We start from the raw sequence: 264,348 nt of genomic DNA on the forward strand, positions 1-264,348 counted from the left end.
AGTTAACAACCAAGTAATCAAGAAAATCGCCATGCCCTGAATCAATGGGAGTGCATATGGTGTCCCTCAGCACTCCCAGTTCTGCTGCCTCTGGGGCTAAGGTGCATTTGGGAGGCACTTTCTGGTCTGTGGCAGTCAGTGAAGGAGTTGATAAGTGTCTGGGATGTGGAAAACACACATGGTAAGAGCACACTTTGCTCTCATTTGTCCTGTCAGCATGTCCTTTTGCTCTACCAGACTCCACTGAAGAAGGGGGGCTGGCTCTGTTTTAACACATTTTTGGCTCCTCCTGGGACTTACTCTAGCTACATTTAAGCCATCAGTGGCACCACACCAGCTTGAAAACCTCATTTCTTGAAGGTTTGGTATTGTTTCAAGCACATCCCTCCTGCCTTCAGGCTGCAAGTCAACAACTTGCATCATGGCTTCACATACCCCCTTCCCAATCTGCTCCCCAACGTTACATTAGTATCCTTAAGTTTTGTCTCCCATCCTCTGTGTTACACGTGTGGAACTGTGTAGGTGGAGGGGAGGGCAAGCACCATTTCCACTTCAAATTTACTAGAAAAAGGCAAGATACGCCTTTCAAACCAATGCCTAGGAGGGCTCTTTCTCATGCCAAGGGATTCAGGACACCAAATGTCCCTGCATTGCCTGTCAGTGCTGGTAGGAAGAGTGGGGAAGACCCAGCCTGGCATATTCTAGACAGCACTGTGCCTGAGGAAGGGGGTTTGCTTGCCAGGGGCACATGGATATGTGGTAGCATAACATACTACATAAAAACTCACGGGAGAGGAAGCCTCTGAAATGGGAGATTACAGCCTCATACCATCAGGAGGTTTAAAAAGAAAATAATAATAATAATAATAATAATAATAATAATAATTATTATTATTATCTTTGTCATTATCATTATTATTATTATCTTCATCATTATCATTATCATCATCACCATTATTTTGCTTTGATATTGTTTCTACTTTCAAATAAAAATATTACATGTGTTCAGAACATCAGAAATACATATTTTCACAAGCTGAATTAAATGTGTACAAGCTCCTTTCCTATTCTTGATTATGCAAGTACCCAGCAAGACACAAGCAAATAAATACAGGAATATAGATGCAGCAGACACAGACATATGCAGTGATGAAAAGATCACATCCTTCCTCCTGCATTTGCTTGCTGTGGCTTGGGTTTCTATTTCTTAAGCACTTCTAACATTGAATCAGATTGCTTTATTCAAGAAAAGTAGCATGGAGAAGCTACTAACCCTCTTCTGCACCCTCAAGCAGTTGATCTCTGGTCCACAGTGACAGCTTCGAAGAAGCCAGCATCTCTTTGCCATTTTCCCCCCAGCTGCAGTCTCCCAGGTGGCCCACTCCAACTGACGGAGAGCTGTCACCCCACTTCCACATTCCCGAGAAAGAACACCAGTCTCTCGTAGTCAGGCTGTTTGGGTTTTTATTAATTAAATATTCCACATACAAAGTACTAAATAAATATATAGCTGTGTCAGACACCAGTGTACCATACACACCCACTTGGAGAGCTCTGTGTATTTATATATGAAATATCATGGAAAGCTATTTACCAAATGAAAAGCAGGCTACAGAATGATTCAGCTCTGCAGATGTGTTGCTCATCACCAGGGTGCAGTCCATGCGGAACGCACACAGCACGCACACGCACGCACACACACGCACACGCACGCACACACACGTATGCACGCACACACACACGCACAGGCTCGCTCACTCGCGGGAAGAAGGGCGTCCGCCCTCTGTAACGTAGCTGCTTGGGAAATGTTTGTGTTTATGCCACAGACACACTCGGGAGGAGGCAGAGCTCCAAGGTACACGGGCTTAAATCCCACCAGGGTATTGCAAGTTGCTGCATGGAAGAGGTTTTGTCTGCAGGGATCACAGCCTGGGGCGGCAGGGGTGGGGAGGGAGGGTTTGCAGGGGTGGGCAGAGGCAGCCTGGGGAGCTCGGCTGGGGCGCGTGGTCAGGAGTCAGAGCTGGGAGAGAGGCTGGTGCTAGAGCAGAAATCAGAAAATGCGTCAGGGTAAATAGGTGTAGAGATTTTCATGTCTTTAAATTTCCTTCCCCCTCTCCACCGTGGTCTCTAGGTGATGAGGAACGGGTTGGAGGTGAACATGAAGAAATAAAAAGGACTACTCTTTCTCTCCCTCTCTGTCTCTTCTCCACTGATCTCTGGAGGAGAGCCAGGCAGAGCTGGGAGTGGGCACAAAAGTAACAGTGGATAGATAGGTTGTCCTCGGGAGTACCTGAGGCGTGTTTACGAGTGGGCAGGAGTGGGGATGTGTAGGGCTGATGCTCCTGCTCCCACCTCTTCTCCCATCAGGTGTAGGGCTCAGCCATCCCCGCGAGCTGATCAGAGCGAGTCCTGGCTGGGGCAGAGCCGGGCGCAGACCGGCCGATGATCTTCCTGCTGCTCTAGCCCTACAGCATTCCTGCTGAAAATAGGCCAGGACAGGCTCTTCCCAGCACGTTGCTCCGTCAGAAGAGATGAGCTCCATCCCACGGAGAAACAGAGTGAGCGGGGACAGGATGGCCAGAGCGGTGTCTGAAAGCTGTGTTTGACGAATGAGAGGGGCTACAGGGGTGCCTGTGCGGGGAAAAGAGGACCCCTCTCCTCTTTTGCTGGTGTGGGTTGACTCAGTCTCTTCTGCAGGATCGACTCACTTGTCACCACGTGGCCCATTCCCCACACCTCTGCTGATGGGTGCTTTGTCTCTTTGCTCGCCGAGGAGCTGCTACATGGGGCCTTTCCCACCAGTGTAGTCATGGTACGGGCTTGTCCGGGCCTTGGGCCGAGGGATGGAGAATTCATTTTGGGGTTCAATGGTCTGCAAAGGAAGCACGGAAGTCTTTAGCTTTCAAAACTAGAGAGAAGTAATAAAATAGGGCTTAAAAAAAACAAAAGAGGGGAGGGAGAAACAGAGCTGAAGGTTTCCCGGGAGTGTGATTGATGGGTCTGTGGAAGAGGATCCTGGCAGAACAAACCATTACTGGAGACGTGTCACCGGAGGACATGTGGGGACATTATGTGAGCTACTAGACCTGGCTAGGCTGTGGTCTGAAGGAGGACTGGTGAATGGACATGGGGACATGCAGGTTGCCCACTCTGGATCTGCACTGCAACTTCCCGTGACTGCTAGTGGGAATACGTTCAGGGCACGGGCTGGGGAAAGGAGCACAATCTCCCGAGGGAAGGGCACAGTCTACTGCAAGAACGGACTTCTTGTGTGATGTCAAATCCAGAAGTACTGAAAACCACAACCTCAGACTTTGCCTTGGGCCCCTCTTGCCTCCCCATGTCCCTGGGCATGTCGCAGCTCCCTCCCCCCAGCCACAGGCACCTCCATGAACACAAGTCACGGTGTCGCCCGGCTCCATGCGAAGCACCTGCCTGCCTCCACAGAGCTTGCTCTAGGTCCATTTGTCTTTGCCCCTTCCCTTTCCCTTCCCTTCAGTGCCTGAACAATAGCCTACATGTGGTGAAATGGGTGAAGGGGGGCATGAACTTACCTTCATCTGAAAGTGAGAGGAGTATGGGGAGTAGCTGAGGTCTCCTGTGTCTCCTGAGTCACAAGACAAGAGGTGGGGAAAGACGGTGAGTTAGCATTATGTGGTAGCTTGGAAATGCCACATGAAGGGAGAATCAAAGGGCCTGTGGCTACGTTAGCAGCTGCTTTTAGACTGATCAATTATGCGATATGCAGGCAGGAATGGGTTAAAATCCACGGGTGGGTGACATTAAATATTTCCTTATGAAAGCAGGAATGAATGGTATTGTAAATAACAGGACATAGGTGGCCTTGGAGTTTAGACACCTCCCGTTGCCTCACAATTACTGTCATCATCCAGCCAAATCCCTCCCACTGGCATGCCCACGACCCCCTCTGCAGTATTCCCTGGGAGAGCATAGCCTTTCTTGGCTATTATTTACAAACCTGGAGGTCTGACTCCAGGGGACAAATGTGATCTCCATAGCAGATCTGTGGGGAGTGCAGTCACATCTCCTACCCATAGATTTGGGAAACCTCAATTGATAAAACATTTTGCTTTGGCCAAGTAGGCATGAGACCCATACAGAAAAGTAAGACCTCCTTGCCTCCTTTTTGGATAATGGGTTCATTTTTAAATGGATAATGGGAACCAGATCAGAACTGGAATAAATAATCTCCAAGGTATAACCTGGAGAGGTCTGAAGAGCTGGAGCATTTCTAAGAGACAAACAAAAACCTGAATTTTTACAGACTTCCCAGACATAACAGAATCATAAGGAGTTATGTCTCAGCCCTGACACGCAGTAAGTCTCCTACTCAGTCACTCCTCCTACACATCTTTGGCTTTTGCATTGGTCCTTACTCTTTTCCCTCTTGTCTGGAGATTCATTTTCACTTGCATTTCTGAAGTTTCATCAGTCTGAAACTTTTTCCTACCTCTAAATTATCCATCCTCTTCAAATCTTTTCTTGTAGCCCTCCTACCCCTTTCAGCTCATGAGTGGTGCATGTGTGCTTAGGGCTGGGGGACAGTGGAGTCGTTCACTTCATCGTACCTTGCACAATTTCGTCTTGGGTGTAGGCACGGTTGTCCACTCCAGTTGTCTGCTTTATGAACTTGGGTTGGCAGAAGTCATTTTCTGGAGGGTAGTCCCCCAGCTTCAGAGGGGCAGTGAGGAAACAAATTTCAGGGACGATATACATTATCAGGAAGATCCATCCATTGGACACCAGAGCAATGGCCACGACAGGATCATCCCAGCTACGTTTGCTTAAAACTGTGTTGCCTTTTGTGAGCATAGTGATCCACACTACCCAAATGGCAATGGAGAACAGGATAGTGACAAAGATGTGCGCCCCGTGTCTCTTCCAGCTTTTGTATGACCCACAGAATGTGAACATGGAAACCAAGAAGGTCAGAGCCATCAAGAAGAGCACGTAGATCAAAAGCATGACAAAGTCCTTGTTGGTCTCCTCCGCAGACATATTCAGAAATTTGTCTTTCTGGTTTACTAACATGGTGACCAAGTACTCAATGCTGATCACAACTTGTACCAGGGCAAAGGAAACAATGAGGAGCAGCAACACCAGCCAGGAGAAGGGCTTTCTTCCTCTCACTAGTTTGTTGAGGTTGCAGGCATGGGTGAGGAGGCATGAGAAGCAGAGAGCAAAGATGACTCCAAATAGGAAGAAGCGAGTGGGGCGAGTCCTGTCATTGAGTTGAATGATGAAGGCAAAAGTGAGACCAAAAATGCCGAGCGTGCCTAAGAGAAAGAAGAAATAGACGGAGATCATGTGCCGCTTGCTGTTGTCTTGGACTTTACAGATGAGAAAGAAGAGCGAGCAGATGAGGAAAATGGTGATGAGGACGCCAGCTGCAGCCAGTGACTCCAGGACAATTCCCCAGGCCTTCTCCATGTCACAGAGTAGGTAATAGTCAGCATCGATGCTGCCGCAGCCTCGGGGAGCTGACATTGGCATCTTCTCACCTTCTTGAACAACCTCCCGGTGAAATGTTTCTCCAGAGCTGTAGAAGAAGAAAAGACACAGGCTGTCGTATCAAGCACCCGGGTGCTGCCAGCAGTGGGGAAGGAGGGGCAGGACCGACCTCGACCCCCGCCTCACCGGGCAAGGACACCGCAGTGCTAAGGACACGGGGCTGTGGGAGCAGAGCCATCCCCTTGTTTGGCATCGGCTCTCTACCAGGGGCAAGCCAAGCCCCTTAGCAGGAGGCAGTTCACCTCGCATGTCCTCTGCGCTGTGCCTGGGGTTGTGCAATGTTGTAGGAGCGTGGGGAGAAAGCGAGGCGCCTTAGCAGGCATTAGCTTGGTGCCCTGCAGCACACAGACTGAGCTTTTGTGGCTGAGCTGTCACTTTTGTGATACAAGAGCAGCAGTTAGTCATAATACAGTTTACGCTCTTTTGACAAGTTCAGACAGCATCAGTACCTTGTACCGGTGAGGTTCAGAGATGAGCAATGCAAACCAGGAAACTCATTACTGTTTCTTTTCCCTTTTTTGCTTTCTCTGAAACACTCTTGGCTTTGGTTTATGGGTATGAAAGAAGGGGAACTTTAACTACCTTCTACCCTGCAGATAACCAACCTGAATGCCTCCAGAATAGCTCTTCTCACTCCAAATTAAATAGCAAATATAGGCCACCAACCATGAGCCCTAAACTCATATTCCTCCTTCTTCATGACAGTGCAGCAGTAAGAACTGTCTCAAAGACCTCGGTCCCCTCCCCGAGATACTGCCTTGTGCTGGCTGGAGGCCTGACATGTCAGAGCTAATGCTGTTCATTGCTTGAGAAGTAACCGCCAAGTTACTGCTTGAGGAGTCCACGAGTCAAGGATGGACAAGGTCTCTAATGCACCCAGCGCATTCCTGCTGTCTCGTCATGAGGAGCTCAGCGCTGTCTGAGTAAGCCTGGTTTAAGCCCGTCTCACCAGGGCATAAGAGGGCTGTTTAGGTGAGCTCTGCCCATCGCCGAGGGGAATTAAGTTGCCTACTTCCTTGGCAGCCTGAAACGTGCAGAAACCACTGCACGAGGACGTTGGGCACTTCACGCAGGCACTGACTGAGTTTAGATCCCAGGGGTCAGGTACTGCTCTCTAGGCACCAAATTGCTCAGTTAGTCTCAGGTCTCTAAAATCTATAAAAATGGGAGTTTAGATACAATATCAGCATGAAACATGGAGGAATCTGGCCTTAATGGTGACCCACACTGGAAAACCAAGGGCTTTCTTTTCTGATATATAAAGAAAAAAGTTAACCTTGCAAAATTTAGTCTTTAGTGCTTGCCAGGCCATTTTTCTTGATTTCCCCCCTCTAGAACAACATACTGCAGTTATGAGGCTGGTTCTAAAACCCTTCCAGCAGATTTTAGGGAGTGTAGGTTGAATCTTCAGTAAATGGCAGTTGATCTAATCAAGGAATGAATGAAGGGGGAAAATATCACTGACTCACTCTCAGCCCCACATATGCCTCAATGCGACCCGCTTATAAATGGTGGAATATTTTTCCAGCTTTTAACCTCACTGCATAAAAGGAGATGTGCAGCTCTTCAAAAAGCTGGCTACAATAAAATGCAAATCATTCAAATATGCAGGAACTCTGGACTCCCGTGGAGAGAATGGAATTAGTGAATAACACATGCAGGAGTTTTCACAAATCATTGTTCACAAAATTTTGGGGATTTATGATCTCTTGTACAAATAGCTGAGTTATCTGGACATTTGTGAGTAATAAATAATGAACCTTTCTGGAAATCTGGAGAGCAAATGCTACAGTTTTATCCACAGACATTCACTGTTGATAAGATTAGCTTATCTATTCACAGCTCTGGCAGATACAGACTGGTGCCTGCTGTCGGGGCAGGTGGAGAGCTCAGAGAGCCAGCGTGAGACCCCAGGGCAGCACCGAGCACACCCATAGCTTTGGGTCCTGACCGGCGCTTACTGCAAGTGGTACTTGCCCCACTTGCCTGCCACAGCCCTTGGAACAAATAGGATGGGAAGAACCTCGCTGCCTTGGAGAACTTGGCCACTTGCACCGACTTTTACTCCCTTTTCTTTTTTTCCAGGGTAGATGTCCTCTGAGGCATGAAGAATCTCTGCACTGTCTCCTGGGTGAGTGTTGCCCCCCAGAAGCTGAGTTTGCTCACCCAGCACCTACAGAAGTGTCTGGGATTTCCAAGGGGCTCTGCAGTCTGTGCAATGGAGCCTGTGCTGTGGTAACTTCACGGCTTACCCCAAATCAGGATTCTCACTTTAGTGCTGAGTCTTCTCCCTCCAGCCTGAGCCTCCTCTCTCATTGATTCTTGTGCATAAAATACACCCATCCAGCCACAAATTTCAAATCATTTCCCAGGAAAGTCTGCCGTAACTCCCCCCGCTCCAGCTGGCGATCCCATGTTAGAGTCAAGGGCGGGAGGCATTCTCCGTTCGCTGTGGCACCCCAAGCCCCTGCTCTCCCACCCCTCAGACCCATGGTCCGGCACGCCATCCCACCCCAGCTGCAGAAGGCAGGTCCGCCCTGGATCCTGTAGGACATTGCCTTGAATTACCTTTCTGGGTCCTGCCCGGAGAAGGCGACAGGGAGGCTCCGGCTAGAAAAGGCAAATTCCCAGTGCACCAGTAACACAGTCACCTCCGCTTCTGTAACCCCGGCCAAGCAGCAGCCCCGCGCTCACCCTCCTCGGGGAGCTTTAACACCTGGAGGGCTGAGGAGGTGTGCCTGAGCACGCCTATTCCAGTTCCACCGCCTCTCCTCTCCGACAGCACACAACTATGAAAATATGGTCCCGTGCCAGGAAATGCAGTAAAGCCTCCTGACGTCAGCGGGGCACTCACCCCCGCGTCGGGGTGGAGATGGAGCCGCTGCCTGTCCCAGCCCCGGGACGGCACTGAACGCTGCTCAGCCAAGCGCCTGGTACGGTGCTCCCCTCTCCGACTCCCGGTACCTGCCGGTGGGGACTGTGCCTAGGAATAGCGGCGCGTTCCCTCCCTGCTCCAAGCCTTTTTTCTCTTTGCACGCTTTCCTGGCAGGTAACCGCTTGCAAGGTGGAAGACGAGGAGGTTGTGGGATGCAAACGGGCCCACAGCACTTGGAGGGAGAGCGGCTGCAAGCCTGGCTCCAGGGACAGTTTCCTCGGGGCTCTCGCTGGGCGCTGCGGGGACACGTCTGCTCCGCTCGTCCCTTCCACCTCTGCCAGCGAGAGCCACGGGCTCCTTTTCCTGAAAAGGGAGGTTTGCCTTTCCTGGTGTCTCGCTCAGCCCAGCCCTGCTCTCTGAAGGCGCAGTTCTGTCTGCTCACGAGTGCTGAGTCATTTTGTCCAAATTGCTGGCCCGAACGGTTAATGACAAATTCCCCCTTGCTCTACATTGTGCCTCTGGCCTGACACACCTGTCGGCACAATCCCATGAAAAGCCCCAGCTATCGCCAACGTGTCCATGACTTCATCTGTTATTTTAAATATTAGTCACTGGGAGAATTTTATTATTCTGATTAAGGAATTGACATCAGGGCCTATCCATACCAAGCCCTCAGTCCCTACATACAGCCCCTAAGCCTGGAAATCCCTCCTGCTCTCTGGAAGTTGTGCTCCTTCCCAAAACTGGGGGAGCAGCTCTACATATCCGTGCTGAGGTCTGACTGCCCATGGTTGTCTCATCTGCATATTAATTTTGTTTGTTTGTTTGTTTTAGGGCCCCTGGCTTATTTCTGGGTGCCAATCCCTTTCAAATGTCACTTGTGGAGATTGCCACGGAATACATGCAGGAGAGTCCTCTCTTGCACCCCCCAAGAAGCACCCGAGGGCCTGCAGGGATGAGTGGCTCATCGAGTGAAAGGCAACGCTCGGTGCAGTCACTGCGGGGTGGCCCATGCTGAGCCCTAGGACAGCTCCTCATGTCCTTCCTACTTTTCATTTCAGTGTGAAATCCTGAGGCTTCTTAGGAAAGGACATAGCAGGTTTCTTTACATGAAATTAATCTCAGCTTTAAAGTAGGTCCCAGACTTAGTGAGCCAGCCAAGGAGGAGGCAGTTGTGAAAAATGAGAGGAGGAAAGGAGGAGTGATGGAGAGGAGTTTAGCACCAGCTCAGTGGGACCCAGCCTGTCTAGGAAGACATCCTGAGAAGCTTTCAAAGGTCACGGGTCACTGCCAGCCTATTTGCATCTTGTCAGAGCACATTATGGACTGCCAGCTACTTCCCTACATTTACACAGACACACAAAACCCCACGGAAGGCAGCATGTCAAATTATATCAGGGGGAAAAAAGAAGAAAAGATATGAAAAGTAACACTACCATTTTCCAGAATGCCTGAGAAATCCTTGAGAGTCAGTCATCAAACACACCCTGTACTTTCAAAAGGCTAATAAATGGGGCTACTTTTAAAAAAAACATCCCAAGCGACTTAGGAGCCCCAGTGCTGCTGATTCCTGGCAGGTAGCCTGAGCGATGGTGCCCATGGCCCTCATGCTCTTGCCACGGAGGGTGGCGAAGCATCGCTGGTCTACATGGGTACAAATGGCACAACAATCACACCAGAAAGGTGAGATGATTGTCACCTCGCTTTAGGGACAGGATGCAACTTGCAGATAGAGGCACCTAAATTTAGATGTCTGATGGTTGTTACCTAAATGTGAGCTGGGTGCCTCAGCTCCCAAACAGCCAAAAGCTCAGAAGGACTGGCCCCACTGATTGGATGAAGGTGCCTATTTCTGTGTGCGCTGAAATGCTCCCAGGTGTTGTTGGCTGGATTGCCTGGGGCCTCATCATTTGAGATGCCACAGGGTATCCTTCTCAGTTTCCAGGAACCACTCCAGGAGCACATGGGTCTCCCATACCTCCTGTACCAGATCTGGCAGTCCTGTGCAGATATTTTGGATACCCTTAGGCATCTCAAATCACCTTTTTAATGGATTGAGTGCTGAATTTCCACTAGCTATTTCAGGGCTGAGATGCCCAGCTTATATATAGGTACCTAGATGTAGATGTCCACCATATGGACTTCATTCTGTGCATCAGCATCAGCATAGACAAATAGTTCATTGAAGGTACTGTAGCTCAGTCACCAGTAACTCAGTCACCAGCACAGGGATGGCATATAGGGTAGAAGAGCTGGGGGAAACTACCCTTGTGGAGCATCAGCTCACACTGAATAACCCAGGGGATCGCAGATGGTCCTAGGCACCAGTGTGTGGGCAATCAAGTTGACTCCTGGGTGTCTACAGAGCAGATGTCTTCATTGGAGGCAGTCATCTAGATTCCCACTATAGTTGGTGGAGAGAAAGAGGCACTTCCAGGGGAGTTTCAGTTGACCTGCTTCACGACAAACCAAATCACACCTGAGAAGTATCTATTTCTCTCCAACAGAGGTGAAGGGAGACCAGATAATGAATTTAGATACAGATCTTTACACTTGTCAGCTGAATTGCATAGCAAGTCTCCGAAATCATTTCAACATAATCCAGTAGCAAAATGCTGGTAACGTTGGAAGTTCCTTTGGGTGGGAGGCTGTCGGTAGCAAAACAGCTTGCTTTGGCCATACCGCAGCCCTGGACAAGCAAGCTGGCTGCTGATGAATGAGAAGGAGCAGTAGCTAAGGCTGACAGGAGAGGCAGGGATGGCAGCAGGGACCGACCCCTTCAGGCAACAGGCACCCACACCTCCCCTTCCAGTCCTCGGGCAGCAGGAGGAGGAGGAGGAGGAAGGCTGGGTTCTCCCTCTGTGTCAGCTCCACTCCTTTCCCCTTCTCGCTGCTGGCATTGCCTGGCCCCGCTCCCTCCCGTGGGTGCCAATGCCCAGCACTGCCCACTGTGCCCTGGGCCAGCCCTGCTCCACCGGCTTCAGCGCTGCAGGGCTGAGCGGCCAGCGAAGGGCGAGTGCTGCAGCCCCTCTCAGCTCAGCCGGGTCTGGGGGAGAGAGCACGTCTGGGAGGTTCAGGGACTGAGTTAGTATCTCTCATTAAGCCAAGTAATAAAGCAAGTAGATGCCTGGGGAGAGACGGTGCTTGGCGCTCTGGAATGTGTCTAAATAACATGTTTATTTTTAGTCACTGGTATTGGCTGCGTTGTGAATTATGTTTGTGTCATTCCTCCTGCTTAGCTACCTGTGCAGTACATTGACAACACAAGAACAGCCTCACTCCCTGAAAAAATCCCCCCTGCCAGCACTTATCACAGTCATACTGAGCTAACATTAGAACAGCCTCCACCCTGTCCTGCCCCATCCATTTCCTTCGTCCTTCAAGCAGTTTAGGTATAAACATTATGACACCCTTGGAAACAACCTGGCGCAGAGGTGAGGGGTCTTCAGTCCAGGTAGCCAGCTCAGAGCACCTCTGCCTTAGACAGGAGCAAAGACAAGGGCAGGGGGTGTCCTTTCTGGAAAGGGACACGTGGTGCCCCTGCATAACACTGGGCTTTCTCCTGGGGGTCCTGTCCCTGAATCACTTGTGCTCTGGCTCTGAAAGCATGTACCCAAGGATTACCAAAACCCCTGTCTAAGAGCTGAATCCTTTTCCTTTGGAAATTAAAAGTGTGGCACCAAAAAGCAAATGTTATCTAAAAAAATTGCAAAAGAAACTTATACTAGCGCCCTTCAGAGTTGTTACTTGTCTCTGCAGCCATCAGCTTTTCCAAATTGCATGCTGTGCTCCCTGCCATTTTCAGTCTCAGGAACAAAATAAACATTTCTAGTATGCAACAGCGATGTGCTTTGCTTTGAGTGTTGATTGCTGCCTCCTTTCAAAGAAGCTCCTTTCTTTAAATGAGTAGGTTTTGGCCAATCCATTTCTCTTCCTGGCTCCTAAATGCCCAGATTCTTGGTACAGGACATTCATGATTTACTGGGAGGGGGAGAGATTTGAGCAAGTAAAGGGCAAGGAGACTTGTTAAAATACTGAAATCAGTGCTAGTGGGTATGTCCTATAAACAGAAACTTTCAAACCTGTGACTTACCTGCCAGAGCATCCAAATTGGTGAGAAGACCCTGTTTCTGGAAACATAATGGAAACGGACTGCCTGGTCCTCCACAAGGAACATAATGCTCTGCTGTGCTGCAAACAGGAGCACTTCTGTATGCAATCCCAGGAATGGCCAGCCTAGTACCTGGAAACCCAGGGGTAGGGGGTTGCTCCTGGAGCACCCGCCAAAACTGGGCTGAGTTCATGCCTTAGACTTGCTCCTATCCCACAGGGGCAGGTGTCACACTGTCTTTCATGCTCCACAAGTGTGGAAGCCAGAGCAAGAACAGGCAGAAATAAATGGAAAGCAGCTAAGAGCACCTGTGGCTGTGATCATTTTGAGCCTTTTCATACAGCTAAACTGGTGCTCTTGAAGGCTGTGAGCAAGTTAAAAAAGAAATTAGATTTATCACCTCCTTTAGGACTTTCAACAGTACGCTGATAAACATTTCACTCACGACAACTGAGCCATTCCTCTAGACATAGTTTCCTGGGGGTATCCTGTACCCATCCACTTACCAGAGCACCTAAGAAGGCTCCTTTATGGCATTAACCTCATCTGATTTTGTGCTGATGTGTTCCCAAAGCAGCAAGTCACGCTGCTATGGATGAGTGGGTATTGTATGTAGACAGACATTTGGGGAGAAGTGCATAACTCTCAGGAAACAAGGGATCTGAAAACATACCAACCGGTGGGTTGCCTGATACCGCCAGAAAGGAAGACATGCCAAGGGAGATCCAGGAGAATCTGCATTTTCTCTCTCCCAGAAAGGCTGATCCCAAGGATGGGGAAATGATTTAGGAGAGAGGGGATGTCTGGCTGCATCTTTAGCTCGTGAAGCTGGACTCTAAGCAGGACTCCAGGACGAGTCAGCCTTTGCTTTCCCTGCGTGCCAGTCCTCATTTTGGTACCCTTGCCTGGCTCCTAATAGTGTTCCCTTCAGTATTCCTTGCCCACTGTGCCTGGAGTAATTTTCCCTTTTCCCTCCTTTTCCACTCCACACTGCGCGGTTGAAATGACTGGCTGAGATTCTCACTGCGAGAGGATTAGGCCCTCTCTTGCACGGGTGGCTGTTGGCAATAGATGTTCTGAGACAGCCATCCTGCCCTGGAGTCTGAGGCTGATTTCTCCTGTCAGCAATGCCTTGGGTAAGAGGCTCTGCAGAGGACTGCTGCTGTGCAAGCAGCATTCCTGGGAATCAGGTTGCACACAAAAACTCCCTGCTCAACAATACAGAAAATTCTGCCTTACTGCTCCTGGATCAAACACCACCGCAACGACACAAAACAAAGCTGAGATCCACCATAAATCACTCCTCCCTTTTAGACTTCATTGGGAAAAAAAAGAAGTGTTGATAGATTTTATATTTTATCAACAAGCTTCATGCTGGTACAGATCTGTGTACCCACACAGCCGGCATAAAAGCTGACATAAGCTCAATATTGTCTGTCCTGGCTAAATTATCAAAAATACAATTGTATTTACATGTTTAATCTTAATCAGACACATTCTATTGAGCGATATGGTTGTGCACAAATCTGTTATTGACTGCAGAACCATGGCCTGGGATCAGCCAACAGTTTTGGTTGGTCTGTGTTATCCAACCAAGGCTAATCATTAATCAATGCTCTGATTTTTCTTGAAGGAAATGGGCAGCGGGGGAGAAAAATATAAGGAACAATTGTAAGGTAAGCCTATTGCTCCTGAATATTTTCTTGCAGTTTAGAGCAGGTCCCCAGGGCAGGCAGTTCTTGATCGCTGGGTGCCACAACACCCAGCATCACCTCTTGGAGCTGGAGAGCTGCCGAGGAGCCACGTAGGTCCCTGGGAACCCCAGTCAGGCTTCATGGAAGTGTAACCAAGGAACGTGGTAACACACAAAGCTTTGGTGCTAGCCCTGATGAAGAATGTCTTACTGCAGCCCTGGGAGAACGAGCTTTTTGTCTGCACAGTTTCGTCTTCTGGGTTGTCAGGTGCTTGGCAGCAAAGCTCAGGCAGATGGAGGTGGGGGGAGATGGTCTGTGTTTCTCTGGGCTTGAGCTAGACACTGCTGGAAGTGCTATGCCAGTGCTGACCTGGCAGGAATGTGAGTGAGTAATAGTTGCCAGATTATACATATAAATGGTTTATAAAGCAAACACCTCAGTTCTGCTTGCTAGTTCACCCTAGGTAAAGTTTGTTGCTTGGCCATGATTATATATCACCAGAAAACTCCACAGATGCCTTTCAGGGCAGCTCAAGCACTCTTAATTCAGCAACCATGAGGGAAGCCCTAGCTCAGCCCACACTGCAGTCCTTCCCCAGCCCAGTGCACATGTGCCAAAAAGGCCGATGCAGCCTTGCAAACACTCAGAGAGATGGGATGGGAGAAAAAACACATTGTGTGTTTCATCAGGGTAGGGCTAGGGCCATGCTTTCAGCATGCAAGAAATACCTTTTCACTCAAACCCTAAGGACTCCCCTCCCTTTGGCAACCCAGGAGCCAGGGGAATTGCTCTGCAGAGAGCAGCAGCCTGGAAGCACTTGGTTTCTGGCACAGGTAGATGGCATGCCCTGGGAGCCTGGAGGTCTGGTGCTCCTCAGGCATGCACAGACAGCAGTGTATCCCACCATCGCAGGGGGAGTACAGGTGGTAGCCTAGGACCCTCATGCTGGGTGGAGGTTATAGGGCTCGCTGGGCAACAGAGCTCGGTATGCTCCATTTAAAAGGCCAGCACATTGCTGCGCACCTTCCTTTCACTTGGTACAAGATGATGAATGCAGGCCTCCTTCCACCACTTCTTCCATCATATTGTACATCAAGGTGAGTGTGTTGCTCTTCTAACCTTGAGGACAACACAGGCACATAAGTATCCCCAGATACTGCCTCAGCAGAAGCCCAGGACCACAGTTCAGCTCTTCGCTCCTCCCACCAAAACTCTTTTTTGAATGATTCTCCCGGTGCAACATTTGTCAGGAGTGATCAGTTGTTGCATCAGCATGAAGGTCTTTCGAGTTTCCTCCTGTCCTACCTGCTAATCACAACCAATGCTTTATGAGATCTCCAACTTCCCAGTATCACCAGTGACATTAAGCTCCCTAAGGGACATAGCAATGTTCATTTGGTGCATGCCTGCTGCATCTGGTAAAACAGCATAAAAATCTATGACATAATGATACACATTCAAGTAGCTGTACTTAGGGAAAATGAGGGGGAAAGTGCTCTATTCTCTCTGCTTCACTAAGGCAGAAGTTTAAATGGGTGTGTTTAAGAGGCCTGATAGCATTCCTGCTCCAGCTGCTTGCTTCTGTAAAATGATGCCTTTCCTTGCAGTTTCTGCCTAATCTCGGTGGGCACAAAACAACACACAAAAATGCATACCTGGGCGCAAGCATGCACACATAGCAGCCCAGCCACACCCAGCCTTGCATTGCCTGCCGCGCTTTTTCCTCCGTTGTTGCAATATCTATTAAAACTAGGTAAAAATGCAGGACTTGCAAGGTGTGAGGGTGCTGTTGGTGGAAATGATAGCAGACAGGTTGAGAGAGAGAGAGAGAGAGAGCGAGAAAGAGACTGCAATTGCAAGTCAGGAGTGCCACTGAAAATGGTTTTCCATAGAAAATTCACTGCAGGATGTTTAGCATGTGCTACACTGCAATAGGACCCCTCTGCTTCCTTTGTGAAGCCACATCTGAAAGATCTGCACTCTTTAAATGCTGTCTAGTTCAGTGGCTGCACTTTGTAAAGATGGAGCACTTAAGGCCATAGATTTGAATGCTAGCCAGAGAAATTAAGTACTTGAGAACTGAAGCTGAGGCCCTAATGTAATCCATTTCATTATCCTCCCTTTAATTCTATCACAATAAAGAGTGGAAATCTCAAAGGGAGAGTTGACAAAATGCAGTCTGTGCATAAAATCCTACTCTTACTGTTTTAAGTCTTCTGATGAATGCAAAAAAAATAACTCTTCAAATATGCAGTCTTAAACACTCAGTCGCACATATACAGATGAATACACACACACTCTTTCTCACTCCTTTAACCAAAAACCCATCATTCCACGTAAAGTTCAAATGGAAATTTCCACTGATGATTCAGATCAGCTGGCAGGACTCAAAGTGTCTCTTGATTTGCTGCTGGGATAGTTGCTCTGTCTCACCTCACACCTTCATTTAACTCCTCTCCCGATTTCAGAGAAGCCTGTGGGGACATCTGCCATCTGACTTCATGGTCACTAAAGGTATTGTAAACTTACCATGTTTGCACGGATCTAAACAAGCAGCAGTGCTGGGTTAGAAAAGAGCATTACACTGTTGAATGTGAAGTAGAAACTTATGTACTCCAGGAACTTCCAGCCTGGATGCTGTGCCCACGGTTGGGAGGAGGCGAGGTCTGAACTAGACAGAAAATACAGCCAAATGCCAAGCCTCTGGCCTTGATTATTTTTCCTCCAACCTTCTTGACAACCCAGGAGGTCCCCTAAGCTAGAGAGAAAAACATCAGTGTGCAACCATTATTAGCAGCCAAATGGAAAGGACTTGGCTGGAAGGAAGGAGGTTTACAAAGCTTCTGGCTAGCAGTATGGAGAGAGAGCATGTGCTTCAATTTGGACCAGTAACCTCAACTTAAGGAGCCCCTTTCTGGCCTGGCCCTGCTGTGCTCCTTTCCTCCTGGCCCCGGGGTAGGAAGGACAAGCAAGCTCTCCCGTGGGAGCCCTGCTGTTCTCCAGACCCAGCAGCCCTGGCTGTTTTCTTGGTAAACAAAAGTGACTCCCCCTAAGTGACAGCCATACCCCAGGGAAGGGTTTAGTGAAGGTTTAATTGCCAATTAACCTCTTCAGAAATGCAAACACAGCTTCAGCTAATGGTATGAGCAATCCAGGAAAGCATCAGAGATGAGGGATGGCTCTTGGTGTGCGCATGATATGGCAAAGGGAAGCTTCAGCCTCCCCACAGCAGGTTCTTCTCCTCTTCCATGGTTGTTGTATTGCCCAATAATCCCTTCCTTGTTCATTATTAACAAACTCTCATAACAGACATTTGTTTGCAGTAATGAAATACCAACTGGCACACAAGCAGCTCTCCTGAAAAGGCTGTAAAGTGCTTTTTCCAGGAATCCCTGGCTGTGGATGGGACCTCACCCGAGGGTAAAACCTAGCAGCTGTTAGGCACCAGACAGCGCCGCTACATTTCAGCAAGCACACAATACTCCATCTCTGGGACCTGCAGGGAGGTTCATTTAATCACACAGAAAATTCATTGCCTTTGTGCTTACATATTAAAAGGCAAAAGGAATCAATACAAATTTTGGCTCCGACCTTCCGCTTGGCACACAACACGTTCCGTAGTGTGTGGGATAAGCCAAGGTATATTCTTGGGGGGAAAAAAAAAGCCTATGCTGTATGTGAATGAAGGGATCCCACACATGCTATGGATTTGAGCAATATTATTGCTGACTCCAAGGGCTTTATCAAGTTACAGGGCTTTGATGTACATAGCGGTGAAGTTACCATGAGATCTTACGTTACATGGGGTTAGCTTTTCCTCAGCCAGAACTGAACTCACACAGTAGATCTGACGCTGTGTTGAACTGGAACCGAACTAAACCAACTTCGGTTCTTACCTGACAACCCAAATAAGAACTAAATCCAACCTATAACGATTCACCCGTCTGACCAGTAGTGTCATTTTACTAGAGGTAAAGGCAAAGGAAAGTGGCAATCCATGTGCATGATTCTGCCAAACAAAACACACATTCTGGACATGATGGACATGTGTTGTCCATCTCTAGTCTGGTTTCTTTAGCAAACACAGCATCTGTTGCAGTCCTGTTCTAATTAAAAAAGTCTGCTATTACATAACAGTTGATAATCCCCAATCTCCGGAGCGGTTAATCTAGATGTACACATGGTTAAAACCTCTGCTGGCCAATTGAAATCTGACTTCCCTAACTACACATTTATAATCATCGAGCAGAGAAATGACACTGTTGAGCCTCTTACTGGTTAGGATGTATCCTAACCTTCTAGGACAGCAAAAAAGTTTGACAGGTTTGCCCTAAGCCTAACCATCCTTCTCTTTACTCATCAAATAGATTTAAGACTAATACAGTTAATGACTTGAAAGAAGTTGTTGAATATAAATGAACCATCTCTTCCTAACAAGCAGTCCTACATTATTAAGCAACAAGAGACTTGCCCAGAGAGCCCAGCAGGATCTCCATTTCTTTCCATCATTTACCTCATTCCTTTTTTATCTGTGAACACAGATCCCAGTCAGTCCCTGAATGGCTGAGGTGGGATATGCCTGCAAGCATGCAATGGAGGGACCTCCACCTGCACAGGGGCTGTAATAGCTTCCTCTGGCAAGAGGCTTCAAAGCACAGAGGTGTCTCCTAAAATGCCATCAAGATGAGGAGAGCCACGTGGGAACTGCTGAGGCAGCTCACATCTCCCCGACACCCTGAAAACACAAGGAAAGCAGAGCTGGAAGCAAATGGCTTGGACAAGCACCTGTCCATCAGCCGGGAGAAGAGCCTGCACGACCATATTGCACTGCAGCATGAACAGCAAAGCAAAAAACCAGCCCTGGGGCAGCTTAGGGACCTGGTTGCAGGCTGCTTGGTGGGGCAAGGCTGGGGAGAAGTGAGCAGGGCAGAGTGCAGAAGGTGCTTAGAAAGGGGGATGCACGCATGAGACCTTCTTGGTGAAAACAGGGAGTCAGACATGTAGGAATGGCTAAAGGTGGGGGGAGAAGATGGGAGGTCCCCAAAAAAGCACCCAATAATGGAAGCTTAATAATGCAACGCATTCTGGGGCATGCTGAGCACGAGGAAATCTTGCTCGGGGAAGATCTCAGCAGAACTTGGCAGGCCTGCGCCAGCTGCAGGAGTGAAGCACAGAGTTGCCAGTTAATTATGTGAAGGGAGGCCTTGGCTGATGCTTCCAAAGGAGTCAGTCAGTCCATGTGGAGAGGCCTGAAGGCAGGGAGGGAAGCTGCACTCAGGCACTCGTGGGTGGAGGGGCTTCCCTACCCCAGGACCTGCAGGGAGATTCCCTCTCCCTCAGCCACAGGAGAGGTGGCTCCCCAGCTGCGTGCCCCCGTGGGCACCACCACCCCAAGATCTCCGCCACCGAATGCTTCCAAAGGTTAGTGGAGTCCCTTCGTCAGCTTTATCTGATCAAATGGTGGGAGTGGACCGGGTAATGATACAATCCTGCAGACAACACAGAAGAGCAGAAAGATGCAAGCTCTGCCTATCCGGGCAGGGAGATTTTGCTGTCATGCTGAGCAGGCAGGCTAACCTGCTCTGGTGTACCAGTACAGCCTTGTACATCAGGCAGTCATGGCTTCTGCCGCGGGGCTCAGCCCATTGCCCACTTCAGTCACATAGAAAAGCCTTCCAGCTGAAAGCACACAAGCTCACAAGCTGTTTCCTTCTATCCGGGGTTCATTTTAAGGCTCAGCATGGCTTCTGGTGCAGTTACCTTACTTTAGCAAAGCAGGCAGAAATTTACATATTTGTCCTGCCACTGCAAAGGCCAAGGAGATGAGCATTCAGATCACAGAAGCCACTTCAAGGCAAGGTCACCCAGCCATGGTTGGCTTCAGATCTCTACTTGTCAAAGGTCTTTTCCCCACCAAGAGAGATAACAGCTCCATGCAATTCACCATCCAGCTATAAGAGGGACTTCCCCCCCCCATCAGTCCTCCTCTTTATCCCTGTATCTTCACATGTCAATAATTACTGCACAGTACTCTCCACAGACTTCAGCATATTTTTGGATGTTAACCCACAAGTTCTTTGAGGCAGAACAGCATCTTCCTCTGCGCATTTTCTGTGCTACCCGTGTAAATTGGTAATACACGGTCCTATAGATCTCAGGTGATCAGAGAAGCAAAGGGCTGACACAGCTAACAAAGCTGAACACTTCCACCAGGAGGCTGCCCTGGCCCAAGTAGGAGAAGCTAAAGAACACAGCAAAGGAGGAGAGCTCTCAGTTTTTATCCATGTGTCCTGCTTGGCACAGGACAAGCAAACACTGCTGGTTCAGCGGCTCTGCCTCCCTTTCCAAGAAAGGACAGAGCAATTAGCAAAAAAAGAAAGTCCTATTTGCTGTGTAAGATACAGAGATAAAGACACTCACCAAAAATTTCATTGATACTATGCCCTCCAGCAAGCTGCCTTCCCATTGCACAACAGGTTTATCAACAACAGAAGGCTAACAGGGTCCTGCACTAGCCACATCTTCCTCTACATCTGCTGCTTCTACCAAATTCAAGATAGCCACAACTGTCTGCTATAGGATTTTCAAAGGAACACAACAGTCACATACTCGCAAATAGTCCATGCAAATACAAGACCAAGATGACCAGCGACAGCAATTCCAGCAATTCCCCTTCCATCAGCTTAACACAACCCTGATGGAGAGGGAGATTCCTCACTAATCACCAAGTGCTGTTCACTAGCCAGACCAGGTGGCAGCATCTGACCTGTGAAAGCAGCACTGGCATTTTCAAGGAGTGGAGGTAGCCTGGCATTCAGAGGATGGATCTTCAAAAAGTCATCTTCTGAACTAGATAGAGGCAGTACAGCTGGAGTAAAGAAGTCATCTCTGAGTGGGAGCCTTGGAAGAACCAAAGGGTCACAAAACACTAGCATGCTTCGCAAGGAAAGGCTCTTTAACAAACTCAGTTGAGATGAGCAAGCCTGGATGCAGCCAGCCAGCTGAACACAAGCAGAAATGAGGCGATCTCTAAATTTGATCTTAGAGAGAACAGACTAGCAAATCTATTTCTGACATTTCTTCCATAGATCTTTTACAAACCATTCCTCACTACGTTATCCATTTTGGAGAGCATAGCCAATAATTTGTTTGCATTTTTAAAGTTTGCATTTTTATCTAAATTTTTCTTGAAAATTGGAAAGGCAGCTCCAAGATTCCTAGTTAGCACTAAAGCAATTTTCACCAATGGGTAGAAAGAGCCTAAACTAAAGATACACTCAAGTCATGTATGTGTATCCAATGGAAAACAGTCCATAGCTCTGCAGAATCTCCAAGAGGCATCTCAAGACCTGCAACTGCAGAAATGGAAAGCTGATTCTGCCTGGGCTCTGTCAAAGGAGTCTGTTAGGCTGTCTGCTTCATATTCTTGATCGTGTTTGGAGACCAGTCCTTAACAACCAAAGAGAGCCTCTGGCATGCACCAGGATAAAGGTTTAGCACACCTGTAAGCATACACATGAGCAGCAGTAATAGGAAATCACTCACTAGTAGCAAATTTATCATTCTGAATACATATTGAGGTAGAAGAAGTATTACTTCCCTGCTGATGATACATCAAGCACAGAAGCTGGCAAAGACAGATCAGGCTGGGTATCTCCTGTTATAAATTCCCTTCATCTGAGCTACAATAAAGACAGTAGAAGACCAAGTATATCCAATTACATGCTTGACTGGGGTACCTTAATTTCTGTTGCTTTAAATAAAATTGAATGAGCCTCCACACATTCTCTCCCAGGCTTGCTCCATGGATCTTGTGTCCCCTTACATTGCTACTGCAGGAAAGAAGGTACTTTTGTGACTGCAACTCTCATTGTGCAAAAGACTTTTTCCTACATGAAAGCCAAGAAATTCCATGTTCTAGCCCTGTTCATGGGATGGAGCACATGTACAACAAAATCCACACAAAGGAACGATTTTCATCTGGAAAGCCAGCATAACCAAAGCAATTCAACCTTATCATACAACCCTCCCTCTACCTCATACAGATGACTTGCAGAGCAAGTTTTGCTATTTGCCGTTCTTTACACAGAGACATGTTTGTGGGTGAAAATCTCGAGGATTAAAGGGGACTTAAATCAATCCAAATGGGAAACACATGCCAAAAAAACTGTCGTCTTTGACAATATCAAATAGGGAGGAGGAAGTGATGGACAGAAGGAATAGTCTCTGTGAGAGGCCTGTCAACAGGGTTCTTTTTCTGCCTTTGCTAGGATTTGAATGGAAGACAAAATATTTCCCCCTTTTTGCATAGAAAGCCCACATTGCATTTCCCTTTCCTCAGAAAACTTTAGCAAGCACTAAGCCCAAGGGAAGGCAGAAACTTTTGACAGTCCTACCCCTAGACTTTATTTTAGGGAGAGGCAACAGAGCAGCATGTACATCTCTGCAACAATGAGGATCCTCCAGCAGAGAAGGCAAAGATAAAAATAGTCCTCTTCCCTTTCAGCATGCAAAATTACCCCATGTTAAGCTCTAGTAAACACAGCTTTAGGCTTCTAGATGCTTCCCTGAAAAAGTGCTGAACAAGCTCCAAGAACATCCACCCCTCCCTGAGGACCTACAATGTCAACAGCTGGAGACTGCACAGTGCCGCTGTCTCCTATTGCACAACTAGACGTGACCTTGGCACAGTCCAACACACATCCTACCATGAAACATGACATATACTTGATTATCATGTTCAGGAAGGCATGTACGTGTGCCCGAGGGGGGCTTTGGAAGCAGAGAAAAAGTGCTATTGTCATCATTGTAAGTTTCCATATCTGAGGGGTCCTCAGGAAGAGATACGGCACTGGAGGCATGGCTGTATTCATCCCTGGGCCAGAGAGCAAGCAACCATTCCCATTTCTTAGGTGCCGGAAGACTGAAACATCCTTAGCTCTCCCTTTTAAATATTGTTATTCAGAAGGAGCTTTCACAGTCTGACCAGGAAAAAAAAGCCATCTGAAGACTGAGAAAGTGTCTTCTAACCTTTTTTTTTTTTTTTTAAAGCTCAGGAGTTAACCCCAAAGCTTGGGTTTCTGTCAGAAACTTATGTTCTGATTCTCCGTGTTTACACAGTCACAGTTTTTTTTCCCCCCAAATCTACTAGTAAGTGCGTAAGCAAGAGCAGTAAGAATTCATAGTGACTACACAGACTACCTCTGGCACCAAAGCTGGATTTTTACAGCATTTCCTCTGCACCGTTTACAAGAATTGCTCACTTGGATGTTTACAGAAGCTCCTCACATGCCATTGCAGGCAAACCACAACTTCACATTTATAAAACATCAAAATGTTTGGTACCTGCCTGTGTCTTTCACAGGTCATGCAATCAATTCCATTCCTTTTTAAGTACTTCCAAGGGCTTTTAAGTATGGTGGACATTTTCCTTCTTCAGTGCTTGGCTAAACTGGGAATGTACTAATTTCAGTCCTGCTTTCTAAACTAAGGCCTTCCAGACTCCCAATCACTTCTTACTCTGACAGTTCCTTCCTAAACTTGAGCCTCTTCTCAGCACAAGTTAATGGTGTTGCTAGAAAGTCATCATACTTAGCTCTCCCTCTTGGTCATCTCTACTTTTTTGGGGCAAGGGGGAAGGCAGGCTGCCAGGTCCTTGAACAGGCTGTGTTCCTTATCATTATTTTAAGCAGACTTAGGCTTAGGCTGCCACCACAGAAAAAAGCCCTGCATTCCCCACCTTGGTTCCCAGCTGTGCTTTTCTGCCCATGTCTTCCCTTGCAGCCCCTAGGCAGCAGGTGCATGGCACTGGGGAACCGAGACACCAAATCCATTTCAGACAGGTCAATTCAGCACAGCATCTGCTCTGGACTACTGTGTGGTTGCAGGGACTGCTACTTTTTGCAGCTATCCTCACTTATGTTGAAGTCAGTTATCCACACTGACATCAATGTTTAATTTTACACCTCCCCTTCAAAGGATTGTCCTGCTTCTGCTAGCTCTAGAACATTTAAGTGAAAGACACTACATCCCCATTCTTTACTGTCCAAGTTAGTCACCTACACATTATTAAAAATCGAAACTATAAAACATTATTTAAAATATATAAACAACCATGTTCTCATTATGGACTTGGAAAGTGCAGAATTGTTTCAAACTGCAAACAACCCCCCCGCAAACATCTTTCGAGAACGCAGTTTTTGTTGAAACTTCACTTGAGTTTCAACCACAAAAAATGACAGGCTGTGTTAGCCCAATCCTACCTTACGTCACACTAAGGTTAATCCTCCACTTCAGCTCCCTGCTGTGCAGACTCGAGGTTTGCAGAGAGGTGTGCTTCAGAACTGCCCCTCAAGAGTCCTCCTGACTGAACAAACACACTGGCATCAGTTGATGTACAAAAGTATGCAGCCACACACATACCAGTGCTGATATTTTCTGAACTATTTCTGATATTTCTTTTATCCAGAGACAGACAGGTCTCGCTCCATTCTTTTCCCCTCACATTTCATTAGATCAGCTACAGATTTTGCTTTAGCCTGGCTGCAAATTCTGTTTTGACCAAATACATCTTTAGACACTCCCTATTCCACTTCAGTTATACAAACACCCTCTGACCTAGCCCTCATGGCGTAGTCACAGTAAGAGACTATTTCCTGCCCCTCCAACCTGTTGAGATATTTTTAGTGGAAATTGAATGCACATACCTGTGGCAGGTGAGGCACCAGTGAGAATGTGGGTGTGGTGAGACCTTTGCTTTTCTAGTGTCAAGTGTTTCTACAGCTTGTCATTCTAACTCAAGGGAGGTGGCCAGCTGTCTAGGAGTTACTCCTCTCAAGGAGGCTCTGCACCCTTTTACAAGGAGCAGCTCTATGTCTCTCCTCTGTTATTCTTGCAACTGCAGAGAAGGGATAGAGAATCTTTGATCCCATCAAGGGGCAAGACAGATCCCCTCTGCTGTTGCAGCCTTCCACACAGGAAAGAATGCAGAGAGATGCTAGAGACCCCACCAATCTGTTAAAGAAAGCCTCATACTACTTCTGAGAGGAATGACCCTGCCCTACCTCCTCCAGCAGTAAAATTGCCCTTCACATCACTTTACAAGATTGGTTCAGGACTGACTCTGCATGCCACCCATTACATAGCTGGGAGTAACACTAAGAGGTTTTCCAGAGACCCAGGAGCCTCAGAGGGCTTCAGTATTCATTTGCTGAGAGCGGGACCAACCCTGTCCTGCTCATGAAGGCTAAGAAATTTTGTTCAAGCATCCAGCAGCACAGAGGACCAGTTGGGAAGAGTTCCCTTGCTTCATGGAGAACAAGCATTTGCATCTCCACCCATATGCTAACTCATTTTATTCCTCTGTCTCTGGTGCATTCTAGGGCTGTTTCCTCTTACCTGTGGGGATCCCTACCAAAGGGCCCTGTAGAATTAACATGTTCTCATTACTGGGCTTCCACCCCTGCCTCTCTGCACTAGGACACATGCAGGATGCACACTCTCTTTCTAAGAATGCTCTTAGCAGTCAACACACCCAAGATTTGTACCCTTACTTATCTGCCACTGATCTTAGACTGCTTTAGAGCTATCAAACTTCAAGGTGACTATTCAGGAGATTTGAGTAAATTGCTACAAAAAAAAAAAAAAGGGATAACATAAGAACACTGGCACTCTTCTCACACAGAGGGTATGTTTGTTTCTCATGAAGACAACAGAGCTGTTTTAAATAAAAAAGAAAAATAATGTTCCCCTTAGTTTTAACCATGCTGGTTTTTGTAATTTTGCAAAATGTGCTGCCCCAAACAAAAGTATAAAAGCATTCTAGCATACGTGTGTATATTAGACTTAATGTTGACACAATAAAGTAACCATTGTGCTCATCTTGACTACTGCAGTAGTTTCTGCTTTCCATTTAAATCTAAAAAAGAATCTTTTGAACATTGTTTTTCATGTAGCAGAAAATCCAGCTTATGAATGGTTCTAACAGACATTAAATTTTCATGTTGAGTGATCACAAAGGAGCTTCTGGCCCTTCTCTGCCCACCCACCAGCAGAAATGTCCAGTGTGAAAATTTTTATTGCCAGTGGGAACGAGCACAAACCAACTGGTTTGATATGACGACAAGTACATTTATCCCATTCTTGCAGAAGTCTCCTTATACAGCACTGAACTCTGCCTAAGGCAGAAAAATAAATAGGGGAACAGAAAGAGCCTCTACAGTACCTGTTTTTCTTCACCACCAAGCTCGTGAGCTGCTTTCCTATGTAAATACTACCCTCTTGTGTTGGTTTGTAAGTACTACAAGAATCAGCCACAAAAAAAACCCCCAAACCCAAACCTCTCCTTGATCTTGCCAACCACTACAGATTCTGGATGGAATTCCAGGCAGTGAATAGCCTAATCCTACCAAAACAGGTTCTCTCTGTGCTGCGCCACTCTTCAGCTGACACATCTAAGGTACTGATGTCACGTCTGAATCGCCAAGATTGACCTAAGAAGAAAACCTTCTGGCAGAGCTCAAAATGAGCAGAACATGGCAGTGATAAGACAAGGAAAACCAGGTAGCTTTAAAATTAAGCAAAATATATTTGGAATTCTCCACACCACATGTCCCTTCACTGAGGCAAGGTCATCACAGCTGTGCTGTGGAAACACAGTTACTTTTAACTTTTTCCTCTCTTTCTTCTGACAGACCTATCTGCCCCAGGTGCACTTGGTGACTTTGGGTAGTGAGACAGGCTGCAGCAGTGGGAAAGCTGCATTCACACTGCACCTCTCTGTGAATGAGCAGGGCCAGACCACAGCTGCTTTCAGGTCCAGAGGTGATGGTCTGGTGTCTCTGAAAGGAAGACTGGTCCCATGGTACCACAATGGGCCAAGCTCAGTCTGTAACTGGTGAAGCAGAAGAGAGGAAGTTGCTTTCCAGGTGGACTGCCCAATTTCCTAAGCAGTTCTGAAAAAAATCCACTGGAGGTGGCTTGGTAGACTGTTTTTGCCGAGCTCACGTAGCCACAAAAAAGTCTGTCCAAATAGTGAACTAGAAGGCTTTCCTTTTCTTCTTCTTACCACCTGCCACCTTATTCCTGACACCAATAGCTTCTTCTGTGTCGTCATCATCATTGCGAGATCGCTTCTTCTCTCCCTGCTCCCGCAGCTCCTGCAATGCAATCAAGACATTCATTAACCAAGACTTCTGGCACCCGAGGAAATTCAGACTACAACAGTGAGAAGAGGGACAAAAAGCCAGCACCCACCATTCGAGCCAATCTCTGGGCCTCAGCCACACGCTCTGTCAGCATCATAACTTCTTCCTCTTGCATGGGGAATGCTGGCAGCTTCTTGCCAATCAGGTGTTCAATGCGCTGGAACAGCTCTACATCGTACCTGAGAAAAGACAAGACACCAGTTTGAATCAGCCCTCTTGAGACTGCTTCAGCTGTCACCACCCACAGACATCACCCCTTATCTCCAGCCCACAGATATTGTTAGCTTGTGCTGATGGTCTTACAAGCAACTCATAATTGCATCTGAACGATGCCACTGTTGAGGATGTCTTCACTGATTTATTCAGCTCATCTCAGTTCAAAGTATTTGGCAAAGCCTTTTTTTAGACAAATACTTCAGTATTTATCAAAAAACCACACTTCCTTAACCCATATTATGTATTATAAAAATGTATGTATATTATACAATCAAGTTATAAACAGTTAGTTCTGCTCATTACGTGCCTGCTTCTAGAATTTATCCTAGACCTTTCTCCCTCCCCACCCTGGGCTTAGAATTCTCTCCCCTTTAACTAAATCCAGCAGGCACCTCAAAATGAAAAGTAGTATTTTCTTCTCACCCAGGATGAGGTCAGATGTTTTCTGCTCTGAAACACAGCTGGGAAGAGTAGGTCTGCCACATTTTAACACTTACTGTGTGACAAAGGTGATAGATTTGCCAGATCTCCCAGCTCGAGCTGTTCTCCCAACACGATGAATGTAATCCTGAAAACAATTTTTGTGATAAGCAGCAAGATATGTGCACCAAACACAGAACAGAAGTTATGGGAAATCAGCCCATATAATTTTTCTTTAGGAAAGAACAAGAAAATGGGGAGAAAATACAGCCAGAATTAAATACTCAGGACTGCGTGCAGCATTAGGATTTGAGAAGATGCTGGCTTGTGGAGGCATATCTTTGGTTTCAACATTTGAATTCCTCTCTTTCTGAAGGAGACCACCTCCGATTATTCAAAACTGCAGGACAAAAGTTGTGATACATAACTTTGCTAATGAACTATCACTTCCTTGGAAAGCTGGTATTTAAAGGGAGCTAATGTCTGCATTTTCAGCCTTGGGATCTAGTGCTCTACATAGTCTGCCTTCCAGACAAACCCTGCAGCAAGTAGATTTAAATTTGACAAGCACGGTGAAAGGGAGGATGAACGAGAACAATTTGGAAGCATCTGATCTATTGAGCATCTTCTGTTTATATGGTTTTCCAGGCTGTTTTCCAGGTTTTATACTGCTTTATGGAAATTAAAACACTCCCTTCTCCATGCAGGATCTGTGGAGAAAGGAAGCATCATGAGAAAGGATGTGTTCTATGACATGGTTAGACAACAGGGAGGGGCACAAAAACTGTAACGATGTCATTCAAGCTGCTGCCCCCACCATTATTTTTTTTAGCCATTGTCCTTTTACAATGTCAAAGGCAGTGTCTTCAAAAGAACCACATTTTCTTCTGTTTGCAATGTATAGTATCTCTGATCATTATAAGGAACAATAGCAATTCCTGAAATGCATGTTAATGGCATGCTTTCTGAAACTAGGCTGGGAAACAAAGTCATACCCCTACGGTAATACTATACTTTCTATAAGGTAGAGAGTTAGTAACTCACTTTTTTTCAGTTTGCTGTACTTTTGTGATACGAAGGTGAAACACATTAAAGACACCTTTCTTGATCAAATCCTCATTGAGCATAATGGGAGAATTTTTACTTTTTTTGGGTTTTTTTTGGGTTTTTTTTTTGTTGTTTGTTTTGTTGTTTTTTTTTTTTTTTTTTTTAAACATAGTTTAAAATGTGAAGGCAGACCTGGATCACAGGAACAGAGATGACTACCTGAAACCAGCAATATGTTAAAACTATTTCCAAAGTCTAGAAGCCCTTTAATGTAATACAGCGAAACACATACTCTGAGCAGAAATACAAAGACACAGAACATCCCTCACTTCCCCTCTCCACTTATGGGATCAGTTCTGCAATCCAGATGAGGCCACCCAACCAAACTGAGATACCAACTCAATTGCAGAGGCTGAACTACATCTTTTAATCTAGGGAAGTGTGAACTAGACCTCCAGTCAGCATAACAGAGAAAAAGGTGGTTTTGTTCCTTTGCCTAGCTTCACTACGCCTCCCGGTGACCAGAAGCGCTCTCTCAGCTGGCACACAGACTAGCTTACCTTAGAGTGTGTAGGAATATCAAAATTTATCACCACGTCTACGTGTGGGATGTCCAGACCTCTGCTTGCAACATCAGTAGCCAGCAGAATAGAACGTGCCTTTGCCTTGAACTTGTTCAGAGAGCCCAAGCGTTTATTCTGGAAGAGAGGAGGCCAAAAGGGAATGAGAGAATAATGCTCATTGTGGTTAATACGCTCTTGTTGAAATACTGGTACTGAAGAACTGGGGGAGAAACTACTCAAAAATTTCACTTCTCTAACTTCTTTCTGAACTATTACAGAATCAATGGCAGCATTCACTTTAGTTAAATTTCTAGGGATCAGTCCAGTCCACTAGCTGTGAAATACTCCTTCTGCAAGGTAGTTGTGACTCAGTATGGTGCAGCCCAATTTCCCAAAATTTCCCATTTCTCCCATCTACTGCATTGTGTGGGGTATGCCCATACCTGACTCATCTGCCCATGGAGGGGAATGGCAGTGAACCCCAGGTTGCGGAGAAGTAGAGCAGTCCTCTGAGTGTTGTTACATGTACTACAGAATATCATGAAAGAGTTTCCAGCTAGTTCATTCAAGATGTAAACCAGGTAGCTGTCCTGTAGAGAGAGAGAGAGAGAGAGAAGAGAAAGAAAGAAAGAAAAAAAACCAAACCAAAAAACCCCCAGAGATAACCACGTATGCTGCCACATTAAAGAGTAAGTATAAGCCAGCAAAGATGACAAGATATTGGGCAGACGTGGGAACAGCAAGACAAGACACAATCAGAAGAGGGAAGAAAGAGAAGTGGCATTACCTTGAATTTGGAGGGGATGAAAATGTAGTACTGCTGTAGTTTTTCAACTGTCTGATATTTGGAAGACACAGCACATTTAACAGGATTCTTCAGAGCAGCACGCTGGAGTTTTTGAACCTGGGAAGATCAGTGTAAGTTAGTACTAGACGGACAGAGATCTTGTCAGAAACCTGTATCATACAGTCTAGTCAACAGTATAGCCTGATGGAAGAACTAAAGCAGAGTACTCTGCTCTCACCTTCTTGGTCATGGTAGCAGAAAACAGGAATGTCTTTCTGTCTCGAGGAATCACTTTTAGTATCTTATCCACCTGTAAAAATAGAAAGGAAATGGAAATGCTGAATACAACAGCAATCAAGGCATAAGCCTACTCCAAATATAATGATCATCCAAATGAACAGTAATACATGTGTGCAACTTAAGACTCACAGTAGGAACAGACTTCCCCTCTTCTAAAGGAAAGGTGTAGGCTGATAGCTTGCTGACAATTAGGCAGTGTGAACTCCAGAAGTCCAATAGCAGTGCAAGTATCAGGCAATATTCCTATAGGAACGTGCGTGTGATCGTGTTCTACAGTAACTGTGTCAATGTCATGCGCTCCAGAGAAACCAGTAGATTTCAGAGACAAAATGCCTCCTACTGTCTTGCTAGTGTTCTGCAGAACTCTGCTAAGTTCTATTCCCACCATAGACTTTTGTGCAATTATTAGATCTTAGTTACAATTTCCTATTAATTTCTACAGAACAGCTCAGTGTTTACTATGTGGCTGTATGAAGCGATTTTAAAGGGACTCATCTGGTGTTCCAAGCTCTTCTTTTAGCAGATTCCTACCTCTGTCTCAAAATCCATGTTAAGGATCCTGTCAGCCTCATCCATCACTAGGAACTTCAGAGCTCGTAAGTTGAAGCCCTTTGTGTTTTCCAGATGATCAACTAGACGGCCAGGGGTTGCTACCAACAAAATCACGAGAGCAAATTTAGAATAAAAGCAAAGGAAAAGATCCAAAGAGGCGAGACAGTAATCCGTTACAGAAATGGGATTCTTTGCCCAAGAAAAGTAAAGGCAGGTTGCTTTGTGGGAAGGATTCTTTTATAGGATATCTTTAGAATGTTTTGAAGTAAGACTAATGGAGTCAGACTCTCTGAAGAATGCCCTCCTTCCCCCTCTCCCCCTAAAAAAAAAACCAAAACCAAACACGCAAAACAAGACAAACTGTAGATGAGCTGTACTGAGAAGGATGAGATCAGCATTTTGAATACTTGAGGAGAATGAAAAACCAAGCCAAAGGCAGTCTAGCAGGAATGCTTTGGAATGAGCTTGTAGCAGCAAGGCTACTGGCGTATAGTTGAGAAAAATTAACAAGCCAGTACTCAGATCTCAGGACAAAAACAAATGAAGGCTGTACTCTCACTTCTCCTTCAAATGCACAAAACCTTTTGGCACTCTTTCTTTGGACAACTGCAGTTTGGTAATATTCATACCCTGTACCCCCAGCATGTGAACTTACCAATTATTACATGCGGTTTCTTGGCTAAGGCCAGAGATTGAGACATCGTGTCAATTCCACCCACAATAACCGCTGCAGGACAAAAAAAATACAGTGAATCTCTCAGCGTAGCACCAGCCAGACCCTGGTACTATAGTGTTTCCTCCTACTCCCTGCCACCCACAACAACTCTGTACAAATGAAAGGCTACATATCTTTATGAGGATTCACTTTATTTTAGCACACCTGACCTTCCCAGGCCTCTTAAGCCATACAATTGAGTCCTTACTGAGCCCGGATATTTTCTTTTCACAGTTGAAAGTGCTACAGGCAGAATCTATTCCTTTCAGCTTAACTCAGCTGCAAAAATCCAGGAATTCTAAAAATACCCACAAAACTTTTATGTTTATAGAGAATATCTTAGGAACCAATACAGACAGTCTGAAGGAAAGATTAAACTACATCACACTACAGAGTGGAGCTCTCTGCAATTTCACCAGACAACTGAGAAGATTATCTTCTACTTCCATCTTTAACTGTTTGGATATAAGATGCAGAAGAGCTGCAGACTACTCCATGAGGAAAGACCATACAGTCTTTCTTTCCCAAACGTGATATCAGATCTCTGTCTTCCAGCATCACGAGCTTTTCTCACCTTTTGTTCAACCCTCCATACAAATACTCTGTACTTTTTCCTTTGCAATCTAGAGCTGACAAATTTCAGTTTCAAACTTCAGCAGTCTTCAGGAAAAATGCTCCAGTATCACAAAGCTACTTACTACTGTGGACACCAATGGAAGATCCAAGAGCTTCAAACTGCTCTGAGATTTGGAAGGCCAGCTCCCTTGTTGGTGTGAGGACAAGAGCAAATAATCGCTGAGGTGTTTCCAGCAGTGCTTGAAGAATTGGCAAAGCAAAGGCTCCTGTTTTTCCAGAGCCAGTTTCTGCCAGTCCAATGATATCTCTGCCTACAAGGAGCAGCAATGAGGAAAAAACCTATTACAAATCTAGACCAGAGAAAGAAGCCTTTAAAGCACTGTGCAGTAAAGCACAAGAATTCCCTAAGGATAGGAAAAAAAGGAGACACGCAAAAGGTAAAGAACAACAAAGGGCCAAACCAAAGAATTTCAGAACATCTCCGCAGCATTTTTAGAGCGCAACTTCATTTGCACAATATTACAGTCTCCATCGTTTTCCATTCTCTAGTTAAACTTCTGCCAATATACAGGTTTTCATACAAACTTTAGGTTCAGAAAAGCTTTATTATTTGTCAGATCTGTCTGTCCATTTACAGCCTATTGCTTCTATCTGGGTAAGTATTCTAGACCAACTGTTGTTTGTTTACTGGCTTACAAGGAAATAAGACGCTAGTGTTTGAGACTTTGGTCATACCAACTACAAGACAACAGCACTACCAAACTCACATTTCACAAGCCACAATCAATTTTATGCCATTGATTAAGAAAGTAATCTAAACCAGTGTGCAGCAGGAAGGATTAGGACAGCAAGTCCTTTGTCCAAAACCAGTGCAGGCAACAGGGTAGAATTCATCAGTAGAATCCATTTTGATCTGAACTTCTACAGTTGAGAAGAACGTGCTGTCAAAAGGCCTTAAACTGGAGACAACTTCTCAGGAATGCAAAACTTTTGTTTTTGTCAAGAGATTCTTATATATGGAGTAGAGTCTGACAAGAGTAAAGTACTAGGACAGAGTAGACACTGAAAGTTTATTCTCATTCTGTCACTACATAAATCTGTTCTTGCTTCACAGTGGGTTTTTTTTTGTTGTTTTTGCTTTTTTTGTTTAAAAAAAACCAACCACCAACCAAATATTCTAGAGGCAGAAATGCTTGCTGGATTCACTAATTTATTTTCCTGTAATTCCAGGATGTTTACAGAAAGTCACTGTGGTTTGGTTATTATTCACTCCAGAAATCTGATTTCTAAGAATTGCCTGCTCACAGCAAAGCAGATTATACAAGCTATGTAATCAGTCAAGGCATCTCCAATTTCAGACACACACTGTAGGTCTCTACCAGAAGAGGCACAGCCCTAAATCTATCAGAAGTTTCCTGTGTATCCTTGAGTATTTCAGAAAGAAAACAGTTGATGCAAACTAGCAGCTCAAATGATTGACAATAATTCTGTTTAACATGGAGAGTCAGAACCAAGCAACAGTAGTGAACATTCAACAACTCACGTTTGTACCCGTTTGAAAGTTTGCAATTGTGGGCAGTGTTACACGAGAAATTAGTATTCTAAGCTCCACCTGGGAAGGACGCAAGAATGAACACAGAGACTACTTCTAGACAGAAATCTTCAATGATGAAAAAGTGAGAACACTCTCATCCCTGACACTTACTTCTCACTCAGCAAAATTCATTCACATAGAGCTCCTGGGGCATCCCCAGATTCGGGATCAGAGAAGCACACTGCTCACCTTGGAGAGCCACTGGAATAGCCTCAACTTGGATCTTTGTTGGCATCTTCCATCCTAACTGGTCACAAGCTTCACACAGGACATCTGTCACTCCCTGAACATTAATGAAAAGAGAAAAGGGACACAGACATCACCAAGGAGACCTAAATTAAATCATACAGTTACGTTAAAAACATGCTGCAACACAGCCAAGCTTGTCTCTAGCAGAGACAAACCCCATCAGGCCCCCACTGCAACTACATGAAAGGGCAGGCTGCTCACAGTGATCCTCACCTCCAGCAGTAACTCCACAGATTTGTTCAAAACTGCCAGAGGTGACTGCCATCAACAAGAAACTAGTCATTTCCCCCCCTAGCTTACACAAGGAACTTTCCACGCACCCCCAGCTGTCTCTCTTCCCCTCTGGGGATATCCCACGAGCACGGAAAAAGGAAAACGCCTGGGCAAGTTAACGCAACTGAAGATACAGGCAGCCGGCTGAGCAACACAGAGCGGAGCAGCAAGGCCAATCTCACCGGAGCAGAGGCCTGAACTCCCCAGACCTCCCGCCCGAGCACGGCACCACGCCCGCGGATCGACGCGGCGACGGCGGCCCACGCGTCTGCCCCCCGCCCCGCGCACCGGCGGCCCCGCCGGGCCTTGGGCCGCCTGCGGCCTGCACGGCCTGCCACACCGGGCCGTGCGAGGAGCTTCCCCCGGCCGGATATGCGGGACGGCGGAGGGAGCAGCAGGGGCAGAAGCGGCTCCAGCCCGGGCTCACCAGGTCCTTGAAGCTCCGTGGCTCTTCCACCACCGCCGCCTCCGGCTCCGCCGCCGCCCTCCCTTCCTTGCCTCCTGCCGCCATTTTGCACCGTCCCCGCCTGAGGCAGCGCAGAGCACTCTGGGAGCTGTAGTCCCGCCCTCTCTCCCTTGGGGCGTTACGGGATTTGCAGTTCGGAGGAAAGAGCCAATCGGAGCGGGCGGGGCGGGGCTCGAGGGGCCGCGCGCGGCGGCCGTTACCCGCTGGGGCGGTCGCTATGGCCGCTGCTGTGGGCGGCCGGAGCCGGGCGGGCCGCGCTGCGATGGCGGTCGCGCTGCCGTGAGGTACGGGCCGTGTCGTCTGCCTGAGGGCAGAAGGCGTCTTCTGCGCCCGGGGTCCTTCAGGGCGCAGCCCTCTGGGCACCGAGTGCCGTCCTTGTCTCCTCTCCTGAGGTAAAGGAGCCGGCGGCGGCCGAGCTGCCGCGTCTGTGCGCACACCCTGACTGTGCGCAAGGCTGTCGAGCAGCACGCTTGAGGAGGCCTTTCCTCTAAATGTGTTCAAGGCTTGTTTTCTTCAGACTTAATTGGGCTTCTGCGGAGGGGGGTGATTTATGTGGCGAGTGCTGTGCTTGGCTAAATTAGAAACTGTGGGTGGATTTTCGTTGAACTCCAGAGAGCCCTCCAGGGAAGGGGTTGTTACAGAGCTACGGCCACCTGTATTGGGATAAGAGCACACAGCACTGGCTGTGTGAAAACCTGCCTGCTTGGCATTAACCGCAAGTGGCTAAGCCTCTGGCCTGCAGCTCAGCGTTTGCACTGCTTAGGCAGCGTGTGTGGTGGCATTCTGTGTTCATAAATTCTACGGTTGTGAAAGAACAAGAGAAAATGAGCTAGCCAGGCACAAAAAATATCAGAACATATATAAACTTACATATATAATACATATAAAGAGCAAAGTAACTTCTTCAGAAGCGCTGGTATGAAACATTTTGACCTGCTAGTGAAGGGAAAAAAAGAAAAGAAGTATCATTGTTCCACCTTGTTTTCCTGTTTATGGTAATTGCCAATGTGCAACTTTGAAGTCCCAGAAATACGTAAAATAAACTGAACTGTGGCAACTCACAGCATGAAATAAGAGAATAGGGGATAGGTATGGATGCAAACACTCCCCCAGCTCTCTTGATTGCTGCGGTTGTGACTCAGGCAGGGAGCCTGCAAGCGCACAGTGAGAAGTGAAAATGGTGATGGATTTAGTGCCCTCCGAGGGAGAGCAGCATCAAAATATCATGTCACGAAGGTAGTTCCTGAGCTCATTGGTTTCCATCTGGTCTGGGTGTGGCCTCTCTGATTTGTAGTCCCAATGCTGACTGCAGAAGGGCAACCTTGCAGCTAGGTGAACTTCCTTTGTTTTAGGGAAAAGGATGCTAACCTGTCCAAGAGCCCAGGCTTTGAAAGGATAGCAGAGCTGACTGCAAAATGGAACTCATGACTGCATTTCTGAGCAGACCTCCCTTTCCCTTGCTGTTTGGGAAGCCTGGCTGGGTGTGTTCACAGTGGAAATGCTGACGTACCTGAGCATCTGTCACTGGATTCCAAGTGTGCCATTTCCGCTGCTCCCAGAACAATGAGGAAAGTGAGAGGAAATCCGAACAAACTCTCTGCGTGACAGGGAAAGGAGAGGAAACCTGAAACAATTCACTGGGCAGCAGTGGAAATGAAACTGCTGCATCCCAATGTGCTCAGCAGCAGTGATTTTAAAATAAGAAATTAAAAAAAAAAGCCAACAAAAAAAACCCCAACAAGAAACAACCAATGTAGATGCTAGTGATGACCATATGTTTCAAAAATTACAGCAGTCTGAGCCATGAGCTTGCTATATATCATTAGTACTAAAGGTTAAGCCTGGCCAGCACTTAGACGTGAACCCTTGTAAGAGTCACTGGGATGCCTCTGGAAATGGAGTCAGGGATGTGACAGGACGTCACTGCTTGTGATTCTTTGTTGAACTCATTGCCCATATAATATGGTAGGTGCTGTTTTGGTGGTGAGCAGGGTGGAGCAATTCTATTCTGGTGAAATTCCAGTTTGGGTAAGTCCCTTTTGTCAGTAGATGTATTTGAATAAAAGTTCCCTCCTGTTCTAAAATGCTGTTGTGAACACTCATATATAATAAAATAAGTACCTCTTCTAAATGGCGATTCTCTTTTTGTGTGTTTCAGCACAGGGCACTGCAGATTATACTGGGTTTAGAAATTTTCACTCCAGGGCTTCTAGACTTGGCTTTTGACCAAATACATTCCTAGCCCTACTGCATGTTACAAGCTCAGTCTTCCTTAGGGGGGACAGGATGGGAGCATCCGCAGTGGATGAATTTTAGTGCAGGTATAATGCCAACTATTTTGTAAGGGATGCATAATAAGACAAGATAAACAGTGTGTGTAGTAAGTCACAGTTAATGGTAAATGGTCCTGTCTCCCTGCTGGAATGCCCAGAGAGAGGCTATTGGGATATCCTGACTCCCTGACTGCACTCGGGCTCCTTTGTCGTTGACACCTTTTGTTATGCTTTCAAAACATACTATGGGACTTCATGTTAAAATGGTGCTTGCATTCCTGCTTCACTGTTGAATCATTCCTCCCTGCAGCAGTTTCAATAAAAGGGGAGTAAAAATGGCATCAGGAGGCCAGGCTTCATAACTGCCAGCCCAGGCTAAACATCAAATCACACACGTACCCTTCTCCCCCTGCTGCCTAGCTACCAAAGGAAGGTTTCCACCAGCACGTCTACTACTTTGAAAACTGCTAGCAAAAAAAGCTGCTTATCAAAGACACTTCCCCCGAATGTTGCTTGTGACTCTAAGGGAGTCACAATATTGGAACTAAGCCAATACTAATACTGGAGTAGGTGAACCCCTGTCCCAGCGCAGGTCGCTTGCTTCTGGTGCTTTCTTGGTACCAGCTCTAGTGCTCATCTGACCTAGCAGTGAGCTGTTTCAGGGAGCAAAAGGAGTAAGAAATGAATCTTGCCCCCAAATATGATAGATTTCTGCCAGCACAGCTCCCAAAGCTGGTTCCCCAGGGAGAACTGACCATGTGAGAGGAGACAGGACGGCATGCCAGGAGCTGGGTGAGGAGGATCCGACCGCCTTCTGCCCTGTCTGCTAGCTGCTAGATCAAGTGTAGCTGAGGTGTGAGGGTGCAGACTTAAATTCACAGGACCACCTGGCTTGGAAGGTGTCCAATAGCACTGAATGGGTTTTGGAGCAAACTAAGTCACACAGCTCCTCTGTCTTCTGTAGGATTACAGATCTTCCCGTCTGCAGGCCCCACTCGCTGCCTGAGCCTCCTTTTGCATTCCTAGGAAACAAACCTGGAGCAGGGAGTGGCTGAGACCTGGCCAGGAGTGTGTGGTACCTTGGACTCAATTACACTCACACAGCAGCACTGTGCAACAGTCCAAATCCTGACTTCAAGTGAAGGGTTAGCCTAGGGAAAAACAGAACAGAAGCAGGATTTTTTGCCTGTGTGGCTAAGACTGGAAGCAAAAGTATCTGATTTGTCCCCAGCTGCTGAAACAGTGGCTGTGATTGCAGTGCAGGACTGTGCTGAGCACAGCAAACCAGCCCTCGTGAAGCTCTAAGCTATCAAATTCAGATCCTCCTGCCAGTCAGATTAGTCTGTTCAGAGCTGTTGTTGTTCCTATGATGTCCCCTGTGTGTGGACGTGTGGATGAAGCTGCATTGCCAGAAAACTGGGAGGAGGTAGGAGAAGTACATGTTACATAATTTTCTCTGTGATGATAAAACCAGCCATCTCAGATCATGGTAAAGTTCTTACTGATCTGGTGGAGTTAGCTGGTGATACGCTGGAGCACTAGGAAAAATTTCGGATCGTGTCTGCCTTTGCATAGTGTGCAGTTCACACTCCAAAACCACACTTACGTGCTCACACATATGCACCTCAGTGTTTGCCTGTCAGAGACCAACATCCACAGTGTACATGGGCTAATATGCACATCAGGGTATGCACTCACACAGACATAAACGCATACACTCATACACAAATGCCAGCTGTGTGGCATGGAGCTGGTGACCTCACTTTTCATTCTTGCCTTCTGAACATGTCTAGCTCGTATTGATTCTCTGGCTCCAGTGCCTGGAGCATGAAATCGAGGTGGGTGATCCAGGGGGCAAGAATGTGATCACATGCAGGTGTGCAGAGAGACACTGACACAAAAGTGCTTCATATTCATTTAATTGAACCAGAAGTGTACTTGTTCATTTCTGGCAAACAGGCACGGGCATTACAAGCATCTGAGTCATGCTGTAAGGGACCAAAGCTTTTGTTCTTCTCATGTGTAAAAACAAATGTTGATGTTATGAGAGGAAGAGACAAAAAGGACAAGGATTCAAGCTTCGTGAGGTGGAGTGTTGCCCTTCCTAAGAGTTTGCTCAGTGTTACAGAATTACAGAGTGGGTTTTTCTGATCATCTTGATTCACGCATCTGCAGGGAAGCTTCCCTTATCCATTGGGGCATGCTTGTGGAGGTGGAATTATCCCTGCATTCACTCCTCTAGTTGTCTCAAGTTAGTTTCTGGGGTCTCTTCTTTGTACCTCTTCCAGGTACCGACATGATCCCTGTCATCACAGTACTTGAGAACTTCTCAATATTTGTCCCAGAAACATCCTTGTGAGGTAGGGAAATGCCACTGTCCCCATTTTAGACAGAGAACTGAGGCACTGAGGGGTCAAAAATCACAAAGGACATAGTTAACAGAACAGTCACTTGAAACAGGGTCCCAGTCCTTCCTCCTACTTCATAAGTGCTCTGCCACTGAATCATCCTACTCCTCTGCACCCCTCTTGAGTATTAGTACCAGTATATATTTTGCTGACATGAAGCCTTCCCTGGGAAGCATTGCTAGGAGTATGTGTAGCTCTCCATGAGTGCTGCCTCCTCCCTCACAAACTACTGTGGGTCTCACAGACTGCTCAACTGCATGGAGAGCGGCACTTCCACCTCTCAGATATGCTCCCATCACAGCTGGGCTCCAGCTCAGACCAATAACACCAACCTACAGTTCCCTCCTTGTTGCAAGAGATGTAACTGCTTTCTTCCATCAGTGCCCTGAGGCAGGCTCTGGTCCCAGGGTCACCGACCTGTCCTTCTCCCTGTTTTGGTTCCTAAGATCTGTCACTGGCTGACTGTGTTTCACCTATTTTATAACTGCCAGCATTCAGGTCATGCTTTCCTTTTCCTACAGGGACTTGCCCTCCCTCACAGCCAAAGAACAGGTAACTTGCTCTCACATGCCACAGACTTGCTTTGCCTCTAAGAACAGCTGCTTTCCTTTGGAGCAGAGGCCTCCTTTTTAAAAGAAAAAAAAATAATTCATCTTTAAATACAATATCAAAACCTTAAAATAATCCTATGTAAATAAATAAACACAAACATCACAGTTCTCAGCCTGGAGAGGTTTCTTCAAAAGGGATAACATTTTCTGGCCCTGCTATTTCACCCTGGGATGATGAGCCATCCGTACAGTCTCGTATAGCTGGAGCTGTTTCCTTCAACAACCTTTCAGATGTACCTTGGTAACGGGACTGTACTCTACTGGAAATCGGCAGCTGCTGGCTTTTTGAGGGTACCCCAGCCCTTTTACCACTCATAGATTCATAAGTTATTTACAAACCAGGTTCAGTCAGCACCAGGACTGCAGGGATTTCAGCAGCCTCCTGACCCGCTTCTTTTTGCTGCCTTGGGGAAGCAGAGCCAGGGAGATGGCTGGGGAAACACAGGTCTGAGGAATGTCCACCCACCCCTGCCTTCAGGCTCCGGGATCTGCTGCTGTGTACACAATAGTCCACGTGTCCATCGTAACCTCCAACCTGAATCAGGTGGCTGCTGCCAGTTGGCGGGGTCTGTGTGTATGTGGAAGCTCTAGCTTCCCAGCAGGAAGGAGTTTGTGTTCATATAGATGAGACGCATGAGATGTGCACAGCTGTGTGGATTAGCACCACCAATATTATGATAGCAACAGGTAGCAGTGCTAATGGTGACAATTCATAATGTAATGTCTCCAAGCCCGGTTTTACTTATGGAGCAAATGCTCTTTCAGCTGGATGGTCTCGGGATCTCAGCAGTGTTTTTAGCACCCAGGCTGAGTCTCCTCGTGCGTGGGGAAAGCTCTGTCCTGGACTCAAGAAGTTCACAAACTTCATCCATTGCCCTGGTGCAGGTCTCGAGGTTGGCAGCCAGCTTCTGGATTTTGGCCTTCAGCACGGCCTGGCTCACTTTCGTGACCTCCTTTGTGTATTCTGGCACGAGGAAGCTGTGGGAGCCGCAGAAGACCATGAAGCAGACGGAGTTGTACAGCGAGATGGAGGCCCTCTTCTCCGACTGGCGCAGCGTGGGGTCCCCCGGACCCTGCCCCCGGCGGAGGAACTCCAGGCAGCCGAGGATTTCCCTCATCTGTTTCCGACAAGTTGTCGCGATTTCCTGCACCTTCCTCACCTCCCGGGAATTGCAGAGCACTAAGGAGAGATCCGAGGTGATGCTGACGGCCCCCCCGGCAGTGGCCAAGCCCAGACCCACAGCCGACGCCAGGAGAGAGGCTCCCAGCGTTGCCGGGCTCAGGGACAGCCCCACGATGGCCGTGACTGCTCCCGCGGCGGTCAGGGTGCTCCCGCTGACGTTGGCAATCAGGGACCTTTTGCGGAGCTTGTTGAGTTTACGAGCCACCTTGTGAAGGTGAGCAATTTGGCCACGCAGCCTCCGTCTCTGATCCAGCAGCTCTATGTGGAAGTGGTGTGTGGGGTCTGGTGTTTGGGGAAAGGCAGCACCGTTTCTCTCCATGGCCTCTGTCCAGAAACAGAAAAGGCTGGGTTGGGATTTATGTTAAAAACATCCATGAGACCTGCTCAGCCTGGACCACCATTTCACGGATGGCATCCAGCCAATTTTTTTTTTTCTTCACCCGGCTACATGAAAGGTTTGCTGTCTGCACACACGTACACACTCACGTATACACACACACGTGCACGTACACACATGTACATTTAATTACCATGTCCCACTGTAACTTTCAGACAGAGGAACTTTTAAATGTTTTTCTTGTTCCCTGAGTAGACTAAAATATCTTAAGGGCTGGGGTCAGAGGTGCTGTTGTTATTACCTCTGTGAAGACACAAAACGTCTTTTCCAACCCTGGGGAGAGAAATTCCGTTGAGATTAAGTGACTCAGTGCCCAGAGTAGTAATGCTGCCAGAACTAATGTGTTGTCCCCATGATGAGATTCAGAGGATCTGCAATCTTCAAGGGCATCTTTCTCAAGGGGCATCTTTCTCAAGAAACGGCAGGCTCTGAGGAGGTGAAAGCACCCTTCCCAGGTTGTTATTTAGGGGTCTTTTCCCATTAAAGGAGGACAGAGGGAAGCTGCTGAGGGGAGTCAAGGTCTGGCTTTTCCATCTAGGAGGTGAGAAGCTCATTGATGCCTCAGACGGGCATTGTGAACATCCTTCCTTTCTTTAAGCCTAAGCAACTCAAGGTCCTGCAGCATTTTTTTCCTATTGTAACCTGGCGTCAGGGTCTGGACAAAGATGGGAACCATTGTTCTGTGGCACTGACTCCAACCTGTGATGGTGGATTACCAGTGACAGTGGCAGGGAGGCCTATGGACCTTGTTTAAAAGGTTCATGAAGGGCACATCAGAAAAGTGAGCCCACTTTCAGTGTGCACTCCCTTGGGGATGGGGGAACAGTTGGAAATACAGGGGCCTGTATTTCTAGAAGGTGAATCTTCAGGGTTTCTGTGCTAGGCAATCTCTGTTTGCTCTCTCTGTTCTTTGTCACAGGGGTAGAAAGAAATGTTCCAATAAGCATTTTCAGGTTGCTCTAGGGCTGCAAGGTGCTTTACAAAGGAAGCCAGCACCCTTAACTCTGCTTACATATAGGGCAACTGAGGCAAGGGAGGCAACAGGAGTGATGTAGCATTGCCAGTTGTCTGGCGGGAGCAGAGCTTTTGTGCTCCACAACACTGCACTGTGCACAAGGCTGTGCTGCGTCCGTACCTAGCAAGGTCTAGCCATAGAGCTAAGAAGCTATTTGCAGTCCATAATGCCCTCATAGCCAAAAGAAGTCTCTGCAGCAGAAAGAGTGTGTCCCAGAGCCAACTAAGAAAAACTATTCATTGCTGCAGCCACCTTTTCACTTCTAAGTCTTCTATACTGTGTGAACTGGAGGTGCCTGGTCCCTCACACGGCACACTATATAGTTAGGATCCTTGGGGCTTTCATTCTGCAGAATCTCTGTGTTTCAGAAGGAGGAAACCATAGTCTTTCCATCCTGAAGCATGTAAGTAAATAATTCTCACTGCAATTTTTTTCCCTTCTACTTGTCCTAATCCATCTCATGCAGAATCCTTTAGGGCCTCCCCCTATGCCCTTCAGAACAGTGACCCCAGTCTCTCTTGGTATCATCGGGCCATTTGAGCCACTTAGTACATTGTGCTTTTCTTAGCTGGAGGCAGTGCCCTCTTATTTTTTACACTATTGTCAGAGATGAAGCTGAAAGCACAAGGACTGACACTAAGCTAAATGGATACCAGCATTTAAATGAACAATGAGCATATCATCAATAAGTTAACAACAGATTATTATGACGATCGTTAAATATATCAATTCCTGTAGCCTCTTAACAATTTGTTCTGCAGATTTTCTTGCTGAGAACAGTCTCAAGTAGTAACAGTGGCCATCTCACTGCAGTTAGTAGAACAGTCATTCAATATATAGCATAAGCCATACAGTGATGCATGTCTTTGGCATACGCTGTTTTATACCAGCATAAAGGAAAACAAAACCAACTCCTGCTCTTAGAAAAAAATCTCCCCAACAATAAAGGTATACATTAGTCCAAAACCTGCAAATGCTTTCCTAATACAGTGCTCGGAGAGACTCCAAAAAATACTGGTTCAAACTTACCTTTAGTTTCCAGCCGACCTCCCCAAAGACAAATTTTGATCTGTTTCTGGAGGAGACCAATTTATAGCTCCTGCGGACCAATTGCTGCGATGGGAATGCTTTGCCTCATACTGGGAGTTTGCCATTTCCTGCTCTCCCTTGTGCAGAAGGATGTGACACACTGGAAAGTGACCTGCGGGACAGCAAGCACACATCATGCTCAGGAAACGATCCCTGCGAATGAACATTGTGTGTTCGCTTTTCCTGAAGTGTAGGGGGAAAAAGATTTAAAAAAAAATCTCAGCCTATTCCTGGCGCTGAGCTAGTGCAGTCATTCCCCTCAGGGAACAGTTGCCTTTCCCTGAAATAGCAACTGACTTTACTCTGTGCTGGAGTCGCCAATTGCTTGATGACTGAAGTTTCCCCCCAACACACGTTTAGAGCCAGTGGAACATCAGCCAGCCAGCTACTTCATTCAAGGCCAGTGTACTTTTAAAATCCCAGCTCTTTGGGACAATTGTGTGTGTGACTGGCTGGAGCACAGCAGTGCTGCGTGAGAGATGGAGCCGGTGCTCCAATCCATAAAAGGGAAGCAGCTCCACAGCAAGACGATTGCTCTGAATTCCCATCCCTTCTCCTTCTGAGCAGGTAAAACCATGCAGCATCCTGCAAAAGGAGTGCTCTCCCTGTGGTTTTGCTCTGTTTCTTAACCATGGGCACCATGATGGTTGAGAAACAACCATGTTGTTTTCCTAAGGGGCTGCCCAGCAATCGATGATCGGAAAGAAAGGGTCATTGGGGTCCCCTCTTTTGCCACCTGCTGTTGCCTGGCAGTTGTGCCCACATACAGACGTGGCCAGAGGGAGGAAGTGATGAAGGTGTTGGGGACGAACAGCCTAAGTGACACTCCTGGTGCTGCCTTTCACACTGAGCCAGGGCCAGCTTTAAAGACAGATTCTTTGGATAGGGTGAGGAAAAAAGGATTTTTTGGTGGCACTAAGTGGTGCAGCCCACCTTAGACCAAAGTGACATGTGTCCTTATTGACACAGGGCCTGCGGTGCCAGGGACATCTGTTTTGAGCAGTTGTGCTTGAAGTTGGGGCATCTACTTTCTTGCTTGGTGGATTCTTACTCTTCAGGGCTGTTTGTTGACAGGAACTTCGGATTGTGTCCTAGTGTCCCCGTGGCCTGGCTAATCTGAAAGCTACCTAGCTGTCACTGAGTGGTGAGGCTTTACTGTTGAATGTGTGAGATGTGTAGCTGCACAATTGCTGGAGCTGACCTTAGGAAGGGACAAGGACTGAGAGGCAGCAGGCAGGGAGAGGAGAAGGCTGGGATTATTCATTTCAATGGCAGCTTGGTTTTAGATTATCTTTAAATGACTGTGAAAGAGTATGTCAAGTGTTTTGTCAGGGGGGTAGACCTGCATGAGATGGGACATGAACGAATAAATAAATAGCATTGAAGAGCTACTTCAACCTGTCACAGACCTGAAAAGAGAAAACATTGTTCTGAAGATGCTTAAATAAGCAATCTTGGTCTGTTACACTTTGTACATATTGCACGTTAACAGGAAGGTGAGTTTTGACACTGAAGGAAACTGTGCTTTAGCCCTTCCCTTTGTTTTAGCAAACATATGCTTGAATTGGAGCCCATCAGCCTTGGCGAAGGTTTGCAGTCGAGAGACACAAGAGCTCTTTCGCACATTCCCAAATAGAGTAGGCTTTTTTTTATGTAACTGCATCTGCATTAGGACTTGTGCCAGCAGAGGTGTCCTTGTTAGGACAGTGAGTTTTTGGTAAAAATGAAATAACAAAGAAGAGAAAAAAAAAAGGTCTAGAATGAGCCTGAGAAGATAACATAGTTTTGGTTGCTCTTCTTCCTTTCCCGGTGCTCTTCTTTCAATATACTCAGCTGCAAAACATTGTCAGAAACCCCTGCGATGCTCAGTGCATTGGAAAGGACATGCTTAGAGTGCAGAAGAGACAATTCACTTTTTTTATAGTATTCCCTCACAGTTTCCTGTACAGTGAAAGACCTGCACTTCACATAAGATGAGATGTTGGTCTCAGCCTAGAATGGTTTCTCACAGGGGTCATCCCTGGGGTCTTTCACTATCTAAAGAACATGTTTCCCCATAATCCACCCCAATAATGAGGTGCATACCCGAAAAGTAAGACTTCCCATGAGAAGCTGCAGATGTCATCTTGATTTTAAAAAAGAAATGTGTACTAGAATAAGAAACATTATTTCCTAGGGAGTTGCCCTACAGCAGTATGCTGTGATCTGTTTTTGTCCCTGCTGACACTCTCACAGGTGTCCTTCAGTGAGAGTGCTGGTCTTTGCTCCCACCAATAATTACAGAGAACCCCTCTGGCAAAGGTGAGCAGGTGGGAATGGGAGCAGGATGGGAGAGGAGCATCTTCTCTGAGCGCATCCCAGGGACTGAAAGGCTTTCAGTGCCATTAACGCACCTGCCCAGATGTGAGCACATCTGCCGAGTCACCGAGTAGGTCCCAGGGGCCTGCCTGGAGTGAATCTTAGCTACCAGAGATCTCAGGACTTGTGGGGTAGGTCTGACCTTCACTGGGCAGTCCTGCAAGCTAGCGGAGGCCTCACCATCCTGCCCGGTGTACATTTTCACCCAACCCCTCTGCTGCTGCAGTCTTTTTATTCTTGGCCTGTGAAGCACTTGGGCTTGAGGGTGGAAGGGGCACAGCAGGTGTTTCACAACTAGCCTGGCAAAAAATGGTCCCTCTGCTCCACCTTTTCCCATCTAGCCACATCCTCTTGAAATGGGCAGAAGCCAGACCCATGCAAAATCTGCCCTGAAGGCATTTTGTGGGAGCAGATAACCAGCAAGGGGAAGGAAGGATGTTTTATTGCCTCAGCTCTCTTCCTTCCAGTGGATTTTGGCAGAAAGGACTAGTCTTTCTGCTCTTGTTCTCTCCAGCAGAAGGGTTATATAGCAGAAGTGTTTATTCTGAAGCTGTTCAGAGTGACTGCAATTTGAATGTAAATGTGTAACATTTGAAGCTGGAGTTTCAGTGATACACTTCCTTTATTAACAGTGTTTTGATCAAATAATTGAGTAAAATTGAGTAAATTTACATTCAAATATCATCTTTTTAACAGGGGATTTCTGTCAGGCTTGGTACTTTCAACCTTAACTGCTGGATCCTGGGGCTAAAAGTTGTCTTTTTTTTTTTTTTTCTTTTCATTTTTCTGTGATCAGCTGAATCGATGACAAATTTTAACTCTTCACAGCAAGACATTCATTCAGGTTCAGTGGGAACTTGAATAGGCCAAAACTAAAACAAATAAAGCAAATTAGATCAAAAAGGGCTTCATCAGCTTTTAGTAACCTTACCGGTAGGTCCAAATTAATTTTTTGAAAACATTCCAGAATAAGACAGGCTGCTCTGGTCTCTGGTCTCTGGTGTTTGTGGGAGTTGCTGAGTTTGGAGAAAGCTACAAAGAGCAGGGCAGGGTCGGGGGAACAGGACAGCCTGTGGGATGGAAACACCTCTTGTTAGTTCCAGTTAAGTAGGATAGTAGCCAAGTGCATTGACTGTGCCTGTTCCTGCTTTGTGAGCAAGCATTCATGTAACAAAAATACCATCCTAAATTGCCTTGTCAAAACACTGCCAGCAGTGTTTGCAGAGACCAAGTATTTATTTGGATATGGAGAGTGAATTTCTGCAATGGACTTAAACACACCAGCTTATACTGCCATTTGCCACCTTTACTTATATGTTTCAGTGCAGGCTGTACGGCATAAGGCGCGCTCTCTGACGCATGAAAAAACAGCTCCCCACTTAGCCTATATGCCTCCAGCCTTGCCTGTGGCACAGCTGACATGACTGTGTGTGGCTGTATGCAGGTTATACTGAGACTGGTGCTGCTGGAGGACTTCTCTCTGTTCAGTGTCTCAGTGGTAGCAGCAGCAGCACCACAATGAGCAAGTCTGGCTACCTGTACCCTCAAGCACTGTAGACAATAGGGAATCATTACCATATTTCCAGAACTGCAAAGAAACCTAATTGCTTGGCGAAAAGTAGAAATTAGGTAGCCTGGTTTCTTGTAGCACTTTTCCTGTGGACTTCTTGATGGCTGAGCTCACCTTGCAACATTTCTCTTGAAGGAAACAAGAGTCTGGATTCTTCTCACTTACAAAATTACTTAGTTGCATGAAACTTGCAAGAAGTTTGTGTCTTTAAAACCTTGACTGCTTTGTCAAATTCTGGCTGAGATTGCCCAGGAAGCTCAAAAGCTACTGGTTGACAAAACTGCCAATAGCCCCATTCTGTAACCCTCATTTCTTTGAACCCCAATTCAAATCATTATTATTTTTGTCAAGCGAGGACTTTTATTTTCAGGTCAGGTCTTCCATTCTCAAAATATGATAGCTGCAAGGTGATTCCCAGGGCTGGGAAAAGTAATCAGAAACATTTTGTCCTATTGCCAGTGTGCTTTGAGGGAGGGAGAAAGGGAGATGCTTCTTCACTAAAGGCCAGACAGATCTTTTTGTACCTTTGTTCGCATTAACTTTAAGGGATAACCTGGTGCGAGGGCCTCAGAAATTGCTTATTACACACTTCCCAGACCTGATCAGAAAGAACAGCTGTCAGTAATATAAACCTATTTGAAGGGAAATTCATGAAGAGCGGGTGGTAGTCTCATGAAGGAGCTGAGGACATCTTTCAAGCCTAGTACCAGCTCTGTTAATGGGAGATCTGGCAAGAGCAAATCACCACTCCCGTGAGGCCCGGGAGCCTGCGCTTCCAGAAGAGGGGAAGCTGGCTGTCTGCAGAGCCAGGACGCGATGGGGATGGGAGCTTGGGTTCCTCCCAGGCTCCTAGGTCAGATGTGTTCTGTGCCGAGCACTCTGCTGCCTGGTGTCCCTGAAGCAATTTCACGAGACTACAGGGATGGTCAGCAGATGCTTTTGGCCCGGATGGATTCAGCCTGCTCCCTGCACCCTCCTGAACAAATGATCAGGACATGGGAGGGAGGAAAGGAAACCTGGGAGAGAATGCGCTTCCCTGCATCTGCAGATACGCCCTGCACGATTAGCAGAAGCCATAAGGGCAGGGCATGGCTGAGTGACCCCGTGGTTTGCAAATACTTGCAGTTTTAAAAAATACTTTCTAAAAATGGCATTATTTTGGGAGGTACAAAGGCTTGGAGGGGTAGAAAACCTCTCCAGTAGTGTCTGATCAAATGCAGCCCTTGAAAAGATCAGGTAGTGCCTCTTTTTTACCAGTCCAGTAATACAAGAAACCCCAGCCCACCCCAAAATCAAACAAAGCAAGCAAACAAGCAAATGAAAAAAAGATATTTCCTCAGCTATTCTTTGTTTTTTTCTAACCCACTCCAGACACAAACAGTAAAGAGAGACCTGGCTTTTGCGCCTAGCTGAGCTGGGCTTAGGACAAGACATAGAGGGCAGTAAAGCTGTTTGTATCTCCCCAGGTTGGATGGAGCCAAGATAAACCCTGTTGTCACTGAGGGCAACCCAGAACAGGTTCTACCTTACACATTACTTCTCACTGCCAGAAGATGCTCTGCTGGCAGCTGGAAATTGCTGGGGTGACATGAGGAGGTTCTCCTCTGAAATACCCCAAAAAGTATTTTCAAGGAAAATTCTGTAAAAAAAAACATTTAACAACAGCATTTCCTTTGAGTTCCGTGACATTTGGAGCTCTGGGGAAAGGGAAACCCTAAGGTACACCAGGGAAGAATGAGATTACTGAGGACCACTCTTTTGACTCATGCTTACATCAGGATCCTGGTCCATAACAAGTATTATGCAGAAGAGATGCCTGTGTGGAAGGCAATCTCCTCTTTATTTCCTCACAGGCTACACGTGGCTACATGTTTAATTTAGCTGTTAAGATACCTTTTCCCAGTTTATTTTGTAGCCTGTCTCCTCACTATATGAGCTCTCCCTTTCACTCTCCCTATCCCATTCCTGATTAGAGGACACATCCACGTGACTTGGGAGGACTGCTCCAGAGGACAACCCTGGAGTAAGCTGCCAGACTGAAGTATGCCATTCCCATGTACATACAGGGTCTTGTGGCTCATGCTTGCTCCACACCATATATACAAGCCCCTCTTCTACAATGCATGTTCCTTGCAGTATCCCCAACAGGGCCCTTTCAGCACTCATCCCTTCTCCCCTTTGTGCACACATGGGGGGTCCAGCATCCAGCTTTCCAGCCTAACTCCTCGTTTTGAGACACAGGTGGGGAAGAACTGGGGCTGGAGGGCTAGAGGAGTTTCCCACTGCTCTGGGGAAGGATGTGAAGATGACAAACTTCACAGGGTACATGGGTAGCACCTAGAATAAGCCAGAGAGGCATTCATTGTCATGGTCTACTTTAGTACCTGTGTCATAGTGAAAGGAAGGAGAAAAGCTCTGGATGCAGTGTGTAAGCTCCTGGGGAAGAAGATGAAAACCAGAATGTCTGTGCTTGCCTGGTGCTGAAAAGCTCCCAGTATGCTTCTTGGGACCGGGGAGGGACGTGGATGGCGGTTTCACAACCTGGCTGAGAATAAGGTTTCAGCAGGGGCTGGGAACACTTCTGTACTACAGAGCACTTGCACAGGAGGGATGGATCTCATCTGGATCAAAAGAGAAATGGGCTTCTGGCTATGAGTATTCAGGAGGTTGTCAGTGAACTTTTTAACTGAGGAGTGGGGGAAAGCCAACCAGTGGTGACATTTTCCAGGATGGTGTTCCCAAGGATAAGACATAGTAAATTCTGTACCCCTGAGGGAAGGATACATCACGGATAGCATAAAACAAGAGGGTTAGCATTCAAAGAGAAGGCCAGGGAACAAAATCAGTGCTGTCATTGTCTCAACATCAGGGCTTGAAGCCTGGGAAAAAAGACAGGAGTACTGGCCCATTTTGCTGATATGGTAGGCACTTTGGAAACCTTGAGCTTGTTAAAATGAAGCTCAAAGGAACAGCTGGGAGGATTAAATCCTCACAGGTTGGTGGAGATGGCTGAGGTGACCATGCTGGGGACACAGTGGTAGGGCTACCACCCACCCAGAAAGGCCTGAAAAAGGGAAAGATGCTGGTGCTGATAACAGGAGGGAGGGTTGAGAGTGAGAAAGCATCATTCAAAAAGCTGCAGGTATGTCTGAGTAAAGAGCACAGAAAAGAACATAAACTGTAGCAGATTAAGCATAAAAATATAACTGAGCTGTCCAAAAAGGGATTAGAAGATCAGCTAGTTAAAAATTCAAAACTAGTACTAAATCCTCCATCTGTCACAGCAGCAGCAAAAATCCTGCCTGAGAGCCTGTCAGACCATAGGACTCTCAGTCTATAAGCCTACTGGCTGTGGCAAATGCTGGTGGAGCTATAACGAGGGTCAGAACAGCCTCCTGGATAAATACAGCCTTTTCAATAATGTCAGCATAGTTTCAGCATGCAAAGGGAGGTCCTGCCTTACAAACATCTTGGAGTTTTTTTGATGAGGTCAACTAGTATGTAGGGAAGAGTGATCTGGTTGATGTGATGTGCCTGGATTACCAAAGGCTTTTGACAAAACTTCTCTGAAAAGACCTTAAAGAAAAGTCAACAGCAGCAGGATAAAATGGAAAATCTAGCATGGATAGTTGATAGAAGGTTGAAAAAATCATAGGACTTCTGAAGGAAGGTCAGCAGGGAGTTCTGCAGGGTTCTGCACTAGTCTCTGTGCTCTTTAACAAGTTCCTAAATGATGTAGGAAAAGGGGTGAACAGTGAGATGATGTGGTTTGCTGACAATATGACTGGCCATAGCACTGGTGCAGTTGTTTGTTTCAGTAAATATCAACATAAATGTAATGTTGATGTCCACTAAGTATCATCTTAATCCATGTTTGCTCTTGCAGCTTGAGGGGGTGGATAATTAAAAAAGATCATTTGCAACCTTGACCCATAAATCCCATAACTCAAACTGGAGCCATTTAATTGTTATTAGTGGTCCTAGGCCTCATTCAAGCTGAGAAGCTTTGCAATAGGTTAACATGAGAGGCAGCAGAGCTGTGGTGTGGAGGGCAGTCACTGGTCTGCCATTTGCTGCTGCTGAGAGCAAGGACGCTTTTGCCTGGAGCATCACCACCTCCAGACACCCCAGACCTCCCTGGACTGGTGCTGTGCACTGTGGGGACGGTTTCCTTCTATACCTCCCAAACATTGCTCATACAGGTACCACTGCTCGCATCCGTACTGAACTCAGTATTTGGCAGGAGGTATTTGGCTGTTGGGATGGCCTTTATGTCCATCTTGAATCAAGACTCTGAATTTGACAAACCTGCTCTGGAGACTGGTTGTGGACTCTGCCTTTAAGGACAAATTGCATTCTTGATACCTAGATCAGATTTTAATCCAAATCCACGAGTCTAACATCTCTTGGAGTATCCTAGGGCTCCCCTTTAGGCTGGGAATTATTTTATATTTGCAGCACATCAGAGATTGAGTGACCGTACAGATCAGATGACAACATTTTGTACTGAACTGATATAGCTCTAGAAAAATGTTTTCACACTTGAAGCAGCTCTGCAGGCTTGGAGAACTGGAACTGGGCAGAGGGGGTGGATATGGCCTCTCATTGTCAGCCCTTGCTTGAACACAGTGCAGTCAGGGAGCTGGATCAGGGCTCAGAAAGTAAATATGTTGTTCTATTTTGTGCCTCTTTAGAGAGGTGTCTGAAGATGAGCATCCTTTTTTCAGCTTTAGTACAGACCAAGCATTGCATCTGAAACACATTTTCCTCTAGCCATTCTATAGGCAGGTTTTCCCACGGTGGGTGGTTATGAAGGAACCTAGCAAAAAGCAGTCTCTTTCCCTAAAAATCTCTTCCTCAGTAGGAGTCTTTTCCTCCTTAGCACAGTAGACTGTAATTAGGCATTGGTAATTGGGCCGCCTACTTCTCACCACCTTTTATGTTTCAGGAAGCATACAGTGGCTGACGAATTTCCTGAAGTATACTCAAAAATCACATCAGTTTGGATCCAGGACCTCTGATTACCAGCATGAAGCTACAGACAACTCACACTTTCTTGCTCTTCTGCAACAATTTCAACAAACTTGGGAGGTGTCTATTATCATCTGATGTGCAGGGAACCAGAGGTAGGGAGGAAGCTGGTGGTTCGCTCATTGCCTCATGGGCAGAACCAAATGGTGAGTGTAGGTGGCCTCAGTTTCAGATGAGTGTTTGCTCCCTGAGGATACCCAGGGACGTAGCCCAGCTTTTGTAATACCGATCAGGCCATGATTTTAAATTCCCCTGTTCTGGGCCTCTTCAAGACTGGAGGGTGAGACTTTCCCCATTTTAAGTGTATATCATACTTCTGATTCTAGACAGCTTGATGTGAGGAATACTAATTTAGCCTTCAAGGCCACAGCATTCTTTTCTTTATATTTCTTGGAAAAGAAAAGGCATCAGTAGGCCAACAGGAATCTTTCCCTTGTAAGGCCCCTGGGACAGAATTTCATTTTTTTTTCTGAATATGGAAGTGATGGGACAGCTGTCATAGGAATTCTCATTTGAATACATGCCAGCAATAAGGAAAGAATATTGCTCCATGCAGGCAATTTTTAAAAACCTCTTAGAAGCTGTTCATCAGTTCAAAACTACCAGAGGAGTCTAGTGGAAAAGGAACAAGAGACATGGGTGTATGCACGGTCCCAAAACTAAGCACTTTACATAACACACCTTACATATGCTCAGAAAGAAGGTGGCAAAACAGCCCACCAGAAGTATTCCTCCTCCTCCAGCTCTTCTCTGAAGACGTCTGCTTGCCCAGCTCCACATAGCTTCCCTGTTTTCACAGGTGCAGTGATGCCAGCAGCTATTTTTGCACTTTGTTCAGGGCAGCGCTTCAGCTGCTGGACATCTGTGCCAAACTGCTCCTTTCCTTTGCAGACTCTGCATCCCAGCGTCCTCTAGGAAAAGTGCAGGGAACGTCATCTGCAATCCCTGCCCTCCAGCAACACAGGGAGAGCGGCCAATCTCTTCTCCCTCAAGGACGTTTGCCCACCTGTGCTGAGCCACTGTGAGCTTGTTTTTGTGAGGCGGCAGCTCATCTCCCTGGCTTCTCTGCAGAAAGTGAGGGGGTTGCAGGTTGTATTTGGGCACTGTGGGTCACTAATGGTGGAAGGAGGGAAGTGAGAAGAGTTAAAGCTATCAGTTAGGAAAGGAGGAACAAAGCTAGTAATGCAGGATCTCTCCACGGAGGCTGAGGAGGTGCCTAAATGCAGTGAGTGCTCTTCTGCAAGCAAGTCTTTTCCCAAACCGTGGGTCACAGCACTCAAGAAGTGAAACAGGTCCAAAAGGCAGCTCTTAAGTGTCTAGATTAATCAGAGAACAGCTAATATGCTTAGCTGCTGATAGTAAGTAAAGGCAGTTGTCCTTTCCTTGCCCGGGGTGGGCACCAATGGGGAGCAAGTGAGCCCCAAGGGCTGCACGCCACCCAAAAGTTTGAGACCAGCTGCCTTAGAAGAAACAAAACTCGCTGAGGTACCCCTATGACGTGAGTGTCATGGTTCAGAGTGGCATGGGAAAGGATGGGAGTTCCCACCGACGGTTAGTAGGGAGACTTGTACATTGTCATCCAGACCAAAACTGTGGGTCAGCATTTTCTCCAGATAGCAGCTACAAGGTGGAACAAACAGCTTTTTCTACTGGCCCCTTTTGGGTTTTGTGACTGAGCTGGAGGGGATGGAAACGTTGTTATCTAGAAGGACAGTTTCGCAACTGAAGCTGGCTACTGCTAGTCCAAAATGTCTCGAGATGTTTCCCTGTGAGGGTCAATGAAATGAAGGTGGAAGGGTGGTTCAGATGCAACGGACTGGTCACTGTGGGCCCTATACAAGGTCAGGCAAGCCATTCCCACATTTTGATGTGTTTGATGACAAGAGTTAGGGATCGCTAAACTGAGGTGCAGGAACTGTTGTCCTCAGCTGTCTTGAACCTAGAGCTGGTGACTACATCCGATGTCAATGGTAAGCGCAAGTGGCAGCAGAGTTTTGTTATAATGGAAATCTACTTGCCTGTCTACTGGGACTGTGCTCAAACATCTGCATGCAACTTGGCAGAAATCGCTCTTTATTGTCTGGATCTAGAGGGGTGCTGAAGCAGTAGCTTTGAGAGCCTTTTATAGTCCCTGCTACACCAAGAAGGGGTCCTATCAGGGCACGACCAGCCCTGCCTGTCCCTGCCCAGCATCTCCCGGGGCTCCCCGCACCCTGCCCAGGTCCCAGGACCCCCTTTCAGCCCCCCGGAGCCGTCATGCCGCAGCAGTGCCGGTCTCCAGCTCCCCACAGCCCTGCCCGGCCATGGCCCCAGTGCCCGGGGCTGGGACTGGGGCTGTGTCTGACCCCGAAGCCTCTCACCGGGCCTGATCCTGACCCCACCTGCAGACCGACGTCCTGGCCTGGCCTGTGTGTGTGCGGGAGAGAGATGAGGTTTGTGACAAATTAAAAGTTTAATTGAGCAGACAAATTCATTGCATTTTGAACAGGTTTTGTTTCTTCCCCTGCAAAATTAGATGAATCATCTCTGAACCGTTTTCTGCTGACAGGAAATGGTGAGAATTAACATATATAGCTGGGCCTCAGCAGGAGGAGGGTGGAAAACATGAACCAGACAAAAATTGGAGGATCCAAGTAACTGCATTTTTAAGAAATGTGGAGAAGTGACTCTCAGTTCTTCCACCTCCAAAATGGGGATGGGCTTTACATGTTTGGGAAAGGTGTGGCAATGTGAAATGAATAAATGCAGTGCAGTTAGATGCTCATGTGGAAAAGTCGGAAGGAAGGGGAGGAAAAGGAGCAAACAGTTCAGGAAGAATTATCCTCAGTATGTGTACAAACAGCTGAACACTGAATCTCTGTAAGGTGCTTTTCCTAGGACTTATAATGTCATCTATGGTGGCCACTATGCTTTGTCACCTAGTGACAGGTTAAGTATAGCAAAAGGGACATGCAATAAATGGAGAATTACCTTAATCTTGCAAAAATTGCTTGTTGTCTTGCAGGCATTAAGTTTAGTTTGGATTACTATGTATTTTTTCAAGTTAGTAGGCATATGTTACTGGTTATAATAATCTATACTTTTCATGCTGGCTGAGAAGTGCTCTAAAGAGGCTTTCAGATCTAGCCCCGCAGTCTGAGCTGGCTCACATTGGTAGCACCAGTAAAAAATGTTCTGTAGGATTTGCTGGCAAATCTTTGTTACTCTACCAGATATCTCTGTTCATTCTGACAGATAATGTAGAGACAGGCAATGTGAAATACCATTGAGGTCCTGTTGTTCTTGCGGGTCTCCTCGTCTAAGGTGAGGCAGCAAAACTTGCTGTAATTGTGATGGCAAATGCATAAGAGGGAGGGAGAATCTCTCCCAGCAAGTGTCCTCCCTATCTGCTCCCTTTTTGTGTATGCGTTGCAGGGAAATGTGTACTACTTCCATGTATCCTAATTAAGCCTGATCATGACTAGGATAACGACTTCTGGGGCATAACTTCAGGCTTTTCGTGCTGCTAATCACACAAGGAATAGTAGTATTTGGGGGAGGAGGGCAAATCATCGTCCTTGTGTATTCACTACTGAATGAGGTGACACTCTTCAGCTCTCCTCCTATGCCTTGATTTTTTCTCTGGTACTTCTGCATCCTCCCCCTAATACACATGGCTTGACTGCTTGTGACATGGTCACGAGACTATATTGTCTTCTTAACAATAAGGGAAGGCAATAATGGAGTAAACACATAAGTGGAAAATCAAATAAGTAGAAACACTTAAAATAATTACAAACACCAGCTTCAAGGCCATTTAACATTTGATGGAGATCGATAGCCTCAAAAGAGGAGTAAGACAAGGACTACAACAATGCGCTACAGTGTTGCTCTGGCACATGTTGAGAGGCTTTTCCTCAGGAGACGGTTGGTGTTGTAGTTATCACTGCTATACAAGATTTAGACATACAGCTGTATTCCATCTGACTGTGTGTGTGTAAGGAAACAGTCTTGAAAATATCAAATTACAGACTGGAGGAAAATGTGCTATTGTGCTGCATTATTACTTTTGCAAAATAAGAGTTGCAGAAAATGGGGGAAATTGTTTTATTGTGAGGTAGAAAGGCTTCTGTCCCAACCCCAGTATTGGCATTGCCCCAGTATTGGCATTGGTAATGTGAAAAGAATTGGTGAGTATAAAAAGATTAATCTTACAGACACTGTAACAAGTTTAGTTTTTAAAGGACATCAGGGCTTTTACCAGACCTAGGTGGGATGGAGCAGATATACAGTCATCCACCTGATTTCACAAAACATTAGGACACATTAATAATTTCACTATTCAATTCTTTATGCCCCCTATTACTATATGAAGTAAATGTGTTACAGTCAAGTTCTCTTGCCTTCGTAGAATTCCCAGTGAACATTGCTCTATGAACCAGCCCACTTCCAACACAACTTTGAAAGCCCAGATCCAGATTTGCTGAATTTGCCATCTTATTCACCTTCCCTGTCTCAGGGATAACTCCTCAGCTAGGAGACCTCAATGATGAGGAAAAGTTATAAAGGAAACATAAGTGGGAGAGAAAAATATGTTTATTTTCCTAAAGTCCTTTTTACCATAAATATACGAGAAAAGGTCAAACTGCCTATATGAAGTTTTAAAGACTGGGACTTTGTGAATTAATTGAAGATGAAGGGTCACCCAAAATCTTCAAGAAGTTCATTTGCCTTCCCTGTAGTGGAATCAGAAAGAGGAGTGAAGTGGTATTTTTCCACTCACAGATCTTGCGTTTCATTGAAATAGTGAAGTTGATCATCTGGTCAGCATCATACGTAAACTGTGCAAGTGCAGTTTGTATACATCAGGTACAAATGCAGCAGTATGATGGTGCTAAACTGGCTGATGGCCATTAAACTTCAAGGTAAATGAATTAGGAGCTCCTGCCAGAGACATGAAAATATATACAACATTTTAGCTGATAAGGAGGTGTGCATGCTAATAGAGTGGTCACCACGTTGTAGATAAATAGCCTGGTGCTATTTAATAATAATAGCATATTATATAATAGAAAAATCACTTTGTGCTGCAGCTGAAGATTTTATGTACAGAAGCTGCTGTGACTTGATCTGTAACCTGGCAAAAGAGCAGTGAGCAAAACCTGCAATTTTTCTTTCTAGCTTGGCAGCAAAATATGAATAAAATGGTGCTTTCACATCTCTTGCAGACTCAATCTCTGCCATTTTTTTTTTCCATGTAACTGAATCATACCAACAGATTTTACAGAAACATCACTATGTGCTTTATTTAGAGTGTGGTCTGTTTCTGTATGCCAGAGACTTACATGAAGCTCAGTGATTTGACACAAACCTCCTCATCTTTGGTCTTCGTATCCCAATTTATTGCATTAACATTAGAGAGCCTTTTGCTATGGTAACAACAGCAAAGAGTTGCAGAGAAAGTAGCCCATTCTCACGTAAATAAAGTATACGCTGTCTATTATTTCACGCACAGCCTCTGGAAACTTTAGCTTTGGAAGCACGGGTCAAAAAAAATCCCTCATTGAGTGTTTCGCTGTAGCCAGAGGTAAAAACCTCGGTAAGAGAAGCGGAGGCACGGCTTGTGGGAGTTTGTGCTACCTCACTCTCTTTGAAACCATTTTATTTTAAAGAATGACATTCTAACTGTTCACTTTATTCGCTAATGTGAAAAAGACCTTCTGAAGATTAACACTGACTTTCCTGTCTCACGTTAACTTTGAAGGAGAATTTCTAATTTACAAAGAAAAACAAAACTTTCGCGCTCTCAAGCTCCGTTCGGTTCCAGGACTCGGGATTTATGGTCCCCTCCCTACCCAAACTCCACTCTTTTCGCGAAAGAACACCGCCAGGCGAAAATAGGCACTTCCACGGCCTCCCACATGTAGAAAAGGGGCAATTTGGTGACAGATAAAATAGAAAAAACCCGGTTTATTAACCCCGAAGAAACACAAGCCGGAGCGCGGGGCGCCGGGCGGCGGCGGGGCGGGGCGGGGCGGGCGGCACCAATCAGCGCCCGCCGCGCTCCTATAAATGGGGGCGCCGCCGCCACCGCCGCCCAGTGCTGCCCGCGCCGCTGTCATGGCCGAGACCGCGCCCGCCGCCGCGCCCGCCGCCGCCGCCCCGGCCCCCGCCGCCAAGAAGCCGAAGAAGGCGGCGGGGGGCGGCTCCAGAGCCCGCAAGCCGGCGGGCCCCAGCGTCACCGAGCTGATCACCAAGGCCGTGTCCGCCTCCAAGGAGCGCAAGGGGCTCTCGCTCGCCGCGCTCAAGAAGGCGCTGGCCGCCGGCGGCTACGACGTGGAGAAGAACAACAGCCGCATCAAGCTGGGGCTCAAGAGCTTGGTCAGCAAGGGCACCCTGGTGCAGACTAAGGGTATTGGTGCCTCTGGGTCTTTTCGCCTTAGTAAGAAACCTGGGGAAGTAAAGGAAAAAGCCCTCAAGAAGCGGGCAGCCGCTGCCAAGCCCAAGAAGCCGGCAGCCAAGAAGGCCGCCAGCACTGCCAAGAAGCCCAAGAAAGCGGTGACAGCGAAGAAGAGCCCCAAGAAAGCGAAGAAGCCGGTGGCCGCCGCGGCCAAGAAAGCGGCCAAGAGCCCCAAGAAGGCGACCAAGGCTGCCAAGCCCAAAAAAGCGGCGGCAGCGGCGAAGAGCCCGGCCAAGGCGAAGGCGGTGAAGCCCAAGGCAGCCAAGCCCAAGGCGGCCAAGCCCAAAGCGGCCAGGGCGAAGAAGGCGGCACCCAAGAAGAAGTAAGCCCCCGTGGAAGAGCCCTCTTGCTCGGCGCTTAAACCCAACGGCTCTTTTAAGAGCCACCCAAATTCTCTCAAAAAGGGCTGAAACGCAGTAGTTGTCACCCCGTTGGGGGGCGTATTAGGGGAATGGTAGTGCGCTGGTGAAGGCGCTTGGTTTCAGTTCGGGGACAGGCAGAGCGACCAGCGAGCGTCAGGGCGGCTTCCAAACCTTTCCGCTGAGCCGGGGAGAGCAGAGGAGCGCGCTGGCGGCTTTGGAATGCCCGCACGGCGCGGGGATTGGCTGCGGCTGCGGAAGGGCCGGGCTGCCTCGCGGGAGCCCCGTCAGCACCGCCCCGCCCCCGAGATGGGGTAGGGAAGCGGTGTGGGGTCGGGGGGAGTGTTGTGTGTGGGGTGTACGCACAGCCTGGGACCCAGCAGCTAATGCGGATGTTTAGCCGCAGCCGACCGTTTCAAAACGTGCCGCGGCTTTTTGCTACTTTTTCAATTTAATGAAGTTCAAGCTCTTTTACTGAATTTGTTGGTGGCTCTGAAAAGAGCCTTTGGGTTTCTGTGGGAAAAGCTCCCCGGGCGTTGTTCTTCGGCGTTTACTTGGCTTTAGCCTTGTGGCTGTCGGTCTTCTTGGGCAGCAGCACGGCCTGGATGTTGGGCAGCACCCCGCCCTGCGCGATGGTCACCTTGCCCAGCAGCTTGTTGAGCTCCTCGTCGTTGCGGATGGCCAGCTGCAGGTGCCGGGGGATGATGCGCGTCTTCTTGTTGTCGCGGGCCGCGTTGCCCGCCAGCTCCAGGATCTCGGCCGTCAGGTACTCCAGCACGGCCGCCAGGTACACCGGGGCGCCGGCGCCCACCCGCTCCGCGTAGTTGCCCTTGCGCAGCAACCGGTGCACGCGGCCCACGGGGAACTGCAGCCCGGCCCGCGACGAGCGCGACTTGGCCTTGGCCCGCGCCTTCCCGCCCTGCTTCCCGCGGCCGGACATCGCAGCGAGTCGGCACCAAGAGCTGTAGAGAAACGAAAACAGCCCCGCGACTCGCCCTTATATCCCCTCTCAGCGAAAGCAGCGAGTTTCGATAGGCTAAGACGGCGACAATGCGAAAACAGCCAATGGGAAGTCGGATCGAATTCTAACCAATGGCGATGAACTACGGAGAGCTATGACTAAAAACCTCCCTCGGCCAATAAAAGCTAAGGTTAGAGGAAGCCGTAATTTGCATACGGTTGCTATAAAAAGAGGGCGCTCACACTCACTTTCATTTCACGACCGGTTTTTTTTCTACTAGAGGCGTAGTGGTAGATTGACTGCCATGCCCGAGCCAGCCAAGTCCGCCCCCGCGCCCAAGAAGGGCTCCAAGAAAGCCGTCACTAAGACGCAGAAGAAGGGCGACAAGAAACGGCGCAAGAGCCGCAAGGAGAGCTACTCGATCTACGTGTACAAGGTGCTGAAGCAGGTGCACCCCGACACGGGCATCTCGTCCAAGGCCATGGGCATCATGAACTCCTTCGTCAACGACATCTTTGAGCGCATCGCCGGCGAGGCCTCGCGCCTGGCGCACTACAACAAGCGCTCCACCATCACCTCGCGGGAGATCCAGACGGCCGTGCGGCTCCTGCTGCCCGGCGAGCTGGCCAAGCACGCCGTCTCCGAGGGCACCAAGGCCGTCACCAAGTACACCAGCTCCAAATAAGCTGTCTGTGCACTCTGTGCCACAGCTGCTCGACCCAAAGGCTCTTTTAAGAGCCACCCATCTTTTCAGTAAAAGAGCTGATGCTGCGGTGACTTGTTTTTAGCTGTCTCAGGGACGAGAGATACAACGGTGCGAAAGCGCTGCCGGTTGTAAGGAACCCAGCGTATGTACCCGTTTGCCGTAAACGCTGTGTTCTACATGTGTTTCTCGGTGGAGCAGAGAACGCTCACAAGTCCCTGAAAACACCCCGCGAGCCCGTTTCACTTTCGCGTCCGGGTTAGGGGCGGTTGAGCAATGAAACGAACGAGGTAGGTGTTCTCTTTAAGTGCCCGAATCAAGCGTGTTCTGGATAGGCGGCGCTTGCTCTTTTTCCCCGTGAGGCACTCTAAGGGAACAGGGATACGTCGAAAGCACAGACGGATCAAGATGACCGTATGCCTTTTTTTTTTTTTTTTTTTTTTTTTCCCGCAACAAAAAGCTTCAGGCTGGACCTGCACCCCGCCGCCCCCCCCCCCCCCGACACACACACCCCCTTTAGCGTTCTCGCGGGCGACCGGGGGAAGCAAACCGGAGCGCTGCACGGCGTTCTCGCCCCCGAAAGGCGCAGCCCCACCTGCGGTCCCGAGCGCGGTGTCCCCCCCGGCGCCCTTCCCCGGCTCTCGCCCGCTTCTCCCTCCGCCGCCCTGTTCCGCCGCGCCCCGTAAGTCCGGCGGCCTGGGGGGCAGGGGGCGGGCGGGCGGGAAGACCCAGCGCCGCCGCCGCCGCCGGGTCCGGGCTCGGTCCGACCTGAGTGAGGACTGCACGACGCTGCCCAGCGGGCGGGCCCGGCCCGGCCCGGCGCGGCGCGGCTCCCGAGAGGGCGGTGATTGGTCGCGGTGGCGCTCGCCGCTCGGAGCCCGTCCTCGCTTCACCAAGGCGCGCTCCCCCGGAGAGAGCCGGCCCTTAAGCCGGGGTGGGGGAGCAGCCAGGAGACGTTCGCCTCACGCCAAACGCTGGCAGCGCCTTGCGCCTGCAGCGTTCCTGCCGCGGCCCTGCACCGCACGCGGTTACCGAGTGGCAGGACAGGGCGAGCGCTCGGGGGAGAAGGAAGCTGCCGTGCGGAGGAGCCTTTGGGCAGCGGTCCCCATGCCGGGGGAACGGGGCGGGGGGGGGGGCGTGAGGGGGAGCGCGTCGGGAAGAGGCCGAGTCCGAGGCACGGGCGGCGGGGCCCTGCTACACCGGTCACCTGCGGTGGTTCCTGCCACCTCCCCGCCTCCCAAACCGCTCGCTGCTCGTGGGGACGGTCCGCGCATATCTCCTCAGGCAGCGAGGGAGCCGGCGCTCCAGCGTTTTCTGGGGGCGGGGCCGGGGCAGGCCGTGGCGGGAGGGGCAAGGGCGGGCCGGTTCGGCGGCTGCGGAGGCGGAGGGGGCGGGTCGGGCCGGGAAAAGGGCGGGTTTCCCGCCGTCGGGGGCCGGCTTGTCGCATGCTCGCGTCGCCCAATGGCTGCCGGCCTCGCGCGGACGGCCAATCGGCAGGGAGCTTCGGCTATAAATACCGCCGCCGCCGCGACGGCGCGGTGTCCGGCGGGCGAGACCGCGTAAGGTTGAGCGCGGAGCGATGGCGCGCACGAAGCAGACAGCGCGTAAGTCGACGGGCGGGAAGGCGCCCCGCAAGCAGCTGGCCACCAAGGCGGCGCGTAAGAGCGCGCCGGCCACTGGCGGCGTGAAGAAGCCGCACCGCTACCGGCCCGGCACGGTGGCGCTGCGCGAGATCCGGCGCTACCAGAAGTCGACGGAGCTGCTGATCCGCAAGCTGCCCTTCCAGCGCCTGGTGCGGGAGATCGCGCAGGACTTCAAGACCGACCTGCGCTTCCAGAGCTCGGCTGTGATGGCGCTGCAGGAGGCGAGCGAGGCGTACCTGGTGGGGCTCTTCGAGGACACCAACCTCTGCGCCATCCACGCCAAGCGCGTCACCATCATGCCCAAGGACATCCAGCTGGCCCGCCGCATCCGCGGCGAGCGCGCCTGAGCCTCCCGCCGCAGCCCCTCCCCGGTTCCGGCAGGCACCGAGGCAGCCCACGCAGACCCAAAGGCTCTTTTAAGAGCCACTACATCCACAGTAAAGGAGCTGTTAACACTTTCATGTATTTTTCACCGATACCCTATTCTGTCCTTTCTAACGTAATTAACAGATATTATTATAGAGCCATTTAAATTTGCTCTTTTCAATGAAAATTCGACAGGGATTTGAAACTGAAAATTACATCACGTAGTTATGTACTTATACTGAAAATGAAAATACAAAGCACACACAAAGCGCGAACAGCTCTTTTACTGTGGATGTAGTGGCTCTTAAAAGAGCCTTTGGGTCTGCGTGGGCTGCCTCGGTGCCTGCCGGAACCGGGGAGGGGCTGCGGCGGGAGGCTCAGGCGCGCTCGCCGCGGATGCGGCGGGCCAGCTGGATGTCCTTGGGCATGATGGTGACGCGCTTGGCGTGGATGGCGCAGAGGTTGGTGTCCTCGAAGAGCCCCACCAGGTACGCCTCGCTCGCCTCCTGCAGCGCCATCACGGCCGAGCTCTGGAAGCGCAGGTCGGTCTTGAAGTCCTGCGCGATCTCCCGCACCAGGCGCTGGAAGGGCAGCTTGCGGATCAGCAGCTCCGTCGACTTCTGGTAGCGCCGGATCTCGCGCAGCGCCACCGTGCCGGGCCGGTAGCGGTGCGGCTTCTTCACGCCGCCAGTGGCCGGCGCGCTCTTACGCGCCGCCTTGGTGGCCAGCTGCTTGCGGGGCGCCTTCCCGCCCGTCGACTTACGCGCTGTCTGCTTCGTGCGCGCCATCGCTCCGCGCTCAACCTTACGCGGTCTCGCCCGCCGGACACCGCGCCGTCGCGGCGGCGGCGGTATTTATAGCCGAAGCTCCCTGCCGATTGGCCGTCCGCGCGAGGCCGGCAGCCATTGGGCGACGCGAGCATGCGACAAGCCGGCCCCCGACGGCGGGAAACCCGCCCTTTTCCCGGCCCGACCCGCCCCCTCCGCCTCCGCAGCCGCCGAACCGGCCCGCCCTTGCCCCTCCCGCCACGGCCTGCCCCGGCCCCGCCCCCAGAAAACGCTGGAGCGCCGGCTCCCTCGCTGCCTGAGGAGATATGCGCGGACCGTCCCCACGAGCAGCGAGCGGTTTGGGAGGCGGGGAGGTGGCAGGAACCACCGCAGGTGACCGGTGTAGCAGGGCCCCGCCGCCCGTGCCTCGGACTCGGCCTCTTCCCGACGCGCTCCCCCTCACGCCCCCCGCCCCGTTCCCCCGGCATGGGGACCGCTGCCCAAAGGCTCCTCCGCACGGCAGCTTCCTTCTCCCCCGAGCGCTCGCCCTGTCCTGCCACTCGGTAACCGCGTGCGGTGCAGGGCCGCGGCAGGAACGCTGCAGGCGCAAGGCGCTGCCAGCGTTTGGCGTGAGGCGAACGTCTCCTGGCTGCTCCCCCACCCCGGCTTAAGGGCCGGCTCTCTCCGGGGGAGCGCGCCTTGGTGAAGCGAGGACGGGCTCCGAGCGGCGAGCGCCACCGCGACCAATCACCGCCCTCTCGGGAGCCGCGCCGCGCCGGGCCGGGCCGGGCCCGCCCGCTGGGCAGCGTCGTGCAGTCCTCACTCAGGTCGGACCGAGCCCGGACCCGGCGGCGGCGGCGGCGCTGGGTCTTCCCGCCCGCCCGCCCCCTGCCCCCCAGGCCGCCGGACTTACGGGGCGCGGCGGAACAGGGCGGCGGAGGGAGAAGCGGGCGAGAGCCGGGGAAGGGCGCCGGGGGGGACACCGCGCTCGGGACCGCAGGTGGGGCTGCGCCTTTCGGGGGCGAGAACGCCGTGCAGCGCTCCGGTTTGCTTCCCCCGGTCGCCCGCGAGAACGCTAAAGGGGGTGTGTGTGTCGGGGGGGGGGGGGCGGCGGGGTGCAGGTCCAGCCTGAAGCTTTTTGTTGCGGGAAAAAAAAAAAAAAAAAAAAAAAAAAGGCATACGGTCATCTTGATCCGTCTGTGCTTTCGACGTATCCCTGTTCCCTTAGAGTGCCTCACGGGGAAAAAGAGCAAGCGCCGCCTATCCAGAACACGCTTGATTCGGGCACTTAAAGAGAACACCTACCTCGTTCGTTTCATTGCTCAACCGCCCCTAACCCGGACGCGAAAGTGAAACGGGCTCGCGGGGTGTTTTCAGGGACTTGTGAGCGTTCTCTGCTCCACCGAGAAACACATGTAGAACACAGCGTTTACGGCAAACGGGTACATACGCTGGGTTCCTTACAACCGGCAGCGCTTTCGCACCGTTGTATCTCTCGTCCCTGAGACAGCTAAAAACAAGTCACCGCAGCATCAGCTCTTTTACTGAAAAGATGGGTGGCTCTTAAAAGAGCCTTTGGGTCGAGCAGCTGTGGCACAGAGTGCACAGACAGCTTATTTGGAGCTGGTGTACTTGGTGACGGCCTTGGTGCCCTCGGAGACGGCGTGCTTGGCCAGCTCGCCGGGCAGCAGGAGCCGCACGGCCGTCTGGATCTCCCGCGAGGTGATGGTGGAGCGCTTGTTGTAGTGCGCCAGGCGCGAGGCCTCGCCGGCGATGCGCTCAAAGATGTCGTTGACGAAGGAGTTCATGATGCCCATGGCCTTGGACGAGATGCCCGTGTCGGGGTGCACCTGCTTCAGCACCTTGTACACGTAGATCGAGTAGCTCTCCTTGCGGCTCTTGCGCCGTTTCTTGTCGCCCTTCTTCTGCGTCTTAGTGACGGCTTTCTTGGAGCCCTTCTTGGGCGCGGGGGCGGACTTGGCTGGCTCGGGCATGGCAGCAAAGGCGCAGCTCTCGCTCACCAACTACCACCGGTATCAAAGCAGAGGGTAACGCCGCTGCCCGCGGCAGCTCTTTTATAGCGGCGCCGGGCAAAGCGGCGGCTCAACGGCCTCGCATCGCCATTGGTTGGAAGTTCTGCTTCGGGTCGTCACGCCGCACTAAGCTGCACTATTGGACACCTCTCGATTCGCATTCCCATTGGTTGCCGGTACAACGCCTCCCTCCCAGCCTATCAGCGACGGCGCCGCCGCTCCGCCCGGGCGGTATATAAGCGGGCGGGCGGGCGCGGCGGGGAGCAGGTCGTTGTTCGTGCGAGTTGCTGCTGTCTTCTGTTGCCTGAGTCGCTGCGATGTCCGGCCGCGGGAAGCAGGGCGGGAAGGCGCGGGCCAAGGCCAAGTCGCGCTCGTCGCGGGCCGGGCTGCAGTTCCCCGTGGGTCGCGTGCACCGGCTGCTGCGCAAGGGCAACTACGCGGAGCGGGTGGGCGCCGGCGCCCCGGTGTACCTGGCGGCCGTGCTGGAGTACCTGACGGCCGAGATCCTGGAGCTGGCGGGCAACGCGGCCCGCGACAACAAGAAGACGCGCATCATCCCCCGGCACCTGCAGCTGGCCATCCGCAACGACGAGGAGCTCAACAAGCTGCTGGGCAAGGTGACCATCGCGCAGGGCGGGGTGCTGCCCAACATCCAGGCCGTGCTGCTGCCCAAGAAGACCGACAGCCACAAGGCTAAAGCCAAGTAAACGCCGAAGAACAACGCCCGGGGAGCTTTTCCCACAGAAACCCAAAGGCTCTTTTCAGAGCCACCCACTAGATCATTGAAGAGCTAAATTGCTTTAAATGTACTTGGAAACACTTGGGAAGCACCAATGATATTGTCTTCCTTAAAAAAAAAAACGGAACTTGTATAAATATATTCTGATTTCCAAATGCTGCATTAGAGTGTTTTTAAAAGTATATGTCTTACTGCGTGTGCAGGCGAGATTATAGAGCATTAAAAAAATGTTTTCGAAACCTAAAGTGTTTAGTGATTTAGGTCCTGCAGTTCGATTTAGAAGCGCAAAACAAATCTTTTCCTGCCCCATCCTAGCTTCCTGCTGAGGCGAACAACCGGGTAGCAAACGAAAACCAACCCCGCCCCTCCCCTGTGTTTCCCCTCCCACGTAGGCGCGCACAGGGACGCGGAAAAGAAAGCGTTAAGTACCGGCTACAAAACTGTTTAAAAATAATGGAGTAAATTATCAAGCCTCTAAGTACTTATGCCGCCTTGAGGCAATGTCCGTCCTCAAAGGAGCGAACGATCTCCCCTGCATTGCAGCGATAACGATTAAAGCAGCACCCAGGGCTGCTCCTAATGCGGGGAAGTTCCTCCCAGTCACGGCGCACGCTTCATCAGTTGCCCTATGGCAGACTCGAAAACTGTGAAGCCATGTCCACTCTATACTCTCGGTATGTGTGTGTATATATGTATATATATGTATATATATATATATATACACAAACTCCCTTATTCCAGCCCTTTTTAAGAGAATTTGGGTGGCTCTTAAAAGAGCCGTTGGGTTTAAGCGCCGAGCAAGAGGGTTCTTCCACGGGGGCTTACTTCTTCTTGGGTGCCGCCTTCTTCGCCTTGGCCGCTTTGGGCTTGGCCGCCTTGGGCTTGGCTGCCTTGGGCTTCACCGCCTTCGCCTTGGCCGGGCTCTTCGCCGCTGCCGCCGCTTTTTTGGGCTTGGCAGCCTTGGTCGCCTTCTTGGGGCTCTTGGCTGATTTCTTGGCCGCGGCGGCCACCGGCTTCTTCGCTTTCTTGGGGCTCTTCTTCGCTGTCACCGCTTTCTTGGGCTTCTTGGCAGCGCTGGCGGGTTTCTTAGCTGCTGCCTTCTTGGGTTTGGCGGCGGCTGCCCGCTTCTTGGGGGCTTTTTCCTTCACTTCGCCGGGCTTTTTGCTGAGACGGAAAGAACCGGAGGCGCCGGTGCCCTTGGTCTGCACCAGGGTGCCCTTGCTGACCAGGCTCTTGAGCCCCAGCTTGATGCGGCTGTTGTTCTTCTCCACGTCGTAGCCGCCGGCGGCCAGCGCCTTCTTGAGCGCGGCGAGCGAGAGCCCCTTGCGCTCCTTGGAGGCGGACACGGCCTTGGTGATCAGCTCGGTTACGCTGGGGCCGGCCGGCTTGCGGGCTTTGGAGCCGCCCGCCGCCTTTTTCGGCTTCTTGGCGGTGGCCTTGGCGGCGGGGGCCGGGGCGGCGGCGGCGGGCGCTGCCTCAGCAGCGGGGGCGGGAGCGACCTCGGACATAGCGATGCTGCGCGGACGGGAGCGCGGCGGCTGCAGCACCCGCCGCGGCGCCCCCATTTATAGCAGCGCGGCGGGCGCTGATTGGTGCGTTGCCGAGCCCGCCCCGCCCCGCCGCCCGGCGCTCTGCCGCTCGGCTTGTGTTTCTTCCTTCTCAAAAAAGTGTGTTTTCCGTAAAAAAAACGTGACCGCGGCACCCCGTTTCTTAGCATTCTTGCTGGGGACAGAAGATATTTTTATCTTTCGGCGTTTCTTTTGGCTGAGAGTTAAAATGAGTTTCAGGCAAGGCAATAATCCCCGAGTTTGGGGATCGCACGCAGAGCCGGACGGTGAGATTTTTATTTTTCCTTTTGAATTAAAGCTTTGCTTCTGACAGCACTGTCACAGTGGCAGCGGATTCATGTTCCCGAGACGGTTTTTCATCACGGTAGTGCAAAATAGAGGTAATCTGGAGACATTTTCTTAGCGTAAATTAGCTTTGAAAAGAAGCAAGTAACACAAAGTAGCCACTCAGTTCTGTATCTGGGTTAGGGTTGTTTCCCATAACGCGGCTTCATCTCTTAAAAATAATGAAACGTTTGGACGTAGTGCCCTATTTAGCTCTACTCGGAGCTAATAAAAAGTAAAAGAAAGACGGTTTTCACCAGAAACGTTAATCTGAAAAAAGCTCTTTTAAATCAGCAGGTACCTTCAATATCTCAAGAGAACATCGAGAAGTTCTTTCATTGTTTCCCTCAGTTTTCTGCGTCCTTGTATTAATATTTTAATAAACTATATTCCCTTTTTCTTCTCCAAAATAATTCTTTTGATTAAGCACACTAGATCAAGACATTAATTTGTATGTTCTTATTTTAAGATAGAGTTTATTTTTGTGCTTACTTCTACACTGGACTTCAGGTATTTTGTCAGCCAGAATCAGCAGTTGTGCAAAAAAAAACCCCAAAATATGGTGTACATGTTTTCTTTATGAAAAACAGAGGTAAGGCTGCAGGCATTTCTTTAATAAAATAATATAAAACAAGTGGCTCAATCAAACAATTTTGTCCTCAGAACTCCTGAGATGAACTAGGGCATGGCTTTTTCCAATCCATATGAGTTTTGTGATGTGGGATAAACTGAATATACATAAAATGATTTTTTTCTTGGGATGAGTTGGATAGAGGATTGTCATGTTCAAAAATATGTAGTACAATGTGGGAAAGGAGACCCTGGTGACTAGTTCATTTGGCTTCTTTCACTTTTTCTTTCACTAATATAATATCACACACCATCTTGTAGAGTTCTGGTGAGGGAGAGATCAGTTTTAAGAGCTTGTCAGTGGTACCAATTTAGCATAACTAGGATGCACCTAAAGTGTGAGAAACTGCCAAGAGTTGTGGTAGCATTTCAGAGGGGCTTCTGTCTAGAGAAGACAAAACATCAGAATAACATCATATGCGAGAGTATAAAAAAAAGAAGATCATGTGGATTTGGAGCCAATGTCTGTACTGATGTTATATTTCATGGTGGTTTCACCTGCTGACCCCACTGTGGATTGCGGGTTGTGAACTACATTGTCACGGAAGTGAATCTTCTGGGAAGGACACATACCTTAGAGGAGAATTTTCTGGGGGTTAGTTCAGTAGCATACGTATTTCCTTCAAATTCTGTATCTTACTCCATTCTATTCACTCATGTCAGAGTCAGTCTACTAGTAGCTTTACCTCAATTCTTTTGATCCTTTGCAAATGCATTTTCCTGGGTTTAGGCTAGGCCTCTATCCTTCTTCCAAACACCTAATGTAGCAGCACAGTCCTGGAGCAGTCTATATGCTTTCCTAAAAGCTCATTTTTCTGGTTCTCCAAATTTTGACCACATATCTGGACTTCTTAATTTTGTTTTTTACACTCATAGACAGTTAGTTCTATGCTCAGCAAAGGAGGAAATGCAAAGGGATCTTGCAAATGTTATCAGGTGGAGGAGAGGAAGGAGGAAATAATTTTATAAGTGCCCTTTAATTCCTTTAATTTAATGGGCAACCTTATTAAAAAAAAGTTAATTACTTATTTCAAATATTATTTTGAAGAAAAAAAAGATTTTAATTTTTTTTTTTCTGATATGAAGCTTTGTACGATGATGTATTCAGTAAAAACAGACGGACTTCTGCCTCCTATTTTTCCCTGAAAAAAAAAATAGTCAAGCAAACAGAATGTTTATTAAAACACAAAAGGTAGACGGTACTGCTTACGGTGGACTGGGATATTTGGACGTGACAAAAATTTTTCAGAACTTCAGTCAGAAATGCAAGGACTCATTTTTCTCCTACTCTGGTATTGGATAAATGCTTTCATGAACATCTTTCTTTTGAGCCCATGTGACTTGGTGCCCTGTAGAATCATAGAATGGTTTGGGTTGAAGGGACCTTTGAAGATTACCTAGACCAACCCCCCTTGTCATGGGCAGGGATATCTTTCACTAGACCAGGTTGCTCAAAGCCTCATCCAACCTGGCCTTGAACACTTCCACTGACAGGGCATCAACAACTTCTCTGGGCAACTTGTTCTAGTGTATTCCACCACTTTTGTCATCAAAAATTTCTTCCTTGGAACCACTCTAAACCTACCTTCTTTCAGTTTAAAACCATTGCCCCTTGCCCTGTCATTACAGGCCCTGGTGAAAAGTCCTTCTCTGTCTTATTCTCATAAGCACCCTTCATATAGTGAAAGGCTGCAATAATGTCTTGCCTCAGCCTTTTCTTCTCCAGGCTGAAAAACCCAACTCTCTGAGCTTTTCTTCATGTGAAAGAGAGGTGTCCCTTGAGGGACACCACTCATTACTGGTTTCCATTTGGCTATTGAGCCACTGACTACAACTCTTTGGTGCAACCACCCAGCCAATTCCTTATCCAGCAGTCCATCTATGAAATCCATACCTCTTGTCTATCACCTCCCTGTCTTCCATATGCTTCAACACAGCTTCCAGGAGGATCTGCTCTATGATCTTACCAGATCACTGAGGTGAGGCTGACTGGTCAGTAGTTCCCAGTGTCCTCCTTTTTACCTGTTCCCTGTTATAAAGGAATATCACACCATTTTTTAAAATGGGTGTAACTTTCCCTTTTCTCCAGTCACTGGGGATTTCACCTGACTGCCATGACTTTTCAAATATTATGGAGAGTGGCTTGGCAACTACATCTGCCAATTCCCTCAGGAAAACTGAGACAAAAAAATTGTTGAGTACCTCAGCCTTCTCTGTGTCAGTTGTCACTAGATCTCCTGCCTTATTTATTGGGGGGTACATTTTCTGTAGTCTTCCTTTTCTGATCAACTGCAGAAGCCCTTCTTATTGTTCTTCATATCCCTTGTGAAATTCAGCAGCAGATATGCCTTAGATTTCCTGAGCCCATCTCTACACACCCAGACAGCATCCCTATATTCCTCCCAGGATGCATGTCCCTGCTTCCACTGCCTGTGCATTTCCTTCTTGCACTTCAGCTCAACCAGAAGGTCCTTACTGAACCATATTGGTCTCCTGCCTTCCTACCTGCTTTCTTACACGTGGGAATCAAGAGCACTTGTTTTCTAAGAAAAAAGTTCTTAAATAGCTGCCAGCTCTGTTCTGCTCCTTTATCCCTGAGGGCAGTTTCCCAGGGAGTCTTATCCACTAGTTCCTTAAACAACTGAAGGTTTGCTCTGCTAAAATTCAGGGTCTTGACTTTATGTTTGCCTGGCCCATATCCCTCAAGTTCATGATGGGCCTGGGCCCAGGCTGCAGCCCAGGCTACCACCGTCTTGACCTTTCCAATTTGTTCATTTGTGTTGGTGAGCAACAGGTCCAGTAGTGCTTCTCCTCTGGTTGGGCTGTCTTTCACCTGGATTAAAAAATTTTCCTCAACACACTCCAGGAGTCTCCTGGATGGCTTACAGCTTGCTGTGCCACTTTTCCAGCAGATGTCAAGTTGACTGCAGGATCAGAGCCTGTGAGTGTGATGCTTCCTGTAGCTGAAGTAAGAAAGCTTCATCAACATCCTCCCCTTGATTAGGCGGCCTGTAGTAAATACCAACCATGAGGTTTCCTTTGTTGGCTTGGCCTCTAATTTTTACCCATAAGCTCTCAACTGTTCATTGCTGTTTTTCAAAGACAACTTTGTGCAATCAATCCATTTTTTTACATAGAGGACAACCCTCCCCCCCCCCCCAGCTCCTTCCTTGCCTGTCCCTTCTGAAGTCGATAGCCATCAATTACAGCGCTCCAGTCTTGTGATTCATCCCACAAAGTGAACTATGACTGTGCTGGACTTTTACTATTTGCTCAGGAGATATATGGAGGCGTCCATCTCACAGACGCAGATGAGGAGGCAGGACTGCAGCATACATATGCTTATTTCAAACAGGGTGAACAAGATCATGCATTAATCCTATAGCTGCACAGCCCCATTAACAGGTTTTTCACCTTGGCCTGCCTAAGGCTGCACAGCATCTTCAATATTTTCTCAAGCAAGTAGTTCTTCCTGATGCCTGTGCTGCTGAGCTTCATATTTTATGTGATCCAGCTAAATTCATTCAGACTTATGGGTGCTCCAGGTACATAAGAAACATAAATGAAGTCACAGAGTCACTCAAGGCAATTCAAATCTGCCCTTGATGTAATTGCAGACTTGGGATGATTTGGGAGATATCTGTTGTCTGTGGATGATGGATTTTATTTTAAAACTGATTTATCATGATGTTCCAATTCATAACCATTGTTACATGAGTAAGAAAACTTCATACTCAATAGGGAAGTGGTTACGACTGCATACTGTTAAGTCTCCAGCACAGGACTCTTCCTCATGGTAAAAGGTTTTTCTATTCATACAGATTTAAAATACCCAGATACATCAGTAATCTCTTAAAATAAGAAATCCATGACCAGAGGTATGGCAGGCATTAGGCAGAAAATTTAGTTATTACAAGGGGATCCATGGATACAGCTTGCTTCTTTTCTTTTTTAAATTATGTCCTTGCAAAAATATTCAATTTTTTAAAAAAAGTTTTGTTCTGGTTCAAAGGAAGAGAGAAATAGCTCCTTGAACATTCCAGACCACCTAGTTTTTGATAACTTCCAAGCTCAGTTAAGAGATAATTCCAAGAATCATTTCAGAGCAATCAATCAGTCAAATTATAAAGTTTCTTGTTTAGTATTTAATGTTTCAATGTGATATAAATATAATATGTATGAAAATGTTACTGTATTGAATGAATGTATATGTGTATATTAATGGTTTAATAAAAGGCTTAATTTTTCCAGTAGGTAATGTGAACTTAGGTAGAGAGAAACTAGCCAGTCACAACTCTTCCTTTCTGCTTAACCCATGCCTTTAATAAGCTGGGGGGGTACACAAAATACGGCATGTCTGGAAAATGTGTGCACAAGCTGGAGACCAGAAGGCTGTGTAGAATGGAAACTCTGGGTATCACTAATTTGAATATTTCTAACTGTTCAGGCAAATGTTCGAGATCTTTTGGGGGAAACATGAACAGGTGAAAATGCATTTCAATGCCACATGAATGTGACATTTCCTTTGCTGCTGCACACTTTGTGCATGTGCCGGGGATCTCCTGGTGCAGCATGTCTGGGCTGCTGTTGCCTGCCCTGTGCATTGGGGAACACCAGCTCCTTCCCTCTGCGGGTTACTCTGGGGAAGGAGGCGGCACTCTTTCTTAGGCCATTTACTCCACAAACAGCCTCAGCAAAGGTGCTGCGCCACATGGCCAAGTTTTCATTTCCATTTCAAGATGGTGAGAACAATATTTTAATTTTGACTTCTGCCTGGTCTCTGCAACAGTGTGGGTCTAGTTTTTGTCAGGATGAAATAAGAAGGGACAAAAATGTAATGGTACACCTTGTTGCAGAACTGAACTGTCCTCTAGGTCTCTTACAAACCATGGGCAGCGCAGGCGGAGATTGAGTGGCTGAGCCAGTTCCTAGCTGCCTGGTGCTTTGGCTCAGAAGACCCGTGATCAATGGTGGAAAGTAATACTACGAAATGGGAAGAGTGCAATCCGCTGCAGTACTTCAGGATGTGGAAGCCATCTAAGCTACCCATCCTCCTTGTAGCCTCTGATAAATGAGCAGCAGAGCATTGCAGGTGAGCACTGAGAAGAAAGCTGAGACACTGGAATGCTGATATACATCGCTCCTTCCCAGACATTTTGGGGTTGGGAAGACCTATGCATTTCAGAAGGAGCTTGTGCTCCTCTCCTTCCAGGTGATACCCAGAAAGTCACAATGGCCTTTTTGCTCCCAGGAGCAACTGTGGTTGGTTGCTGCAGTCCCTAACTGCTGTTTCCTCCACCCCTCTCCTCCAAAAAAAGTGTTACAGGCCTTGCAGATTATTCTGGAATCTTCCTTGACAAGGTTGCTCTGCATGCAGCCCAGTCTTTGCAGAATAAGTGAATCTCATTCACAGAATTAGGTCAGCAAAATCAATGGGATGTACCTATAACACCGCTAATTTTTGATGATTCCTTCTCTTAACATGTCTCATGAGTTCCCTGGCTGACTCACCTGTCAGTAGGACGACTGCAGAGGAAAGTGTGGGGCCACCACCAGCATGCACCTCCCTACAGGAAGCTGCCAACTATCACTCAGGCATACAGGCACTCGAGGCAGGTGGTCAATGTGGCTCTGCTTTGATTCACAGATTCCTTGGGATGTCTTTCTCTCCTCGGGATATTGTGCATTTGCATCATTATGTCACCTCTGCCACTAGCTCTCTCCTTTGTCCATTGCTTTATTGCCTGACTGCACGCAGACAACTGAAGCAAGATAGTGAGGGTGGTAAATATTGTCTGTTCAGCTGGACAAAGAAATTGTCTTCTCTGGTGCTTAAGAATACTCACCACAAGCTTCTCCTGTCTGTCTAGGCCTACCATAGTGATATTCAGGACATTCCTTGGCTGAGTTGCTACAGCTCAAAACCACAATTCAATGCCACAAATCAGGAATCAGGACATTTGATGAGGCAGGGAAGAGGTGGATGCTACATGTTCAGTAATGACAGGCATTGCTTGTATGCTGTAAGGGAGAAATGGTCCTTCCCTAGAAGGAGGAGTGGGGATGGGAGAGAGCTGGTATGTGGCAGCTTCCTGGGAACAAGGGGAATAAGGAACAGGAGGCACCTTTAGATGGGTAAGGTGGATAGGAAGGACAGGAGAAGGAAAGACAGAACAGGCCGATGTCCAGTATTATTCACACCTATGATACTTTGCAGCCAATATTCATAGAAGCAGATGCAGTATTGAACTGTGTCACTCCAAGTCAGCAATAGGTCATTATTATGCAAATCAAGGGGATCCTGCCCTAATATTATCCCAACATCAGGTATTTGAGAAGGTGATGGCATGTGGAGCTAGAAAAAGTGATCTGTGTAGGATCAACAGTGAAGGTTGATGTCTCAGGAACTATGAGAAGTGGCTGAACTTTTAGTTCAATCCTCATATCTGTCCTACCATCACTAACACCCTAGATGGGGACAGATGTATAAATGATGGCTATTTGAAAGGGGAGGAGATTCTATATTAAGTCTAAGTTAACGTCAGTAAATACACTCCTAGGTGGACAAACAGGTTCAACAAAGTTTGGGGGAGAGCAGCAGGAGGGGGCTGCCCCACAAGGGCAGCTGAGCTGGGAGACAAGGGGGACAGCAGGGCAGGCAGGGCCATGGTGTCACCACCAAGGACACAGCCCTGCAGCAGCCGCAAATGGTGAGTGGGGCAGGGATGGTGGCAGCGATTAGGGACAGTCACAGCCCCTGATCACTGGGCAAGTCCACGGGGACGAGGCTGGGACAAGGTCGAGGCTGGGACAAGGTTGAGCCAGGGAAGTGCAGCCAGTGGAGTCAGAGATGCACAGGCACAGCATGTAAAGTAAAGCCTGAGCCTCAATACAACCCCAAAGCCATGAGGTCAAAACCAATGGGTGAAGGGCAAGATCTTGAGAAATCCTTAAAGAAGTCACCTTCAAGTCTGGCAATGGGAAAGGCAGAAAGAAGGTCCTAGCAACAAGTAGTATGTTTTCCTTATGGGAACAGCGTTCTGTTGGATGCAGAAGTACAGGTAGAACAGCAATGAAATCTGCCTGTACACAGTTAATGTGATGATTAAAGCATTTTTGCTCTGGATTGGCGGCCCAGGGTCCGATTTTCCATCGCGTGGAATTGGCGCCCAGAACTCCCCTTCCAAATGTGAGTCTGTGTTCAGGGAATCACTTCTTCTGTAAGAGCTGAAAGAACACAAAAAGTTAGGAGAGGGACAGGCTGGCCGAATATCACTGTGGGCTGTTCCTGTGGGAAAGACAGTGCTTTGCAAGAAGAAAAGGGTGCTAAAACCCCTGTCTTCAGATGTGCAAATGTTTTTCTTTGTCTTAGATACGTTCCCATTTCCTTTGATATCGGGTTGGTAGACCCACCCTAAGCAATGAGTTCAGCTCGTTATTCGTTTTCAGCTCTCCATACAATTTAGTTCGTGTCTAGAAAGAAATCAAACTAACCTTTGTGGCTCGTATGTTTTTGTTTCCCTACGCTTGTGGCTGCCAGGCGAAGTTTGATAATCAGCTCCCAAAGGAAAACTGATTTGTACTGCCTCGGATTTTTTTTTTTTTTTACTTAGCCTTCTGATGCTGATTCCAGCTGTTTCTCACCACCTCTTTCCATGGCCCTTAGCTTTCTCTCCCAGACAATATGCAACACACACCATTGTCTATTAGGAAGAAGACTTCGGCAGGCGATAAATAGCAGAGAGGTGACACACATCTGCAAAAATCCAACGAGAAGAGGGTTTTAATTTAGATTCTCTTCATCTCAAGAAAAAAAAAAATCCTGGAACCATGCGACTTTCTAAGGGCACAGATCGTATGCAAGCGAAAGTGTTAAGTACTTTGGTAAAATATTTATGTTGGTGATGGCTGACAGTTTTGAGGAGAGAAGGTGCTTCATTCCACGACTGAGAAGAGGAACTTTATCCCGCCTCATGCCAAGATAGTCTCACCGTTATTGTTAAATACTCCACTCTGATGGGACCATATGAAGCTGTTCTTGGACAGTTAAGGATAACACAGAAAATCAGTTAGTGATAACTAGTGTTAATTAGGCGAAGGGTGGCTTCCCTGCCAAATCTCTGCACGTGAGTATGTGCTACTGACGGAAGCGGGGGCGGGGGGGCCTCCCCCCGGATAATCTGCCCCTTGTGTGGGCTGGGAGGAGAGTTCTGACTGCTGAAGGGCACAGAGCCGGGCTGCCCCGAGCGCTGCCTAGGAGCCTGAAGGAGCGAAGGCACGCTGAGGGCTCTGCCGGAGCTTCCCCCCTTCCCCCGGCCCCGGCCCCGGCCCCGGCCGGAGCTCCCTCCCACGGGCGTGTGTGTCCGCGGGGCTCGGAACCGCAGTTGCAGCCGCCGTGGATTGTGCTGGCCTAAAGCTCGAGGAAATGGTGGAGGAATCAGCGTCGGGAAATGGAGAGGAGGGGGGGTCGGTGCTGTGTAAGCAGGCTGCCAGTCAGTGCCCTGCTGCCACTCAGCCCTGAGCCCGCCCGCCGCAGGCTCTCCTCTCCCATTTCTCCATTCGTGGCTGTTTCCCGTATGAGCGAGCTCCGCCACAGCCCTGGGCACCAGCAAATGGAGGGACGGGGAGTCTGGGGAGGGGTCCAATACTTCCATACAGGGCAAAACACAGATATTCAGCAGTTCCCACACTTAGAAAACTTGCACGTACAATCACTTTTCCCTCACCACCCAGCCAAGACGGAGCCTCAGTACCGAGAAGAGAAGCAGGGCAGGATTACTACCGGCCCCACACCGGTCCATCCAAGACAGGGCAGACCAGATGGGGTGCAGCGGCCGGGGAGAGGAGCTGCTCCGGGACACGTCTGGGAGTGTGCGTAACCCCTCTGGTTCACCCTTACTGCTGAAGCGCGACAAGGGTTAATCTGGGACCCTCGAGTATGAGAGCTCCGTTCAAGGGCTTCGGCAGCGGTGCAAGAAACAGAAGGTTTCCCGACCCCTAACACGATTGTTTCCAGAAAGGAATAGCCAGATGGGACACATACCAATCCGTTACAGGAATGTGTGTGTAATTAACATCTCAGACCCAAGGCCGGGCCGGGAGCGCAGCGCCGGGGCCAGAGAGGAACGAGCCGCGGCTTTACGCCGGGCACAGCCGCCGAGCTCCTGATCGCAAGGGACACCTTGGCGACCATCTCGTCTTAGCTAGGCTGAGCGGGAGTGGGTCCCGCCGCCGAGCGAGCCCCGGGCAGGGCGGGCAGCGCCGTGCTCGGCAAAGGGGACCGTGGAACTCCCCGAGCAGGCAGGTACTCCCGGCGCTGCGCTGCGGCGGCTTGCGCAAGCTGGACCGAAGAAACCCGAAATTAAACTGCTAAAAGATGATCGACGTGAAGTGCATACCACACTCACTCCCACGTCGTCGAGCAGCAGCAGAAGGAAGACCTGATGTCCCCTTCCAAGTGCTCGGGGGTCCCCACACGGAGCACTTGTTACAGTGACCTTAGAGACAGCTTCTCTCAACAGCCCACTGTTGTGTTCCAGTACACTGCTTGCTTCAGTGTACACATCCTTCACCTCCTTAACGTTCCATATGTTTACCGTAAAATGATAGGCACACACACATCCGTAAAATGATGTGCAGACACACATACACAGTGTGTCTCCGACACACGCGTCGCACGGTGCTCCCGAAAAAGACAGTGCACCCCGAAACGCACGTTAGATTTTTCACTCCCCGATGCAAACATCACCGTGCACCGCCCGACACACACATCGCTCCGCGCCGACGGCGCACACATCGCCCTGCGTGCGGCACTGCCATCACGAAACACGCATCGCTCCGCTCCTCCCTTACACACGCATCGCTCTGCACCGACGGACACACACATCGCCCGGCGTAGGACACAGCGATCGCTCTGCGCCCCCCCAGAGCACATTACCCTTGTGTCCCGACACACACCACACCCTGAGACCAACACCACACGCACTACTCTGCCCCGACAGACACGAAACACACGGCTCCGCTCCTTCCCTACACACGCACGGCTCTGCGCCGAGGGACACACACCTCGTTTCTCTCCCCAAAGACGCTCCTGCTGTCCTGAAAGCAGATTCGTTACCCGGTGTGCGACAGACCAATCTCACATGCTCAGGAGAGATACTGTTTTATTCTGCGCAGGGTGCTCGGTGGACGTTCCACAAATCAAGCACACCAGATTGATCAGGTGTGTCTCTTTTAAAAAGTAACAATTGCATCTAATTTATTAAACTACTCCTATCTAGTACATATTCAAACTACCTAATGCATATGCATAGCATTACATACATAACCATGACACATCAGTTGCCTTCTCCACATGCGCGGGGGTCTCGTGTGGTCTTCGGTGGTCGTTTGAGGAGGTATCCCCTCCTCACTTTGACTGCTAAGTCACTATATCGAGTCAATGTTTCGTTTTTCTGCCAAGAGGGACACATCATCAATCAGGAAGAATAGAAAGGATCAGAATTGGTGCTCCAGGTGAGGCACCATTAATCAGGAAGAATAGAAAAGCTCAGAATGATCTTGGCTAACTAACTTAATTTAAAACAGGACTTTCTAATCTACCACAGGATTTGCTATATCTGACATCACTCCCATCACCCTGCAACCCACGATCCTGCCACCTCTCTTCTACCCAAGACACACAAACAGCCGCGGATATGGCTCTGTGGTGATGACAAACACATCGCTCTTCTCCCCACGACAACACCCATCGCTCCGCACCCCCACAACATGCATTGTCCTGCACCTGACTGAAGCACACAGTGCCCGGGGCAGAAACTCCCCACGCTCCCCATTTCCCTGACCTCGGTGAGTCACGGGGCCATCGGAGCGGGAGCTTCCATGCGTGTAACTGGCAGCTGGCTGGAAAAGGGCTCCCATGGGCAGTGGTGTTACCCTCTGCTTTGATACCGGTGGTAGTTGGTGAGCGAGAGCTGCGCCTTTGCTGCCATGCCCGAGCCAGCCAAGTCCGCCCCCGCGCCCAAGAAGGGCTCCAAGAAAGCCGTCACCAAGACGCAGAAGAAGGGCGACAAGAAGCGCAAGAAGAGCCGCAAGGAGAGCTACTCGATCTACGTGTACAAGGTGCTGAAGCAGGTGCACCCCGACACGGGCATCTCGTCCAAGGCCATGGGCATCATGAACTCCTTCGTCAACGACATCTTCGAGCGCATCGCCGGCGAGGCCTCGCGCCTGGCGCACTACAACAAGCGCTCCACCATCACCTCGCGGGAGATCCAGACGGCCGTGCGGCTCCTGCTGCCCGGCGAGCTGGCCAAGCACGCCATCTCCGAGGGCACCAAGGCCGTCACCAAGTACACCAGCTCCAAGTAGAGCGTCTCCCGGATCCTCAGTTCTAACCCAAAGGCTCTTTTAAGAGTCACCAATTCTTTCGTTTGAAGTGCTTTGTCACTGGTGTTTTCCAACAGTTATTTAGTTTCTTTGTCTTGTAAGTCTCGCTTGCATAGTGTCCTTCGGGACCGGTTTTTCATCGGTTATTGCAGTTTTTCCTACGTGTCTCAGTCTGAGGTCTTAACCTGAAGCTGTAAAACGCAAAATGACAGAAATTTTGGAAACGCCCATCAGAGGGCAGCAGGGGCTAAGGAATCGCAGTCGTTGACGGGCGATTAGACCTTACCCATCCGAATGTTAGTCTGTTCTGAAACCATTAACATTGTATTAGGAATATTAGAATAAAAAGCACTAGGAAATAGCTTAATTATTCCTTTAAGACATAAATTTTAAACGGAAGTTTTTTTCCAGATAGGGAAGACCAATAAAGCAAAACACTAAAACCAAAAAGTGTTTCCTTACTAATTAATCGCTTAAATCCTCAAAGACAATTGAAAACTATGTTGGCATATATTTATGACTGAAAACAGAGTTTATGTTATGACAACAGGGAAAAGGGATGGACCAGAGCTGAAGACACCAGGGACTTTCACTGAGCAATGGCATGCAGCAAGCAGACATGGCAGGGAAGGTGCCCTACAACAAGCTGGCAATCGAAGCAGCCCACAAGAGTGCACACATAAGAGGCAGTGTGAAGAAGGCTTGCCAGGAACGGCTAGATTCGGTAGGGTATAGGAAGCCATAAAGAGTTAAGTGTACAGACCACAGGTAGAAGTTCTGTTCTAAACTACGTTAGGGCTTTCATATCACTGGGATTGAACATTGGTCATTAAGATAATCAGAGAACACAGCATCAGTAAAACTGAAATAGAAAACAGAAATTAAAGCTCTTTTACTGAAAACTTGGTGGCTCTTAAAAGAGCCTTTGGGTCGAGCAGCTCTGGCACAGAGTGCACAGACAGCTTATTTGGAGCTGGTGTACTTGGTGACAGCCTTGGTGCCCTCGGAGACGGCGTGCTTGGCCAGCTCGCCGGGCAGCAGGAGCCGCACGGCCGTCTGGATCTCCCGCGAGGTGATGGTGGAGCGCTTGTTGTAGTGCGCCAAGCGCGAGGCCTCGCCAGCGATGCGCTCGAAGATGTCGTTGACAAAGGAGTTCATGATGCCCATGGCCTTGGACGAGATGCCCGTGTCGGGGTGCACCTGCTTCAGCACCTTGTACACGTAGATCGAGTAGCTCTCCTTGCGGCTCTTCTTGCGCTTCTTGTCGCCCTTCTTCTGCGTCTTGGTGACGGCTTTCTTGGAGCCCTTCTTGGGCGCGGGGGCGGACTTGGCTGGCTCGGGCATGGCAGCAAAGGCGCAGCTCTCGCTCACCAACTACCACCGGTATCAAAGCAGAGGGTAACGCCGCTGCCCGCGGCAGCTCTTTTATAGCGGCGCCGGGCAAAGCGGCGGCTCAACGGCCTCGCATCGCCATTGGTTGGAAGTTCTGCTTCGGGTCGTCACGCCGCACTAAGCTGCACTATTGGACACCTCTCGATTCGCATTCCCATTGGTTGCCGGTACAACGCCTCCCTCCCAGCCTATCAGCGACGGCGCCGCCGCTCCGCCCGGGCGGTATATAAGCGGGCGGGCGGGCGCGGCGGGGAGCAGGTCGTTGTTCGTGCGAGTTGCTGCTGTCTTCTGTTGCCTGAGTCGCTGCGATGTCCGGCCGCGGGAAGCAGGGCGGGAAGGCGCGGGCCAAGGCCAAGTCGCGCTCGTCGCGGGCCGGGCTGCAGTTCCCCGTGGGTCGCGTGCACCGGTTGCTGCGCAAGGGCAACTACGCGGAGCGGGTGGGCGCCGGCGCCCCGGTGTACCTGGCGGCCGTGCTGGAGTACCTGACGGCCGAGATCCTGGAGCTGGCGGGCAACGCGGCCCGCGACAACAAGAAGACGCGCATCATCCCCCGGCACCTGCAGCTGGCCATCCGCAACGACGAGGAGCTCAACAAGCTGCTGGGCAAGGTGACCATCGCGCAGGGCGGGGTGCTGCCCAACATCCAGGCCGTGCTGCTGCCCAAGAAGACCGACAGCCACAAGGCTAAAGCCAAGTAAACGTATCTAAGACTAATCAGGAAACAAAATGGACAAAAAAAAAGGCTCTTTTCAGAGCCACCCACAGTGGTCATATGGGACTGAGTCACTCTTTGGTTTCGGTTCTTCTAGGGAATGCAGGCACAAACATGTAAGCTGTTTTTCCTTAACGTGTTTACCTTAACTATGCTGTTCTCTGCTTGCTGAAGTTTTTTTTTAGGGAGGTTGTTTTATTAATACTAAACGTTAGTTTTAAAAAATTTTGGGCTGATCCACTGAGGGATTCAATATACTTGTTTGTTCCTTTTTTAGAATTACTTCCTAATTTTTTTTAATAAAACATTTTTGTGCTTTTAAGAAAATCTGGACATTCTTAACACGTCAGTAATGGCACCTATGTTTTTATACAATACTGGAGTAAATATTGCATTGCCTAGTAAGAGAATTCTGGCTTTGTTGTAGGTGTTCTTGCAGTATTTATTGGAAGATGATATAAACCAAAGTATTCATATCAGTCTAGATTATTTCTGTTCTGTTGGAAAGTATTAAAGAGTAGCCGATCACTGTCACAAGTCTGGGCAATGCAGTTTTCAAGTTTAGAGAGAAGGGAAGGGTGGGGAAGCAAAGAACACACAAAAAAAATAAAACCCTGAAGAAATAATATGGTCCCGGCAGTGACCCTGAACCAATTATTTCACAACAGGAGGGATGTTCCCTCCCTCAGGCTGCTTGTTGATTTCTATTCTTCGCTGCATTTTAATGCTGTTGTGAGAGAGTCCTGCTGGCTTTCCTTGGCAGAATTAACTCTGCAGAACACTAGGGAAGGATTTCAGGCAGGGCAGGGTTACCGGTGTTCTCAGTTCGCTGCCTGATGTGATGTGCCACCACGCTGACAGCCACTGCCATATGCCTGGAAGAGCACTATCACTTTTAACTTCGTTTTTCTGGCGCTACTGACTGGATCCACCCCCTCTTCTGCATGAGGTATGGGGAGTTTTGAGCTCCCACCTCATTTTGGGAGCAGGCAAGTGGCTCTTAGAAGAGCTGCTGCTGTTCCAGCAGGCCATAATGTTGACTTACAGTTGTTTCTCTGCTTTGATGTTGCCCTGCTTGCTTCCGATTTCCTTCTGGCTTTAGTGGGGCTCCTTGCTGCTTTTTTAGCCTCACAGTCTTGTGCAGCCTCTTGGCCGCAGAGGCCACCAGCTGCTTGACTTTCCTGGGGCTCTCTTTTGCGCTCTGTGGAGGCAGACGCAGCCTTGGTGGTCAGCTCTGTGGCACTGGAGTAACAGGAGGAGTTTTCAGTATTACCAGTTTTCCCCATCCCTGTCCTCCAGTATAGGGAAAAGAGAGATGTGGACTAATGTATCTGTGGACCTGGTGTTCACTGAGTTTAGCTTTCCTAAAATTGAGTTGGTAAGAGGTTCACTTCCCCCTTCTACAGGGGAGGGAAGTTTCCACTCCCCTCTGGGTCTGTCTTTGTTCCACATAATGAAACTGTCATCTGCATATCAGAAGCACTGGGAATTGTAGCAAAAATGGGGAAGAGTCCTGTGAACCCCCCTGGGTATGTGTGCATCACCTCAATGTTGTGTGAGAGGATTTAAATTCTAGTCTCTAGACTGTAGAAACTATCAAGAGGACAATCTTTTGGATTTCTTTCCCTTATAAATTGGTGCTCTGGTATCAGCATTAGAAATGCAGTAGTACAGAAAATAGAGTCTTCATTATCATTCTTGTAGTTGTGTCTCTCATTTCCCTGTTGCAGAATGCGTTTAGGCAATATGTGGCTCTAGTTTCAAGTCGTCCATCTGGGTAACAAAGCCTTAAAAACCCGATAGGACTATGTGAGGTCTAAACCGTGAAGGGCCAAAAGGCCTCAAATGTATACTGTACAGCCAGACACGTTCGTGAAGTGTGGTTTACCACAACTGGGCTAAGTGGGCAGACTGGTTTTGAAAATAGATGTATTTCTTAACAAGGCGAGTGTGAACACCCGCAGTCTCCTAAGCGGCACAGGCGGATTTCCCGGTTCTTTCTTTAACAACTCGGGTTTCCAACAGCTGAGTGGGAGAGGAAGGTGCGAACGCCTGTGATCAAGAGACAAAGAGCGATCCGCCTCCCGAGGCCCGTGTGACTGGGACCACTTTGCAACTCTGAGGAGCCGGCGCTGCGGGCGGCCGGGCCAAACAAAAGGCAGTGCATCCTCCGCACCCCCCCACCCACTCCCCCCCGCGGCGGGTCGGCCGCTGATGGACAGCTGCCAGCACCCATCCCTCTGCTCCCACCGCGCCTGAGGAAAGGGGGACGTGGGCTCTTTCGGACGGCGGACCGCCCAATGGCACCCGGATGGAAGGGCTGGCTGCACATTGAAACGAATTAATTATGTATGAATTTGTTTGTTTCTTCGTTGGGCGTTTTATTCCTTGAGTGAGGGAAGCAGAAAAAGAACCGAAACACTCAAAGGGCTTTTAATGTCTACGAAGCAGTATTGGTTTTACTGCGTGATTTAATCCCACGAGTTTAATTTGGGTACGTTAACGGGGAAGAGTTTAGGCTGAAGCCGAATTATCTCGTCGCTGCGTAAACGCAGCGGGTGGCGGAAAACGGAGCGGACAGGTCCCACCGGGACCCCTCGCTTCTCCAGCGACTGCGAAACCCTCTGGCTTTGTCGGTCTGGCCGTGGCAAACGGAGATTTTCCTGCTCCCCGCGCCGGTGCCAGAGACGGGGATTCAAGGACCGATCCTCCCCCGGGGGAGGAGGGAGCCGGTCTCCACTGGGGCCAAGTCGAAGGGGGGAGTGCGGTGTAACACGGCAGATTCCGAGAGGAGAAGCGGCGAGGGAGGCCGGGCCGGGCCGAGGAGGATGCCGCAGCGGGGATGGGGCCTTGCGGGGGTCGGAGGCTGAGCGGGCTGCGCTGCTCTGCGGCACCCGGCCCCCCCCGCCCCGCAACGGGCTCCGGGGACCTGCGGGGAGAAGGGAAAGGAAAGGGTCGGCCGGAGCAGGGCCCCGGATTTCTAAATCCAGAAAGAAGCTATTTCCTTTTCACTTTTTCACCAACTGAGGTATTTTTAACTCTGTCATTGTCAAGATATAAACCTGTAGGGTAAGGGGATGAGCCCGCAGTATTCAGTTCAGACAAATGCTGTAAATAAATCCCAGTTCTTCTGAAGCTTCTTGATGTCCCCTGTTGTTTATACCCTGTGCCATTTCCTGCTGAGAAATACCGTCTTTCATGCAAATGTTCTCAGGTGGAAAATACTGTAAAAATGAAAAAAAGTGTGAAAGAATTATCTGCCTTCATGGTGTTACGAAAAGGATTAATCACTCTGATTGTCTTTATCAACGTTTCAGAAACACTCATTGTTTGATTTTTGTCCCGTCAATAAATGCACAATTAGAGGCTGCTTCTGTAAGTCTGAAGTACAACAGATACACATCCCATGAGGTTTTGCGTGACATTTAAGTATCGATTAATGTTAAAACTCCAGGAGCTAAATGCGCCTTACACGCATGTGGCCATTTCCCTTCTTCCATAGGATTTGTACCAGCGATTTCAAAAGGCAGAGTTTAAAAGCTCCTGCATGTAGGGAGTGGAACCAATCCAGAGAAATTGTCTGGGCTTCCTGAACCAGCTCAGTTGAGCCCAGGCACCCGGCTTTGCCTGTGATCCAGTCAGTCCGGTCTGCTGGTGCTTGGAGCGCAGGAGGAGGCAGCCCTATTTAAAGACTATTTCAATGTGTAGAAAGATTGGGGCTATGATATTGCTATGGCAATTCTTCTCCTCTTTTCTAAGTGGGATGATGAAACATGCTAACCTTGCTGTGTCCCAAGCGCACAAGGCAAAAAAAATCTTTATCACGTGCAGTGTTTGGATAGTTTTGCGTTGCAGTGGCTGCTGCTTGCTGCAAAAGGAAAAGGGGATGCACACAAGAGATGCATGCATTTCTTCATAGCTCTGATGCTGCATAAAGGTAGTGCAAGATCCCTTACTCTGAACTCCAAATTTCAGTGGTAATTCTCCATGTGTGCCATCTTCCTATTTTGGGAATTATTTCTTCCATTTTCCTATGGTCCTTCCAAGCACAAAATCTACATGCAATGCAAGCAGGACTACAAGTACAAAAAAGGTTGTGGATTTTACTGGTGATGAAAATTCCAAGCTGTCCTGATACTCCTTTCATACGCAAACTACTTATTTTCTATTTTTAAAATGCAAGTATGTCCAGAATTGCTTCCTGAGCTTTTCTGTGTTAAAAAATGAATGTAAGAACCTTTGTGATTAATACTTAGTATCATTTTTGACAAAGAATGCTTCTGGAACCACCTCTCCCTCAGGACAGGCCATCAAATAATTTAGTTCTTTGCAGCCACCAAAGAAATGCGAACCAAAACCTAAAACACCCTTTCTACCTACACAGGCCTCTGGTTCTGACCCCAGTCCCCGAGGAAAGAGCTGCCCCTGCTCACTGTAATGCTTCTTCCTTCCTTGTAGGTAAGTGAGCTGGGAAGGCAGAAGGGGTGTTTGCAGCTCCCTTCCCCTCTGGTTCCAGCCCTCTTCTCCAGTGAGATTTGTGCCACGTCTTGAGCTGCGCTGTGCTCTGATACAGCACAACCCCAAGACCAGGTTTTTGGAGCCCAAGGACTCAAGTTTTTCCTTTACAATGTGAACCAGGAACATTTTCATTACTGGCCAAAAGCATTACATCAAGGTGTATGTAAGACCGAATCTTTTTCCCTAGCTGCAGTTGATACTTTCTCCCTCAAGGCTAATTATTTTGAAATATATTCTTTTCTATTAAAACTGGAAGAAAAAGTCTCTGGGAAAACGACATAGCAATAATTTGCCCCATGTGTTGAGTAATTATAATCTCTCGCCATTAGGAAAAACAATTTCATAAGTAGGGGAGCAGATATTGATTTACTCCATTAAAAAAAAGAGCAGGAAATAGTATAGAATTGCTATAGCCAGTGTGTGATTTGTTCAGGTTTTGGATCAGGTGTATGACATTTATTTCTTGTTTCTGATTCACTGTCCGGTCAGTTAACTAAAGAATACAGTTATTTGTTTACCCAGTTGGTGTATTTCATTTTTGCAGAAATAAAAGCACTTCTTTTTTTTTTTTTAAACGTGATGATTTATAAATATAAATTTTCCTGTAGGTATGCTGATCTAGCGAAGATATAAGTCTTTCCAAGAATGCTGCTAACTTTATTATTCCATTAAAAATAAGATAAGGGAATTTTTTTGTAACTGTTCAGACTGTTCTTCAGTGTTCTTTACAGCTGGTTATCCACTACAGGACTAAACTGTAATTTAACTGTTAATTTGATATACAAAAGGTTGCTGATATTAAAAAAAAGAATTTTGACAAAAATGTTTCTATAACCAAAAAGAAGTATACCCTATATCCTATATTTCAGTTGCTGTGAATAAAGAGGTATTCTGAAGATAGACATGGAGGGTAGATAAAAATACAGCACAAAGGTCCTGTTTAAAGATTATGTAGTCTAGCACTTCCCAGTGTTGAGAATTGATAGGACTAATAGCCTGGTTTAGCACTAGAAGATAAAGTAGTCGAAGCCTTAGGCCACAAGAGGTGGCTGAGAGTAAACATTTTGTTCAAACTAATCCTGCAAACACAGAACTAGCTGAAACCGGCAAATGCAAGCAGAATGAAGATGATAAGGACCAAGGAAACAATTCCAAGAGAATGAGGTAACTTCAGAAGGCGGCCAGCCCAGGGAACAACAAAACCAGTAAGTCAAGAGACCACAGACCAGAATTAAGTGATTAGACTTGGGGATCGGGTGATGGGTGGTAGAGGTACAACTGGGGGGCAGGATCTGGGGTAGGGGGTCCCTCTTTGGAGGCACCTGGCTTGAACTGCTCTGCACGTGGGGTAAATAAACCACTTATTTACTCAGCGGATTGGAGACTTGTCTTCTTGGAGCAGGAGCGTAGGGCCGAGCCCTGTTGAGGGGGCTTGCGCATAATTTCTACCATGGTGTAGGTGGCAGCAGCATAATTCCTGCTACACCAGGATGATGTATTTGAACACTGTGCCATCTTACTGTTGTTGGGTGATGTCATCTGGGTAGAGTGGATTTAAGAATACAAAGAACACTGCTTTGGACTGAATAGGAAAGAACATTAAAGAGCAAAAATGATGGAAGAATATGCTGTCATATGATTTTATATGCACATTATTTGCTTTATTAATTTTGCATGTTCATCCACCTGTGGGATGAAATTGTTATGTTTGCTATATTTGCTAAGCCTAACTCCTCCTACTTTTACCTTTGGTTAAAAGAACAAGCACACAAAATTTTCCATGGTAGTTGTTTTTTGTCATGTCAGAGACTTTGGTCTCAGCACTGATAGAAAAATAACGGATGTGATAGAATCAGATCTGATGACATGCATGTGCAGGTAGAAATGCTATGTTCACATTATAGCCCCTAATATTGCTTTATCATTCATACTGAGATTGGAAGTAGCAATCATAAGCAACATTTTCTTTTCTGTTGCATGAAGAGTTCCATGAGCCTAGAAACAATTCCACATACTGAAACAGCCTAAAAAAAAAAAAAAAAATCCCCTGAAATTTCTGCAAAAGCTATGTTAATGAAGTGTGCAGCATGCAGCATACAAAGACAGGAAAGGCAAAAAGAATGCTTATGGATTCCTGAGCTCGGAGGCCAAAAGGCACCACCGGGCTCCTACTTCAACTCAGGCAACAGGGCTGCCCTGCGGTAGCTGTAGTTTGAACTAGGGTCTGTTTTTTAGGACAAGATAATGAAATTTGACTTTTACATGACTGATTATAGAGAATAATAGCCACTGAAAAATTCTTCTGATGATCATCATCACTGTCAAAATATGAGCACTTTTAGTGCCTTTCTAGTGACCCACATATCCCCTTACACAAAAACCTGGAGACTGAAATATGCCATGGTTTATTAATCTTTTCAGGTATTAGACATATACAGAGGCCCAGAATGTGCAAACTATGTTTCAGTTTGCACTAAGGCACTTCAAAAGCAGATCTCTAATCTCCATTTGAAGCTGCTAAAAAACGGAGTATGGAGGATGCCACTTCCCACTCGATACCTGAAATCCCATCCAAGAAGTGCCCATCAGCCTTCAAGCTGAAAGTAACTGCTAAATTGGTGACAGATTAAAGAGAGACCTCATACCTGTCTCTGTACCTGTACTACCAAACATGCAGTCAGTACTGGAAAGGTTGACTTTTGTGATTCTGTGGTCCCTGTATGAAGTAAGTGTGCTCAGAAGTCCACAGAATATGCTTAGAATGCAGGATTATTCAGATCTCGTTTGAGATAAGGCAATACTGGCTTTGATCTGCATCTACAGCAGCATCTAATTACCCAAGAATGAGGTGGAGTGATTTAGAAAGCCTGCGGATTGAGGCTGAAAGACGTTAGGGCTGATTAGTAGCTATATGATAAACTCTGATAGTTTACGAAGCCAGCCCATAGTGACTAGTTTCTTAGGTTTTAATAGTTTTAATACAATTAATGACATATAAATACAGGAAAGGTCAAATAGGTAGGAAAAAATATTCATCTTCACTTTGTGTTTTTAGTTAGAGGGAATATTGTCTACCTAAAGCAGTTGTAGGGAGAAGCTATACACGCTATTATAAAAAAAATCACATGCACAGTAGAATTAAGAAAATTACTGAAGATAAATAACTTTTAGAAAGGACTTCTGTACTGTATTAATCACTGGGCTATTAGTAAAAGCTTATTAAGATAAACGTCACTTGCTACTACACAAATTCTTTCACTGTACCCTGTAGCCACCTGTCACTTCAGCTACAAAAAAGACTGAGCACCATCAAGTGGTAGACATTGTTACAGCAGTTACAACGATGTACGTGGATCAGCTTCCATTAGTAATAATTTTGATACTTTCCCGACTAGAAAACTACAGCCTTTTTTTCCTTCAATTTACAACGCATATAACATGAACATACTTAGAATTAATAGCGATGTATTGCACCAGAAAATACACATATCACAATTTTAGGAAGAACTGTAATAGAACTAAGGAAACTACTACCTAGAAAGAAAATACAGTAATAAAAAAGCTTTAGTAACAGGAATTTCAGTTATAACAGATCATTTCTTACCCAGATAAAGTCTTATGTGCCCCAACACAATATTGGAGAACAATTCGTTCATCAGAATTAATCTTAAGAGGGACTTAAAAAACTGACCGTAAATTAAGAACACACTCTGAAGAACTGACAGTGCAGCCCTTTTATTGAAAACTTGGTGGCTCTTAAAAGAGCCTTTGGGTTAGAACTGAGGATCCGGGAGACGCTCTACTTGGAGCTGGTGTACTTGGTGACAGCTTTGGTACCCTCGGAGACGGCGTGCTTGGCCAGCTCGCCGGGCAGCAGGAGCCGCACGGCCGTCTGGATCTCCCGCGAGGTGATGGTGGAGCGCTTGTTGTAGTGCGCCAGGCGCGAGGCCTCGCCAGCGATGCGCTCGAAGATGTCGTTGACGAAGGAGTTCATGATGCCCATGGCCTTGGACGAGATGCCCGTGTCGGGGTGCACCTGCTTCAGCACCTTGTACACGTAGATCGAGTAGCTCTCCTTGCGGCTCTTCTTGCGCTTCTTGTCGCCCTTCTTCTGCGTCTTGGTGACGGCTTTCTTGGAGCCCTTCTTGGGCGCGGGGGCGGACTTGGCTGGCTCGGGCATGGCAGCAAACGCGCGACTCCCGCAGACCCCAAACGCCGCACAGACAAACGCAAAGAGACGAAGTGAGAGGAACTAGCCGAGTGCCACCTATTTATAGCTCCCTTATGCAAATGAGCAGCATTCCCTCTGCGTACTTTTATTGGCCAGAACACAAGCGCGCGTCATAGCTCCCCTATAGCCGTCTTTCATTGGTCGGAATTCGATTCACCTCCTCATTGGCTGCTCAGAGCAGACCTACTTCTCAGCCTATCAGCGAAGGGGCGAGGTGGAAACAGCGAGGCTATAGCTGAGGAGCGCTGGCTGCTTTGCTCTGTTCTGTTGCTGGTTGCTCTTAGAGGCGAGCGAGGAAGCAAGGAAAGAAGCAAGGAAGGATGTCCGGCCGCGGGAAGCAGGGCGGGAAGGCGCGGGCCAAGGCCAAGTCGCGCTCGTCGCGGGCCGGGCTGCAGTTCCCCGTGGGCCGCGTGCACCGGCTGCTGCGCAAGGGCAACTACGCGGAGCGGGTGGGCGCCGGCGCCCCGGTGTACCTGGCGGCCGTGCTGGAGTACCTGACGGCCGAGATCCTGGAGCTGGCGGGCAACGCGGCCCGCGACAACAAGAAGACGCGCATCATCCCCCGGCACCTGCAGCTGGCCATCCGCAACGACGAGGAGCTCAACAAGCTGCTGGGCAAGGTGACCATCGCGCAGGGCGGGGTGCTGCCCAACATCCAGGCCGTGCTGCTGCCCAAGAAGACCGACAGCCACAAGGCTAAAGCCAAGTGAACCCAAGGCAGCACGTTTTCTCTTCCGGAGAAAATAATCCAAAGGCTCTTTTCAGAGCCACCCACAAAATCATAAGAGAGCTCAGTTATCCATACTATAGTTACGCCGGTTTATACGAATTACTCGACCCGTGTTTTTTCTTATTTTCTTCATGTTTATTAACAGTATTTTTGGCTTGGTGATAGTAGCAACGCTTTCCATGTTTTTGTTACCGCAAAGTCGTGCCAAAGTGTCCTCTCAAAGCAACTTTTTTCCTGGGATGGGCTCTTTCCCGTTTAGTCCTAAAGCCAGAGAACACGGGAACGCTGTATTTCGGTGAGTGCTCCCGTCCCTCCCCCCTCTTCCGCCTTTTTCTTCTCCGAGAGTGGCTGAACCAGCACCAGAGATACGAGGCGTAATCGTCTTCGGGGAAGGGGGGGAAGGGGCAGCGGGCCGGGCTCTCCCCGGCCAATCCTTGGTCAGGGCGGGCTTTTTCAATACTTAAAGCTCGCTCTTTCTCCTCGGGAACAAAAGGAATGGGAGAGCTTAGGGCTATTTTCGGGTAAGTAACGAAACCCTCCCCTCCTCCCCCAAATAGACACAACACCATTTAAGGAGACACCTTCAGAGAAATAATACAATAGATTAGACATGGCTCAGTAGTAGCGTGCCCGGCAATTGCATTACTTTTGTTACAAAATATATCCTTAAAAAAAAACGTACATCCGATGTTTATCAAAACATTATAAAACATTGCTTCCTGGTAATCAAACCAATTACTCGGCAAAAAAAAAAAAAGAAAAGAGATGTAAAAGTCTACACTTTCCTAAAGCCGCCGCGTTATACCGTGCTCGTTAGCGTTTCTTTCGGTAATTGTAGGGGAAAAGAACACACAATTGATCTCTGACGACTTACGAATTACTGGATCCTTGCTGCAGGTTACTGACGACCTCGGTGCCTCAGCTCCTTTAGGGAAAGTGTGGGTGGCTCTTAAAAGAGCCGTTGGATAACAAAATACGGAGAGCAGGACTCTTCTAGTATAATTTACTTCTTTTTAGGCGCCGCCTTCTTCGCCTTGGCCGCTTTGGGCTTGGCCGCCTTGGGCTTGGCTGCTTTAGGCTTCACCGCCTTCGCCTTGGCCGGGCTCTTTGCTGCTTTCTTGGGGCGGCCTGCCTTGGCCGCTTTCTTGGGGCTCTTGGCTGCTTTCTTGGCCGCGGCGGCCGCCGGCTTCTTCGCTTTCTTGGGGCTCTTCTTCACTGCCGCCGCTTTCTTGGGCTTCTTGGCAGCGCCGGCGGGCTTCTTGGCTGCCGGCTTCTTGGGCTTGGCGGCGGCTGCCCGCTTCTTGGGGGCTTTTTCCTTCACCTCGCCGGGCTTCTTGTTGAGACGGAAGGAGCCGGAGGCGCCGGTGCCCTTGGTCTGCACCAGGGTGCCCTTGCTGACCAGGCTCTTGAGCCCCAGCTTGATGCGGCTGTTGTTCTTCTCCACATCGTAGCCGCCGGCGGCCAGCGCCTTCTTGAGCGCGGCGAGAGAGAGCCCCTTGCGCTCCTTGGAGGCGGACACGGCCTTGGTGATCAGCTCGGTGACGCTGGGGCCCGCCGGCTTGCGGGCTCTGGAGCCGCCCCCCGCCGCCTTCTTCGGCTTCTTGGCGGCGGCCTTGGCGCCGGGCGCGGGCGCATCGGGGGCGGCGGCGGGAGCGGTCTCGGACATCGCGGCGGCGGCGGCGGCAGCGTCCTCTGCGGAGCAGGCGAACACAATTGGGCTGGCGCGGGTCAGATGCTCGTATTTTTAGAGAGGAGCCGCGCGGTGATTGGTGCGTTGCAGAGCCCGCCCCGCTGCACGGCCGGGGAGCCCTTCGGTGTGCTCGATTTGTGTTTCTTTGGACTCACAAAAGTGTATTTTCCTCGGAATTTCTGCCACCAAATCGCCCCGTTTCCCCGGTGAGGGAGGAGAAGAGCAGGTACTTGCGTTCGGGAGAGTTTCCAGCCGCAAACACGCGGGCTGAGTTAAAGGAGAGGCGATAAATCCCGTGTGCTGCTGCTGGAGAGACCTCTGAAGAGAGAAACTTTTGTTTTTCATTGCAAATTAAAAATTTCCTTTTGACATAAATGTTGCAGCAACGGCTCAGTCTGGTTCTTTAGAGGGTTTTCTTGGGGTCGAAGTTGAAATCGGCCGATTTAAAGCTATTTTGACAGTTTAAATTGATTTTGCAGAGGAGGAAGTAACACAAACTCCTCTTTCAGCTCTGAATATGGATTAAGAACCGGTTCCTTTGACCATGTGTTTTACCTCCTAAAACGCTAAAGTCTAGTGAAATAGTGTCTCGTACAACCTCCTATTGCATTTTTTATAGAGCCATAAGCAATTTGTTAAGATCTGGAGATTTATGAACACACGGTTTATTTTGTCTTCCTGGAATTTCAGTAGAAGGGAGGCAAACTTACCCTGCTACCTTGTGCTGGGTGTTTTCTTTCTTTTGTTTGTTTTCCATATGAATTTCTGAGCCAATTATTAAGTAAATCAAGCTATTTGGTTTTCATGTTGCATTTGAATTTCAGGTAAACAGTTATTTGATATCTGATGTTACAAAACTGCAGCCTTGTAAAAGAAAGCAACCTCCTAAACTTCTGGTGATACTGAAATGATCTGTTGTGTCTCTAGTAATTTAAGATGTGCAAGGACTAGAATAGCAGTTTAGTAGTTATGCTCTTCCTTCCCAGAGAGTATTATCTTGCTATGTATTTTCTCTAATAATAGTAGAATTTAAAAGCATGTTAACTGTTTGTTTTGTTTTTGTTTTGTTTTTTTGGGTTTTTTTTTACGTTTCACACAACATGTCTGCACAAAGGTTTATCTAAAGCCAATTCTGAATCCTCTTCCCACTCTAAATAAAACCCACCTAATTCTTCCTTATGCATTTTACAGCCATCACTGAAGTGAGGAAATGCTTTTAGGACAAAAAGTAGAGCACTTTGTGATAACCTGAGTTTTAACAAGGGGAGAGAGAGGTAGGCCATAGGTCGTTCCTAAAGAACCAGGAAGAATTCAATCAGTATCGATATTTGGTGGAAGATGGTGTAATATGCTGAACAGAACAGAGCTCTGGAATAATATTTCATTAATCTTTACCTGATTATAAACAAGTGTATTATCCATTGCCTTTTGTAGTTATTTAAGAATCACAAAGGCTACACTTCAGCCCTGCCCTCTGATTTCATTTGATATTGCCAGATATAACATATAATGTGAACACAGTATTTAAGTACGTATTAGCAACCAAACTTTCAGATTTTATGAAAAGGTAGTTTGGTGTAAGTGTAATCCTATTTCTACTGCATTGCCTCATTTACAATGGCTGTTTTGTAAATACTGAATGTGTATATAACACGAAAACATTTTAGTTTGCTGTAAAATTGGGTTTCAGTGAATACGAAACTGTGAATAAATGCAATGAATGGAAAAATTGCAACCTGCACTCTTGAAGCAAAAAGTATCAGAAAAAAAAAAAAGGTTGCAGGAAAAGTGCACCTAAGCTCTGAAATGCTTCAACAGGAAGATAATTGAGAGAAGGGCTAATCAAACTGGGAATTTCATGGTCTTGTTTGTAAAAGTTATGTAACATAATATATGGATACAGGAATGAAATAAATTGGAGTGGATGTGATATTGAAGATATATACCTTCAGAAATTACCAAAACTGAAGTAAATAAATACATTTTTTTAAGCCTATGTCCTACATGTGTTTGTAAATCAAGGAATGAGACTTTCCACTGACTTGACTACATAGTGAAATAAAGTAGCAGTGCTGGGAGGAGAAGACATTTAACAGCTACCAAGACACTTCATGGCATATAGACAGAGGAAAAGTGTAGACCACGAGTGACATGTCAGCAAAATGGAAACTCATGTTGCCTCCTCTTGTTATTTTGAACTCATACATATTTACTTCAGTATCCTTCACTGGAGGAGATTTAAATACTCCAGCCCTCAGCTGTGGCTTCACAGAGTGTTGATTCAGATTTACTGGTGGCTGAATTGAGGTGGCTAAAATGGTCGCCATCCCAGTTGTCTGGCTTTTCTCCCAGCAGTTGCTACCCTCTCCCCATTCCCAACAGGAACAGCTAATAATATGTGTAGCAGCTTCTGATCTCCAACAGTTAGTCTACTGTCTTAAAATAAGCTTCAGAAATTTTGTGACACAGAGAGAAGCTCTGATATTTCCGTTTTCATGGCTTTGCAGCAAAGACATAAAATATCTTTAGCGATGTAGAATTGCTGATTGGGACACATGTTCTCCTTTACATGAAAGAAATGTATGCAGGAACATTTTGGAAAGTCAAGGTGCATTTGGCAATTTTAAAAAGAATTTGCTCCGCAGTCAGAGCAGATAGTGTAGAAGGAATGGACAGATGTACTCAGGCAAAGAAAAAATATGGTGAAGGGTTATATAAAAGGCAGGAATGGCAGTTTCACCTCCAGCTGAGCAAATGAGAAAAGGAAATAATCCTGGTTTTCGTATAGGAAGTTGTAGAAAGACTTAATGAAGAAGGCGCCACATAGACTCTGAGATGCAGTTTGGCTTTTCCAATGAGACTGGAGGGAGGCAGACCTCATCATTCATTAGAAGAGGAGAATAGTGATATCAGGATTTCCAGAGATACTTTTGGAGAGAGCATCACTGTAATGTCTCCTACATCTGAATGACTTCAATCCTTCTCACTTCATGGGCACGCCAGCAGGCCACACTACATCACAAACCTGTACAAGATTGCAATCTGAACCCCGCAACTCACTTCCCTTCAGATGCCCAGGTCTGTCCAACTTTTGCAGTTATCTATTAAGACCTCTTGGCATAAACAAGGAGACAAATGAACCACAGCCAAGGGCTGGCACTGCACTTGAGAGCTATCAAACATTCCCATCTCCAGTTTAGCACCTGCCAGTACTTGTTCCTAAGAAAATGAACTCTGGGTTATATTTAGATATTTTTGCAATAATGAGAGGTAGCACAGTAAGTGTTCTTCTCAAGAAATTTTGTTAGGATGCATTAACATGAGAGCTAGCCACACAAATGTGGCTAATGGGCTGCTCTACCTGCTGTAGGTTAGTCCTGTGGTCAGTCATTCTTGGACAGCTGGAGGAAATGCAGCTGATATGCCTGTGTACCACAGCCCCTCTCCTTCCTTCAGGTGATAATTTCCAGAGAGATTTAGGTGAGGCCTTTGCATTATGTGCTGTACTCCAGCATACATGTTCTGCAGGAAAGAGGTGTAAATACTCCCTACAACCATGATTACGCTCCTATTAGTGTTACACCCATGTCTTACTTGCCCTCAGTGACTTCATCCTTCATTTGAGTTACAAATGTAGTAACTCCTGTGATCAAACCAGCCAGCACAGTTTAACAGCTTTTAACCCTTAGCTAAACAATTTTAAAGTGGTACCTACCAAACTACAAACTTGTTGCAGCTCAGCCAACAAGTCTCTGCCTTCATAACACTCATGTTGCTGCTGCTGCTCTCAAGACTCCTAAGCACACTGAGGCCACACAAGGCCTTTTAAATCCAGTGCATGGCTGAGCATCTCCAGTGGGCAGGACAAATAGGGCAGGGCAACGGATGACTGTCCCCATAGACTCAGCTTCCTGGAATGTTGCACACTCCTCCCTGCACTCTTGGTTAAGGGTTGGGGCACCTATTGTGGCCTCTCTTCATCATTGTCATGGCATGTCATTTGGGAATTGAAAACCTATAGACCAAAACTTGGATATGTCGAAAATTAGGAGGCACTGGGAAGGATGTCCTTCCTAGGAAAGCAAAAAAAACCCCAGCAAAAACTCAGGGGGCCAAAACCCTTCCCAGAAAAGCTAATAAGGAAATAAGATGCACTTTGTTCTCTACTGTATGGGAGTTTACCAGGTTAACACATTTTTACTTTTCTCACACACAGGCACAGAAAAGGTCTTCACCCTCACCGTCAGTCAGATATCAAAGAACAGAATTATTTATGTCTTAAAGTACTTTGGTCTTCTAAAACTTACCTAAGGTGCTTAAGAAACTGTCTTCTGGACCACCCTGGCATGCATTGAATGTAGTCATCAACCAGGGATTGAGGACCTCAGGCCCTGAGGCAAACTGTCCATGAGAGGTAAGCAACATTACCAGAAGCTCCATCAGCCATGGCTCCCCAAAGAAATGGTCTCCTCCTGCATCGACAGTGCCTCTCCTTCATCTGCATTCAGTAGTGAATTCCACCAAGGAAGGGTGGCACCACACTGTCCTTTCAGAGCAGCCTCTCCATCAGCACTGAAGCCTGTCTGCTCAGAGAAGTGAGCAGCCCACACAGAGCAATTCTGAGCAACCCACTCTTCCTCCCCACAACACCCTGGCACTTCTGCGTGCTTTCTGCCCTCCACTCTGTCCTATGTGTGTGCCAGGGCTCCTGTGAATGCTGGTAAAAGGGAGGGAGCAATGTGACCAACCCACATACCCCCTCCAGCCAGAGCCGTGTACCTATGGAGGGACAAAGTGTCCTTGGGCACGTAGTGCATGCACAGCTGGCCTGCAATCCGCCATCTCCCTGGCTGGTGACACCCCAGGCGCTGATGTGACAAGCTTCCAGGTACATTTGGGTTAGCAGGCAACCCATTTTTTTGCCACACAGCAGTGATGGTGGCACCCAGACACTGTGTAGGCTGGACTTCTGCCATTGATGAGAGCCAAAGCATTGTGTCACACACCATGTGAAGATGCTCTCATTAAGTGATGCTGCCTTGCCGGTTTTCCTCAGAGGTGTGGGGGTGAAGCAGATACTGGCTCCAGATAAGGCTGCTTGTGCCATCTTTCTCGAGCAGGAGTACCGCAAGGTAGCAGTTGGGTGCCAGCAATATAGGTTGGCTGTCTTCCCATAGAAGGGAGAAAAAAAGTTTTGAAGAGTTGTTCAGTGTGTAAGAGAGCTGTGCTGTAGCTTATGTTTTTTACACTACGTGGTTTGCAGCTGTGCATTCTGTGGGCTGGTGCCAGAGTGGTACTGTCCCTGGTTAGGATGTCATCCAGACTGCCAGGGACACTGGAAGGGCCGGCTGGTGCCCAGATTTCCCCACAATATACAAATGAGGCCAGTCACTCAGCACTCCTGCTGTCAGACAGTTAGGAAGTCAGGAATCTGGCTTCACAGGCTCATGAGAGTATATATAATATACACCGTGGGCACATTCAAGAATAATGTATTTCACCTATTTTGCCTGCAACCTGCCTTGTATGGTCTGGTCCCAGAAAGAAGGATTGGCTTCTGTAGTAAGTGTATTAAGTCTAAATCTTGGTCTTCCTGACATAGTTTTTTTCTGTTTTGGACACTGCAAATGCAATCAAGTTTTGGCTGATTCGTGCATGAAATAAGAAGTAGAATAACAGGTTTCACTTTTGTGTGCTGTTTGAGGTTAGTAGTTTGTAACATCTTACATTTAATTGTATGGTTAACAAGATCATCACACAAGGCCAGCACTGAGCAGCTAAGAGCAGGGATCAGCCTGTGTCCAGCTATATGGAGGTGGTAAATAAAGAGAAACCAGCTGGGGTTTTGGGTTTACCCAAACTGCAATAGGAGACATCTACAAGAAAGGAAACTTAATAGCCCAAATTACCCAAAGCTGTTGAGAAAAGGGCCTGCTGATCAATAAATTAAATGTTTTGGGTAATTCTGATATTAACTGTCCAGATCTAATGCACATTCCTTTGTACAAATATCTTCCCTGTAGGAAAAAAAAGAAGAAAAAAGAAAAAAAAAACCTAAAGAAAAAAAGAACCAAAACCTAAGTGGATGCAAAGGTGTAATTTGTGCTTGTTTTGTTAATTCTTTAGAAGAAAACAGGCCTTGACATGCTTGAGTACATGGAAAGGATTTCAAGGGTTACCGCTGTCAGCCACAACAGTGGATGAGGACAGGAATGTTTGTTTGCATTTGACACTGATGAAAATAAAAGGTTCTTACACTTGAAAATGGTTCAGATTTAAATTTTTCTTTTTGTCATTTTACAACGTGCTTATTCTTCTAGCATGGTGAATGGTCTTAGCTCTGGGATTTTGGGTGGGGGGGTTGTCATCTTCTTCTCCCTAGGGTAGCAAGGTCATCTGGTTATAGTCTCTTCAGTGTTAAAGGAGACACTAGCTCTACTGGGCTAGTATCAGGGACACACAGTCCATAAGTCTGGGAGAGGACAGATGAAGAACACAGAGTGTAGTAGCAGAACGTGTTTCGGCAGTTAGGAATATCACCATGGATCCAGAGTGGGGAGAAATGAATGGGCAATATGAGTGGGGCAGCCCTGAGATTGTGCTGCCCTTTGAATTGCATTCTGGATGGACACTTATGGTCATAACAGTGGAAGAACGGAGTAATTCACAGTCAAGTTCCATCTGGGCCGATATCCCATCTGTGACAGAGGCCAGTAAAAAAAAGAGTGTAATAACAATAGCTGATATCTCATCAAAATGATGCCTTAGGTCCTAGTGATTTGTAGGCCAGGCATTCACCAGGTCCAGGGGGTATCTTTGGAGAGCTTTGAATGCATTTTTCTCCTGTGTATTTATGGATTGCTTTCTCTGGACATAACATCTCTCATTTTTCATGCTTTAGGATGTGGATTTAGCATGACAAGTTATAAAAGGTTGAGGAACAGGTACAGTGAGAGTGGTAGATGGACAAACGGGTGACGGACATGTATACTACATGGAGCGTATCCCTTCCATAGAGGAGAATCTCATTTATATACACTTAAGTGTCCTCAGTGTGTCTGTGTGTGTTACAAAATGGTGCTGGAAAATATGCTTTCTACGGTGTAGATGAAGTGGGACAAAGTGGCAAAGAGAGTGAACTGAACCCCTTTTCCTGTAGCTGAAGAGAGGTGAAGAGAATATATTTCAAGCAGAGGGAATGACAAGTCATTTGAAAGAACAGTGAAAAAGAAATCAAGTCTTCAGGGCCAGGCAGAGATATTCTTATATAAAATATTTGAACTGAAAGATCCTGGGAAAAAATTACCTCACCATTATATTTTTGGATCCCATCACTAACACAGACCTTCCCTCCTGGAGTCACTGTGACTGAGGCAGAACCAAATGCCAATGTCAGCGAGACAAAAGGTTGTCAGAGTTCACAAAGATCTCCCTGAGACCTTCAGCTTGAAGGGCTCTCCTCTGACTCTGTGGATAATGACGTGTGTATTCAGCCATGATAAGCACAGGCAAATTCTCCATATTGGAATTATGCTAATCTCATACCCCAGTGGGCCCTGAGCTACGAAAAGGAAGACTGCAAGGATAGCCAGCAGAAATGAGGTGTGGATTTAACAGTCACGATGACTGATTTTCAGAGTTATGAATCATACCAAAATAACAGAGAAATGTTGTCACTGGCAACGTACACTGGTGAAAGGAAAACATGTTGTATGAAATAAAGAGTATCTATCCACTCAGAATGATGTCAGGCCTTTGAAAACATGGAGGTACACACACACATAGCTGAAGTAGCTATTTCGGTTGTGTATTTGACATACATGACTAATTTTTACCCTGTTAGTAGCAGTGACCTAAATGGAAATATAATGCTTTCTGAATGTGACCAGGATGTCTGGGACTTAATATGAAACAACACTCCAGACAACAGGATAGAAAATAAAGGGCCTTCTCCAGTTCTATGCTGAAAAAGCCCTTTGTGGACTCACCAGTGATGCTGTAATCTGAGAGTCAGGCATAGCCAGCTTCTAGAAAAAAAAACATGTTTATACATGTGATTTTTCTGATGCTTCACAGCATAAGGCCACGGAGGGGACCTGTCAGTTCTTACATTTAACAGCCGGTTCTCAATACTACCGTCGAGTCCTTGCAATGTGACCTCAGAACTAATGAGACATGGTCAGCATGAACTTAACAACGGTCCGGGGAGGCCTCAAAGCCGCCGGCTCCCTGCTCAGTGGCACCCTCGCCCGTCAGAGAAGGAAGGTCTGCGCGCCGTCGCCCCGCCCGGGGGGGCAGATGCCGGGAAACGGCGCTTCGGGGGCCCCGGGGCCGGGGGAAGGCGAGCGAGGCGGAGGCGGAGGCGGGGACCGGCGCGGCGGAGCCGGGCGGGGCCCCGGGGCGGGGCCCGAGAGCAGCGAAGGGCGAAGGCCCCGCCCCGCCTCGGCCCGCCCCGCCCGCGGAGGGGCAGGCCCCGCCCCCGCCGGCCGTGCCCGCCCCTGCTCCCAATCAGGTCGGACCCCTGGCTATAAAGGCCGCGGCGCGGGCGGCGGCGGCTCACAGCTCGGAGCGGTTGGAAGCGCGAGCAGCATGTCTGGCAGAGGCAAGGGCGGGAAGGGGCTCGGCAAGGGGGGCGCCAAGCGGCACCGCAAGGTGCTGCGCGACAACATCCAGGGCATCACCAAGCCGGCTATCCGCCGCCTGGCTCGGCGCGGCGGCGTGAAGCGCATCTCGGGGCTCATCTACGAGGAGACGCGCGGCGTGCTGAAGGTCTTCCTGGAGAACGTGATCCGCGACGCCGTCACCTACACCGAGCACGCCAAGAGGAAGACGGTCACGGCCATGGACGTGGTCTACGCCCTCAAGCGCCAGGGACGCACTCTCTACGGCTTCGGCGGCTGAACGCCTCTTCGCTCCCCGACCGACCACCTCGAGAACCCAAAGGCTCTTTTAAGAGCCACCCACTTTTTCCTTTAAAAGAGCTGTGTCGCGTTGCTCCACTTGCCCGAGTTGTTGCCACGTTTCTGCTTCTGTGCCCCCGTCCTCCTTATCGTACCCCCATCTCGCTTTTCTTGCCGACCTGCAGCCGGGCTGGCGAGCCTTGCAGTCCGCCTCTGGGTTTCTCTCTAGCGCCATGCTGCCGCATCGTTTCCCTTCCCAGCTCTTCTGCCTGCTCTTTCCTTTCCGGCAGCCGCTTTCGTAAGAGCTTGCTGGGGCGCTGCGCCCTGCCACGCGAGCGCTCTGCTACTTTGCGGCTCTTCCCGAGGCATTTACCGACGCCCAGAAGTCCCTGGAAACCGCCGCGGCCCTGCAGGGCGAGCCTAGAGCCTCTCTCATCCGCGGCTGTGTGCGGAAAAAACACGGGCCGAGGCAACAGCCCCCCCCCCCCCCCCCAAAAAAAAAGAAAAAAAAGGAAAGAAGCGAAACCCGGCTCCGTCTCGCCGAGTTCTCTACTGCAGGGCGACACATCCTTCGCTTCCTCCTGCCCGAAGCGGGGAAAGGGCCGTGACCACACCGGCTTCACCTCAGGCGCGAAGCGCGGAAGGGAGCTCGCTCCGCCGCGGAGGGGGCTGGCGGCCTCCCACAGGCGCCGGGCCCCGCCCCGGCGGCGAGCGGGTTAAGCGCCCTCGCTCTTTGAAGAGCCCGCGCGGGCGGCGATTGGCTCCGGGCGATTCCGCGCTCGCTCGGCAGAGCCGGCGCTCCGCTCGCCGGGCGCTCGCCCCAGCACAGCCCCCGCCCCGGGCACCGCCCGCTCGGGAGAGCGGCGCGATCGAGCCTCCGCCCGCTAGCCGCTGCGGGGCCCGCGAGGAACACGCTGGCTTCCCGGCCGCGCCTGAGCTCGGCGGCTCATAACTGGGCCGGGGCGGCTACAGAGGGGAGACACCCCCCCTTCTAACGCGAGCGGACCCTCCCCTGAGGAACGCACGCACGCCGTTCCCCTGCCCCCCGCGCAGCAGCATCTCCAGCTCCTTCGCGAGGCTGTGGGTGGCTCTGAAAAGAGCCTTTGGGTTTCGCTTCTGTGCTCGGAGGCGCTCCTCCCGGCCCGGTTCACTTGCTCTTGGCCTTGTGGCTCTCGGTCTTCTTGGGCAGCAGCACGGCCTGGATGTTGGGCAGCACCCCGCCCTGCGCGATGGTCACCTTGCCCAGCAGCTTGTTGAGCTCCTCGTCGTTGCGGATGGCCAGCTGCAGGTGCCGGGGGATGATGCGCGTCTTCTTGTTGTCGCGGGCCGCGTTGCCCGCCAGCTCCAGGATCTCGGCCGTCAGGTACTCCAGCACGGCCGCCAGGTACACCGGGGCGCCGGCGCCCACCCGCTCCGCGTAGTTGCCCTTGCGCAGCAGCCGGTGCACGCGGCCCACGGGGAACTGCAGCCCGGCCCGCGACGAGCGCGACTTGGCCTTGGCCCGCGCCTTCCCGCCCTGCTTCCCGCGGCCGGACATCCTCGCTCCGTCAGTCGGTCCCTCCCTCGCTCGGCGTTAAGCTCCCGCTGCCGCTGGAGAGAAGCAGGTGAGTTACCCGCGCCCTGCGGCCCGCCCTTATATCCCTTCCCTTTGCGCGGCCGCCGGCTCCTGATAGGCCGAGGCCCCGACCGGAGAACGCGCACCCAATGGCCGAGCGAATCCCGTCCTGGCCAATAGCGAGGGGCGCAGCTCCGAAAGGCCTCCGCCCGCCCTCTCGCGGCGGCCAATGACGAGGCGGCAGGGGCGGGATTCGGCAGGCGGCTCCGCCCGGAACGAACGATCGCTCCCGCCGCCGCCCGGACCCGCGGGGGCCGCGCCGCGCCGCCCCGTATTTGCCTGTACTTTCTCTTTGGCTTGATTGTTTTAGAGCAGCCGGGTCGGCAACGTGCGCGTTGGGAGGCCGGAGCTGAGGAGGGGGGAGAGAGGAAGAGAGAGGCACGGTGGCTGTGTCAGCGAGCGGGAGTAAAGGAGGGGAAAGGGCGGGGGGGGTTACCGGGAGAGCCGAAAGGCGGTAGTCCTCTTCCCCGAGGGAAGATTTCGACCCTTCCTAACACCGGGTCACCCCGACGTTTTCCGGCCTTTCAAAACTGTACACAGCTTCCATGCATCGGACAATCACCACAGCTCCCTCCCTTCCGTCCCGCCCACCCCAACTGCTGAGGGGAACACTACTGGAACATGTTTCATTAAGTGAATTTTAGGAATGTTTTATAGAATATGATTATTGAAAAATAAAACTTGTGCAGCAGTGTCACAGCTCTTTCATTGTGTATGGAGTGGCTCTTAAAAGAGCCTTTGTGTTGGTTAGAGTAATTTCTCAAAGTACGTGGTACATTTCCAAACCGGTTTATGCGCGCTCGCCGCGGATGCGGCGGGCCAGCTGGATGTCCTTGGGCATGATGGTGACGCGCTTGGCGTGGATGGCGCAGAGGTTGGTGTCCTCGAAGAGCCCCACCAGGTACGCCTCGCTCGCCTCCTGCAGCGCCATCACGGCCGAGCTCTGGAAGCGCAGGTCGGTCTTGAAGTCCTGCGCGATCTCCCGCACCAGGCGCTGGAAGGGCAGCTTGCGGATCAGCAGCTCCGTCGACTTCTGGTAGCGCCGGATCTCGCGCAGCGCCACCGTGCCGGGCCGGTAGCGGTGCGGCTTCTTCACGCCGCCCGTGGCCGGCGCGCTCTTGCGGGCCGCCTTGGTGGCCAGCTGCTTGCGGGGCGCCTTCCCGCCCGTCGACTTACGCGCTGTCTGCTTCGTGCGCGCCATCGCTCTGAGACAAAGAACCCGGTGGGTAACGAGCAGAACCAGTGACTGCTGCCCGCTAGTCGGGGAGTATATATAGCGCTAGTGCCTTCTCTGATAGGCGGAGGGCTACATCCTGGGTGTCATTGATTGGTGGATTCGAAGTTTAAAAATCCCGCCGGGGCAGGTACCGCCCACCCCTTTCAGTCATTGTTCTGGCTACGGACCGCTACCGCCTCAGCTGGCCGTTCCTTTATCACTGTGTAGTTTTTCCATTTCTGGAAACCCTTCATGTACTATTGATTTCAAATTCTTTTCGGCAGTGTGTGAGTTAATATTTAAGACTTGCCTTTTGAAATATTTTATTCATTTTACTGTGTAATTTTCCTTTTTTTCAAATAGATATTTCTGTGCAGACTTAAGGATAAATTTTCACTGGAAGATACAGATGCTTTTATTTAAACACTTTAAAACATTTCAGAAAGAAACAGTATATAAAAAGAGAAAACAGGGAAAAAAGATGGCAGTTGGAAAAAATAGGTTGGAAGGCATAAATAAAATTGAGATATTAGAAAAAAAAGTTTCATCAAAGAATCAAAAAGATTCACTCCTTTTACTCCCTATTAATACCAGATGAACACATCAACGGTGCTGAAGTTTTAGGTGCAATCGGACAGCGACTGCGAGACCGGTTTCCAGTAGTGTTCCCCTCAGCAGTTGGGGTGGGCGGGACGGAAGGGAGGGAGCTGTGGTGATTGTCCGATGCATGGAAGCTGTGTACAGTTTTGAAAGGCCGGAAAACGTCGGGGTGACCCGGTGTTAGGAAGGGTCGAAATCTTCCCTCGGGGAAGAGGACTACCGCCTTTCGGCTCTCCCGGTAACCCCCCCCGCCCTTTCCCCTCCTTTACTCCCGCTCGCTGACACAGCCACCGTGCCTCTCTCTTCCTCTCTCCCCCCCTCCTCAGCTCCGGCCTCCCAACGCGCACGTTGCCGACCCGGCTGCTCTAAAACAATCAAGCCAAAGAGAAAGTACAGGCAAATACGGGGCGGCGCGGCGCGGCCCCCGCGGGTCCGGGCGGCGGCGGGAGCGATCGTTCGTTCCGGGCGGAGCCGCCTGCCGAATCCCGCCCCTGCCGCCTCGTCATTGGCCGCCGCGAGAGGGCGGGCGGAGGCCTTTCGGAGCTGCGCCCCTCGCTATTGGCCAGGACGGGATTCGCTCGGCCATTGGGTGCGCGTTCTCCGGTCGGGGCCTCGGCCTATCAGGAGCCGGCGGCCGCGCAAAGGGAAGGGATATAAGGGCGGGCCGCAGGGCGCGGGTAACTCACCTGCTTCTCTCCAGCGGCAGCGGGAGCTTAACGCCGAGCGAGGGAGGGACCGACTGACGGAGCGAGGATGTCCGGCCGCGGGAAGCAGGGCGGGAAGGCGCGGGCCAAGGCCAAGTCGCGCTCGTCGCGGGCCGGGCTGCAGTTCCCCGTGGGCCGCGTGCACCGGCTGCTGCGCAAGGGCAACTACGCGGAGCGGGTGGGCGCCGGCGCCCCGGTGTACCTGGCGGCCGTGCTGGAGTACCTGACGGCCGAGATCCTGGAGCTGGCGGGCAACGCGGCCCGCGACAACAAGAAGACGCGCATCATCCCCCGGCACCTGCAGCTGGCCATCCGCAACGACGAGGAGCTCAACAAGCTGCTGGGCAAGGTGACCATCGCGCAGGGCGGGGTGCTGCCCAACATCCAGGCCGTGCTGCTGCCCAAGAAGACCGAGAGCCACAAGGCCAAGAGCAAGTGAACCGGGCCGGGAGGAGCGCCTCCAAGCACAGAAGCGAAACCCAAAGGCTCTTTTCAGAGCCACCCACAGCCTCGCGAAGGAGCTGGAGATGCTGCTGCGCGGGGGGCAGGGGAACGGCGTGCGTGCGTTCCTCAGGGGAGGGTCCGCTCGCGTTAGAAGGGGGGGTGTCTCCCCTCTGTAGCCGCCCCGGCCCAGTTATGAGCCGCCGAGCTCAGGCGCGGCCGGGAAGCCAGCGTGTTCCTCGCGGGCCCCGCAGCGGCTAGCGGGCGGAGGCTCGATCGCGCCGCTCTCCCGAGCGGGCGGTGCCCGGGGCGGGGGCTGTGCTGGGGCGAGCGCCCGGCGAGCGGAGCGCCGGCTCTGCCGAGCGAGCGCGGAATCGCCCGGAGCCAATCGCCGCCCGCGCGGGCTCTTCAAAGAGCGAGGGCGCTTAACCCGCTCGCCGCCGGGGCGGGGCCCGGCGCCTGTGGGAGGCCGCCAGCCCCCTCCGCGGCGGAGCGAGCTCCCTTCCGCGCTTCGCCGCCTGAGGTGAAGCCGGTGTGGTCACGGCCCTTTCCCCGCTTCGGGCAGGAGGAAGCGAAGGATGTGTCGCCCTGCAGTAGAGAACTCGGCGAGACGGAGCCGGGTTTCGCTTCTTTCCTTTTTTTTCTTTTTTTTTGGGGGGGGGGGGGGGGGGGCTGTTGCCTCGGCCCGTGTTTTTTCCGCACACAGCCGCGGATGAGAGAGGCTCTAGGCTCGCCCTGCAGGGCCGCGGCGGTTTCCAGGGACTTCTGGGCGTCGGTAAATGCCTCGGGAAGAGCCGCAAAGTAGCAGAGCGCTCGCGTGGCAGGGCGCAGCGCCCCAGCAAGCTCTTACGAAAGCGGCTGCCGGAAAGGAAAGAGCAGGCAGAAGAGCTGGGAAGGGAAACGATGCGGCAGCATGGCGCTAGAGAGAAACCCAGAGGCGGACTGCAAGGCTCGCCAGCCCGGCTGCAGGTCGGCAAGAAAAGCGAGATGGGGGTACGATAAGGAGGACGGGGGCACAGAAGCAAAAACGTGGCAACAACTCGGGCAAGTGGAGCAACGCGACACGGCTCTTTTAAAGGAAAAAGTGAGTGGCTCTTAAAAGAGCCTTTGGGTTCTCGAGGTGGTCGGTCGGGGAGCGAAGAGGCGTTCAGCCGCCGAAGCCGTAGAGAGTGCGTCCCTGGCGCTTGAGGGCGTAGACCACGTCCATGGCCGTGACCGTCTTCCTCTTGGCGTGCTCGGTGTAGGTGACGGCGTCGCGGATCACGTTCTCCAGGAAGACCTTCAGCACGCCGCGCGTCTCCTCGTAGATGAGCCCCGAGATGCGCTTCACGCCGCCGCGCCGAGCCAGGCGGCGGATGGCCGGCTTGGTGATGCCCTGGATGTTGTCGCGCAGCACCTTGCGGTGCCGCTTGGCGCCCCCCTTGCCGAGCCCCTTCCCGCCCTTGCCTCTGCCAGACATGCTGCTCGCGCTTCCAACCGCTCCGAGCTGTGAGCCGCCGCCGCCCGCGCCGCGGCCTTTATAGCCAGGGGTCCGACCTGATTGGGAGCAGGGGCGGGCACGGCCGGCGGGGGCGGGGCCTGCCCCTCCGCGGGCGGGGCGGGCCGAGGCGGGGCGGGGCCTTCGCCCTTCGCTGCTCTCGGGCCCCGCCCCGGGGCCCCGCCCGGCTCCGCCGCGCCGGTCCCCGCCTCCGCCTCCGCCTCGCTCGCCTTCCCCCGGCCCCGGGGCCCCCGAAGCGCCGTTTCCCGGCATCTGCCCCCCCGGGCGGGGCGACGGCGCGCAGACCTTCCTTCTCTGACGGGCGAGGGTGCTCCCGCGGCCGCCGCGTTCTGCGGGCGGCGGGGCCCTCTCTGAAGTGCCTCGGTGGGTCGCGGCCCAGCGCTCCCGTACGGCCGGAGTCGGCGGTCTTGAGGCGCCCGCTGACCTTTAGAGAGGGTCGGCAAGCGCTCGCCCGGGATATCTGTGCCTGGCAGGGTTGGGAGTTAATTTCCTTGACTTCGACGGTCTTATTCTCTCCTGCCATCTTCTCGGCACCACTTCATTTTCTTCAAACATTTTCTCATCACTGTTTCGACAAGATGACATAAGTGTTAGAACCCTCTGTTGGACTTTCGATCGTTGTTGCTATTTTTCACAGCATTATCATGAATATTTTTAATATTACTGTACTGCTATACATGCAGCACAACATATGTATCTTTTGCATATCAACATTTGTTTATAAATTACCCTATCGGCAAGTACTAATTATTTCCAAGAATGGGCGCAGATCTCATGGTTTGGTTTTGGTTGGTTTTCCTTTGTGCATAGCACTAATCCCTTAACTCATAATTTTTAGTTCTTTTGATGATAGGTAACTTATACAGGGAATGAACATGACAGTACATTATAAACTACCTGAACCGGGTAGAGTTTACAGTGAATATGACTGTCAGAAACAATATGTCAAGTTTATTTTCCTTTCTCCCATTTGCCTTTTTTAGATATTGGTTTGGGGCCTACATATGCCCTGAAATACTTTTAAATAGCATTCCATATGAAAAGAAATATATATTGCCTAGAAGATTACGCACAATTGTTAATAATTTATAAAGCAATAGGCCAATTATAGCAATTATGGTATTATGTACCCATGAAAATTCTGAAAGCACTTCTTACAGTTTTTCTTAATTCTGTTCCCTATTTTTTTATGTTGTCTCCATTTAAATTTTTCTTACAATTTTCTTCTTGGCTTCTTACCTTCATAAATCAGCAGCCTCGAGACCACAGTTTGTGAGTTTTGGTTTTTTGTTTGTTTTTCAGAAAATCAGCAGAAAAACTTTTTTATATGTGGATGAATTTCTGATTTATATGTTACAATCATGAAGTTGACCTCTTTATAGTTCATCAGTGAGGACCACCGTTGAAAATGTGTAATTTGAGCATGTTAGCTGTAAACTGAATTTCAAAATACTCCCAACTGCACCAACAGAAATCACTTTGAAATGTCTGCCCTGGCCTTTGTTCCTGTATATGCCCCTAAACGCTTTCAAATATGTGAAGCCTTAGAATGTAATATTTTGCGCATGTCGTATTTGACATGTTTCTGAATTACATTTCCACTCAGTTATGACTTGTCTGATTATCTTTGCCCACTCTTTCTACATCGGTGTGTGCTAAAGAATTCACCTGATAATCTCCTTATGTGTGCAAGGGTTAAAATCTTCACAAAATAACAAAGCGGCAGGGTTTAGGCTGCTGGGACGCAGTGTCCCATGAATTTTGGGGGGTTACTCACAAATTCCAAGCACCAAAAACTGGGTGGAAGCTCTCTTGACAGCTTTGCCTTGTTCCACTGTCAGTTTGCAGCCATTAGGTTGTAGGTAAATCATTCTCTTGTATTATGTAAATGCTCAGTTTAAAGATTCATCACCGTGCTGTTAAAGGACAAGAGGAGCTTCAAGAATTAGAGGAGGAATGGAAGTCTCTCTCTTTTAGCAGAAGAGGCAATCGGCATTTTATATTAGTGTAATAGAAAGTGAAAGAAAAACAAGTCCTGTTATGTTCTTATGTTACAAATTTTTATTTTATTTTATTTTATTTAAATGTTAAAACTACAGCATTGATTTAATAGGCTTTGAAGCAGGCAGAGACACATTCCTTTCAGTGTAGAAATACCTAGAGATGGGTCTAAAGTAGCCTTCAGAGATTGGGCTGTTACACAGCAATAAGAATTAGGCTAACTGCTATCAATGGAGTTGGGGAACTCCATGTACTGCTTTTACATCATGGAGGAAAAGAAAAAAAATTCCAAGTGCATAAGGAGTTTCACAAACGTCCTTGCCTTCCCTCATTGCTATACCAAAACTTTATCTACTTGTGCCATCTCTGGAGTTTCCAAAGGGCAATAAGTGCCAATTGCTTGTGGGCAAGAAGGTCCCATTCACATCCTAACCCTGCAATTCTGGAAGGAGGTCTAACAAGATTTTTAGAAAAACACTCTGGGTCACCTCATTCTTCAATCAGTTTTGGGAATCTGCAACCTGGAAAATGATTCTTTCTAGCCCATACTTCGATCTGTGCTGTCGACTAAGCATAAATTGTTCCTTCTCATCATTCTCACCTTTATGCCACTAAGCCAGCTCCAGCAGCAGCCATTAGTGTTGTGTCAGCCATTTGTTAATGCTGTGTCAGAAACTGCTCTTGCTCCATAAAAGAAAAAAAGAGAAATGAAAAGTTCCAGTCCATTGGAGCTTCTGTGTGCTGAGCAGCAGGGTTTCCATCCTCTCAAGAGTGCTAGAGGACAAAGGTTGGAAGATGGAGAAGTAATTTTCATCTGTATTTGAATGGTATGCCTGTGATTTAAAAATGATTCCATTTCCTGACAATGTGGCATGTTCTGTTGTATGAAAAAAACCAGGATTTTGAGATGTCTTTCAGATGTGGAATGCAGACTCTTCTGAACATTTTGTAGCGCATATCTCTCCATGACCTATGGCCTATATCCAGAAATTTGTTGGAAGAATAAACTAAGATTGACCTACAGCCAAGGAAGACCCTCATCATTGTGGAAGCCACAATTCACGGTGAAGAAATTAGCTGCTGTTCATTTGTGCATGGTGATAATGAAAATACTGCATCAACATTTATTATAGGGCATATTTAATGGACTATTAATTCAGGAAAATAAATGTTAGGAGAGGCAGAGAAGAAACAATGGGAGCCTATGACTTTTAAGCAGAAAGAAGCAGAGATTCATGATTTCCTGAATGTTAGGACACCTGTGCTTGCCATCAGTTTTGAAAGAGGGCATTAAAACGCAGGGCAACAATCATGTGCTACTACCTACCCCATTCTTCCTTGGAATAGGAGTAGAGGGTAGATGTCCACCTTCAGTAAGCAGTCTGCATAAAGTTGAATTGAGCCAAAGTAGGTGTGGGGTTTTGATGCAGAATCAGAACCATTTACATTCTCCTGTCAATGGTTCATTTCATTTCCTAATAACCTGTTAAAGCAATTCCAGGTAGAAAATCTCCATAGGCCTGTGCTAATTCATAAAAGTGTTTATTTCCTGGAAGGAAAGTAACAATATTTTAGTAAAATGTTTCAGTATTTTTATTGACACTTGCTAATTCTAAAAATTAAGGAAAGGTGGGTGGAGAGGCAATACTCAAATACAATTTCTGCCTGAAGAAATAATGGAATATCAAAGCCTGGGGAAGCCTTCCTGCTGTACCTGTGTAACTGCACCAAGTTCCTGTGTTGAGCACATGCTCTCTGTTTTGGGTTATGTTCTACAGTGGTTGAAAAATTAAGTTTTAGACTACAGTGGCTGAGAAATTAAAATCCACTTACTAGCTTATAATCCAAATAGTTGGATAGTTCTAGGATATTATGCTTGAACATCCAAAAGCAAAATGTAGCTGAATAAAAGAGCCAGAGGGAAGCAAATGATCTGCAAGTTGCTTCAACACTCAGGTCTGCCCTTCCTGTCTTCTGCTTTATGCCCATCTTTGATTTGACCTACGCTGTAGGGAAGATCATAATGTTTTTTTCATATGAAAACCCACAGGCTGATACTACCAATCTGTCTTTTCTTGGTCACAAATCTCTCGCATAGTCGACGGGGATGATCTTCAGTGTACAGAAATATATCTTACATGGAGCAATGACCGGCCTGAGAGATCAGAATCAAATCTCTAAACACTTTCCAGTTTCCAAGTAAGTCAAGAAACAATCATGACAATGAAAGCAAAAAGTGAAAGTTCTGCTTCTATTTCCAGGAGTCTCAGAGTCGGTTTCTGCCTTAAAGAATTTGGGAAAAATAAAAAGATTACTAGGAATCTTTCAAAGACTGAGAAGGATGACAATATTCCTTGTTGTACGAGCCCAGAGAATTGACAGAAAGCCGCCCTTAAATGTGAATAGGTTGAAACAGACAAACGACTCATATACAGATATCAATGGACTAGAGAGTTACAAAATGTTAGCTTCACTGCCTCTGGGAGGACTTGAAATCTCTGTTCTTTCTTACCATGGGGTCACTGCTAGTAGTTTAGAAAAAATATTTTCCTTAGAGTGTCAGCAGTTCTGGTAGTGTTCAGTCATGTCACTGAGAACTTTAATCCTCCCCCATTATTGGAAATAACCATCAGAAAAAAATGGGCATTTAAATTAGTTTCCAATTTTTGTGTTTAATCAATACACAATGCACAGATCTGCAGTCTCACAATCTGCAGTCCTGTCACGCTCGTTACCGCAGCCAGATCACCCAAAACACGTACTTACCTTAGTTTTACAGGCTGAAATGCATTCGCTGGGAGACCTCACAAAGCTGTATTTCTTCCCACATTTCACCTCCAAGCAGAGAAATAAAAGGTATGTAAAATCAGTAGAATAAATCTAGTCCTTGCTTTGATTGCAGCCCTTTAGCATTTTCAGTTAAACACGCGTGTTCATACATTTCTCGAATGTCACATGGAGACTCAAATCAGCGTATTTGTATGTTCTCACAGTCCCAAGCAGCGGGAACTCTACGTTGTACCAGCATTTCATGCACCCTGTTACACTTTCTTTTAGCCCTGAATAGATCTGCTCACCCGTTTTTAGGAGCTGGTAATAGCCTGGTACCTAGTGTATGAAACACAACATTATTGCAGGCAGACTGTTAACTGTTTCGTATTAAAAAGAAAGCAACATGTCATTGAAAACGAAGGAAGAAAGTGAGAATTCATCTATTGTTTAGAATAGGGAGCTGCCAATGACCGGGGAAGGAACCCTCTTGAAAGGTTTAAATTCTTATCTTACTTCTGAAAGCAGGAAAGCAGTGAATCACCACATGCTGTTATCAAAGCACTTACAACAGCAACATTCATTCATTAGAACAAAGAAATTAGTTTTGCCTAATAAAGTGTCCTGATTACCGAACACGCCCTCAAAGGACCGAGTTTTCAGCTTTAACTCCCCGTCCAGTTCAAATTTCATCACACCCCAGATTCTATTTCCCAATCAATTTTAACAAACCGCGGTGCGAAGACAAGTACATTTTACACGTTGTCAGACTAAAACCCGACACATTGCGATTGCATCTATCCCGACTCCTGAATATAATAAACGAAAGCGACTTCGTTAAGACGACATTGAAGGTGTAATGACACAACGTCAGCCTTCAGCGGGGCCGGTCTGTGCTTTGTTCCACTGAAGTACTGAACCTGGCGTGAAGTACCATCGGCTTTCACACCCGCTGCTAAAGCACAAACGTCTCCCCAGACGGCATCAGCTAAGACACCGCGGTCGCTGAACGGACACCGAGCGGGATTACGGGATTTCGGAGGGGAGCGGCTCGGCCGAGGCAGGCAGCTCTGCAGGCGCGGCCGGGACCGCGGGGCGAAGCTGTGTTACTTCCACGGCTTTAATCTCGGTTTACCCCGAGACCAACCGTTCAAACCACTCTGTTTTTTGCCCTGTGCTGGAGCGGACCTTCTAAAGCACAAGATTTCACGCCGGCTGTGCCCATTCAGCCGTTGGTAAAATTTTAATTTAAAAGATAAAACGAAAGCTGCTCTCTCCCGAGGTCTCTGCGGCTCCACGCCGCGGAGTTTCTGGGGTCCCTTTCCCCTCATTTCTGTTCCTTCCAAGGGGAAACTCCGTTAGCTGGTCGGACAGGCGCCCCCCTCCCCGCCCGCGAAGAAACGGGGTGCATCGGCAGTAAATTTCGGGAAGAAAAAGCCCTTTTGGGACCGGGAAGAAACACAACGGCCGCGGCGCGGGCGGCGGGGCGGGGCGGGGCGGGCGGCACCAATCAGCTGCCGCCGCGCTGCTATAAAAGGGGGTGGCGGCGCTAGCGCTGCTATTGTTCGCGCGGACGCGGCGGGAGGCGCTATGGCCGAGACCGCGCCCGTCCCTGCGCCCGACGTCGCCGCTGCCGCAGCCCAGGCCCCGGCCAAGGCTGCGGCCGCCGCCAAGAAGCCGAAGAAGGCGGCGGGCAGCTCCAGAGCCCGCAAGGCGGCGGGTCCCAGTGTCACCGAGCTGATCACCAAGGTCGTGTCCGCCTCCAAGGAGCGCAAGGGGCTCTCGCTCGCCGCGCTCAAGAAGGCGCTGGCCGCCGGCGGTTACGATGTCGAGAAGAGCAACAGTCGTATTAAGCTGGGGCTCAAGAGCCTGGTCAGCAAGGGCACCCTGGTGCAGACCAAGGGCACCGGCGCCTCCGGTTCCTTTCGTCTTAGCAAGAAGCCCGGCGAAGTGAAGGAAAAAGCCCCCAAGAAGCGGGCAGCAGCTGCCAAGCCCAAGAAGCCGGCAGCCAAGAAGCCCAAGAAAGTGGTGACAGCGAAGAAGAGCCCCAAGAAAGCCAAGAAACCGGCGGCCGCCGCGGCCAAGAAAGCGGCCAAGAGCCCCAAGAAGGTGACCAAGGCTGCCAAGCCCAAAAAAGCGGCGGCAGCGGCGAAGAGGCCGGCCAAACCGAAGGCGGTGAAGCCCAAGGCAGCTAAGCCCAAGGCGGCCAAGCCCAAAGCAGCCAAGGCGACGAAGGCGGCGCCCAAGAAGAAATAAATCGTTCTGAAAAAATTTTGTCTGCTTTGCAGATAAAGCCAACGGCTCTTTTAAGAGCCACCCAAGCTTTCCCAGTAAGAGTTGAAATGCTTTATTTAAGTTCATGTTGTGTGGGTGTGCGTGTAATCTTTATTTCTGTTCTTCAGCATTACTCCTGCTTAATCAAGGTGGTTCCGGTAAGAACACAAACTTTCTCGCTCTTGTTCCCGCAGGTGCCGGGCGGCACCGCAGCAGCGTTCACCGCTGTACGGCTCCTTTCAACACAGCCGGGCGGGCGTGGGTGCAAACAGGTTCCCGGTAGCCGCAAGAAATCGGTGCGAGCCCAAAGTCCCCGTGGAAGTCGGGCAGCGCTCACGGCGGGTGTGTGTGTGTGCTGCAGCTCCCCGTAGCTTCTCTCCGATCAGCCGGGGGCGAAGAGCCGCGCTCGGAAGCGCTCCCGCCCGCTCCCCGGAGCTTTACCGGTTTCGAAAAGCCCGCGCTGCGCAGAGGTTGGCCGCGATTCTCGGGCTTTTCTTGTGTACAGCAGTTTTCGGGTTAAACAGCCGCTCCACTTTTTTTTTTTTCACTCGGCGGAAGAGGTTTATGAACTTCCTGGGTACGTGCTCGCTACCCCTTCCGTGGGCTTTTTCACTCCCAGTCCACTTCTGTCCCCTGCAAACTCGTCCCTTCCCTGGAAATCGCAGGACAAGCGGGGTCCGAAAGGACACGGGTATTTCGAGGAGCCTTGCGAGAAGTCCTTGGTGCTGCCCGCCGGTCCTTGGCCGGGTGCCGGGGGCTCATTTTGGCAACGGAGACGCTGGCAGCGGTAGGAACCCGCGGCGGTCGGAGCCTCCCGCACATCTCCCCCCTTGCCTCCCCCCCTCGCTTGGGTTTATGACCTCTTCCTCTGTATGACATACAAACCTGCATGCATATCCCACTTTTTTTTCTGAAATTATCAGGCAATATCCCAACAGCCCGAATTCCTGAGCTCACATGCCTGGGCCCCTGTTTGGGATGGAGATGTACCTACCAGACCTTCATAGTTACCATAAGCAAAGGGTGTTGGGAGTCACACCCACAAATTCTCGAAGGGTTTCACCCAACTAGGTGCCCTGACCGGAGGAGAGTGGGTCAACTGTGATTTTCCAGCCCGCTACAACTAGTCAGGGGGGAGTAGATTTTGACTGGGTATGGTCAAACAGCAGGTACGCTGCTGTAGCAAATGTGATATTCATGCTTAATTTATCTTTTTACAGCTGACCCCAAAAAGGCAAAACCCAGTTACAGTAGCGTGGGCAAAACTGTATCACACATATCCATGCTAATTTGAATTGACCTCGGTGGGACGGCCCTGGAATAAACATTTCGGCCCCTGGAATGAGTCAGAGTAATGACGGCAGTTCACTCTTGGCCTGTTGCAACTTACCCTCCCTGCTCGCTTGGGGAAGGGATCAGGGCATTTCTTTCCCTTTTCTGAGAGGTAAGGGGGAAAACTCCAATTACTGTAACTGTTCTTTAAGAAAATTCAGTTGGAGCAGTTACCTACCTTGGCTACTGCAGTAGTTGAGATTTAGAAAATCAGTGCATTACTGAACACAAGTGGTGATGGAGAGCACTGGCCTATGTACAATAATACCAGTCTAAAATACCGTTACAAGCAAAGAGTACATAGCTGTGGCTTCAGCTGAATGGACTTTATAGTCCTTAGCTGGAGATAGCTGCCAAATAATGTACGAGATTGTTCTACGCTACGAACAAGAAGTGTATGTGTATGCAGGAACACTGAACGGACTCTGTACAGGCTCCAGTGGATATATTGTCCAGTACAGGGACAAAATTAACATCAAGCCAAAAAATCCCACTAAACTTGTAAAGCTGAGCTGGGTAGCCTAGCATAGATAGCCACTGGATAATTTTTTTCCCAACTGGAAAAAGTGAGTACAGTGACAAAGAACAAGAGTGCTCTGAGAAAAATCAGCTTTCAGGGACAAATGTAATGTCATGTCTATGCCAATTGCACACTGGCGTATCAGTCAGTACCCCTAATTCATTGTTTCTCATCCTCCTTCCCCTTTAGTCTGTGCACTGCTAACCCTGTGGATGCCAGCTCGTCTCAGCTGAGCATGCACAACTCCACACTGATTGTCCCTCAGAAATAGCTTATCTTGAATTACTGAGTCACTGCCACAGTGTTTGATCACTCATCATCTTCAACAGGCCACTTTCCAGCTTCCTAGGAGCCGTTTCCTATTCTGGTCATAAGAGAAGTTGATATCCTAAGAAAAAAATCCTGGGATACTACTCTGCTGTCATGGTTCAAATTTCTAGCTAACCTGCTGAGCTGAGGTTGAAGCATGTGATTTATGATTGCAGTGGAGAGGGAACATATCTTACTCTTGTATGACATCCTTTTTGGATATCTGGGCATTAATTTATTTCCCAGGACATCTCCATGGCCATGCAGCTTCTATTTACTGAACTTTATATATAGGCTATTTCATGTCCCTAGCTTGTTCCATATTTGCAAACTGCTCAGACTACTGCATATTCTAAGATGAACAGCAGATTTCTTAAATTTCTACAATGCCCTCACTGCATGGACATTTTCCTACCCTACAGACTCTAAGGAACATGAATACCACTGCCTGGAACACAGGTAATATGGTAAGCAGAGCTTTAAGATCTCAGGCACAAAACACATTTTGTCTTTTGTGAATAATTCTGACCTGGGAACTGGATTGGAATCAGGCTGAACAGTAATTCTGTGTAATGATTTGGTGTGGAGAACTGAGCTGCTGGTGGTCAAAGAGGAGGTGGCTTAACAGGAGGCAAAAAAAAGGTGGTGTTCAGCGAGTGGCTATGCTTTGACAGAATACACAAGTATCCACTTTATGATTTTAAATGCTAAGATGCTCAAAAATTTGGAGGAAGGTAAAAAAAAAAATGGGTTCAGAATTGGAAATTATAACAAGGAAGACCTGCTTTCATTTATTTTCTCTTCCATAGGGTCAACTTTTTATTTCACAGATTTACTTATTGAATAAAGTAAATAAATATCAAAAGTCTGTGATGTTCCAGCACTAGAAGTAGAAATGGAGAAAGAAAATAATGGCAAATGAATCCATGAGTGAGATAAAGGTCTACATATAGCAGAACAGACTCTCAGCAGCTTGGCAAGAATTCTGTTAAGTAAAGTTATTCCCTTACAGAACAATAAATCACTGTGTACTAATGAACACTTTTGTATAATGGGGTTACAGAATTTTTCATCAGCGTTAGTCACCACAAAGCCAGATTGTCTGTCAGATTACCACAAAACCAGGTAATTTCTGTACATGTATTTCTTTACCTCTTTGTTCTCTGGTAGTGGGTTCTGTTACTCCTGTGCTTTTTGTGTGTGTCTGTCTTTTACTGTAATTGTTGTCATGTGAGAGTAAGAGTTTATTCTGCATAGTCTCAGTATGTCTTTGAAAAACAATAAAAAGGTCTCTCTTAAAGGCTCACGTCTTAAAAACATCAAAGCTGGAGTTTTATTTCAAGTGAAACTATTCCACTACTATTATAAAAAAATCTTCTGCATTTGTTACAGAAAATTGGAAGCTGGTCTTCAATAAAAGGCTGAATGATGTTAGTTCAGGCGCGAAGATGTTTAAAATAGGGATATGCTGTTGCATATCCTCGGTAGTAGTGAGCACCCTAAACTGAATAAAGCAAAGAAAAAGCCCTTCATAGTATCCTGGGCTGAATAAATGGAGAGATGTAAATATCTACATTTTAAGACTAAGTTTACAGGTCCTCAAAAGGAAGGACCTGAGTGGGGAGACAGCTATAGTGTATGGACAGGAAGGTTGGGACAGCTGGTGTGGAGTCCCCAAAACTGTGATATGAATATCATTAACACCAGACCTGTTCTCAGCTGCTTGCATGGCAGTATAGATTTGGGCCAGCTTGGGTTGGGGTACAGAATTTCGCCTAGACACCTTTGACTTAGCAAGGTTACACAATAGACCTTTTCTGCCACAAGTTTCTTTTTTATGACATAGATCACAATGCACCCAGTCCGGTGCTGGGCACTGGGGAATACCAGCCACATTTCTCTGTGGGGATTTGAGATCCCTCTTCTCCAGAACATGTGTTGTCAAAGCACAACAAAGTCATCAGTGTGTCTCCTCCTGGGATCGCCATTCACTCTTCATACTCAATTTCAGGCAACTCCTCCTGGATTTGGAGCTGTGTTTTATTCCGATTTTCACTTTGCAGATTGGTTTTTTGTGATCTTTTTGCACTTGCATTCCCATGCAAGTTTTGTTCATCACTCCTGCAGGCCTGCTGCTGGGACATCAGTGAAACCCCAGTGCTTGGTTTTCCCAAGGACTGCAGGGTTTGCTTTTCAATGATTTCAGGATTGGGCTGCCAGGAGCTGTGGAAAAAATGAAATATAGAAAAAAAATAATAGGGTTATTGTTCTCATCAAACACTGAAAACAATAAAAATAAACAAAGCATAGGTCAGGACCTGCACCCGTCATAAAAAAAAAAAGAGTTCCTGTTGTTCTTTCAGCAACCAGTCTATGCTGGCAGTTGTAAACCAAGGCTGCATATACTGACTGCGTCTGCATACTGCATATTCACGCTCAGTTGTATGTAACTGCCCTAGTAAAAATGCACATTGCCATTGCCACTGCAGTGTTTTGCCACTTCTTCCCTGCTTCTCCATTTTCTCTGCTGTAGATTTACCGTCTTCGTAACAGAACCCTGTGCCCATTCCCTGGTTGGCTGCCTTGGCCACTTCGTTCTTAACTCCTTAAATATTTTTTCTCCTGTCAGAGAGAACATTTTACTATCGTCAGCATCTCTCTCCTGTCAGGACCAGACCTGGTGACATTGTGCACTCCTGAGGCAAGCCACATCTTTCATTAAAAGGGGGTGTGTTTCAGACATATTTCCTCTTCTCCAGTGTGAAAGAAAAGCCAGGTAAGTATTCCATGTGACAACTATCCCACAAATCCTAGATACCTGGCCATGAAAAGCAAGTTACACAAAGGCAGTAAAGAAATCTTTTTTCTCAGAAAAGGAAGATTAAAGAAAATGTGCCCCTCCCTTCCCCCCCAATAAATATGACAGGAGAACTAGTAGCAACTGCCATGGAAAAGGCTGAGGTACTCAACATCTTTTTTTGACTCAGTTTTCACTTGCAATCTCTCTTCCCACATCTCTCAAGTCCCTGAACCTCAAGGCAGGGACTGGGGGAACAGTCCTTCCCATCACAGAAGATCAGGTTTGAGACCATTTGAAGAACATGAACATATACAAGTCTGTGGGGCCCGATGAGATGCATCCCAGGGTCCTGAGGGAATTGGCAGATGTAGTTGCTAAGCCACTCTTCTTCATTGAGAAGTCATTGCAGTCAGGTGAAGGTCCCAGAGGTTGGAGAAAATGGAATATCACAGCCATCTTTAAAAAAGATAATAAAGTGGACCCTGGGACCTACAGACCAGTCAGCCTCACCTCAGGGCCTAGTTAAGACCATGGAACGGATCCTCCTGGAAGCTATGTCAAGACATATGGAAGACAGGGAAGCCATTAAAGAATCATCTGGGAGGGAAGAAGAGAGGGAACTCGGCTTCAACCTTGCTTCACTTTATTAGATGAATTTCTGTCATTGCCCTGGTTTCAGCTGGGATAGAGTTAATTTTCTTTCTAGTAGCTGGGATAGTGTTATGCTTTGGGTTCAGTATAAGAAGAATGTTGATAACACACTGATGTTTTCAGTTGTTGCTAAGTAGTGTTCAGACTAAGTCAAGGATTTTTCAGCTTCTCCTGCCCAGCCAGCAAGAAGGCTGGAGGGGCACAAGAAGTTGGGAGGGGACATAGCCAGGACAGCTGACCCAAAGTGGTGAAAGGGGTATTCCATACCATGTGACGTCATGCCCAGTATATAAACTGGGGGGAGTTGGCCTAGGGGGGTGGATCGGTGCTCAGGGACTAACTGGGCATCGGTTGGCAAGTGATGAGCAATTGCATTGTGCATCACTTGTTTTGTATATTCCAATGCTTTTATTATTGTTGTCATTTTATTATTGTTATTATCATTATTAGTTTCTTCCTCTCTGTTCTATTAAACTGCTCTTATCTCAACCCACGAGTTTTATTTTTTTTTCCCTGATTCTCTCCACCATCCCACTGGGTGGGGGGAAGTAAGTGAGCGGCTGCATGGTGCTGTTACTGGCTGGGGTTAAACCACAACATGGGCATACAGCCTTGTATTATTCAGTGGATAAGAAAACAGATGTTCTTTTCTATTGATTCCAGTGATTAATAGCAACCAAAGAAAAAACAGGAGAACTGCAAGATCCCATCCTGCTCTCCTGATAGCTGATTAGCAGACCCAAGAACTTGGTAATTCTCTGCTAGCAGATGCAACATCTGTATCTGTGGCCTATGGGAAGATAGAGAGTGATTACTGTTTTATCTTATATTGTATCTTTATGAAAGGATACATTATGTAAAGCCTCCCATCTTGTAAGGGGAAAAAAACAAACAACGTCCATGAGAGGGCAGCAAACCCTCAATACTGGAAACTTTTTTCACCCTTCCTGATCATCTTCAGGTCGAAAATGACCGAATGAATTTTGTTAAATACTGTTTCTTGTTTTCAATAGTAAAACCTCAGAAGATTTTCCTGCCCGCAAGCAAGCAAACCCAGAGTTGAATATCTTCCCCTGAAGGACAAAACCACCCTTCTTTTTATGTATTTATTTTTTCAGTCTCTCTAAAAAAGACCCACATTGCTGTCTATGCCACCACAAGAATGGAAAGTATCGTAAAAATATTCGTCCAAACCAACCGTTTTACCTTAAAAAAATTAAAGTGGAGCACGTAGGGGTTAAACTCTCCACTAGTGTACTTTTACTGCTAAACTCTCCTTGAGAAAACGTTCAGAAAGGGCAGGAAATAGAGATGAGAAAGAAATTCAAGGAGGGGTAGAATTTCTCAGAAACAGGATTGGACAGATTTTGCTGCAAGATGCTCCATTAATAAAACCACGAGGAGCAGCTGTTTAAAACACTGAAGCCACACGTGAGAATCAATGCAATAAGGTGAAATTGCACTACATAACATATGCCCGTAATTTAAAATAACAATTATAGTAAAAATTCAAAGAGTAATTTAAGTGATTCAGTAACTGGGATAGCATTCTATGATCGAGGTTTTACATCTAAATGATTACGACGTATCAAAGATTTAAAAAATTATATAAACTGTTATACACACAGACCCAATGTCTTTCCTATCTGGAGGAAACGAACGGACCGGAAAAGGGCAGGGACACCGAACCGCCTGTACCGCGGGAAGGGAAACTCGCACGGAACCAGCAGTTTTTATGCGAGCGGGGCGCGGGGTAGAGAGCGCGGGGAGATCCGGAGGGAGCGAGCCCCAAGCCCCGCCCCTCGTCGCTGCAGTCCCCAACCAGGTCGGCTCCCACGGCATAAAAGCCGCCGCACCGCCCCGCTCCAGCCACACTCTTTTCCCGGGGCTGAGAGACGGCAATATGTCCGGCAGAGGCAAGGGCGGGAAGGGGCTCGGCAAGGGGGGCGCCAAGCGGCACCGCAAGGTGCTGCGCGACAACATCCAGGGCATCACCAAGCCGGCCATCCGCCGCCTGGCTCGGCGCGGCGGCGTGAAGCGCATCTCGGGGCTCATCTACGAGGAGACGCGCGGCGTGCTGAAGGTCTTCCTGGAGAACGTGATCCGCGACGCCGTCACCTACACCGAGCACGCCAAGAGGAAGACGGTCACGGCCATGGACGTGGTCTACGCCCTCAAGCGCCAGGGACGCACCCTCTACGGCTTCGGCGGCTGAACGCCTCTTCGCTCCCCGACCGACCACCTCGAGAACCCAAAGGCTCTTTTAAGAGCCACCCACTTCCTTCCAAGAAGAGCTGTAACATTGTTTTCTGTTGAGGGGACAATTGAAGCATCTGCTTTCCTATTTCTAAAGCTTATTAAAAGTAGCGATTATGCAGTACTGTAAAAAGCCCTTATAAGATGGGATTTAATGTTTTAATTTTGCTGTTACTGGCAAAGATGGTTTTGCTGTGTAAAAGATGCCTGTTTCTTTCTGTACTCTTTAAATTCCCTTGCAAATATGTACCCCACTAAAAATAATTTAAAGTGCTCTTTGTAATCAAAACGGGATGTTTTCCTTTTTTTAATCTTTGCTGATATAAGTACAGTTATCTGGAGCATTCAATGTCTTGTACTTTGAAATTTTCATTTAACTGAGGGTAGATAATCAACTGCAAGGAAGAAAGGGAAACCAATTTATCACTTAGGGAAGAATATGAAAGTCGCTCTGAAATAAATGCTTTCTTTTTGACATTTCGAAATAATTTTTTTTTTTGCTACTATAACCTGTAATCAGTTTTTTGTCAATGATTTTTTTTTCTTTTTGAAAGCTACTTCAGGGTCAAATCTATATTAGATTTACAAAGTAAATATTGGGGGGGGGGGGTGAACCATGAATGAAAATGCCTCCCTGGCAGCACATTTCAAGTAAATGCGTCAGAAGAAGCCTTGTGCAAAGACTTTTCTTGTTCTTTTATAAAGGGAATACTCCCGTCCGCGATGTGCCTCTAAAGTATTGGTGTTCTATTTCCTTTGCCACTGGAGGAAAAAACTGCAAAAACAGTTTTTCGGGTTTATATAAAACTATCTCTAGTTATTGACGGCTCGCAAACAAGGGCGATCAAAAACCACTTACTGTCACTTCTGCTTTTCACACAGCCTTAACGACTAGGGGCAAATTAAATAATAGAGTAATTCCATATTCCTTTTTAAGCTCTTAATTTCACAAAAATTCATTGTCTAAGTATTCTCAAGTTTTACTTGATGATACTGTGCCGAATTTCCTCAAGAAAAGAAAACTATGAGAAAAATAGTCTATAAGATGCATCTCGATCGTTATAGCTCGTTACATGCTTGTTATGGATACAAACTTGCATTACAGGGTTTCTAAAGTGTCTGTATCTGTGTTTTGACGTACCAAGCGCTGTTTCCTTTGAGGCTTTGGGAATAATGTGCCTGTTACTGTAAGATGGAGGTCTGTATGGCTGTGAAGGAACTTTTTTCTTCTTTTGTAATCAGCCCACTAAAAAAAAAAAAAAAATTATTAAAATAATTCGCACTTTAAGAACAACTGCTGAATTTGAGCCTCCACACGGCATTTAATATGTCAGCAGCCTGGCAGAGAGGGAAAGCCAGAGAAGCAGAAGGGATGTGAGACAAGGGAAGTTTCCGCACGTCAGATGCGAGCGCTGACTCTGCAATGACCGCCCGCAGGCTTCGGGCTCGCCCCGAGGGAGCCGTGACTCGGAGCGGGGTCGCGGTGGGGGAGAGCGGGGGTGCAGGTAGCGGCGAATTCCTCTTCCTTGGGCCCAGACTGGGATTCCCACCGTAGCCAATGAGGTCGCGCTTCCTTTCGTCCAATCAGAGAGGCGGCGGCGCTATAAATACTGGGGCTGCGCAGCTTCCTTCATTCACTTCTGGCCTGGGCGAGGCGAGTTGTGTCCGGTTGCAGATGGCGCGCACGAAGCAGACGGCGCGTAAGTCGACGGGCGGGAAGGCGCCCCGCAAGCAGCTGGCCACCAAGGCGGCCCGCAAGAGCGCGCCGGCCACGGGCGGCGTGAAGAAGCCGCACCGCTACCGGCCCGGCACGGTGGCGCTGCGCGAGATCCGGCGCTACCAGAAGTCGACGGAGCTGCTGATCCGCAAGCTGCCCTTCCAGCGCCTGGTGCGGGAGATCGCGCAGGACTTCAAGACCGACCTGCGCTTCCAGAGCTCGGCCGTGATGGCGCTGCAGGAGGCGAGCGAGGCGTACCTGGTGGGGCTCTTCGAGGACACCAACCTCTGCGCCATCCACGCCAAGCGCGTCACCATCATGCCCAAGGACATCCAGCTGGCCCGCCGCATCCGCGGCGAGCGCGCCTGAGCCTCCTGCCGCAGCCCCTCCCCGGTTCCGGCAGGCACCGAGGCAGCCCACGCAGACCCAAAGGCTCTTTTAAGAGCCACTACGTGCACAATTAAAAGAGCTGTAACACTGTTTCTAAGTGGGCACACTTTGAAAATAACAATGTTTTCTTATTTTTTTCTAGACTGTAGCATTTGATTTTATAGCCCTAGCTCTTTTTTTTTTTTTTTTAATTGTTATTTTACTATATTGCCTGTGTATAAACATTTGTCTTTCATAAACCCCCTCAAGGCTCTAAATTTCCTGCTCTGCAATTCACCAGTGTGGTTTGCAACCAGTGGAGGGGAGCAACAGGCACTTTATGAACACTGGGTTAGGAAGGAGAAAAAAAATTCAAGGGGGGGGGGGGGGGGGTGAGGTCAATATATTAAAGGATGGTGAGCAGAGAACATCAGGCAGAATGGAGTTTTTTACATCGCTATGACTTTGCCGGAAAGCGAAACAGCTTTCAGGGAGAAGGGGGCAGGAACACACCACTCACTCTGGGACGGGCCCAGGCTCAGGAACTCTGCACCTCAAACTCTTCAGGCTGGCTGGGTCTAGGCAAGAGCAGAAACTTCCTGCAACTCATTGGAATTGCATTACTGTTGAACCCAGCTAAGGCAGTCTGTTTTAACAATCGTTAATTCCAGGAGCAAGAATATGTGTCTGAAAACATCGGTTTTGAGGCTGGCCTCAGAATGATAGATGATCACGTTGAAAAGACAAGGCGTGTGAGGCTGCTTTCTCACAGCACAGAAGCATACCTAAGAAGGCCAAGAAACTATGATTGAAAAGTACTGTACACAGGAATAACTATCAAGTTTGTCCAGATATGTTACCATTATTAATACAAAATTTTGGAAATATGGTTATGTATTTCTGTTTTGGTTTCAGTTGCAGAGGGGAAGAGAAAGACCCTGGTTCATCTTAATCTTTCACTAAGTGAACTTTTTTTTTTTTTTTTTTTTTTTTTTTTATATTTCTTCTGTATGGGGGCAACTGATACTGGTATGGGCTGGTTCAGCCACAGTGCCTGTCACGGGGGTTGGAGTGGCTGCAGTGCCTGTCACTTTTTTGTCAGATCCAGAGTCCTTCCCTTCCCCTTGAGGGTACTGAATAGTGGTGAATGGGGCTTGAGAGGCATGGGCCAGGCCCCAGCATATTGCAGTGATTTTTGTCTCCCTGGAACTATCAGGGTGACAGCATACTTTTTCCAAATGTTGCACTAGTTTTTCAGGATTCTGCATTTGTTCAAGGGTGCAGTTCCAAAATACTGGAGATGCCCACTGACCATTTGCCCATACTACCCCACACACTCTGCCACTCATAATTTTTCCAGCCTTGGGGCAGATCTCTGGGTGATCTTCTTAAATAGCTGTTTAAGCCTAAACAACCAACCGTATTCTTGGAACCACAAAAAATAAACCACATGGATAAAGACAGGTGTTGTTAGGTTAGAGGTGACTGGGAAAGACAGGTGGATGGATACTGAGCAGAATTAAAAGTTGTGAGTGAAGGAAAAGCATATATATGTGTGTGTATACATATAGCATATGTACACATATGTGTATATACATTCATACCTACATTGTTATGCTGACTGTTAGTTGTATCTACCATGCTTTACCTCCTGTGTATTGTTTCAGAAACACACCCTATGAAACTTCTTGCAGGATTCCCCACATGCCATACTCAAATACCTGAATTTTTATTTCAGACTGACTTGGCTGGTCATATTTAGAGAAGGGTATTGGACAGGCCAGATAGCATTATCAAGGGCAGAGGAAAAGATGTGACAACAAAGAAGCAAAAACCATAGGAATCTGAATGTTTTATTTGTCAATGAATAAAAAAAGGTGACTTCTCCGAAATACTAAAACAGCTAGAGTCTGCAAGACTTGACACAATCAACCAAGAAATTGAACTAGAGACCAACTGCAATTTCCTGACTAGAAAACTGTATTGAATCAACTGAACTATAGTAAACGTTGACCTTCTGATCCTTCTGTGGACTCCTCTACTGCCTCCACCTTCTTTTTTTTATCATCAAACACAAAATACTTGTCCTCAATTCTCAAAAGCATATAAGTGTATTTCCGACAGGCCTGTCATTGATCACAAAGCTGCCAAGGCCTGACGGCCACTTCCTTTCCCTCAGCTGTTTTGGTCCCCCCCAAAAGCCACAAAACTTTCCCCTGTGCCAGTGCTCTCCATTTATTTGGAAAATGGGAGGGGAGAATTCCCAGGAACACCCACCAGATTCTCTTCACTTCTACCAAGATGTCCTTTGTCCTATGCTCCAGCCTTTCCTCAAAGTCATAAAGCAAGCAAATAAAATTGAGACTATAAATGACAATTACACTAATTTCTTGAATTTCCCATTTTTATCCTTTGCATAAGGCTTATCTTCTTAGCACTTTAGTTTTATTCATCTCATACTTAGAGAGGTAGGACTCTGAGATATCAAATACAATGTTAGGATTTTTAGAGAGGTAGGACTCTGAGATATCAAATACAATGTTAGGATTTTTAGAGTATATCCTAGTAAGAGCAACGGTAGAGTAAATTTACAGCTTTTTTTCTTTAATAAAAAGCTGTTTGAAGCTTTTTTCCCCAATGCCAACTCAGGTTATGCCTTCCACATTGCTTAAAAGTAAAAACACACACTGCTCCATAAAACTGTTGCAAAATAAAATATTTTACAGGAAGCATCAAGCCTGGGGCAACTGCGGGGGATGAATTATCATAGGTTTTGTCCTACTCTTTTTTTAAAAAATTATAGCTCTTACCACTATCACTGAAGTATTTTTCATTTACCTTGTCTGAGCATTTTTTCCAGTTTGTACAGTTACTTTTTCTGTATAGTCAATTAGACATTTCCAAGCCCCTCGCTATACAGCATGTAACAGTCTGCTCAAAAAAAATCAAACATTTTGAAACAAGTGCTTAGAAACGCTTATAAACATGTTTTCACTGGAATAGCAGTATCTGATTCCAAAGGCCTCTTGAGAACAGAGTCCAGAGAAAGCAGATAAGCACAGACATAGGGAGGGTGGGAGAGAAACAAACTAAATGCTAGCGTTAGTACTTATGTGACAGCCCAAAAAATTTACACTACCTTAGAAGAACTTCAGGATTTAGTCTTGTATCCAAGCATCAAAAAAAAAACCCGTGTCACAGCTCTCCTGTGCAATGTGGTGGCTCTTAAAAGAGCCTTTAGGGTGGGTGAATGAAGGATAACGGGGGGGGGGGGGGGGGGGGCCGCGGCAGGAGGCTCAGGCGCGCTCGCCGCGGATACGGCGGGCCAGCTGGATGTCCTTGGGCATGATGGTGACGCGCTTGGCGTGGATGGCGCAGAGGTTGGTGTCCTCGAAGAGCCCCACCAGGTACGCCTCGCTCGCCTCCTGCAGCGCCATCACGGCCGAGCTCTGGAAGCGCAGGTCGGTCTTGAAGTCCTGCGCGATCTCCCGCACCAGGCGCTGGAAGGGCAGCTTGCGGATCAGCAGCTCCGTCGACTTCTGGTAGCGCCGGATCTCGCGCAGCGCCACCGTGCCGGGCCGGTAGCGGTGCGGCTTCTTCACGCCGCCCGTGGCCGGCGCGCTCTTGCGGGCCGCCTTGGTGGCCAGCTGCTTGCGGGGCGCCTTCCCGCCCGTCGACTTACGCGCCGTCTGCTTCGTGCGCGCCATCGCTCCGAGAGACCCGAAAGGCCTCTTGAAACGGCCGCCGCGGAATGACAGCGCTGTCCTGCCGGAGCGGCTTTTATAGCATGCTCGCCCCTCTGATTGGCTGGCAGCAACACGTCGTTATGATTGGATACTTTCGAATTCGAAAAGCGCGCCTCGGAAGGGCGCCTTTTCGCCAACCGCCCTCACCCTCCCTCCGCCTTGCACTCGCCGCTCTTGTTTTCGGTTTTATATATTTCTTGTAGCAATTTTTTATAGTGTATCTCGAAAATGAAAACCTGTAATAAAAAGTGTTCAAAAGGGAAATGCATAGTTGTAAATTTTGCTGTCCTGAACGTGTAGAAGGTTCATGTTCATTTTGTTTTAACTCACTGAGGCTTGAACTTTGAAAAATAAGTGTTGTACAGGGTTTCATCAATAGGATTCCTTATAACGGTATTTTGGGGCTGGCTTGGGGTTTGTTTTTGGATGGTTGTTTTTTGGGGGGTTGCAGTGGGGGGGCTTTTTTTTTTTTTTTTTTTTTTATTTTTGGCAGGGGCAGGGAGTTGTTTCCTGCTTTTGGTTTTTGTTTTTTACCTAGAGTAACTTTAATCTGGAAACAGTAGAAAGGAATACCATAGCTGGTACAACAAATGCTTTTGGATTGAGGTGAATTCACATGAAAATGCAATAGTTCAAGGGATAGTGTTTTCAACAAGATTAAATTTCTTTCAGCCCAAGTAGTATTCCCAGGCTGTTGCTTGCTGATATACAAACTTCTAGTCCGTTTCCATTTTTTCTACTGTGTTCTTCTGCTGTTTTGCTAGCCAGGAGAGCTCTCAGAGCCTGAGCAGAGAAGAGTTGGCAGGTGAAGGGAAAACTGCTGCTGACCCTGGATACAGAAAACTGCTCTGGCTTCAGCAGCCATTAAAAGAAAAAGCTTCCTAAGCTTCAACTCACTGGATGCACAAAGAATAACAGACGGCTCCCTAAAAAGCAGTCAGACAACAGACTTGGGATCATTCTGGTATTTAAGTTTTTATGAGAAGGGGCTCAGGGGGTGACCAGCTGTGACACCTCCCACCCTGCTCGCATACATTTCCACGTGCCGAGAGCATCATTACAGGGATAACATAACTTAAATACGTATCTACTGCTACTATTTACTCAATCAGTGGAAAAATACAGACCGGGAGAGATGGCTGCAGGGCTATGTGTACCTACCTCAGAGCCCGGCCAGCTCACCAGCTCAAAACAGTATAAGTTTATAGTGTTTTGGTATTTAGCTCGTTTTTTCAAGGAATAAACAAAAGAAGTCATTGAATTCTAATTGCACAGATACTGAAATCAATAGCTTTGAGTTTTACTAACTTACTTAATATCTACTTAACCTGCTAACAATATGCATTTAATTATCAAGTACTTAATCCTAAGAACTACCTATATAGTAACTTACAAAAGATGCGATAAATTATCAGAAACGAAGTTTAAAGAAATTCGCTTTCTTTTTACCAGTTTTGAAGCAATACAACTCTTTTCCAGATTAAGTGGGTGGCTCTTAAAAGAGCCTTTGGGTTCTCGAGGTGGTCGGTCGGGGAGCGAAGAGGCGTTCAGCCGCCGAAGCCGTAGAGGGTGCGTCCCTGGCGCTTGAGGGCGTAGACCACGTCCATGGCCGTGACCGTCTTCCTCTTGGCGTGCTCGGTGTAGGTGACGGCGTCGCGGATCACGTTCTCCAGGAAGACCTTCAGCACGCCGCGCGTCTCCTCGTAGATGAGCCCCGAGATGCGCTTCACGCCGCCGCGCCGAGCCAGGCGGCGGATGGCCGGTTTGGTGATGCCCTGGATGTTGTCGCGCAGCACCTTGCGGTGCCGCTTGGCGCCCCCCTTGCCGAGCCCCTTCCCGCCCTTGCCTCTGCCGGACATATTGCCGTCTCTCAGCCCCGGGAAAAGAGTGTGGCTGGAGCGGGGCGGTGCGGCGGCTTTTATGCCGTGGGAGCCGACCTGGTTGGGGACTGCAGCGACGAGGGGCGGGGTTCCCGCCAGTTCTTTCTGCCTCCGTCACAGAGAGTGATGGAACATCGCCTGCCGTTACCTCTTAAACAGTGCTGTAGAGTCTGCGAAGTAAACAAAACATTAACCCACCCCCCCCCCCCCAAAAAAAGAATCCCAACGTCGTACATGTTCGTAGCAACTGGAAAGGTTTTTTCCTCCTCCTTGGATTTGTATAAACCCATTTGCTATGCATATGTGTCTGTATTGTATTTTCTTGCAATGACCGAGGTTTCTTTGAATTACTGTAAATTCTCATTATTTTCATGCTGTTGTTCCTTAACTGCTTTGCTTTATTTGTATTCAAGTTCTATAAACTTTCAGGATTTTTAATGTTTTGAAATGTCTTACTGGCTTTAGGGAATTTTCCACAATATTTGTGCTGTCAGGCTTTCTAATGTATTGGGTTTGTATTTTGCTTTCCCCGTCCCATTTAAGAAATGGGAAGATTGATTCTCTTTTCCCATTATTACATAACCAATTTTTTATGTAAGCACATATTAACCAGAAGGTGGAATAGAATCTTTTATATTATTACCTTCATATTAGATTGTGACTTTTCCTAATTTTGCTCCATTGGAGTTACTTCTGTGGGGATTTTTCCTTATTTTTTACAAAATATGCTTTAGTATAACTATAGATTTAAATTTCTGCTACCTTATTTAGCAAGAAAAATCACCTTTCTTTTGTACTGCAGATCAAGCTTTTCAATCTTTAGCTGTTGTTTTATGGGTCTAAATCTACAGAGGATACAGACAAGATTCTGAATTAGTATTTATGAAAGTAAGGAGCAATCCTTGTCTAAGGATGTTACAAATGTCACCTTTTAAGAACATCCTGAGCTGGAATAACTACTAGACTAACACATAAAGATTGGTTTCTTATTTTTTTTTTCTGGAGAAAAAAAAAAAAGGTGGGGGTGTTAGAATTTGGTTTTCTTCTGTCCTTTTATGTAGGAAATGGAAACATAATTTCTACATACTCTTTTAAACTGTGCCATGTTAGAACATATGCTAAGTAGTTTATCTCTATTGTGCTACTAAATTGGGAAGGAGTATCTTCCCTCAGTCTATTTAATAATGATGGAATTCCATTCCATCATAAAACCAAAGGAGTGTTTTGCTCTCTACGGTCATATTAAAAGGTTAAAAGAGGAGCTCATTATCCTCTCATCTCGACTATTGTTTCTAATACTGTCCCTAGATGTTTTCATGGTCAATATCAAATCTATGTCTTTTTCAGCATCAGTTTTTGGGGGGAGAGGGGGAGTTGGGATTTTTTCAGAAGATGATGACAAATACGATTTAGATGAAAATTTTCTTCTCCCTAACTAGTCGGCATCACTTCAGAAAAGGAGTATATTAAGAAACATGGGAATGATCTTTGCTTATCCCCTCTTCTAATATGAAGTAACCATCATTGAACTCTTCTAATCAGTTACTATTGTTCACCTAGCAGAGGCATTCACAGCTTTTACCTAGGCTGTAGCAACTGTGCTCCCTGCTGCAGAGGTGCAGAGGAATGCATAGGTGTAATGGGGAGTCTCCTTAGATTTTGTGTAGTCCTAAGCATAACTCCTTTCTCTTCCTGGGAGGAGTGAACAAGTGAGCCGAGTATGACACTGGCGCTTAAAAAGTGTATCATGCTTGCTACAGTTCTTGTTTATACAGAACTAACAGGTCACAAAACAGTAAACAAACTCAAGCCTTTTCTGCTGTAACTAGCCTAAAGAAGGATTCCAGAATAGTTTTGGGGTTTTTTTAATTATCACTTTCTTTTCTTCACTTACTAGTGCCTCACTAGCGGCAGAACACCAGATTTCAATACCCCCTCCCTTTCTGCTCCCCAACCCCTGCCCATACTTACTAGTGACAGTGCTCAAGCAAGACCACTTAAAATGTTGTTCTTTTAGCACATGTGTGGATTAAACACAAATTCACAACAAGATGGCATCAAGCCAGATTTAATTCTGTGAGATAGAGGCAAATGACTAAGCCTCTAGTGTACTGAGAATATATGCTGTCTATACTCATGATTTTTACACTCAGCTTTTGGTTTCCATTTGTAAGTTTTCAGCTACCTTGCTTATATTCTGGTTTTGCATCCTCTAGGTAATTAATTTGATAGTTTTTCATATGTGTTTAAAGTCTAGCACAATAAGATAGGGCTCCTGTAGGGTATTGTGTCTGTACTGATAACCTCAGGGTGAGTAATTAGAATACGCAATTATTAATTTAATACTGACTTAAAAAACATAACTCATTAAATGCTAATAGAACTTCAGGATTCAAGTTTCAGATCAATATTAGGCAAAAAATTTACTGTCGGACACTATATTGTAAGAATATATGTGAATAAACTTCTGGAAAGGTATTAATATTTTTCAAACTAGTAGTTTTGAATTTTGTATGAGTATTGGACAGGTTTTCATATTCCTTGTGCTTTCCACTCACTGGCAGCTGGTGCTTCTTTCCCTATTCAAAATATTCTCTGCCACTTTCAAAGGAAAAATGGAATTGCAATCTGTCCTTTGTGAATGAGACGTGTTGCACAGACCCCTGCTTTGCACTATTATCATGCTCCTGTGATCTGCCACACTGAAAACATAGTATATCTCATCTGGACTATCTGGGGTAAGAAAAAAACTGTTCCCTTGTACTGAAAACCTGGGCAGTTTTGACAGACCAGCACACCCCCACAGTGGAGGAGAGCTAGGAAGAGAAGGGCAAAAAGCAATGAGCTTGGGGAATAATGTACAGTAAAGAAAACTGCACTTATCTCAACACCAGGGACACTGGAGGGTTACCATGGTTTTAGGTAAGACAGCTGCACCAGTGAATCATCAGGTTCCCTCAGACAACTAACAAAGAATAACGTCCTCCTGAGCAAGCCAGACCAGCGTGACAGGGGAGCAGTGTATATGTGGCTCAGCCCAAGATAAAATATAAAAACTGGACAACAAATAAATCAAAGTTTGAAGAGAGCAATGGGCTTGAGATGGTTTCAACCAGCATATTGCTTCCCAGTGACTGGGGAGGCCCAGCATTGTGACGATAAGCATATAGAGACCGGTAAAAAGAATCATGTTTGCGCTGTGATTCACCAAATGCTATATTATGCTTGTGATGCGATTTCTCACTTTGCTAAATCAAAATCCCATGTAATGCCAAATATGCTTAATAAGGATATTTGATATTAAACATTAAACTCTCCTCATGCGTAATATCTAAAAGAACCTGGTCGGAGAGTATTGAACTCTGACAGCACAGAGATGTGGTCAACTGGGACCTGTCTCTACATGTGGGTAAGACTGTAAACTGCACAAGATCTGACTTCTTTGGCATGCTTCAGGCTTCTAAATCTGCCCCCAGTGGTCCTCGTTCTCTGTATACCCATGCCCACATACCCTACCTTCAGTTCAGCATGTAAGCCATGCTACAAAGCTGTGCTTACTGAGACTGAGCAGCCCATGTGATTTTGGTAAGAAATATTTTAAGCACAGAAAGCTTTTATCTTGAGGCTGAGGCCCAAGTCAATGTTTGCATGTGTGGATTTGCCATTTGGAAGGAATCTCCTGGAAGTAGCGTAGTTGCAGAAGTGGTTTATGCTGCTTAAGTAAAGCTAGCAAACAATGTCACCTAATGTTTAAACATTGAAATGTTACAGCTATCAGCTTCCCAGTGTGTGGATCATACTTATCTATTAGATAGGTATGCCAAGAGATTTGGGGGGACTGTGGTCATGAATTTAGTTTAATGATTGGTATTTTGATAACTAATTTCATCTCTTCCCTCTCCCTTCCCCGCCAGATGAGACAGTCAGAGGTGGAGAGCCCCATTCTCATCTTTTTATTTAAAGGCTCCCCCTCAGTCATAGATACAAGAGGTTGGGCTGCAGCCCTGGTTTGGACTGTTTCCAACCTTATTCTAGCTTCCAAGTCCAGAAATTACACAGGGACTGATAAATCAAGAAAAGACCTCTGTCAGCAGCCTGGGCTGACCTTTGAGGATGCAGTTTGCCTTGCACAGAGAGTGGCTTCTTACAGATCAGAAGATGATCCACACAGGGGAAAAATCTTCCAGAAATCATCCCGCTTCCCCTGCTCCATGCCAGCTGCGGGCAAGTACATGTTGTTTGAGTCACTGCTGTGTTGCTCTGCAAACCAGCAGGAGCTGAATGCCGTTTCCTCATGGAAAACAACGTCACAGGATTAGTCTCCAACAGCGGATCACAGGAAGGGACACTGCACACGCACTTCCGAAGGAATGTTGTACTTGGCAGGCACCAACACCCAAGCACTCACATGGTCCTGCCACCACTCACACCTCCTCCCCACCAGGCCAGATGTTTCAGGGTTCCTTTCAAAGCAATGCTGTCTGTTAGAATCACAAAAATACACTTTCTGGGGTGTTTCTTTCACACAACAAGGTACCAGCTGTCAGGACAGCTGTTCATGGCCAGCCTAGCATGCCTTTGGAGTAGTGAGTGTGGTGTGCCTCAGTCTACCTTGGAAAGAGAAGGCTTGCATGGGCCTCACCCCCACCACACCATGCACAAGCTGCAGTCTTGCAGGCTCACTGAAGAGCTGGTACAGTTGAATAGGTCTACAAAGAAAGGCTGGAGGAACTCCAGGCTGGGGTGTTGGGAAGATAGTAAGATAACCAGTTCCTCATGTGAAGCTGGTTTAGGACATGGGAAAGAAGGGACAGGGTCAATAACCTGCAATCGGGGGCAGGGGCATCCTTTTGCCTATGTTGTTTTCCTCCCTTGGCTCTGGGCTTCCTCCAGGAAGACACCAAAGGACCTCTCCAACAAGTGCTCCAGGTGGTTTCCCAGGACCAGAGTGGCCCATGGAGCTTGGAGCTCTATAGCACACCATGCAAATCTGCTCCTGCATTCGAGTAAGGGACAGCAAACAGCAAACCAGCTACTTGGCAACCACAGCTGATGCTTGACTGCTTCTCTTAAATCCTTACTCTGCTTTCTAAACTGGCATTTGAAGCAGTGCAGGTCTCCCGATTCATTGACTGTTGATTAAGCTGGAAAGATGTATCATGAAAGCATTGTAAGCACAATCTTTCTTGCACATCTGAGACTGATCAGCTCCTCTCCTTGCCTGGGCTCCTGTGGTAAGCTTACTGGGCAGTAAGTTTTGCTGTTGGACTCGGCCAACTCTTGCAGAGTTGTAAGCACTTAACAGCAGCTGAAGTACTGCCCTGTCCAAACAGTCTCTCTGGGGCATAGTTTTCCAAGTAATGAATCTACTGTGGGTATCCCTGTAGGAAGGTATTGAATTTTGTCTTGGGCTGTGTGTTTCTGGAGGAAGCCAAGTCTGGAAAATGATGACGTGCATTGTGTCGGTGTCTCCAGACACTACTGCTGTGCTTTGTCTTTATTACAGTAATACTTGGTTAGAAAACCAAATACTTCGGTTGGAAACCCCAGCTGCTTACAGGGTTTTATTTATGCTAAGGCTCTGGACACAGCAGCAGGCTTGCCTTTAAGGATGCAGCAGTTGAGAAAGCCACCACAACGCCCAGGCCCTGTCCAGGTCAGACCAGTCATTTCCCAGCCTGTGCCAATGCAAGTAGCTATTCTGCTTCAGATGCAGAACTTTGCACTTCTCTCTGACAAATTGTGCAAGATTTCTTTTGGCCCGTACCTCAAGTTTATTAAAGTTCCTTTTAACTGAGTGTCTTACTTTTGACTCTTTCTACCTTTTTAATTTAGTATCATCCACACATGCTAAGGCTACCTTCTCTCTTATCATCCAGGTCATTCCAGAAAACACAAAATGATATCAAGTATTTGGCCCTGAGGCATTCTTTTCTTTACTGGTTGCCCGCAGACACTAAGTTGTTAACTACAGCCCTTTGACCCTGTACTACAGACAATTTTCAAACATCTAACAGCCTGCTGATCCTGCCCATACTCCCTCAGATCCCAAATGAGAATGCTATGGAAGATGGTTCCAAAAATATTACTAAATGCAAAGTGTATTGCATCCAGCACTCCTCCCTTGCCTACACAGATACTCTCTAATCTATACTTCTGTGATAATTACTAGTAATTAGACATCAGTAATTTTTGTTGCCCTCCACCCATCATCAAGAGTCAACAAAACCTATTTTATTTCTGATAGTTGCTCCTAGTCTCACTGATTCTTGGAGACCCTGCTACCTTCCCAAGTAAAATTTTCTACTCCATATTAGAAATTATTTCCTTACTGCTAACTTGCTGCAGCAAAGAACATTAGTTCCTGTACTTCCTACAATGTACACTGAGGAAAGATGACTTCCTTCCTCTTCATGCTTTAAGTGTTTGAGAAGAAATTTTGGTTTTTCAGCCTTCTTTCTGAGTCAGGGAACTCCAACAGTATGTGCCTTTCCATTACAGAATAGTTCCTAGATGTCTCTGCTAAGTACTGTTGCACTCTTCCATTTATTCTCTTATTGTTCACTTCTCATTACCTGAAGTTCAGTACTAAAAACTAGGCCTAAAACTCCAAGTGAGACTATACCATTCCTGACTACAGAGGAAGATCTTGTTCATCTGTCTTGCAGATGTTGTCATTGTGTTCCTTTCCTAATACCTAGTAACCGACTGTTGTTGATTCATTGTCAAGTTATAACTATAACCTGAAGATCCAGATCTACTCAGGTGCTAGTCAACTGCTACTGTCCAATATTTATAAAACTGCTATATTTCTTTCCAGGTGAAGTATCTTACACATTTTTGAAGACAGTGTCTCCAATTTATCAGGCATTTTTGAATACATAAACTGTCCTCCATCATTCTAGCATTTCTTTGCTTGTTGGTACCCATAGCACTTCTATACAGGCCCTGTAGACTATAATTGAGATCATGAATAAAATTATACCAGGCCTAGGATAGATCCCTGCAGAACTCTCTTTGACACAGCATTTTAATTTCATAGTTGACAATCATAAACATTTAAATATAACTTTCTACCCAAGGGGGTGGGGGGGGGAGGTGTGCTAGACCAAGTTTCCCTGATTATTAGTTTCACTTCTAATATTTTTCTAAAATGAAATAAAATGGAACAGAGAGAAAATCTGCAGTGTATCAGCCAGCTCTATGGAAGCATTGCATCCTCTGCCGAGACTCTTTCTAAAGTTAATTTTGGAGCAAGCCAGTTAAACACGGTTTTAGTTCTTCCCTTATGTCTTAGAAAGTGATGTCTGGTTTGAGTGCTAAAAATTCTTGGGTTTATTCATATCTTTCTTGAATTTGGCTGAACTGGTAATTAGTACAACTCGATATCAATGAGCTATTCCTTCCCCAGGGTGTGCTGAGTCTGTAAACCTGAGCAATGCATAAATCTGTAACCCAGAATGCCTTATTATGTGCTTAGCTCTTGCCCATATTCTTCAGATACCTGGAGAGTAACAGTGTGCCTGCACAGGCTGGGTGCACAGGTGGGTCTACTGCATATTATCACAGGTAAGCTTCCAGCATCCTATTTCCCTTCACTCAGCATGAAGGGCTAGAACTACCTTTGATAGCTTAGGAAATGGCATCTACTAACATGTACATCCTGAGTGACACTGAAGGGGTAGGACGTAGATTTTCTATACTGATGGCCTAGTTTCAATTTCTATCTCTGACTGAATCAGTATTTGCAGTCTGACTCACAAAAAAAGAATTGTCATTTGACTGTTGTGCACCTGGGAGAATAGACAGCTCGTAACATAGGTTCAGATATCACATTTCAATTTTTCCAGGCACTCAGTGAGAGTTACGGGTAGGGTTACATTTCCTCGCTTTTGCTTGCAGGTCCCTATATTTCTTTGTCTTTCTGCATTTACCTGCTTCCTCTTTTTCTTCAACTGAAAATAATACAAAGTCAATTGGTCTACATAACCTAGTAGAACAGAATCCTGCTTATAACTGGGATTCCTATGTGTAGTACTACTATTACTACTAATGATAATTCTCAGTCCCAGGGATGCATGGAGAGATGTAAAATTTGATTAAAAGAGGATCTCTGATCCAAAGGCTTTCAGAAGCTGGAAGGAATATTTTGATGCTTTAAGCTGTCATTTTCTGCACAGACAAGGAGATTTTGAGGCTGATTCATTAAAATGCACAGCACTTCTTTTTTGCTGGTTGGCAAATACTTAGCAAGTATGTCGGGCAGGAGAGTCACCTCTCCCTACATTTTAATCACCCTAGAATGTAGATATTTTTTTTTTTTAGAGTGGCAGTTTTGCTGAGACTCTGACTAGCCTTAACAAGTCCTACAGTCATGGACAACATGATCACTGAGCCAAGTCAGGGTAGCTCAAACTGGTCTTGACAAGCCTTGAAACTAAGGGCTGTGTGAGAGTTAATGTTTTTGCAGCTACCTTTATTTAACTACCAAAATTTAAAAAACAGCAGGAGTGCCATTCAAGGTTAATCACATAGGTTTCACAAATTAACCTAGAGAGGTAGTATTTGCAAAACAGTACTGAGGGAAATGATAGTTTCCCTCCAGTTAGCACTGGTGAGACCCATCTGGAGTGCTGGGTCCAGTTCTGGGCTCCCCAGTGCAACAGAGACGTGGACATAAATGGAGTGAGACCAGCAAAGGGCCACAAAAATGATTAAGGGACTGGATCATCTCTCATATGAGGAGAGGCTGAAAGAGCTGAGACTGTTCAGCCAGAAGAAGAGAAGGCTCAGAGGAGCCTTATCTATGTGTACAGATGCCTGATGGGGGGAGTAAAGGAGACAGAACCAGTCTCTTCTCAGTACCACCCAGGATAGGAGGCAATGGGCACAAATTGAAACACAGGAAATTCTGCTTAAACATAAGGAAGAATTTTTTGGAACAGGCTGCCCAGAGAAGGTGTAGTGTCTCCGTGCTCTAGCTGACCCTTCTTTGAGCATGGGGGTAGGACCTACTGCATTAGGTGTTAGGTACTTTTTTTTTAGGAGGTCTGATTGCCCTAACACTGAAATACTTGTCAGTATATTTTTGTTAGCTTAGTTGAAGTATGTGTCTAAAAGGATACAGGCTTCTTTATTAATGACAGCCCTTTGACATCTTAACTCTTCCCTACTATATAAACTTTACAATTGCTGAATCAGCACTGTCAATATAGTTGTAGCATGCCAGAGACTTGACTAATGTTTTTTGACCTTGGTATTGTGTTTTTATTATTAATATTTAGAGTGATTACCTGAATGTCTGCAAAATCATTCTTTGTCAAGAAGATATCATGCTTCAATTAAAAGTTTGTAATTTCTCTGGGTCTTCACCAGGCTAACAATAGTAATTGTAATCAAATGAGTGTAGGCTTTCAGCTAAATTTGGCTAATCATCTTATCTGGATTGTTTCCTGCAGTCTGAATGTCTAATTTGCCTCTATTTGTCTAATGTCTATCTGTTTCTCCTCCATGTGGAGCTTCTGTCTTGATAAGAAAAAAGTCAAGTGTTTTCTCTGCTATACAGTTTTAGGAGTGAGTTCTTGTGTTATCTGTGAACTATTTTTGTTGTGAAGATCCTTGCATCGGAAAATACACTGGCAATTTGTAAGATCTTCTGTAATCTGCAGTAGCACCTATATTGCTAGGCAAGGAAGGAAGCTGGGGCATGTCGTGTGATGATGCATGGAAAGAAGGTTTTGCTTTGGGGAAGTAAGATATGCATTTTAAGGAGGGATAAGAAATTGGTTTGAGGTCCTGAGGAGGAGATAAACAGAGCCTGCATTTGGACAGGGTGCTTGGAAAGGAAAACTGGGAGAACTTTCAATCTTTGCTGTTTGATTCAAATTTAATATAGAAAAGAATCATATTTAGATATTTGTCTCTTCACATGGAAACTGCAAACAATTTTTATTACCAGCTCACTCTCAAATTTTTTTTTCAAGTAGTGTTGCTTGGCAGGAAGAAAAGTTCTCTGTCAGGTTGCAAAACTGTTCCATATTCTACCACTGATTTGCTAAGTTATGTGATGAGATGCTTGCTTTGCTTTGTCTTTTTCTCTTATCTGTAAAACAACCCGGGCAATATCAATGCTATTTGTAAGGTAGATAGTGATTGATGTCTCTAAAAACTGAGAATTGTTATTTGATCCAGTGTTGCATTTAACAGCTATTTCCAGCAATGCAAACCTGAAAATTGTTCAAAGCTTCTGACAAGTTTATTTCATCCAATTAATTAGAAAATGTCATTGCTGGGGCCAGAGGGAGCGGAATAACCCTAGCAAAGCCTTCCCTTTTCACACCACCTCCTAGCTCTAAAGCCTTTCTCTTTAAAAAAAGATCGCCTTTTGCAGAAATGGTTGGTAAGACCAGGAAAATTGTCACTGCTCAGAAGTAGGCCAGGAACAATTCTCTGTGCAGAACAGAGCCAGTGTGATGGTTGAGGAATAGATACAATAAAGGATGCTGACACATAATGCCGGAGGCCAGCTGCCAAGTCTTCCAGCGTCTCAGACTACTAGGAAAAAGCAAAGAACTTCAGAAGTGCAGCTCAGAATAGGGAGCAGGGAACCGTTTAAAAGACATGCAGATTTACACGGACGCATCCAGAACTAAATGTGGGAGAAGTCCTAAATTCTGCTCTTCGAAATCCTCAGATAACAACCTTCTTCATCTGCTTTCCTTATAAAAACAGAGACGATCTTGTCCCTTTAAAACTTGTCACAGCGCAGGGACAGCAACCCCTACGTGCTGTGGATGGAGTTCAAGTGACTGCCGCTACTTAGGGAGCGAGCTCTGTGGGCTCTTCTCCCATCTCTTTCCACCTCCCGTCTTTATCTATGATCTGCAGCGGTTTAGGGGGAAGGGAAGGAAATCTCTCCTCTTCCGGTGGACTCAGAACAGGTTTACAAAGAGCAAACTTGAAGGGAAACTTGCCCAGATGTGTGGACGAGAGGGGTGGAGCTGGTGAAGAGGATCCCCCCCCCCGGGCCTACAACTGCACTCTTGCACCAGTGGGTACTGTCCACTCCCAGTTGCTCCCAGCTGCTCCCAGCTGCTCCCAGCTTCCTGACCAGAGTGTAATTAACCAGAGTCGTAGAGCTCTAACACCAAATCGTCAAAGCTACAGAGATCAAGGCACATTAAACTTCTTTCAGTCCTTACTCCCAGAAGAATGTGCATTACAGATAGCTGACAACCCTTCCCGGCTCTGTCTTTTGTATCACTTACAGTCTGATTCTGCTTTATGCCCATCTCCGTTCACCTAACCTGGAAAATAAGCATAATGCCCTTATCTTGCCACAAGGAACTAGCTTTTTACCTGTCAGGAACATATTCCTCCTATTCATTTGGGTTACCAGCCTGAGCGGTCAAACTCTATGGCTACGGTGGATTTGGTCTAGTTGCTTATGTGGGACCGATGTCACATTCACAAGAAGCGTGGCAGATTCCACAGCCCACTTCAGTATGCCTTTCACTCTGGTTTTTACTGTGGGGTGCTGAAAAGCCCAATTTTTCCCTTTCTCTGCTTTTCCTTTCCTCCTCTTCAAAGTATTTGTTAGCTGGCCTGCACACAGACACAACAAAATAAAAATAGAACTAAAAGTGAATATGAAAAATTGACAGTTCATTGTTTTCACTTTTGTTATTCTAATGTATTTAATTTATCCTTGCCATTTTAATCTATCTCATTTCACCTAAAACTACTTACTATTAAGTATAACTTAATTGTGTCTTCACCATTTAATGTATGAAAATAAATGCCAGGGCCTTTTGCAACATACTACTTGTCTTCTAGAATCTCAAATTCATGTGTGCTAGAAGAGATGCTTCTTTGCTGACACAGTCCACTGACGTTTTGCATGACAAGTTTTTACAAAGTACAATGGGGCAAAATATTAGGTTTGGGCTTAATTTGTTCTTTTCAATCAAGGAAAAAAAAATCTGGCTGCTTTTTAATTAGAAGCCAGTTCAGGCTTTTGTCTTCTGATTTAATCAAAAATTATCCCAAACTATTCCTAGCAGTCCTTAAAAAATTTAATTAATTTCTCTTGTCACTTTGTGAGGCTTAATAATTAAGTGGGATCATAATAATTAAAGCTGATTCTGATTTATGAGGATTGTCTGCAAATTATTTCAATGAATATCTGAGGGTTTGGATGGAAACCTAAATTGGCGAGTGTTTTCCTTTAAAGAAGAGAATGGCAGATTTTATGAAACCTATAAAAAAAAAAAAGACAAAAAACCCCAACAACTTGTGTCCAAATATTTATAGGTAAAATTGAAGCTGAAGCATTCTGTTCACGCAGGCCAAATTTCCACATTATTTAATTTATTTGAGAGAATCGAGGCTTCAGCAGGCTCCATTAATGTTTAAGTAGCATACGGTACATATTAGTGTATCTATACGTGATTGACATTTTTACCCTGTAAGTCTGCTTCTGACTTCTGTATGTCTTAAAGAATAATAGTATACACTACTGTAACTGAGAAAGCGTTAAACTAGCAGTTTATCCGGAATTTATATGCATTAACTAGGCATTGACAGCTTCATTTTGTAAACAGAGACTATTTGTAAAAATATCAAAATCTTGCTGTTCACTTAGAGAACTCCGCAAAAAATGCAGAGCCCTGACAAGTTCCAGACACTTTTCAACAGTATATATATTCCTCTGAAGGTGTCTTATTTTCCTGAAACTCGAAATTCTGTAGAAATACTGTATCCTTAATAGTTAAAGATATGGTTAAGGGAGCCGATTCTTTATCCATATTCAAAGCTCAGCCATGAAATTGTGTTACTTCCTTCTCTTTGAAATCAATTTACGACAAAAATACCGAGGCTGCCCCCTCGGTTTCTATCCCAATCTGGAGAAAAGCCCCTAAAGAATAAGCCTGCCTTACGGGGGAGACTTTTTATCTACGGGTTTTATTTTAATTTAGAAGGAAAAACAAAAGTTTGCCGTTGCCGGGGTCTCCCTGCCTTCACAACGCGGCGTTAAACACATCTTTTCTCTCTCATCTGGGGTCCCAACAGCAAGAAATTCCCCCGAATGAAAGTCCACCGTCTTCTCTTCGCTCCCCGAAGAAGCTGGGGTGATTTCGTGGCACGCATTTTACAAAAAATATGAATTTATAACTCCGAAGAAACACAGACTCGGAGGACGAAAAGCTCTTCCTGGCTAACAGTTAGGCGGGCTCTGCAAAGCACCAATCACAGATCACCGCTTCGCTATAAATTCAGGCATCGGGGTTACTGTAGCCCAATTACTTTCTTTTGATTAGGAAGAAGTCTCTGCAGCGATGTCGGAGACCGCTCCCGCCGCCGCGCCCGCCGTCGCGGCCCCCGCCGCCAAGGCCGCCGCCAAGAAGCCGAAGAAGGCGGCGGGCGGCTCCAGAGCCCGCAAGCCGGCGGGCCCCAGCGTCACCGAGCTGATCACCAAGGCCGTGTCCGCCTCCAAGGAGCGCAAGGGGCTCTCGCTCGCCGCGCTCAAGAAGGCGCTGGCCGCCGGCGGCTACGACGTGGAGAAGAACAACAGCCGCATCAAGCTCGGGCTCAAGAGCCTGGTCAGCAAGGGCACCCTGGTGCAGACCAAGGGCACCGGCGCCTCCGGTTCCTTCCGTCTCAGCAAAAAGCCCGGCGAAGTGAAGGAAAAAGCCCCCAAGAAGCGGGCAGCCGCCGCCAAGCCCAAGAAGCCGGCAGCCAAGAAGCCCGCCGGCGCTGCCAAGAAGCCCAAGAAAGCGGCGGCGGTGAAGAAGAGCCCCAAGAAAGCCAAGAAGCCGGCGGCCGCCGCGGCCAAGAAAGCGGTCAAGAGCCCCAAGAAGGCGACCAAGGCTGCCAAGCCCAAAAAAGCGGCGGCAGCGGCGAAGAGCCCGGCCAAGGCGAAGGCGGTGAAGCCCAAGGCAGCCAAGCCCAAGGCGGCCAAACCCAAAGCGGCCAAGGCGAAGAAGGCGGCGCCCAAGAAGTGAAGTGTTCAAGTGGAAATGCTTAAACCCAACGGCTCTTTTAAGAGCCACCCACTACTGTCCCAAAAAGGGCTGATACACTCCGTCATCGAGCTCCGTGCCTGCAGCAGAGCTACCCACACGCCACTATCTGCGTGGGACGTTCGTCTGTGGAGTGGATGGGACGCTAAACTTCCGGCCGTGATTACGCTAAGACTTGGAAAAATAAAGTTTACATTCCCTGCGATAACGCTTTCTGAAGGCTGACTTTTTTTGAGCAGCGCAAGAGGGTGTATGTGTTAAAGGGACTGCTTAGGGCGGGTATCGCTCCGGGGCGCGGAGCTTTCTTTCGGTGCTTTAACCGCCGCGGTTCCTAACAGCCCGGGTGCGATCGCCACACCTCTTAGTGACCGTAGCCGGGAACTGTCAGCACGGCTCCTCCGCTTCCTTGGCAGTGACCTTTCCGCTTGGCAGCGCTGTCGTGGGCAGGTCTTTAATCTCTGCGTGACTTTACCGACCTGCTTTTTTGAGGAGGAGATTGCCGGGGCGGGAGGCGGGTAGAGCTCCCAGCGGTCCTCTTCCGCACCCTGCCGGCCAGGTAGCGGTGCAGCCGGAGCGGCGGGAGCTCTGCCGGGGGGTTGGCCGGAGCCGCTGCGGACACAGGGCTTTGCGCCGGGGGCTCCTGCGGCCGGTTGAAGCGCACGGAGCGAGAGCGGCGCGGAGCTTCCCGCAGCACCGGTGGCTCCGGGAAGCTCACCCTGGGGCCGGTTGTGATTGGCTGATGGGAGAAGCCGCAGCCGCTTATTGGGCTATTAGAAAATTTCGAAAAGCCCGCGCTGCTGCCGGCGGACGGAGCGCTGCCCGCGCTGGCTCCGCGTTTACCGGTGATGCCGGCTCGACGCGTCCCCGGACAGCTCGTCCTCCCAAAGCGTCTACCCCGTCTGAGAGGTGGCCTCGCTTCTCCTGGTCTTCTCGTCCTTGTCTTCCGATCTACCAGGCTGCTTCCTGTCTTCTCATACAGAAGGGAAATTTTTCAAGCTCAGACTATCCCGGGACAGCTATGCAAAAAAGGGGATTGGGGTCTTTTATTTTTCCCTCATCTTCATTTTTCGGGGCGTGTCTTAACGTAGCTATTGGAAGTTATGTGAATTTATTTGTGATGGAACGTGTAGTATAACATGCCACATCTCACACCTCTGCTGAGAAAAGCCGAATATTGCTGACATTTATTGAAAAATATTTGTGATGGAACATGTAGTATAATGCACTGTCTCACATCTCTGCTGAAAAAAGCTGAACCCTACTGCTTCCATTTATTGGAAGAGTATTTGAATGTTAAGTCATGAAGTAATAGTTAACACATTTGAATTTACTTGAAGCTGCAAAATATTCATGAAGGATTTCAGAAACAGATAGTTCGTGCTTGCAAGCTGTGATAAATGTAACTTAACAGACTTCAAATTCTATTTAGCGTTTCTTAAGTACAATTTCACACATAAGACCCAAGACATTACTGTGTTAAAGCTCTTTCAAGGAATATGTGGGTGGCTCTTAAAAGAGCCTTTGGGTTAGAACTGAGGATCCAGGAGACTCTCTACTTGGAGCTGGTGTACTTGGTGACAGCCTTGGTGCCCTCGGAGACGGCGTGCTTGGCCAGCTCGCCGGGCAGCAGGAGCCGCACGGCCGTCTGGATCTCCCGCGAGGTGATGGTGGAGCGCTTGTTGTAGTGCGCCAGGCGCGAGGCCTCGCCGGCGATGCGCTCGAAGATGTCGTTGACGAAGGAGTTCATGATGCCCATGGCCTTAGAGGAGATGCCGGTGTCGGGGTGCACCTGCTTCAGCACCTTGTACACGTAGATCGAGTAGCTCTCCTTGCGGCTCTTCTTACGCTTCTTGTCGCCCTTCTTCTGCGTCTTAGTGACGGCTTTCTTAGAGCCCTTCTTAGGGGCGGGGGCGGACTTGGCCGGCTCGGGCATGGCCACAACGCTTTTCTCCTCTTTCAGAACGAGCTTTCAGAACGAGACCAGCAAGTAAAATGGCCGCGGCGCCCTCTATTTATAGGGCTGTTATGCAAATACCAGAGCTCTAACTCGTACAATTCGATTGGACTTTCCCTCACGGGGGTGTATCTTTGTCGCTGATTGGTTACTATAGGATCCGTCTTCTCATTGGTTGTATAAGTGACGACTGTTTCCAGCCAATCACCAAGCACTAATCCCGCCCAGGGAAGGGATAAAAGGGGGCAGACGTTGCGTCAGTATGATCGCCTCGTTGTTGTCGGGAAGGTTCTGCTTGTAGTTTTTTTAAGCGCCTAAAGTATGTCCGGCCGCGGGAAACAGGGAGGCAAAGTCCGAGCTAAAGCCAAGTCGCGCTCATCGCGGGCCGGGCTGCAGTTCCCCGTCGGCCGAGTGCACCGGCTCCTTCGGAAAGGCAACTACGCGGAGCGGGTGGGGGCTGGAGCGCCCGTCTACATGGCGGCCGTGCTGGAGTACCTGACGGCCGAGATCCTGGAGCTGGCGGGCAACGCGGCCCGCGACAACAAGAAGACGCGCATCATCCCCCGGCACCTGCAGCTGGCCATCCGCAACGACGAGGAGCTCAACAAGCTGCTGGGCAAGGTGACCATCGCGCAGGGCGGGGTGCTGCCCAACATCCAGGCTGTGCTGCTGCCCAAGAAGACTGAGAGCCATAAGGCTAAAAGCAAATAAGCTCAGCGAGCAAAGCTTTTCGGGCTTTTCACAATATATCATTATAACCCAAAGGCTCTTTTCAGAGCCACCCACACAGTCAGAAAAGAGTTGTGTTGCTTTCTTTACAAAAGTACTTGGGTGCTAAGGGTTAATATGCTGATTTTGTTACAAAGCTCAAACCGTGTTCTGTGGCAATTTCTTAAAACTTCTGGCTCTTACAGGAGAAGGATGATACATTTTTTCTAGCTTCTCATCCTTTTTAAATGAAAGAACACTAATTGCATTTGTAGTGATTTATTGATTCTCTTGTGTTTTTCTTGTAACAGGAATGGTAAAATGCTCGTTCTTAATGTTGAATCTGCTCATCTTTTATGACTACAGACTACTTATGGTATGAAATATGGGGTGGGGGGTGGCTAGAAGGCTGAGGGGGAAGTGGAAAAATCTATGCAGCATGAAAATAAATAGGAGAGCATCCCAAACCCATATAACTACATCTAAGAATGAAGAAAGTCTTCCTTTATAGGCCTTTGTTCTTTAAAAGATGTAAAGCTTCCCTGTGATTTAATTTAATTCAGAAATATCCTGAGAAATGCTTTAGGGGAATTGTCTCATTTTGGTCTAGATCCTTAACTAGTCAGACCTGCACTGTAAAGCAACAATCTTTCCATTCAGAAGAAACTCCTTGCAGTGCTGGTATTTTCCTGTTTTAAGTGTGATTTTCAAACTTGCCCCTCTTAAATTTCCTCACTGTGTGTAGCTATTCCTCTTGTTACATCAGTGAACAGTGAGCAATATTTGAATTAATCTACACTGTTGGCACAAGTATCACCCAAGAGCACAATATTAAAGCTCTTTAGATTCACAGTAATAAATTATGAGAGACTGTCTAGCTGATTCCTCTTGCTCAGATGTTCCCAGAAGCTGCACCTGCTGGCCAGCAGCACACTGCATTGAGGCCACAGCTCCCACCTGTGCGGCACCTCTGCCCTCCCCATACCCTGGGGAGAAGGAGGAATGCTCTGGTCTTAGAGGAAGGAAATTATTGCCTATGGCAAAATACTATCCTGTGCCTTTCCTCCCCACCCTGCAAGCAGAGAGGCTTTTAAGTAGGACTGTATCATAACCAAAGTGGGACATCAGGGATGGTTTGTGGAGAGAAACATAGAGGAAGAGAGCTCTCTGGAGCACCAGACTCTTCTGATATGGTAACAGTATCTGTGCCTAAGGGTTTTGTTTGTGAGTGGATACATTTAGACCTGTAATGTTTTCATTACGCTGTTTTATTGATCATTAGCTGCAGCTATGTATCTCCAGCAATTACACCTCTCTTGAAGAACTGCAGTGATATAAAAACTGTGTTTAATATCACAAGTCTTCTATAGTTTCCAGAGCAGTTCCCTGCATATATGTGTTTTAGAAGATTGCAATCATGGAACAGTTTGGGTTGGAAGAGACCATCAAAGATCATTTTGTCCAACCCCCTGCCATGGGAAGGGACATCTTCCACTAGATCAGGTTGCTCAAAGCCCCGTCCAGCCTGAACACTTCCAGGGATGGAGCAGACACAATCTCTCTGGGCAACCTGGTCCAGTGTCCCACCACCCTCACTGCAAAAAATGTCTTCTTTATGTCCCATCTAAATCTACCCTCTTTCAGTTTAAAACAGTTGCCCCTTGTCCTGTCACTACAGGCCTTAGTAAAAAGTCTCTCTCTGTCTTTCTATTTTGAAAGGCTGCAGTAAGGTCTCCCCAGAGCTTGCTTTTCCCCAGGCTGAACAACCCCAACTCTCTCAGCCTTTCTTCACGGGAGAGGTGTTCCAGCCCTCTGATCATTTTTGTGGCCCTCCTCTGGACCTGCTTGAGCAGGTCCATGTCCTCCTTGTGCTGGGGACCCCAGAACTGGATGCATTACTCCAGGTGGGGTCTCATGAGAGCAGAGTAGAAGGGGAGAATCACCTCCCTCGACCTGCTGGCCATGCAGCTTTTTATGCAGCCCAGGATATGAGGGGCTTTCTGGGCCACAAGAGCACATCTCTGGGTCAAAGCACTGGAATACCAGAGAAAGCCCATGGGGGTGAGGGTATCTGTCTCCAGGAGTGGGATTTCTCTGTGAGCAAACTCCTGTATGTGGAAATCGGAGTAGGTACCACAGGAGAGTGCCTTGGCCTTCTCTCAGTGTGGAGGTAAGTCCAGCACATTTCTCCAAATTCTTCTTGTCATCTGACCAGAAATTAATTATTTTCTTTAGAATTTCATTCCAAACACCTCTTCACTCACTACTCTGCTCACCTCAGTAACTGGATTTTTGCCCTCTGTGACACTTAGATCCACTTCTTAGCATTCCCTGTTTTTGTTCTTAGCCACTGGTGGTTTCACCAGCTGTGAACCCTGTGCTGCCATCACACTGATGAGGCCTCAAATGGAAATGGAAATGTCCTGTAAGTCAGATGGATTATATGATAAGAGTGCTGGCAAATCTACTGGTATTAAAGACTCCGTGGCTTTCAAGCAAGATTCTGCTGGATGAAGGAATATAGCAAAGCAAGTTTAAATAAATGAGCTTTCATTCAGTTGCCTATACAACAAACAGTAGTAAAGAAGAAATCCATATGGTGCCTCAGCTGTATCACTGGGTTCCAATACACCTTCACATTCCAAAGAACTTGTAATGCAAAAATACCTCTAACCAAGCTCCCTCAAATGTTACAGATCACAGTTATATATAGGAATAACTCAATGATGTCAGTCCATGTATTAAAACTCTTAGAATTTCATAGCTAAAAAGTAAGATGAAAGGCTTTTCTATCCTTTTCCACCTTTACTTTGTTTGAAATGTTAGGAATAATGTACTCTATTAAAAAGATCTTACATGACTTTAGTTTGCATAATATTATTACTATTATTACAGTTGCAGCAAATACAGATATGGATTTCAATTGCCATATAAGCTCTCAAGAAAATTAGGAGCTACTTTGCTGTTGGATATAATACACTGACGTGATGATTTTTTTACTAATTATGTACTTTCTTGTGCAGTCATCGTGAGATGTTGCCTTACTGCAACAAGCAAATGCAACTTCCTCGTTATAGTTTAATGAGGAACTAGGGTGACTGTCCTAATTAAAGCACACTTGAAAAGCTACAGATTTTTTTTTTTTTTTTAATGGAGCAGAGGCTTGCATAAGTTTCCTTTCTAATTTAGCTCCTAGCAATATGTGTCCAAATTCATGAGGAAAATGTAGTACCTATAACCTGGGGATTGGATCCTAAATGATCCAAATAATAATTGGTCTCTAATCAACAGTAAAAGCAACTTCATTAGGGATTATACTCAGCAGCAAAATTTTCTTTCCGCTCTACTTATTTTTGTCTAAGAAAACCCTGTGGTCCATGACAGAACTGACTATGTCAGAGAAACACTTAGGAAACATGTCTGTGGTCACTTGCAGCAACCTAGAGGCAAGGCAGCCTCCCAGAAGCATGATATTAAATTACATCAAATGTGCTCCACACTTTGGGGAAAGGGGTTTGCAGCTAAGTAATCTGTAATCTACTGGTCTCCGGCTCTGCATCACTCATTTCTGCCGGGACACTTTGGAAGATTATTTTCCAAGTCTTTCAGTGGTTATACTGCTAGAGGGAAAAGTTATACTAGGATGCTTACCCTGCACTTAGGAAGAGTTATGAAGATATTATGATTTTGACAGACTGAAAGATTTTGTGTAATTCTTTTAGGCTTCCTTTTGTATTCAGAAGGTTGTTTATAACTGCCTCAGGAAACATATCTAGACACAGATCTTCAGGTATAAAGAACAAAGCAAACTTCATGGAGCCAAATGGTAATGTTAGGCACCAGCCTGGCAGATCCACTAGCAAAAAACCCCTTTCAGTTACTCTATAAACAGTTTTAGTTCATTCTGTTCAGTCAAAAAGTGAACACAATCTAAATTATAGCTGGTTTTGCCTGTTCATGTTGTATATAGTTGAGTGGCAATTCCTTAACTTATTTGAAATAACAGTTTGAATGAAAATGGAATTCATAGTGATAATTATAAACATAACAAAGACTTGTACTTTTTTGAACACCTTTAACTTAATACATGAATATCTCAATCACATTTTTCCCTTGAATTTAGGGAATATATTCTGCCAAGAAATATTTCGGAGATGTTGCCTAAATTCTGTGAATTATGTTCCAGAATGACATTACATAAACAACTGTAGAAATTTTAAAGCGTATCAATAATTTTTAAAAGTTAGACCTGTTTGAAGTGCAGAAAATCCTAATAATGTAACAATTGGCAAGTACCATAGCTATATCACTTCTATTCTGACTGTGTAAGTAACATTTTAAATCTTAACACATTTAATTTAAAAACATAGTCCCATTAACTCTTTCAGTAGTTATTTGTTCACTTTACAAATACAGTCCAACATACTGTAAGCAGCACGTGTGCGAGGTTTGTTACCAAAAGCGTGACATATACAGCAAAATTTCTGCATTGCTCATTTGAAGAAAATTTTTTTGTTTATTTATCATTTTTGAGATGTCATACAGACATGGTTGGTAATGTCTGTCATGCTTTCTTTCGCTTGTTGCATCCAGCTGCACGTTAAGGAGCACTGCTCCATTGCAGGGGCCGGCAGCGAGCCCGGCGCCCCGCGGCCAGCGCTGCCCATGGGACCGCGCTGCGGGGCTGGGGCTGCCTGAAGAGGGGAAAGGCGGACGGTTCCTTCTGCGCTCCCAAGCAGCCGCTCCGAGTTCCTTTCACAGGAGCTTCGGGTCTAGGAGTTTTCCCACTGGAGCCCCTCTCTGCCGATTTTCCCGGCCGCTTAGGGCCTCGCTCCCTGCTCCCTCTCGCACCGACCTGCATGCCGCTCCGTGCGGACGCGAAAGCGCTGAACGCTCGGGGCGCAGCCCCCAGGGCTGCACGGAGGAGGGGGCAGCTCTCGGGACCGCAGTGTCCGGGTAGGCAAAGAAAACACGGAGCCGCCACGACAGAGGAAAACAAAGAGAGCGCGGCCCGGGAGACGTCCCGCCGGGGGCTCCCCACGAACCGGAGGCGGGGAGCAGCGGAGGGGCGGGGCGGCAGCGCCGAGCGCGGCCCCGGATTGGTCGGATTTTGCCGCAGACCCGCGGGCAGCGGGGAGGAACCGGGCCGGGGCCGGGGCCGGGGCCGGGGCCGGCACCCCCGCTCCTGCCACGGGCGGGGGCCCAGAGCTGCCTCGGAACCGCCACCCGCGCAGGGCCGGGCCGGGCAAGAAGCAAACAGGCGCGCAGGCGGGCGGCGGGCAGGGGCAGCGGCAGCGCGCAGGGCGGCCCGAGAGCGGGAAGCGCGGGGCGGCAGCCCGGCCCCGCTCGCCGCCCGCAGAGCCGGCGGACGCGTCCCGGGGGCCGGCGCCGGGGAGAGCGCCGCGGCCGCCGCCTCGCGGGAAGCCGGCGCCGAGGCGCGCGGGGGCCGCCCGGGGGCGGCGAGCGGGGGAAAGGGCGGAGACTGCGGCCGAGCCCCCGCCTCCCCGCCGCCCGCCTGCCGCCGCAGTCCTCAACCAGGTCGGCTCCCGGGGAATATACCGCGGCTCCGCGGCGCCGGCGGCGTGCAGTGCGAGGCTGCGGGTAGCGGCGCCATGTCCGGCAGAGGCAAGGGCGGGAAGGGGCTCGGCAAGGGGGGCGCCAAGCGGCACCGCAAGGTGCTGCGCGACAACATCCAGGGCATCACCAAGCCGGCCATCCGCCGCCTGGCTCGGCGCGGCGGCGTGAAGCGCATCTCGGGGCTCATCTACGAGGAGACGCGCGGCGTGCTGAAGGTCTTCCTGGAGAACGTGATCCGCGACGCCGTCACCTACACCGAGCACGCCAAGAGGAAGACGGTCACGGCCATGGACGTGGTCTACGCCCTCAAGCGCCAGGGACGCACCCTCTACGGCTTCGGCGGCTGAATGCGGATCTCGGACCTTAACGCTGTTAAAACACCAAGGCTCTTTTCAGAGCCACCCACACGTTTCACAACGAGAGCTGTTTATTACTTCAAGAACGGTTTTGCGAAATGAACTCTCATTGCTCCCAAGTTAATATAATGTACACTATACGATTTAATTCAGAAATCTGGGAGCAAAACTAAAGTTGCAATTACAGCTCTTTTTAGGAAAGCGTGGGGGCTCTTAAAAGAGCCGTTTGGTTTATAGTTCAAAACCGTTTTACTTAGAGCTGGTGTACTTGGTGACAGCCTTGGTGCCCTCGGAGACGGCGTGCTTGGCCAGCTCGCCGGGCAGCAGGAGCCGCACGGCCGTCTGGATCTCCCGCGAGGTGATGGTGGAGCGCTTGTTGTAGTGCGCCAGGCGCGAGGCCTCGCCGGCGATGCGCTCGAAGATGTCGTTGACGAAGGAGTTCATGATGCTCATGGCTTTGGAGGAGATGCCCGTGTCGGGGTGCACCTGCTTCAGCACCTTGTACACGTAGATTGAGTAGCTCTCCTTTCTTGTTCTCTTTCGCTTCTTGTCGCCCTTCTTCTGCGTCTTGGTGACGGCTTTCTTGGAGCCTTTCTTCGGTGCTGGAGCGGATTTCGCCGGCTCAGGCATCCTTAAAAGTTTCTTTCCAAGGTCTTCACTGTACCTCAACAACACTGAAAATGGCGCCTGCCCCCCCTATTTATAAGGGTGTTATGCAAATTAGAGGATTGTAATTGTTCCATTCCTATTGGAGTAAAAAATACAACGTAATTACAGGCACTTCCGCCCTGCAACCGTCACAGCTTGGGCGTTGTACGTACAAAATCGTTGTGATTTGCAGTTACAGTGATGGCGGTACTGCCTCCACTAGTGAGAAAAAAATAAATCTAAATACCTCATAAAAGCTGCACTGAGTTTACACTCACGAAATTACTTAAAACCTCTGATCTTAGTGCACTGGGTATTTTGCAGTACTCGGGGCCTTTTTTTTTTAAGACGTTTAGGGAAAGAGTACTTTGTAAGAGGTCTAACAACTATCAAAGAATCAAAAATGCTTTAACACTTTTGAACCTCAAATTCAGTAATAAACAGCTCTCGTTGTGAAACGTGTGGGTGGCTCTGAAAAGAGCCTTGGTGTTTTGACAGCGTTAAGGTCCGAGATCCGCATTCAGCCGCCGAAGCCGTAGAGGGTGCGTCCCTGGCGCTTGAGGGCGTAGACCACGTCCATGGCCGTGACCGTCTTCCTCTTGGCGTGCTCGGTGTAGGTGACGGCGTCGCGGATCACGTTCTCCAGGAAGACCTTCAGCACGCCGCGCGTCTCCTCGTAGATGAGCCCCGAGATGCGCTTCACGCCGCCGCGCCGAGCCAGGCGGCGGATGGCCGGCTTGGTGATGCCCTGGATGTTGTCGCGCAGCACCTTGCGGTGCCGCTTGGCGCCCCCCTTGCCGAGCCCCTTCCCGCCCTTGCCTCTGCCGGACATGGCGCCGCTACCCGCAGCCTCGCACTGCACGCCGCCGGCGCCGCGGAGCCGCGGTATATTCCCCGGGAGCCGACCTGGTTGAGGACTGCGGCGGCAGGCGGGCGGCGGGGAGGCGGGGGCTCGGCCGCAGTCTCCGCCCTTTCCCCCGCTCACCGCCCCCGGGCGGCCCCCGCGCGCCTCGGCGCCGGCTTCCCGCGAGGCGGCGGCCGCGGCGCTCTCCCCGGCGCCGGCCCCCGGGACGCGTCCGCCGGCTCTGCGGGCGGCGAGCGGGGCCGGGCTGCCGCCCCGCGCTTCCCGCTCTCGGGCCGCCCTGCGCGCTGCCGCTACCCCTGCCCGCCGCCCGCCTGCGCGCCTGTTTGCTTCTTGCCCGGCCCGGCCCTGCGCGGGTGGCGGTTCCGAGGCAGCTCTGGGCCCCCGCCCGTGGCAGGAGCGGGGGTGCCGGCCCCGGCCCCGGCCCCGGCCCGGTTCCTCCCCGCTGCCCGCGGGTCTGCGGCAAAATCCGACCAATCCGGGGCCGCGCTCGGCGCTGCCGCCCCGCCCCTGCTTTGGACGCTTCATGTGTTGCTTTTTAATTTTTTATTTATTAGTATTTGCCTACGTAGAGGCCTTTCCCCAGCTGTATTTAAATGATCTCTGCCAGCCGCATTCTCTTCGACCTCCAGCTTCTTTCTGTTACTAGGTCTTTCTAGGTGTTGCTTAGAAGAGGAGGAGAAGGAAGCACTCAATCTGGCGAAATAGAGGGTTTTCTTCCTTTATTAAACATAACATACTATTTCCTTCTTGCGGATTAAAACGTGGTCAGTTTATTGGTTTTCTTTCCTCGCAGCACATGCGCACACGCATACACACAAACACATACGTATGTCTGTCATGCCTTTACCTATCAAGCATATTTTTTACCTTTATGAGAAAAGCTGAGAGCCTAAGGAATTCTTCTAAGAGGACAGACCATAAGGAAGCAGCACATGTTGCAATGTTATGTTCTGGGAATGCTTCCTACTGGGGAAGCAAGAGACACATTCTTGCCCAGCACCTCAATGGAAACAAAAAACTATTACTATAATCTCACACTAATGCCTGGGTTATCTCCTTGCTAAACACGTGCCTCTCAAAATAGGAATGCTACTCATATTGTTAATGGTTAACAGCAAAATACAGATCAGTGTTCTAATATTACTAACTTTATTGGCTTAAGGCAGACTTGGTGAAACTTTACTTCCTGACACAGATAATATTAAACTAATTTATACTGAGATTAAACACAATTTCATAGTCAAAAAAGAAAAAAATGGTTTGGGCTACTTAGGGTTTTTCCTTTCTTCTTTTTAACAGCACAGAGTTTTACAAATTTCTAGTTATTTTGGCAATAATAAATCACTTTCCCATTTAACAGACCAATATTGAAATAAACATAAATAAGTCTTCAAGAAATGTAACAATTAGAATTTCCTGAAGAACTTTTCAGGGTTTTTCTTTTGGTGTGGCTTCTGTTTTAATTTGCATTTAGTCTTCATATCTTGAGAACGCATAGCTTTATGAAAGATCTTCAGTGGCATAATTTTACGCAAGTGCTTTGGCAAACAGGAAAAAAAAATGTGTTTCAGTTTTAGACCTCCCACCCCCCTGCATCTTTCTTACTTATTAATCATAATGGCTCACACATTTTTAGGGTAATTTACCTAGTTCTTTACCTTTACCAATCCTGCCTCATGCCCCAGAAAGTGTACTAGATACATGTGCAAAAAGGAAATTGCTATCCTTTTAGAGAATGTATATATTTATATGTATCTTTATATATATTACTTTTTCCAAACAGAGAAACATAATGCAGCAGGGTTTTTTCCTTTAAATATCTGTTGTTATCTTTTTCCATTTCCTTCCTCACCAGACAACCTTGTTCAAAACTCTTCAGCCTTCTTTTATGAAATTGTGTAAATCTATTGATAGAATCTGTTTATAATTCAGGCAACCGACTGTTTCGAAATTGTGAGTACAGCATTTAAGGAAGTGTCATAGCCCATTTGTTTTGGGGGTTTTTGTTGTTGTTGTTGTTGTTTGGTTGGTTGGTTTTTTTAATCCTTGATATGAGGGTCTCCTGGCTTTTCTGCTTAGTCATCTTCTTATAAACACCACCAGTCAGCTCTGATTCCTACATTTAAACTAGTAGTCTTGTACAATTAAGTGTTAGATTCATTAGCACATGTGTGTCAGCCTCCAGTCAGATAAGCCTCTTCTATTTACAAAGCAAAAGCAATTAGCAACTCCAAAACCCAAATCAGAGTGTTAAGTAAAGACCTCCATAGGACTGATAGATAAATGAAAGAGTTATGGAAAGATATCTCAAGGAGGAGAAAGGATACAATACTATCCCTTTTGCAACAGCAAAGAGCTGGAGGAGCCTCATGGAGGGTCCTAGGGAAGTTCTGGGAGCTCTGCTTTGCATTTCGGGGGAACAAGGGTGAGGGTGGCTGTGCTATATAGTACAGTAGTGGAGCTCTGCGTCTATACTGGGACAGTGTGGTGAATTAGTGGGAACTTTAAACTGTACTTTTAGTTAAATAGCTGATAAATAGTAACTCCAAAATGTTATTTCTAATATGTTTAAAAAAAAAAAAAAAAAAAAAAAAAAAATTAAACCAACCCCCCTAAAAACTCTTGAGGATACAAGGTATCAGTATTTGGAAATATTCTTAAAATACAATGTATACAAGTGTTCATTAAATACAACACATTTCAAAATACATCTAATGTGATCTTAGAGGCATTCATTCCAGGGCCCTCAAACCGGGTATAGTTTTATAGGGATAAGTTAAGAACTTCCTAAGGCTAAAGATCCTAGAAGTTACAGATATCTGAAAATGTGTAACTGCATATAGACATGCACACAGACACACATATACATACAATTGTTATTCAGTCCTCATTGCACATAATCAGTATTGACTACTTCACATTAGATTAGCTGTTCATTTTACTTCTCTGTAGACTGCACTTGTACTGCTGCAAGGTGAACTCAAACTCTGCACACACGTACCTAAACCACCAGTGAAACAGCAAGAACTGGCCTGGCAGTGCTGCTGCCTCTGTTACAGTTTTCAGGCACTGGATGCAGAGGTGGGGTGACATGTTTGGTCTGGTGAAACTTCTGTGTTATATTGGCCTAGACTGAGATTGCCCAAGTAGCCTGAGAGCACCAAACATTGGCAACCCTTGCATTTTCTTTGGTGTCTGTGTAGTTACCTCTCTTAGACTTTTAAAATCATCTCTCCTGGAAGAGAACTAGTCCATATCCATGTAGAGGAGCTCCATTTTTTTTCCTGGATATGTTCCTTTTCCCTAAAAATAAAACAGAACAACAACAACAAAAAAATCTGTCAGGTTACCCTGTTTGGGAGAAGTAATGGGAAGATCAAAACTGGCACAACTAAGGAAAACAACATTCAGTTTCAACAACTAGCACCATAATTCATTTAGGAGAAAGGGACAAAAAGAAGAAAAAAAAAAAGGAAAAAAAAAAGCTTTCTTAACATTTTTATTTTACTATATAACCGACTTAAATTGTAGCTAGCATGATTCTCTGCTTGGAAGTCCTTTAATCTCAGTGTGATAGTGATTTTGACAATGAGCTGGTTGACTGCAGAAAAGCATACAGAAATTCTCAAATGTTACTTATCATTGCATTGGTGGAATGGGGATCTTAACTGCTTTTCATGGACTACCAGTCTGAATCAATTCTGAAAATGTTCAGAGCTCAGCTCATTGAATTGGCATGTGAAAGTTTTACATTTTATCTTTGGCTGTTCCTGGAAGGCTGTGTCCCAGAAACCTTCTTCCCTTTTCTGTCATGCTTCTTACATCATACATTAAGCTCTGCATCCACATGTACATTACAACATTGGCATACTGTGCTAAAATCCACAGGAGCATACTGAACATTTCTCAAAAATTATCTTGGGTGCCCTCTGGAACAATTTCTTCCTTATTAATGGCCTCACAGATTGAAGCTCTTACAGGTCAGCATTTTGTATAGCTTTACTGGTCCATCCTGATGGATCAGTGATGTGCTTGGGATAACATACAAAAACACAGGTGCAGAGAGAAAGGGGATGCTCATAACTATCTCAAATATTTATGATATGGGGCAGGCATGCAAGGAAATGTTGGAAGGTCTTAGGAAATGTGTAGTGGTGGGTCAGGATAAATGGACAAGAGAGCAGCAAAAAAGATATACGGGAGATTTGAGCAGCTTTTTTAATATCTTGACTACATTTAATCTCCAGACATACATCAGAACAGATGACACAGCACAGCATAGTACAGTCTTTGCTGATGTATAAAGATGCGGTGATCAAGCCCAGTAACACATTTTCTTCCCAGTCCTGTGCTAACAACTTGTCACAGTGCTTGGGGGTAAAACGGCCTGCAAGACAGAGAATCAGTTCTGGAACTGAAGCCAGACACTACCGCTGCCTGGAAACTGGCTAACAAATAGTTCTCTCTCTATGATTAACTATTAACTGATGTTAAGAAAAAAAAAAAAAAACCACACAACATCTAAACATTGATGTGCTGCAGCAAAGCACAGTGCAAGAACTTACAAGGAAGGGAAGGCATTTTTATTTTAAAGCAAAAGTTATTTCACTCACACATCCTAACACACACTTAGAAGACCAAGTTTGCAAGTGGGCAGGCCAGTATTGCTTGCAGGGACAGGCAGGACAAGGAATGCTTGCTGTGAGCCCTCAGCAGGTCTCCAGGGCAAGGGAGGTGTTGCCTAAAACATGCTCATCTTCAAATGGCCTCTTGTGCAGTTTAGAAGTTAACAGCAATTCTATTCCTCTGTCTCTCCAACTTCTAATGCTTCTGTCACCATCAGGATTTACTCACCAACTGCTGTCTCCATAGCTGAATGCCTTCTTGGTCCAGGACTGATCCTTCTCTTCCTCTCCTCTTCTCTCAATTGCTTTAGTTTATACTGTCCCTTGCTTTGTGCTCCACACTGTTTTCACAGCCTGGGTGTCCCAGATGAGCTGCAAGTAGATATTTTGAGATCTTGATTACCTAGTAGCCAGGTGCAATTGACACCCCCCATACTTACAGCTATTCTTCTGCTCTTCTTTCTGTTGCTTGCACATCCTGCCTATTTCCAGAGTTCTGGGAATATGTGGGTTTTCACAATTTTGGACAAATCTGAATTTTTTCCCCATCTCACTATTTCAGTTACTAATGCTGTATGAGTACTCATCAGAGTTGTAAAGGTCACCAGTCTTTCCTGAAAGAGTTTAAGGCTTCAGAGTTTAGCAGTTACAGAATAGTGAAGTGTTCACCAGAAGTCAGGAGGGTGTCTCTTGTAACACTGCTGCTCTGTACTGTCACCTAGGAAATTAAGACACTCCTACAGAGTGTGAGAGTTTTCACACAGACTGCAACCTGGATACTTAGGGAATTTGCCACAGTGTTGTCCTATAAGCAATAACTGTTCCTGGATAAAGGAGATTAAAGGAGCTAGAAAGGTCTCCTCTCCTGGACTTTAACTTTACAAAGAACTTTATGTGCTGGCAAGTAGTACCTGCTACGGTTCTTGTGGTCTATGCTGTAGTGTATTTTCCTAACTTTCTAAAAGGCATTGAAATGCTTGTTGGACCCAAGTTTAGAACTAGGGCAATGCATCTTTTACAATATACAGAGCACTATAACACCACCACCTTATAGTTAGAAGAGTTTGTCTCTCAAAGCCAAGGTATCAAATTGAGCTTACAGTTTTCATCCACTATCTGCTTTTAATCAAATTTGGTTTGCATTGGTTTATATATTATGTTCCATGAGTAGATTGCCTTTTCATTACTAGTCATTTTTACTTCAAAGTAACAGCTTTGCTGAGAATAGCGCTTCCCATTTGACTATTGCTTCATACTGTTATAGAAGAAATTTGATTAACTGTATTCTTCTCTCTGAATAGTCTCATTTAGCATTAGTAGCTTAGCACTAGTAGCTAAAGTAGTTGAAGCCTTAGGCCACAAGAGCTGACCAAGAGTAAACTTCTTGATAATACTAATACTGTTAACACAGAACTAGCTGAATCTCTCAGATAGGAGCGGAATGAATAAAGACCAGGGAAACAATTCCAAGAGAATGAGGTAACTTCAGAAGGAGGCCAGCCCAGCAACAGTGAAAATGAATAAGAAATAAAGACCACTGACCAAAATTAAGTGATTGGACTTGGGGATCGAGTGCTGGGTGGTACGGGTATAACTGAGGGGTGTGATATACTGTAGAGGTCCCTCTTTGGAGGCACCCAGCTCAAGCTGTGACCTGAGAACTGAAAGAGCAATTGGAAACCTTTACACTTGGACCTTACGTTAATCAGCAGCATCCTAGGGTCAGACCAAGTTATGGTGGCCAGCAGACAAATCCATAAAAATAGTAGCTGACAAACAGTACTTCCTAAAGCTCACCTATCTATAATATGAAAACTTAGCAAATGTTCATACTGTTGTGACAATGATGTTTGTACATCTACAGTCTGAAAGATGCTTATACTCAGCTGAAGATACAACATGACTTAAAAGTGGGAGAGAAGAGAGAAAAGAGGGGCAGCAAGGCAGTACTGCTCAGGCTGGCTGAGCTCAGGCTTCACTGTTTGTGATTACTGAAGACTGTAACCAACAGGTGATTCACTTATGAAGCAGCCCTGAAGAGGATTTGCAAATAAAAAGAATGTGATAGGATGTTTAGGATTTATCTTTAGATACTGGCTTGCATAGAAGCCACCTTACCACCTTTACAAAATTTTTACATTACAATAGTTAATTCAAATGAAAACCTCACCTATTTTTTCATATGGATATATCTATTCAGAGTTTTTCAGAAACTAGTAAGTGTCAAGTAGGGCTGATCCAAATATTTTTGTTCTAGAAAGATGTTTTCATCAGACCTTCTTTTATATATTTCTGATGAAAGGAAGTATTTCACAAGGACATCAGTGGTTATGCTCTCTCTTACCCATGGGACAGATAGGAAGTACATTCTTCCAAGCAGTGATTTGAGCCAGATCATACCAAAACAGTGCTAGATCACACCAACACAGTGCTAGATCACTCACAGAGGATAGCTAAACAGCCAGGAATGGTCTTAGCCAAATATCTTACTGAGCATCTAAAATCACCTACAAAAGCACCTTATATGATTACCAACAGGCACAAGGGCAAAGCACCAGCAGTTTGCAAACCAGTCCTCAGCTAGTCAGCACACTGGTCTTGCTCAGAGCCAGCTTCTACCTGGCAGTATTCATTAGCTCAGGCTCTCCTGCAAAAAAGAACAGAAATGCTCCTGGACTTTGCTGGTACCAGAGGAGCCTCCACTTTTACTCTCACTTTGACTCAGGAGATCTTGCACTAAGTCACCTGTGTGTGTCTTAGACTGAAGAAATGTTACATCAAATAAACTGTGTATGGCAAATTCAGTTTTATTTCTAAATCATGATGTGATTGGGTTTTGTTTTAGCAAACACCTTCCAGGATCTATTCTGTAACAGTCTTAACTGATAATCAAGTTTTTCCTCTGAATTTTATAGCAAGTGCAAGATATCTTTCAAGTCTTTAAGTAGTTTATCTTCACTCAAGAAACCCAACTTAAATACTCATGATATCGGTTCTTGTTCATACCTTATGAAACGATTTTTTTTTCCCCTAACCAACATCTGATTTGGGATTTCTGTTGTTGCTCTTTTATACTGAAGTGATTCAACACCATATGCAAACTGATGGCACTCCAGATAGGATTTAATCACTTGCGTAAGGAGGGAAGAGCAAAGCCCATTCTATAAGCTACAGTCAACCACTCTTCCACATATCACTACTGCAACCATCTGCAGCTGTTACAGGCTTCAAAATCCACACAGTAAATTCTTCCTAATCGCATAGCTGGTCCACTAGGACAAGCTGTGGTAAGTTATTATTAGTGTCCTTTCATAACATATAACACCCCAAAACTACTTCAGACTCAGGCATTATAATTTAGAGTTTATATGAGCTCACCCTTCCTGCAAAGATCCTTGCACATCTGTTTCCTTCTCAGCTGATAGAGTGTTGGTGTTTTTCACAATTCAAGCATTCAAGTCTCAGAATGAGTCCAAATAATACTGTATTTAATCAAACAGTCCACAGCCTTTAAAAGACTAGAGGGAAAATGATAGAGATTAAGGCAAATAAAAACCTGTTTCCCTGTCTCACTCCTCAAAAATAATTTATTTCTTGAACATGCAAAAACCCATTATTTTTTACCTAAACTTCTGCTGGAATTTAAGTATTCTGACCATTGGATTATACAAGGTACTAAATATCCACTATACAAAACATTAAAAATAGCTATTTTATTGGATTTAATTATAAATAATTTTATCATAAACATATGTAAACAGGCTTAGATAAATAGATCTGTCGCTATCCCAGACAGTAACAGGAAATGAGTTTGCTTTCACTAAGACTCATTTCTGCAATCTCACTGGTAATTATCTATTACAAAAAAAAAAATCTGTTCTGAAAAACACGAATCCTATGTCAATGAACAAGTGGGGGGGATCATATAGACTATCTTAATTCCCAAAGTACTATTCTCGATGCCTTCCCCCCCAGCCTTTATCCCTCCGAGGTTAAGTAACAGAAAATGGCTGAAAGTGAGAAAAACAAGGGAAAGAAAATGGTGTCGAGGCTCTTGATTGGTCAGATTTTGCTGCAGAGTCCAAGTTCCTGACAGAGAGACAGGAAGATTTGCTAAGATGAAGCTTATCAGCAGCTAAGAGAAAACCAAGAGTCTTGCAGATTTAGGCTTTCCAAAAGAAACATTTTATCTCCGCAATTCTCCGTGGCTCCTTGTTTCTGAGTTTAAATGAAGGATGTAGTCAGCTCAATCTGACCGCTTCTTAAAGGCACAGTTGTTCACTTGTAGCATTGAAAAACCAAAAAGACATTATTTCCAATACTTCAGTGGAACAGCAAGCTCCCCAAATTACATAAAACGGCCTGCAGTATAAAAAAAAATAATTGAAAGGCGACGGAAAGTCAGAGATAATTTTGGAAATCTAAATTTTTCAGGCACCAATTACAGATTTATTGAGTAGGAGAGCAAGGGGTTGTGCAGCTGAACTTACAGGCAGGGAGAAACCCTGTTTTCCAGGTAGGTTCACAAAAATCACCAAATATGATGGATAGGGAAGATCCTCCATTTAAGCTTAATTCTGGACTCAATGTCAAGTTTTTAATCACTAATACTCCTTGGAAAACAATTCCTCTGTACTCAGTTCAGCAAATATTTTTGAGAGCCTAAATACAGATGGAGAAAATTGATCCAAATAGGCGTCTCTAATCATTCACACCAGATATACCCAGAATATACCCAGAACCGTGAAGGATGCCACGAGTGTGTCCCCAAGAAAACACCAGCCAAAAGCACACTTCTTTTCAAAACGGGACTCGCAGAAATTACCCTTGCCACTGCCCTACCCCCAGCTCTCTCTAGAAACACAACGCTTACCACAGGAATAAAATAAAAGTGCTTGAGAAGGGCTGAAGATGCCTGGGGGACATCGCTCACGACGGGGACAGACCACAAGTGATAAAGCACTGAGAAAACTACCGAGCGGGCGGGAACCGACTCCTTGCGCCTTTAGAAATAAAACACCCACACAAAAAAAAAAAAGGGGGGGGGGGGGTTAGAAGGAAGACAATATTTCTGTTAGGACAATAAACCGTAATGTTGTTACCACAAGAACATAAAGTAAACGCAGCACAGCAGGAGACAATTTACAATAGCGTTAACTCTAAACACATCTTCTCTAATCGAGAATTCAGGGTTCTGTAAAGTCTCGCCTTTACGAATTAAAGGTGTTGTGCGTGATTACTTTCAAGACATACAGGCAGATTAAAAATATATACAAATCTTTTACAGCTAGGTATCTTCTTTAGAAAAGGAAACCCCACGGTTAAAACTTTTTCCTTACCAGCTAAAAAGGAAGTCGCCAGAGAAAACGTGTAGAAAGGAATTTTGACCCTAAACAGAGACTTGCCCTAGCACGATAACCTCAGCTGGAGTTAACCACACCATGCCGTTTCACTACGGCCAGAATCATTTTCAACCCCTCTGAAAAGTGACGTACACGTTTTGTTTGGTACTTACTCGGCGGGATACAGGCTCTCGGTCACTGTAAAGCTGCCCGAAAAGCACATGGAAGCACATCGCTGCCCACACAGGACTAAGAGTTTACAGCTCTCTTTAGTGGCCACGTGGTGGCTCTTAAAAGAGCCTTTGGGTTTTCGGTAGTCTGAGAAATCCGTTTGCTAGTAAATTAAGCACGCTCGCCGCGGATGCGGCGGGCCAGCTGGATGTCCTTGGGCATGATGGTGACGCGCTTGGCGTGGATGGCGCAGAGGTTGGTGTCCTCGAAGAGCCCCACCAGGTACGCCTCGCTCGCCTCCTGCAGCGCCATCACGGCCGAGCTCTGGAAGCGCAGGTCGGTCTTGAAGTCCTGCGCGATCTCCCGCACCAGGCGCTGGAAGGGCAGCTTGCGGATCAGCAGCTCCGTCGACTTCTGGTAGCGCCGGATCTCGCGCAGCGCCACCGTGCCGGGCCGGTAGCGGTGCGGCTTCTTCACGCCGCCCGTGGCCGGCGCGCTCTTGCGGGCCGCCTTGGTGGCCAGCTGCTTGCGGGGCGCCTTCCCGCCCGTCGACTTACGCGCCGTCTGCTTCGTGCGCGCCATCTTCCCCGGAGCAGCCGCCTAGCACGGAGCAACACAGATCTGTGCGGAAAGCGGCCGCCGGGCCCGCTATTTATAGCCACCTCCGCCCTGTGATTGGCTAGCGGGAAGGCACACATTCCATTGGACAATGGGAAGGATTTGAAAAGCCCGCCGTCCGGCGCGGGGCGGGGGGTGGGACACGGCCGGTTCCCGCGCCGCAGTCCCCTCCCGCGCTGTCTCGTTTCCCGTCTCCCTCGGCTCTACCCCGCCGAGCGGGGCCGGCGGCGGCCGGGCGCTCCGCCACAGCGGTAACCCGCCGGCGGACGCGGAGTTTTTACCCTGGCCCTGCAGCAGAAGCTTTTAACGCCGCCTCTGTCCCGGGCAGCCGGGATTTCAGCCCCCTTGCAAAAGGCTTTTTCGAAAAACCAGCCTTGCCTGTAAACATCCTGCACCACCTGAAGTTCGATAAAGCCCTCTGGTTCACTTTTTTTTTAAGCATCCCTTTTTTTTTTACTTGTATTTTCCTATTACGTTGTCACTTAGGACCTATGAGGAACCACTTCATTCTGCAGCGCTTATTCTGCATCAGAGACGACACAAAAAAACCTGCGTCACATCCATATCAAATCTCTAGGACTAATGAAATTATATTATTCTCTATACCATTTCACTTCTGCTGTGTGTGGCACGATAAATTTCATGAAATGTTGTCTCCCAAATATCACACGTTCACAGACTAATCCTTACGGAGCTCTGAGTAAACAAGCTGCTCTGGCTTCTGGCCAAGTTGGTTGAGAATGACAGCTAATGTTTAAAGGGGACAACATTTTATTAGGAAAGGTATAAACTGCATTACAATAAAGCTGTTGTTAAAAAAAAAAAGCTTTATTTCAGGCCAGAACAGCAGAGGGAAAAAAACAAACTGAATGCTACCGTGCATATATCTCTGCACTTACTGCAGCTAATTGTTCTAAAACGAGGAAAGAAAACTTCAGTAGTTTTAGAACTCGATTAGGTGCTTAACGGCCTTTTGATACACCTGCCCAACGAACAGTCGGGGTAGGGCACACACAAAACCATCCAATCATTCCCAGTACTAACATGACAAACGTTTTCTCTTACCATTAAAATGCCCTAGTCTGGGAACAAAACCAGCACTAAATACAAGTACCACTCACCAAATCGAATCAGTGTGAACGACTCTTTTACTGAAAATGTGGGTGGCTCTTAAAAGAGCCTTTGGGTTAGACGATCTTCCAGAGATTTACTTGGAGCTGGTGTACTTGGTGACAGCCTTGGTGCCCTCGGAGACGGCGTGCTTGGCCAGCTCGCCGGGCAGCAGGAGCCGCACGGCCGTCTGGATCTCCCGCGAGGTGATGGTGGAGCGCTTGTTGTAGTGCGCCAGGCGCGAGGCCTCGCCGGCGATGCGCTCGAAGATGTCGTTGACGAAGGAGTTCATGATGCCCATGGCCTTGGACGAGATGCCCGTGTCAGGGTGCACCTGCTTCAGCACCTTGTACACGTAGATCGAGTAGCTCTCCTTCCTAGTCTTTCTACGTTTCTTGTCACCCTTCTTCTGCGTCTTGGTGACGGCTTTCTTGGAGCCCTTCTTCGGAGCAGGAGCAGATTTAGCTGGTTCCGGCATTTTACAGGCCTGTCGCTACCTGTCTACCGCAGGAACGACGTAAATACAATAGCGGCGACCCCCGTATTTATAGGGACGGTATGCAAATGAGATGACTCAAGGCTGTTCTTGTCTATTGGACAATCCGGGTTCGTGATGTCAAACTCTCTGGCACCTCCGATTGGTCACCACTTCATCTCTCTTTCCATTGGTTAACTTCACAATCGCAGCCTCCGCCAATCAGAAGTCCCACCGAAGCCCAGAAGGAAGGGATAAAAAGGCAAGGTGGCAGCTCTTACTGCATTTGTTCTGCTCCCGCAGGTTGTTTTTTACTCGGGTTTGCTTTTTGTTTGTTGTTTGTTTTGTTTTGGTTTTTTTTTTGAATTCTTGTGACATGTCCGGCCGCGGGAAGCAGGGCGGGAAGGCGCGGGCCAAGGCCAAGTCGCGCTCGTCGCGGGCCGGGCTGCAGTTCCCCGTGGGCCGCGTGCACCGGCTGCTGCGCAAGGGCAACTACGCGGAGCGGGTGGGCGCCGGCGCCCCGGTGTACCTGGCGGCCGTGCTGGAGTACCTGACGGCCGAGATCCTGGAGCTGGCGGGCAACGCGGCCCGCGACAACAAGAAGACGCGCATCATCCCCCGGCACCTGCAGCTGGCCATCCGCAACGACGAGGAGCTCAACAAGCTGCTGGGCAAGGTGACCATCGCGCAGGGCGGGGTGCTGCCCAACATCCAGGCCGTGCTGCTGCCCAAGAAGACCGACAGCCACAAGGCTAAAGCCAAGTAAAACTCTTCCAACAAACAACCCAAAGGCTCTTTTCAGAGCCACCCACATCTTCCCTGAAAGAGCAGGAACACCCGAGCCTACAAATACTTGCTTCTCTGGAAACTTTTCAGAGGTTGAGGGAAGGTTTCTTATGCATAAACTTCCTATATATTCCTTCAACTTTATATTTTGCTGATCGGTGTAGGTCCCTGCATTTTTCTTTCTCTAAGAAGTTAACGTACTTATGTAAGCGTTTCTCAGCTTCCGTTTTCTGAAAAAAAACAATAAAAGATAGCGGTTTAGATTGGGGTCAGTCACCGCAGTGTGGTGTGGGGAGGGGAGATGAACATACGGCAGGGGTGGGCTCGCTGCTCTCCGCTCCATGGTTTCAGTGGGGGGAAGCAGCGTTAATCCCGGCAGAGGTGGGCTGTGGCAGGAGGGGAGGGGGCGGGGTTTCCGTGCCCTCCCGCGGCGAGGGGCGGGGCTGCCGGCGGCCAATCCGAGGGTAGCGCGCGGTTTTCAAACGCGGGGCGGGACGGGGCGCGCGTTTCTCCCGGCGCAGCCGCCGCTGCCCCGTTCCGCGGGTGTAAAAGGAGCCCGAGTGTCTTTTGAGCGGTGGCTGCTCTGTTCTTCTGCCTGCTGGGGCTGGAAATCGTACTGGAGGATCGGGAGTTAAACCAAAATACGCTCAAGTGTATTTTTCCATAGCGTGTGGGTTCTTACAGTAGCGCTATGGAAAGTCGTATATACGCGTGGCAGGGCGTCATCGTGTACCAGTCTAGACTTGAACTGATGTTTCAATTCTTTCTTTTTCGTTCTGACAGCGTGGGTGGCGTTTAAAAGCGCTGTTGGGTTTTTTCTGTCAGTTTCCTTTCCTCTTACAGTATTTCCCCCTGGGCTCTGCCTTCTTCACCTTGGCTGCGCTCTTTGGTACCACCTTCTTGGGGCTCTTGGCTGCTGTCTTGGCCTTCTTGAGCGTGGGAGCCCCCTGCACTCCGTGGAGGGGGTCCTGGCCTCGGTGATCAGCTCGGTGGTGCTGGGGCCCGCCGGCTTTGGAGCCGCCCGCCACCGCCTTCGGCTTCTTGGAGGCGGGGGCCGAAGCGGCGGGTAGTCTCGGACACAGTCAGAGACAGGTTTAAAAAAAAAAAAAAAGACAGGAAAAGAGTATCGGGGGATAGAAATCAAGATAATCAGCGAGAGGCCGGTATTTATAGGGAGGAGCCTCTCCGCCATTGGTGTCTCGGGGAGTCCGTCCTGCTGGAAGGGCTCTCTCCCCTCTGTTTCTTCGGAACAGATTTGGGGGTTTTTTCTTTCACTGGAAGGGACACTGCATTCCTGCCTCTGTTAGGCAGATATAGGTAAACCAGGACCTTATTTCTTTTTCTTTCGGTGGTGGTGTGTGCGGACGAAAACAAAACCAGCGGAAGGGGAGGCAGGAATGCACCGCCGGGAGCTGAGAGCCCCGGGCTGGGGCGGGGGGGGGAGGTGTGTGTGTTTTCTTTGTTCTTTAAAAGTGCCCCTTGAGACCTAGGGCGAGGAACACTGCTGCTTTTTGCAGTGTCCTCCCTCGGGAGGCGGGGGAGTGAGTCACTGTGGCAAGGCGTTAATCGAAAATGTTTTTCAAGCAGAGGGAGGTAACACTGGAGTGCCTGGCTGAAGTGGTGCTGGGAAACAAGATGAGAATCGGGGGACTTGTTTTAAACTGTACTTGCTTCTTACACAGTTTTCAAGGTGTGTTGGTTTGGTTTCGGGGTGTTTTTTTTTGGGGGGGGGGGGGGTCGTTGGTGGTTTTCTTTTTTTTTCCCCGAAACAGGCAGAGGACTTTTTTTTTTTTCCTTTTTATCAGCCCTCTCTTGTTCAAAGAAGCAGTATTAAGTACTGATCACCTACTATTCAGAGATGGACTTTATTAGTAGCCATGCTGAAATTCGAGGCTTAGAACTAGGTTTAAAACATTTAAGGATTACTTTTTGGTTAACAATCTCAGTTTATTTAATGTAGTATATTAAGAAAAACAACTTTCTATTGGTAGATATTTTGGGGGGGAGGGGGAAGAGATTACCTGGGTATGAAGCAGAGGACTGCTTTGCAGAAGGTCCTGATTGGGCCATTTGAAAATCCCTTGTTTTGCAACAGAGGCCTCCCAGGTTTCATTTTTGCCCTCGGAAACACAGGGTGAGGCAGGAGCATTTGTCTCTTTTCAGGACCAATGCTCACACTGAAGTGCCTGAGAAGGAAGCGGGTCTGTTTTGCTTCTCTTGGAAATTAGGGAAGGAGGGTTTATTTTCACCACTGATGTTTGAAAAACCACTCAAAACCACAGGTATTCTAACATTTTATTTTCAAATGAGATATGGACAGCTAGAAATCTAAAGTATTATTTTTTCTATTCCTCACTAGAAACTAGTTACACTCAGTAATGATGAATACAAAATTTACCATTTCGTTCTCTGCCTTTTTAGCCATGTTTCCCCCTTGAAATGGTGCATATAAAGAGCTCAGTTTCCTTTCATAGCAGTTTATGAATGATGTTCTGTTTTCTATGCCACCAACAGTGTTTTCATGATGGTTTTTAGCATGTTTTTATTCGTACAGGCAAACTGATGAGTTCTGTATACCAAATCCTCTTTTTCTTTAGCTAAAATATGACTGGAATATTTTCCTGCAGTTACTGCATACAGTTCCTCTTCCTTGTTTCTCCTGACCACCCATCCACATTTAACATAGAAAGGCAATATATTCTTCCACCTCATGTTACTATGCTTGTTATAAATGAACTTATCTTGTCTGCATACCATAGTTAAATAACAGTCCTATATATATTAAAATAGAAGAGAGAATTGGAGTATAACACCTATTTACTTGTGACAGATGAGACTTAAAAAAGTGTCCTTTAATAACAATATTTTATTTCAGTTCAGATGCTGAATTTCTAATTAATCTGGATCCTTCCTCAGATTTCTTTCCAACTATTCAGACAGCCTAACCTCTCAGATTTCCACATAAAGGAGGAAGGGTTTAGATTTAAGCACAGTGCATCACAGTTGATGGTGGTCATGAAAAAACATTTAGTGTCATAGACGACTTTTACTTTTGACCTTTAAGTACACACAAAGTATATCCTTATGCTTTAAAGTACTAGTTATAGCATAGGTAGTGCAATCTCTCAGATAGCCTTCTCCCAAAGCATGTTATTCAACCTGTAGTTACTTAATAGTTTTCTGTTTCTCCATAAAACACTAGAAGATAATAAGCAAGGTAATAAAAACAAACAAAAAAGCCCATGCTCAGCTGTAGAAATTTCCCAAATTTGCAGGCAAACAAGTAGAACAGAATGAAGTCATAAAAGAACATTCACTTTTCATTAACTTTATCATAGTAACAACAGTGTATTGGAAAAGTCCCTAAATGTTCTTTGCCTTCAAAAAGTCTTATTCATGTTTTTCTTGAAACAGACTATGCTCGATTTGCTCTGGAATGACCTGATTGTGGACAGCATAAAGTCCTTGTCCAAACTCCCTTGGTACTTAGCAGTCTTCCTCAGTCTTAGAGGAAGGTGTGAATTTTTTTATCTCCCACCCCCCACCCCCCCAGGAAGAGAAGTTGCTTTAGGCTACTGTATTTACAAAAAGTGTAGGCATGTTAGAACATTTGCCTACAAAAATGAATAGAATTATTTGCCTGCTACTGAGGGTATCTCCAACTGTGTGCTGTTCTTTGTAAAACTTATTTGAACATTTATGTGACACAGTCTATACAAAGGTTAAACACTTACAGGTCTATTCATAGATTACTCTCAAATGCTTTCACTTAAAAATTTAGTTCCTTTAGTACCTTTCTGCAGCTATACATAGCAAACAATAATACGATCAAGTAGGAGTATCTTGCAAATCTGGTGTAATGTATAGAAACGTTTTGAATAATATCATCAGTAACTACCTTTTCATATTCCCTTGAAAACAGGCTTGCTTAGACAGCAAATGAGGTTTAAAAAATTGATATTATTGTTTATTCCCCTCAGATACACAGTACAGGATCAACTTAGACATTGGTAAACATGAAAGAAACTCATGTGTCTCCATTCACAAAGTTTCAGAGGCTCTGATGCTGACATTCAGGACATTTGAATGACAGGATTGAAGTCTGAAAGCCAATTGCATTATAGCTGTAGGAACACGGCAGAAACCCGCATTTGCCAGTAACAGTAAACGCTCCGTGTGTATCTAGTATTAACAAAATAGCAGCTTGCCATAAAGCACAGCTCATTCCTGGGACGCCTTTCTCTTTGCACCTTCACAGATTCTCCCTGATATTACTGTGGCACGGCTGAGTACCGGGGGAATCGATGGGTTTGGGGCATTTCCCCCCCTCCCCGGCCCAGCACCACAAAGCAGCCGAGGCTCGGCCGCAGCCGCCCGACCGCCGCGGGGGGGGGGGGGGGGGGGGGGCGGCTCCAGGCACCGCCCGGCTCCGCTGCGGCCCCGCTGCAGCAATTTCTGGCCAATCCTGCCCGGGAAGGAGCTTCCCTCCCTCCTTCCTCCGCTTCCTCCTCTTCCTCCCCTCCCCTTCTCCGCCACCCCCGCCCCTCTCCTCCCCGAGTCGTTCCCATCCCGTTAATCCGCAGGCGAGGAAGGGGAATCTGCTGTATGGCACCGCCGTGAAGTGGTGAGCAACCCGCCCTGGCTGCTGTTAAAACCGGCCTCCGTATCGAATACCTCCGGTGTTTCTTCCATCGGCTGTTGGTTTCATTTTAACTGTGCTTTTTTTATACTGTGGCTGCTGCCCACGTTAAAAAAAAAAAAAAAAAAAAAAAAAAAAAAAAAAAAAAAAAAAAAAAAATCAGGCAAGGAACAGTCGGGGTTCCAGCTTGCTCTGTTAGAAAATGTTATTTTGATTCTGCAGACTTCATGGCTAAGAGAGCAACGGGCTATCCTGAATGGTAAACTACTTCTGTAAGGAGCCTGTGATCATTAAAGCATTTTCGCCCTTGGTCATTCTGTCCTAGAAAAGTTAACACATGACTGCACGGTACAGAAACAACCCTACTGTACTAACTGAACTGATGCAGATAAACCTTTTGCCTCTCCAGATGGCATTTCTATATATCACTTCTTTAAGAAATCAATTCTTTCAGGTCTCTGCACACAAACAATATTGCTCTTGACGTGTGGGGAGGGATTTAAAATAGAAACCAAGTCCTTCCCTCTTTCTACAGACACTGCAGCTTCTTCCTGCCATGGAACTTCCTTTATTGGCTCCACAAGTAGTTTGTGAGAGAACCACAAACAGGCGGTTCCTGGTCTGTACAAACCAGGGTGCTAAATAACCTGAAGTCCCTGAAAAAAATAGTGAAATGAATATGAGCTTTTGGGGGGGGAAGATTGGTTGGTTGGTTGTTGGAGGGGTTTTTTGACCCTGTGAGGAAAACAAAACTGATCCTCAGCAAATGCATGTAATTGAAGGGCAGTTAATACCACCAGGGATCAGTGTGGAAGTCTTTAAGAGGTGGGGACTATTTAATACCAATGTTAGGAAGTGCTCACAGTTATGCAAGCAGCTGTGTTCTCCAGAATTGACTTCTATAGAGAGATGGCTCATCACTTTCAGTTCTTCTCTTTCATCTGGAAAAAGTCTGTAGAGATAAGGAGTCCATTTACTTATTTACATTTACAATATTTAGGCAGCTTTTCTGGTGCCAGTAATGTTTTGGTTAGTAACTATAGTTAGATTGGACCTCACTGAACTTGATAGATTTAGCCACTGACCTTACAGATATTAAAGATAAGTAAGAACTTCTTTACCCAATAGTTGTCTCTGTCCTGAAAGTGTCCTAGTACCCTTAGTAGGGAAGCTATTTTAGACCTTAAATCATCTCTATCACTTTTCTCAGAACTTTCTTTTCCAGTTGCACTACATCTTTTCTTTGATTTAGAGGGCAGAAGCGTGCACAGTACTCAAGGTGCAGCTATTACAGAAAATGCTACAACGGTACAAAGATACAATATCCTCTGCTTTGCTCTCTGTTCCTCTTCTGGTGATTCTTGACATTCACATTATTTTCCTTTTAGTGCTTCTGAGCACTGAACAAATGATTTGTTTAGTTATTTATTTATTGTTTTCACATGCAGGAGGATTTTTTAATCAGGATCAACCTGGAGGGTGCAGTAAAGGTGGAGGATGGTGACGAGACAGTTCTGAAGACTGAGTCAGGGACCAGGGGCAGGAGGACAGGCAGTGAAACTGAAAACCGTGGTCAAAAGAAAGTGAAAAAATGAGGAGGCTGAAGTTTATTTTCATTTAGTGACATCCAAAACATTTAAAGCTTGGAGAGCCCAAGATGTGTATGTCATAAAGGTCATGGCAAGAGCACTGTTGCAGGTCAGGCAAATGGAGATCTTGTTTATCACCAAAAGGGTGGCTTGATTTGCCACCACCCATTATGATCCAGAAGTCCAAGTCCATGTGCCTCTATAGGTGGTGAAGTTCCCATTAGTTGCTAGTCCCGTGCACTCACTGTATGTGCGCAGTGTTAACTGCTGAAGGACCTTGCAGCTGCATCAAAGCAGCTCTGATTCTTTTTTACCTGGGGGGGGGGGATTTCGACAGAAAATTTCATATCAGATGTGTGCATGTATGCATGCACATATGCTGGAGATGTAAAAGGACAGTATCATAGAGAACAGCAGCATAGGATAATCATTATCAAGATAATACTAATAAGATTAATATTTAATTACTATACATTGAAAAATGGGGAAAAAATAGGTCATTACCTTGTAAAGGACTTTGTAACTTTCTCCTATGTGCTTTTTATTTTTGCTTTCAGCCCAAGCTATCCCTTGTCCATCTCTGCGAGTTTGGGGATAACCAGCGAGGGTTACTGCATAAACACATCACTGCATGAAAAGGTAACGCTTTCAAGAGTCAGTAATTAACAAGTACATCTATGATTTTAGTGAGGTTTATAAAGCTCTGTCAGAGAGAGACCCCACTGTTCCTGGGGTAGGAGCTGCCACGATCCATGCTGATTTCCAGCTTCCACCTGGAGGAAAGCGACTCCGAACGCACCAGCTGGAGCCTTCAGCACCCAGCTGCGAGTAGAGCCCGGAGGCAAACGCAAACCCTGCCGTGCCCTGGGGCAGAGCGAGCAGGGGGCGCAGTCAGTCCAGGGGCCAGGCGCCTCAGGTTAGTCCACGTGAATGCGAATGAAAACTAGGGCTGAACTGACCAAAACTCAGACAGTCCAGCAGTAATTTAGGGGCATATTGAGCTGTCAGGTGTGAAATGTGGCATTTCTGTTAAGGGGATAACCACAAGTCATGCCAATGGGCCTGTCTTCTGTTTCCTGGCAGATGGCCTGTGCAGAGATTGACAGCTTGGAGTCTCTATATGAGTAGGATGCACAGAGCATTAATTTTGCTTGTGCTGTAATTAAACTTGTGATGCAACTCAAAACAATTTCTTTTTTTTTTTTTTTTTCATGGAATTAGATAACTTCTGTAATGTTTTCATCATGTTAATTGTCACTCTAGGCAAAAATCCATCTCTGTGATTAGCTGGACTTCTCCACTTCACATGATTATGCTCCAAGAACACTTATGTTTCCCTAGGAAGATGATCCAGTTTTATTCCTTTCCTTCACAAATTTTTCACCCACCCAAGTAAAATAGCACGTTTGCCACAAGCTTCTGCTTTAGGAGGAGAACCAAATCTGTATCTCCAAATTGCAATATTTCTGCCCCAATACTTTTAGCTGGTTTAAAAAATACACCACAGAGACTTTCTAAGTTGATATTAATTCTCCTATTGAACTGAAAATACATGTGCTGGCAGATCTACTGAGAGATCAGAAGCTCCTTCAGATAACTAAACTGTTTTCCTCGAAACCCCGAAGAAAAGTAGATCACTGAAGAGAAAACAAATTTTGAAATTCACGTTATTCAAGAGCCTCCTCAAGGGGATGCTTGTCTCCTGGTAAGGCCAGGAGTATTAGCAGGGATGGCAGGATGAGAGATTGAAAGCTGATGCAGAAGGGAAAAGCAGTGCTATGATCTGCTATGACATACCTAGAGTGGGAAGAGGAGTCAAGTAATTTTCTTGCTCTTTCCCACGCTCACCCAACCTGCTCCTTCACTCCAGTGTGCACTGGCTGCCTTCCCACATCATGGGAAACAAGCTCAAGGCTCCCTGATCAGGAAGAGGCAAGCAGAATTTTTCACCCTCCACATACTCTCTTGATTAATGGGAAAAGCTGAATTGTAAAAAAGAAAAAACAATAATTAATGGGTAGTTCATATACTTACTTGTTGTTTTTTAGTAACAAAATCCACGTAGGAGTGAAGGATGGACACTAGCCATAAAAAATAAGACCAAGATGTCATATTAGGAAATGAAGTGTTACTCCAGAGTTCAATCAGTGCAGATTGCTCAGAGCTTCTTCCTTCTTTTCCAGAACATTGAAAGGTTTGAGCTCCTGTAAACAGGATGTACGCCCCTCCTTTTAGTTAAATTTTGTCTATTTTCAGGAGTGCCCCAACACTTCAGTAATATACACACAGTTATTTTATACCTACAGCTGCCAGTGAAAGGTTTAGAAAGATACCACACACATACATTATGCTAAAATAAAAACATGAAAATTAAATTTTCTGTTCTTTTGTTTGGTAAAGACAAAATGGGGTAAGCATAACTTGGCTTTTAACAATCATGAAATATAGAATACCATTTCCTCAAATGACCCAAGCATACTGTAATACAGCAATTTATGTGCCTGTATGTTGCTATCATATCTGTGAAGATTCTGTGTAAAATCAGTCACAGTTAAAATTCAGGCTTTAGACCATCTGTGGTTTTTCTCCCTTTTGAAGTTAAGATATTGCTTAGGTCAGGAACAAATTACATTGTTAGCTGTTTTGGTCCTTCAGCTGGGTTGTCACTCTTAAGTAATGGACCTTGGATAAGGGTGAAAAGTTGTTTATTTAAGGAAGTCTAATATTAAAAGGATTAAGAAAGTATGATGCAAAAATAAGCAAAGGTTACATTTCATGGGAAAAATATTAACCACACAATAAATGCCACAAAAATAGATCTAGTGAACTGAAAAGAAACGAGAAGTGGATGCTAAAAGAGATTGCAACCTTTTGACAAAGTACCAATCAACATTCAACCCCACTAGGCATAGGAGGCGAATAGGGCAGCTTGCAAGGCAAAATACTTATTCCCACTAAACCACATGACAAGAATGAAATTGTTTAAGTGGATAATCTACAACAATATTAACACCTAAAGCATTTGAAGTCATGAGGTGAAATGAAGGCAAAGCTATAGAAAAGATATGCAAAAAAATTACGTTATTAAAACCAAATGTGCCAGATGAGAAGGGGAGAATAATTCTTTCAGCAGTCCTGAAGAGAACAAAAGCGGTCCTTTGAATCTAGACAAATAGAGGGAAAAACACACTAATTACTGCCAGGGAAAATGTCTATGATATTAAAGAGTGAGAGAAGTAATAGGCAGGGAAGAGTACACTTTATAGTTATGCAGAAGCTTTACTGAGATTTCTGTTGTATTCTATTCATGCTGTAACCAGTAAATGGGGGAGAAAAAAGGGCTGAATATAAATTTTTCTTTCTCAAACAGTAAGTGAACTGATAAATAGTGTGCAAAGGCACGGTGATTCCAATATAAACTGAGGAGCTTCACCTGTGCCAATAGCACCATAAAGGTTGATAAGCAAAGATAAGTGTGCCTTTGCTATTTCTGTAGAACTAAATTGGGTGATATTAATAAAGGCTGATAAAAAACACTACAAAGCTGGCTATCTACACATGAAAATAGACTTATCAAAGTAGTGGCCAATATGAGCTGAATAACATACATACTAGAAGTCTGTAGACTGTAGAGAGAAAAAAAAAAAAACAAACGCAAAATGCCCCCCCTCCAAAGCCCCAAAGAAAGAGAGAAAATTATTTCAAGAAAAAATGGATTAAAAAGGACAAACAATGAAACAAAAATGTGACAGCTCAAAGGGAAACGGCTGTGAAGTTACCAAGCAAAAACTTTTCATCATCAGGAAGCACTATAGGAGTGAGGACCCATTAGGAAACAGGGAAAAGATGGCTGGGGGGGGGGGGGGGGGTGATCAAACAGAATGAGATACCTGACCAACCAAACACGAAAAAATAAAACCTCTGTATTTCACACATATAACTAACCAGGGAAAAACGCCTGACAAGAAAGAGATGGCAAACAGTGAATGTTTGGAATAACATTTATTTTACAATCTTTCAAGAACAAAGTAACAATACCCTCAAATATATTTCACGGTAAATTTAAATACTAAGTCTTACGGAGAAATTAAAACAGCGTGAGTGCACACGCAGGGTTTGAGGGCTTTCTACACCGGTCGTGTCCCCGGGAGACACCGCAGCAGGCCCCGTCCCTTGGACTCGTGCTGCCGACAAACCCCCACCAAAACCCAACATCTCCCGAAACGATAAAGCTGCCAACTCGGTCTGCCGGAACCGTTCACGGCTCCAAAGCCATTCCTAAAAGGAAAGGCTACGCCCCGGGGAACGTTAACCCACAGTGACCTCTCCCAAGTAGAAAACACCGACTGACCAGAACGCCGCGACCTCCGGGTCCCCCCCCCCGGCCGGCGGGGCTCTTTGTGGGAGCGCACCGAAATGGCGGCGGCGGCGGCGCGGGCGGGGCGGGGCGGGCGGGAAGCGGCGGTCCCGGCCCCGCCGCCCCCATTGGCTGGATTTTGCTGCAGACCCGCGGCCGGCGGGGCCCGGCTCCCCCAGCGGCACCGAGCGCCGCGGCGGCGGGGCCGGGAAGCCGGGCCGTGCGCGGCGGGAAGGAGGGGGTGTCCGTCCCCGCTCCCGGCGATTTGCTCCCGCGGCGGCCGGGGAAGCCGGGGCCGGCGCCGCGCCGCCCGCCCCCGTCCCTGCCCGCAGGGGGAAGGGCGCGGGGAAGAGCCCGCCCTTGCCCTGCCCCGCCGCAGTCCTCAACCAGGTCGGGCCGCCGGCAATATAGAGAGGCGCTGGCGCCCATTCCCGCCACACGCTGCCTGGGTGGAGCGCGGTGAGAGCATGTCCGGCAGAGGCAAGGGCGGGAAGGGGCTCGGCAAGGGGGGCGCCAAGCGGCATCGCAAGGTGCTGCGCGACAACATCCAGGGCATCACCAAGCCGGCCATCCGCCGCCTGGCTCGGCGCGGCGGCGTGAAGCGCATCTCGGGGCTCATCTACGAGGAGACGCGTGGCGTGCTGAAGGTCTTCCTGGAGAACGTGATCCGCGACGCCGTCACCTACACCGAGCACGCCAAGAGGAAGACGGTCACGGCCATGGACGTGGTCTACGCCCTCAAGCGCCAGGGACGCACCCTCTACGGCTTCGGCGGCTGAACTCGGTTCCTGGGATAGGTTACGCTTCTAGAACACAAAGGCTCTTTTCAGAGCCGCCCAAGCTTTCAAAAGAAGAGCTTTGATCGCTGTTCGTGTGCGTGTCGTCTTCTCGTAGTTGCCATGAGGTTTGGGGCGGGGGGGGGGGGAGCAGAGGCTGGGCTTTCGCAGTCTCCACCCGTAGCCTGCGGGTTCTTCCCTAGCCCTCCCAGGCTCAAACAGGACGGCACGCAATGGGAAGAGGGGAACGAGCGTCCCGATCGTCCTCCGGGAAGAACACGAGAGGAGCGCGTAGGGCTCCCTGGGTTCGGGGAAAACATTCAGGTTCTGAAAGACGGGTGCGTCCTTTATCCACCCCCCCTCCCCTGCTTCCCCGTTCTCCTCTCCCGTCCCAGTCCTTCTTCGGAACGGGAACGGAAGGGGCGGGCGGGCAGGCGAGGAACACCGGGGGCGAGGGCTCCTGCGCCAGCCGCTCCCCCGCCACCGGCTTCAGCGCGGCAGCCTGAAACGCGAAGCTCGCGAAATGGCGGCACTCTCCTCTCTGCCACTCGGGGGGCGGGACACAAGAGCGGGAAGGCGTGGGGGGGAAGAAACGGCTAAGAGCACTCGCAGCGCCCCAGGGGCTGCGCTGCAGAGGAAAGAGGCCACAAGCCCCGCGCGAAAACGTCTTCCCTTACTGCCCTGCTGCTGCTGAAGGGCTGCCCGGTCTCTACAGCAGCCACCGCTCTCGATTCCCCCCCCTCCTCCCACCCCACGCCGGCAGCTTGAAGCGGGGAACCTCAGAACTGCCGACACACGCGGGTCCGGGGTGGGGGAAGCTGTGGTGTCCCACGCTACCTGCTACTGGCAGCCCGAACCTCTCGCAGTTATCCCAGACTCGGCGCTGCTGTGAGCACGCACAAGAGCGCCCGGCACAGACCGTGCCCACGCCCGCTCCCAAAAAGCAGAGACAGAGACACAGCTCTCTCCCGTGGCCACGTGGTGGCTCTTAAAAGAGCCTTTGGGTTTGGTGGTGGCAAGGCAGGAGCCTCAGGCGCGCTCGCCACGGATGCGGCGGGCCAGCTGGATGTCCTTGGGCATGATGGTGACGCGCTTGGCGTGGATGGCGCAGAGGTTGGTGTCCTCGAAGAGCCCCACCAGGTACGCCTCGCTCGCCTCCTGCAGCGCCATCACGGCCGAGCTCTGGAAGCGCAGGTCGGTCTTGAAGTCCTGCGCGATCTCCCGCACCAGGCGCTGGAAGGGCAGCTTGCGGATCAGCAGCTCCGTCGACTTCTGGTAGCGCCGGATCTCGCGCAGCGCCACCGTGCCGGGCCGGTAGCGGTGCGGCTTCTTCACGCCGCCCGTGGCCGGCGCGCTCTTGCGGGCCGCCTTGGTGGCCAGCTGCTTGCGGGGCGCCTTCCCGCCCGTCGACTTACGCGCCGTCTGCTTCGTACGCGCCATTACTGCTCGTTTTCTCGCTCTCGGGAGCACAAGACTGAGCGCAGCGCACTGTTGAACGCAAGCCACCCGGAGTGCCTTTTATAGCCAAGCGCTGCTCGTTCATTGGCTGATGGAAAGGGCCGATCTCATTGGGCCGATTTGAAAATCCCGCGTTAACCCCCTCTGTGCTGAAAAGCGCTCTTTAGTACTTGCAGTACAGGCTTGATGATATCATTTTACATTTGTTCGAAAACGATTTATCTTTTTGCTAACAACTTGTCATTATTAATTTTGCCCTTCATCAAGTTAATTCTTCTCATACAGTTCACAAAAGGAGTCTGCTACCAAAGGTATATAGAAAAAAAACATACTTATTTTCCATGATTTTCAGAAAGACAATACTTTTTTTAAATTATTTTTTTTTAGGTTTATGTAATAAAACCTAAGTATGTAAAATGCCTGTCACTTATATTGAATTGTTACAAGTTAATTGGTGAAGTATTTCCGGAGGAATTGAATGCTTTACTTGCAATTCAAAACTAAAACTCCAATACTACTTTGACTTTTTAGTGGCTAGTCACATATGTTACCATATCATATACTTACAACGTAGAACCGGTAAGCACGATTCAGAGTCTCAAGCAACTCACGAAAAAAACAGAAGTAATATATACTAGAGAAATAAAACTTTAAAAGTTCTTCAGCCTTCCCTGAAAGAAAGAAAAAGAAAAAATCACCACTGCTCCTCTTTGCAAAGGGCTGGGGCTCGGGGCGGTACCTCCGTGCTTACAGGATGTTTCGAATTACCCAATTAAATTCTTCGATTTTCCGACGAATCAGAGCCGAGAAGGCGGGGCCTCCACCCCCTATAAATATGACCCGCAAGAGCACAATGCTTCTTTCACTGAGTGAGCATAGTTGGGGCGGGTAATGGCGCGCACGAAGCAGACGGCGCGTAAGTCGACGGGCGGGAAGGCGCCCCGCAAGCAGCTGGCCACCAAGGCGGCCCGCAAGAGCGCGCCGGCCACGGGCGGCGTGAAGAAGCCGCACCGCTACCGGCCCGGCACGGTGGCGCTGCGCGAGATCCGGCGCTACCAGAAGTCGACGGAGCTGCTGATCCGCAAGCTGCCCTTCCAGCGCCTGGTGCGGGAGATCGCGCAGGACTTCAAGACCGACCTGCGCTTCCAGAGCTCGGCCGTGATGGCGCTGCAGGAGGCGAGCGAGGCGTACCTGGTGGGGCTCTTCGAGGACACCAACCTCTGCGCCATCCACGCCAAGCGCGTCACCATCATGCCCAAGGACATCCAGCTGGCCCGCCGCATCCGTGGCGAGCGCGCCTGAGGCTCCTGCCTTGCCACCACCAAACCCAAAGGCTCTTTTAAGAGCCACCACGTGGCCACGGGAGAGAGCTGTGTCTCTGTCTCTGCTTTTTGGGAGCGGGCGTGGGCACGGTCTGTGCCGGGCGCTCTTGTGCGTGCTCACAGCAGCGCCGAGTCTGGGATAACTGCGAGAGGTTCGGGCTGCCAGTAGCAGGTAGCGTGGGACACCACAGCTTCCCCCACCCCGGACCCGCGTGTGTCGGCAGTTCTGAGGTTCCCCGCTTCAAGCTGCCGGCGTGGGGTGGGAGGAGGGGGGGGAATCGAGAGCGGTGGCTGCTGTAGAGACCGGGCAGCCCTTCAGCAGCAGCAGGGCAGTAAGGGAAGACGTTTTCGCGCGGGGCTTGTGGCCTCTTTCCTCTGCAGCGCAGCCCCTGGGGCGCTGCGAGTGCTCTTAGCCGTTTCTTCCCCCCCACGCCTTCCCGCTCTTGTGTCCCGCCCCCCGAGTGGCAGAGAGGAGAGTGCCGCCATTTCGCGAGCTTCGCGTTTCAGGCTGCCGCGCTGAAGCCGGTGGCGGGGGAGCGGCTGGCGCAGGAGCCCTCGCCCCCGGTGTTCCTCGCCTGCCCGCCCGCCCCTTCCGTTCCCGTTCCGAAGAAGGACTGGGACGGGAGAGGAGAACGGGGAAGCAGGGGAGGGGGGGTGGATAAAGGACGCACCCGTCTTTCAGAACCTGAATGTTTTCCCCGAACCCAGGGAGCCCTACGCGCTCCTCTCGTGTTCTTCCCGGAGGACGATCGGGACGCTCGTTCCCCTCTTCCCATTGCGTGCCGTCCTGTTTGAGCCTGGGAGGGCTAGGGAAGAACCCGCAGGCTACGGGTGGAGACTGCGAAAGCCCAGCCTCTGCTCCCCTCCCCCCCGCCCCAAACCTCATGGCAACTACGAGAAGACGACACGCACACGAACAGCGATCAAAGCTCTTCTTTTGAAAGCTTGGGCGGCTCTGAAAAGAGCCTTTGTGTTCTAGAAGCGTAACCTATCCCAGGAACCGAGTTCAGCCGCCGAAGCCGTAGAGGGTGCGTCCCTGGCGCTTGAGGGCGTAGACCACGTCCATGGCCGTGACCGTCTTCCTCTTGGCGTGCTCGGTGTAGGTGACGGCGTCGCGGATCACGTTCTCCAGGAAGACCTTCAGCACGCCACGCGTCTCCTCGTAGATGAGCCCCGAGATGCGCTTCACGCCGCCGCGCCGAGCCAGGCGGCGGATGGCCGGCTTGGTGATGCCCTGGATGTTGTCGCGCAGCACCTTGCGATGCCGCTTGGCGCCCCCCTTGCCGAGCCCCTTCCCGCCCTTGCCTCTGCCGGACATGCTCTCACCGCGCTCCACCCAGGCAGCGTGTAGCGGGAATGGGCGCCAGCGCCTCTCTATATTGCCGGCGGCCCGACCTGGTTGAGGACTGCGGCGGGGCAGGGCAAGGGCGGGCTCTTCCCCGCGCCCTTCCCCCTGCGGGCAGGGACGGGGACGGGGGCGGGCGGCGCGGCGCCGGCCCCGGCTTCCCCGGCCGCCGCGGGAGCAAATCGCCGGGAGCGGGGACGGACACCCCCTCCTTCCCGCCGCGCACGGCCCGGCTTCCCGGCCCCGCCGCCGCGGCGCTCGGTGCCGCTGGGGGAGCCGGGCCCCGCCGGCCGCGGGTCTGCAGCAAAATCCAGCCAATGGGGGCGGCGGGGCCGGGACCGCCGCTTCCCGCCCGCCCCGCCCCGCCCGCGCCGCCGCCATTTCGGTGCGCTCCCACAAAGAGCCCCGCCGGCCGGGGGGGGGGACTCGAGCGGGCGTGATGGTCTGTGCGCCCACGTAAATCCGCTGGTTTATAACGAATGCTGAGTAAAGTTGTCATTCCAATTTTAAATTGTTTTTCCGTGTGGACGACACGGTGGGGTTTTTGTAGGGGGTTAAGCCAGTGTCTCCCAGGTCCCTTAACTGCGTGATTGCGCGGCATTTTTGTGTTTACAGGACCGAGGTGCTGTTGAAGGAACTGATTTGTGTATCTTGTTAATACGCCCATGAAAAAAACACCTAGGTTGTTTCTGGTGCTTTTAACAATGTGGCATGTGTGTGTCCACTTTTCATGGTCTTACTCTTTTTTGACACATAGTATCTCAACGTATTTCTTTTGCTGGTTTTTCCCTTCACATAGCTTTGGACCCAAACCATATGTTTTACCAACTGTCATCTACATCTGCACTCAGAGGGAAGAAATCATTTTAACGAGTTACCTCATCTCAATCGTCTATTTAGAAATCTCAAATTTCCAAATGCCATTTATTTAAAAAAATACATGGCAACTTTCTCTCCCCCTTTATCCTTCCCTTTCAGCTTGTGGCTTTTTCAGTACAGTTAGTTTGTGCTGTAGAAATATGACTTGTACATTTACTGTTTCTCTAAGTAGTGATAAGGTCTTCAGATGACAGTGACACTCAGCAATTTACAAAGCTAGAAAACTCACAGCAGTAGATGCAATGTATGCAGCATGTAATACGATTATTTTTCATATTTCAATGTCAACACATAAAATGTCTACAGTAGCTACCTATAACCTTAAAACTGGACTTCTCAAATGTGATTCTAATGTAAATCATGCACTTGAGAAATTTTCCAAAATGATCACAACTGCTAGGCAGCTGTGCCTTATCATCAACATGTTTCTAATAACCCCAAATGCTATGTGTTAAGTATCTTCTGTAATGGTCTAGTTGTTTTATAACTTTCCCTGGTACTTCTCCTCGGTTCTTTTCTCTGTATTCCACACAGAGAAATATGTGACACTAAAAAGAAGTGATGTTCAGAAACCAATCTAAATCTCTAACTCTTACCCTACCACTCTTAAAAGTCTGTCTTTTTGTCTCTGCTTGTTTGCTTTGGTTAATGTTTTTTGTTGGTTTGTTTTTCAGGAGCTTTTGGCATTGGCAAAGTGTACTCTGTAAGCCAAAGATAATACACAGGTGACTGACATTCTCTTACCAGATAAGTGGTCCTCCAGCATTTCTGACTGAAGATGCTGCAGAAGGAGGGATAATTAGAGCGAAGATACTACTCATAAATTCCTTTTTTTTTTTTTTTTTTTTTCTTGAAGCCCATTTAGGCAACAAGCACAGACAGGAAAAAAATGTAAACGTTTCTAACTGGAGAATTCAGGATAAGAAAGAGTATTTTTCAGGAAAATCTATGCAGAGTTCACCCAGGAGCTGTAGCGGCAAAACACTAACCGCAGCTTTGCTTTTATGTCTTCCCATTGCCTCCTAGAAAATTCTAGCTGGAGCAGTTACCTGAACAGGAGAAAGCTGTCAGCATGTAGCACAACCTGTTCACCTGGAGGAGGTACCCCAACCAGGGGGAAAAGACAGAGTCCCACAGTTTATAGTGTTTGATAATACACAATAGGCTGGTGGCTCCTTCAAGCTCTGACATACTCGAGTTGTTCTGGAGCTGTGCTTGAAGGGTTCTCTCTGTTCCCTCCCACCACACTTGGGTTTCCTGATTCTGAAGGATTATTTCTTTTGGATGCTCCAAAGCCTTGGTCAGTCACTGGAAACTCCACTGTTGTTGAAGTGGGATGGATGAAGTTTCCATCCATTTCCTTTAGTGAACATGGTTATTTTAGACTGTCAAGAGAAATATGAATGTCTGGATTCCTTTTCCATATATCCTGACTGTCTAAACAATGCAATAAACTCAGCTCTTCTGCCATGATTGATAAGGTTTCCACAACCAGTTCTTTCCAAGAACTTGAGTTCCATTTATAAACAACTTCTAAATCTCTCCCTACTCCTCTCCCCAATTATTTTGCCTTTAGTATTCTCCGGCTGTACCTCTTTCTGAAGGGGCAGTATGCACACCAGAACTGACTGGCCTTCAGTTATTATTCAGCTGCTGCTTTTTTTTTTGTTTGTTTGTTTATTTCTGGGGGCTAGGGATTGGTTTTGTGGGGGTTTTAACACATTTTTCAGCTGGAAGGCTGAAAACAAGCAGTAGCTATTCAGTTCACAGTAGCCACCTTCCCTTGATGGAAGATGTCTTTCTACTCCATAGCCGATTTTTACAAAACTTGCTAGAACTAAGAATCTCTAAGACCTGGATCAGCTGTCACTTTTGTCTGGAATTGATCAATAGACTTAAAAGAGTTAACAAGGGGGGGGTGGGGGTGCAGAAGCTGTTTTTTGTGGTTGCAGTTTTTGGTGGTTTTTTTTTTTTAATGCCTCTGCTTTCTGATCTATGGACTTCATATTGCTGAGATTGCCCTGTGTTATTCTACATTTTCTCTTTCAGAGCAGTGTAACAAAAGCAACAGCCTTTGCCTGCTACTGTGGAGACAAAACCAGAGATCCTACACCACATTGTCCAGGAGCTGCATGTCAGGTTGTGGACTTTCTCAGACGTTCATGAGAGAAGTCCTGTTACCAGGCAGAGGTGTTCTCAGTGAACTGCTTTTCCAGGTAATATTTATGCCAAAATAAACTCATCAGGCTCACAGCATATGTGGGGAGCTAAATGTTTAGAGGTGGGCCACTCTGGCTTCTCTTCTTGCTTTGCTGAAAGAGAAAACTACTTTTCTTCACTTTAAAAGGCAGATACAATGCCCTCCTGTCTTACCAGATTTTCTCCAAGCTGATCGAGTTGCTACTGGCAGCTGCAGGGGAGGCAGAGAAAATGGATATGGATGAGCACCTACCCCACCTCTGTTCCTGATGAGGGGGAGCAGGGCTCGGGGGGGGGGGGGGGATGGACACGAAACCAGGGAGCATCACAGCGGAAGCACGAAGCTGTTCTCCTCAACACGGGTGGCTGCTTTTATCTCCCCAGTTTAGGTGTTAAGTACAGCAGAAGCACTTGCAAGCAAGCGTTACTCACTGGGAAGGAGAAGGGTCCCACGCTTTCCTCACCTGGCTCCCTTTCTTCAGGCAGTACTATTTTGGACGTAGGCTAGAAATAGTTGTGCATCCAGAACTCTGCCCAGCAAGGTAAAAGGAAAAAAAAAAACAAGAAGCAAAATCAGCCTGGTAAGGTGATAGATCTGTTTATTTCTTCTACCAGTGTCCAGAATCTCTCTCACTATCCTTACAAATCTCCCTGAACAATTGGTTTGTTGTGATTTTAGCAGTCTCACCCACTTAAATTACATTTACCTATGCTAGATAGGTTTCCTGTACATGCCTGTGCCATCCGTCTCCTCTGCTACCAAGAAAGTCTAGACTTTGGCCCTTAAGGGTTCCAAAAGGAAACAGCTTCATTATAGCACTGGCTATATGATAGCTAACTGTCCAGTCCTAGCTTCATTCAACCACAAATTAAATTGATTCCTTTAAAACTGGATTAGAGTGTTCTAATTTACTGATGAATGAATTTATAACTATAATTTATAATGATGTCACGTAGCATTTTAATTTAAAAAAATTATTACCCTTTTTCTAAACATACAGGCTAACACTATATTAAACAAGACTTCCTCTATTATATTAAAAAAAAAAGTACATCAGAGTTCCTAATACCATAAAATCATTTTAGTCTGTTTAAACAATTGTATTTTCTTCTTGCACAATTAAGTCAACTTAACAAGAAAACAGCCAGAATTTCTGATTCATGATAAATTCAAAATTCAATTTTAAATCCACGATTTATTTTTATTACCAGGAATATCTTGGGTTTAACTTAAACAAATTAATCTAATCTTTAATACATCCCAAGAGAAGTCTACATTCTTTCAACTTACAAATTAAGTCAGAACTTCCATCTCATTTATAGTCCTGAAAAACAAGCCATGTTCTGTGGGCCAGAAGAATTAATTCCAAACACAATTAACAAAGCTTAGTATTCCAGAGCCTCTGTATCTTTTCTGGTTGTCATTTTTCCCTTTTCTATTTAACTTGTGGCTGTTACAAATGCAGGCTATTACGTGAAGTATGCAGGTATACTTCTCCTTGAAGGAAAAAAAAGAGTAGCAAAACCCCTTGCAATTTTCTCTAGGTCTCTCTCTCTTTTTTTTTTTTTTTTTTTTTTTTGTGGAGAAGTTACCGATAACCACACTTTGTACCTACAGACCAGCCCGAGGAAGCAGCTGCCGGAGACACCGAGCCCGGATGCTCCGGGGTGACCCCGGGGGCCGGGCGAGGCCAGACCGCAGCGGACGAGCTTCACCACCGAAGCGGGCGATTGAAAGAGCTTGTTGTGATTGGCTGATAGGATTGGAATGATTAACCAATACTAGCGTGGGATTTAAAAAGAACCAATGACAAAGCCGTTCGTACAGGGAGTGATGTCACTGGCGCCCTTATCCAATAGAAGCGCTGATAGCTGAGGCCAGAGATTTGCATAAGGCCCCTATAAATACGGGAGTAATCGCATTATCGGGCACTCCGGTGCTCCAGAGGAACCTGAGAGTTGTCGCTATGCCCGAGCCGGCCAAGTCCGCCCCCGCGCCCAAGAAGGGCTCCAAGAAAGCCGTCACCAAGACGCAGAAGAAGGGCGACAAGAAGCGCAAGAAGAGCCGCAAGGAGAGCTACTCGATCTACGTGTACAAGGTGCTGAAGCAGGTGCACCCTGACACGGGCATCTCGTCCAAGGCCATGGGCATCATGAACTCCTTCGTCAACGACATCTTCGAGCGCATCGCCGGCGAGGCCTCGCGCCTGGCGCACTACAACAAGCGCTCCACCATCACCTCGCGGGAGATCCAGACGGCCGTGCGGCTCCTGCTGCCCGGCGAGCTGGCCAAGCACGCCGTCTCCGAGGGCACCAAGGCTGTCACCAAGTACACCAGCTCCAAGTAGAGCGTCTCCTGGATCCTCAGTTCTAACCCAAAGGCTCTTTTAAGAGCCACCAACTTTTTCAAGTAGAAGGGCTGAATTACTTTTTTGGGGGGGAGGTACGTGAATAGTTTGCTCGTTTGGACATCACTGGAGAGGTAACTCGAGTACTCAGTTTTGTAGACATCCGAAATGTTAATTTTCAAGTGGAGGGCTCTTGGTTAACACCTATGCTTGGCATGCGGAGTTATACTTGTTTTTTTAAAACAAGAAATTAGTACATGCTATTGTTTCTGGTCTTGAATGTGGCTAAGCAGCAGCGGCAGCTTTGTCCTAGTGCTTTACCGGCTCTCGCTGTTCAGAACTCAGGAGTCCTGCGGGGGAAGGTAGGTGTCCTTTTACTTTCTAAGGGTTTTAATTTCTCTTACTGGATAGATCCGGTAGAAAATCCTAGATGCTGTTAAGAACTGGCTTTCTGTACACTATACCTGTGAAATAAAAAAATCGTATTTCTGCCCCTTTCAGGGACTAATAAATATTTTGAAAGCAGTTTCTGAAGCAAGTCTTCCAGTCGTAGTTGTAGCTTGTTTTTTTTTTTTTCTCCGTACGTTCCAGTGCGTGCCCCCAACACCGTGGCTTTTTTCAGTGGAAGTACCTGTCTGTACTCGATTAGGCAACAGGGAAGGATTTTTATTTCCGAGGGGTTTTCCGGTTTAAAACGCCCCTGTCCAAACTTGCGCAGGAGTTGGTTCTCTCCCTCTTTTATTAAAAAAAAAAAAAGTTATGGGCATAAAGCTGGCGGGGGGGGTCGGCAAGGCACCCGGGGGCTGGGAGTGTTGGAGCGCGGGCCCCCGGCTCTCCCACCGCGCCACAGCAGCCGTGCTGCCGGCCGGCCTCCCTCCGCGGGGCAAAGGCAGAGCCGGGACACGGCCCCCGCGTTCCCCGTCCCCCGATCCCCTTCCCCCCCCCCCGACGCGGTGCCGCACGTCCCGGAGCGAGTGGCGATCGCTCCCCGGGGTGGGGGGCGTCACCGCCCGAGTGGGCGGGGCCTGGCGGGAAGGAGGGGCGGGGCTGGGTGGGGCAGAAGGCGCCAATCCCGGCCCAGCGCGGGACTTTTAAACTCCCCCGGGCACCGCAGCGAAGCGGCGATCGCTGCTCCGCCGGGACCGGCCGCGCCGGTCAATGGAGGGGGGGGGGGGCGGAGGGCGGAGCAAGCGGCGGCGATATCGCGGGTCTCCCGAATTGCACGTAGGGAAACATTTCCGCTTTAAGGAAGCCCGGGTCTCCCACACAGGCTGCACCGAACGCGCACGTTTCGAAAATGGTAACTCTCTTTTTTCTGTATGAACTCCTGCTAAAACCGTGTAAAGATTTGCTTTTGCTGCTGCCGTTACCGCAGCGTTTCAGCTCTTTTTCGAGACTGAGTGGGTGGCTCTTAAAAGAGCCTTTGGGTTTATTTAAATGAGTAGACTCTGTAATTCTTTCTCAGGCGTTTTACTTCTTTTTGGGCGCCGCCTTCTTCGCTTTGGCCGCTTTCGGCTTGGCTGCCTTGGGCTTGGCTGCTTTGGGCTTCACCGCCTTCGCCTTGGCCGGGCTCTTTGCTGCTTTTTTGGGGCGGCCTGCCTTGGCCGCTTTCTTGGGGCTCTTGGCTGCTTTCTTGGCCGCGGCAGCCGCCGGCTTCTTGGCTTTCTTGGGGCTCTTCTTCACCGCCGCCGCTTTCTTGGGCTTCTTGGCGGCGCTGGCGGGCTTCTTGGCCGCCGGCTTCTTGGGCTTGGCCGCCGGCTTTTTCTTGGTCGCCTTCTCTTTTGTCTCACCCGGTTTCTTGTTCAGCTTGAAAGAGCCGGAGGCGCCGGTGCCTTTGGTCTGCACCAGGGTGCCCTTGCTGACCAGGCTCTTGAGCCCCAGCTTGATGCGGCTGTTGTTCTTCTCCACGTCGTAGCCGCCGGCGGCCAGCGCCTTCTTGAGCGCGGCGAGCGAGAGCCCCTTGCGCTCCTTGGAGGCGGACACGGCCTTGGTGATCAGCTCGGTGACGCTGGGGCCCGCCGGCTTGCGGGCTTTGGAGCCGCCCCCCGCCGCCTTCTTCGGCTTCTTGGCGGCGGCCTTGGCGCCGGGAGCAGAGACAGCGGGAGCGGCAACGGGCGCGGTCTCCGACATCGCGGCGGCCTCGTCCACGGCTCGGGGGAACCACTGGGCCTGGAGCAAGTCGGCGGCCTCGTATTTATAGAGCGGAGCCGCGCGGTGATTGGTGCGCTGCAGAGCCCGCCCCGCCGCACGGCAGAAAGGGCCCTTCGCCCCGCTCGGTTTGTGTTTCTTAGGAGGCAAAAAAGCCGGTTTTTAGCAGAATTTCTGCCCCCGACCCCCCCCCGGTTCGCAGCGGCGTGGAGAAGGAAGACTGTTGTTCCCCTCGGCCGAGTTTCCCTTCGAAGAGGCAAAGGGTGAGTTAAAAAAGAGGCGATAAACCCCGAGTCCTGGACCTGGAGAGACCTCGGGAGACAGAAACTTTTGTTTTTCCTTCTAAATAAAATCCGCGACGTGGGCAACCGAATCTCCAGAGTAACTAATTATTATTCTTCAAAGGGTCTTCTCCCGATCCGAACTGAAAATCAGGGATTTGAGTCGGTAATTTAACGGCAAATTGATTTCAAAGAGGAGGAAGTAACACAGGCTCATCTTGAGCACTGAATATGGATTAGAAATTAGCTTCTTTGTCCAAAATCCTTTACCCCTTTCAAAATAATTAAAATAAATTAAATTAGTGCATTATGCAACAAGGCAAGAAGCAGATTAAAGTGCCGTGAAGGGCTGTTTGTGCCCCAGAAGGAGATGACTTTTTACAGCATAGCAGCTTGTACTGTGTTGCTCAGTGGGCACAATACAGGCATGGTTCCCTCGTGCTCTGCTATACAAATATTTATTTTCTTAATAAATCGGGTGACATAAGAACTTAACAAGGCCAGTTTTTGTTAATAATTATAATCAGTGCCTTATCACTTTGTAATTCAGCAGAGTTTTTATTTTGATACAGCTTGATTGGTGAAAATCTGAGTCATCGTTATCTAAGGAGACACTGCTGCCGATGATTTTTTCCATGCTTCTACACAATAAAACTTGCTCGAGTTATCAGCTGGGACTCCCCTTTCACAGCAGACAGCAAAATATTCCATTTTTTTACTGTCCAGTGACCGATTCCTGCATCGGCAGTAATATTAGAAAGGGCTTATCCAACTGATGTGTCTGCTGTAGTAAAACAACAGGCTGCTAGCAAGAGGGGGAAAGTCTTCATCTGTACTTTACCAAGAACATGCTTATATAAATTAAAAATAAATGCATTTTATTTTTCAGAGTACAGAGAATTAAAAGAAGTATTGTCTGATATATTCATTATTGCCTACAACCCTTTGTTTTGCCAGAGGCCTGCAAACTGCTTGTTACCCCCTGTTATTGTAACTGTCAGTGGTACTAAAATTTTGTGTGATGTTGATTCACGTACTTCATGTTTTCAAATAGGTAATTATTAAAACGTGTTTATTGACCCACAACCACTGATTTTCTGTTTCTATTTCAACATCTTTATGGTAATGTTCAGCACTATTTATAAGGTAGGATCAAAACTGGCAACAGTCCTTTTCACCTCAAATTGCCTCTCCAGTGATTACCAATTGTTCTCAGACCCATTCAGATTTCAGGCAGGAAATGGGCACAGCAGCTCAAAGCCATGAGAAAATTGTATTAAAAATTAAGAATTCAGAATGCCTGTTGTTACGAAGAAAGGATGAGGTCTGTAGGTCAGAAGGTTGTTTAGAGAGGGGGCAGGGTTGTTTTTAAAGACCTGAGTGACCTCAACTTCCCACTGGGCCAAGCTGACGCAGGAGAGGCCTGGGGGGTCCGTGGGTTCCTTCCTGCAATAAATCATCAGCTTTGTGTCTTTCTCACCTTTGCCAGAGCAAAATGATTCTTTTCACGGGGAATAAACCTGTTTAGTTTTAGCACGCATTTACCAGTAACTGCCATGTTATTTTGTAATGTTGGTTTTGAAAAAAATGAACAAACATTTTCAAATGCGAAGATGATAAAAAGGGTTGGGGTTTGGCGGTTTTTTTTTTGTTTTTTTTTTTGCTAGGATCTGCAGCTCCTTTTTTGAGGAAGTGGGTGGCTCTAAAAAGAGCCTTTGGTTTACTTTTGAGGTGGGAACACTCCTCAGGTCTTTTTCACTTGCTCTTGGCCTTGTGGCTGTCGGTCTTCTTGGGCAGCAGCACGGCCTGGATGTTGGGCAGCACCCCGCCCTGCGCGATGGTCACCTTGCCCAGCAGCTTGTTGAGCTCCTCGTCGTTGCGGATGGCCAGCTGCAGGTGCCGGGGGATGATGCGCGTCTTCTTGTTGTCGCGGGCCGCGTTGCCCGCCAGCTCCAGGATCTCGGCCGTCAGGTACTCCAGCACGGCCGCCAGGTACACCGGGGCGCCGGCGCCCACCCGCTCCGCGTAGTTGCCCTTGCGCAGCAACCGGTGCACGCGACCCACGGGGAACTGCAGCCCGGCCCGCGACGAGCGCGACTTGGCCTTGGCCCGCGCCTTCCCGCCCTGCTTCCCGCGGCCGGACATCGCTCCCGACGCTTCGCCCTGACGTGAAACGCGCGTCGCTGCGCCTCCCCCGGCCCCCGCCCCCCTTTTATAGCTTCCCCGCGCACCCCGGCCTCCTTGCTGATTGGTTGTCGCACGCTCTCCCTCGCTCCGACCAATGGCGCCGCGGATCCAAATCCAGCCAATGGGCGAGCAGGAGGCTGGCCCTCCCCGCCCAGCTGCCCCCGCCCGCCGGCCGAGGGCAGCGGGGAGGAGCGGGCCGGGCCGTCCCGGCGCAGCGGCGGGTCGGGCGCCGCTCGGCTCCGGTCCCCGCGGCTCCCTTCGGCCGGGCGAAGCAGCCGCCGCTGAGCCCAAGAGGCCCTCCAGAAGGCCAGCTTGTCGGGAAGCGTGTCCCCCGCCTGCCTCGGGAGAGCGGAGCCGCCCGGGAACGGGGCGGGGGGGAACCTCTGCTGACGCCGTCGCTGTCGTTTTAGAAATCATCCTGTGTTTAGGACCTCAGAAATGCTACCACAGGATTGCCTTTTTTTAAAAAAAAAATTATTGTTGTTACAAAGGAGAAACGTTCCTCTCCGTAGGAACGTTCACAACCCAGCACTACCGGTAGGTGCAGAAACTAGGCAGGAACATGTAACATGGGAAATTTGGCTGGTTCTGGAGACAAATTACTCGGACATTACTGTAATCAAACGAATATGGTACTATTTGCAAGGCTGTTCAGCAGAGCATTAGACATCAGGCTGTCACGCTTTTACTCAAGCTGGCGAACATCTCACTGCACCAATAAGCTGAAGTGATGTCTTCAAGGTTCAGGATGTTTGTCTGGACAGTCTGGCCCTGTTTTACAGAGATTCCTGTTCATTTTTCCTCCTTTGCTTTAATTACCCATGGTTTCTCTTTATTCCCTGACATCTTTTTCTCATTCTTCCATACATTTTGAGCAAGAGCAGACACTATCCTTGTCCAAAGCACTGAAGGAGCCTGCACCCTGGACTTAACCACATCCTTCTGCTACCCCAGTGATGCACAGCATGCTCTTCCTCCATTTTCCCCGCAGCGTAGGATTCTGCTCTCGTTTCCCTAAATTCCAGTTCTGCATAACTTTTTGTTCCCATCTTCATTCCTTGATGCTTTTGTACTCTAACGTGTGGTTCTTCTTTGCAATGCACCCCAATCCTATGATACGGATGTCATAAAACTACAATGAAGGGAGTAGTGTGTGCGCCAGGCTTTGCCGCTTACTCCAGATATTAGCATTGTCATAGTTCAGGGAAAGACAAGGACATGACTCCCACCAGGCCATCCATGATAGCCTACAAAAAAAAAAAAAAACAAAAACAACAACAACAACAACAACAAAAACCCAAAACAAACAAACAAAGAAACAAAGACAACATTTCATCTGTGCTCTGCAACTTGGAGATCAAGAGAACTACATCCTTCTTTCCAGAAGGGTATAATAATAGGAATTCTGATCTAAGCTGTTAAGCATATGCCAGTGTCACCGCAGGAGGATTACAAACAAGGCAAAATAAAGAGCACTTCACAACACACACAAAGTACTGTCACAACTTGTTTATTTCTGGGCAACTAAGACCAAGTCCCTGTTCTGAGGGTTCAGTAACATTTAGGAAGCATCCTTCCTTAGTGGTGTGATTCAGTGGATTATGCCAAATTAACTAATCTCAGGAGTCTTTTTCTATTTCCATCTTTATGCAGCACTAATCTTCAACAATGCACTGGGCAAGTCACATCACTTCTCTGTGGCTCAGACCCTTCCCAGCCCTTTTCCTCCCCATGATCTTTTTTTTCTTCTGTGAACGCTACTCAGAGCCACAGACAAAAAATGTGACCACAGGATGGAGGTGGTATTACTGAGAAGAATCCTAAAATGTGACCAGAGGATGGAGGTGGTATTACTGAGAAGAATCCTAAAACTCTGTATGACCACAATACAAAAATAAAAACAAATTGGCCTGGGTTAATGCTACCAGTTGTCCAGAGCTGAGAACATCTGTTCTGGAGTTGTAGAGAAGATGGCATTACAGGATTGTGTCCATGACCGGTGCCATCATAAGGTAAATACTTAATTGTTTCCACAGGCTGAATATGCCACAAGCTTTCTATTGTGTTCTTTTCTCCCTTCTAAGAAAGGTCCTTATCCCATAACACAGTTCCTCTTCTCCTCAGGCTACTTCCTGGGAGGGAAGGCCAATACAATTATTAAACCAAGGGTCAGAGGTACCACAATGATGCCCCTTGCCCCAAAAATCACCATTCACACATTTCACTTATTAAAGAATAAAGAAAGAATAAAGAGAAAAATGCATTTTTTTAAAAAAGCTAAAATATAAAGAAGATATTCCATAAATATAACTAAAGCAAAAAAGATCTAAGATACTACTGACACAACTGCAATTAACTCCTGAACCAGGAAGAGAACTGTTGTACAAACCAATTTGTGTCCAGAATTTGTGAAAACAGAATCAAAGTTTTCAAGTGTAATTTTGGGTAGCTAATAATTTTGTCTCCTTAAAACAGATTTACCCTCAAAACATTGAGTATTCAGCTAAGTCCGAGGCTTATAGCTAACTAAAGGTGTTGTTCGAGATACCTACTAATCTGGCAGCCTAACATAAATTCTCTTTATTAAAAATCTAAAAATCCATGAGTCTGGATATAGTCACCTAGAATGTTAGAGGACTTGCTCTTAAAAATCACTAAGACACTCAACACAAGCTCTTCAACAGGGACAATGAAGTTTTCTCAATCTCTTTCGTACTATATCATGCAAAACTAACTCACACTTTGGTTTTTTTTAACAGGATGAAGGCACCTACATAAATAGCTAACTACTAGTATTAGGTCTTGTGCTCAAATTCAGCATTCCAGACAAAACTTTGCATGTTTGAAATATTTATTATCTCTCTGAAGAAGCAGCTCATTTGGGAGAGACTTACTGCCAACACAACTGATCCCACTGGTCTTGTCTGCAAGATCCCAAGAGTTTTGCAGTCCGTTTCAAATGAGAATAAAGATTTGTTTCTTCTATGTGCTAAGCGTTATTGGAATATTTGGCTCCGTCAGCACAGTGGATGAAGCTAAAGGAATACTTCTGCCAAAATAGAAAAATTCTTTAAGCTGGAAATGTGAAAGTCCTTTTTTAAAAATGTCCGCAACTTAAAAGCACCAACTTCGTAGAATTTGAAATCAGAGACTTTCCACAAGTAAAATTATCTGTCAAGCTCTTAGAATTAAAATTGTTTACCAATTTTCGTTTAAGGTAGCCTGTCCAAGATGCATCCAGTGGGTATCTGCTGCTTGATATGAAGTAAACCTTTCAATAAGAGTATATAAAAAATTGTTTTGCAATTATTAGTAGTATTTCAGGACTTAAGTTGCTACTAGCTATCAACAAAGGTTGAAAGGCATATTTAGGAACTTAAAAACAAGAATATAGCAGAATTTCAGTCTAAAAAAGCATATATTATTTATAACATAGCTATTGCTTTTCTTTTCTGAGGTACAGAATTCCTCTATCTTCCCCCAAGGCCAGCAAAGAACCTCCCCCCTTCCACCTACATACTAGTTTTAGACAAATCACACGGAAACCAGTATTTTGATACACTGAACATTTATTGTCTTTCACAAGACAAAATGAAGTTTCCCCGGCCGATGAAAAGCCATCAAGATGACCGTAAAGGGGATAGGGTGCAAAATTCCAGTGTACAGTATATGCAACGAATTACCTCCCTGACTGCCCTGGAAGAAAGATGATTGATCAATCTCACTGCAACTAAAAAAGAGGATTATAAAATATTTACAGAAAAGAACAGTACAGAAAATAAAAACTGGACAACCATATGCGTATGAAATGCTGCTAACACTTTTCCGGCTCCTTAAAAACCTGTTCCGCTACCCTCACCAGAGCATTCAGGATGTGCAGGGATTCAGGCAGAGCATAGTCACCCCCCGCTCCCACGCTCCCCTCCCCAGAGTACCATTAACTCCCTCCAAGGAAGGGGGAGGACCCGAGGGGAAGCAACATGACCTTCTTCAACTTCCTTCCACCAAGTGGACATACTAGCTCTGAAAGGAGGTCCCCAGCCACACCTCATCTGCAGTGGTCTCTATTCAGAGCATACTGGCAAGTTAACCTGTGGGTAAGGAACTATTCCCTGTCATGCGAGCCCTTTCATTGCTTGCAGGAGGACCTTTCCTTCTCCTCCCTCCGCGGTGGTCTGATCTGTGTTCAGAGGGGCAGGAAAGCTGACTAGGACTATGACAGGTCACAGGAGACCTTCCATTTCCTTCATGAAGGCTTCATACACATCATCCTTTGTCTGTACAGAGATAGGGGCAGATGATCCAGCCTTAGGGGCAGCTTTGGTTAATGGGAGAGCAGGCTCATCATCCTGTTTTCTCTGGGAGGCAGCTGAAGCCCCTTTATTCTCCCGACGCACTCGCAAAGCAGTGGGCACAAAGCGAGTGATCTCTGCCTTGGGGTTAGTGATCTGCGGCTTGGCACTGATCGTGGCCGTGGCTTTCTTCTCAATGGTGGCTGCACTGGTGTCATCCGCCTTGGGGCGCTGAATCAAGCTGGGTGGGGCACTCAGTACCCCAGGATTTGGAATGGGAGCTGGTGGGAAGAGCCCAGGTGGGGCAGGTCCTAATGGAGGCACCAGAGGTGGCCGTAACATGCCTGGGCGAGGAGGAGGGATACCTGTAAGAAGAAAAGAAAGCATGAGCTGACTCCACACCTGGGAGCCTTAAAATCTTTGGTCAAAAAAGTGCACAGGCACAGAAAGCCAAGAAGGAAAAACAAAACAAAAACACCCAACAAGATGCAGTAGCACTGGCTTAAAAAAAAAAAAGAAAAAAAGTTTTCAACCCTGCACCAACTACCAGGTTGAAAATGCTGCTGCTCCTCAGACTTTGAAAGCTACAGGAGCCTGCCTATTGCTCCCTTTCAAATTTTGAAGTTATAATCTGAAGATAAAGTTTCTTGATGGTCCATCCCACAGGAATTTCAGAGTCATCAGAAATGTATGACCACGCAGAAAAAAAAAAAAATATCCCTATCTCCAACTTAAGCGGAGCACCCCTGGGTTGCTCAGAACGGTTCAGCAGAGATTTAAACTCTGAAATTCCCTTTTTGAGGACAGATTTCTTGCTACCAAACTACACGCAGCAGTATGGAATTACTTGTTATTACATAGAAAAAGATACAGCACAATGCAGCCACAGAGACAGGAACAAAGGCAAACTAGTAACTCCTTATACTTCCTGGCTTGGTCACCACAGCAAAAACTGGGAAAATAAAGCAGGGAGAGATTTGGCGCTGAAGCACACAGAACAGTTTACCTGGTGGGGCAGGAGGGGGCAGGCGAGGAGGCGGCCCACGAGGAGGAGGACCTGGGGGCAGACCTGGGGGGGGGCCTGGGGGGGGGCCAGGTGGTCGCCCAGGCGGAGGGCCCGGTGGTAGAAGTCGAGGTAAAGGCCCACGCAGTCCTGGTAAGCCAGGAGGTCTCAGGAACGGAGGAGCTCCTGAAAGCATGCACACAAGTAAAGAGAAATTTAGTTCATGATTAAGAAAACCCCAAACTATCCTATTGGCTAATACTGAAGATCCTCAGCAGGAACTTGAAAGCTGCTCTAATGCTAGCCAGCTGCCAGATTAAACAGATCTTCTAAAAAAAGAAAAAAAAAAATTAAAAAAATCAAAAAGAGGCAGCAGTTTTTAGACTGAAGAGGAAAGTTTCTTCATAGTAGTCAAGTATCTTCTCCCACCTGTAAAAAGGGCTCTTCCCCATGTAATGAAACAATAGCAGAGAACAGCTACTGAGGTGAGGCTGTTAGAATTTAAACAGCTAAAAGTGAAAGAATTTTTCACTCTGGCATTTAATTGAGAGCCAAGAGCCTGCATCCTTCAAACCAGAGTAAATCAAGTATTAACCTGGTGGAGGGCCAGGAGGAAGGCCGGTGGGTGGGCCTGGGGGCCTCAGCGGAGGGGCCGGAGGTGGTCCTAGCGGAGGTGGCCCAGGCATAGGAGGTGCCTGTATCTGAGTTGGAGGAACAGGCTGCGGAGGCGGTTGCTGCTGTTGTGTCTGGGAAGTTGCAGTAGATGACCCCGTCTCTGCAAGAGCTTCCTCACTGAGTTGTTGCTGCTGCTGTTGTTGTGATGTCTCTTCAGACTCTGAGTCCTCTTCCTCCTCCTCCTCCTCTTCTGAATATTCCTCCACTTCTCTCCCTTCTTCTGGAATCTCCTGACCTGGAAATGGAGACATACTTATAAAATCAGTCCACAGGTAGGATCTTTGTGAACCTCAGAGAAACTTGAGCATGCAAAACAAAAGAAAAAGAAAGATAAACCTTACTTCAAAGGAAAGAAAATTGATCACATCTTACTCTTAAACAGAAAATGAAAATTAAAAAAATTTAAGGAAAAAAAAAAATCACTGTTCTAGATAGAGCTCTGCCACCAAGAGCTATGTGTTCCTGTGGGAGGTGAAACTTCTATAATACCAACCTGAACTGCAGCTATTTGATCTATGGTTTGTGGGAGTTTGTGGGGAGGGGGGGGGAATGGAAATGGGAACATGACCTCAAAATAAACATAATCTCCATGTCCAAGGAACTCCAGTGTCTTTGAAAGATACTGGGGTGCCTTTCTAAAAAAAAAAAAAAAAAAAAAAAAAACAAACAAAAAAATTTTCACTCTATGGTTAACTTATTTATGCAAAAGGATATTTTTAGGGAGTACAAATCCTTACAGGTTACAGGCTGAGCCCATAGACAATCTCACCCTTCCTTGTTCACCAAGAGGTTCATATTTCGTTTGAGCAATTGTTTAAAAGCAAGATAAAATTAAGAAGAAAAAAATCCCAGTACCTCAAAAAAAAAACCCTTAAGTTGCTACTACAACTTCAACTCTGCTATGCAAAACACACACGACTAGACTAAAAACCCAACAAATGCCTAACCACAGCTTATACTCATAGCAGAGCTTACATTGTAGAGTAAAACATTTACTCTATAAAATAAAAACTGTGCCAACCAAGTAAACCTACCAGAGAAAGCTTAACTGGAAGCCTAACGGCATATCTCCACTTACATCCATCTCACTCACCTGCCATTCGTAACATCATGGCCTGGAGTGGAGTCAGTTCTTTCATGTTCTTTTTCTTTTTCCGTGACTTCCCAGGCATGTCTGCAAACCGTACGCTATGACCTGGGGAAAGCAAAGCATGGACAAGGGTGGTGGGAGGTGGGAAGAAAATAATAAAAATCAGATAGATTTAAGTCTTCCACCTGGTATGGATAATGTGTCATTCTTACGTAAGGATGCTCCTTACATAAGGGTTAACATTGGTGTTCCTGATTATTTGAAGTTTTGCTAACCTAGTATTCTCTATCAATTGGTCTCCCCCAAGGAATGAAGAAAAAAATATTATCCAAAGGCATTAGTAGTCTGAAATTTAGTTGTCTTAGTTGTTCAAGTCACTAAAGAGTGAGTATATTTTACACTGAGGCTTAATTTTTGTAGGGTACCCTGCCAATCAATGCTTCAGGTGAAAAATGGCTAGTGACCTTACCAAGTTAACTTAACTGTTAAGAGAACAGGTTCAGCTGAAAGACGCTTGACTTCTAGTTTCCTTCTGATCTGTTCACTAATAAAAATTCATCAGCTGGAATTTAAGTGAGTTAGAACAGAGCTAGCTGGCTAAACAAATTACTTTCCTCCCAGTGAGGAAAACGGACACAAACTCTGTTAAGTAGTGTTTCTCTTTTGAAAAATCAAACCCCAGTCTGTAACTTCCCATCATACCTGATTTCTTTTCTTCACCACCTTCCCTCTCCTTGTCATTATCACGATGCAGGAAGTCCTCGCCTTCGCTGTCTGCATCTGACCTATCACTGTCACTATCATCGCTACTCTCATCATGCTTGTCTTGATCCATATCCTCAGGATAACCTTCATCTTCACTAGTACTGGACATATCATCATCATGCCCTCGCTGTCCTGCAGGAAGCAAAGTATTAGGAAATGCATAAACTCCAAATACACTGGTGTGAAAGACAGAATATTTTGTATGTCTACAGTTAGAAAAATCCCCCTAGCAACAGCATGGGCATATTGTCAACCCTTTACTGTTTAGCACATATTCTTAAAGAGTATTTTGGAGAGTCTATTTATAAGATTTTCTATTAACCAGCTGGTTAATTTGCACAGCAAACAAGTGAAGGCAACTCCCATCTGCAACTCATTAGTTCACTTCTATTCAGCAATCGCTCACCATTTAAATACTTTGATGCTTTCTGGTATGCAATAAAGCTGATCTACCCATTCACAAAAGTTTCTAGGGATGATAAAGTACCTGTGTAAAAAGGAGGACCTAAGTTTTCCTAGCAAATGCGTACCCAGGGTTGGCTGGGGTTGTTGTTGTTGTGGTTTTGGTTTGGGATGGAGGGGTTTTTGGTTGTTTTTTTGGTTGTGGTTTGGGTTTGTTTTTTTTAAAGGAAGACTTCTCTGAAAATGGTTGGGTTTTTTTAAGGGATAATATGTACAATGTTTCAGCACTGTTAAGAGTACATGGGGAAAATATCCAATCTGTGCAACCTAACAAAAGAAAAATCTGAAAATTTTCTTCTGTAATTAGAAGTTTCAATATTTAAAAATATAGCTGATAACAAAATTGCAGATACTATGAAATGCACCAGAATCACCTCAGAAGTGCAATCAATCACTTAAGAAGAGTCCTTCAAGTAGTATTAACACCAATATTGCCCAGAGAATACCCTGTGCAGGGCACACTAAGTTCACGGCAGTACTATCCATAGCAAAACAGAGAGGTCAAGGAAAACCCCAGACAGTAATAGGTAAGTCCTTACCTGCTTCAGAACTGTAAGAAATCTCCTCTTCTCGCCTTCGAGGAGCCATCTCCAAGGTGAAACCCACTTTACGGCCATACATCTGTAGGACCTGAGGTGGGGGTGGCCCTGGAGGAGGTCCAGGGGGCTTCCTGCCTGGAGGTAAACGTGGAACACCAAGCCCAGGAGGAGGAAGTACAGAAATGGACCGAACTGGTGGTCTGGAAATAATAAAGGAAATGAGACATGTAGGAACACAAACAAATGAAAGCAAACATGCACTTAATAGAATTCTTTAGCCTTCTCTCATCATTGCTTAGACAGCAGCCTTCTAAAAAGAAACATGAACATTTTTATAGTATAGATTTGTCCCAAGGAGTTTACAACCTCATAGAAAGACATGATTGCTGAAGATGAGAGAAAAGCAAGCTCCTCAGAAGGCAACTGAAGAGAAGACTGAAAAAAAAAAAACCAAAACCAAAAAACCAACAAGGATTGAATCCCACCACAGAAGCAGAATGAAGTAATCACAAAGTTGGTGAAAACAGAAGGCTATTCAGAAAGAAATAGAAAGAACTAGCACTAGAATGAGAAACCTGATAAACAAATAAACTAGAAGCTTAAACTGAATATACTAGCAAGACAAAAAAAACATATATGGCAATTTAAGGGGCATTTATGTTCAAAGTGGCAGGGCTTTAAGTTTTACTGATATGCAGAAAACCAAATGCTAGAAGACATAGTGTATTACTCAAAGCAATTTAAGCAACAACTTGCAATAGTAGGGAAAGATTAAAAAGGGCTTTGGTTAAAAGAAAGTACAATTCACTCACACAGAATTCCTGATTTCTGCTGGTCAATATTACCTCTGCTTCTACCGCTAGCTCCTCCCCAGTAATAATAGTGCTCCTTTTTTACTCCCCCTCCAAGTTTCTTTTTCTGCTTACCCATAGGCTGATGTCTTCTTGAGGATAGAAGGTGGTTGGGCCCCTGGAAGGGGAATGTCCTGTATGAGGATGTTGGAGGGAGCATGCGGCATATCTGGCAAGGGGATACTTTCCACTTCCACATGCTGAGCATTCTGGAAAAAAAAAGAAAAAGAGAGAATGGGTTACTCCCACAGAAGCTACTGCACAACCTCATTACCCTTCAGAGTACACAACACATGGGACCTGCCATCACTTGCCAAAGGTGTCTGTTCTTAGGGCATGTTATCTTGCAGCAGTCCATGAAAGACATTTGGGAAACCGTCAACAGTAAAAGCTTTCAATGCAAAACAAAGCACATGCAGCACACCCATTAAAGGCTTTAGTATTGCAGTTAAAACCCAGTCAGGTTTCCACCTCCCTTTAGACCTTCAGTCCCCAAAGCGAAGAGGCTCCAGACAAGTATGCCTGTATTTTTTAAGTATCCAGAAGGCACAAATCACAGGCTGCTGCATATTCCAAAGAAAAAAAAAAAAAAAAAAAAAAAAAAAAAAAAAATCTTAGAGATACTTGCACTTGGGCAACATTATGTTCTCCAATATGGTAGGGAAGAATGTCAAAGAAAACTCTTCAAAGGACTGCCAAAGGATTCTCGTTATTTCCAGCAACAGATTTAGCAGAAATTCACAGAAATATCAACTGCACACCCACAGGCTCGCTCTCTCTTTAATAAAGAAAATAAATTCTGATATTGCTGACTTGCAACATAAATTTCCCTTTCCCCTCTAATTTCACGTTGCATGAAATCAGTTTATCGGAGACAAATACAGACTTGACAACCCCCATGCTGTCCTTGCTGAAATGCTGTAACTGGAGATACTATGCAAATTAATATAAGTACTTAACACAGGCCACATAACATATACACTGGTCTCTTATAAAGTTCCTTCGTAACAGTCACACCTAATGAGCAGACAGAGTATACACTATCACAGTTACAAGCCTGAAATAATAAGCATTACCTTGACAGCATCAAAATACTGGCTGAGTTGTGATCTCTTCTGCTCATACTCCACTTCCAACTTGCGCAGTTCTTTATAGATGTCAGGATTCTCCTTCTCGTAGAGCCGCAAAATACGCTCAAAAGTCTCACGGAGTTTTTTGCGTTTATCTTTTAGCACTTTCTCATTAAGTTGTGGCTGCTGTACTGGGTTAAACTCTAAGCCAAGACAGAAAAAAAACAACTCAAAAATTTGTAAGTTACTCTACTGCCTAACTGTGATGAATGAAACAACTTCAAAGCAAACAACTTCCAATCCCTATGTTCAGGAAGTCCTCAGCCTTATGACAATCCCCTCCTTCAACTCTAAGTTACTACCAGGCACACTACTCATTCTTTTTATCGGCCATCTTCTTGGGGGAAAAAAAAAAAAAAAAAGTCATCTTTGATGGCACCACATCACCTCAAATCATAATCAATCCCCAATTAGTCATAAAATCTCCCCTTCTAACAGAAAAGGAAAAAGGTTACTCTATTTTAGGCTCACAGTTGTCCCTTAAAACTATGTTATGCATCTACATAAACCACTGCCTAAGTCCAACACCTGGTACCTCTCACTCACCCATCTCATCCAGTTTTTCCATGTCCCGGATAATCTGCTTTGGATCTTTCATCTTCAGTACAGCTGCCCGTACCATCATTCGTTGCTTTTTGTTCTAAGATCAGAGATCAAGCAGATCAGAGAAGTGTCACAGGAGAAAGAGATAGAACATTTGTACGAAATACAAATACCCCTCTCAATATTCCCAGTCTGCAGAAAAAAATATGCCTCAAAATGCCCTGCAAATATTAACCATGGCACAAATCAGCAGCAAAGGTAATTAAAACTTCTGGGAATTTTAATTCCACTATCTTGATATTTACAAATGCTTCTGTAATTCATTCACTCCAATTAAGACAAATACAATCAATAAGGTAACCAACTGACAAAAGGTATACTTTTTAGTGTATTTTACTGTATGTGAATCTTGGGTGGTTTTTGTTTTATTTATTGGGTGGGTTTTGTTTGTTTTTTTTTTAATTCCCAAGTACTTACAATAATGTTTTGAAAAGCTGTAATCTTCACAAGTTAAAAAATAGCAGATGATGAGATATGGTTACTCAAAACAAGATTTCTATGTTTTCTTAAACTACTTGTTTGGACTGTTATTTTCCAAAGTCAATCTTAGGATATCAACCAAAACATCTGTAGTCTATTCATCGGCCATGGCCCATTACAATCACAGACATGATACATAGTACAGGAAATGCCAAGTAAACGTTCCCTATCTCTTTATTTACCTTCTTTAGTTCCCTTTTCCGAGCTTCCTTCCCTAGAGAGGAGGGGAAAAGAGAAAAGAACAACTTGAAAGAGACAATCAAATCTATGAGGAACCTTTCCTTCACCAAGACTAGCGCTGTTTCTCAACAGTTCACTCATTTTACAAAGACTGCGTCTTGGTTTCAGCTGGGATAGAGTTAATTTTCCTCCTAGTAGCTGGTACAGTGTGTGGTTTGGGTTCAGCATGAGAAGAATGTTGATAACACACTGATGTTTTCAGTTGTTCCTGAGTAGTGTTTATACCAAGTCAAGGATTTTTCAGCTTCTCCTGCCCAGCCAGCAAGAAGGCTGGAGGGGCACAAGAAGTTGGGAGGGGACACAGCCAGGACAGCTGACCCAAACTGGCCAAAGGGGTATTGCATATCATATGACATCATGCCCCGTATATAAACTAGGGGGAATTGGCCTGGGGGGGGGTGGATCACTGCTCGGGAACTAACTGGGCATCGGTCGGCAAGTGGTGAGCAATTGCATTGTGCATCACTTGTTTTGTATATTCCAATCCTTTTATTATTATTATTGTTATTTTGTTATTGTTGTTATTATCATTATTAGTTTCTTCCTTTCTGTTCTATTAAACTGTTCTTATCTCAACCCATAAGTTTTAGCTTTTTCCTTCTGATTCTCTCCCCCATCCCACTGGGTGGGGGGGAAGTGAGTGAGCGGCTGCGTGGTGCTTAGTTGCTGGCTGGGGTTAAACCATGACATACTGTAACTGCTTAACTCATCTCCGCAGTGAGAGAGAAATACAGCATGAAATAGATTGCTATTTCATGTGTGTTATACAGAAAGAAAAGGAGCTATAGCAGTCTTTGAGAAGCAGGGGTGTTTCTATACAAAAAGAACAACAGGCAGCAAGAGTCATAGTGATATGTGCGGTCATGAAAGGATTGCTGCCTAGAAGCTGAAATGGAGTCAACAACAGACAACACACTTTAAAAATATGTAGGCTTTGAGTATGCATCTGAAATAAAGCATATTCACCATGGAAGTCTGGATTTTCTTTATCTGCTTAGCACTGGTAACATCTGGCATGTTACCAAAAGGGAAAAACAGTTAGACAACTCCCTCATCTAACCAGAGCATCTGCAGAATTTGACACGTTCCTCAAATTCTAGCCTCGGACAGATGAACTACATCCCAAGAAGCAGCCTGCAGTTTAGCCAACAGCTAAGTACAAATACCTCTGAACACTGATAATTACAGTAAAAACTAAGAGTTAAATACTCAGAGAAGCAACAGCATGAAAGCAAGCAGCCTCCTCAGAAGTTTTTATACCATCCAAAACTGAGATAATATTTTTCAAGTTAGGGAAACTCAGTTCCAATTCACAAGTGAAGATCTTATCCTCAGAGAAAGCTTTTTATCTGCTTCCCTAGGATCGCATTCCCCCCCCCCCCCCCCCCCCCCCCCATTCCCATCTGCTTAGCTTTTACAGATACTTACGGGCCTGATCCGTGGGATTCATAAACTTCCCACTCTTGGTGGATGATGTGGATCTCCGCCCCATTTTGACCTTTTTCCTTCTGCCTCAGAAAAAAAAACTTTAAAAAAAGAGGGAGAGACCTGGAAAAGATGACATGGTTTCAGGTCCTATGCACCAGTAGCTCAAGTATGCTTATTTCTCTTCTCTGTATCAGCAGGTTCCTCCCTCAAAAACCTCAAATACTTGTAAGGTCCTCAAATCCTACTACAGGCTCAGGCATTCACATCAAAAATCACCCTTCTTTAACTGAGTACTACTATTTAACTAAGTACCTACTTTCTACTACTTTACTAAGTACCTGTTTTAAACTAATCAACCAGTTCGTTATTATTGACACCAAGACAAACAAAGAAGCTTCTTGCTTACACTATGGAGGGGCACAGGGGAGGGAGAAATACACATTCAATTTTTCTAAGAGCGTATCAGAGCCATTCTACCTTTTCATTTACTCTCATAAGAGCTCTCCAATTTTTACCTTTCCGTTCCTTTCTATTTCAAATGTTTCCCACAGATTTCCTCCTTTCTTCAGGCTTTTAAGCTGCCCTTGACTTCTCTCCCCAGCACCCACTGTATCCATCAGCAATTGTTCTGCACACATCCATGTTGTCTTCTCCTCCCCGTAGACCACTGCCCTTATGCTCTCTACCTCCACCAGTATTATTGCAAGCTGTGTTATGATGACCGGAGAAGAAAAGGTTACTCTGGAAATTATTATTTCCCATCTTTAAACATCTCTTCAATTTACAGACAACTACATAAGTGTCCAAACTACAGCCAGGGATGGTGCCTCTCACAGCTTTAATCTCCCCCCACCTCCACTTCTACTTCCCTGCCAAAACACCACCACAAAAACCAACCCAAAACCAAAAAACACAACACACAACAGATTCCACCCCAAAATCTAAAACATCCTCTGAAATTTGGGAGGGGATGGGATGCAGCTTTCTAGTCACCGTGCTGCATCCACAGAGATCGTGACCAAAGTGAAAGTATTCACAAGTCCAGTCCGAAGTTCTCTACAGCCTCACTGCAGTCGCCATGTGCATCCTTGTTCCCTAATTACAGAAAATGCCACTTTTAAACCACTAAGGTGTTCCTACCAAGCTCCAAGCACTGGCCATATTCAATGCACTGACTAGTAAAAATCTACAGAGCCCTGCTCATGGCTCACACTACCAGGTTACGCTCACAGTTGGCCTGCTGTTTGCAAGAGCACCCCATGATTTGTGATCGCCAATAACATACCTCCTACTCACAAAATTACACTGATTTTTTTTTTTTTGCAAGACACTATCACTTCTGTAGGTGGGAAGCTCACCAAACAGAGGTAGGAGTTGCATTTCCATCCCGTATTTCCCACATTTCTAACATTTAAAGGGTAAAGGGAAAGAGAAGAAACTTCTGAAACCTCGATCCCAGATCCTCTTAGGACACAACGCAAAGCGCTTCAACGCAACAAGTTAAGAGCCGAAGGAGGAAAAACCCCAACCGTTAAATTTACGATATTTTGGCCACTGGGGAACGAGGCAGAAAGCCTCCCCTCCTCCCCCGACGGAGGAAGAGAAGGCGGGAGCGCAAAACCGCCGCCTTCTTCCTCCTCCTCCTCCTCCTCCTCCTCCTCCTTTTCCTCCCAGGCCAGCACCGTCCCGCTCCTCTCACCCCTCCGCCCGGCCGGGGCGGCCCGGCTCCCTCCCGCCGCAGCGGCCTCTATAACCCCGGCGCTCCTCGCCGCCGCGGCCCCGCCGCCATCTTGAGCCGGGACCGAGGGGCGCGCCGCCGTAAAGCGCAACCGCCGCGCCGCGCGGAACCGCGCTCCGGAAGCGGGCGCTTCAGCGCGCCCGCTCCGACTCTATGATTCCGCTGCTCTTCTCTCTCCCGCTCGGAGGCCCCCCCTCTATGGTGGGGCCGCAGCTGGGGACCAGCTTCGCAGAAACTGGTGAACCCTCGGTGGGAACTGGTCTGCCTCTGTGCCCAGAGTGCCTCTCCCAGCAAAATTCCCCAGGCTGATGAAGAACCAGGATAAAGACAGATGGAACGTCCCCTTGGATACCTGTCGCATGCCTGTGAATAAGGAGAGGGCAGGCAATAAAGCGTGGGTGCAGTTTTAAAGAATTATCAGGCGAGGGGAGGTGCGGGAGGGACGTTTTTCTACGCACAAATGACAAATTCACCTTACACCAGTTTCCTTCTGCACAAATTTCTAACGACGCTGCAGAGAAGTAATGGCACGTTAGAACCTGTTTGATGGGTTCAAAGTCAGTCACTAACATTACAGAACCTGTCCCTCTATTTGCTAAAGCAAAATTGATCTTTTACAAAAGTTGTATTGTTAAAATTAACACAGTTATTGACTGGCAAGCAAAAATGCTATCCAAAGCTTAACAGATCTTTTTGTGACAAAGCTTTTCGTGTTTGCTAAAATTTTCCTTTTTAAGCTTGAATCTTAGGCAGAATATACTGCAAGTTGATAAATATATCTGACATATACTAGAGAAGGAATCAGCCCAATCTCTCTGCTCATTGCTTCTAGCTGAATGTATTTCCTCATTCTGACAAATGTGCTTTTTTCCTTAGGTGTTTGCACTTTCCAAGTATTAAAGACCCTTAAAAAGTTCTCATTTCTTCTGCATGAAGAATGTGTCACCAGCATCGGATACTGTGTCTCTTTAAAGCATTACTCAAAATAACATTAGTTTCAGGAGGCAGGTTTGTGGGGACCCAATATACCTAGTGAGTGGAATGATTAGCTTATCCTCAGAGAGTAGAATATTTTTTTTTTAAATACCAAGAACCCCAGGGATCCACAATTATTTCTCTCTTCTGAAAAGTAGACATACTTTTCCGTAGTATGTCTACTTTTCTATGGATGTTTTTCTCCCACCTGGGAGCAGAGGTGGTCCGATTGATCTCTGAGTAGGATTTGTAGAGCCCCTGCCCGGGGCGAACATGCCGTGCAACAGGATCTCGTTACCTTTTTTTCAAATAATGGAGATTTAGCTGGCAAACTGGGAACTTTATGAAGGATCGCGGCAGGGTGGGTAAAAGCACGGCTGTAAGCCACGCATTGCATTAACTGCACAAAATCCAAGTTAGCAGACGGCCAGCCCGGGATCGTCCTCAGAGCCAGGGCTTCGGGATCTCCCGGCGCCTGGGGGAGTCTTGCAAACCACGTACACAGCCGAGTCCTCCCCACCTTGGCCTGCTCTTTTATATTGTTTTTGTTACCGGAAAGAATGTGCTGCAGGGCAGATTTTGGTTGCAACCATCCAGTGTTTCTACCCCAGGTTTGAAAGCAGCTTAGGCTGTTGGAGTTTCTTTTCTCCTCTGGGGCTGTTCTTGTTGGGAACACCCATATCCTACCGTTTTAATCCTTAATCCTTTGTCCAGAAGAACCGCCTGAGCAGAGGGAGAACGCTTGAGGGGGTGTGAGGGGGACGCCGCGGCCACGCGCGTCCCTGCCGTGTGCCATGTCACCAGAGAGGGGGACAGCCCGGGCTCTGAAGGTTGGCCGCTCCTCCACGGGCCATGGGGTCTTCTGCCGTGACAGTACTGGGCTCGGCGGGGACAGCGGTGCTGCCGCAGCCCGAGCGGCTTCCCCCAGCGGCGTCCGCTGGCTCGGAGCTGGCCTGCGGGACAACGCGCCTCTCACGTTTTTCACCCGGCGCTTCTGTCACGGCAAGGCTCGGCGCCGGGGACGGCAGAGAAGCATCAGCAGGGTGGTTAACCCCAGACCGGTTACGGCATCTCTGGAGGACCGAGTGTAAGACTGGTCAGAGGGCTAGAGAGAGCAGGAATTATTTCTTATTTCGTGGGACAGACTCTCAGTTACCAAGCAGGAACAGAGCTAAGCTGTTTCTGCTCCACCAGGTGCTCTCCCTCGCATCTAGCTGGTCAGTTCAAGTATATATCTGTCGGTAACGCAAGTAAATCCCATTGATTTTCTTGTCGCTAGAGTTGGGGGGAAAGAGTTTGGGAAGGTCCCGAGCTGATGGTCAGGTTTTCTACCTCAAAACCACCTTGTTATGGCTAGATGTTGCCATACCCCTCTGTGAGGTCATGGGTGGCCCTCCGAGCTGGCGGGGGATGCTGGCCCGGACCCAGTGACCTCACAACCTCCTCCCTCATAAGCAGAGGGATGTGCTGCCGCCCGCCAGCCTCCGACGTCTTCAACATCTTCCAAGGTCTCATGGGCACGAGGACACCCGCCAGCCCTGCTGTCGCGGGCAAGCCAGCTTTCCTTTAAGCCCACCAGGAACAAGGATCTATCAAGAGGTGACTAGAAATTGTATATCTTTATGTTCCTCATTGCGTATCCCACTTCCCCTGACACTGCTTCGAATTTGCTTTCAAGAAAATGTGGACAAACTGCATGAAAAGTGCAGGAGATTTGTTTTCATTTGTCTCCGCTAGTCTCATACAGCAGTGATTGGCAATCTCGCAAAGATATGTACCAAGCTGGTGTTTTTTCTTCCTAAATTAGAATGTACATTTGCACATAGAAAGTCAGCAGGAGCCGGGGACTCCTGCCTCTCCAACACTCAAATATTGCTGTTCTGCTGATTGACAGTCTCTTGCCTCTAAACAAGTACCTCTAAACTGAGTGCCGCTCGTGTCAGGAGACGGGAGATGCCAACGTCTTAGAGAAATGGTGTCTCAGGTCACCATGTCACCCACCACAATACCTTGTGTGAGGCAAGGCAGTGTTTTTTGCTTCCTCTGAATTGCCTCTCCTGACCCACATCGCCCAGTCTAGGGCTTGTGCTGGTCCCAGTTTGTCAGTCCCTGGCACCCATCCATGCTCCTGAACCCTGGGCTTTCTCCTCGGTGGCTGGCAGAACTGCTTGAGAGCTAGCGGCTTCATTGCCATCTAGTGGCTTTTGAGCACAAAAGCAAAGAGGAGTCAGAAAAGATGATTAAAGGTGGGAACAGTAGGGAAAAAAAACAAACCAAAAAAAAAAAAAAAAAAAAACCACACCAAAACCCAGAATGGAAGGGTTGTGAAGCCAATGGAGAGCTTCCCTGTTGTAATCTCACCCATCTTTTTACTTTCACAGGCATGACCTCGTTAATATAATCATCTAATATTGCTAATATTGAATATTAATAAACAAGTATGAATTCGAGTATGCTTTTAGTATGGGGAAAGCTGGTACTAAAAAAGGAACCTATACACAATCCTACTAGATTAGTCTATCATGGAGATAAAAAAGGATTTATAAATTGCATCTGTAATGAAGATTTTAATCTTTTTTCATGATTCGGTTTTTCAGACAGAACAAAAAAAAGCAAACCAAGTACAGGAAAGAGAGGTCTTACAATATTCAGGTACTTTTTTATTAATTCTTAATATTTTTTTTTTTCAAATATCAAAGCAAAAAAAGCAAACCACAGCAAATCAGAGCAAGAGACTGCAAATCACGTTCTTGCATCCAGCTTTGTTTTTAAAATCTCAAAAATAATGACATTTGGCAACATATTGTGAAGTGCAGAATCTGAGCAGGCTCTTGGCAGTCCCACATTGGTGGGACTGGGTAAAGCACGTGAAAATAAATTTAGTGCATTAATAGGGCTGTAATCCTACTGACACTTGTACATGTGTATAATCCCATTTCAATCAACAGAGCAGCAACTCCGCACAGAAATATTTACCTGTGGGTTGACAGGAGCAGGGCATTATTGACCATAAGAGGTTATTCACAGCCAGGCATGCCTGGAACACTGTAGCTGGTTTCTCTCAGTCTGGGGGCAAGGTTATGTGTGTTTGCCTGTAGGCCCATGCTTCTCTTAACTGCTAATCTATTGGGATTAGAGTTTATTTAAAGAAGATCTGCGGCTGGCTCCTTAGGCAGGGATCGGACAGGAAATATCAGTTAAATATGCTTCAGCTAGTCCTTGTAAGCAGTTCAATGAACAGGGAATTCAGCCTACCAGATTTAGCACTAATCCACACTAAGAGTTTCGCATCCACAGCTGTCCTGATGAGCCCTCCAAGTGATGACACGGACGGGCTTGATGAAATTGCTTCCTCGCACCATGTTGCCATCTTTGTTATAGAAACACAGTAAGAGAAAAATCACACCTTCTCACCACTACAGCTCCAGGAATGAATATTATTGTCACTAGTACAAATTACAGTTCAAGGTTATCTACAATGCATTCCAGAAAATAACTGGAGGAAAGGTGTGAAGTATTTGAAGCGTTGCCTCCCAGAAGCACCTATAAGCCTGTTACCTATTAATATATTTCAGTGCCAATTCCCTGATCTGTCACATCTCTTGCTCTGCTGCCACTAATAAGAAGAAAAGCCATCAGTAGTTCATTTACCATAACAAATCAAAAAGGATTCTGCAGGTGTAGCTGCTGCAGCCACTGTCACAGCAGGAGAGAGAACTCCGACTTCATTCACTGAACCTGCTGTCTCACCAAAGAAGTCACTTCCCGTATGGCACGCTGGTACTTTTCCGAGGCTGCTTTAAACTCAGCCAGGTGCTTCTCGTAGCTTCTCACAGCTGCCAGAAGCTGATTCCTCTCCACGGCTCCCAGGATGGCGTGGAGGATCATTTCAATGCCAAGCCCGAGAATGGTGATGCTGATTCCCCCGAGAACAGATGCCCCAATCTGCGCAAGGAGACTGACGAGCTTGCTCACAGTGAGAGTTATAAGATTGGAGCCAAGAAGTTTGATAGCTACCATCCCAGCTGTTGAAGTCGCTTCTCCAAGAACAACGGAAAAAACTTTATGAGCTATTGCAATTTTCTCCAACTCGGGCTCTTTGATGTCATACAGCTTCTGGTACAGCACAGGCTCTAGCTTTTCCTTCATGTCACTATCAATCTTCTGTACCTGATGCTGAATCTCACTCATCGCTTGGATGATAATGTCACAGTTTTCCTTGACAGTGCTGTGCTCTCTCATCTGAATGTGGGTAATGGTACAGCCCAGGTGTTCATTCAGCACTCCAGCCAGCTCATTCGTTGCACGGAAATTTGTGGACATGCAATCAAGCAATTCCTGGTGCAGATGGATCAGTTCTTGCCTTCTCTTGGGGTTGTCTGGGTAAAGGAGGTCACTCAGCGCCATTCTTCAGAAATAGGCTACTTCAAGAGAGAAAAGAAATCTCTTACTCGTTCAACACCCATAACCCTAGCCCTTAAAGAGCAGTGAATTGTCCTTTGTCTCTGCCTCACTGGTTCTTTTTACACTCAGCAAGTCAAATCCCAGGGCATAGCTTGTAAATGTAGAAATCTTAATTCTTGTTTTCGATCTTTAGCCAAATGATTGGGAAAGGACCTTATGAGACATTGGACATACTCAGAGCAACAAAAACAGCTAACAAATATGTAATCAGCAGATTGGTAAAATGAACATGGATCATTCACCTTGGAAACTGAAGATTGTAGAAGCTGAACTAGTTCACTAAACATTGGAACAATCTTATCTAATCAGCAAAATCTAAAATAAGCTGTGGAAATGAAAGGCCTATTCTAGACACACTTTTCTATCAGCCTATTTTTTTCAGTTAGTGACATGTAATTTTTCAACAACTATGATGACTGGTGGAGCGGGCACAGTCTGTATCACCATAAGGGTGTTTTATACCAGTGTAGCTTATTTCTCCTCACATTCGAGAGAAAATGTTACTAATATTGGCACTCTGTGCTTATACTAATAAACTCACCCTTGGGAATTCACAGACAATAGTAAGATTATCTATAATAAACCCATGCTAACCTATATCACCTCACACACACCTCCCACTGTGTTTCCTTCCCTGATATTTAGCCCCCCTTCCCTCATTGTTTATTCACCTCCCTAACACCGTAATCGATTCCCCATTGTTTTTTTCACTCGTGAACATCAAGCAGCTGCCGACAGCCCCGTGATGTTCAGCATGCCGTGTAAGCACCGTGAGGTGCAGCAGGATGTCTGTGATGGCAGACTGCCTTGGAGCAGCACGCACCAGCTTGGAACCACATTCCCTCCATAGCCGGGGTGTCCTGCGTGGAGGTAATATCAGGAGGTGCTCACCAAGCTCCTAGGACACGACTGAACAGAATCTGGCCTTCCCTTACCACTGTACAGACCAGAGCATGAAATTTAAGTTCTGTGATTCCTCCACCCCAAACACTTGTGTCTAATCCTTATGGTCACCGTTCTTCTCTGAGCTGTTGCTGGTTTGCCAGCAAAAGGGCATATTTAATTAATTTTTCTTCATTACCTGCATGTCAACATACAGAGTCCAAAGTGACTGAATTACCAGTGTTCATGGAGTTACTCCTTATCACTAAGCTTCTGTAACCAGCTCTGTGCCACTTCCCTTTAACACATCACCAGCTGCAAAGTAAAAATGCTTTAGCAAGATTTTGACTTAAATGCATATGTCTTACTTTGCAACAGGGGCAAACTATGAATGAGTAGGATGACTAGTTTCTTTGTTGGTACTTATGCGTTCTTGGCCCTCTTATTGCAAATCTGGGCCACTTTTATGCAGTGCTTTGCATTTTTCCAAGATAAACCTCTTCTTGCTGTTGGTGGCTACATATCAGAGTTATAGCTACTAATAGTTATGTGTAGGGGACTAGCTAGATTTTCCTTCTTAAAAAGATAATTTTGTGTCATTTTGGTCCTTTGTAGTTCTTGCATTATCTGTTAATTGCAAACCATCTGACACTGACCCAGCTGTATTTTACTAAACACAGCCTCCCCACAAGATCCCTGTAGAAAAATAGAATGATTTCAACAGTCCCCTAGCCAACTTTTAGTCTCAGTGTTGAAATACAAGCCAGTCTGAAGAGAATTGTTCCCACAGTATTTTGCACAGTACTGTACAATTCTTTCAGTCACTTACCTTGTAGCTCTGTCAAGAGAATAAACTCTTTAACACATCTTTTTCTTCAAGCTGGAGGGAGCAAAGTACATATACAGTAAAGGTTTGTGATTTTCAGGAAACATAAAGCCATGTCAATGCAAGGTATGATTTCATATCAGTCCTGCCACAGTGATGTTGCTGGCTTGCTCTCTGAGTCAGTGTGATATTAGATCATTTCTACTCCAGTGATGTTTTGTTGAAAGGTCATTTGGTTTTCCTTATTTGTAGAAACTGAGAAGACAAAATGTTCTAAGAGGAATAGCACTTCAACAAACATTTTATGTACTAGACAGGTGTGCAGGAGACTTTTAGCGTCTCTTCATTATGCATGAGTATTTCAGCTTCCTATAACTGCTCCAGATTTTATGTCTCTTAATGCTAAAATTATCTTTTACTCTTCACATTAACACTTTTGCTAGTTTTTACATTTGCTTTCTAGAGTTAGGCAGGCCACATATATTTCCATATTTCTGAGTATTTCTCCAGCTCCAGGGAGACTTTCTCCAGAAGCTTTTCTAATTAAACATTTAGACTGCCTACCTGATTTTGTCCGAGTGCTTCTGCAATCAGCTGAAATGTGTATGGGACAGTGATTTCATCCTCTTTTCCCTGTGTTCCTCTGGTGGTTTCCAGCAGCATGTGATGAGTTGGGGATCCAGAGGCTGGCCTTCAGCTGGGTCCTGTTGCCTGCCTGCTCATCATTAATTCTATTGTGTGATGTTTACCCAAATTCATCTTATTTTCTTCCTCCTTTCGCCTTCCTTCCAATTCTAACAGATTTCAGTTTATTTAATGCTAGTTCCCAATGGTTAGATCCTCCAAAGGCCTTCTGTTCCTGGAGGTAATAGGTACAGCACGAATCCTCCTGCCGATGTCAAAGGTACCATCACAGGTACCTACAGCCATGGCTAAAAGGGAATGGTATTACTTGCCATTCTCAGAACTTAAAACATGTTGGACAGCACTGTTCATTCATACAGGTACAGGATTAGGGTTTGTACTGGGATTTATAAATTTCTATTGTTTATAAGTATAAACAATAAACACCAATGCTTGCAGCCATTCCTTGAAATAATGAATTGTTGACATGACTGGTTTTGTACATCTGCAAATTATGAAAGAAAAGTTGAATAGTCCTGCACAAATAGAAAAACAAATACCACAGACAGTGAAAACAGGCTTTGTCTGTCCCAGCAAGACAAGCTTGTACTTCTGCTTTCGTCCAAGCTAGACATCTTTCATGCTCTGATCCTCAGAAAGATGGACCTGCTGCCCACCAGGCTCTGGTCATGAATGCTGCCTCCCAGTAGAAAATGGATGAGTCCTCAGGTGAAAGTAAAAGATCAAGCATAAGATGATGTTTTGGTTTGTGTGGTGGGGCTTTGATGGCAGGGGAGGGTCTGCAGGGGTGGCTCCTGTGAGAAGCTGCTCAAAGCTCCCCCGGCTCCAAGTCAGACCTGCCTCTGGCCAAGGCTGAGCCCGTCAGCAATGGTGGTAACATCTCTGGGAGAACAGATTTAAGAGGGGAAACGTGCAGTGAGTCGGGGGATTGGAATGTGAGAGGAACCCCTGTGCAGATACCGAGGTCAGTGAAGAAGGAGGGGAGGAGGAGCGCCGGAGGAGGGGATGCCCCCGCAGCCCACGGTGAGGCGGCAGGCTCTTCCCCCCAGCCCCGTGGTGAGACGGCAGGCTGTCCCCCCCAGCCATGGCGGGGAGCGGGGGAGCAGATGCCCACCTGCAGCCCGGGGAGAGAGGAGCCCACGCCGGAGCAGGGGGATGCCCCCCAAGATGGCCGGGACTCCATGGGAAAGCCTGCGCTGGAGCAGGCTGTGCCTGAAGGACTGCAGCCCGTGGAAGGGACCCACGCTGGAGAAATTTGTGAAGGACTGTCTCCCGTGGGAGGGACCCCACGGTGGAGCAGGGGACAGGTGAGGAGTCCTGCCCCTGAGGAGGAAGGAGCAGCAGAGACAAGGTGGGATGAACTGACCCCAACCCCCATTCCCCATCCCCCTGCGCTGCTGGAGGAGAGGAGGTGGAGAGAACTGGGAGTAGAATTGAGCCAGGAAGGGGGGGGGGGGGGGGGGGGGGGGGGTGTTCTAAGGTTTGATTTTACTTCCTAATGTCTTTATTTTTATTTGATTGGTAGTAAATTAAATTGATTTTGTTTCTTCCCCAAGTTGAGGCTGTCTTTTGCCAGTGACCATCATTGGTGAGTGATCCCTCCCTGTCCTTGTATCGACCCACAAGTGTTTCTTTATATTTTCTCCTCCTCATCCAGAGGGGGAGGAGTAAGCGAGTGGCTTTGGGGTGTTTTGTTGCCGGCTGGGCTGAAACCAGGACAAATGAGTACTCTGCAATTGCCAGCTTGTTTTCCCCTGAAAGCTGACCTATTGTATTTGAGCCAGAGTACCAAACTCTCCTTGTTTTCAGAGCTGTAGGCATGAGATGAGCTGAGAGAGAACACTAATGATTTAACTATTACATTTCTGCAGTCGTCAATTAGTTGTGACTCCTGTTCTTAACTGAGAATACCATGTAGTCCTGAAATACTTCTTCCAATATTGGACTGAATTGAATTGATCAGGCTGGCTGCTGCCTCTGTGTCACATTCTGTAGGCTGGAAACTGATTTTAGGTCTTCAAGGTTTGCAGTGTATGCAAATTCTTCCCTTCTGGAGTCACTATCATTTGGAACATGACAGAAGATCAATTAAACAATATGCAAGCAGTTTTGTTCCTGCTTTACTCCGGGTCTTTAGGGAAGACTAACAGCTATTGTTTCAGACCTATTAAGTTTGAGGGAAGGACTTCATCTGGAGTGCCTGTCATCCTTCTGTGCTGCAATTTGCCAGGTCCTCTCCTCTGATCCCATGAGTGGAAGGAGTGGTGTGGAGCCCCAGAGCCAGCTCTGGCTGAACAGCAGTGGAGGCTAAAATCAATTTTGCCATTTCACACAATTTCAGACTACTTTTGCCACGGGAAGGGAAAGGAGGAAGAGCCAGCGTGTTGAGCTGAGCACTGAGAGAAATGTCTTAAAAAGCATGAAGTGGGATGGGAAGGTGCAACTGCTTGGACACATCTAACTGCACATCTGACCACAGCAATAGCTGATGAAACTTGTCTACTGCAACCAGTCTGGCTTTCCAGGGCTCTGGCATAAGCAAATGCAACATCAGGAGCAGACCCTCAGCCACGTGCTGTCCCAGGACTGTACCTGCAGTTGGCCTTGGGAGAACTCTTAGGTGCAAGCAGAAGGACATAACTTCCTTAGCAGTCAAAACAGTAGCAGGACGGGACCCCAAGCAAGGAGAATGTTTTGTGCTTCCACCTATCAAGGGATGCTTGCAACATCTAGCCACTGTATGAACTGACAGATATGGGTCACTTCACGGGAAACTGTAGCCTGACAAAACATTGCATTACTCAGTCTTCAGTTGCTTTGCCTCTTGAATGTAGATGTTTGATGCATCTGACTTTGCTGTGTCTATTCCTCCCTCTCCAGAATATGAGTTTAATTCTGTGTAGACCCACCAGTATATACAAACTGAATTATATTTCTAAGGATAAAGTAGATTGTTTGCTAGGACTCCCATAAATTTACCAATAAACACCAAAAGGCAAGAATGATTCACTTACACCAATTCCACTGCTTCTGAGATTGCATGCTGAAGGTCAGAGTCATACTTCCTGCAGTAAAGATACTTGCAGCTGTTTACACCATATTTTGCTGGCCTGCTTGGTAAGACCCCTGCAAAGGCTGACAAAGAGCTTTTTCTGTGTTTTTTTCTAACTAATGGCTTGGAGGAGGGTGGGTCAGGTGGGTTGATAATTTGTGATATTAGTTTTGGAAACGTAACATTCTAGCTGAAAATATATCCAGTTTTATTCCCCTGTGTCTTCTGGTTTTCCTCTGTTTCAGAGTCAGACCCCACTCCAGAAATGTTAGCTCGCCTTGGTTTTAAGAGTGATAAAGAAAGGCTGGTCAGGGCCTGCCAGAATCTGCATGACTTAGTGTACATCTATGTCTCTTCAACCAACAAAATGTTCCGACACCTCAATGTTCATCTTGGCACCAACTTCCCCATAATGTCAGTAAAAGAAAACTTCAGCATTAAAGAGAATCTGCAGCTCCTGGTCAGTGCTTTGAAGGAGATGCAAGCCACCGTGGAAGCAAAAGACAAAGACATACAGGAAAGCATCAGCCACAGTTTGCATGCTAAGATTGCTGGTCCCATCACCTCCCTGCAGGACAAGATCACTGCAGTAAAGGAACTTCATGAGAATTATAAGGGGGTTGTAGAAAGTATCATGGGTGTACTCGTTGCAGTGATGTTGAAACATGACAATTTCCCTGACACAGTAGAGTCTGCTGTTCATCAGTTATTGAGTTCACCTGCCTTATCCCTCCAAGTATCAGAACTTCTCATGGACTATGCTGATATTGTGAAGATGCTGCAACAAAACGAGACACCAAGTACCACTGAAAGCAGCCCCTCCTCGAGTGGAACATCACAACATCTCAGGCTTCGCTCCCTACCCTCCTCCTCTTCACTTCTTGTTTTCCTACAGGCTATCCTTGGAGGACACAGACCCATAAAGAAAAGCCTGAAAATAGCAGCTGACTACTTAGAGGAGGCTTTCAGGGTGCTGAAGCCACCTTGTGAAGCATTCCAAACCTTTGTTAAAATGGTTGAAGCCTGCATTCCAGTGATAACAGATAAGCAGCGAGAGACATAAATGTGCTGATGTGTCAGAAATCCATCTTGATTCCTGTAATTCTTACATAGGAAAGAGTTTAAGCATCTTTGAACACACGTACAAGAGCATCTGCAGCAGCTGCTTCTAGTCTTTTCATCTTTTTTGAAATCTGGGCTTAGTATCTTTGAGCATTTAGGGGGCAAAATCAAGTTCTGACAACTTATTATTTGAAATCACTAGTAAGCCAAGAGCAACAAGAAAGTAACATGAAATATAAATAGAAAACAAGCTAATAGTAAAATAGCTCTGTATTAAATCTGGTTTAGCTGCCTGGGCAAGCATGTCTCAGGATTTCAGGGGCAGTAGTTCAGTTTCACAGAACATGTTACTAGGTTTTAGATGATGAGAGGATGGCCTCTGCATTACAGATGCCTAAATCTGACACACAAGACGCTGAGCCTCAAAATCCTCCATTTAATCTGCTAAAACCTGAAGACATCCAAATTCCTGAAATGCCTACCTTTCTAATGTTAATATTCCTCCGGTGCCTAAATTCTGCATTCCTTGCCACAGGATTTCCAAAGGAATGCCAGCACCAAGCTTATATGGAGTTGCTCCGAGAGTCCAGCAGTTCACACAGGTGATTTTGGCTGTCCTTACTTTTGGCTAACCAGCTGATGGGCAACTTGTGCAGCCCTCATGTTCAGATCTTGTTCGGATAGCTTGCTTGTAGCTTACTGTTTTGCACAGGGGCTGGTGAGTACAGAACTCCAGCTTCCTGCCAAGATCAGCAGTGGCTGAAAGCTGGGGTCATTTGTGAAATGTGTCAGTGAGTTTCAGTTCAATTATTTGGTGACTCCACTGCAAAGTTAAATCACCATGACTAGTCTCCTTGGACCAGTGAGATAACCGCTCTGACTGTAGCCTCAGCCCAGGGCTAGTGTCAGTGGGGGTGAGGGACGGGGGGTGAAGAAGCAAGCAAGGCATGTTGGAAAGGGGAATTGCAGGCAGAAAATGTTTCTTATAATTTCCACACTTACTTTTTGGAGATGGGAGAACTTCATAGCTGTTCTGGCTTGAGTGTCTAAGGCTCCAGAACTGCTAAATGAACGCATAAAGTGAAAGGAGTCTATAGCTAAACCAGAAGTTCCAGTTCCAATTTGTGATGTTCATTCAACCTCCAGCATTAGACATTGCGGACCAGCAAAGTAGAAAGGCAGGTAACTGAATTTCAGTCACATCCAACACCCAAGAAGACAGCAGTGGGCTCACAGGCTCTCCTTCGTTTTGGTGTAAAATGACCAGCATGTATTCATCAGCCACTAGAGTACTGTTATGAACACAGGATCTGCCTGACTTTTTCAGAAAAAATGCTGAAGTCAAGCATGAAAGCTGAAGACAGGCCTGACAAGTCTTGTGATCCTCTGCTGCTAAGTTCATGTCTCAAGGCAGCTTCATGCTTCCGTCCCCCGTGTGCGAGATGCTGACAGTCAGCTTGAGATGAGAGCTATGGCTTTGGTGCAGGAGGTCACGCAGCGGGGAAAGACCGCCGTGCAGCAGCCTCTGACTTTACTGTCCCCTGGGACCCTGCACTCAAAGGAGATATGCAAGGCTGCACACTTACCCGCTCAACTTTACCACCATGGTGCCTTTTGCATCCCACAGACAGACTCTTTCTCACTAAAAATAAAGCTACTAAGAGATCTGTAAAGAGTCCAAAGTCCATGTGTGTCTTACCTGAATGCCTAAGGGAAAAGCTGCCTACAGTGAAGGGTGTCACTGCTCTACTCTTCAGAAAGGCCATGGATAATGCCCTCCTACCTGAATGGGTCCAGGGAACACCTGTTTTGATAAATGATGCTGAATGTTCCAATCTCAGCTGGAGAGCTGCAGCTGAAAGCAAAGGCAGGATTGAAACTTCTGTAACAACAGGAACTCCAGAGACTCATTTCCTGCAAATTCTTCTTGCCCGCTGTTCCAGTGTATATATCTAGATGCAGCCAGAGAATCAGTCGTTGTGGGCCAAGCACAGGAAAACTCCAACTACGCTAGGAAGAACAGCAGAGGCGAGGGCAGTGGAACCACTGTTCTTGCTTCTCGAAGCTGAAAGAAAGTCAAGAGAGCAGTCATTTAGACCCCTTTTGGCTGCCTAAAACTTCCTGCACTTGCTAACACAGCCTTTGCCCAGAAGAGCCATTTCCTCAAATCTACCTACTACTTTGGCTCAGGTCCAGGCACAAACTCTCATTCCTGAATGATTATTTTGTGCTTAAAGGTTGCATTGACACACTATTGCTCAGAGAGACAAAAGCAACAGTCCTGTATTGGTGGTGGACTCACAGAAGTACAGAGCTGTGGAACAGGCTCAGTGAGGTCTTCAGTACAACAGTTATCTATGCAGCCAGGACACTACAGGGTGTGCTTTGCCAAAGGATACCTTTCATCCCTTCTGCCACAGGAGAGAGAACACAACTAAAGCCGCAATAGTTTTGTCCTGAGGCTTGAAGTGTGGCAGCCTTGCAAGCCACCAGAATAAACATCTGAATTCAAGCTGCCTTCAGATCTCATCTGCCCTTGCAGTAGGAATGCTGGGGACCCACTTGCCTGTGTCCTATGACATCCTTGCAATGGCAGATGGGATAAATGGAAGCTGCAAAGAACCCTGAGACCTGCTATGTATCAGGGGGATTTGCCTTTAGTCAGCTGTGGGGTGCTCCCAGGTTTCATGACAAATGGATGAAAACTGGTTCATGTGCCTCTTGCAGGCAAACACGGCGGGGAAGCTACAGATTTGGCCTTGAGTGTTGCCCCATGTAGGTGCAGCTGGTGAGGGCTGCTGGGGGTCCTTGGGACCGGACTGTTCTGCACCCCCCGCATGAAAGGCTGTATACAATACCTGCCACGAGCTGGCACTGGTACTTGCTGTAGTTCCCCATGGAATGCAGATGCAGCCGGTTACCGTGCTGTGTCCGAAAGAAGCTTTTGACGAGGAATATCTCGTAAGGGGGAATGAGGACTTCCTTCTCAGACGTGTAGTGAGAAAAGCCTTGCACAGCTGCTCCCAGGCAAGTTGTCACCGTGAACAAAGTTTCATTCCCAAACTTCCGGGCTTCATTCCAGAGGCGGGAGGTGGAAGTGAAACGGCCAAATCGCACCCTGCTACCTACCATGGCCTCAATATGTAAGTCTTTCACACCCCTGTGCACCCGGTAGCACTTACGTTTCCCCATGCTTTCCTTGCTGCTCTGCCATTGCTTCATTATCTGGATAGCAGTCGTCAGGTAAAAGTGAAAATATTTGAAACTGAAGTTGTGTCTGTAGTGCTCTGGAGAGCTTCCTGCCGTAGATGTGGCCCAGTTCAGCTGAGAGTGCAGGGAAGAGTTCATGGTGTAAGCCATGAGGACTATGGCATGGCTCTCATGCATCTCCCTCAGGAGACCTACAGGGCTTTTTAACAAAGCTTCCTGAGCCTTCTTCCAGAGACTCAAATAGTCCTTGTTAGCAGCTATTTCCTTTTGGAAATAGTCTCCTCGCTCCAGTTCTTCCATCACCTGCTCTCTGCATCCCAGGTACTGGTCATCAAAGGAATGCAGAGCCATATCCATCATGAGGTGGGACACAGCCTGCAACATAAAAGCAAAGGAAGATTAACATCAGAAGTGTGAACTTTTTGTGTACCTCTATGGATGCAAACCAGGTTTTCCCCTACCCGCTTCTTGCTTCTTTGTCATTACTGGCAGAGCAAGCACAGCAGATAGGCATCTTTGACAAGCCCTTCCTGAGCAACCTCAGGTTACTGTCCAAGCCCCACCTCAGGCATATGCCAGCTAGGATACCTGAGTTCTTCTTTTATGTGGATTAGTAGCATTAAAATCTTCAGGAGAGTTTGCTCTTCAGAGGATGGGGGTATAAAGACTGCAGGACAGACCCATGGTCCATTTATTTCAATATTGTGCTCATGATTAGTAAGTGGTTTTGAAGAAAGAAAGAATAAGCAAAACAATGTGCTCGAGGCAGTGCAGCCTGAACACATCTCAGGGGTGAATTTCTTCCTCCTGTCTCGTCATAACTCTTGGACGTGTTTCGGCTCCAGAGAATGATGTTCAGTACTACAATATAGTAGCACTGTGCCAAAACTTTCATTCACCCAGTTTGTCTTACTGAGGCCAGCTGGGCTTGTCATGTAAATAAACATTAAACACATGAGTAGGGTTTTACACAAATGGGTGCTATAACAGGAAAATAACATCTAATATACCCTATCTATGAAATGGCACACTATGCTGGTTTTGGCTGGGATAAAGTTAATTTTCTTCATAGTAGCTGGTATGGGGCTGTGTTTTGGATTTGTACTGGAAACAGTGTTGGTAACTCAGGGATGTTTTTGTTACTGCTGAGCAGTGCTTACACAGAGCCAAGGCCTTTTCTGCTTCTCACCCCACCCCAGCAGCGAGCAGGCTGGGGGGGGGCACAAGGAGTCGTTAGGGGAGACAGCCGGGACAGCTGACCCCAACTGACCCAAGGGATATTCCAGACCATAGGACGTCATGCTCAGCATATAGCCCTGGGGGAAGGAGGAGGAAGGGGGGACGTTCAGAGTTACAGCATTTGCCTTCCCAAGTCACCGTTTGACGTGATGGAGCCCTGCTTTCCTGGGGATGGCTGAACACCTGCCTGCCCATAGAAAGTGGGGAATGAATTCCTTGGTTTGCTTTGCTTGTGCGCGTGGCTTTTGCTTTACCTATTAAACTGTCTTTATTGCAACCCACAAGTTTTCTCACTTTTACCTTTCCAATTCTCACCCCCATCCCACCAGGGGGGGAGCGAGTGAGCGGCTGTGTGGGGCTTAGTTGCTGGCTGGAGTTAAACCATGACACACACTAATTATCTGTTTCTAGCATTTCTAATTAATAAAAACCTTGTGTAATAAGACCTAAGAAATGCTCTGAGTTATGACATTGTTCTTTTTGCTTTTTGATCTCCTAGTAGACTAGTCAAGTACTATAGTCAGTTGATAGTTGAATTCTACATGTAGATCTCAATCTCAAATATTCATCTCAAATATTCGACCTAGACGCATAACCAGATTGATACCTTTATTAACCTCTCAAGTTATACTGGCCCATAAACTATACAGAGATGCAGTTTATTTCTCCTTGATACCATAATTTCTTTGAGACAAAGCTAAAAGGCAGCCACAAATAATAGAGCAATATTGTCACTGTCCTATACAACAACACAGTGCTTTTGTCAGAGCCTTGACTGAGACTGGCTGGAAAAGGAGAGGAACAGTTCCATGAGACGTACTCACAAACACACCCTGGGAAACTACCTGGCTCCAAACAAGAGGAAATTTCCAACCAAGTAGTTAAAAGGAATTAGGACAGGTAAGAAATTGAACAGAGCAACTGAAAGCAGAAGAGTTTAAGCTGAACCCAGAGCTCCTTAAAGAATATGTTTCAAATGCAAAAAAAAAAAAAAAAGTTTTTCTCAGTAGGATGAGCAATTTCACATAAAGAACAACGTTTACCCCTCTTACCAGCCTTTGCATGGAGATCAGCAACAGAAGGCTGGCCAGCAGCACTGGCATCCTAGAGTCCACCCAAGACACTGTAAAGAACATTGAGCTCAAGTAGAGGTCATCTACAACTGTTTCTTTCCCTTTTTTCTTGAAGTGGAAAATTCTGCTGTTTGTAATTTGCACCCAGGTTTTGGTGACAATTCTTCAACCAAAGATCATTCACCAGATTCTTACAGCAATTCAGAGGTTGTTAATCAAACCAAACAGACAGTTTACTGGTAGAAGTGTGCCCACAATCCGTAAGGAAGGGTCTGATTGCACCAACTCCCACTGGTTAGATGTTCTTCACCTTGATCATTCTCTTAATTCCAAGGTATCTGGTGTTCTTCTTGCAAAGGGAAGAAAACCCTGGCTTGGAGAAGTCTAAGGCAGTTCTCTCCTGAGGACCGATGTGTCAGGATGAGGTGGAGAGCACTCCCTGGTCAAGAGCTTAAAAAGCCCTTTTAAAGAAGTGCAGAGCTCTGATAAAGCCAACACAGAAATGCAGGGTAGGTTGGGATCCCATCTGGAAGCAGAGATAACGTAACTGTCCTCCTCCTTACCTCCCTCTGGTTTCTAATAATCTGCTGCCAATCCTACCCTTCCACCACTGCGGAGTGGCACTGTTGTTGAACTGTTTACATTGGGTATACCCAGAATGAGTGTGTAAATACAGATTCTATACTGAGACTAACCCCTCTCTAGTAGCTGCTTTCCAGTCACCCTTCCAAATAACGGCAGTGAGTTACTCACCTGCAAAGCCCCATGGCCTCTGATAACTCTTCTGCATGGAAAAAGAGCCAAGACGAGGTGTCAGGGCCTTGTTCTGACTACAGAGAAGTGAAATCCATTTTCCATTGCCTGCCAGTGGTAGGCTGGGTGAGTGGGGGCACCTGCAGACACAGTGCGATTCCCTGAGAAAAGAGAAGTTTGTGCAGCTGCTTGGATTCTGTGGACAGAGAGCATTTGCCAAGTATTGCTGAAACAGACTGAGAGATGACATAAAGGTCTCATACAGGGTTGCCTTCAAAGTCATCTATTACACTGCACCAGCTAATGCTGCTGACAATATGTGCAGCCACTGGTGATACGAGATGATGGCATGAAGGCTGATGCAAAGTAATAAATGCAGCCTATCTACTTCTTGGAATTGCTCTATCATCTTGGGCTGTATTTCAGAAAGTGGTTCTTCAGCCTCTAAAAGTGAGTCCACAGAAGGGCTTGTGACTTTATTCAAAGGCATCTCCTCTCCTGTTTGTGTAGAGATAAAAAGGAGCTGAACTGTGACAGGCTCCAGTGGGAATTTGACAATCAGAATGACCAGCCCCACTAAAATGTCAATTCAGCTGCATATAATCCAGTTGCAGATTATGTCCCTATTTTTCCCTTCTGGCCTCTTAGTGTACGTTGTAGGATGAAGTGAATGAGGAAGAAAGCCCACTCGCTTGCATTTGCATTTTCAAATGCTTGAAAAGCAACGTAGTGTATTATTAACTACAATAAATGCAATGGCCATAAGATGGCAGCAGAGGATTTTTAGTGGTACTTGAGTCTGCATTAACCAGGCGAAAATCGAGTCCCTCCATTCCCGCATTCAATTTGTAACGTGTTTTGTGCGCTCAGATCCCCAAAGGTCGTACTGACTTCAGCCCATATAGAGATCTGGTGGCACAGAGCAGATGACATGATTGACGTCTTCGTGTGCAACCTCCCTGAAAAAAATATTTACTGAAAGGGAGAGAAAAACATAAAACTAACAGAAAGATGCAAATATAGACAAGAAGCTTCATTTTCTTTTTGTGCCAACAATTCTGTGCAACAACAACAAACCCCCTGACTTGTTAGTATGGCAGATATTAGGATTTCACTAATCTCTCTAGTATTTTTTCCAGCAAAATTTTCACTGCTTTCAATGAGCCCTTTGTTCATTTTTATTAGATGGCATTCAGAGAGAATTTTGCTGGGAGCAGTGAAGCCCCATCAGTTTATGCCAATAGGAGAACCGGTCCCAGGTATTTGACCTAGACAAGCAGACGTACTTATTAACTGTCTTCTCCTTGGCCAAGGTCAGCATAGCCAGTGAAAGTCATAGCAGCTTGCCAAACAAGAGATGCTCACACTTACACTGGCATCTCTGGGCTTAACCCGTGTCCTTACTTTAGGGCAAGGTCCTTCAGAGAACTGCTGAACTCAGTAGATGGTGAATCGGGCAGAGCCTTGCCCTCCTCTCCCTCACTGTCACCGTGTACTGGGACCGTGACCTGAATTTCAGTGTAGTCACTACGGATTCACACTGGGGCACAGGAGAGGAGATGGAAGCCTCACGCACCTGGATCCTGCTCTTCAAGGTTCATAAAAGAAGGCTTTATCTTCTAGGCATCCCTAACCGCAGATAAAGGTTGTACAGAGGAACAGAGAGAAGCAGCACACCAACCTGCTTTACATAAGCAGTATTTATTGCACTCAGCAGCTGGGGATGGCTGCACCAGCTTACATGCAACCAGAGAGATTCATTCGGTCTTTCTCAGTCTCCTGAAGGTCGGCAGTCCCTGTCCTTGGAGATGGGATCTGCCATCTACCTCTCAGGGAAGAAAAGCTGACAGAGCACATCAAGGGAGGCGCTGCAGAAGGTTGCTAAGGTATAATATTCATAGCAGAGGACAGAATGAAGTAGTGCAGAGGGAAGAGGATATGTATATAAATACACACACTTTTTTATATATACATATAAGCATGAAAGAGATACAAGTTGCCTTGAATAAACCAAATGCTAATCCAACTTCAATCCATCTTTGAGCTGATTTTGGTTTTGTTTATTTCATGAAGTTTCTTGCTTTTTTTCTTTGCTTTTTTTGGAGCTGTTTAGACACTTTTACTTTCAAGTACCAGTGCTAAAGCATCAGAGAGGAACAGATTATTTTTTTGTTCTGCTTGGGTATATTCAGTTTCACCAGAAACCAATTGTAACAAAAACAACAAGAGATTTCCAAGTTACTTTTTACAGAAACTCACTGAGTGCAGCATACAAATGGAAGAGCTCATCTAAAAGGACTCCTTAAACACACCTTTGGGGATTTATCTGTTGTTGCTATACAGGCAAATTTTGTGACAGAATAATCAGCAGAGTGTACCAGAACTTGATTTCTGGCTATGTAGTAGTATTTCCACAATTCCATCTTTACAAAATGATCCTATGCTGGCTCATATTTAGGGTAATTATACTGCCTGAAAATACTGAACTTTCCCAGTCACTGTACCAGGAGGCAGCCGTTCTGCCTTCTTCCCAGTGAGCATCCCGGGATCAGATCCATCATATTTACACATGTTGTGATATTCTCCTTCTATTATACTGCTGCATTTTGTACAAGAGGACAAAAGGTCCTGTTATGTTTCTAAGGCATACGTTGATTTTCTTGAGAGGAATCACAGTCTTTTCACCTACTGCATCATGGGGATTCAAATGGAAGGAGGTAAGACAGATTCTTCTCAACCATTTCTAGTGAAACTCAAAATACCACAAAAGATGACTGAAGAGAAACATTTTTGATGAAAGGAAGAAAGATAACGCAATCTCAATAAGTGGGATAATTATTGCTTTGGTGTTCCTGCTGGCTAGGGAGACAACGGAAGGAGGGCCCAGTCTAGATGTTTTTCTTCCCTCCTTCCCACCCACAACCTTCTTTCTCTTGGGGGGTTCAGAGTGGTCCCAAGCATAATGAACCAAGTGACCATCCCATGTTCAGTATCTCCTGAAGAAATGGTTGTAGGCCATGGAAAATCCTATTTGGTCAGAGAGATAGTCACAGGGCGGGTAGTTTTCACAACGCTCGTGCATCTGCTCCATTGGATTTCTGTAATGCTCAGAGTACCTGGAGTAGACAAAGAGAGAGATGCCATTCTGCAGATTCAGTTGGTGCGGCTGGAGAGGTTTCACACCCGTGACACTAACATGAGAAGAGTGATTCCCCAGGGTGCCCCAACAGGGGACTTCTCATGGTAAGTTAAACATCTACTTACGTGGGAATAGACTGCTTGATTAATGCTGGGAAAAGTTGGAACTGAACCCACCTTAAAACAATTGCTCTTGAGGTTTTATCATCGAAAGAGACCACAGAAGCAGTTAGTGCTGGGGGTTTTTGTCCCCAGTCTCATTCCCCAACTACCTAATAATCTTCATTGTTGTTGTTATTTATTATTTATTTATTTATTACCTGGTTACCTTTATTTGCTCCCAGTTTCTGTTCACTCTCCTGCCAGCCACTACTTTGCTTTAGCTTAAGGAGTTTTCTCTAATCATCTTCACTTCTGTTGTTGACCACAATACTGTCCCCACTCAGCTTTTCTTTTGCAAGGCTAAGCAAGCCCAAATCTTTTAGTCCCAGCTATACGCTCTGGATGCCCTTCTCAGCTCCTGTCCCAGGTTTGGTTAATCTTCCCTGATGATTGTATACAATGCTACAGGAGAAGTCCCACTGGTATCTCATTAATTGTTATTTTATTTTTGTACGGTATATACCCTGCAGCACCCTTGAATTCCATTTGTTGCATCCATATTTCCAGACTAACCTTACCTCACAATCAAATAATACCCTGAGCTGTCTGCCTACCTCAGTCCTTCCTGATTAATGCTTATAGCAGAAGCTACTTTTATGATGCCTCACCTGTAAGGGGGTAGTCAGTACAGCCAGTACAGTTGCTACTACTGACTTTCATCTTGGTTTTAATCACTGCAGGTTTCAACATTACCCAGTTCCTCTGCTACAATATTCTGATCCTCTCTTCCAGAGATGGGGCATCCCAATCTTCTATTATCTAAAAAACAATATTACCCTTCCAGTCCAAAGGTGGATTGAACAAAAATTCTTTTTTGCACAGACCTACATGAGACATTGGCTTAACAACCTGTTCCAGGAAATATATGAAGAACATTCTTGGATGACCTCAAATTTCTCCAAATGTTTATAGCTAGGATTTCTCCAAATCTTTGTGCCTAGGACTTCTGCACAAATGGATGTAGGATCTACAGCTTCAGAAAGAACAGCCATTCTGACCAACCCTCATCCCTGCAACAGAGCTCTGCTTCCTTTTTAGGGAGCCAGAGGCAATGACCAAGGCTCTGTGATGCTCATTATCCTGGAAACTGGCTCTGATGACCCTACAGGTTAGAGCGGCTTCTAACTTGATTCCTGGTGTCCCCATGGCTAGCCCAGACAGCTAATACTGTCTTCCTGCCTGGGAGGAATATCAGAGTCCAGCTATGAGCTCTCGAAAGGATATTTATGAAAAAAGAACTATTTGTCTATCATTAAGTGTCTCCTACAGCCTTTTTGCTTCAACAGGTGAAGGTAATAACATAGATGTACAACAAATTAATGCCTTGTCATGCCCTCTTGCCTTCCCACCCCCTCTCCAGAACAGGTCCAGAGTCCAGCTCTCAGCCTGACTCGTGAGTTGTTACCATTCATACAGGCTGGATCTCTTCTGCCTCTTCACAAAGGCATTGGCAACTTCTTTTGTAATCTTGATGCCTACCAAGAGAGGACACAGCAGGTTAGAGCTACAGGGCCATGGCCTGTGAAAAACAGAGACCAGTCTAACCTCTGGAAATGGACAGTCTACTCTCTCTACTAGCAGATGGCTGCCACGAACCATCCTAATTGCCCATTCATCTCTCCCCACCCCACTGTCCACTCAAAGCCCAGCAGCTGGGCTCCCTCCTCACTCCAACCTGCACATCCACGTAGAGCAAGGGCTCTTCAGTCATAAGCTCCATTCCCTTATCACACAGCATGATCTGAGTCCACAGCAAATGTGCAGAAGGCAAAGTCATGACAGCATAAAATATGAATAAGGAGAAAATGAAGGGAATGGCACCCTCTCTCCCCAGCCTGCTTAACTTCAGACTCTTGGCTTCCTTTCTATATTTTGACTTAGTTGGAGAGTGATGTGGGATACCAGCCACCAGGCCTTAAAATTGCCTCTAATGAACCATAAGCAACAGGCGGTACATGAAAACACTGATGCTCACATGTGCAGAGTTCCATGAAAGGTGAAGGGTATAAAATAATGCCAGTAAACATCTCCCAGGGAGAAATACACCCAGGAGGTGCAAAGGTCCTGGTGTTCAGGACTTGGAGAACATGAGAGGTTTTTCTGCCATGACAGCATCGGCCCCTGCTCTCCACTAACACACCGTGTCAGCGCAGTTGCTTAATTGCTCCCTTGGATTTGTGGTTGTGCAAACACTGGGGTGCTGCGGAGCACCCCACAAACAGCAGGCAGAGCCACTTCGCTCCCTGTCCCCGTCCCGGGTTCGGCACAGGCTCGCTCCGTGGGACGGACCCGCACCAGCCGAGGTGTGCACAGATGCCGGCACACCAGCAACACGGGCAGCTGCGCACCAATACACAAAGAAGTTTCTAAGACTGCTGTCTGTGGGGAGACGGTGGGGTTTGTGCCCTTCCCTCGTCATCGTGGGGTGTCTGACTGTGTTTCTGTTTGGCAGGTGAGAGGTGCCCCCTCTCTAGCAAGCTGGGGTTTAGTCCGGATCAAAATACCGACTACACAGAAACTGCCAGTTCATGAGCTGTCAGAAATCAGCACCTTTCCCTGAACACTCTTTTTTTTTTTCTCTTTCCCAATCTGTGTTTGTATTGGCTCACTGGAGAAATACCAGCTTTCATGCTCCTCAGCAGCAATGTTATCCTTTAAGGTGTGAGAAGGAGAGACAGGGGAGAACGAAAGGGATTTTCCGTACAGATTTCTGCCAGGATCAGCTTCCTGCAAAAGCTGTGGACATCCCAAAGTGTGTACAAATCCCCGTGTCCCAGGCGACCTGACAGGAGGGACTGCAGCCCTCAGGAGCAGCCAAGGCAGGCGCTTGCTTTCAGGCCCTCCAGGTTGTGGGATTTGGCAGGGATGTCACGTCCTGTTGCCGTGCGGCACCAAACCTTTCTGCTCTGTGATCCTGCACACAAGAATCACTGCTCAGCAGATAAAAAAGACCCGTGCCTGGAGGCCCTGGGGCACATTCTGCTCTCTGAACAGTCTGGGCACGCAGCAGTCACTTTGGATAGCTCTCTGAGACCAGCTCAGAGGAGCAAGGAGACCGGCCGTGGTGCTCCACACAAATCACCCTGTTTCACAGAGGGCAGAGGCATCCAGCTGCCAATAACCTGCAGGGCTCATGTCTTGCCTGGAGGCTGCTGGAGGGTTGTGGAGGTGCAGGCTATGGCAGTAGCGCGCCCGGAGCGATGCGAGGCTGCGGGTGCAGGGAGGCTGACCTCCGCGGTGCCTCCGACCCCGTGGCTGTGAAAAGCAGCCCCTCTGTTTGCCGCAGGTGCTCCTGCAGCACCGAGGGAGCAAAAAGGGAGCAGCATGGTTCTTGTTCACCCCTCGAACGTGGCAAAGGGGAGAAAGGAGGCAGATGCGGAAGAATGGAGCTGAGCGTCAGTCACTGCGATATACTCACTGGCAGCGCTGGGAGATCCTGAGGGGTCTTTGGGATCTGGAAGACAGACAGAAAGGAGCTGGGTTGTGAGTCCTCCTCCTCTGCTCCACTCTGTAACTGAATCCCTCTGCCTACTGCCTGCGTCCAGCTCCCCACACTTTCCCAGAAAGTCTGTTCCTCCCAAAAAGGGTTTTATTAACACCTACCATTTAGAGATAGACTTCACTGCCACAGCAGAATTCGCCTATTATGCCTGGACTTGTTTCATTTCAACTTCTTCTGAGACAGATTAGATAAGACAATAAACATATAACCACCGTGGAAGCTGGAGGAAGACCTTCCTCCTTCTCCCTCCCCACCCTTGCTAACAGCAGGGACAGCTAGAGCTATGGGACCATTTGAGCAAAATCCCAAATTTGGGGAGAACCTGAAGATACCTGAGCATCTCTTCTATCTTTGGAAAGTGAGGTTTCCTTAGCTCTGGGGAGAAATCACAACCCATTGATAGGGAAGAGAAATAGGGCCAAAAATTAGGAACTACTCTGTCCTCTCAGCTTTCTGGCTCAGGGTTGAGGTACCTGGCTCACCAGCCCTCCCAAGAGGAATTTACACACTGTATTTCTGTGTGTATTTCTTAATCCTTAATGCTCCCTGCACACACCCAAGGAAAGCATCCTCTAAGAGAAATGGAAGGTCTCCTAATCTTGGCTCTCCCACACTGCCCTATTTCACATTTTTTTTCTTCCACTCTTTCACCATACTTTTTTTCAACAGTGTCAGTTCCACCCAAGTCGCCAGGTATTTGGCATAAGTGTATTTATGGGCGGAAAGAGGACTCCAGAGACCAAAAAAATAGCAACCGTGCTTAAACAAAACTTTGTGTGAAAAGGGTTGTGTGTAGTTCTATTTTTAAGCAATGTATACATTTCTTGGATTAAAAAAAAAAAAAAAAAAAAAAGGAAAATTAGAAGTTACTCCAAGGCCATTAAGCATTCTGAAACATAATAATGACTCAAAAAAAAGCAGATATATACTCAAGAGTGAAAAAGTAAGAAAAAGACTGACAGAAGGAAAACACTGATTAAACAAAACATATTTGACAGTATTGAATAATGACATACCTGATGCCAAGGACTGAACAAAATTTAGCTCTGGATGAGATAATACAGGAAAAGACAGAGCTCTCTCCTGCTCAGCTTCTCTTTTCCTGCTTTAAAGGGAAAACACTTGTTTTTCTGATCTTCCCCCCCTTCCCTCTCTCTTCATCAATGATAGAGCTGCCACTACATGATCTCTTCATCACGAAGTCACCATCGCTAAACCACCTTCAAATGTGACGTGCTCTTATTTCAGTGGGACAACTCCCTTTTTTTTAACCACCAATAGAAGGCTTTTTTTCCTCCAGAAGTTCTCCACATCCCACATTTCCCTGCAGGTGAAGGCTTGACTGGGTGCCTGTCTCTCTGATCCTACAGCACTCCAGGGCTGGCAGGCACAAAATCCCTCTCCCTGTGGCCGACACAAACCTGCCTGCAGCTCAACCCTCTTACTCAAAAGTGAGCACCCAGCATACCTTTGCCAGTTCACCTAAATGCTAAACCGGTTTAATACTTAAACACATTAAAATATTTGAATTCTCTGCTGCAATTCAGTGGTGCAACTCGGGGGGGGGGGGTTGGCCAGAGGAAGCAAGTGCCCAGCAAGACATGAGGCAGTTTATCCCCACTGTGCAATGACCGGCGGTGTTCCTCCTCCTCCCGAAGCTGTGCGTCTCTCCCAGACTGAAGGGAGGCTGGCGGCAAGCTGCAGGGCTGAGCACCGCTCCCGCGAAGACGTCCCCTTACCTTTCCCACAGGAGCAGAGCGCTGCCAGGGCCAGAGTCACCATCAGCGCTGCCAGCAGACTCCTCATGTCTTCTTTGGCTGCCCTGGTCTCCCTAACCTCAGAGCTTTCCTGGAGGTTACTGAAGTTCTCCAGAGCTTGCTTTCGGGCAGTGGTTTATATCCTGTGATCGCCTGGAGAGATCGGGGCTCTGGCTTGTGCTCCTGTGTCTGAGCTCCAAAACAAAGCCCGTCCTTTGGGCCAGGAGATGTTGGGTCCTGGCAGGCATTTTCACATCCATCTCAGGACTTGTGGCATTTCCAGAAGATTTTACATGAGGTTTTGAATGGGAGTGGTGAAGAAAAACAACTGGATTAAAAAATCAGTTTTATTATGAACATGAAAGTCATTCAGCTTCATGCCAGAAAGCCAGGGGAGAGACTAGCACACCCTGAAGCAGAGCAGCTCTTTTCATGTGTGGAGCTCTCTCGTGAGGAAAAGCAAATGAGACGGAACCCAGTGGTGACCCTTCCCCCCAACCTAACACATTCCCCTGAAGGTAAAGAAACCTATAAAACAATTTGCGTAGGGCAAACACACGGTAGATTTTTGCTTCAGGCAGTTTCACCAAACCACTTCGGAGAGCTGAGATTTTTATACTGTTGGGGACTTTGGTAGTTAGTTTGAGGGAGGGTCTTTCTTCTTTCTTCCTGGAAATATTCCTAGTTTGGAAGCTTTAGTTTGGCTTCTGCTGTCAAAAAATCAAATAAACCTTTGGACTCCAAAAGTGTTTTATTCTTCAGGACTTGGGTGGCATACTTGGTATGTCAAGAGCCCTGCATGGGCTCTTCTACAGCCTATCGACCAACAACCCCACACTCCCCAAACCCACCATCCAAGTTCCCAAAGCCATGTCCCACAAACAGCATATGGGTCACATCTTCCTCCACCTCACATCCAGTGCTCGTCAGCCCCGCATGCAGGGGACATGTCCAAGGGTTACAAAATAAAGCCTAAAAGGGCAGTCAGAGCCATTAGGGATTTTGCCAATCCTTAGAAACACTGTCTTTTAGCTTAGAGAAATTTCAGCATTGGGGGGGGGGGGGGGGGGAGTTTAACTTTTCTACAGTCCAGGAAAGACTGAATATACATACTAACAACTTCCAGCGAAAGTATCTTAAAGAGCAACAGTTTAAAAATAAATAAATATCTAAAAATAATAGGTATTCTAGGAAAGTTATGCTTCCAAAAGAATACTTGAAAGAATATAAATATACAATTCTAGTAATCCAAACAGCTTTACTTCTCTTCCTAACTTTTCTCAAGCTTTCTAACCAGCACGTAGTCTCTTAAACATGTTTGGTTATTGCTTACACTAATGAAATCCCACACAAATCTCTGGTATTATTCATTATTTATACTGGTAAACTGGAGGTTGGCACCGCGAGATATTTCTGGACACAGACCCGGACAACACTAACCCTGTGCCTTCTGTTTTGGTAATGTCACAGTGTCAAGTCAAACCCAAACACTGCAGACTTGTTGACTTTAGGGTACGAAAGTTTTGCTCCGGTTGGTAATCATAAGATCCACCTACTTGGGAACATGCAGAACAAGCGTGGGTGCAAATACACCTAATCCATATGGCTTTTTTCCCTTAAACCCATTTATCTCTGACTTTTTCCTTTGGACAAAGCTTTAGCAACTGTCAAGGTGGAGTTTCCTATCAATCAGAATTGTTTTCAATAAATAAATCATATTTCTTTCCAAAAGTTCAACTTCCAAGCTGGCAAAGCCTTGAAGCATATTTTGGAGGAAGATGCATGTTTATAACGTGACAGGTAGATTTGGCTCTAGACTTAATTTCACAGATTAGTCAACAATTTAATACTTTATACCTCATAGCCTTTGATAGCGTGCCATGCATCTTTCCCACTTCTATAATTTGCAGGTGCCTGCGGAAGCCTGGAGATGCGAATATTGAAACCAGCCATGCTGAGCTGAGACAGAAGATGTTACGTCTCCCTACACACTCCACAGCAAGGAGTGTCCGAGCTGCTGTGGCTGCTGACCAGCCCAGAGCAGCACTGAATTCTCTGCTGCCTCTTGACCTGGGGACAGGCTCTGCGAGGTGCCCTGGGGCTGGTGACAATGCTCAGCAACCTGTGCACGGGGTCAGGCCACATCTTGGTTTCAAATGAGTTATGAACAGTAAACCGAAATTGTTCTAGGTGAACAAAGTTGGGCTTGACCCCAAACACTGGGTTTCTTTGATTTGTTTATGTACCACTTCGAGCCCCTCTTCACCTTTGGTTTCTGCAGCTTTCTAGCACTAACCAGAATCATTCCAGGTGGAAGTAAGGGCATGAAAGGGGATTCCAAAAGGAAATGTGTGTAAAGTCTATACCACACACTCCTTTCTACAGGAGCACCCTGCATCAAGGCCTGAGGGTAGCTGGATACACAAGATGCAATTTACAGGCTTTTTCTGTCACTAACTCTTCCCCTAACTTTGTTTTTAAGATTAAAACAGCACCTTCTGAATTTTGTTTCCCCAGCTGAGGAAAGATTATAGATTTAATTTTCAAAAAGTGCATCTCACCCTGCCTTCTGAACACCACACCATTTTAAGATGTCTTAACACTGGGAACTGAAATTTGCCAGTGACCTCTAAAAGAAGCCACTTGTACAGCCTACAACAAAAACACTGTAGATCCTTTCAAACTCGTGTGATTGCAAGGTAGTGACTTTTTTCCATAATCCGCATCAGATTCTATGATAAACTCAGCTTCTTCGTGGAAAATTGCACACACACAAAATACTGTAACTGATGAGAAGATAGTATCAAACCAGCAATTTATTGTGTAGTAAACACCCACATCCTGAACTCTCTCTTATCTCTACTATATCAGCTCAGCGCTAATTAACACACTGTAGGAATCCATGGCTATATGGGAGAGAAGCAGCAGGCAGGATAACATACAAGGACATAAGCAACTGAATATGTTTCAGAGCCATTGCATTTTTTGGGAGGATACCCTGGGCTCCAGCCCCCAGGGCAGGGACAGGTCATGCTTTACTTAGTCCTCCTCCTCCCCATATCGTGCCTATAAGCAGCAGCATAGCCATGTTGCAAATTGTACAGTTTGCAGGGGTAGTAGTCCTCGCAGTTCTCCCTCTGATGTTCCCGGGCCGCCTTATGACGCTCCCTGATCCTGCAAAAGTAGGAGAGATGATGGGTAAGTGCTGTCATCTTAAATATCTGTCTATGGCCCCTTCCTGCCCCACAACCCCCCACCAGGATTAAGGGTCCATCACCAGATTCTGTCATCCAGCTACAAGATCTTGGCACACCAACTTCTGTGTTCACCGCACCCAGGGGAGCAATGTGACTACAGCAGGAACATTTTGCCTCCTCAGGTCTGAGGACTAGAACAAGATCTCAAACTGAGCTTCCTTTCTGGCCATCCCACACTGATGCCCTCTCCTTCTGTTGGCATTTCCTTCAGAAAAATTAAGCAGAGCCCTCCCAGCACGTGACATGTCCTCAAACGCAAGGACTCGCTCTGTGCTGTCCAAGTTCTGGCTTCTCACAGGGTTGGGGACTTCACGGGCACCTCACATTGAGAGAGGGACCGAGACTTCTCAGAAGTCACCATGGCTGCCACCCCTGGTACCAGCCTGTGCGTGGCAAGGAGGGACCTCTCCCACTCCCACCCTCGGCGTCCTGAGGCCACAACATACCTCTCCTGAAAGATGGCTCTTAGCCTTGCATCAGGTTGCATGAAGTCATTAGCTCTGCGCCTGTTGATGAAGGGATCTGAGAAGGCAAGGGGTTGTTCAGAGTAGATAGACACTTTTTCAAGGCCAAGTTTCAACAAAAGCTAGCTTCCGCATTTATAACAGCCTCCTCGTCTGCCCTCCCACACACAGTGAAAACCAGGACCTTTTAACATTCCCTGCTGTCCACCCCGCTGGTTCATGCACAGGCTCTCCCTCAGGCTTGCACAGCCTGTACAAAGTGTACATGCTGCTCTAGCTTTGCTGTTACTCAAACCACCCGGGGTAAAGCTACCGTGATTTTGCTGCCGCAGCCCCTCTGCATGAGTGGAGCTTGGCCAAGAGATAGATGCCAAGCTGCGCAGGCCACGGGAGGTCTGGGCATGCTCAGCAGAATTAGCAGAATACTGAAATTATAGGTAAAACCAGGGAGGGCCTCAATAAGTCTATCTGTCTCCAAGGTTAGGCAGTCACTGAGCAGTCTGTGTGGCAGTTTTGGACTGAGGTGCCTGAAGGTCCCTTCTGTCCTTTTTGAGAAACATCACAGTCCTATTGCAGAGTTCAGGAGTCTGTGGATGTCTTTGGCATTGGCTCGCACATGTGCCTTTGTGCTTCTGACTAGCTGCTTGTGAAGTCCCTCTCCCTATGGTCTAATTTCTTTTTAGTTTCAAACCATCTGTTCTCTAACCTCTCCAGGTTATTGCTTCCGTGGTGAGACCCTCCACCCTTTCCTGCTTCTCCTGTGACACTAACTCTCTCTTCCAGACCAAGGATCCCTCCTGCCCACACATCCCACCTGCTTCTTCCAAGTAAGGCTCTCCCTGTCCTTGGGGAAGTACAAATCATGTCACTGGCTTCTGCAGTAACTCTTTCTGTGCTCACAGAGCTTTTTGAGCAATGTCTTTTTTAGTGCCACTTGACCTGTTTTAGGTGAATGCAGCAGGGATCTAAGTTCATGATTCTTTGTTTTCCAGTTCCCATTATACTCTTTGCAAAACAAATTGGTATGCACTTGTGCCCGAACATGTGAAGTTTTTTTTTTTTAACTCTCTTCCTATTCATCCTGCAACTCCATCACCCACTAAATTAAATTTCCCTGGTCTGAGTGGTTCTGCCTATTTACTCTCCACAGTCAAGTACAAGGAAATGGTCTTGGAGATGTCTGTAGCACACTTCAAATTCAAGAAAATAGTAAAGCAGTCTCTTACTGAGATACTCATGGGATTCGATGCTCTCATGGGACTCTGGGGAAAGAAAGAGTAAAACGTGGTAAGACACTGTATTGATGGGATTCACAGACTTTCACACACCACAGATCAATAGAAAATGCACACAGAAAGCAGAGAAGCCAGGTTTTAAGGCACCTGTTTAAAAGGAAGAGAAAGGGATCAGTGGCATGACCTAGCATTTATATGAGGAGTTCAGGGTGTTCAAGAGTTTAGAATGAAGCAACCTGGTATCTTAGCCAGGACTTCAAGGCTTGTGCTTGGTCTTCCAGTGTCTGATTCTCAAGCACAATTCCTCACCTTCATGTTCCTGACACTACAGTGGATATGATACCTCGTACCTTCAAAGCCTGCATGTGTGCTTAGGGAATGGATTAGCACAGTGAGATGTGTTTGACTCTTGCTGTTTCATATAGCATCTTAATTCCCACAGTATGGAACTGTGTGCCTAACAAGAAAAGGGAGCTGATATTCCTAACTCTTACTTGTTAATGGGGAGATTTCTCTTTCTCCTTTTGTAATAAGAACTCTTATTGTAGTCCAGACAACAGTCCAGAAAGAGGAGCAGCCTGAGAGGTGAGCTGGAACAGAGAGGAAGGGGCTGAAGCATCCTGGACCACAAATCACAATGACTGAAGCTGCCAGCTCTAGAGCAGGACTAGGAGGGTCTGATGCAAGGGCAAAAGCAGGCAAGAGATCAAGTTAAGGGGAAAGAAGACACAAAGCCACAAAGCTGAATAAAAAACATCTGAACAGACCCAAAAATGTCTGCAGGTTTGGAGGTATCTCTCTACCAAGTAAAAAAGGTCACCTACCATAGCAAGTAGCAGCCATCACGAAGACAGCCAGGACCATAAGGATGATGAGAGTGCGCATTGTGCCAGTGCAGGGAGGAATCTCTCACTCTGTCTCTCTTGCTGTGTCTCGCTCTCTTCCTACTGAGGGCAGCTGGAGATCCTGGGCCGCCTGCAAAATCAGCAGTGGAATGTTTATTATGAAAACAGAGCCAGGAGGGGGCCCATGAAAGAGCCTGGGGAAGGCAACGGCTGGCTGGTACACACTTTTTACGGAGCCATTACAAAACATCCTCTATTAGCAGATTGAATCAGGTTTCGGGAAAGAGGGGGCATGCCCCTTTCCTCTCCCAATTCAGGGCTGGGGGCCATAATTCACAGGCAAGCATGTCGCTAGCACTCCATGCTCAGAAAAGCTGGCCTGCGCAAGTGGAAGGAATTTCAGGGGCTGCCGGGGGCCCAGACGGAGACGTGCATGCTGATCCCAAATGTAAATGTTTGCCTTTCTAATTTTTCCTCTGATCTGCCCTCTTTGCCCTCACCATCCTCTGTCTGGATACACCCAGCCCAGACTGTTCTGTCAACTTTGCCGACAGACATATGGAGAATGAGGCTTCAAACACTCCCTCCCCACTCGACCCCGCTCCCTCCAGCTGGCCCCCGCTTCAGTCCCAGCCTGCCAGTCATCAGAGGAGGAATCCAACCCTACTGTCCCTTCCCCTCTCCTATTTTACCACTCCAGGAGTGACAAGCAGCAACCTAGAAGAATCCCTTCTGCTGGAGGGACCATGATTTTTGCATTGAGATTACAGCAGCACCCAGAACTCTATCTCTGCAGGTCCTCAGTGTGGTTCTACCCCTACATTCCTCTTCCAGCCCAAGGGACAACATCTTGGGGAAGGCAGAGGTAACCATATCTCCCAGGACTGCTGCCTCTCTGGTCTAGCACTAGCAGTCCTTGCACCAAAGTCAGGTGTTAACAGAAGGCTTTTCAGGTGGGATGAATCTCCCAGGCCAGCAGTCTCTGGGAGCATTACCTCACCTTCTAGCACCCAAAGGGCTTGCCTGGGAACGATGTCATGGACAGCAGCGATGGATAAAAGATGGGGTGTTCCCCTCTTCAGCTCTGCGGTACAGTAGGAGGGAGTAAAAGAAGAAAGGAGTTACAGAGATGGCCATCCCTGCTCAGTGAAAAGCAAAGGGGAGTAGTTTGCGAGAGGCAAGACGGGAGGGAAGGTGGGTACCCATTGCCTACCAGCCATCCCCCATGGCAGTGCTGGGGCTGGGACCATGCACACTGCCTGGGGATGAGCCTAGGGAGCAGCAACCACTGTTATGTCTGATCCAAGCTGTGGTGACCGCCTGTTTTGTCCATATGTACATGCAGGTGTCAGGATTTCTCACTCACAGGGTGCTGTCTGAGTGCACTCTGGGTGCAGACCATTCCCCCAAAGCCACTGTGGTGGTGTCACTCCTGTCACCTGCAGAGGCTGGACTGGGGAACCATGCTGCAGGTGACACAGCCAAGAACTACAGGGACAGCTAGCCAGAGCCTAACACTTCCCCAGTGGGGAGTAAAACTTCAGTGGAACAAGATTACTCTGGGCTTTACAACTTACCCTTCCAATGCAAAATTCATGGGCCTTGCCTGAAACTTGTGGTCTCTGGGAGAGAAACTGAACAGGGCCTTCAACTTCAGACCAAAGAAAAAGAATTGCTTTTCTTCCCCATTATCCCACCCCATGCAGAGAGCAGCCGAGTCCTGCACCATCAATGCCCCCCAGACCATCCACCTCCTGCCTGTTCAGCACTCAGCCTGAGATGAGGAGGAAAACTAGGTTGTGCTAGGGCAAAAGCCAGAAGTATGCTATAGACCCAAGGTCAGAGGAGAACTGAGACTTTTCTGCTTTCCCTCCGTGGCCTGCCACTCTGGTCTCTTTAAAGGATTTCTCTGCTCTGGCATTGTTTGCATTCCTTCAAGCCCACGGTTTTGGAGTTAGTGTTGAATGTGGATTTTATAGGTTTCCTGAATGTCATGTACACTCTGGGAGCCCATGGGAGCTGCCAAGAAAGGGAAGCTTGAGGGAGAGGCTGGAGGAGAAAGCACAGCAGGAAAGCACTGGGGCACAGAGAGGAAGATGCTGGGAGTACTTTGGAATGAAGGTGAGGCTGTGCAGTGGGAAACTCCAACACACTTTCCAGCCAAACCCTCTTTATTTATCTGTCTTCACTCAGTGCAGAGCACTCTGCTCCCTGGAAGACTCTGCTCCCATTTCAGAGGGCTCTCATCCCAGAATGCCTGGAGCATCCCTTGCCACCAACCACAGGAGAAGAGCCACAAACACCACTTTAACCCAAGTGTTTCATTTTTCACCACAGAGGCAATGCATTTTCCAAGGGATGAATGAACATGCCAGCTGCACAGCCCTATACCAACAAAACTCCTTCGGGGAACACTTCTCCTTGCAAAAGTACATCTCCTTTCTACTCCCCCTGCACTCCATACTTCTCCAGCACACCTCTCCCCTCCCCAGCATCAGTGGGCTGCCCCAGAGGTAACACACCACACAGCACAGTGAACCCAATACCCCTGATTTCTAGCAGCATCCACTAGTTAGAAATACAGAAAGAGGAGCTAAGATGAATTGCCTGCAAATGCCAGGGAAATCTCTGCAGTTCCCCAAACAAAGGGGAGATCAGAAAAGCAGTCCTCTGACCTGTCTCCTGCTGGAGAGGAGAATCACAATGTTATGCATGCGTAGCAACCACTCCTAACACTTTGCAGCTGTGAAGCACCAGCAAGGCATTAATAATGAGCAGCTGTCCAGGAAAAGCAAGGTAGTCCCTGCATACTCACTAAGACGTTGCTTCCCCGTCAGCCTGCAGCTCTTGTCTGAGGGGGCAGCTCTCACAGTGTCCTGGACCCAGGGCTGAAGAAGATGGGCCTTTTATTTATTAGCATTGATCAGTGACTCCTCCCATCTTCTGTCTCCCACCCTCGATCCACCCCCAGGCCACCACCTTCTCCGTCAAAAACACCTTCTGCCCACAGCCAGGAAACGAACAGCCTCAAGGAACTGAGCCAAGAGGGACAGGAGGGAGCCAGAGCGGACACCAGGGGCTGGTGGGGGCACAGCCACAGCCAGGCTGCTTTTCTGTGCCCAGGAGCAGTGAGTGGGCAGAGGTCTGAGGACAAGCTCCAGTCTCCCTCCTTGCAGCACGACCCCCCCTCTTCCACCCCCTCCTTCCCTGGCCCTGCTCTAACTAGAGCCGTGCTGCTGGCCAGGGCACCTGTTCTGCCATGGGGAGGAGGAGGACAGGCACCTTCTCCCATCTCCTTTCATGCTGCTTTTGCAACTCTCTGATCCCCCTGCTTAATGGCAGGCTAATGTCAGACTGAAAACTCACATAACAAAGGTGTCTGCTTTTGGAGGCAGTTCTGAAACCTCCAAAAGCGACAAACCCTATGAGGCAAAGAGCTGGTTTACACAAACCCAGGCTCCGGAGATGCCCCCTCACTGCTCACACCAGACCCACAACAGTGCTGGACAACACATCAGACAACCCAGAGACGTGTGCTTGCTGGACTGGGCTACTGGGCTTCTGGCCCTGCCTGCATCCGAGCCAAGAGCACACGTGCACCACGCTGGGATGCTGAACCCGTGTGAGCAGCAACCCACAGCAGCACTTCCTCGCTCAGCAGAGATCCACGCCTGTTGCATGCTCAGCGTGGGTGCTGGCAGGTCCAGTCCTTAAGTAAGGGTAGGCACAGCCTGAGGGACTAAGCTCAGCAGAGGTGAGATGGAGAGGATGAGCAGCTGCAGAATCAGTGGCTCAGGAGGTTAAGAAAGAAAACCCATCACATCTATTCACTAACAAAAGAGCTGGTGAGTATGGCTTGTCTGGTCCAGAAAAAAATCAAGTGTGGCCTGACTTACAGCCTTGGTTGCAAAATGAAAATAACAGCATAACCGTGGAGTTAAAGAACCACCAAACGACTGGGGCAGAGGTGGGATTTGCTGCACTTTTATAGGACACCTTGCCACCTTACAGCATTTTTGGCCTATGTACTTTTGACTGGTTCCCAAAGAAGAGTAAGGGGCTCCTGTCCAAGGGTGGGATCTTTAGCTCCTACAGTGCTCAACAAATTTGGGGAAAGTTCAGACCTACCTGTGACAACAAGGTACCATGTTACTTGTGTCCTTGTACAAGGAGCTCTTGGCCCTGAGAGCCTGAGAATAGCAACCTTGAGCTGTCCTCAAGGTATAGGGCGCATAGTCGTGAGCCGCCTTTGAAAAGCAGGGCAAACAGAAGGACATTTCTTGCCCTTTTCTACCACCCTTCAGGGACAGCTGAATATTGAGCCCTGTGACATGCTGAACCCTGAAAGAAATCAGGACCCAGATCTAGTCACCCTCATCTACCTAGATATTGGAAAAGCTTTGGCCCCAGTGCCACCTGGCAAGTTTTCAGTTTGGTTGGAGAAAATGGGCATTAAAGCCATAACTGTGAGATGGTAAGGATCCAGAAAAATGGGGTGGAAGCTTGAGCAATGGAAAGGAGAAATGTTGAGAAATTACTAATTGAATTTCCCTTGGGACTAGTTTTACTGAATACTTCCATTAATGACTGCTTAAAAAGGGAATACTTGTTGAGGAAGTTTGTCGATAACACAAAGCAAGAAAGCAACATCAGTGGAAAGGAGGCCTGAGAGCTCATATGGGAGGAAGAGGATGACCTTGAAAGTTGGAGTAACGGAAACAGGGTAATATGCAATAGTGCAAAGGCAAGGACTTCCATGAGGATTAGCAGTAAGAATCCTGCTGTAAATTAAGAGTTCATAAACTGGAAGTAAATGGGGAACAAAAGGAACAACTATGGACCAATAATCATAAAGGTCACCACAGAATACTGATTCTGAGATGTCTACTGAGAATGTGCCGGCAGAGATGGGCACCTGTTAGTGCCACTGGATAAGATATCCGTGAGATCTCAGCAAGAGTCCTCTGTATGGCCCAGGTCACCCATGTTCATGGAAGAAGAATTCCTGTAGGAAGTGGTGTAGATGAGGACTAACAAGGCAAGGCGATCTGCAGTTACCCCCAAAATGACAGACCTTTTCACCATAGCCTGTGGGATTCACCAAGTCTCTCCTTCCCTGTGCTGTCCACAAGGCTTTTCCAGCAGGACAATGGACTAGCAATTAGATTTTGTTTCCAGTACTCTTCCAGGGCCTGTTTCAGAGCCCACAGCTCTCCTGTTTAGGAGAAGTCCCATTTCCAGCCTCTGTGTCTTTAGGGCCATAATCCATATCCATGTATCCCTCACCGAGTGCCCAACTCATGCCAGGAAGGCTTCAGCAGAGTCTCTGAGCACTACAGCAAGGGAATAAACACTATCAGCTCTGCGACAGAGCAGGGTTTCCAAACCCAGGTTGCCCAGAGTATCAAGTAACTGGGCTCACCAATCTGGACAGCCCTTTCCAAGCTTGCTCCTGTGTTTCAGGATGCAAGTTAGTCAACCACCACGTGGACTATGGCTTAGGAAGCAATTTCTCAACTTGATAAACAAGTGCTTTTTGGAACAACTAGTTCTACAGCACATGAGAAAACAAGACTTTATTTTTACTTTTTCATTTAGTCCTAAGTAATACCTAGGAACTGATCCAAGAAACAAGTATAATTGAGCCACTAAGTAACAGTGTCTGAGTATCCACAATATAATTAAAGTCAACAACCTCATGGAATAAATCGTGCTGAAAACTAGCATACTGACACTAAGCTTTAGAAAGGGAGATGTTTTTTAAACACAGGAGCTAGTCAAAAGACTATGAAATAAAAATAAACAGAACACATTTCAGACATTTAAAGGTCTTGATATACATATCTGAATGTGTGTTAGCTCTGGCAGCAAACTCACTCAGCTACCCAAAATTAACCCTAAAACTAGTTCAAAAGCTAGTTCAACCTGGGAAAAACAGATTTAAACACTTCAAAACTAGATTTTTAAAGTTCCAAAGATTAAAAGAAAGGGGGAGCACATAAATAGGAGAAATCTAGTTTCACAGCCATCAAACAATTTTTTTTCAAAATAACTGAAATGATTCATTTCCATTTCAGTGGTGGGGTGGGGAGAAAAGAGTAATTTCATAACAAAGAAATGGGGTTTTTTTCCCCCAAAATACTTAAACACATATCTTTGAAATCTGTTTCCACATTTCCCCTGAGAAGAATTTTGCCCCCAGCATTACCGCTTTGTGCAAAAATAAAAGTTTCTAGTGCAAAAATATGTATTGGTTCTAACTGAAACTTCTTCTAACAAAGTGAATCTATGTGTAGTCTTAGGAGTGTTATAGAAACCACCGTCTGAAGCTTACAGATAATGTCAGTCTCCTGTGGTGGAGGAAGGTTCCCATGCCAGCTTACAGCTATTTTCTTTCATGCTTCCTCCAGCGTTTTGGGCCAGGGTGCATTTTAGAAACTCCTCTTTCCATCCTGCACAATGACTTCCAGTGACTTTCTCCTGCCCACAGATGCAGCACGTTCAACCTGAGGGGTGTCACTGGACTCTGGGACAACTGGTTGCTCAGTATCCCAGTGCCAAGGAGCAGGACTGAAATTAAACACCATGAAAATGCCCAGATCCTTCCTCCCTGACCAAAGCCAGAGAGTGAGAGGATAATTCTTCTTCCACCTGCAGTGTCCTACAGAATTTGGGCCTGCCTCCACATTAGCCATGACCATAAGGAAAGGTTTCCAGCTGGTGAGCTGTGGGGTTTGGTTGGCTGGTTGGCTGATTGATTGGTTGGTAAATTAGGGGGGGTTTAGCCACTGTATTCTGTTGGTAGTGGCAAATGTTTAACCTACTGAAATTCAGAGATTAGTGGCCAGACACAACCTCACAGCTATGGTCTATGGAGTTGTGATCCTCGAAATTATTCCTTGTAATCCATCAGACTTCAAAATGAAGCCCAGTGTCCTGGAAAAATCACAGTCTGGGTATAAATACAGGAGCATTTGGGGTCAGCAGTACAGCTAAATGGGAACTCATTGCTCTCCATTTCTGCTTGCTGCAAAAAGTGAGCCTGGCTCAAGCCTTCGACTCCAATACTCAGCAGTCTCTATGGGATATCACTGAGTTACTTTAAAGACTGACTCTCTCTGTTTGGCCAGGACTTCCCAGAACAGCTGTGTTTGGCTGAAACAATGAAAAAAGATTACTGGTAACGGGAAGTTCTTGAGCACAGAAGACTAAAATTTCACAGAAGCCAGACCAAGTTTATTTAATTCACTGAATAAAGCAACCAAAGCATTCAGGGCTACAGGCTAACTCTGTCGCTTCCTTTGGCTTCACCCCCACCCACCCACACATGTCCACATACACTGATCAGCCTATTTCTACTGCTATCTGGAAAGGAAGGAAGAGAGAGGATAATGTTAATATTATTTGGATGTTGAAAAAATTGGCAGAGGCTCCTGTGTAGGGATTAAATAATACATACAAGTAAGTAGAATTGCTTGTACTTCAAGTATCCTATGAAAAACTGAGCAAGCAAAAAGTTTGAACTCTGACTATAAAAACAGTGTGCGCTTCTGGGTTACACTCTTATGGGAAAGGGGAGCAGAAATCTCTCTTCCTTTTCCACCCCCACCGCCCTCACTTCACCACATGAGCACAAAAATGTCCTGCCTGATTCATTCTTTGGGATCAGATGAGACTTACCCGCTTTATTTCCTGTCCAGACATGCAGAGTGATAAGAAGGCAGCTGTGGTTTCACTCTTCTCATCCATCTGGTAAATAAAAAAATAACAATAATGCTTCTTTTTTCAACAACAAACTTAGATAGCATCTTAGATCCAAAATCTGCCAGTCCTTGTGAAGCCAAGATTGGACTGAAACATTTCTGTTCTGTCTTGAATGCAGGAGGCCACTGAAATATTTACAAGCATCCCTGTAGTGTTATATACGTTCCTTTGTTCTATCACAAGTTCAGCATCTATAGTATCATAAATTTTGTCTTTAGTAAGTAAATAACTTTTTCTGTGGCACACCAAGCCCCTGGTCTTGCCCTCTCTTGTCAATATCTGATAGAGTTCAAAGGAAGCCTAGGGGTTGGGGGGAAATGCACGATAGCCAGCTAATGGTGAAATGCTGTTTATGGCAAGAAGAAAGACATTCTTATTCCTTGAAGCACAAAATCTGATTACTCTTATCTTCCTGTGCATAACTACAAATCATATTAATGTTCCTAACATCATATGCTAGCCAAGTCATTTGGCATGATTACCTTCCTTCATAATGGATTTCACACACTAATTATATGCTCTTTGGATACATATTTATTGTTTATTTGTATTAAATTTGACAAGTGATTATTTTTATCACGAAATTTTGTGTTCTCATAAAGCAGGAAAGAATTTTAAAAGGAGAAGGAAAGATAAATTAGAACAATTTTTATTGTTTTTCAATTAGCTTTTCCTTCTTCCTAAAATGGCACTGGACTCCAGAAGTCCCCACTTTACCAGGGATGTCTTTGTCATTAGTGGTCATAATTTCCTTTAAATTATAAAAGAAACAATAAGAATAGTATAAATGGAGAACAAAGAAGAGGTCTGGATGTGGAAGCACTGGGAAGAAAGGCATAAGAAGGGCTACAAGAACAGCATATATTGATGGCACCTAGATTAGCAGATCATTAAGATGTAAGCATATCGACACATGGATCCTCTGGACACCCAGACTGGGAAAAACAAAGCACAGTTTAAAACAAGATATGTCCTGAAACAAGGGACGGAGTACACCTAAGACTTAATAAAAGGAAAAATTCAAAACACTAGAGATGATGGTGCTAAGATAAAGAACAGGATTGAGCCATAAGATACCTAGATGAGGAGACAAAACACGATGAGACCTAATGATACTCAGAAGTGGGAAAAGGTGGAGAGACAAAAGACGACAGTCACTGCCAGCTCCTGAAGGATGTGAAAGATGCATCTAAAATGAGTATATGGAGGTCAAACTAAGAGAAACCCAGCAGACATGATGAGGACTCCAGAGCCCATGCCTTGACTCTTCTATGTGATTGCAAGAAAACCAAATAGTATGAACAACTGCATCTTGGTGCTTGTGAATATGTGGTTATGAGAGTCTTAGTCTGAGTGAGTGAAATCAGTGTGGCTTAAAATAAAGTAACCTTCCCTTTCTGTAGTGTCTCATATTGACCTCTGTTACTCCAATATTGCAACAGTGTTTACTACAAAATGAAGTATCAAAAGGTAACATGAAGACTTTTTATGATGTCCTCAGTATGGAAAAGTCTTCATCCAAACCCATCTCACATCATTCTGCAGCTTTGGCATTGGCCTGTGTGGTAAGAAGCTTCTTTCAGAGCTCTTTCCACTTTGGCTCATGCTCCTTTTAGCCAGACACTGGGAGGAAACCCTGGACAGATGCACAAGAAAAAGAGCAAGGCACCAGTGCTGTAGGCATGAGGTGACATTCTTGGATTCAACATCCTCCCTCACTTGGCTTGGTCAATATTGGTTGGGGTCTCCTGTGCTGAAACTATCTGCCCTTTTTTCTCTCCATACCTGATAAAGGATGGCGTTTTAAGACTCAATACAGGTGCCAAAAATCACATAAAATCACACTTATGACTTATAACATATATCAGTCCTAGAAGTTGCATACAGCTTTTTCCATAGCAGGACCCTTCTTTAAAGACTCTTGCCAACAAAGACACTTTTGTCCTTCCTGGGCTTTAACTGATGTTTTTTCCCCTCTGTTCTACTAACAGGATCCGCTTACAATACTTCCTGGCACCAACTGGGCTTATTATTTGGGATTTCTCTTCTCTCTGTCTCCCACCTACAGCCATGCCTGCACTGGAAAATGTTGCTGTACATTTATCAGCAAAATACACTGCATGAGTCACATATTGGATACACAAGCATTTATAACTCTGCTGGCTGGCTAAGCTTAAGATTAATGAGGACATTGTTTAATACCATACATTTTCCTAAAGCAGACATTGTATGAGAATCTCTGCTGTGCATATGTTATTTACCAAACATCTGTACACATCTGTAGAACAAGCCTTCCCCCATGTTACTTGGCCAACCATCTGCCTGTCACTTCAGCTCTCTGAGGTAGGTGTCTGTCTTGATTATCATTTCACCAGTGAACCTGCTGGAGAACCTAATAAATAAAATACCAATGCTACCCAATAAATAAAACATACTCACCAGCTCCCAGAAAGACCCTTGTCTATTTTGAGACCTGAGTGTACAGCTAACTCCAGTAAGCACTGCAGTCAGGACAGTCATTTCATTACAGTCCCCCAGAGACCTCATTAAGTGTAAGGTCCCCTTTGTGCCAAGTGCTGTACAAACCCCAGAAGGCAGAGACATGTGGGTACGTGCCTGTCCTCGCCCCTCCATAGGAGAAGAGGCCTGTCTGGCAGGAGCACCTTCCTCAGCCAAGGACCCCCTTATCACTGCCTGCCCTTCCCAAGCCTGGGGCTTGGTGATGACAGATGATACACAGGCATCCCAAAGGCTCAGACATCAAGTTCACCCTCTTTTTCAGCCCCTGGAGCTCTTCTGCATTATCTGATATCTCTGGCCCCCTCTGCGCTATTGCTCTAATGATAATCTCTTGCTGACCCCCAGCAACTATTGCAGGCACTGGGCTGCTAAACAGAAATCTGCTGTCATTATACCCTAGCTGGGGAGATCTTGAGATAGTAAGAACATAAGAAAATAATTTATCCCCCCGTTTACACTTCCAGAGAGGGGCACCACCAGTAACACAGCAGTGGGAGTTGTTATGAGGAGCTCTGTACAGCCACTGAAAAGAGAGATCTGCAAGGCTGGAGTCACACCTGAGAGCTTGGCTTTAGCTCCTTCCCTCTTGCCTGAAAGCAAGCACCCGAGATTGCTTTGGTCAGGTTTCTGCCTCCTCCGTGCAACACTCAGCGCTGAGGCACAAAGCTGACTTTAAGCTGCTCCTGAGGAAAAGGCTCCTCCTGGCTTGCTGCTGAGGCTGTTTTCTGCCCATCCCTGCCTGCCTGGTGGCTGCTGTCCTTCGTTCCTGCAGTCTGCTGGATCGTGTGAACTCCCTGAAAAGCTGCTGGGCACCAGAAGCGTTTATTCTGCGCTGCTATCCTGCAGCTGCTCCTGCGCTGACATGAAACCCCACCACCCGAGCTGATGTCCAGCAGTTGCAGTGGAGAAAAGTGGCTCAGGAGACAAGGGAAAAGGGCACAGGGACTTTCTTGGCAGCCACCAGGTTGGGATGACCACCGTAAGCGAACCCACACGTATATGTCTGAACTCCACTTGAATTCAGCAGGCTTTGATTTTGTTGGGAAATAAAGTTGCTAAATAGGAATGAAGTAACAAAATATCCTTGTGGGCCTGAACAGGTAGAAGAAGACATGGATTCCAGTTAACTAGCTAGATCAAAATCCCCATATTAAGGTCTCCCAGGTATCAGAGGGAAAGGAGCTGCAAGCAGGATGCTGAGGGCTGCACGCAGCAGCAGGACCATTCCCCAGGGAAGAAGGACAGACCCAACAGTGACCTTGTGTTTACAGGAAATACAGAACAAGGTGAATGTCCAGATCAGCAGCTCTGAGCAAGGCAAGGATGCTAACGCCAGCCACAGGGACCAGCTCGCCCACCACAGCCTGCAGAAGAGACAGGCCCATGACCTGCCTTCAGCTGCAGGACGTGATGGGGTCTGTCCCACCTGTCACATCGCCGGTCCCCTGCGACCCCCCTCACCGCTCATTCAAGCACCCCAGCTTCTCCCACAATAGCTGCATGTCTGTGTATCCTCCTGAGCATGTATGTCTTCCACCTGATCTGCCTTGCTGTCCAGAACATGAATCAAAAGGCAGAGGGACACCCAGGGTGTACCCCCAGCCCTTTTCTGTCTTCAGGGTTGCTGCTGATGATGGTGAAGTTGAGCCTACGACTGGTGCTGGCTCCAGGACTGGGGTCCCAGTGCTGCAGGGAGCCGCAGCGTAACACCAGAACAGCAGCCCCAGGCAGGAGAGGGGTCGGGCTCCTCACTCTGCACTGCCACCACGCTCCAGCCATTGGGCTGAACAGCAGCAGCTATAAAACAGTCCACAGCCAGCCTCAGCTCCCCCCATCCCGATCTGCTTCCTCTCCTCCCCATTCTTGCCCCACTTGGCCAGTGGGACACACTATGGCACCAGTCCCGTCCGCTTCTCCAGGCTGTCTGTCCCCTCCACCACAGAAATGGCACTGCCATCTCCCACCTGCTCCAGGCCCCGTTCGGCCCTGGGGAAGATCCTGCAGGAGGGTGCCACGGCCAGGGGAGAGTCATGGAGAGGGGCTCCAGCTGCTGGGGCGAGAGGCAGGGGTAGCACGCACAACCAAGCCCAAATGACAGAGCAAAGCAGTTGCCAATAGCAGCTGCATAACCAACGAGGAAGCTGTGGTGGGTTGACCCTGCCTGGATGCCCCAGGTGCCCACCAAAGCTGCTCTATCGCTCCCCTCCTTGGCTGGACAGGGGAGAGAAATTATCACGAAAGGCTTGTGGGTCAAAATAAGGACAGGGGGAGATCACTCACCAATTGCCATCATGGGCAAAACAGACTCGACTTGGGGAAAATTAACTTATTACCAATCAATTCAGAGTAGGATAGTGAGAAATAAAACCAGATCTTAAAAACCCTTCCCCCCACCCCTCCCTCCTTCCCAGCTCAACTCCACTCCCTGTTTTCTCTATCTCCTTCCCTCCAGGAGAGGCAGGACAGCCTGCCTCACCATGCTCTTCCTCATGGACTGCAGGGGAATCTGTGCTCGGTGCCCGGAGCACCTCCTCCCCCTCCTTCTGCACTGGCCTGGGTGTCTGCAGAGTTGGTTCTCCCACATGTTCTCACTCATCTCTCCGGCTCCAGTTTCTGTTCCACAGCAACTTTTTTCCCCTTCTTAACTATGTTATCCCAGAGGCACTACCACCGTTGCTGATGGGCTCGGCCTTGGCCAGTGGCGGGTCCGTCTCGGAGCCGGCTGGCGCTGGCTCTGTTGGACATAGGGGAAGCTTCCAGCAGCTTCTCACAGAAGCCACCCCTGGGGCCCCCCTGCTACCAAAACCCAATCCAGAAACAAACTGCCATGCAAACCCAATACAGAAGCAAACTGGGGTCTTGATACCCTGGTGTCTCCACTCTCCATTTGGGAGTGTTTTGGGGCAGATGACCTTGCCAATCCTCTCAGCCCCCTCCTTGCTGTTAGTGGGAGCCTTTGCTGCTTTTGTCAGTGACCTTGGGGAAGAGGCCTCCCTGGGAATTTGCTAAGTGGTGGTGAGGCTTGGGAGAAGCAGAGGAGGAGGGTGCTTGTCTGGAAATGGAGCCCCCTCCCACACATGCCACCCACCCGTGGCACGTCTGTTTGTCACAGAGAAATTTGCAGAGACAGGTTTAATACATTAAACATAAACAAACCAGCGCCAAGCCTTTGGCTGCTCGTCACGGCTAGAAATAGAAGCCAACCACTTCAGGGGCTTTGGGTTTGCATGCTCGATGGATTCCCAGCACAAGGACAGATGTTCAGCTAACCCCAGCCCAAATCAAAGTAAACACTCCTGCCTGGATTTTCAAGAAGACAGCACAGAGCTGAGTCGGAGAACATCAGTGCCATTCAAGGCAATGGGCAAGGAACAAGGAGCAGCTCCCAAGCAGCTCGTCTTGGGGAGTTGAGGGTCCCAGCAAGGACATGAGGGCATGATATGAGCAGGACCACAGTACCCCTGGCATAATAAAGCTAACGATGTAGCTCTTGGGACTTGCTTCCCCTGCGCAACACGTAGTCTTACAAAAACAGTAGCACCATAATACCTTAGAGACCACTGCCCTGTCAGGTGTGTCTGAGGGTTTGGAAGGGGAGACAGGACAAGCAGACACACAAACCACCTCATTTCCATAAGAACAGCCACAGAAATAATCCTGTCCTATCATGTGAAATGCTGGTAAAGCAGTTTCTCAAGTTCTAAATATCCTGGACACAGCTATCTTTATTATTAAAAGAAAGAAGGTTTTATTGTCCTAGGTCACGGAGCCAGACCTGCCAAGAAGGACTCCACTGAAATAGCAGTTGCAGGACTCAGAGACCAAACAGAAACCTTCAGATGAACAGGGCCCCCAGGGCAAGGCAGCTAATCCATTCCCTCGTGTTGCTAAAGTCTTGCTTCATCACCACTGTGATGGAGGGTGCCTCGTGGGTTCTCTCTGTTCTCCCTTTGCAGGGATATTTGTTCTTTTTAAAAGGGAGTGCCTGGGGCACGTGCAATGTGGCAGGCACCTTCCCTTGGGAGCAGCAGGGTTATGCTTGGGACAGAGCTGCCTCCAGAGCATGGCGTGGGCAAAAAAAGAAATAAAATCACAGCAAGGGTCAAAGGGCCTGTCATTCGCACAAAGACAGGGAGCCAGTGGGGAGGAGGAGGGTGCACTCCTATCCTGCAGTCTGAGAGGGGCCATGTGGGGTGGTTTGTATGCTTGAAGGTCTCCACGCTGGTGGACAGACAGAAAGGCAGAAAGAAGAGACCCAGGTTTGGGATGCTGACGACAACCCTAATGGGACAATTCTTAGGTCACCCTACTCCTGCCTGCTTCTCTGTGGGTGGACTGCATCTTTCCAGAGTGGTTTGCATCTCTGTGCAGTGGCGGTGAGTTATCAGGTCACAGGAGAGACACCAAAGACATGCTGTTTCCATGCTAGGGAACTGCAAGACAGAAGTAGTTGGAAGACCCATTAACTGTGGCAGCATCCAGCCTCCTGGATGACAGAATGGATCTGTGGAAACAAGACTGACGACCCCTTTGATATAAGCATTGCTACCTCGGTTACAGCATCAGAAACAGCCTTTCACTTGAACAATCCCCTCCTTTCTGCCACTGTCTTGCCAAGACTAAAATGTACCAAGCAGGGGCTCATTCACATTTTCCTCTCACCTGCTATAGATATTTTTTTAATATGCAAAGGCATCTTATTAATATCTTCTTAACAAAGTATTTTCTTTACTGCCAGAACCTCAACAGGGGAGAAAGCCTGAAAACATTGCTACAAGATGGGGTCTGAAATCCAGGATGTCCAGTGATCCGAGAGAGCACTGCAACTGCATTGGAAAAGCCACGTAGCAAGGGAGCACATTCCCCATTGCCCCCCACAAGTAAAAGGCAGTTGCTCCAGGAGGAAAGCTCTCACTGGCAAGGAGTCAGAAATGGAGAGAAAACAGTGATCCAGACCTGTTCAGCCTCAGCTGTGCCAAACTAGAGCAACCAAACAAGGCCGCCTTTCATTCATGGCAAAAGACTGCCATTTTGACTTAAGAAAATAGCCCTTGGGACTCACAGGGAGATGGAGGATGAAGAGAAAGCATGGCCATGTGGCTAAGGCTCAAGAGATCTGGATGCAGGAGATCTGGGTTCTCTCTCCAGCTCTGCTCACAGGCTTCCTCAACAATCTGGGGTAAGTTACTGTCTGTCTCTTCTGTTTCTCAGCCAAAGAACAGAAATAATTGGCCAAGAAAAATAAAGTCTTGTTTACAATGGGAAGTCATGAAATAGCCTAGGGTCAACACCCACATTGAATTCTAAAATGCCAAAGAATACTCAGAGTACATCAGATTTATACTGAAAGTACCACAGTACCAGTTGTAAAATAAATACCAGTTAAATACCAGTTGTATTTTAAAACACAATCTTTTGGGCTGTCCTGGTTTCAGCTGTGATAGAGTTGATTTTCTTTCTAGCAGCTGATATAGTGTTATGCTTTGGGTTCAGTCTGAGAAGAATGTTGATAGCACACTGATGTTTTCAGTTGTTGCTGAGTAGTGTTTAGACTAAGTCAAGGATTTTTCAGCTTCTCATGCCCAGCCAGCAAGAAGGCTGGAGGGGCACAAGAAGTTGGGAGGGGACACAGCCAGGACAGCTGACCCAAACTGGCCAAAGGGGTATTCCATACCATGTGGTGTCATGCCCAGTGTATAAACTGGAGGGAGTTGGCCTGGGGGGGTGGATAGCTGCTCGGGGACTAACTGGGCGTCGGTTGGCAAGTGATGAGCAATTGCATCATGCATCACTTGTTTTGTATATTCCAATGCTTTTATTATTATTGTAATTTTATTGTTGTTATTATTATCACTGTTAGTTTCTTCCTCTCTGTTCTATTAAGCTGCTCTTATCTCAACCCACAAGTTTTACTTTTTTGTCCCTGATTCTCTCCCCCATCCCACTGGGTGGGGGGAAGTAAGCGAGCGGCTGCATGGTGCTGTTACTGGCTGGGCTTAAACCACAACATGGGCATACAGCCTTGTATTATTCAGTGGATAAGAAAACAAATGAATAGTTTTTCTTGAGGTGTTTTTTCTATTGATTCCAGTGATTAATAGCAACAAAAGAAAAAACAGGAGAACTGCAAGATCCCACCCTGCTCTCCTGATAGCTGATTTGCAGACCCAAGAACTTGGCATTTCTCTGAAGTTGCCCACACAGATCAAGGAACCAGAAGTGGACTGTACCAATGCTAACCATGTCTTCTGGTACCTATGGAAGTAATGACGTGCTATCTCAGTCCTGTCCAAGAAAGTTACAGATTGCAATACTATCAACGCCTCAGCTGCTAGATAAAAGGCAAGAAATAATGCTGGTGATATAGGCATTACACAAACTAGGTGACATGGGTGGCATAGAGTTGCACAAAGCCCCAAACAAGATGATGAAATGTGGACTCTGGCCTAGGAAGAGAGGGAGGTGGGTGACAGGAAGGGTATATAATACCCATAACACAGGGATAGGGAGAAACTTGGAGTGCACACACAGCCCATGAGTTTAGGCTGGAAAGTGGATGGGTCTGGCTTTTCACCCTGCACATGGACAGGATGGGGGGGGCTCCAGGGTCTGCTGTGATGCACAGGGGATTCAAAGGCTTGAGCCCTGGTGAGTGCATGGGGAGGAGGACACAGTGCTGGTTGCAGCCGTGATACAGAAGGCAACTGCACAGCTGCCATATGTGGAGGCCTGGGGCAGGCAGGGAGACAGTTATCTATGGGCCTTTCCTCTAACCTGGAGAAATGTGCTGCTTTGCAGCTCATTGGACTAGCCTGGCTGCCTGTATTTGTAGGTATATTAGTAGAGAAGTGAGAAGTTCAAAGGGGAGAACAAGTACTTTCTTCTTCAGTGTGCATCTTGTGGCTTTGCAGGTTTTTCCACCGAGAATATTCCTCTGAAGTTTCCTTAGTGACTGAGCCAAAATGGGTCAAAGAGGTACTTGATTCACAGCCCCAGAAAAAACACTGCTATGTTCTCCACTCCATCATTATCAGTTCCCTGTGGTACCCACACAGCACCTTCCCTCACTGACCCTTGCCTGTCCCTGGCCACATCACCCCCTGGGCAAGTCCTTTCCTCCTCTCAGACCAGCCTCTGGCTCTTCCCTGCCCTCCTCTTTCACGATCCTGCAAACCACTTCCCCGGTCACATCCTTCAGACAATATTTCCCCCTCCTGTGTCAACTGCCCACCCCTTCGCCAGCCTGTGGGCTGCTGTTAGTGGTAGTGAGGGGAAGCCATCCTGTGCAGAGGTGCAGAGTGACTCAGCCCTGCAGTCTGTCTACCTGCAAGAGAGGGTTTGCTTCTACTATTGCTGCCCAGATTTATTGATTCCTCTTCCTTCCAGATTAACAGAGGTGTCAGACAGCCGTGCCTTTCGTCCTTTTATTATAAGGAGGAACATCAGTTCCTACTATGTCTTATGCTAAATCTTCACTATACCCTCCCCCTCCTGGGAACTCCAGCGCAGCTCAGTGCTGAACTTCTGTGCGTGGGATGGGATCTGACCCGAGCACCATAAAGTTCACCCTGTGACAGCTATTCTGGTATATACCAGAGAGAATTTTTAAATTTTTATTCAAAGTTGGCAGGGCCCTGGTGCTTAGCACGGTCCCTAGAAGAAAGGCAGGAGGTTCAGTCAGGACTTCAGCTGGAGAACAAGCCAGGCAGCCTCGCTGCGCTGGTGGCTGTCCTGCTCCTCCGCACGCATAAGGCACCGGGGCTGCGAGCCCTGGGAGGTGTCTCTTCCCTTCGTGCTGGCAGTCAGAGGCCTCTCAGCATCTTCCAGGTACCCCTGAGAGCAGGAACAATCCTGACCAGACAGACTCACATGCAGAGGCCAGGGGCTGGCTCCTCTTCTCCGGTGCGAATGCCGTTCTGGTCCTTCTCCTGCTGGGAAGACTCCCTGTGGCTTGGCCAGACCCAGCGCTCTGTGTGCAGGGGACTGGAGCGACAAAGCTGAGGCGCAGAGATGTCCGTACTGAAAGTCTTGGTTCAACCTGCAGCAGATAAGGGCTAGTTCAGAGGTCTAATTCCCTTGCATCCATTCCATCCTTGCATTCAGACTTTGGTTTGGGCCCACACTACACAAAAGGGAAGAAACAAATTCTGTGCTCAAGGACAGAAGTGAGCAGAGATGGCAAATGCAACAGTTGATACACCACACATACCATGTTGAACTCCCCCTTCCTCAAACAGCCTTGCCCAATCTGATACTCAGTATAATTTACACAAAGGTGGCACCGCATCAGCTGCTAGAAAAGAGGGAACAAAAGCAGCAGAGAGCTGAGCCTTGCCCTGTAGAGCTCAGGACAGAAGAGCAGCAACTCTCGGCACCAACTCATCCCTCAGGTCTCTTGCTGCCCGGTGGCATTCCTATCCCAGAGTCAGACTCCTGAGGGATGTGTGTACCCAGGAGAGTTGCTGATGAAAGCTGAACACTGCATGGGGAAACACCCTGCCAACTGGTAGGAAATGCTGAGGAAAGGGCTGTAACATAAAACCCTGCATCCCCAGGGCACTTGCAAGTACCAAAGGGAAGTGCCCAAGAGAGCTGAATGGTGCCATTAGGACCTGGCAGTTGGTTTCTGTCCCGGTAGGGTATGCGGGGAGCACTCCTGGACCCCAGCCCTCACCTCTGAGGAACATTTACTTATTTTATGCCACACATAGCGGTTTGGCGGGGGGGGGGGAACACAAAAATGTTAGTCCCCTTGCTGAACCTCCAGGTCTTTGTAATATTCTGCTTCTGGAGGTGTTCAAATCCTTTCTCACCAAGGATGAATGCATCTTCCATGGTGCAACCCAATTCCATGTTCCCTGGGGTAAAGAACAGCAGCTCTTGCACGCCTCTGCAGCCTCGCTTTGCTGTCAGGCAGGCTCAGCTGCTATCTTAGCTATTTTGAATGTCCCTTGAGTTCAGGCACTGCTGCAGAGCAGGGGCTCTCACACAACAGTATCTATCTCCACAATACTGAGGGGAAAGGGAAGCCCCTCATCCTGCCTTCTGTCAGCTCGCATCCGGCACCTCCTCCCCTTGAAAACAAGCCCAGCCTCCCTGGCCAGCTCAAAATGTTTGGGCCAAGTACATCACAAATTCAAGTCAGAGATAACACAACGGGGGACAAAACCCAAACTAAAGCAACGAACAAGAGATTGCCTCTCCACGAGATTCTGCCTGTGATTTCTACCTCGGATGCTCCATCACAGTGACTAAGCCTACCAAAGCTGCATTGCAGAAGCCTTTGAGCACACGGATTAATTAAGGCAGATCCCCTGGTTCCACAGCCAGCGCTGTCTGTGCCCAGGGCATCCTCAGTGCAGCACTCTGGGGCTGTCCATGCTGTGCAAGCCCTGGAGAGAACTGCAGAGAAGCTGGAGGAGGAGGAGGAGGCTTTTCCTGTGGCTGCATTGCGGCTCCCAAGGTTGTTGGTTAGGTGCAGAGTTCTAGAAGGTGCAGAGGGAATTAAACTCCCCAGTGTACATAATGAAGCTCCTGAAAAGCTGTCCCTATAATTAGCTGTGTACACAGCGAACACAGCCACCGGGGAACATTGCTTTTGCTCGCAGGCTTGTTTGCAGAACCAGAGCTTCATTCATGTCCTGTTTTGTTTCCCCCCAGCACTGAGGAAGAGTCACGTCGCTGTGCCCAATTCCTGCAGCTGTTGTGTCCGCACAGGGCCAAGGCACAAACCTCAGACACCCATGCAGCAGGCCAGTTCCCCCCACACTGTTTTGTCTGGACCACAGAGGTGTGTGACACTGGAAATGTCTACGACGCCAAAGCTCCTCGCAGGTCTTCCCACTCTACCTTACTGCAGAGAAAGCAGTACAACCCTTCCTAGGGAGGAATGAGCTATAGCCATAAAAAGCAGCAATTTTCCCACTGAGGGAAAGCAAGCGGGGCTCTTGCTAGGAGATACAGCCCTGCATGTTCCAGGACTGGTGTAAAACCAGGAGTTCAAAACCATTACACACCACTGACATGGGGATGTTGGAAGGCAGGTGTGAGTGCTCTGCCAGGGCTCTGGGCCAAGTGTGAGGCAAGCCATCTCTGATCCTCAGAGCTGTAGTGTGTGACAGAGTCTGGGATGAGACCCCGTGGCTCCCCAGTGTTTCAGAGGGGCTGAGCCCTGTGCTCACACCTTCACACAGCCATAGGGTCAGAGACAACTGATCCTCCCACCACCATGCCCCTCGCACAGGGCACACACAGGCCTGGCAAGCCTCATGCATTGCACAGAGAACTCCAACACCAAAGACGAGGCTTCATTCCTGCTCTTCCAGTCCAGCACTGCAACCTCTGCCCACACGCAGGGGCTGAACCAGCAGCCAAAAGCAGTGAGACACTCTGACACCTTAGACCCTTCCTCCCTCATTGGGGCTCAGCCTCCTGCTCCCAGCATCTTTCCTGTACTTCTACAGCCCTTCTTCAATGCACAAAAGCCACAAGAGCATCCAGCAGGATTCAGGCATATATATTGCCACTAGACACATGCTCATCCAAGAGGTCATCTGATGCAGACAGTTCTCTTCCCTGGCCCTACCAATGGTGAGGGCACGCATTGCTCTGCCCACCACCACCATCTCCTGGGTGAGCTCACCAAGCAGGAGAGACGCTGCCGCGCAGCCACGTGATGATAGCAGGCAAGGTCCCCCGTGCCAAGGACTGCCAACAAGAAGCAGTCTTCACTTGCAGCTCCAGGACTAGCATGTAAATCCAATGCACCAAACACAGTGGCAGGTATGTGACCCACCCTGAACAGTCTCATGCTTCAGAGTAAAAGACACTTAAGAGATCTGCAGTGGTGGCTCACTCCAGCTGTTATGTGAACACTACAGCCATGGGCCAAACCATATGGCTTTGTAGGCTCCAGCTGATGACGGTAATATCTCCACTTCTGGGACTACATGCTAGTGGCAGAAGGTCACTGTGAAATGGCTGCTCAGAAGACAGGACACCCGAGTACAACAGTTTTATGGGCTAAGGGCAGGTGCCTCCACTTTTACCAGCCTCAAGAAAGAAACATGCAGCATGTAATGCCCCAAACCCACCTCTCCCTTGACATCTTCAGTGTCATTACCTAGCTGCATCCAGAAGCAATACCACAGGTTCTCATAAGGCCACATACAAACCAGAAGTTAGGGAGCACTCAGCTGTGACAAGGGGAGAACTGAACAGACAGAGGTTTGCCTCTCTCTCCTCTCCCTCTTGTCCTGCTCTTTTCTGAACTGCCTCATTTAGGAAACAATTCTTGGCTATTGCATTGACCATGGAGCTTCTGAGACCCCCTATTGCCTACCGCCCTGCCTCTTAGGGGAGAGCTCCCTGTGCACAGAGAGTTTCCCAGCCTTGCCAACACAAGGGACAATCCTGAATACAATGTTTTGGCCATACCACTCTTCCTTGGAAATGTGCAGCAATTTTGATCCCCCATACCGACTGTTACAGCATTGGGCTTGCTTTAGGTAAGCAGAGGAGAAGGGAGGGTAGAGCACTAAAG

The 264,348-nt window shown here is 47.4% G+C and overlaps 45 protein-coding genes and 1 long non-coding RNA gene across 74 annotated transcripts; 16 read left to right on the forward strand and 30 right to left on the reverse strand.

Moving 5' to 3' along the window:
- Positions 1 to 1,447: 1,447 nt before the first annotated feature.
- LOC115336157 (retinoic acid-induced protein 3-like) lies at positions 1,448 to 26,560 on the reverse strand. 3 transcript variants are annotated; one of them, XM_030002782.2, is made up of 4 exons: positions 24,475 to 26,560; positions 4,590 to 5,560; positions 3,555 to 3,607; positions 1,448 to 2,872 (listed from the first exon to the last, which is right to left on the reverse strand). In XM_030002782.2, exons 2-4 carry the CDS (start codon positions 5,512 to 5,514, stop codon positions 2,780 to 2,782), a joined length of 1,071 nt encoding a protein of 356 aa, XP_029858642.1. In that variant the 5' UTR covers positions 5,515 to 5,560; positions 24,475 to 26,560; the 3' UTR covers positions 1,448 to 2,779. The 3 variants fall into 3 exon arrangements, 2 of the variants coding, with proteins under 2 accessions (XP_029858642.1, XP_029858643.1); XM_030002783.2 differs by lacking the exon at positions 24,475 to 26,560 and adding an exon at positions 8,101 to 9,467; XR_003921642.1 differs by having other exon boundaries at positions 2,816 to 2,872; positions 4,472 to 5,560.
- A 214-nt stretch (positions 26,561 to 26,774) lies between these two features.
- On the reverse strand, positions 26,775 to 35,250 carry DDX47 (DEAD-box helicase 47). 2 transcript variants are annotated; one of them, XM_030002781.1, is made up of 12 exons: positions 35,137 to 35,250; positions 34,377 to 34,470; positions 32,716 to 32,904; positions 31,958 to 32,029; positions 31,282 to 31,400; positions 30,689 to 30,760; positions 30,451 to 30,567; positions 30,107 to 30,253; positions 29,661 to 29,798; positions 28,131 to 28,201; positions 27,467 to 27,596; positions 26,775 to 27,369 (listed from the first exon to the last, which is right to left on the reverse strand). In XM_030002781.1, the coding sequence occupies exons 1-12, from the start codon at positions 35,218 to 35,220 to the stop codon at positions 27,250 to 27,252; spliced, it is 1,353 nt and encodes a 450-aa protein (XP_029858641.1). In that variant the 5' UTR covers positions 35,221 to 35,250; the 3' UTR covers positions 26,775 to 27,249. The 2 variants fall into 2 exon arrangements, with proteins under 2 accessions (XP_029858641.1, XP_040976405.1); XM_041120471.1 differs by lacking the exons at positions 26,775 to 27,369; positions 27,467 to 27,596; positions 28,131 to 28,201 and adding an exon at positions 28,230 to 28,763.
- A 4,101-nt stretch (positions 35,251 to 39,351) lies between these two features.
- On the reverse strand, positions 39,352 to 47,588 carry APOLD1 (apolipoprotein L domain containing 1). 3 transcript variants are annotated; one of them, XM_041120556.1, is made up of 3 exons: positions 47,436 to 47,588; positions 44,092 to 44,263; positions 39,352 to 41,974 (listed from the first exon to the last, which is right to left on the reverse strand). In XM_041120556.1, the coding sequence occupies exon 3, from the start codon at positions 41,967 to 41,969 to the stop codon at positions 41,229 to 41,231; it is 741 nt and encodes a 246-aa protein (XP_040976490.1). In that variant the 5' UTR covers positions 41,970 to 41,974; positions 44,092 to 44,263; positions 47,436 to 47,588; the 3' UTR covers positions 39,352 to 41,228. The 3 variants fall into 3 exon arrangements, with proteins under 3 accessions (XP_040976490.1, XP_040976489.1, XP_029859046.1); XM_041120555.1 differs by having other exon boundaries at positions 47,441 to 47,579; XM_030003186.2 differs by lacking the exon at positions 47,436 to 47,588 and having other exon boundaries at positions 44,092 to 44,282.
- Positions 47,589 to 52,330: 4,742 nt separating this feature from the next.
- On the forward strand, positions 52,331 to 63,673 carry LOC115336177 (histone H3). The gene is made up of 3 exons (XM_030002807.2): positions 52,331 to 52,335; positions 58,671 to 58,676; positions 63,150 to 63,673. The coding sequence occupies exon 3, from the start codon at positions 63,152 to 63,154 to the stop codon at positions 63,560 to 63,562; it is 411 nt and encodes a 136-aa protein (XP_029858667.1). The 5' UTR covers positions 52,331 to 52,335; positions 58,671 to 58,676; positions 63,150 to 63,151; the 3' UTR covers positions 63,563 to 63,673.
- Positions 59,210 to 59,982, forward strand: LOC115336167 (histone H1.10-like). Its single transcript, XM_030002798.2, has one exon. The coding sequence runs from the start codon at positions 59,210 to 59,212 to the stop codon at positions 59,873 to 59,875; it is 666 nt and encodes a 221-aa protein (XP_029858658.1). The 3' UTR covers positions 59,876 to 59,982.
- LOC115336185 (histone H2A-IV) lies at positions 60,375 to 60,863 on the reverse strand. The gene has a single exon (XM_030002816.2). The coding sequence runs from the start codon at positions 60,846 to 60,848 to the stop codon at positions 60,459 to 60,461; it is 390 nt and encodes a 129-aa protein (XP_029858676.1). The 5' UTR covers positions 60,849 to 60,863; the 3' UTR covers positions 60,375 to 60,458.
- On the forward strand, positions 60,992 to 81,091 carry LOC115336171 (histone H2B 5-like). Its single transcript, XM_030002802.2, has 3 exons — positions 60,992 to 61,059; positions 61,150 to 61,550; positions 81,009 to 81,091. The coding sequence occupies exons 1-3, from the start codon at positions 61,024 to 61,026 to the stop codon at positions 81,010 to 81,012; spliced, it is 441 nt and encodes a 146-aa protein (XP_029858662.1). The 5' UTR covers positions 60,992 to 61,023; the 3' UTR covers positions 81,013 to 81,091.
- Positions 63,743 to 64,384, reverse strand: LOC115336176 (histone H3). Its single transcript, XM_030002806.2, has one exon. It carries the CDS (start codon positions 64,367 to 64,369, stop codon positions 63,959 to 63,961), a length of 411 nt encoding a protein of 136 aa, XP_029858666.1. The 5' UTR covers positions 64,370 to 64,384; the 3' UTR covers positions 63,743 to 63,958.
- Positions 65,876 to 66,374, reverse strand: LOC115336193 (histone H2B 5). The gene has a single exon (XM_030002823.2). The coding sequence runs from the start codon at positions 66,340 to 66,342 to the stop codon at positions 65,962 to 65,964; it is 381 nt and encodes a 126-aa protein (XP_029858683.1). The 5' UTR covers positions 66,343 to 66,374; the 3' UTR covers positions 65,876 to 65,961.
- On the reverse strand, positions 65,876 to 82,485 carry LOC115336204 (histone H2B 1/2/3/4/6). Its single transcript, XM_041120575.1, has 2 exons — positions 81,937 to 82,485; positions 65,876 to 65,904 (listed from the first exon to the last, which is right to left on the reverse strand). The coding sequence occupies exon 1, from the start codon at positions 82,372 to 82,374 to the stop codon at positions 81,994 to 81,996; it is 381 nt and encodes a 126-aa protein (XP_040976509.1). The 5' UTR covers positions 82,375 to 82,485; the 3' UTR covers positions 65,876 to 65,904; positions 81,937 to 81,993.
- On the forward strand, positions 66,677 to 67,351 carry LOC115336180 (histone H2A-IV). The gene has a single exon (XM_030002810.2). It carries the CDS (start codon positions 66,699 to 66,701, stop codon positions 67,086 to 67,088), a length of 390 nt encoding a protein of 129 aa, XP_029858670.1. The 5' UTR covers positions 66,677 to 66,698; the 3' UTR covers positions 67,089 to 67,351.
- On the reverse strand, positions 67,823 to 69,173 carry LOC115336166 (histone H1.11L). The gene has a single exon (XM_030002797.2). It carries the CDS (start codon positions 68,683 to 68,685, stop codon positions 67,942 to 67,944), a length of 744 nt encoding a protein of 247 aa, XP_029858657.2. The 5' UTR covers positions 68,686 to 69,173; the 3' UTR covers positions 67,823 to 67,941.
- A 230-nt stretch (positions 82,486 to 82,715) lies between the features above and the next one.
- Positions 82,716 to 83,140, forward strand: LOC121232647 (histone H2A-IV). Its single transcript, XM_041120573.1, has one exon. It carries the CDS (start codon positions 82,731 to 82,733, stop codon positions 83,118 to 83,120), a length of 390 nt encoding a protein of 129 aa, XP_040976507.1. The 5' UTR covers positions 82,716 to 82,730; the 3' UTR covers positions 83,121 to 83,140.
- Positions 82,724 to 92,685, forward strand: LOC115336178 (histone H2A-IV). The gene is made up of 2 exons (XM_030002808.2): positions 82,724 to 82,732; positions 92,203 to 92,685. Coding segments are annotated over exons 1-2 (393 nt in total). The 5' UTR covers positions 82,724 to 82,730; the 3' UTR covers positions 92,594 to 92,685.
- On the reverse strand, positions 91,372 to 91,904 carry LOC115336187 (histone H2B 1/2/3/4/6). The gene has a single exon (XM_030002818.2). The coding sequence runs from the start codon at positions 91,830 to 91,832 to the stop codon at positions 91,452 to 91,454; it is 381 nt and encodes a 126-aa protein (XP_029858678.1). The 5' UTR covers positions 91,833 to 91,904; the 3' UTR covers positions 91,372 to 91,451.
- LOC115336183 (histone H2A type 2-C) lies at positions 92,183 to 108,044 on the forward strand. Its single transcript, XM_030002814.2, has 2 exons — positions 92,183 to 92,198; positions 107,383 to 108,044. The coding sequence occupies exon 2, from the start codon at positions 107,388 to 107,390 to the stop codon at positions 107,775 to 107,777; it is 390 nt and encodes a 129-aa protein (XP_029858674.1). The 5' UTR covers positions 92,183 to 92,198; positions 107,383 to 107,387; the 3' UTR covers positions 107,778 to 108,044.
- On the reverse strand, positions 93,229 to 94,539 carry LOC115336169 (histone H1.01). Its single transcript, XM_030002800.2, has one exon. It carries the CDS (start codon positions 94,277 to 94,279, stop codon positions 93,617 to 93,619), a length of 663 nt encoding a protein of 220 aa, XP_029858660.1. The 5' UTR covers positions 94,280 to 94,539; the 3' UTR covers positions 93,229 to 93,616.
- Positions 102,859 to 103,311, forward strand: LOC115336199 (histone H4). Its single transcript, XM_030002830.2, has one exon. The coding sequence runs from the start codon at positions 102,893 to 102,895 to the stop codon at positions 103,202 to 103,204; it is 312 nt and encodes a 103-aa protein (XP_029858690.1). The 5' UTR covers positions 102,859 to 102,892; the 3' UTR covers positions 103,205 to 103,311.
- Positions 104,085 to 104,767, reverse strand: LOC115336184 (histone H2A type 2-C). The gene has a single exon (XM_030002815.2). It carries the CDS (start codon positions 104,738 to 104,740, stop codon positions 104,351 to 104,353), a length of 390 nt encoding a protein of 129 aa, XP_029858675.1. The 5' UTR covers positions 104,741 to 104,767; the 3' UTR covers positions 104,085 to 104,350.
- On the reverse strand, positions 105,587 to 106,034 carry LOC115336175 (histone H3). Its single transcript, XM_030002805.2, has one exon. It carries the CDS (start codon positions 106,017 to 106,019, stop codon positions 105,609 to 105,611), a length of 411 nt encoding a protein of 136 aa, XP_029858665.1. The 5' UTR covers positions 106,020 to 106,034; the 3' UTR covers positions 105,587 to 105,608.
- Positions 108,045 to 108,819: 775 nt separating the features above from the next.
- On the reverse strand, positions 108,820 to 109,267 carry LOC115336197 (histone H4). Its single transcript, XM_030002828.2, has one exon. It carries the CDS (start codon positions 109,236 to 109,238, stop codon positions 108,927 to 108,929), a length of 312 nt encoding a protein of 103 aa, XP_029858688.1. The 5' UTR covers positions 109,239 to 109,267; the 3' UTR covers positions 108,820 to 108,926.
- Positions 108,820 to 131,910, reverse strand: LOC115336198 (histone H4). The gene is made up of 2 exons (XM_030002829.2): positions 131,506 to 131,910; positions 108,820 to 108,863 (listed from the first exon to the last, which is right to left on the reverse strand). The coding sequence occupies exon 1, from the start codon at positions 131,878 to 131,880 to the stop codon at positions 131,569 to 131,571; it is 312 nt and encodes a 103-aa protein (XP_029858689.1). The 5' UTR covers positions 131,881 to 131,910; the 3' UTR covers positions 108,820 to 108,863; positions 131,506 to 131,568.
- LOC115336208 (histone H1.11L-like) lies at positions 115,630 to 119,799 on the forward strand. 8 transcript variants are annotated; one of them, XM_041120564.1, is made up of 3 exons: positions 115,630 to 117,765; positions 118,905 to 118,949; positions 119,292 to 119,799. In XM_041120564.1, exon 1 carries the CDS (start codon positions 115,638 to 115,640, stop codon positions 116,301 to 116,303), a length of 666 nt encoding a protein of 221 aa, XP_040976498.1. In that variant the 5' UTR covers positions 115,630 to 115,637; the 3' UTR covers positions 116,304 to 117,765; positions 118,905 to 118,949; positions 119,292 to 119,799. The 8 variants fall into 8 exon arrangements, with proteins under 8 accessions (XP_040976498.1, XP_040976494.1, XP_040976493.1 ...); XM_041120560.1 differs by having other exon boundaries at positions 115,630 to 118,949; XM_041120559.1 differs by having other exon boundaries at positions 118,777 to 119,799.
- LOC115336194 (histone H4) lies at positions 123,803 to 124,698 on the forward strand. The gene has a single exon (XM_030002825.2). The coding sequence runs from the start codon at positions 123,837 to 123,839 to the stop codon at positions 124,146 to 124,148; it is 312 nt and encodes a 103-aa protein (XP_029858685.1). The 5' UTR covers positions 123,803 to 123,836; the 3' UTR covers positions 124,149 to 124,698.
- On the forward strand, positions 125,841 to 126,290 carry LOC115336170 (histone H3). Its single transcript, XM_030002801.2, has one exon. The coding sequence runs from the start codon at positions 125,865 to 125,867 to the stop codon at positions 126,273 to 126,275; it is 411 nt and encodes a 136-aa protein (XP_029858661.1). The 5' UTR covers positions 125,841 to 125,864; the 3' UTR covers positions 126,276 to 126,290.
- Positions 129,071 to 129,998, reverse strand: LOC115336174 (histone H3). The gene has a single exon (XM_041120571.1). The coding sequence runs from the start codon at positions 129,980 to 129,982 to the stop codon at positions 129,572 to 129,574; it is 411 nt and encodes a 136-aa protein (XP_040976505.1). The 5' UTR covers positions 129,983 to 129,998; the 3' UTR covers positions 129,071 to 129,571.
- Positions 131,911 to 145,184: 13,274 nt separating the features above from the next.
- LOC115336165 (histone H1.10) lies at positions 145,185 to 146,127 on the forward strand. The gene has a single exon (XM_030002796.2). It carries the CDS (start codon positions 145,239 to 145,241, stop codon positions 145,902 to 145,904), a length of 666 nt encoding a protein of 221 aa, XP_029858656.1. The 5' UTR covers positions 145,185 to 145,238; the 3' UTR covers positions 145,905 to 146,127.
- A 1,268-nt stretch (positions 146,128 to 147,395) lies between these two features.
- Positions 147,396 to 147,882, reverse strand: LOC115336192 (histone H2B 1/2/3/4/6). The gene has a single exon (XM_030002822.2). The coding sequence runs from the start codon at positions 147,853 to 147,855 to the stop codon at positions 147,475 to 147,477; it is 381 nt and encodes a 126-aa protein (XP_029858682.1). The 5' UTR covers positions 147,856 to 147,882; the 3' UTR covers positions 147,396 to 147,474.
- Positions 147,883 to 147,929: 47 nt separating this feature from the next.
- On the forward strand, positions 147,930 to 169,417 carry LOC115336182 (histone H2A-IV). Of its 2 annotated transcripts, XM_041120572.1 has the most exons (2): positions 147,930 to 148,239; positions 168,790 to 169,417. In XM_041120572.1, the coding sequence occupies exons 1-2, from the start codon at positions 148,198 to 148,200 to the stop codon at positions 169,135 to 169,137; spliced, it is 390 nt and encodes a 129-aa protein (XP_040976506.1). In that variant the 5' UTR covers positions 147,930 to 148,197; the 3' UTR covers positions 169,138 to 169,417. The 2 variants fall into 2 exon arrangements, with proteins under 2 accessions (XP_040976506.1, XP_029858672.1); XM_030002812.2 differs by lacking the exon at positions 147,930 to 148,239 and having other exon boundaries at positions 168,692 to 169,417.
- On the reverse strand, positions 150,097 to 155,193 carry LOC115336188 (histone H2B 7). The gene is made up of 2 exons (XM_030002819.1): positions 154,763 to 155,193; positions 150,097 to 150,109 (listed from the first exon to the last, which is right to left on the reverse strand). Exon 1 carries the CDS (start codon positions 155,145 to 155,147, stop codon positions 154,767 to 154,769), a length of 381 nt encoding a protein of 126 aa, XP_029858679.1. The 5' UTR covers positions 155,148 to 155,193; the 3' UTR covers positions 150,097 to 150,109; positions 154,763 to 154,766.
- LOC115336195 (histone H4) lies at positions 154,165 to 154,594 on the forward strand. Its single transcript, XM_030002826.2, has one exon. The coding sequence runs from the start codon at positions 154,197 to 154,199 to the stop codon at positions 154,506 to 154,508; it is 312 nt and encodes a 103-aa protein (XP_029858686.1). The 5' UTR covers positions 154,165 to 154,196; the 3' UTR covers positions 154,509 to 154,594.
- LOC115336196 (histone H4) lies at positions 155,557 to 156,029 on the reverse strand. The gene has a single exon (XM_030002827.2). It carries the CDS (start codon positions 155,995 to 155,997, stop codon positions 155,686 to 155,688), a length of 312 nt encoding a protein of 103 aa, XP_029858687.1. The 5' UTR covers positions 155,998 to 156,029; the 3' UTR covers positions 155,557 to 155,685.
- On the reverse strand, positions 156,749 to 167,979 carry LOC115336206 (histone H3). 7 transcript variants are annotated; one of them, XM_041120565.1, is made up of 6 exons: positions 167,908 to 167,979; positions 166,171 to 166,789; positions 165,146 to 165,317; positions 164,034 to 164,173; positions 160,885 to 161,027; positions 156,749 to 159,333 (listed from the first exon to the last, which is right to left on the reverse strand). In XM_041120565.1, exon 2 carries the CDS (start codon positions 166,748 to 166,750, stop codon positions 166,340 to 166,342), a length of 411 nt encoding a protein of 136 aa, XP_040976499.1. In that variant the 5' UTR covers positions 166,751 to 166,789; positions 167,908 to 167,979; the 3' UTR covers positions 156,749 to 159,333; positions 160,885 to 161,027; positions 164,034 to 164,173; positions 165,146 to 165,317; positions 166,171 to 166,339. The 7 variants fall into 7 exon arrangements, 6 of the variants coding, with proteins under 6 accessions (XP_040976499.1, XP_040976502.1, XP_040976503.1 ...); XM_041120568.1 differs by lacking the exon at positions 167,908 to 167,979 and adding an exon at positions 162,198 to 162,316 and having other exon boundaries at positions 166,171 to 166,782; XM_041120569.1 differs by lacking the exon at positions 167,908 to 167,979 and adding an exon at positions 163,175 to 163,302 and having other exon boundaries at positions 166,171 to 166,782.
- Positions 167,922 to 168,415, reverse strand: LOC115336189 (histone H2B 8). The gene has a single exon (XM_030002820.2). It carries the CDS (start codon positions 168,372 to 168,374, stop codon positions 167,994 to 167,996), a length of 381 nt encoding a protein of 126 aa, XP_029858680.1. The 5' UTR covers positions 168,375 to 168,415; the 3' UTR covers positions 167,922 to 167,993.
- A 2,188-nt stretch (positions 169,418 to 171,605) lies between the features above and the next one.
- On the reverse strand, positions 171,606 to 179,802 carry LOC115336211. The gene is made up of 5 exons (XR_005931491.1): positions 179,737 to 179,802; positions 178,466 to 178,549; positions 177,420 to 177,589; positions 174,191 to 176,722; positions 171,606 to 172,355 (listed from the first exon to the last, which is right to left on the reverse strand). It is a non-coding gene; the product is annotated as an uncharacterized LOC115336211 (long non-coding RNA).
- Positions 179,787 to 183,305, forward strand: LOC115336205. The gene is made up of 3 exons (XM_030002835.2): positions 179,787 to 180,495; positions 180,584 to 180,621; positions 182,856 to 183,305. Exons 1-3 carry the CDS (start codon positions 179,802 to 179,804, stop codon positions 183,276 to 183,278), a joined length of 1,155 nt encoding a protein of 384 aa, XP_029858695.1. The 5' UTR covers positions 179,787 to 179,801; the 3' UTR covers positions 183,279 to 183,305.
- LOC115336203 (histone H3) lies at positions 181,533 to 181,974 on the reverse strand. The gene has a single exon (XM_030002833.2). The coding sequence runs from the start codon at positions 181,956 to 181,958 to the stop codon at positions 181,548 to 181,550; it is 411 nt and encodes a 136-aa protein (XP_029858693.1). The 5' UTR covers positions 181,959 to 181,974; the 3' UTR covers positions 181,533 to 181,547.
- A 911-nt stretch (positions 183,306 to 184,216) lies between the features above and the next one.
- On the reverse strand, positions 184,217 to 185,433 carry LOC115336200 (5E5 antigen). The gene has a single exon (XM_030002831.2). It carries the CDS (start codon positions 185,022 to 185,024, stop codon positions 184,305 to 184,307), a length of 720 nt encoding a protein of 239 aa, XP_029858691.2. The 5' UTR covers positions 185,025 to 185,433; the 3' UTR covers positions 184,217 to 184,304.
- Positions 185,434 to 189,633: 4,200 nt separating this feature from the next.
- On the forward strand, positions 189,634 to 190,122 carry LOC115336191 (histone H2B 1/2/3/4/6). The gene has a single exon (XM_030002821.2). It carries the CDS (start codon positions 189,689 to 189,691, stop codon positions 190,067 to 190,069), a length of 381 nt encoding a protein of 126 aa, XP_029858681.1. The 5' UTR covers positions 189,634 to 189,688; the 3' UTR covers positions 190,070 to 190,122.
- Positions 190,123 to 191,467: 1,345 nt separating this feature from the next.
- LOC115336202 (histone H1) lies at positions 191,468 to 192,353 on the reverse strand. The gene has a single exon (XM_030002832.2). The coding sequence runs from the start codon at positions 192,197 to 192,199 to the stop codon at positions 191,540 to 191,542; it is 660 nt and encodes a 219-aa protein (XP_029858692.1). The 5' UTR covers positions 192,200 to 192,353; the 3' UTR covers positions 191,468 to 191,539.
- Positions 192,354 to 194,224: 1,871 nt separating this feature from the next.
- Positions 194,225 to 194,672, reverse strand: LOC115336186 (histone H2A). Its single transcript, XM_030002817.2, has one exon. The coding sequence runs from the start codon at positions 194,641 to 194,643 to the stop codon at positions 194,254 to 194,256; it is 390 nt and encodes a 129-aa protein (XP_029858677.1). The 5' UTR covers positions 194,644 to 194,672; the 3' UTR covers positions 194,225 to 194,253.
- Positions 194,673 to 198,236: 3,564 nt separating this feature from the next.
- On the reverse strand, positions 198,237 to 210,074 carry WBP11 (WW domain binding protein 11). Its single transcript, XM_030002793.2, has 12 exons — positions 209,943 to 210,074; positions 208,244 to 208,363; positions 206,758 to 206,789; positions 206,039 to 206,132; positions 205,439 to 205,635; positions 204,438 to 204,571; positions 203,512 to 203,711; positions 202,448 to 202,642; positions 201,749 to 201,850; positions 200,576 to 200,890; positions 199,984 to 200,166; positions 198,237 to 199,342 (listed from the first exon to the last, which is right to left on the reverse strand). The coding sequence occupies exons 2-12, from the start codon at positions 208,305 to 208,307 to the stop codon at positions 198,909 to 198,911; spliced, it is 1,950 nt and encodes a 649-aa protein (XP_029858653.1). The 5' UTR covers positions 208,308 to 208,363; positions 209,943 to 210,074; the 3' UTR covers positions 198,237 to 198,908.
- Positions 210,075 to 213,603: 3,529 nt separating this feature from the next.
- Positions 213,604 to 217,865, reverse strand: SMCO3 (single-pass membrane protein with coiled-coil domains 3). Of its 7 annotated transcripts, XM_041120446.1 has the most exons (4): positions 217,693 to 217,741; positions 217,132 to 217,182; positions 216,541 to 216,617; positions 213,604 to 215,380 (listed from the first exon to the last, which is right to left on the reverse strand). In XM_041120446.1, exon 4 carries the CDS (start codon positions 215,361 to 215,363, stop codon positions 214,686 to 214,688), a length of 678 nt encoding a protein of 225 aa, XP_040976380.1. In that variant the 5' UTR covers positions 215,364 to 215,380; positions 216,541 to 216,617; positions 217,132 to 217,182; positions 217,693 to 217,741; the 3' UTR covers positions 213,604 to 214,685. The 7 variants fall into 7 exon arrangements, with proteins under 7 accessions (XP_040976380.1, XP_029858840.1, XP_029858843.1 ...); XM_030002980.1 differs by lacking the exon at positions 216,541 to 216,617 and having other exon boundaries at positions 217,693 to 217,865; XM_030002983.1 differs by lacking the exon at positions 216,541 to 216,617 and having other exon boundaries at positions 213,604 to 215,377; positions 217,693 to 217,831.
- Positions 217,866 to 221,894: 4,029 nt separating this feature from the next.
- ART4 (ADP-ribosyltransferase 4 (inactive) (Dombrock blood group)) lies at positions 221,895 to 227,874 on the reverse strand. Of its 2 annotated transcripts, none has more exons than XM_030002979.2 (3): positions 227,389 to 227,872; positions 224,746 to 225,472; positions 221,895 to 223,952 (listed from the first exon to the last, which is right to left on the reverse strand). In XM_030002979.2, the coding sequence occupies exons 1-3, from the start codon at positions 227,470 to 227,472 to the stop codon at positions 223,858 to 223,860; spliced, it is 906 nt and encodes a 301-aa protein (XP_029858839.1). In that variant the 5' UTR covers positions 227,473 to 227,872; the 3' UTR covers positions 221,895 to 223,857. The 2 variants fall into 2 exon arrangements, 1 of the variants encoding a protein (XP_029858839.1); XR_003921681.2 differs by having other exon boundaries at positions 223,867 to 223,952; positions 224,519 to 225,472; positions 227,389 to 227,874.
- Positions 227,875 to 229,844: 1,970 nt separating this feature from the next.
- Positions 229,845 to 236,989, reverse strand: LOC115336257 (osteocalcin-like). 2 transcript variants are annotated; one of them, XM_030002945.1, is made up of 4 exons: positions 236,704 to 236,989; positions 234,881 to 235,030; positions 232,868 to 232,937; positions 229,845 to 231,278 (listed from the first exon to the last, which is right to left on the reverse strand). In XM_030002945.1, exons 1-4 carry the CDS (start codon positions 236,768 to 236,770, stop codon positions 231,149 to 231,151), a joined length of 417 nt encoding a protein of 138 aa, XP_029858805.1. In that variant the 5' UTR covers positions 236,771 to 236,989; the 3' UTR covers positions 229,845 to 231,148. The 2 variants fall into 2 exon arrangements, with proteins under 2 accessions (XP_029858805.1, XP_029858806.1); XM_030002946.2 differs by having other exon boundaries at positions 234,881 to 234,916; positions 236,704 to 236,979.
- Positions 236,990 to 239,519: 2,530 nt separating this feature from the next.
- LOC115336258 (matrix Gla protein) lies at positions 239,520 to 245,452 on the reverse strand. 2 transcript variants are annotated; one of them, XM_030002948.2, is made up of 6 exons: positions 245,338 to 245,382; positions 243,523 to 243,606; positions 242,502 to 242,652; positions 241,669 to 241,704; positions 240,425 to 240,500; positions 239,520 to 239,895 (listed from the first exon to the last, which is right to left on the reverse strand). In XM_030002948.2, the coding sequence occupies exons 3-6, from the start codon at positions 242,560 to 242,562 to the stop codon at positions 239,757 to 239,759; spliced, it is 312 nt and encodes a 103-aa protein (XP_029858808.1). In that variant the 5' UTR covers positions 242,563 to 242,652; positions 243,523 to 243,606; positions 245,338 to 245,382; the 3' UTR covers positions 239,520 to 239,756. The 2 variants fall into 2 exon arrangements, with proteins under 2 accessions (XP_029858808.1, XP_029858807.1); XM_030002947.1 differs by lacking the exon at positions 243,523 to 243,606 and having other exon boundaries at positions 245,338 to 245,452.
- Positions 245,453 to 264,348: the final 18,896 nt, after the last annotated feature.

This window comes from Aquila chrysaetos, chromosome 26, assembly GCF_900496995.4.
Source record: "Aquila chrysaetos chrysaetos chromosome 26, bAquChr1.4, whole genome shotgun sequence".
Taxonomy (NCBI): Eukaryota; Metazoa; Chordata; class Aves; order Accipitriformes; family Accipitridae; genus Aquila; species Aquila chrysaetos.

Coding starts and splice junctions, on each gene's coding strand:
- LOC115336170 (XM_030002801.2), top strand. CDS start 125,865: ATGGCGCGCACGAAGCAGACGGCGCGTAAGTCGACGGGCGGGAAGGCG.
- SMCO3 (XM_030002980.1), bottom strand. CDS start 215,363: ATGGCGCTGAGTGACCTCCTTTACCCAGACAACCCCAAGAGAAGGCAA.
- LOC115336188 (XM_030002819.1), bottom strand. CDS start 155,147: ATGCCTGAGCCGGCGAAATCCGCTCCAGCACCGAAGAAAGGCTCCAAG.
- LOC115336184 (XM_030002815.2), bottom strand. CDS start 104,740: ATGTCCGGCCGCGGGAAGCAGGGCGGGAAGGCGCGGGCCAAGGCCAAG.
- LOC115336176 (XM_030002806.2), bottom strand. CDS start 64,369: ATGGCGCGCACGAAGCAGACAGCGCGTAAGTCGACGGGCGGGAAGGCG.
- LOC115336197 (XM_030002828.2), bottom strand. CDS start 109,238: ATGTCTGGCAGAGGCAAGGGCGGGAAGGGGCTCGGCAAGGGGGGCGCC.
- LOC115336165 (XM_030002796.2), top strand. CDS start 145,239: ATGTCGGAGACCGCTCCCGCCGCCGCGCCCGCCGTCGCGGCCCCCGCC.
- LOC115336203 (XM_030002833.2), bottom strand. CDS start 181,958: ATGGCGCGTACGAAGCAGACGGCGCGTAAGTCGACGGGCGGGAAGGCG.
- LOC115336166 (XM_030002797.2), bottom strand. CDS start 68,685: ATGGGGGCGCCGCGGCGGGTGCTGCAGCCGCCGCGCTCCCGTCCGCGC.
- LOC115336169 (XM_030002800.2), bottom strand. CDS start 94,279: ATGTCCGAGACCGCTCCCGCCGCCGCCCCCGATGCGCCCGCGCCCGGC.
- LOC115336204 (XM_041120575.1), bottom strand. CDS start 82,374: ATGCCCGAGCCAGCCAAGTCCGCCCCCGCGCCCAAGAAGGGCTCCAAG.
- DDX47 (XM_030002781.1), bottom strand. CDS start 35,220: ATGGCGGCAGGAGGCAAGGAAGGGAGGGCGGCGGCGGAGCCGGAGGCG. Junction 32,905..34,376: donor TATTCCAGTGGCTCTCCAAG/GTGAGCAGTGTG, acceptor TGCTCCTTGTAG/GCAGAGATATCATTGGACTG. Junction 27,597..28,130: donor TCTATCACCTTTGTCACACA/GTAAGTGTTAAA, acceptor GTCTTTTCTCAG/GTACGATGTAGAGCTGTTCC.
- LOC115336196 (XM_030002827.2), bottom strand. CDS start 155,997: ATGTCCGGCAGAGGCAAGGGCGGGAAGGGGCTCGGCAAGGGGGGCGCC.
- LOC115336183 (XM_030002814.2), top strand. CDS start 107,388: ATGTCCGGCCGCGGGAAGCAGGGCGGGAAGGCGCGGGCCAAGGCCAAG.
- LOC115336199 (XM_030002830.2), top strand. CDS start 102,893: ATGTCTGGCAGAGGCAAGGGCGGGAAGGGGCTCGGCAAGGGGGGCGCC.
- LOC115336167 (XM_030002798.2), top strand. CDS start 59,210: ATGGCCGAGACCGCGCCCGCCGCCGCGCCCGCCGCCGCCGCCCCGGCC.
- APOLD1 (XM_041120556.1), bottom strand. CDS start 41,969: ATGGAGAGAAACGGTGCTGCCTTTCCCCAAACACCAGACCCCACACAC.
- LOC115336182 (XM_041120572.1), top strand. CDS start 148,198: ATGTCCGGCCGCGGGAAACAGGGAGGCAAAGTCCGAGCTAAA. Junction 148,240..168,789: donor GAGGCAAAGTCCGAGCTAAA/GCCAAGTCGCGC, acceptor GCGCGGGCCAAG/GCCAAGTCGCGCTCGTCGCG.
- LOC115336205 (XM_030002835.2), top strand. CDS start 179,802: ATGGCGGCGGCGGCGGCGCGGGCGGGGCGGGGCGGGCGGGAAGCGGCG. Junction 180,496..180,583: donor CGCCCTCAAGCGCCAGGGAC/GCACCCTCTACG, acceptor GAGCCGCCCAAG/CTTTCAAAAGAAGAGCTTTG. Junction 180,622..182,855: donor TGATCGCTGTTCGTGTGCGT/GTCGTCTTCTCG, acceptor GAGTGAGCATAG/TTGGGGCGGGTAATGGCGCG.
- LOC115336192 (XM_030002822.2), bottom strand. CDS start 147,855: ATGCCCGAGCCGGCCAAGTCCGCCCCCGCCCCTAAGAAGGGCTCTAAG.
- LOC121232647 (XM_041120573.1), top strand. CDS start 82,731: ATGTCCGGCCGCGGGAAGCAGGGCGGGAAGGCGCGGGCCAAGGCCAAG.
- LOC115336198 (XM_030002829.2), bottom strand. CDS start 131,880: ATGTCCGGCAGAGGCAAGGGCGGGAAGGGGCTCGGCAAGGGGGGCGCC.
- LOC115336257 (XM_030002945.1), bottom strand. CDS start 236,770: ATGAGGAGTCTGCTGGCAGCGCTGATGGTGACTCTGGCCCTGGCAGCG. Junction 235,031..236,703: donor GCTCTGCTCCTGTGGGAAAG/GTAAGGGGACGT, acceptor TGGGAGGAACAG/ACTTTCTGGGAAAGTGTGGG. Junction 231,279..232,867: donor AGATCCAGCCTGTATGAATG/GTAACAACTCAC, acceptor TGTCTACTCCAG/GTACTCTGAGCATTACAGAA.
- LOC115336180 (XM_030002810.2), top strand. CDS start 66,699: ATGTCCGGCCGCGGGAAGCAGGGCGGGAAGGCGCGGGCCAAGGCCAAG.
- LOC115336177 (XM_030002807.2), top strand. CDS start 63,152: ATGGCGCGCACGAAGCAGACAGCGCGTAAGTCGACGGGCGGGAAGGCG.
- LOC115336191 (XM_030002821.2), top strand. CDS start 189,689: ATGCCCGAGCCGGCCAAGTCCGCCCCCGCGCCCAAGAAGGGCTCCAAG.
- LOC115336186 (XM_030002817.2), bottom strand. CDS start 194,643: ATGTCCGGCCGCGGGAAGCAGGGCGGGAAGGCGCGGGCCAAGGCCAAG.
- LOC115336193 (XM_030002823.2), bottom strand. CDS start 66,342: ATGCCCGAGCCAGCCAAGTCCGCCCCCGCGCCCAAGAAGGGCTCCAAG.
- ART4 (XM_030002979.2), bottom strand. CDS start 227,472: ATGTTCTTTACAGTGTCTTGGGTGGACTCTAGGATGCCAGTGCTGCTG. Junction 225,473..227,388: donor TGATCTCCATGCAAAGGCTG/GTAAGAGGGGTA, acceptor TTTATGTTGCAG/GCTGTGTCCCACCTCATGAT. Junction 223,953..224,745: donor CCAGTGCCAGCTCGTGGCAG/GTATTGTATACA, acceptor ACTTTCTTTCAG/CTTCGAGAAGCAAGAACAGT.
- LOC115336187 (XM_030002818.2), bottom strand. CDS start 91,832: ATGCCCGAGCCAGCCAAGTCCGCCCCCGCGCCCAAGAAGGGCTCCAAG.
- LOC115336185 (XM_030002816.2), bottom strand. CDS start 60,848: ATGTCCGGCCGCGGGAAGCAGGGCGGGAAGGCGCGGGCCAAGGCCAAG.
- LOC115336194 (XM_030002825.2), top strand. CDS start 123,837: ATGTCCGGCAGAGGCAAGGGCGGGAAGGGGCTCGGCAAGGGGGGCGCC.
- LOC115336175 (XM_030002805.2), bottom strand. CDS start 106,019: ATGGCGCGCACGAAGCAGACAGCGCGTAAGTCGACGGGCGGGAAGGCG.
- LOC115336189 (XM_030002820.2), bottom strand. CDS start 168,374: ATGCCGGAACCAGCTAAATCTGCTCCTGCTCCGAAGAAGGGCTCCAAG.
- LOC115336200 (XM_030002831.2), bottom strand. CDS start 185,024: ATGGCGGCGGCGCGGGCGGGGCGGGGCGGGCGGGAAGCGGCGGTCCCG.
- LOC115336206 (XM_041120565.1), bottom strand. CDS start 166,750: ATGGCGCGCACGAAGCAGACGGCGCGTAAGTCGACGGGCGGGAAGGCG.
- LOC115336258 (XM_030002947.1), bottom strand. CDS start 242,562: ATGCGCACTCTCATCATCCTTATGGTCCTGGCTGTCTTCGTGATGGCT. Junction 240,501..241,668: donor CGAATCCCATGAGTATCTCA/GTAAGAGACTGC, acceptor TTGCCTTCTCAG/ATCCCTTCATCAACAGGCGC. Junction 239,896..240,424: donor AGAGCCATCTTTCAGGAGAG/GTATGTTGTGGC, acceptor CTACTTTTGCAG/GATCAGGGAGCGTCATAAGG.
- LOC115336174 (XM_041120571.1), bottom strand. CDS start 129,982: ATGGCGCGCACGAAGCAGACGGCGCGTAAGTCGACGGGCGGGAAGGCG.
- LOC115336202 (XM_030002832.2), bottom strand. CDS start 192,199: ATGTCGGAGACCGCGCCCGTTGCCGCTCCCGCTGTCTCTGCTCCCGGC.
- LOC115336157 (XM_030002782.2), bottom strand. CDS start 5,514: ATGCCAATGTCAGCTCCCCGAGGCTGCGGCAGCATCGATGCTGACTAT. Junction 3,608..4,589: donor CCAAGACGAAATTGTGCAAG/GTACGATGAAGT, acceptor CTTGTGACTCAG/GAGACACAGGAGACCTCAGC. Junction 2,873..3,554: donor CCTCTCACTTTCAGATGAAG/GTAAGTTCATGC, acceptor CTTCCTTTGCAG/ACCATTGAACCCCAAAATGA.
- LOC115336171 (XM_030002802.2), top strand. CDS start 61,024: ATGACTAAAAACCTCCCTCGGCCAATAAAAGCTAAG. Junction 61,060..61,149: donor CTCGGCCAATAAAAGCTAAG/GTTAGAGGAAGC, acceptor TTTTTCTACTAG/AGGCGTAGTGGTAGATTGAC.
- LOC115336195 (XM_030002826.2), top strand. CDS start 154,197: ATGTCCGGCAGAGGCAAGGGCGGGAAGGGGCTCGGCAAGGGGGGCGCC.
- WBP11 (XM_030002793.2), bottom strand. CDS start 208,307: ATGGGGCGGAGATCCACATCATCCACCAAGAGTGGGAAGTTTATGAAT. Junction 202,643..203,511: donor TTCTTACAGTTCTGAAGCAG/GTAAGGACTTAC, acceptor TGCTTCCTGCAG/GACAGCGAGGGCATGATGAT. Junction 200,891..201,748: donor CATGATGTTACGAATGGCAG/GTGAGTGAGATG, acceptor CTCCATTTCCAG/GTCAGGAGATTCCAGAAGAA.
- LOC115336208 (XM_041120560.1), top strand. CDS start 115,638: ATGGCCGAGACCGCGCCCGTCCCTGCGCCCGACGTCGCCGCTGCCGCA.